General features: G+C 35.8%; 4 protein-coding genes across 5 annotated transcripts; 3 read left to right on the top strand and 1 right to left on the bottom strand.

Annotated features, from left to right (window-relative positions):
* The first annotated feature begins 6,615 nt into the window (after window positions 1-6,615).
* On the top strand, window positions 6,616-10,766 carry LOC132157878 (free fatty acid receptor 3-like). The gene is made up of 2 exons (XM_059567141.1): window positions 6,616-6,708; window positions 9,391-10,766. Exon 2 carries the CDS (start codon window positions 9,414-9,416, stop codon window positions 10,395-10,397), a length of 984 nt encoding a protein of 327 aa, XP_059423124.1. The 5' UTR covers window positions 6,616-6,708; window positions 9,391-9,413; the 3' UTR covers window positions 10,398-10,766.
* A 9,200-nt stretch (window positions 10,767-19,966) lies between these two features.
* On the top strand, window positions 19,967-21,607 carry LOC132158911 (free fatty acid receptor 3-like). The gene has a single exon (XM_059568534.1). The coding sequence runs from the start codon at window positions 19,971-19,973 to the stop codon at window positions 20,952-20,954; it is 984 nt and encodes a 327-aa protein (XP_059424517.1). The 5' UTR covers window positions 19,967-19,970; the 3' UTR covers window positions 20,955-21,607.
* Window positions 21,608-25,018: 3,411 nt separating this feature from the next.
* On the top strand, window positions 25,019-27,586 carry LOC132157877 (free fatty acid receptor 2). Its single transcript, XM_059567140.1, has 2 exons — window positions 25,019-25,208; window positions 25,979-27,586. Exon 2 carries the CDS (start codon window positions 26,042-26,044, stop codon window positions 27,011-27,013), a length of 972 nt encoding a protein of 323 aa, XP_059423123.1. The 5' UTR covers window positions 25,019-25,208; window positions 25,979-26,041; the 3' UTR covers window positions 27,014-27,586.
* A 22,317-nt stretch (window positions 27,587-49,903) lies between these two features.
* iglon5 (IgLON family member 5) lies at window positions 49,904-241,880 on the bottom strand. Of its 2 annotated transcripts, none has more exons than XM_059568533.1 (8): window positions 241,450-241,880; window positions 83,411-83,492; window positions 78,538-78,770; window positions 76,404-76,523; window positions 62,692-62,823; window positions 61,342-61,462; window positions 61,083-61,234; window positions 49,904-52,539 (listed from the first exon to the last, which is right to left on the bottom strand). In XM_059568533.1, exons 1-8 carry the CDS (start codon window positions 241,505-241,507, stop codon window positions 52,439-52,441), a joined length of 999 nt encoding a protein of 332 aa, XP_059424516.1. In that variant the 5' UTR covers window positions 241,508-241,880; the 3' UTR covers window positions 49,904-52,438. The 2 variants fall into 2 exon arrangements, with proteins under 2 accessions (XP_059424516.1, XP_059424515.1); XM_059568532.1 differs by lacking the exon at window positions 241,450-241,880 and adding an exon at window positions 84,951-85,161.
* Window positions 241,881-269,255: the final 27,375 nt, after the last annotated feature.

The raw sequence follows: 269,255 nt of genomic DNA, 5'->3' as shown, positions 1-269,255 counted from the left end.
TCACCCCGCCCGTGACGTCACGCCTTTCCAATGGACTGATTGCATACGATGTTCAGAGTCGGTCTCGTCAGGGACGTTCCCCAAAGCGTTTCGACGCAGCGTCTCGTTCCTTCAAGGAACTAGGGTTACATTCGTAACCTTTGGACGTTTTTCATGACAGTTGAAAATAAAAAAGCCATTATAAAAAAAAAAGATTTTTTTTTTAATTAAGTTTATTTTTGACTTGTTTGTTTGTTGTTTTTGGCATATTTTAAGTTATTAATAAGCCCCTCTTGAAACAAACTGAGTTTAATTTCATTATTAAGACCTCAAGTTTATATTGTTTGCACGTCAACATCTCTTGAGCATGTTTTATGACAGCAGCATCACTAAAGAGCTTGTAATGTTCTGGTTTGCTGGACAAACATAACAATAACATACAATACCATACATATTTTGGATTAATTTCTGCTCCACTAGTGACTAATTGCAATCTGTTTGAGGGACATGACAACAGTGGCTCAACCAATATCCCAGCCAATGGCAGATGGAGGAAACAAAGAGTGTTTTTGTAATTCTGTTCTGTGATTTATTGTTTTGAGTGTTTTGTTTTGAACTCAAGTGATTCATAATGTGAAGCGATTTTTGCACTGAGCCAGACTTACTCATGCGTTGTAAATAATCAGATCTTTTGATTGGGGTCCAACAAATTTCAGATAAAAAACTAAATAATGAACTGAAATGAAGCACAAGTATTTAATTGCAGGGTTATCAAAAATAGACATTAATACATGGTAAGACAGAGACAAAATAATACCCAAAAATCTAAATATTTAACTTGTTTTTTTTTTTTTTTTTTTTTACAAACAATGATAGTAATAATAATAATAATTTATTATTATAATTACATTTGATTCTTAACACTACTGTTAATAATAATTTATATTTCTGTGAAGCTTCTTTAAAACAGTATGTATTATTAAATACATACTACATATATACTTAAACTGAATTACTATATTTTTATTAGATTTTTTTTAGATATTCTATATTAAATACAGAGCTAGCCTTATTTCACTGAATATTGTGTAAAAAGATAATTATAAGATATAAAACTGTGGTTATATATAATTAATCATTAATCATATGAGATTAGACAATGGCTGGACAATATGGCTAAAAAAAATATAAATATTTAACCTTTTTTCGGTATTATTCAAGGTTTTGATCCTACTGACCAACTTTACAGTGTTACAGTCTGACACACCATCTAAGGTTTCTATAAATTGTAATGAAGATTTTTTATTTTATAATTTTGTTGGTTCTTCAGATGGTCCAGATGCCAGCCAATCAGGGAGTGGCATGCTGAGTCTGCAGATCTTCTCCACCAATCAGAGGGGCCGTTACGCCTGCATCGCACAGGATGACATCACACGAGGGACATCGAAGCAGCAGATAGACCTGGCCTTTGTGGGAGAGTTAATGGCTCTCTGTGGCACTTTGGTGATGAATGCATCTGTCAGTTCATTCTTCGGCCTGACGTTCATTTTCTTGACCAGAGAGGGAGTAATCAACCACAGGATTGATTTATTCACGTGTCACCTCTCTAGAAGGAGTCATAATTTTCATCCGCCTATAATGGTTTTCCTTTGCAGGATACTTTCTTCTATTTGCTGGCTCCATTATTGATGTTTCTGTGTTGTGTTTTTTCTTTGCCCTTTATGCCCTGACTCCATTTCTGTCTGATGTTATTAGCAGTGCTTGTTAATCTAGTTCTTCCTATGTAAAATCTAAAAATCAAGTTTAAAGATACATGTCTCAGCAGGGAGTGTTGTTACACTCATCATAATTATCCTTGTGATTATTTTGCTTCTGCGATAAAGAAACAGTACGTGCCTTCTAAATGCTTTAGTTTGTTGTTATATTTTATGATGCTAAGAAGTCTGACATGATTATTTGCTCATATTTACAGTTGATTGGAGGCTTAAAGATACTATTGGACTTCAGAAAACAAACCAGAATGAAGGAATGACAATAAGACAGTGCCACCTTCTCTTATTGTGTTCTGTGTAATGCAGAGTAATACCAGATGGACAATAAAGCTAAAAAAAATATAAATATTTAAAATATATATATTTTTATTAGTACAAATAATGATAATTATAAATGATGATAATATAATACATTAATAATAATAATAATAATATATTTTGTAAAAATAAAAATATTTAGTATTATTATTGGTATTAATAATAGTAATTATCTATAAAACTATTTTTTTTTTATTATTATTATTGTTTGACTCCTCACAGTAACAGTGAAAAAAAAAGTAAAACAAAAAATAAATATAGTGTAATGTAAAATAATATCTCTGAAGGTTGGACAATATATATATACATTTTTACTACTGCTTACTACTGGTACGGTACTAATAATAATTAGAAGTAAATGAGATTTTATCCATATGTTGTAATAATCAGCAAATTAGATTTTATTCTTATGTTGCTTGGAAAAATAAATAATATTCATTATATAATATTCATATTATGTATATTAATTATACTGATAATAATAATACTATTTATATATTATACATTGAACTTTGTATATTATTTAAAATAACATACAAGTAAAATATAGTAGCAATGTAATTAAAAAAGAAAGTATTTTTTCTGTTTTTTGTACTAAACTTTACAAGAAAAAAAAGAATCAGTATATCAACACAAAGTAATAATCAGCAACATACATAAACAATTTCACGCATAGTTTGATTGATAGTTTGATTTATTTTTATTTATTTTTTGATGGAAACCACCCTAATCCCACATAACACAACTCACTCCCACAAAACTTCACCGCCATTCCCAATAACAACAATGGGAACATCAACATCAACCCACTCCATCATAATGGCCATTTGAACACTGATGTATTCCAATGCAACTTCAGTACAGTCCCAGACAATGGGCATCCAAACAATTCGTATACAAACAATGACCCTCAGAGATCGTTCCCACAGTTTGTCCAACACAGTCCCAATATTCTCATACAAATGGGCAATTTTCAGCCTGGTGCGCATGTGCCAAAGCAAAGCAAATCAGATGGTCCAGCAACATGCAGAAAGTGCACTACAGAGTCAACATATTAACAGCAACCATCAAAATCATTCTCAGAATGGCTTGCTGAACTCTGACCCTTTGACATTGAGTAATCAGACACAAACAGTGCTCAACAATGCTTCAACAAATGCTTCTCGCCAACCCCATGGCCTCATTCAGAATAGATACTCTCACCCTACCAATCAAACCAATGCAAACCGCCGAACTGCCAACTCAAGATCATCAGCCGAAGACCGAACTCGACGTTCAATCCCCATTCAGACCCACAATCAGTGACTCCAGAATGCACCTCCAACAGATGCCTTGGGATCATTTGCAGGGAACACCTGCATATCCCAACCCTGAAGTCTATAGTTCAGACAGTAGTGGATCTTCAGATTGGCCACAACGAAATGCACCGAGGCATCGTTCTGCTCCGAGACACCGGGAAACTGAATCTTCAGGAGGGTTGTCCCAAGCTGCTCCTTCCCCCCAAAGAAGAGACCTCCAGAGACAGACTATGCTTAACCACTCTCAAATACACCCAAATGTGCAAAGACTATAAATCCAACAGAATTTAAGCACACAAACGCAAGTCCAATCTCAAATCCAGACTCCAATACCTCAAACCCAAACCTCTCAGGGTCAGAATCCAATCCCCATTGGTCTACCAAGACCAATCCCAATTTTTAACCATGCATGGACACCCAACCCATATGCCAATGGTGCATGACCTTCTGACACTACTTTAAATGAGTGAAATGCATCCTCACATTTTGTATCTGATGAAATTTCAACTTAATTTTTAAGTTATACAAGTTTCAACTAGGTAAGATTTTAAAATGTTTTGTACAGCCAATTTGATTAGAATTAAAAATGGAAAAGAATAGTTAACCCAAACTATAGAATAGTTGTCCTCATCCTCAGGCCTACCAAGGAAGTTAAGCCTGTTTTTTTTTGATTTGGAGACACTTAGCATTCCATCACTTGCTCACCTGTGGATCCTCTGCAGTGAATGGGTGCCGTCAGAATGAGAGTCCAAACAGCTGATTAAAACGCCACAAATAATCCACACCGCTCTAATCTATCAGTTAATGTCTTGAAAAGTGAAAAGCTGTTTGTTTGTAAGAAACAAATCCATCATTATGAGGTTTAAACTTTTAAACCGTTGCTTTGGGCCAAAAAAAATGAGTCCATAATCAGTAATAATGGTTCATTCCCTTTTGTCTCTCACATCCGAATCCACCAACATATTTGTTTAGAGCTATTTTGAACTGTTTTCTGTGCAGATTTTTCTCCTGATTCAGACCAGACCACTTTTTCACTGGAGAAAGCAATATTATGGATAGAGGACAGATCTATCTATGGATAAATGTTAACTGAACAACTGGAGTAGTTGAATTGAGTGGAATATTTTAGTTCAGTATTTATATCCATGCTTTAGTGACAGGGACCTGAAATGGTTCCTCTGTGGTATTACTGCGAAATCACCCTTTAGCCTTTATGCTTAAGAGTGTATGTTTATTCTTATAAGAATACCGCATTGTCAGCTCAGCAGCAGGCAAATGTAAAATTAGCTCACGCTATTTGTTTGACCGTTTCAGTCACTAATGAATATACAAATATGTTAAGGTTCTTTCATATCTCGCATCAAGACTTCAGCGCTCCATGTGAAATGCACTGCAGAAAGAAAAATAATATTAAGAGGTTGCTAGTAATGTATGTGTGTAAACAGTGAATTGTAGAAAGAAAAAATACAGTTCACAAAGTTTAATTGTCTCTCAATGCTGTTGATGTTTTAAATTAGGTCAGTTGATTACATTAGTTAATGCATTACTGTTTTTATGTTAGTTAATAAAAATGAATCATTGTTTGTATTAGTGCATTAATGTTACCAGATACAACTTTTGATTATTCAGTATGTGTTAACAAGTGTTGAATAAGATAACAGTAAGATAAGAAAGTATTGTTCCATGCTTACAAAGAAGACCTTATTGCAAAGTGTTACCAAATAAGTATCTATTCAGACTTTTAGTTTGACTTGACTCTCACGGGTAAAATTACAGTTACAAGACAGGTGTAAAAGGCCAAACAAGCAGTACAGGATGTGAAAGTGTTAAAAATAAATACAGAAATATTTATTTGAATTAAAATTTATAATGCATTGTGATGCATTCGAAATCCTCTTAAGTTTGACAGTTAAAATAACTTGGTTCCTTTTTATTCTGAATGATTAACTAGAATGCAGATTTGGACTTGTCATTGCACAGGCAGACTTTTCATAGGTCATGCAAATCATCTGCAAATCATTGGCTTTCAAAACCTTTAAAAAAGGTCTGTGAATGGGGTTAAAGTTAAAATTGAACTTTAAGCTGGGCCAATGCTGTTGCAGATGCTGAGATCAGTTCATTGGGCAACACTGACTCGAGTAATGTGAAAGGGCCTTAAGACATGCTTTATATCAAATGAAGCATTTTGTTCTTTCTTTTCTCCTCCTTCTCTCCAGCAGGTCCACAGAGGCAGACCCAGATGTTGAGAAAATGCTGCGCTCATCTGACTCGACACCATTCGCACTACGAAAAAAAAACAAACCTTCGTACAAAGCAGTGTCTCTGGTGGAAAGAAACGAACGCTCAGCCATTCCTCCGGCCCTCGGCTTATTGTGCCATACAAATCTTTGTGTTTGGTCAGGGAGACGGCATTATTGATAAAAAAAGACTGATCTTTTTGTTTCTCCTGCACAGCTGTCACGTAGGCATGCGAAGGCTGTGGCTGTTGAACAGGACACTGTGTGAATTTCATCCATCTGAACAATGCAGCTCTGGGATTTTTCTTGCGCTCAAGTGTCTGAAAATAAAACACAATGCAGTGTTTTTCCACAGACAGGAAGGCTTGAACGAAATCCAAATGATTTAGGATGGCTGGCAGAGCTGAACTACTAAATGATAAATAATGGACTGCCGCTGTTTGTCCTCTCAACTATTTATTCAGCTTTCTGCTCACAGATGCTTCTTGTAGCGCTGCTCAATTAGTGCGATCCGGTACGGTGCTTTTGTGGATGGATTGCGCATTTGAGTATGAAGGAGGCCCACCTAACGGATGTGTAATTAATTAAGCTCTTTAATTTTTATGTTAATGATGTGGAAAATGCTAATGAGTTTAAGTAAAATTGGTTGCTGACAGGCCTAGCAAAAATATGATGAAAAGCAAATGTTTTTTCAGGTGGTTTATGTCATGTACTGTGAGCAAACTGGAGGTTTTTACAAATCTGTCCTCCCACTTTGCATCGCTTTGTTCTTTATTACATCTTTAATACAAAGTTAGACACTGAAGTAATAGAGCACTACTGAAGATGTTTGTAGAAGACGAAACCTCCCTCGTTGACTTAACCTCAAACACAGATTAAATTAATATAAGTGTGCATGTATTTATATACGTGCATTGTACAAAAAAGTGTACCTTAATGTTGGGGAAATAAATTCACTTCCTTGAGAAAATGAAAAATGTCTCGCTTTCCTGTTTTGTCATCGTAGGTGCAGCATGTGTCAAAGTGACATAATGAGAAAAAGCTTTAAAGGCTCCAGGAGCGTCACATCACGTCTGAATCTGTGGTGTGGACTGATTCATTAAGGTATAAAATATTTTGCTACTACTATTTTGTTTTTAAGATTTTAAATTGTGATGATTTCTCTGATGACTAATGCTTTAATGGGTAACCTTTTTCAGTTTTGATCAGAACATTTTCTCTGATCTATAGGCAACTGAGAAAACATATATATATATTTGTTCCTCATACGAGATAACATGCATTTTAATATTTACAGAAAAAACTATGCATGGAATGCTTAAATTATTTTGAAGGCTTATTTTTATATTGATCTGAAAAATGTATTTATTTGTATTTGTACATCTTCATATCTAATAATTACATTTTTCTGAAACATAGATGTTGCAGGTTGGATGTTGCTAGTTAATTGGATGCTTATCTATAATATATATTAAATTCTCTCATAAATTTCTTTTATTTTTTAGAAGTAGCTAGATCTAGCAGTGTTTTTTTCTCTCCCACATTATCGCTTATAACCTACTTTTTTATTGCAGGAATTTCCATTTAACTAGTTTCACATCTCACATTCATATATATATATATATATATATATGTATATATATATATATATATATATATATATATATATGTATATATATATATATATATATATGTATATATATATATATATATATATATATATATATATATATATATATATATATATATATATATATATGTATATATATATATATATATATACACGTATAGACTGTATAGGTGCAACTAAATTTGTATTCAAGGAAATGTATTTTGAGTATTTTTAGTAGCGTGTAGTAATTTTAAGTTCTCTATCAAAAGGATGACTCAGTTACTGCATGTATATTACAAAAACCCTAATAGTCTGAAAATGTTTAGCCTAATCATGCATTCTGATCTCTCTCTCTGTGTGTGTTGTGGAATATTTTTTTTTCACAGTTATAACACCTGATCCTGTCACAAGTTTCAACATGCATTTCCTGAGATGCAATACAATATATTTAGAATTTATCTGAGCCAATTCTAAACATACAGTGCTGCATGCTTTTAATTATTATTCCAAAGATACAGTAGATGCATATTTAACACAGTTGTTGGGTTTAGTCAGTCCCATCTGAATTGAACTCTTTTTTATGCCATTAATAAGTGACCTACTCACCAAAAAAATGATTTATTACCCTAAAGCTCCATTGTGTGATCAAGATACTGGATTAGTTATTGTAGAGGACAATTACATTTATGAGAAAAACTCCTCGTCAAGCAATATTACACTGAACTAAAGACAATAAAACCATTGCATGCCTGTTTTTAGTATTGAGGAGATGAGTATCAGCTTCCTGTTGTTTATAAATAATGGTGTTTTTTTTTCTTAAGAGACAAAGGTTGACAGAACTTTGACATCCATCACTATTTAAATGTAACCATGAGACCCTTTTAATTCTGGAGTATTGCATGTATTGCTCTTGCTGGAGGGCCATCAGATATTGACTCTCATTCAGCTCAGATAAAAAGCATATATTTACCAAACATTTGGTTGTAAGGATTGCAATGAGTATTTAGTGTGCCACCACCTCATTTAAAATGTCCAGACAGGGCAGATATCAGTGCAAAATGATCAGAAATGCCCATGAATTAGCAAAATGGTGAGCGTTAGAGGATCATATGAAATCAGTTAACAGACCTTTAGGATGTAAGCTATGAATCGACATGTTGTCAATTATGACTTTCATAAGTATAACTGTATCATAACTTTTTATATCATAATCGACTCATAATAGTCATAACTTTTTTTATCGCAAAACTATGTCATTGTATGTCATTTTGACATTTTGTCTCACAATTTAGACTTTTTTTCATGATTATGACTTGCTCTAGGATGTTATAATTTAGACTTTTTATCTCATAATTTACTTTATATGTTATAAGATTATCGCATAATTATGATTTAGTCTGTAATTATTGGACTGTTTGCGTTGTTTAAATAGCAAATGCATTTGTGCCCATTCGTGCGCCCATGGGCGTTGCTATTTTGAGGAACTGAAAATAGACTGTGCCAAAGACCAATTCAAACTTAGTCTAAAGTCAAAGGCGTAAAAAAATGTTGTTATTTAAAGAGCGTGTTAGTAGAAAGTCTGACTCTGGGCGGGTCCACAAAACACGTTCACTTTACTTATTACACACAGGGCAGCAGCACACAAACATTTTTAAATATGACACAATAAAAGATTAAAATGAAAAATATTATTATTGTGTATAGGCTACATGATTATAAAAAAGCCTACGGGTCATAATGGATAGCGATTGGATGTATCAGAATTAGGCTACCTTTGCTTGTGCATGAGCAGATCCATTTCATCTCTGGAGACGTTGACTTTTGAACTTTGGTCATAATTACGACTTATCTCAGTGTGTCATTATTTTGTATCTCGCAACTGACTTCTTATGTCAAGATTTTATCTCATAATTATGACATAAGTCATAGGACATATCTCATAATTTAGATTTTTCCTTAATAATTGACTTTTTATTACATATTTAGGACATTTTAGGTCATGATTTTTTTGTCATAATTTGGACTTTTATCTCATAACTGATTTTTCATAAATAGATTTTTGGAATTATGTTTAACATGCATTTATACATTTATTCTTTTTTTTTCACGTGCAGGAAATGGACTTCAATAGTAAAATGCTTGCAGTTACTAATTTTCTCTTTCTTTTCTTACAGAGCGTTCATTGCATCTAGTGACCATGACGTTGACAGCTGGTCTGAGTAACCTTGTGTTAGTGGTCTACGGATTCACACTGATCACAGGCCTTCCCGCCAACATCTTGGCTTTCTACACCTTCTTTAAGAAGGTCCGCCAGCGCTCCACCCCGATGGACGTGCTGTTACTCAGTTTAACCATCTCTGACCTGATCTTCCTCTTCTTCCTGCCGTTTCGCATGGTGGAGGTGGCCAACATGAAATGGACAATGCCTTACTTCCTCTGCCCGCTGTCGAGATTCATCTTTTACTCGGTCATCGCCAACAGCGTCCTTCACCTGACGGCCATCAGCGTGGAGCGCTTCCTGGGTGTGGCTTTCCCCATTAAATACAAGCTCAAACGCAACCCCAGAAGTGCAGGGATAGCCTGCATCATATTCTCGGTGGTGTCAATGGGACACTGCAGTATCGTCTACATCATGCAATACCACAACTATTTCAACCCCAACATCACTGATCCATCCAAACGTAACACCTGCTATGAAGAATTCACTGATGAACAACTGAAGATCCTCCTACCTTTTCGTCTGGAGCTTTCTGTTGTCTTCTTCTGCATCCCTTTCATCATCTGCTGCTTCTGCTACATCCAATGCATCCGCATACTTTCCCGGCTATCCAATGTCAACGTCAGGAAGCGGTATAGAGCCATCGGGATGGCGTTGGGCACACTTCTGGTCTTCATTATCTGTTTCATGCCCTTCAACATCTCACATTGGGAGGGATTCATAAGCGGCCAAAGCTCTGAATGGAGACAACCTGCTTTACTCACCAGCACGCTGAATGCATGTCTCGACCCTTTCATTTTCTACTTCTCTTCTTCCGCACTCAGAGGGACTTTCAAGAAGGTGTTGCAGGGGCTGGCAGCACGTTTTCTCCTTCCTTGCTGCCGCTCAGCTCTCTACTGCCCATTATTCAACCGTGGGAAACTAGACGAGCGAACGCAGAGCACTGATGACAGCATACGCTAACATTTCAAGTCAGTTTTTGCATTGAATAATCTGCCTGCATGTGCATCATCAATACATATGATTCAGCCCAAAGCCGATTGATAATAATAATTCTGATGCACCACCATGACCCAATGCTTTATGGATAGACGACCAGCATAGAAATGGTTCCAGCATTATTGCATGACTATTTAACCTGAACCTTTGCAGCAGCTGTTTCGTACACAATGAAATGAAGAGTCTGAGTGTACAAACTGCAGTGCAAAAAGCAATTGTATCCGAACTAATATGCAGCATTGACTACCAGCAATGCTATAAATATAATCAAAACAACTTTGTAAAACAAAGTTTTGTTGGTACTAACATTTTAATAAAAGAAACTCAAAATTATGCATTCCTTCTTCATTCCTCCGTCCTGAACTACTCACCCATTATGCATCAGTGCCATTTATTTTCTACACAGCACTTAAAGGTGTCATATATGACATTTCTAAAAAGAAAATTATTTTGTGTATTTGGTGTGATGCAATGTGTTTATGTGGTTTAATGTTACAAAAACACATTATTTTCCACATACTGTGAGAAAAGACTTGAGACTTTAGTCTTTGCAACTTTACAGATCTTCTTTATGCACCAAGAGCTTGTAACACTCCAAAGAGAAAGGAAAATTGAAATAGCATCATATGACCCCTTTAAAATGCACTGCTAGTTTTTAACCTGCCATCTCTTTAGCTAGACCAACACAAACCTGTTCCTGTGATGTCACTTCCTCTTCCTGGTACAGCATTTGGAGGTACAGGTTGGATTTTGAGTCACTTATTTTGTCAGTTCGGTTTAAAACGGCTAATAATGAATCAAATTTATATTTTTAATCTGAATACGCTGTGTCACTGAAGCAGATTTTAAACAGTCATATCTAGTTTCTATCTCTCTGTCTGTTATTACACGTGAATGTCACAGTTGTGTTATTCACCTAGCAACTACACTGTGCCTACTTTTTTAGTGCAAGTGGGAGGACAGTTGAACTGGATGTGGTTTAGTTGTATTAGCAACTCAAATGAGTGGCTCCTACAGGTATGTTTTCCATGAGCAAAGATTGTAGGTTGCACATTGCTTACTTACAAGGCTCCATTGCTATTAAGATGAATGGAATTGCAAACAAATAGATGTGCATTCTTTAAATAAACAGGTTCAAATATCATACTGCTTTGCTTAAATACCTTTTTGTGCATTATATTGCATTGCATGTGAGTTTTGTACAGTTTTGCTTAAATACTTTTTGTGCATTGCATTGCATGCGGATTTGCATTCTTCAGTGCATTGTCATTGTACCCTGCAGGTTTCTTAGAAAACAGCCATAAACTACACACCTTTTTATTGCTGCTACTGTATTATTCTGAGCAATGCTTGTGTTAGTGCAGCAGATGCATATTTAACACAGTTGTTGGGTTTAGTCAGTCCCATCTGTATTGAAATCTTTTTAATGCCATTAATAAGTGACCTACTTACCAAAAAAAATATTTATTACCCTAAAGCTCCATTGTGTGATCAAGATACTGGATTAGTTATTGTAGAGGACAATTACATTTATGAGAAAAACTCCTCGTCAAGCAATATTACACTGAACTAAAGACAATAAAACCATTGCATGCCTGTTTTTAGTATTGAGGAGATGAGTATCAGCTTCCTGTTGTTTATAAATAATGGTGTTTTTTTTTCTTAAGAGACAAAGGTTGACAGAACTTTGACATCCATCACTATTTAAATGTAACCATGAGACCCTTTTAATTCTGGAGTATTGCATGTATTGCTCTTGCTGGAGGGCCATCAGATATTGACTCTCATTCAGCTCAGATAAAAAGCATATATTTACCAAACATTTGGTTGTAAGGATTGCAATGAGTATTTAGTGTGCCACCACCTAATTTTGCTGCTACTGTATTATTCTGAGCAATGCTGTCCACTCTAAACGTGAGTTTGTTTCTTCTCTGCCCTACTTCTTCTTAAGCAAAAGCTGCATCTCTCTTTAGCCTTGTGACAGCATCTATAAAAAGCTCATCTCTCTTTTCTGTGGCAGAGGCGTGTGAAACAACACAAACTTTCCTGTTGCGTGATGCTGAGGGAATCCATGTAAAGTGGGACACTTTCTGATCATTTTTCATTGGCTTTTATAATATGTCCCAGAGGCATAAAAACAAAGATTGTGATAAAGATATCCACTGCACAATACAGATATAAAAGGCAATATTAAACGTGAATGCCTCTTAAAACACATATCACAAAATTCCAGGAGTGATTGGTAAACTGAGACGTGCAGTTCATTTAAATACTTTAGATGTAATAAAATGCTACATTTAACACTTATTTGATGTCATTGTTCTGTAAAACACAAAGATTTAAGCATGTCTGTTTTAGTCTATACTAGGAAACTAAATGGGGTCCAATGTTGTCTGGATGTTCTTAAAATATATTTTGTGTTCCACGGAAGATAGATGGTCATATGTTTTTGGAAAGACATGAAGGCGAGTAAATCATGATAGAATTTATATTTTTAGGTGAACTATACTTTTAAGAGCAAATTTGCATGGTCTTACCTGATAGGTGCCTCAACAGAATTAAAAACAAAAAAAGTCCCTATAATCAGACACAGCTATATATTTTTATGTATAAAAACCCGATTTATACTGTGAAAAATTTATATTATTTGAAAACTTAAAATACTGTGGAAATATATATTTTTAGTTGTTTCTATAATTTTTAACTTATTGTAATATATATTTAATTATTTATTTTAATCAAAATGTGCATTTATCTTTTTTTATCTCATTTTGTATAATTTTTTTGTGTGCAGTTTTTTCCTCCTTTTATATAAAAATGAGACCACAAGATGGTGCTACTGTATATATGAGTCATTGTGGAGGAAAAAACCTTTAAAGTAACCACACAGATCATATAAATTTTAAAGTTGGTATTCAGATGTTAATGTATATCTTTTTCATGTTAAAACCACATACATGTTTCATAGCGGCAATATACAGTGCCTTGCAAAAGTATTCATACCCCTTCATTGTTTTTTCACGTTTTGTTATGTTGCTGCCTTAAGTCAAACCTCTCTAAATAACTTTTTCCCCACATCAATCTACACTCCATACACCATATTGTTACAGCAAAAACAAAATTTCTTTCAAATAGAAAAAAATAAAATAAGTACGTTGCATAAGTATTCATACCCATATTTAGCTGAAGCACCTTTACAGTCTCAACATTTTTTTGTTTGTTTGATGCAACAAGCTTTCTCATCAGCATATGGCAATTATCTGCGATTCTTCTCCTCACCTGTTCACCTCTCAAGCTCTGTTAGGTTTTATGGGGGTAGATGTACATTTTCAGAGACAGTTCTGGTTGTTTCAAACTTCTTCCATTAAGGGTAACAGAGACTACATGCTTCTGTGAACCTTCAATGAACCAGACATGTGGCTAGATGCAAACCTGTTTCTGAGCTCTGCAGGCAGTTCTTTTGACCTCAATGGATTGATTTGTGCTCTGAAATACATTATCAGCTGTTAGATCTTATATTAAGACCTGTGTGCCTTTTCAAATCATACCCATTCAATTGAATTTGCCACAGGATAACTTCACTTGAAGTGTAGTAACATCTAAAAGCAATATGAATGCTCCTAAGCTACATTTAAATGTCCCAGATATGAAAACTTATGCAATGGAAGTTTTTTAATTTTTTTATGAATTTGCAAAGATGTTAAAAAAACTGTTTTTTTTTATTTACCATTATGGTGTATGGAGTGTAGATTAATGTGGAAAAAAAGTAATTTAAAGCAGTTTAACATAAGGCAGCAACATAAAATGTGATAAAAAAGTCGCTGTATGAGCAAATGTGCTCAGCTCTGTTTAAATGCTCAGTGTGTTATCTACTCATCACCAGATGAAGGAAATAGTAATGATTTTGTCTTGATTATGTAAATAGAAAGAACTAAGGGAACATTTTGTGAAGTTGCTAAGAGAGGTGCTTCCCCAAACAAAGCGTGCCGTTGCTGGCGTAGTTCATTAATTGGCAACTGTTTGCTATTAGACAAATAGTTGTCATAAGGAATTATAAACTGGTTGCTGTTGTGTTGCTAGGATCATTCTGAGTGGGAGCTAAGGTGTTGCTAAGCAGTTGCTATGGTGTTATGAGTGTTTGTTAACATGTAGCGGATTGCTAAAGCATCACTAAGTGGTTGCAAGGGTGTTTCTGATGGTGCAGTATTGTAAATGCAAGTCTACCGTGCATTTATAATAAATTAATAATTTTCATTTGTGGCCGTCGATCCTGTTAGTAGCATGTAACACAAACCTTTTATTCAAATTCTGATTTGATTGTAAGATAGAAATCTCAGAATGATAGAATCTCATAGTGATAGAATCTCATAGTGCTTCCATTTAATCACTAAAATCTGTCACACATTTCAGTTTATCGAAATCTCACAATGTTCTGTTATGATCAATGAAGTTCTCTAAACTGGAAATATAATGTGTGGCGTTTAGCATTGAGTGAATTCTAACTGTCTCACCTATTTATATATTTCTTTATTAATATACTATTATATCTTTTATTAAAAATTTGCACGCACGAGCATTATCCAATCGGCTCCCCCCGACTGCAGATGCTGTTTCTAGTGTTTTACTAGTGTCATTTCTTGCCTTTTCGCCCTCTTTTGAACAGCAAATGTACGTACACGATAAAAGCACTTTGTGGCATTTAGAGTTTCTGCTAGTGAATGGAGAAAAATCACTTCCTGTTCTCCAGCTGCATTTGGCGCGTCATCAGAATCACGTGATTTTTGATTGCAAACAACCAATATAGCTATTGCTATAGTTATCGTTCTTAATGTGAATGCACCTTTAGTAAGAATTTTAGCATTTAAGTAATAGCAGATTTCTTTCTGTCTAAGTTGTGCAATGTGCTTATTTACATCATTAGGCTAATTCCGCTAATTTTAAACTTTAGCAAACATGACTAAAAATACCAACATGCATAATGACATGGTGGTCGCTCTGTATTGGTGATGTCCTGATGTTGATGAGATGGTTTTGCTGATGCACAATCATCGGATCAATCAGAAGTCCACGCTATGTTCAGGTAAATGGCATTCAGCCATGTTTTGATAAACATTTTCCTGCCCATTCAGACTCACACACGCTGCAGATTTCTGGGTAATTACAGGGCGAGATACAGAACAGGGCAGTGTAATTATCACACAGATTCATCTTTTAGCACGCGGGACAGACTGTATCCGCTGAAATGTCAGAGGAGGCGGTGCTGATTGTCACAGCCTCTGATTAAACAGCAGGCAGCGATTCATTGTGACATGATGAGTCTGTCACATTTAACTTCCTCTCACCTTCACCTTCGCTTCTGAAGAGGCTCTCAACGGCTTTTGCTTGTCAGCGTGACATAAAGAGCTTCTGTCACAAATCCATACACCGTTAGAAAAGTTCTGTGGGCTTTTTTTTCAGACCTGTGTGATTTTTTTTCTTTCTTTCTTCTGTGGATCACAAAAAGAGAAATTTTGAAGACATCTTCTTTCTCGTGCAATGAAAACCTATTGTCGATGGCTGTCAAAAAAAGGTAGTATTTTTATTTGTTTGCAGTATGGGGAAATGCAACAAAATTGAACTAAAATTTCATTTAAAAAGTATCATGATGAATGCACTTGCTTCTGCTTCATGTAACAATGCATGTGCATGTTAACGTAAGCAGCAGCGCCATGTGCATGCATGGTTTACATGAACCGAAAGCAAGTGCATTCGTCATGATACTCTCCACAAATTGGCGCACTGCTGCAGACAGGATGAGAAGGAGAAGAATTGTTGAATAAAGTCATTATTTTTGTTTTCTTTGAGCATAAAAGTCTTCTTGTAGCTTTGTAAAATTACTGTTGAACCCCTGATGTTATGTGGATTATTTTACAGATGTCCTTGCTATGTTTCTGGACTTTGATCGTGGTAGTTACCTTGTTGTCTATGGGAGGGTCAGAGCTCTCAGATTGTGTCAAAATGTGTTCTGAAGATGAACGAAGGTCTTACAGGTTTGGAACGCCATGAGAGTGAGTAATTAATGGCAGAATTTTCATTTTTGGGTGAACTATCCCTTTAACCAACAACATTAAGGCTACCAGTGAGCATTACATTTCTTACAGAGTTTAGTAATTTTTGTAAACCATTTTTAATAAAATACAACAATTCAATGCTAGTTCATGTTAGCTTCATTAAATAATATTAACAGATACAAGATATAATTATGAAATGAACAATATGATTAATAAATGCATTTCATAGATTTATTGTAAACTACTAATAAAATTGCTAAAAATAAAATGAAAAAAAGAAAACAATAAAAATAAAATAAAAGTATAAGAAATACTTAAATAGTAGAAGTAATACATTTATATAATAATGCATTTATTTAATAAATGTACTATTTTAATGTTTATTACTTATTTGAATGTTGATATTTTTAGCATCTTTACTGTAATCTAAAGTAGCCACACAATTGCTGAAAATAAAATGAAAGCTGAAAATATAAAAATAAAATCTAATTCTAAATATTAACAATCACTAAAATAGTAAACTAATTGATAATTAAACATTTTAATGTATTATTATTATTTGTTTTGATTAACAACAACACCTTTCAATATGTGCAATCATAAATGAGATCAGACGGAAGGAATGATTTTAATTGAATATTAACCTAAATTAAGGTCTGTTCCTCATTCACAAGTTGAATGTAGAGCACAAGTCATATGAGCTAGTTTTATGGCTCATTTATGGTGTTGATACTCCACAGCTTCAGTCCTCATTTACTGTCCTGGTATGAAGGAGCGTAAACATTCAGCCTGACTTTGGTTTTACACGGATGAACAATAGTTATATGTGTCTGGAATAACATCAAGGTGAGTAGATGATGATCTGTCGAACTATTTCTTGAATTTGTCTTTGGCTAAAGTCATTTCTCTAAACTCAATTAACCCATAATCTCTCGGAGGTCTGAAAAGAAAATTGCTTAGTTCTAAACATGAATGTAAACACATTTATCTTAAAACAACATCTAGTTAGAAGTGAAAGCAAGAGTCAGATATATTGAAATGTGTGTGAAATGTTTCATTTTACAGTGTTGCACAATCCTGAATTGCCCTCTGTTGTACAATCTTGAGTTTAGCAAAAGAGGAAATGTGCGTCCCATCACGTCTCAAACACTTTCTCCTTACAGTCTCCTTACAATACAATTAGACAATAATACAGCATTATTATCATAGATTACTAATAACACTGTTTCTGTGATATTAAACTTTGATGTATCATATAGATACTTATTTATTTTGCCAGTAAACAACCAGCTGAAGAACCTTAGCAACTGCATAACAACAGTCAAAACAAGAGAGTCTTGTGAAATAAATAAATTCAAGATGAACTGATTTTCAGCAGTCTAGAAAAAATAAGTGAAATATATATCAGTTTAATATTTATGTATTAAAATTGTTATTGTTTTTATTGTGTGTGCATAATTTGTTTTGAAATGTCAGCTTGTCTTGACTGAAATAAATTAATATGTATTATTATTATAATTATTCTCTGTGTGTGTGTGTGTGTGTGTGTGTGTGTGTGTGTGTGTGAAATAAATACAGCTGAATACATTTTCAAGCTGTTTTGAATGAAATATCTTATTATTATGTATATAAATGTATGAAATAAATGCATGTAAGCTGAATAAATTTTCAACTGAAATATTTCTAAATAAAAATGTATATATTGTACTTTTATATTGTCTAAATATTTGTTTTATGATTATTAATGTCTGTGTACGTGTGTGTGTGTGTGTGCGTGCGCGTTTAATGATTAAAAGGGAAGTAAGTATTGCTTCTTTCCTGTTGTGCCATTATAGGTGTGTGTGTGTGTCACTGGGAGCTCATTATAAGAAGGTTTATGTGTGAGAGCATATTGTCAGATCTGAGTCTGTGGTAGTGGACTGACTTTCTTAATTAAGGTATGAAACCATTCTGCTACTTTCGTTTCGTTTTGTTCATGACTGTAGTATGTCATTCTTTCACTAACTTTAAAATGGTACATGATACTTTGGGAGTTTATTTAACAGAAATCATTTTATAAGGCTAACCTGTGCATTTTTTAATGTTCAAAGGTATGTAAACTCATATCTAGAGTAAGAGATCACATAGGGGGGCTTCAAGGAGCTGAAAACACCCCTTAAAAATGCCCCTAGTACCTGACAGATCATAAAAACTACTGAGAACTGAAGATTAAAGTGAACAGGTTAGATTTTGAGTAATCTAGAAATGAGCTTCCATGTTCAAAAACACAGCTACCAGCTCATAATCAGATGGAGATTTATAAAAGAAGACTTGAATTGAACCATAAATTAAACAGAATTTTAACAAAATTGAAAAAAAAAAGAAAATAAAAATATCTTTCAACCATCCATTTTGGCAAGAAATTATTATAATTTTCCCCCCCATATTAATCAGATTTTATGTATTGTGATTTTTTTTATTAGATTAAAATATAAAAATATATTGTAATTATACTTGTAATAAAAAAATAAAATTGAGTATTCAACAACAAAATTACATTTGATTAAAATAAAATAATTACTTGTATAATTTGTTTATTACAATTGTAAAATTACAATGTTAATATTTGCATCTCAATTCAGACGTTGAACCAAGATTTATTAAGGCTTTTTTTAAATTTGTTATTATGAAGCCATAATGTAAATGTTTTAGTTTTAATATGTATATCTAATGAATGACTGTTTGATATTTATCTAATATTTGTTCTGGTTTAAAAAGAGATATTCACCAAAAATGTACTCTAAAGGTAATTTATTGACAGATGATAATCATAAGATTACCTCGTTACTCACATCACTTTAAGTGTTTTTCAGATTGATTTTTTAGAAACATCTCGAAAGTTTCCATGATTCATTTCCTGTGCTGTGCTATTCAGTTAGAATTCGACCATCACCCAGACGTACTGCATCCTAAATGTGTCACATACAATTGTGTGTGGTTTAGTAAGACTCATACTTTTGTGATGCATTATTACTGGTAATAATAAATGACCTCATTTTTTAACCACCTTCAAGTTCTCTTGGTCAAATTTACAGGATTGGTACAAAAAAAAAAAAAAAAAAACTGGCTTTTTCAAAACAATACTTTACCGCAATTGCATTTTCTGCAAATCAGTGCAAAATGATGGGAAGGTATATATGTTATCAGTCACCTCTCAAGTTGCAACTGTGTATTAATATGTGTCAGAATGCAATTTTGTTAAACTTAATAGGAAATATAATCTTTTACACACCAGAATCATTTGTAAGCATGCCTATTACGGCTATATTTTGAGCTCGATCTTTAAAAAGATTAAGGTTCTTTATGGCATCTACCAGAAAATGTTGTTTGCAGCTATGCATGGTTCGAACGTGCACAGGTTCTCTTGTAATGTTCTTTTGACATTGGATGTTTATCTTTAATTAAATCGTATTTTTTTGCAGGTTTGGATCATTAACATACATCGACGATGGCGTGGACAGTTGGTCTGAGTAACCTTGTGTTAGCGGTCTACGGATTCACACTGATAACAGGCCTTCCCTCCAACATCTTGGCTTTCTACACCTTCTTTAAGAAGGTCCGCCAGCGCTCCACCCCGATGGACGTGCTGTTACTCAGTTTAACCATCTCTGACCTGATCTTCCTCTTCTTCCTGCCGTTTCGCATGGTGGAGGCAGCCAGCATGAAATGGACAATGCCTTACTTCCTCTGCCCGCTGTCGGGATTCGTCTTCTACTCCACCATCTACAACAGCACCTTTCACCTGACGGCCATCAGCGTGGAGCGCTTCCTGGGTGTGGCTTTCCCCATTAAATACAAGCTCAAACGCAACCCTCGAAACGCTGTGATAGCCAGCATCATATTCTGGGTGATCTCCATGGCACACTGCAGTATCGTCTACATCATGCAATACCACGATCATTCGAACCCCAACTTAACCGATCCCTCCAAACGTAACACCTGCTATGAAGAATTCTCTGAGGAACAGCTCAAGATCCTCCTTCCGGTTCGCCTGGAGCTTTTCGCGGTGCTCTTCGTAACGCCGTTCTTCATCTGCTTCTTCTGCTACATCAAATTCATCCACATCCTCTCAAATCTGCCCAGCATCAATGCCAAGAAGCGGTATAGAGCCATCGGGATGGCGTTGGGCACGCTTCTGGTCTTCATTATCTGCTTCATGCCCTATAACATCTCACACGTGGTTGGATATGTAGGGAAATACAGCCCAGACTGGCGTGTGTATGCGCTGCTCACCAGCACGTTCAATGCGTGCCTTGATCCTTTCATATTCTACTTCTCTTCTTCAGCACTTAGAGGAACATTTAAGAACGTCTTCCAGGAGCTGTCGAGGAGGCTGGTCATGCCTTGCTGCCGCTCGCCTTACTATTGTCCTCTGTTGAACTGTTCAAGTACAGAGGAGAAAACTCAGAGCACGACTGACAGCTCTCTGTAACATCACAAGCCGGGACTTGTGAAACGTGACTCGATCTGAGAAGTATCAGAAGAGCACCACATGGGCCAGTATTTTTCTGTGTTTTCTTCTGACTGAGTCCAAAGCAAATGAACATAATTCTGATGCACAGCTTAATGGACCTGTATAATGGGCCACTATTACTAGGAAGGTTCCAGTATTTTTTTTCCCATTCATTTTTCCCATAGGGATTTTAAAAAAGCAGTATAAGCTGTGAAACAAATCAATCAGCTACGAGGGCGATTACAAACAGCATTACGAACTTTATTTTGAAACTTAGACAAGTTAGACAAAAAGGTACAAGATTTAACGACTTTATAGAGGGAGAACTACCATGAAGCATTGTGAATTACATAGTGAAATTTAAAATGATGGAGACATATAAAACTATTAATTTAATGTTATATATACATATACGGGGTTGCCATGATGAGAATTGTTCACTGTGACTCGCTGATTGGTGGAATTTTCTGTACAGCATCATGGGTGCTATTGTTTTTTTGCCACAAATTCAGCTGTTACATTATTTTAAAAATGCATATACTGTACCATCGATTAACAACCTTGAATCTCACAGTAGTTCTGTCTTTAAAGGTTTATAAGTTATCATTCAAAATAAGTTTTTCTATGGAGAAAACAAATGATTGCCTGACTATTGCCTGCTACAACTTATATAATATTACTTTTGCATCTATTGGGGTTCAACATGCCGTCAACTTAGACTTTCTGGTAAAGCTAGTTGACCTTGGTTGTCTTCCTGGTGAAGCAGCCTAAACGTGGGCACGTTTTTCAATGCACTGTCTGATATTGATTCTAATGGAAAATCTCAAGCAGGTTTATTGAGTGTTTTCTGCTAGGATCAGTATCATTATCAGGTAAATGCACCTTCAGGAAGCTTCTTTGGACTGGGCATTCAATGTGTGCAGCTCTAGCAGCACCAAATAAAACAATGACTTCCTCAAATTCATACTATTGGTTGATCCAATTTATATCCTGCCCATTTGGGCCACTCAAACAAGCAGATTGTAAAGCAACTGAATATTTTTACATTTCTCTTTATAATCATCATTTTTGTAAATCAGTTTTGCTGCTGCATTAACTTCACAGCGTAAATAAAATTATTATATAAACTTTTCTCCTGACATACTATATCATTTAAGTACTTACAGTATTTTGTTTTTTTCTGTAAAGTTTTATTGATTGATAATTTTCACTTGATGTTTGTACCGTGAATAAATTAATTGTTACCCTTTATTTGCATTTACATGTGTTTTCTTTTATTTCAAATCTAAGTTTATATTACAGTTTTTTGGATGTAAATAAGTAATAATTAAATTGTGGTTAATTTTATACAAGAGCAAATAAGATATCTTTATTTGGAGCTGCAGTCTAGACATTTTTTGCTCACGGTTAGAAAGTGGCTTGATGTGTCATTTCTACTAAATAAAAATATGCAAACAACAATATAAATGTCTTTTTGTATTGTGTGTGCTGTGTGAACATGATGTAGTTCTAGACTAAATGTGAAAGTGCATTAATTCAAAATCAAAATGAATTAAAATGTGACGCAAAACCTGCAATAATTAAATATGTTAAATAACACAAATGTATCTAATCCCATTTTATTAACCAGTGTCTTTGCTGCTGACCTTTGATGATCAACCATAATAATCAAAAATGACTTTAGATAAACTAACAACTGTGCTTCATTGTTTTCTTTTTTATTGCTGAAGAGTGTTGAACCTTCTTCTCCTGTGTTTACAGACTTGAATTTACTTTTCCGTCAGCCTGAGGTTTATTCATTACACTCTTAGGTGTGAAAGAGCTTTTAAATTTGCTATAAATAGAACTTCTTATATTAAAAACAATCAAGCCCTGCTCATATTTAAAAAGTAATGAGAAAGTAACACAAAAGTAACATACTGTAACACATTACTTTCCATAAAAAGTACCTAAGTAACGTAATTAGTTACTTTTTTAGGGAATAACGCAATATTGTAATGCATTATTTTTAAAAGTCACTTTGCCCAACACTGCTTATAGCACCTTCAACCAAATCTACAAGTTTAAACACAGATTCTAATTCTCCTTACATGGCTGAACCATTTTTTATGAAGTCTGAGAAGATGTACGTACTAACTCTGGAATTATTTAAAGAAAACTTGTTTTAAAAATCCATGCATGAAATCATTCCAGAAAGATTCAAGGCATTGTTAGACACGCATATGCGTGACCTTAAATCATCCTAAACCTTCAGCAATATTTATGTCCCTCTTCCTTACTAGAAAATAAATGATGGATTACAGAATCATACATCTTAATATATAAATACAAAAGACACTGTCACACTCGGCCGTTCGCTGTATATGTCATTGTCAGCGGATGTGTATATTAGACCTGTGCAGGGCCGTCGCTATAATTCACAAGAGTCAGTAGGCTTTAGTGGGCTTCCTTCATTATGAAACATTCCTCGTCTCTCTCTGATGACGACAGTTGTTTTCTTAATATGTGATTAACTTGATTTGTGCTGCATGGTGAAATTATCATCCATCTCTCTCTATTTTTTGGCATGCATATGACAAAATGTGAAGCACTTATGAGGCAACGGCCGTGTCGACTTGGAGTTTACAAAGGAACGTTTACAAAAGAACAAATCCTTGTCTCTTTCTATGTTTTTTAGATTACACAGACATTGATTTTTAGCAATGCATCTGTTTTTCATGCTTTCAAGGTTTCGATATTTTAGTATAGTGGGAAATTCACATAATGAGAAAGACTTCTTCTCAAATGCTTTTGATTACATTGTTACTTTTTAGGGATGGATGATAATGATGATGATGTTATGCTCATGGTCATCTCTTTTCTATCTGTGATCTGACCAGCTGGGACGAGCTATTAATGAACAAGTTTGCTGACTCAGATTTGCTCATTTCTTTCCAGCATATCTAATAATAAATGACAGAACTAGGGAGGTATTTTTTTCCGATGGATCAGCCATTTCACAATCAAAGTTTTAGCTATGAAACACAGCATTGTCATGTGTAGTAAAGTGTATTGCACGTCATTGTGAAAGGGATGAATTTCCTACTTTCAGGGGGTTCTGTGCTGAGCGTCAGGGATTTTCCGTGATTTAAGCTACTGAATGAAAACCCAAAAAAAGTATTACATTCAACATGGAAATTGAAATTTTCAAACTCTGACTTGGAAAAGTTGAACTGAACTTGCAGAAAATGCTGATTGGGCCAAGATGGCAAAGCATGACATCATGCAAACAGAGACTGACATAGCCCATGATAGATGTTCACTTTCAAGCAAATAAAATGCACCAATCCATCAAAGCCTGTGATAATAAAAGCGTTTTAGCAAGAGTTTGCGGAGACAGGAGTGTAAAACACTGTCAATGATCCTCAGGTGATAATCGTATACCTGTAGAATAAATAATGTTTGCATTGAACAGCATCATTTATAAGCCACAGTTTGGTTGCTAGGAAATGTTGTATAACATTTAGTTGATAGTTAACAATTGGACACCTGCAAAGTTAACGCTAAAGGTTCTTTAGATTATTAAAAAAATTGTTCTTTTAAGAACTGTTCACTGAAAGAAACCAACAATGGTTCTTCTATGGCAACCTTCTTTTAGAACCTTCATTCTTAAGAATGTTAACGAATGCAAAGATTCTAAAGGTTCTTTGTGGAACCTTTATTTTTAAGAGTGTTGCCATTTCAACTTTAAGGTCAGAGATTTCCAGCAGGATATCCAAAACATCAAACTCTGAATGAAATACAGCATTATTCCCAATAAATATCCTCTTTTTAAATACAATTTCGATTCTGGGATGTTTTGGGATGGTAAATGTAGTCACATGATTCGTTTTGAGAGGTTGTGATGTTGATACCCAGTGAAGGAGAGACCAGACTGATTTATTTCCCTCCCAGTCACACTCACATATACAGTACAAGTGCACACCCATCATCTTTAAACACATCTCCCACACACCCTGAAGGAGTATAAATCCTAGCACACATTTACACATACAGGACCAGAGACTGTGTGCGAGGAGCACGCCAGGTTGGATCCAGTCCACATTTATTAATTTTCCCTTATCAGTGTTCAATATTGAAAATGGAAAGCAAACAGCTGGTGCGGATGCTGTCAGCAGATAGACCTTAGTCTCTATTGAAAAACAAGAGCGAGTCAATAGAGAAGCACAGCTGAGAGGTCCAGTGTGCTTTACGGTGAGTTCGCCTTTTTGTCTCAACATTAGAGAAGGGATGGTTTTACGTTTACTAGAGCTGTAATAGAGTTCCCTTATTTCGTTATTGTCACTTTTTGATGCTTGCATAACTCTGTTTTTCCTTCTTCATGGAGTGTTTAAACTTCCTTAGACGTATCTCTGTAATAACTGCTCATTCTGGTCACGATGTGTCATCATCAGGCCGTTATATGCTTAATTTGGAGGATTTTTCTTTATGAATTATGTGCAATGCAATGCAATGCAATGCAACAAAGTAAAACATGTTGAACGGAGCAAAGAGTTCTACAATTTTAATTAATTGTATTTGTCAAAATATTTACTCAAGGAGTTGGGGATGTGTTGATCTTTTGAATTTGAGTTTTTGCGTGGGCGCAGATTCCAGGCCTGGTTATCATATACAATAGTTTCATAGAATCAGTATAAAACGATTATACAAGTGATCCTCCAGAGTTTAGATCTAGTTTATTGTATTTATAGTGTTGTCTAGCACACATATCTGTGCTGCTGTGCTCACTTCTTCTGAGCTTCACTTCTGAGCATTCAAAGGCAAATAAGTAATTTAAAGGTTGGTGGGGTTTTGATATTTAAATATTATATATTAGTTGGTTTTGTTCCATTAAGAGATTTAAATATTGGTTGTTTTGTTCTATTTAGAGATTTAAATACTGGACAGATTTTTTTTCATAAAGAGATTTTAAATATTGGTTGTTTTTGTTTTTTCATGATTTTTACACTGCATCAAATTTCCAGGACTGAAACGTCGCGCTCTACTGAGGCCTCCTTCTTCTGTGGACTGTATGGAAGACAGCAACCATGCAACACTGTGATTATTATCTGTGCCTCACTGTCTACATCGTTACTTTCATCACCGGCTTCCCGGCCAACGTCTTGGCCTTCTACACACTCATCCGCAAGGTCTGGAGAAAGCCGGCACCCATCGACATCCTCCTCCTCAACCTGATAATCTCAGACTTGCTCTTCCTCATCTTCCTCCCCTTTAAGATGCAAGAAGTGGCCAATAATATGGTGTGGAATATTGACTACTTTCTGTGTCCGCTGTCTGGTTTTGTCTTCTACATGACCATCTATAACAGCACCTTCTTCTTGACCGCGGTGAGCGTGGAGCGCTACCTCGGCGTGGCGTTCCCAATCCAGCACTCTCTGTGGAGAAGACCCATCTACGCCGTGTTCGCCAGCATCTTCATTTGGTTGCTTTCCATCCTCCATCTCAGCATTGTCTACATCGTGCCCTACTACGACCCATCCGGGATAGTCCCACCGTCTAGGAACGTTTGCTATGAGGGATTCACAGATGCTCAACTCGAGATCCTCTTGCCCGTACGCTTGGAGTTATGCATTGTCCTCTTCTGCATTCCCTTACTTATCTGTAGTTTCTGCTATATAAACTTCATCCGGATTCTTTCAAAGCTGCCAAACATCGGCCGACGGAGAAAGCTGAGGGCGATTGGATTGGCTTTGGGAACGTTATTGGTGTTTGTGCTCTGTTTTGGACCGTACAATGTTTCCCATGTTGTTGGCTTCATAACCAAGTCAAGCCCTGCTTGGAGAGACAAAGCTCTTCTTCTCAGCACGTTCAACGCTTGTTTGGACCCGATTATTTTTTACTTCACCTCTGCGGCTGTAAGAAACACACTTGGGGCGATGATGAGAGGCATTTGGAGTAGATGTTGGTGTCCACGAGTCCTATGGAGCTCCAGGAAGGAACCTACTGAAACTGAGAAAAACAGTCTCCCGAAGCCACAGGAGATCACGAACGCACTTTGACCAATGTTTTATCATTTAGGACAGGGAACGACCATGCAATTATTTTTTGTACACAAATGCAGCATGGTAAACATTACTCAACTTCCTTGTAAGACGGAGATGACAAGCAATGCCAAAACATTACCAGCACAACTTACATGTAGTACGAAAAGGAAAACACTGTTACCAAACCTGAACATAGAGACTGAATTAAATGTGGGCAAAAAAAGGATAAACTTCCTTTTGTATAGTGTGTTTATTCATCCGTGGTGTGAGCTCATCTTTATAACAAACTTGTCATCATTCACTTTATTGAATATAAACAGACAGCAGTTTGAGGACATTGATCACCGGGATAAATGAACAACAGCCGTCGGCCGTATGAAGGTCAACAGAAGCGCCGCTCTCAAGCATGTCACGTAAATATTTGAAATGTTTCCATTCTAAAGGCCGATGCTTATCTGGAAGCTGATAGTGTGGTTTTCTGATGGTTTGTGTGCGTGTTTGATGGAGGGTGCATGATAGAGACTTCTCTTGAAATATCCAGGAAATGGCCAAACTTGCACCACAGACAATAATGGTGAACGAAATGAAGAAAATGAGCTCTGTATAGTGATTTCGGATTGATGTAAAGAGGAAATGTACCGTTATTTTGATGTTAAAATGTTAAACTAAGTAAGCCAATATTTAGACTGATTGCCTTGAAGTGTTAAGACCCGTGTGTATATATATTTATATATGTGTGTATATATATATATATATATGTGTGTGTGTGTGTGTTTGTGTGTGTGTATGTAGAATTTTTTGTCTCTACCTTCACATATATTTAGCATATTTTGACCAGAATTTTTTTTTTATTGAGTGTCGAAAACATTGCATTCTGAGTATTTTGTGAAAGTTGTTTGAAAACAAATGATCTTAATATCAAAACTGCCTAAATCAATTAATCAATTGACTTTTTGACACGTTCAGGATTTTGTGTCCCTGTGTGTTTGAAAACTTTAACCTTATTTTGCCAATTTTGTCACTAGTAGCACAAACTCCACCTGCATTATTTATATATATGTAAATGATGACAATGTGATTGTATTATTATTGTACATATTGTTCCAAAGAAACTGTACAAAGTGTCATTCAATAAAACATTAACTGTATTATAATATTACAGCAAGACTGTGCCAAATGTTTAAATCATCTGGTGTCTTTCTTCATCCTGGGTTATAAAATGTTTATAGCATATTTCTTATCAGTCCATAATAACCATTAACCACTAATCTCGTGTCTCTTTTATAAACGCGACAAATATTTGCAAAGGGTTATTGTCTTTGACTACCGAGCCGAGGAGTGTCCATACAGATCCAGGAGCACGTGTGGAGACGGGAAAACACTTGAATGTTTGGCTTAGTTTCTTCTAGAGCATCATTCAGGAAACACATTGATATACACAGTTATTGCTCCAGTATGGAGGCGAATTCTGTAATAAAGAGCGAGGTGGAGGGACGTTTGACTCACCACATATACAGAAGTGATCTGGTGTATTTCCTCTCATTTTACTTCAGCTAGTTTCACAATAGTCAGACGTTTGACTGCCAGCATAAATTCTGGTCCATATTAGAGCTTATTTGAGCCAACTCAATGAACACATGTACATACAAAGCAATGGAAATATGTGTGTACTTCTGAGGGTGGAATAATCAGTACTTATTACACTTAGACAGACATAAATTCTGATTAAAGTGGAATATACTCATAGTGTATGTCCTCCTAAATACCACAAAAAAAAAAGTTTTTTTTCTTCAGAAATGTATATATATATATATATATATAATTTATTATTTATTTTGTATTTGTTTGTTTGTTCATTATTTTATTTTATTTAATTTTGTTTCCTTTTACTCAAGGAAGGGGATTCAGAAATTTCTTAAATATAATTCTTATTCAGTCTTTATTATTATTATTATTATTATTTTTATTATCATTATTATTATTATTATTATTATTATACAACATGAATTAAATTCACAAAACATTCTTAATACAGTTCTTATCAAATCCCACCTTTTATTTATTTTGTACATTTTCTAACTGAAAAAAAAGGGATCCTAAACATCATTATAAATAATGTTAACATATGATAACAGTTACAAAACTATACAGCTATTCAAGGGCAGGCTCTAAGATGGTTTAGATCCTAACTGTCTGGTCACTACAACTTTGTTTATTTAAATGGGGAGTCATCTCATTTATCATCAGTAAAATATGGAGTGCCACAAGGATCTGTCATAGGTCCTCTGCTATTTTCAATATACATGTTGCCCCTCGGTAATATTATTAAAAAATACGGGATTAGTTTCCACTGTTATGCTGATGATACTCAGCTATATATCTCAACGAGACCAGATGAAACTTCTAAATTATCTAAACTAACAGAGTCTTTTAAAAATTTAAAAGATAGAATGACCTATTAAATTTGGATAAGACAGACTATTTTTAATGCACTTCTAGGTGGTTGTCCTGCTTCTTCAATAAACAAGCTACAGGTAGTCCAAAATGCAGCGGCTAGAGTCCTTACCAGGTCAAGAAAATATGATCATATTACCCCAATTTTACAGTCTCTGCACTGGCTACCTATTAAGTTCCGTATCAGTTACAAATTATCATTACTTACCTATAAGGCCCTAAATGGTTTAGCTCCTGCGTACCTAACTAGCCTTCTACCACGCTACAACCCATCACGCACCCTAAGGTCACAAAACGCTGGACTTTTGGTAGTTCCTAGGATAGCAAAGTCCGGTAAAGGAGGTAGAGCTTTTTCACATTTGGCTCCCAAACTCTGGAATAGCCTTCCTGATAATGTTCGGGGTTCAGACACACTCTCTCTGTTTAAATCTAGATTAAAAACGCATCTCTTTCACCAAGCATTCGAATAATGTATCTCTTAAATTGTGAGTGTAGTTGCATCTGCATTTTTATTCTTTAGCTTGGGTTAAACTAATTTTACTTTGTTGGATCAGCAGCTATGCTAATGATGTCTCTATTTTGTTTCTCTGTTTCTGCTGGAATTTACATCCCGTGGTAACTAGGATTTACACAAGCTCCAGTCTGGATCCAGAACACCTGAGAAGAGATGATGCTGACCCTCAGAGGACCCCAGATGATGCTAACCCTGAATCAACAACAGAACTAACAAATATTGCTACAAGTGTGACTGCATCATATAATAATTGCTGTTAATAGTGTTCATCATCTGGCTGACAACATCTTTAATTAGTTTTTCCGAAAATGTCTGCCACATGCACATAAACTGACAGTCACCACTGATAAGCTACTAATAAATATTTTAGAAACTTAATTTTCTGTAAAGTTGATTTGCAATGATTTGTATCGTAAAAAGCATTATACAAATAAACTTGATTTGAATTAATACAAGATTTTATTTCTATACTCTTTGTTTGTCAGGTTACTAAAAAAAAGGTAAAATAAATGGACGAATACTTAAGATTTACCATTGTATTAGACAAGGCAACCTCATGAGTAGGATAATAAATGATCATCAGATGTCAAATGTCAAAATGTATGGGATCTTTTCAAGAACTGCAAAATAACTTTCTTAACAGTTTTCGTTAATGCTTTATTTTGATGCAGTCTGTTGACAATCAGTAACTTTGCACCTACATGTCAACAAACTCTCATTCGAGAGTTAGAAATCTGTCTTATCTGCTAACTCTTTATTGTGATGGTGTCCCAACAGACATTCTTCAGACTAAAAGTAACTTTTCAAGTAAGTGTCAACTTATTCTAACCCTACCAGACTACTAATGATCTGCTAACAGTCTAATGAGCGTCAGAAGACATGTAGGTGCAACGTTACGTATAGTTAACAGAATGTGTCAAAGGGACCATTAAAATAAAGTTTAAACCATTTTTCTTACGAATCCAACTCTAGAACATTAATGCACAAGTGTGTAAACTGTGGAGTTATAAAAAGTCTCATTTCACAGACACATCAAATGTTATCTGTATATGAGCATCTGATTTAACCGAACTTACAGTATATGGGATTTCATTTACACCAATATTCTTTAATGTTTCTGCACCGCACAAGATTCATAATGCTGTCAACTTTATTTCAGGATCTAACCGCTATACATCAAATAAACGTTTTCCATTTTCTCAAAACCACCACCATTACCTGCCCACCTGCAGTAATAAATACACTCAGCCTGGAAATATCTCAGATTTTGAGCATATCCAAGCATCCAGTCACCTCAGTAGGTTTTGCTTCTAAAAAAGTGTGTGAAGGACTTTCATGAGCTGAAGAGTTTCATTTTAGTAAAAGGTGACTTAATACCCATATGCCTACAGAACAAGGCGTTTCAATGAATCATCTCAGTTTAGACCAGAAATAACTGCCGAAAAAAAAAACCTGTTACTGTGAATTGTGACGTAGTCTATTGCTCATCCACCCTAGAGCACATAAATTAAACTCCTTAAAGAAACAGTTCAGCCAAAAAAGAAAATTTGTTGAAAATGTACTTACCCTGAGGTCATCTGATATGTAGATGAGTTTGTTTCTTCCTCAGATTTGGAGAAATGCAGCATTTTAATCACTTGCTCACCAATGGATCCACTGCAGTGAATGGGTGCCGTCAGAATGAGAGTCCAAACAGCTGATAAAAACATCACAATAATCTACAAGTAATCCACAGCACTCCAGTCCATCAGTAAACATCTGGAGAAGACAAATAAGTATAAAAAATGTGAAATAATATTACAAGTTTAAATAATTGTTTTCTGTTTGAATATATGCTCAAATATAATTTATTTCTGAGCCGCCGCTGTATTTTCAGCATCATTACTCTAGTCTTCAGTGTCACATGATCCTTCCGAAATTATTGCTGCTATTTATTTCTATTCATTTCATCAGAGAAGACAAAAGATGAAATTAAATCCATCATTAAGAAGGTTAAACTACAAAACGTTGCTTTTTCTAAAACACTAGCCAATAATCCATAATATAGCATCATCCTCCAGTGAAAAAGTCATCTGGTCTGAATCAGGAGAGAAATATGCACAAGTGAAGACAGTTTAAAACAGCTCCAATCAAATAATGTGGCTTGATTTTGAGGAGGAGATGGACTTTTTCACTGGAGGAAGTGTTATTATGGACTCCTATTTTAAAAATGTCTTAATAATAGATTTGTTTCCTCAATGCATGCAGCTTTTTTCTTCTCAAAATGTTAACTGATGGACTGGAGTGCTGTGGACTATTGTGATGTTTTTATCAACTGTTTGGACTCTCATTCTGACGGCACCCATTCACTGCAGAGCATCCACTGGTGAGCAAGTGATGGAATTCTACATTTCTCTAAATCTGATGAAGAAATAAACTTATCTACATCTCAGATGGCCTCAAGGTGAGTACATTTAAGCAGATTTTCTTTTTTGGGCGAACTGTTCCTTTAAACACATTTCATGTGTCAGTGGCAGCGACAAGCATTTCTGTCATTATGGTCAAACTCTTTTTTTTTTGTGGATCTGCGAATTGCTATCCTGTCCACTGACAAACCTCGGTAAGTAATGAGACGTCCGACGGAGTCTTTTGTCGGTGGATGACACACTGCAGACTCCTCTCAGCTGTGTTTGGATTAGTGGGAACCTGTAGGAGAAAATGTGCTCTGAAGGGTCAGCTGGAACAAGCCAAAGATAAACACAAACGTGCTCACAGCGGGAAAAACTGCAGAAGTTGAGCATCTTCCGCTGCTTACGTAACTGGTGATTAAATATCATTGGCTAATTTGATGTTGCTTTCAGCTAGTGCAGTGCTTTTGGATCCATTGTACTATATTTAAATTGATTTTGCAGATTTTCCCTCACAATCAAGTCTTCAGGGCGTGATGTGCATTCAAGTGATTTTGTTAGGAATAAAATGGACAAGTTCTTTCACTTCCCGACAAACACGGGAAGCTTTTAGCACATGATATAAAGAAGAGCAAAGGATGCATATTAAGATTGTAATCAATGCTTCATCAGGGTATTGTATCATTCTCCTGCAGCCACAGGGAATGATGGGAAACATACAAACCGTGCACAAAAGAAAATGTATTCACCTTCACTGTGTGTACCAATTTGCTGTAATTTTCTAATTAACAGGCAGCAAGTTTAAAGAAAAATCCCATAACTACAACATTGTTTTAATGAGACAAGTTCACATGAAACTCATTCTGACATTAAATGAATGCAGAATCAGAATCAAAAGTTTGGGATCACTTCGATTTTGCATGCATTAGGTCTGAATACATTAACACATTACATTAATACATTATTAAAAATTTTAATAATTTTTCACAATTTTTGACTATTTAAAATTTATTTAAAACTGCCTTGGGTATTGAAAATAATCAGAAATGTTTCCTGAACAGCAGAATGATTTTTAAAGGATCATATGACACTGAAGACTGGAGCAATGATGCTGAAAATTCAGCATCTCTTTACAAAAATAAATTACATTTAACAACATATTCAAACAAAAAACAGTTATTTCAAATTGTAATAATATTTCACATATTTTGACTACTTTAGCATAAAAATGCTGCTTATGCACTAGTGAGATCAGTGGAAAGTGACAAATGCACAGGACACACACCTACAGCTGGATCATGTCAAACACACACACACACATGGGTTCATCCCATAGGTGTAATGGTTTTTATACTGTACAAACTGTATATTCTATGGCCCTACACCAACCCTACACCTAACCCTAACCCTCACAGGAAACTTGTGCATTTTTACTTTCTCAAAAAAAAAAACTCATTCTGTATGATTTATAAGTGTTTTGAAAAATGGGGACATGGGTTATGTCCTCATAAGTCACCCTCTCCTTGTAATACCTGTGTCATACCCATGTCATTATACAGAGTTGTGTCCTGATATGTCACAAACACAAGAGCACACAGAGTCGCATCACTGACCTGACGGTAAATGAGTCTTGCGGAAGAGCTGTGGTTTTGCTGAGTCGGCTGAATGTAGAAATCAAATTAGCATCACTTTCAGTATTTTATTGCTGTCACTTCACTTCCCTTCTTGAGTCAGTCCGGATTATTCCAGGCTGATCTTCAGTTTCTGTCAAAATAGAGAACTAAAAGCATATTAGTGGCTTTTATTTCTGATGGTGGTTTCTGTGAGGCTTAGCCTTCCTGCTTGTGCAATATATTAATTCTGACTATTAATTTAATAACACATTTGCATTCCCATTGTTGTCTGATATTGGTTATTTGTCACATGATGGGCCAGTAAACAAATTCATTATTATTATTATTATTATTATTATATTATAAATATTGAATTATTTATTATATGGATTATTAACAATCCAAATTAAGTATTTTATTTTTTTATTAATTATTATTAATTGTAATTACTATATGTATATATTTATCAAATTAAATACAAGTAATACATTTATTATTATTATATGGATTATTACATTTGTTTTTTATTTGATTGTTTTTATTTTAAAATTATTTATTATTAATATTCATATTATTTACTTTTCATCTTAATTATATGTATTATAAATATTAAGTAAATATGAATATTAAATGAATAATAATTTATTATTATTATTATTATGGACTATTAGGAATACAAATCAAGTGCTTTATTAGGATCGCTTTTAATATTTAATATATTTATAAAAATATTTATTAATAATTGTACTATTAGTTTGTATTTATAATAGAATACAAATATAGATTCCAAGATGGCGCCGCACATGGCTGCTTCAGTGCTTGGCTCTCCAGTGTTTGTACTGTTTTTGTTCGTTTTTCCTGTTTTTTGTTTAACAAACACGATCAGTTTCACCAGGGATGAACTGCTGAACATTCGGCAGAACACACCACGTGATATTTTTCCGGATTTCTATTATACAGACGTTTTACTGAACATTGTTATCGGAGGAGCAGCGGCGCTGATCAAACGCTTCAGGACGAGCAGACGGGGAAAGCGAGCGGGAGCGCTCGTCAGACTCAGGAAGCGCGGATTTCGAACGCCGTTGCCTAGCATCCATCTCGCAAATCTACGCTCTCTACCCAACAAAACGGACGAACTCCTTCTGCTCTCTCGGACAAATAAGGATTTCACACACTCTGCTGCTCTGTGTTTCACGGAAACCTGGCTGAATGACGCCATACCGGACAGCGCGCTCCATCTGCCGGGCTTTCAGCTGTTTAGAGCGGATCGCGACGCAGAATCAACGGGGAAATCGCGCGGCGGCGGGACATGCTTTTACATCAATGAACGGTGGTGTACAGATGTAACTGTATTAAAGAAGATGTGCTGTCCTGATCTAGAAACGCAGTTTATCAACTGCAAGCCGTTCTATTCGCCGCGGGAGTTTCACTCGTTCATTCTGGTTAGTGTTTAGGCCTACATCCCTCCTCAAGCGCATGTGAGATCAGCTTTACAGAAACTCGCTGATCAGATCACAGACACAGAACAACAACACCCGGACTCTGTTTTAATCATTCTTGGGGACTTTAATAAAGCCAATCTCTCTTGGAACTGCCAAAATACAGACAGCATGTTACCTGTCCCACCAGAGACAGTAATATACTGGATCACTGTTACACCACAATAAAGGATGCATATCTCTGAGTGGCGCCGATACAGGATGGCTGCCTCCGTGACGTGCTCTGCAGTTGTTTTTGTGTTTTTGTTAGTTTGTCCTGTCTTTAGTTATATTCCTGCAATCAGTTTCACCAGGGACGAATTGCTGGATATTCGGCAACACACATCTCCCGATATTTCACCGGTTTTCGACTATTCTGATGTTTTGCTGGACATTCTTGTCGGCGGAGCGGCTGCCCTGATCACACGCTTCAAGAGGACGCGCAGGCGGGGAAAGCGAGCGGGAGCGCTCGTGAGACTCAGAAAACGCGGATTTCGAACGCCGTTGCCTAGCATCCATCTGGCAAATCTCCGCTCTCTACCCAACAAAACGGACGAACTGCTTCTGCTCTCTCGGACAAATAAAGATTTCTCCCACTCTGCTGCTCTGTGTTTCACGGAAACTTGGCTGAATGACACCATACCGGACAGCGCGCTCCTTCTGCCGGACTTTCAGCTGTTTAGAGCGGATCGCGACGCAGAATCAACGGGGAAATCGCGCGGCGGCGGGACATGCTTTTACATCAATGAACGGTGGTGTACAGATGTAACTGTGTTAAAGAAGACGTGCTGCTCAAATCTCGAAACGCTCTTCATTAACTGCAAGCCGTTCTATTCGCCGCGGGAGTTTCACTCGTTCATTCTGGTGAGTGTTTACATCCCTCCTCAAGCGCACGTGAGCTCAGCTTTACAGAAACTCGCTGAGCAGATCACAGAGACAGAACAACAACACCCAGACTCTGTTTTAATCATTCTTGGGGACTTTAATAAAGCCAATCTCTCCCGTGAACTGCCAAAATACAGACAGCATGTTACTTGTCCCACAAGAGACAGAAATATATTGGATCACTGTTACACAACAATAAAGGATGCATTTCACTCTGTTCCACGAGCAGCTTTGGGACGTTCTGATCACCTTCTGGTTCATCTTATACCGACCTACAGGCAGAAACTAAAATCAGCTAAACCTGTATTAAGGACTGTAAAAAGATGGACTAATGAAGCAGAGCAGGATTTACAATCTTGTTTTGACCTCACTGATTGGAGTGTTTTTGAAGCTGCTGCCACCGATCTGGATGAACTCACAGAGACCGTAACATCATATATCAGTTTCTGTGAGGATATGTGTATTCCTACCAAGACTCAACTAAATTACAACAATGACAAACCGTGGTTCACTGCAAAACTCAGACAGCTCCGTCAGGCCAAAGAAGATGCTTACGTGAAGGGGGACAATGTCTTGTATAAACAGGCTAAATACACACTGGAAAAGGAGATCAAAGTGGCAAAGAGGAATTATTCTGAAAAAATAAGGACTCAGTTCACTTTGAACGACTCCGCATCAGTGTGGAAAAGCCTAAAGAAGATCACCAATTACAAGACACCACCCCCCAGCACTGTGGAAAATCAACGACTGGCAGACGATCTGAACGAGTTTTACTGCAGGTTTGAAAGAACACCCATCACCTGCCCTGAACACCTCTCCACACAACCGTTCACACCAATAACAACTCCTGCAACCAACCCTGAATGCCTCTCCAAACAAACGTTCACACCATTCACAGCTCCTGCAACCAACCCTGAATGCCTCTCCACACAACCATTCACACCATTAACAGCTCCTGCAACCCATCCTGATCACCTCTCCAATCAACCGCTCTCACCATTCACAACTCCTGCAACCAACCCTGAATGCCTCTCCAAACAACTGTTCACACCACTCACAACTCCTGCAACCCACCCTGAACACCTCTCCAATCAAGCGCTCTCACCATTCACACCTCCTGCATCCCCCCTCTCCCCCACACCTGCAATACAGATCAGCGAGGATGCGGTGCGCCAGGTCTTCAGGAAGCAGAAAAGGAAAAAAGCACCAGGCCCAGATTGTGTTACACCAGCCTGTCTGAAATCCTGTGCTGACCAGCTGGCCCCCATCTTCACAAAGATCTTCAACAGATCGCTGGAGCTGTGCGAAGTCCCTTCATGCTTCAAACGCTCCACCATCATCCCCATCCCAAAGAAATCCAAAATTACAGGACTAAATGACTACAGGCCTGTGGCTCTAACGTCTGTAGTCATGAAGTCATTTGAAAAACTGGTGCTGGCCCACCTGAAGGACATCACTGGACCCTTGCTGGATCCTCTTCAGTTTGCCTACAGAGCAAACAGGTCTGTGGACGATGCAGTAAACATCGGACTGCATTATGTTCTGCAACACCTAGACAGACCGGGGACCTATGTGAGGATCCTGTTTGTGGACTTCAGCTCTGCCTTCAACACGATCATCCCAAACCTCCTCCTGCCCAAACTAACTCAGCTCTCCGTGCCCACCTCCGTCTGTCAGTGGATCAACAGCTTCCTGACAGACAGGCAGCAGCTAGTGAGGCTGGGAAAATACACATCCAGCACCCGTACAATCAGCACCGGAGCTCCCCAGGGCTGTGTTCTCTCCCCACTGCTCTTCTCCCTGTACACTAATGACTGCACATCTAAGGACCCCTCTGTCAAGCTCCTGAAGTTTGCAGATGACACCACACTCATCGGCCTCATTCAGGACGGTGACGAGTCTGCTTACAGACAGGAGGTTAAAGAGCTGGCTGTCTGGTGCAGTCTCAACAACCTGGAGCTTAACACGCTCAAAACAGTGGAGATGATCGTGGACTTCAGGAGAAACCCCCCTGCACTCCCCCCACTCACCATCATGAACAGCACTGTGACTGCAGTGGAGTCATTCAGGTTCCTGGGCACCACTATCTCTCAGGACCTGAAGTGGGACATTCACATTGACTCCATTGTGAAAAAGGCCCAGCAGAGGTTGTACTTCCTTCGCCAGCTGAGGAAGTTTAACCTGCCACAGGATCTGCTGAAACAGTTCTACTCCACCATCATCGAATCCATCCTCTGCACTTCAGTAACTGTCTGGTTCAGCTCAGCTTCTAAATCGGACCTCAGAAGACTACAGAGGGTAGTCCGGACTGCTGAGCGAATTATCGGTGCAACCCTCCCATCTATTCAAGAACTGTACTTATCCAGAGTGAGCAAAAGGGCTGTAAAAATCACTCTGGACCCCTCACATCCAGCACACTCCCTCTTTGAACTGTTGCCATCTGGTCGACGCTACAGAGCACTGAGCGCCAGAACGACCAGACACAGGAACAGTTTCTTCCCTCAGGCAATCCATCTTATGAACAGCTGATAATAACTGTGGGACACACTACACTATTTATATTTATATACACTACACTTTTTATCCAACACACATACTTAGCGTACACGTAAATCTTTTGCACATAATATACATGTACATACATGGAACACACTATACTACTTATATTTATATTTATATACACATACACTTATTTATCCAAACACACATACTTAGCGTACAGTTACAATTTTTCCACATAATATACATGTACATACATAAATGCTCTTTTTAATATACCTGCCATACATTGTCAATTTGTATATTGTCAATCCTTACCCACCTATTTGTATTTTTTTGTATTTTTTATTCCTTATTGTGTTTTTTGTTCTGTCGCTGTTATGTTGCACTGCGGAGCTCTGTCACGAAAACAAATTCCTCGTATGTGTGAACATACCTGGCAATAAAGCTCATTCTGATTCTGATTCTGATATCACTCTGTTCCACGAGCAGCTTTGGGACGTTCTGATCACTGTCTGGTTCATCTTATACTGACCTACAAGCAGAAACTTAAATCTGCTAAACCTGTAGTAAAGACTGTGAAGAGATGGACCAGCGAAACAGAGCAGGATTTACAATCTTGTTTTGACATCACAGACTGGAGCGTTTTTGAAGCTTCTACCACCGATCTGGACGAACTCACAGAGACTGTAACATCCTATATTAGTTTCTGTGAGGATACATGCATTCCTACCAGGACTTATTTAACATTCAACAATGATAAGCCATGGTTTACAGTAAAACTCAGACACCTTCGTCAGGCCAAAGAGGATGCCTACAGAAATGGGGACAGGGTCTTGTACAATTAGGCCAGGAACACACTGAACAAAGCGATTAGAGCAGCTAAAAAGACCTACGCTAAAAAGTTGGAAGACCAGTTTACTTCCAACAACTCTACTTCAGTTTGGAGAGGACTGAGAGCCATCACAAACTACAAGACACCATCCCCTTGCACTGAGGCTAATCAACGACTTGCTAACGACCTGAATGAGTTTTATTGTAGATTTGAAACCCCCAACACCCACTCTGACCATCTCCCTACACAACCATTAACACCTCCTGCAATCCACTTCTCCATACCTCCTGCTCTTCAAATCTGTGAAGATGATGTGCGCCAGGTCTTCAAGAAAAACAAAAGAAGAAAAGCACCAGGCCCATATGGCGTTACACCAGCCTGTCTGAAAATCTGTGCTGACCAGCTGGCCCCCATCTTTTCACAGATCTTCAACAGATCTCTGGAGTTGTGTGAAGTGCCTTCCTGCTTCAAACGCTCCACCATAATCCCCATTCCAAAGAAACCCAAGATAACAGGACTTAACGACTACAGACCTGTGGCTCTAACGTCTGTCGTCATGAAGTCGTTTGAAAAACTGGTTCTGGCTTATCTGAAGGACATCACTGGACCCTTACTGGACCCCCTGCAGTTTGCGTACCGAGCAAACAGGTCCGTGGATGATGCAATCAACATGGGATTGCACTTCATCCTGCAACATCTGGACAAAACAGGGACTTATGTGAGGATCCTGTTTGTGGACTTTAGTTCGGCTTTCAACACCATCATCCCAACAACCCTCCAGACCAAACTGACCCAGCTCTCTGTTCCTAGCTCTATCTGTCAATGGATCACCAGCTTTCTGACAGATAGGCAACAGTTAATGAGACTGGGGAAATTCATGTCAAACAGCTGCTCCACCAACACTGGTGCCCCTCAGGGATGTGTTCTCTCCCCTCTGCTCTTCTCCCTGTACACCAACGACTGCACCTCTAAAGACCCCTCTGTCAAGCTCCTGAAGTTTGCAGACGACACTACAGTCATCGGCCTCATCCAGGACGGTGACGAGTCTGCTTACAGACAAGAGGTTGAGCAGCTGGCTGTCTGGTGCAGTCTTAACAACCTGGAGCTGAACACGCTCAAAACAGTGGAGATGATCGTGGACTTTAGGAGAAACCCCCCTGCACTTTCCCCACTCACCATCATGAACAGCTCTGTGACTGCAGTGGAGTCATTCAGATTCCTGGGAACCACCATCTCTCAGGACCTGGAGTGGGACAATCACATTGGCTCCATTGTGAAAAAAGCCCAACAAAGGTTGTACTTCCTTCGCCAGCTGAGGAAGTTTAACCTGCCACAGGAGCTGCTGAAACAGTTCTACTCAGCCGTCATTGAGTCAGTCCTGTGTACTTCAATTACTGTCTGGTTTGGTTCAGCTACAAAATCAGACATCAGAAGACTACAGAGAACTGTTCGGACTGCTGAAAGGATTATTGGTGCTCCCCTGCCCACCCTCCAAGAACTGTACACATCCAGAGTGAGGAAAATGACTCAGAAAATCACTCTGGATCCCTCACATCCAAGTCACCCCATCTTTGAACTTTTGCCATCTGGCCGGCGCCTCAGAGCCGCAAATACCAGAACAGCAAGGCACAAGAATAGTTTCTTCCCCCAGGCAATCTACCTCATGAACAGTTAAATGTTTCCCACTTAAACTTATGCTTATGCAAAAATGTGCAATATCCTTATATTTATTTGTTACCCCTCCATCCTAGAACATTCCTGCATCTCACTCAATCCTATTCCATTATCATTTATAGCACAAATGTTTATACACTTATTTATTTGCCAATTTGTAAATCTCCTGTAATTTTTTTTTTTTTTTTGTCTGTGTGTTGTTGTCTCTGTGTACTGGAAGCTTATGTCACTAAAACAAATTCCTTGTATGCGCAAGCATACTTGGCAATAAAGCTCTTTCTGATTCTGATTCTGATCTGATTCTGATTTTTTTAGCTAATTATTGTGTGCATAATATATACTAATATATACTAATATATTCTAATAAAGTTTTTTATTTGTACTGTTTGTAATAATTTATTATTAAATTATATTAAATTATGATTATTTATTATTGTAATTTCAAATAATTATTATGTGTAAATAATTTTTCGATTACATATAAATAATACATGCATTATTATATAATTTGTTCAATTATTTCATCAACTCGTGAACCCTCTTGGGAAACCCTGGATTTGCCGTATATACATTTTAACCTAAAGTTTTAACCTACGTTTTTTCTCAGAAGCACATCTTGTTTGATGGGAAGTTCTTAAGTCTTCACTATAGTCACATGTTCGGCCTCGATGCTTCCCCCCTCAGAAAACCACAAACAGCACAACGTGTAAATTGTCACAGAATCAGGTCTGTTTTCTCTAATGAGCCATTTTCCCCCGATGTTTCAGTCAAAGAAATGCAACTAAAATTACAGCATCGTTTTCCTCCACCAAATGAAGTGGGGATGCAAATACGGCCTAGAGACCTTGACACTGTTAACCAAAGTACAAAAACTTCATTTGATTTAATTCACGTTAACTGCAATAGAAAAGTTGACTTTTAAACTGGACTTTTAACCCATAACGTCTGACTGAAAGATGCATTTTTATTGGGCTATTTGATCCTGTTGACCCAAATCTAAATGGCTCATGCATTTGAATAAAAATTGATAAAAAGCATTCCCCCAAATATTCTGAATTAAATGTTGTGAACATTAAAAGGTGAAAGCTTTTGAACATAATTGGATAATTTTATGCTCATGCAACATTATTCCCAGAGGCGGCTTGCAAAATAAATAAAGATGGTATAAAAGGATGTGAAAAATACAATAAAAGCTACAACCCTGCAATTTGAGGAAGAGATAAAAAAAAAAGGAAAGGGGTAAAATAAAATGGCATGGACCGTGAAAATAATTAGAAATTCTCTTTCGAATAATCATTGCTAAAATAACATTCCAAAAAAAGATGAGGTGTCATTATTGGATGCCAAAATAATTTCTCACATCTCTTAAGTCACATTTAAACACATTTAAAGCGATATAGAAGTAGTCTTCATTTGTTCCAACCCTGTATGACTTTCTCTCTTCTGCAGAAAGACAGAGAATGACAGGTTTAGCAGAAGCTCTGGGATTTGCACACAACGAAAGATGTCAAAATGTCAAAAAAGCAGCATAAAAGATGACTGATCTGTGAATAATGCCTTAAAAATGCATCGTATGACTATCAAAAGAGCTGAAATATAATGCACAATACTTTAAGGTGGTTTTAGGGCATTTGTTGGAGTGTGACAGTCTTGATTCACTTTTATCATAAAAAATTCCACCAACTTAAAACTTTAGTTCAGTCGCTGCCTTCAATGTTTAAGCATCACACAGGCCTGCATCTTGAGAGAGAGAGAGAGAGAGAGAGAGAGAGAGACAACAACCTAATGCTGAAAGTGATTTAATACACTTTTCAAAATAAGTTACAGTCAAATGTTAAAAGTTCAAATGTATCATTTAATTTACACTGTGCAAAGTAGTAGAAAAATACTCCATTTAATGTCAGAAACTTTAAATATTCATTTTTTTTCTGCCCCAAAACTATACATAATATTTCAGTTTATAAACAGTTTCCCACAAATTCTGTTTGAATGCAGTAAAACACCCACAGATGTAGCAGAAAACGCTGCGATGCTTGCATTTTCCTCACAATACAAATCGTGTCTTTGTGGTGTTTTTCTGCTGATTTATTTCTCTGAACAAATGGATGTCGAGAGCTAAAATGCTACAAAATGCACATTTTTTTTTTGAAATGTGTGAAGTGCTTGAGCAAAACAGACACTACTTTGGGAATCAGCAGACCAAAATGAGAAGGAAATGTTGCATTTCATTCAGCAAATATAAATAAATAAGATAAACCTTACTTAAAAAACCCAGTTAAAATTAGTTAAATTATTTTGATGAGGTAAAGTAATAGAAAAGTTGATAAAATTTATTTTTTAAATGTATTTATATTTTAAATTTCATTGTTATTATACCATCATTATTATTTAATTAAATGTATAAAAATAAAAAAAATCTGTCTTCTACATAAGAAAGTCATGAAGGTGTGAGCAATCAAACTGTGTGTGGCCAACTAGCACGAAGTCCTTGAGACGTGCATCTTGTGTGTTGAAGGAAACTACATCAGCGTCACGTGAAAGCCACAGACAGAAACCCAGATCAGCAACACGCCAAAGAAAACACAGCACTCACAGTTATGTTAAAAACAAAATTCGCTTTATTTTTCTCCTTCCATTTAAATTCTTGACTTTTTTTTTCTCCTTTCTGTGGATTAAAAAATGTACACACACCTAAAAACAAAAGGACAGGGAGAACTGTAAAACAAATGACGTTCAAAGAAACATCACAGCACAGAATGCGTCCTCTTGGAAGACCACGCTCTGTTATTTTCCGCTGTTCTTCAGTTGCGTCATTGATTTCTCAAAGACAGTTATAAGGAGGAACAAATCCATTTGTTTGAAACAGAATCACGACCCATCATGCCTGCCGTGAGAAGGCCGGAGAATGTACACACACACACTCTCTCACACACACACACACACACGGCTATATTACAGAGATACTGAGGTGGAGGTCTGGAGGAAACAGCATGTGTTGCATTTGCTGGAATAAAGCGCTTGTTGAAATGCGCCGCGGTGGCTCCATCGCCTGCTGATTTCTGAGGAACTGGTCTTCTTATGTCTTCCTAATGCTGTTCTGACAACTTAATTAGTCCTAATTATGCACATCAGTAATTAGTGAATTCTTATCCAAACATGTGCAAACTATTAACATGAAACCATCTGTTTTTTGCAAATCCCTCTGATGGAAATACTGAGAATGCAGGACAGCAACATCTATCTATCTATCTATCTATCTATCTATCTATCTATCTATCTATCTATCTATCTATCTATCTATCTATCTATCTATCTATCTATCTATCTATCTATCTGTCTGTCTGTCTGTCTGTCTGTCTGTCTGTCTGTCTGTCTGTCTGTCTGTCTGTCTGTCTGTCTGTCTATCTATCTATCTATCTATCTATCTATCTATCTATCTATCATGCATCATCTAACTGCACTCAAAAAATAAGGCTAAATGTAATACGGTATTTATGCATCTGATTTGCATATGAAACTTTTTTTAACATTAACAAACTAATTAAATTAATGTGATGTATATTTGTCAAGTATACATAAAAAGAGATGGCATAATTTATTATAAAATATTCCCAGTAGTACTTTGGTATTATTTAAATACTAATGATAGTTTTTAATGTTATGTTTTGTTTTATTGTATGTATTTTTTTTTTTAAGTTGCCTCCGTAATAATTAAAAAAAAATGTACATTTTCTAAATTTTATTCTAACATTTATTTCAAATAACAAAATTTTTTTAATGATATATTATTAATTATTTGCATGCATTTAATTATATTCAAATAATTATATTTATATAGAATATATATATGCTTATTGTGAAAGTAAATACATTCAATGAGGTAAAAGCAATATTCAATTAGTTGAAATGAATGTAATAAACTAATTAGATTAATTGCTGATAAATATATAAACCGGGTATAATTCAAATAGATAAATCTTAAATTCAGGCCTACATATTTTCCCTGTATCGAGTGCATCTTTAGCCTGTTTTTGGCTACTTTCACTCAGACCCCTCTCTAAATGATTTTTTTATTTTTTAGTATAGCTAGAGTTCAAAATGCACAAAATCCCATAAAATCCTGAAAACCAGCAAGATGCCACAACAGTCAAAAACATCATCCAGACATGTGCAAACAGACATATACGCAGCCTTTAAAACGCAGTGTCTATGGTGCAAGTCGACACAACACAATGTTCTCTGTGGTCATTTTTCTCTTTAATGGTGGGGCAATATTGTTGAGAAAGTGAACTGTTGACGTTTTTAGCTAAGTATCTCAACACCAAACATTCACATCTGCCGTCTACCGTCTTTGTGTACGTATGTTTGTTTCTGGCCTGAAGCGGTTTTATATCTCTCCTGAATTTGTAATGAGAACAGTCTTGTGACATTAGTGATACACAGTACCCATAACAAGATTGTATTCTCACAATTGATATTCTTTTCCTACAATTTAGAGTACCTCACTACTAATAATTGGACTATCTGTCATTCTACCGTCTACTTCTACATGCAAACTGCCCCGATATGTTGTCTCCAGATACACAGTATCAATAGACACTGACATTCAGTTTTTAAAAGCTTTGTACATATTTCAGTTATTAAAGTAACTCGGGCTAATGCAACACAAACAAAAACACATGCAATACTGAAAGAAACTGCATAAACTGGCCTAAAGTGGCTGGTTATAAGAACTTGCTCTGGGGTGCGTTTCCCAAAGCCATAGTTGCTAACCTGTTAGGAACTTTGTTGGTTGGCAATGGGAAATTGCATTGCAACCAACAAAGTTGCTAACTTAGTTAGCAACTATGGCTTTGGGAAACGCACCCATGAGTGGTAAACCACAGACTTGGTTTTTTGTGAATTAAATAAATGTACAATGTACATAAAACTACTAAAAGCATCATGCGGAGTTATTTGGCACTGCCATCTAGTGGCCAACTGGATAAAGCAGCTTTACTGTCTCAACTTTTACTGTTAATTAACACCATGACAAATTACAATTAGTCAACACTGTGCAGTACTGGCATCTAATCTGGAATAAATCCACTATTATATTGGCAGACATAAGCAGCATTTGAAAAACGTTATGATTTTTACTGTTCCTTCACTGAGTTTTGTATGAAAGTGCCTCCAAAGTCAAAGTAAACTGCAAACAAAAGCACCATAGCATCTTGTGCAATGATCCTGAAGGAGTTATAGAGATAATCAAGCAAATATTTGAAGGTGAACTGATAAACTACTTCCCTCCATCTCCGTTTATTATGCACAGACAACTATAAGTAAGCCGTTAGTAAACACAGACAAGGAAAGTGTTTGCGAACTGGATAGAAAACGCATTTAAAAGCAAGGCTTGTTGGGCAAAGTTTTATTTAAGTTTGTGATTTAATTAAAATATTTTTTCACAGCTAGTTTCCATTTTAGGGTTTTATGTGCCTTGATGCTTTCTACTTTGACAGCTTGTGTAGAGCATTCTCTAGCTTCCATAGACAGCCAAGGTCTTGTTTCCACCAAAAAATATAAGAGAATATAAAAGGTAAATGTTTCTTTTAACAGTTCAAATATATTTTTAGAAACTCACAATTAAAAGGAAAAAACAAAAACAAAACACAATTACCTTTATTTTTTGATGGCAGAGAAAAACCTTAGATGTAATCTTAGAATTTCAAGAAATAAACTCAGAATTAAAAAAGATAAACTTGCATTTGTGAGAAAAAAAAAATCTGAATTGTGAGATAAAAACTGGCAATACTGAGAAGAAAAATCTTGAAATGTGAAATATAAATTCAGAAATGTGAGATATAAATATAGAATTCTAAGAAAAAGTTTTTTGAAAAATTAGAATTATAAGAATAAAAAAGTTTTTATTCAATTTGGTCTTTTTTTCCCAGAATTGCAAGATATAAAAGTCAGAAATGTGATGTATAACGGCAATTCTGAGAAGAGAAGTCCAAACTGTAGAATATAAACAATTACCTTTAATTTTTTAATCTGTAGCAAACAAAAATTCAGACTTAAATTCAGAATAACAAGATATAAACTCAGAATTCTGAGATATATATACTTGCAATTAAAAAAATTATAATAGCAATATCAAGAAGTCTGAAAGAACTTGCAATAACAAAATCAATTGCAAAATGAAAAAAATAATTTTTGCTAAATTTTGAGATGTAAACTGAACTAAAAAAAAAGAATAATAATTCAGTGCTTACATTTCACAATTCTGAGTTTATATCTAGTAAAAGTCAGAATTTTGAGATAATTTATTATTATTATTTTGTGGCAGAAACAGGCTTCCTTATTATCCGCCCCTGTCCGACCCGCCAGACCTCTATCTCAGTCCCCTCTGAATGTGAATCTCTGCAGGTCAGTGCGGGAATCATGAGGGGAAGTGATCCCGACATCAGCAGCACTCCATCACGATAATCACACATCCATAGAAACTCCACCCAAAACAGACATTTACATGCGTTATACCCACACCGAGAATTGCAACAACATTTCATACATTTTGTTCTTTTGTTTACTTATATTTGAAGAGAATACATGTACACAGAGATGATCGGTGGACCTCGAGGGCAATGCTAACGTGAGTATGAGAAGATGACCAAAGCGGACTGACATCAGGATAAAAAGCTTAAGAGACCAGAAAACATATAAAAAAAAATCACCTGCTTTTGTGCTTGAAATCAAACCTCATACAGGGACGGGAAAAGTATTTAGACACTTAAGAGTCATTTAGATTCTCACTTTCCTAAGCCACTTTTGCCAGATCAAAATATTTTTTAGAAGATAAATGATGTGCACATCTGTAGTATATATATATATTTTTTTAACCAGGTATATTATATTCAACTAAAACCATAAAAAATTACCTTAAATAAAATATTAAAAATATTTATACTATATATATATATATATATATATATATATATATATATGAAATAAAAATCTTAAATAAAAACAAATTCAAAATATGAATAAAAACTCTAAAAATATCTCAATGCTAACAGTATTAAATAAATAACGTTTTACAACCAGAAAGTGTTACATTTTAATTTCCAATACTATATCTATTGTTTTATTACTTCTAAAGAAAAGTCAAACAGATATTTTTAAGTGTCATTTAAGCATCCAAATACTTTTGTGCCCACTATGTAGCCCACTTATACTAAGCAGTATGCAGTGTCTTTTTCATCAGTGCACAGCGTACGAAATGCACGGTCTTCTGCATTCATTAATAACAGCATAGTGGCCCTCACACTTTAAATTGGACTTTAAATAGGTTTGGGCTTTATTCCGGGGTTATTGCTGACTGGAATGCAATAATGAAGCACATATTCAGGGAGAACATTATCGTATTAGAGTATATACAGCATTAACATTGCAAACTGTACGGTCAGCGCTCATGCAGGGTCATCACTGTGAACGGCTTGAGTCGCGCTCCGCTGCTTTGCGTCAAAGCCTCTTCGCCGTGTGCTCTTAAGTGGCGGTTAATTAGCCTGTAGGGGACCGGACTCCACATCAGGCTCAAGACTCAAAGGCACAGCTGTCCTTGAAGAGGATTCTGTCAGTGCCTGAGCTTGATTTATGAGCTCTGCTGCTCACCAGATGGGGGACGGAGAGAATATGACGCTCCGCTTGCTTAGGAGTCACAGTCGCTGGCTAATTACATCTTTGTCTCCCGCTAATCTGATTCTGAACTGGACGCTTGGAATCTAGCAGCCTACTGCGTTCCATTCAGCTCAGACGGTTGGATTTTCCAGAAATTCAGACACAGATGTCCAGGATAAATAAAATGCACTGTGATGAAAAAATCCCATAGACAAAATTATCATATTACGCGGACAATGAATTAAAAATGCGTCACCTTGTTGAATAGTGGCCACAAATTAAGAATTTGTTCCCAGGACTTAGCTAATTCATTCCCATGTTGTACTAATTTGTTGCATTGTTTTTATTTAATTAAACAATATAATGACTTAGTATAACATGGCCATGATTTCCTAAAATGAGGGAATGAATTAGTACGACGTAGACACGATTAACTAAAACGAGGGAACGAATTAGATGACTTTGCCATGATTTCCTAAAATGAAGGACTGAATTAGTACAATGTGTCAGCAATTTACAAAAAAAAAAGTAACAAACTGGCAAGATGTGGCCATGATTTACTAAAACTAGGAAATTAATTAGTACGACGTAGCCAGGATTAACTCAAACGAGGGAACGAATTTGTACGACGTAGCCACGATTAAGTAAATTGAGAGAAAATGTATTAGTACGACATGGGCATGTTTTATTCAAACGACAGAAAGGATTAGTGAGATTTTACTAATTTACTAAAAAATGGGAACAAATTAGTAAGATTTGTCCATGACTTAAAGAGAGAACATTAATACAGCATGACCATGATTTACCAAATGACTAAAACAAGGGGAAAAAATAAGTATAGTGCGGCCCCTGAAATGACAAAAAAAGAGAACAAATTAATTAGTCATAGAAACAAATTCTTAATTCGTGGCCATGATATATGTATTTGTTCTGCACGTAATGAGCAGGGCTCTGTATAAAATGTTTAGAAAATATGTATAAAACGCACTGAATGCTGTTGTCTGTTAACCGTACACCTACAGAACTAATGCTAGTATTGCATATCATCGCAATTTGGTTGCGAAAAGATTGTAAATTGCTATTTTCTTTCTTTGTATGTCATTTCCCAAACATAATACATGCAGTAAATGCATGCATTTTTGTTGCAACTTAATATCACAGGAATATCCAACAATCGTCTCTGAATGGAATGCAGATTCACACTAACATAACCGCACGTAACCGCAGGATACTGAGGGTTTTGGTTATGTCATCGAGGCAGACATGAGCATTATATCATTACTGCAGAATATATCATACATTACAGTCATCACCAGCATGGAAAAAAATACAGTACACATTTGAAATGATATTAGGACGCCTACACGCTAGAGTTTACAATGCAAATGCACTGAGCTCAATGGGGATGGTGCATGACAAAGACGGTGGTTTTGAAAAGCAACACTGCACTTTGTACTGTATATTTGTTCAGTTTGTTTCTATGGCCATTTTCACATGCCCAAAACAGATCTGTCTAGCGTGTAAGCGCCCACACGTTTCACTGATTGCTTTCTTTTACAGACGAGTCGAAATTACTTCCGTTTTAAAAAAGTTAATCATGGTAAAACAGAGCACGATACTTCAAAAAGGTTTTTTTTTTTCTTTTTTGCCGTTCGATGAATTCAGTGATTTTTAGTACAAAATATTTTCACACACATGGCTTGCAATCAGCTCTAACGTTTTTTTTTTTCTCACATGGAATTACTATCATATTTATTCAAATACTTATTAACATTGTCATCATCATCATCATTATAATCATTATTAACACCTAAAAAGTAATAGCAGTTAACCTTGCAGATTAAAATGTACACAGTGCAGGGGGTTAAAACGGGGTCGGTGCAGGAAGTGAGGTCACAAGAGGGACATTTCTAACCAGTACATGCTATCCACAAGCAACAAGAAGTCAATGAACTGTTTCAGGCCAGGAGATGCCAGAAACTTCTGCTGCCTTCAAGTCTTTGTGGAAAGTTCCTACTTACAAGTTGCAATGACGCTTTTGAATAATTCTGAAAAGTTTTTTGAGTTGCAGTGATGCATTTAAACAATTACGAAAAATTGCACTCTTACTTCTGAGCTACAATGATGCATTGAAAAGATACTGAAAATATGCACTCTTATGAGTTGGAAAGATGCATTTAAATAATTATGAAAAGTTGCACTCTTAAGAGTTGCAATGGTGCATTCAAATAATTCTGAGAAGTTGCACTCTGACTAATGAGTTGCAACTATGCATTAAAGTAATTTGGAAAAGTTGCGCTCTTGTGAATTCCAATGATGCATTAAAAAAATACTGAAACGTTGCACTCTTGTTTATGAGTTGCAATGATGCATTTAAATAATTATGATAAGTTGTAGTCTTTCTTATGAGTTGCAATGATGCATTCAAACAGTTCTAAAAAGTTTTCTAAACTACAATTGCATGTAAAAAAAAAAGAGTTTTAGCAGATGAGTGACATCTACAGCTATAGTTTATTTTATTAACCGACATTTGACAACCAAAAGGTGTCCAAATACTTTAATCTCCAACACTACATCTATTTTTTTATACTTTGCAACAAATTTGAAAAGTAATTTAGAGCACTTCTCTTTTTTAACTGTCCATCAAACACAAGAAAACAACACTAAATATGTACAAACTAAACGTCTTACAATCAATACCAATGATTCTCTGCTAATAATGACATTTCGGTTGTAAATCTCGTAAATACGATCATTCCATCGTGACTTAAAGGCAGCAATATCCTCCGAGCCGAAAGACTGAAACAGAGAGGCTGATGGGAAATGTAGTTTTTGCCGCTGGAATGAAGGGCCTCTACTGCATATATATTTACACTGAGTGTGAAGGACCGACGATCTGAGTGATGGACAGACTGAGGACAATATGAGGGCTGGACGTGGGTCAGACGTTTGCTTTGGGTCGAGAGCCCAAACGAATGCAAATGAGGGGCCGAGATGACAAAGCCCTCCTCGCTAGAAAGAAAACATGGTTTTGACATCATTCATAGTAGCTACGCACGTCAGAATGCACCAGCGTTCAGCTCAGATATCTGCATCGGGATCCGACGGGCCGCTGGTGGACAGCTTCTACAGGGTCACCCGGACATCGCAACCGTCATCGTCGACACGTCACTTTACCACCAGCATGTCCAGCACGCACATCAAGAGACACCCAACTGGCATTACACTTGTCGTGATCATTAGCATCACATTTCAGGTTTGGACGATAAAAGGTGACCATCGTTGGTGACGGGAGGGAGGAGTGAGGCGGTGATATGCGACCGGGCGTGAATGGGAAGGGGAAGGCATGACCGAGTGATGTAGCGATGGCTCCTGGATTAATGCATAATTTCTTTTTGTTCACAGTGATGGGTTCGTATTTAAAGACTCTTTCCGAAGCGGGAAAGTTTTAGACCTTCATCAGAACAGAGATGGAGAGGCAGAACCACAGGCCAACTCCTGATAAACGGCCGTTCAGAGACACCGCTCCACCGTACACGGCCCCGGGCCCTAGAAGAGCAGAGAAAAGCAGACGTGAATAAGGTGAATTATATATATATATATATATTTTTTTCTCTTTTTTTTCTAAAGAAACTATCCTGTTTGGGTTATGCAAGTTAAATGGATTGAAACATTTTAATTTTTTTTAAGATAACTTTTTTTAATGACTAATTCTTTTATTATAATTATTATTTGTTTAAATAAATTATAAAAAAAATGCAATAAGTAAAATACAGTAAAATTCGAATAATGCATATAAAATGTATACAATACAGTTCATTACATGTATATAAAATAACTAAATATTTTATGTTTTAATAATAAAAATAACTTTTTAAATGACATATTTTTAAAATTCCAAATATTTACATAAAAAAAAATAATAAAATAAAATTCAAATACAAAAATAATACATTTCAAATAATTTACTATATCTAACACAAAAAGTAGCTAAAATAAAGAGTACGGTTGTTTATATGGTATATTTTAATGGCATTCCTTGTGGATTTATGTAGTTTATTTACATGATATTCACTTTAAAATGGTAATTTCATGACAAAACACATTTTCTTTTATCTTTCAAACTTGAATTATTTGTGAAATCATACACTACTATAACCATAAAAAATGGAAAACTTCACCCCAAGTGAAAAAATATATATATATTACATACAGCATATACTGTACAATATGCAAACTATTCCTAAAAAAGCAGAAGACAAATGATGATTAAAAAAATGTAATAATAAAGAACGAACAGCATTGTGGTTTTGAATGTTACTTCTCTGAAGGATGAAGATAAAGGTCGCAGCACGTGTGATGGAAAAGTGTGAGTCAAGGCCAGACGACGGCGTGGCAGTGACATGAACAAGAGCAGATGCATGGAAGTGACGGCAGGTGACCCATTACAGGAATAACTTGAGATGGAATGAGACGGACGAACTCGCTTACAATGGTAATGCATGATGGGAGGAAACGGCAGGAATCACACACTGCGGACTGAAATGTGAAGAATGGAGTGGAGAGAAGCCACTGATGACTTCTTGGGGTAAAAGGACACAACGGAGTGGGAACAAATGAGAGGAGAGAGGCTCCGACATAATGGGCCGGAGAAGAGAAAAGCAGGATGCTAGAAACTGCAGAATTTCAGACCGGCCGGACAAGAAACAGATGAGATGATATGGAGCATCATGATGCAACTGTATGCCAGTTTAACTAACACTACTTGTGCAAAGACCCTGCTGTTTATTGCTAATGAGCTATAAAAGCGTTATGTAAGCAATAATGTACAGCCAGCCACAAACAATTACACGACTCTCTGGAATATTTCATTCTGATTGGTCAATCTGCGGACAAACATTTTTATATAATGACACCAAACTTTATAATTGTTCACCCGGTAAAACCTTTTCCTTCATATCTGTGCTAGTTTGACAGCATGCTCTTTCTGCTTATATACTAAAATGATTTAAATTCAATTGATTTCAAATCTGATTCAGTGATTGATTTCCTGAACTCCACACCAATCTAACTTGCACCTGCTCTAATTCTGCATTGCTCACAGTACTTCACATGTACTTGAAATATGTACTTCATATTTTGCACAGACTGCCAATTAAGCCATTACATTGTACAAAGCACATTAAATACATAGACTATAAATCTATGTAATATGCTCTACATTATTTAAGAGTACTATTGCACACAACCTTTTGTATTATTACCACTGATTGTACGTGCTGCTGTTAACACTATATATATAAACCTACATTTGTACCCCCATTTATATTCTGTGCATACTCTGTTTAATATTGTATAAGTATATAGCATCTCCACTGTACATACAAGTTATAGCTCCACTTACTTTTAATTACAAATGCTATATTCATGCACTTCTCATTAGATGATTAACTGCATTTCATTAGCTCTGCTCTTGCACTGTGCATAATGACAATGAGGTTGAATCTAATCTAATCTATTTGTGTCATCAAAAATTAATGCTTATATTAAAACATTTTTAAATGAATAAATACTTATTAGCAAATTATTCATATATATTTATAAAAATATAAACAATAATTTATACATTTCCATAATTTAAAACGTAAATATTTGAGTAAAGATTTGTTTCTCACCAGTTATAAATAATTGCTATATTTAAATATTTATTTGTAAATAAACGCATACTAAATAAATAAATAAATATTTATACAAATGTATAAATATAATACATTTATAAATATTTACAAATATTTAAGTCTGTGTGCATCATTTGTCACAATGGTTTGTTTGTGCCATTAATCATAAATATTTACTATATTTAAACATTTATTAAAACAAATGCTAAATAAATAAATAATTCATAAATGTTTGTTTATAAAAATAAAATGGTTTATAAATATTTATAAATATCTGTGTGTGTCAAATTAATATTTGTTTATAAAAATATTGTTTATATTTATAAATATTTATGTCTATGTGCACCATTTATCATACATGTTTAACATCAATTACAAGTATTTAATATATTTAAATATTTAAATTTATAAAAACTTAATTCAAATATTTCTAAAGTAATAAAAATACTTTAAATAAACAATTATTCATACAAATTTACTTATACATATTTTTATTATAATAATATTTAATATTTAATAATAATACACATAAATAATAATACTACTACTAATAATAAAACAATAAACTAAATTATTTTTGAATATTTATACATATTCAATATTTTGTCACACATGCCATTTGTCACATATTAACGCAACAAAATGATAATGCAAGTAATGTATTATTCAAAATGAATTTTGCTATGCAATATTATTTTTGTGCAACTCTTTTAGTATTATTATTTTTTCTTAATTATAAAACAAGAACAATATGTGCAATTACATAAAATATAAAAGATTGAAAATAATGATGAATAATAAAAAAAAACTTACGCCTATCTTTCTTGTCGCATTAAACGATTTTAGAGCATAATTTTAATAATGTATATTAAATATATAAATAATACTGAGCTTTTATTTTATTTTTCACTGTAGGGCTCCTAAACAGCCCAAGTTGTGAAAGAAAGTGGAGGTTTGAGAGTTTTGTTCATTGATTTATGTCAAAATAAAAAGCATCTGTGCATGGTGTGAAAACTGGAACAAACGTAAGATGAAAGCCTTGCATAAGCATAAACTCTCTCTGTGTTGTGCAGCTCTACACGCTCAGTCACTCAATGTTTGGCTCCTTCCCATAAATCCCGGCTTTTCCATGACCTGTTCCTCCTCCTCTCTGGGTTTTGCTTGCTAAGATCTCTACACTGAGAAACTTTTCCATCGAGAGCTCAACCGCCGGCTCAATTAGACCGGCCCAGAACACAGTTCTGCTGTTACGTACAGTATTTGACTTTGTGCTGCTGCTCTTGTTTTTGTGTTTAACAGCACCTTTAAGGTTACACTCAGGGTCAGGAAGAGCATGAACCTCAAATCGGGTGAAGCTGCCTGTTCTCAAGAGGAGCTGAAACATATTTATCACTAGAGACTAGAAATTCAGAAGTTCAAGTTCAAGTCTGCTTTATTGTCAATTCTTCCACATGTACAGTACATACATACAGAGAATCAAAATTGCGTTACTCTCAGACCCCCGGTGCACACAGATAACATTAACATTAAAGCCTAAAAATCTAGATCAAGATATAAAATGTAGATACAACTATACAATAAGGGAATGTTAAAAAAGACATTTAAAATTCAAAATAAAGTTAAATAAAGCAGCACAAGGCAAAAGGCAGAGAGAGTGCAAATCAATGAAGTGAACAACAGTGCAGCTAAAAGATTATTTAGTGCAAAAACAAAAAAAAACAAGATGTCAAAGGTTTTCACAGAAGATAATGCATCAACAGAATAGAATTATCCACTTAAATATTTAAATACAGCAATTAAGGAACTCACTGGCTGACGAGCTGAACTTACATGCATAATGTTGAATTATTGTTCGAATGCAAACAATTTTTCCTTTATTTTTTACTACCCATATGAAAATGTAATAATTTCCTATATCAAGAGTGATATCTCCATATATATTACCTATAAGGCAATATATAAATTTCACATATGTTCATTCTCTGGGTAGATGACGATTAAGGTTATAACATGGACAAATTTTACTGTGGTTATTCTATATGTTAATAATATTTATATTATGTTTTTGGTAAATAAATGTTATTTTACGTAGCAACCTTATGTGTCAATATATAAATCTTTTTTTATAGATGCAGCAATTTCTAATAGGATCCACATGTTTTGACAATATATTTCATATATTTAATATTCAAGTCTATTTGTGCCATTAGTCATAAAACTTAGTTTGTTCTGAAAATCCTAAATATTTAATATATATATATATATATATACACACACATACAGTAAATAACAAATATTTATCTTATATTATTTATTTATTTATTTATTGAAATATATAAATGTATATATATATATATATATATATATATATATATATATATATATATATATATATATAATAAATACACATTTTAAAAGGTATTCAGAAATATGTTTATAAAAAATGATAAATAATTACAAATATTTAATTATTTATAAAGAGTTTCATGTGCCATTTCTCACAAATCTGTACAGAAAAAAAAACATAATATAAGTGAAGTAATAATACAAATTAATTTAGCTATGCATTGTTATTTATGTTTAAACTATAACATAATATGAAAATAAATATAATGTTATAAAATAAAATAAGTAAAATAAGTAAAAATGTAAAATAAAAACAAATTATATAGAAATTTTATATATGAACATATATTACACTTGCGTATGAATAGAGCACAGTAAAAATGGTTGAGCAAATTTAAGGACCTCATAAAACAGATTTAAGAAAGTAATGAGGCATAAGTACAACACAATATCTGAATGGAAATCAGCACTACGTGAAATACTAACGCTGATCATTTCTACAATGATTGCAGCAGCAGAACTGACATACTCACCACGCTAATTGGTTGTTTATGCTGTGTGTGGTTAATTTGGCTATAGATATACAGAGCAGTTTTAAAACATCCATATGGTTTAGTATGTAGGAGCAATCAGGATCTAACTGCTACACAAAATGAGTCAATGGCTGTGGTAAATTAGCCTCAGCAGAGAAAGAGGCTTAAATTAATGAAATATTCACAACCAGTTGTTTTGTACATTCATTTGCTAACTAGCAGTAGTTTCCTGTTGCCTGCAGAAAATCTTCCTCTTTCTCTACAACCAGTCACTTTCCCTGAAATCATTAAAAACGTCCTCTGATTTTCAACATTATGCAGACATTTATTTTTGGGTAAACAGCTAAAAACTGAATAAAATAAAATAAAATAAAATAAAATAAAATAAAATAAAATAAAATAAAATAAAATAAAATAAAATAAAATAAAATGTATATTTTACTTAAAAGTAAACTGAAATAAAATAAAATAGAAAACATTCAGCATAAAAAATTATTTCAGCAACATTTCTCATTTTAGTTTACCTTGTACTAAAATAAATAAAACTAAAATAATAAACACACACATACACACACACACACACAGTAAAAATGTCAAAAAGCGCATAAAAAAATACATGTAAAATTTAAAACTTTAAACTATAAAATAAAATTAAATAAAATTAAATTTAAACAAACTTAAAATTTATATTTAACTTGAAAATAAACTGAAATAAAATAAAATAGAAAAGAAATTCAGCATATAAACTAATTTCAGCAACATTTCTCATTTTAGTTTAACTTGGACTAAAATAAATAAAACTAAAATAATAAACACACACATACACACACAATAAAAATGTAAAAAGAAGGGGATAAAAAAATGCATATTAAATTTAAACCTTTCAACTTTAAACTATAAAATAAAATAAAATGATCAAAATATATATTAAATGCTTCAAAGTAATGCAAAAACAAAAGTGCTGCATGGGGTATAAAGTCTCGGTGCTCTTTGGTTGTGGGATAGTAAATCTCTGAAGACAAGAACTCCAAGGCACTCGAATATCTCAGTGAAAAAATTAAAAAGCCTTTATTACATTCTTGGCTTGCTTTTTTTAAAAAATGGTGAGAGGTACACCTACGCGTTGCGGCTACATGCCTTCATATATATATATATATATATATATATATTAAATGCTTCAAAATATATAAATAATAAGAATACAGTTGATTAATAATATAATATTATAATATAATATTAATAAAAACTATAATAGTATCTCAATGATACTAAAAACAAAGATGTATGCATTATGACATACATTTTATTACAATAAGTGCACATTTACACACACTTGCCAATATAATAATGCTACCATTGCTGTAACATGAAGTCATAATAATAATAATAATAATGATATTTTGGCATCAGTACATTGTGGTACTGTCTAAAATATATGCTCATTTAAACAGAAAAGTCTTTGGACTAGAGTAATGAGAATCACCATTGAGAATAATGGGAGTTATAAGAAAACTCAAAAGAAAAGCATTACAGTAATGAGAACTTTGGGGGAAAACATGCTTAACTGTCAACATAATGCATACGCAGGACGAAAATCTTCATTTTCTCTGCACAATATCATTTTTTCTTTCTTTCTTCGGATCTCAAGGTGAAATGTTTTCATGCTTTATCACTAAAGCAAGCTGCTCGGTTAATGCCACTAGCGCTAGTGCATTAAACAAATAGTCTCTCTGTCTATAAAAAATAAAGAAATAATAATATAGTAATATATATTATTTAGAAAACAACAGAGGAAAAAGCTCAAGAACAAGGAAATCTGTAGTGCTGATGTGATTTGTTTGTTCTCGTGTCCTTGTTGTTTCATTCAGCCTTGGATTTTTTAATATCCCTGAGGTTTTTCTTCAGTAAAGCAGAACTATGAGAGATGAACTGTTTTCAGACATTTTACAGTCAGACAATGGAGGCTTTCAGTAAACGCTCAAAGCGTATTTTCCACAACAGAACATGCTTTAGGAATCCTCTTTTACTCAATATTGATGTTCTGCAGTGGAAAACAGATCTGCTCTAGAAAAACTTGAATTCAGTTAATAAACACTTTGGGTGCAACAAACTCTCACGAAGCCTTCAAGCTGTGTAAGTCTGATTTGAATTTATTTGAAATCGTAAATGTTTGCATTTCCAGGCGTTTTCCCTCAATCTCCATCCCAGCTCAGAGAGAACACTCGCAAAACTTTGGCGAATGTTTTCTCAAAGCTATGAACAAATGTTGTTCTTGAAACATGAATAGAACGTTCATTCAAAGTTGTCAGAGCTTTAATAACAAAAATGTAGTTGTTACATTGTCACAACTGAACATTTACTTGCTACTTCTTTCAGAATGTTCAGAGAACATTTAAAGTTACGTTCCCTTAATGTTTTCTCTAACATTCGCATAATCAAGAACGTGAACACTAGAGAAAACATTAAGGGAATGTTCCGTTTTACAATTTTGCAAACGTTGTGGGAACATTACTTTTGAATGATCTTAAACACACAGTAATAAAATGTCAAAAAAATTTTTATGAATGCTTTTGCTACTATTCACATTTAAGTTATTTTTTATTTTTTTTTATGTTTTCTAAACATTCAAAAGATCCAGTTTTTAAAATGTTATTTTTGAATGTTCTCTGAATGGTAAAAAAAAAAAACCCTTTTCATAAATTAATGGGAAAATTAGCCATGAAATCTTTTTTTTTTTTTTTAAAAAAGTAATGTTATTACTTACTTTGTTTAAGAACATTTATTGCAAACTACAGAGAACATTCAAAAGTAACGTTACCATAAAGTTTGCAAAATTATAAAATGGAACATTCCTTTGATGTTTCCTCTAAGAAAGAATGTTTTTTAAACCATTTTAAAAATGGAGCATTTGAATTGATTTGAAATAACCTTTTCATAACTTGGAACATTAAGAAAACGTTCTAGGAACACATTTTTGATAACAAAAGTCTGTTAAGATAAAAGATAAAGCATGATTTTCACACCTAATGCACATTTTTGGTTTTTGATGCATTGGTGGTAAACAAGCTTCCTGGCTTTATGAAGAAGTGAAAAAGAGAACAAGAAGCATGAAATTATGCCACTCATTCACAGTTAAAATCAATTCAGAAACTTCCGAAATTACACATGTGAATTTTCCCAGCATTGCAGCAGTTGTGCACGTTGTCTATGTATGTCAAAAGTCACAAACACTTTCAAACGCTTCACGCTGCAATTGAGGTTTGTTCAAGTTATGCATTATTAAAAAGGTTGAAAATGATGCACTTTGCTGAGCATACAGTAGGCTACTAGAGCATTTGCTTTCAAGTACCATCAACGGACACACCACTATTATCCGTGAAAACGAGCCTCGGGGTGCGGGAATTGCACGTTCAATTATTTTGTACAGTGGAAAGTGACTTCCTGCAGGGTGTTTATTTATCCTTGACTTTATGCTTTTGTAGATTTACGAATGCTTCAAGAGCACAAAAGAGTTGGAGTAGAATAAGGTACTCACTGAAGAGTAACATGCTGGCATTGGAAGCCCCGAGGCGGTTGGAGGCGAAACAGGTGTAGTTGCCAAAATGTTTTTCTGTCACGTTGGTGAAGAGCAGCAGGGAACGTGTTTTCTCGTTTTTAATCTTCAGCGTGTTATCGCTCTCTACCGGCCTGAGAAAGAAGTAATATGACAGATCACAAGTTAAAGTAAACCTGGTATGTGCTGCTTCCCATGGTTCACAGCGTCTGTTTCGCTCGCTGTGTTAATGCTATCTTACCTTCGGTCATCCCGGTACCATTCGAAGGATGCGGTGGGCACCGCCATAGCTTCACAGCGTAAGATTGCAGTTTTTCCCAGCTGGGCGGGCATGTTCTTTACTTCCGTGATTACTGGTGGATCTGAGAACCAAACAGACAGTGGACTAAAATTAAAGTATTAGCACTTGTTGTGTTTGTAAAGCAATAATTCTTTTGATCTCAGCATCATGTCATTTCAAACCTGGAAGATGCATTGTATTAAAAAGCTTTTTATTAATTCACTGCATAATAATAATAAAAAAAAAGATTTTGTTATTAAACTGTGATGCAAACCCTTTGTAAAGTACAGGAGTCCTAAGAAGCTATGCATCATTTTCACTATTATTATTATTATTCGCCGTCTGATTTTATCAACAGATGCTGATTTTATAGTTGTTTAACACTAGGAAATAGTTAGAAATAGTCTGGTTATTCTATTATATTGATTTCATTATACTAGTAGTATAATTGTTAAGCATAAGTCCAATAAAATAAGAAAACATTATTAGTCAATGATATTTAAGAAAGTAAAATCAATTCAAGACATTTTGTCTTCTCAAGTCAATTTATCTTGTTTTAATGATGTTTAGAGATTTTACTGGAAAGCAATAAATACTAGTTCAAATGTCTGAAGTCAGCAAGTATCCTTTAGTTTGATTTAAAAAAAAAATAATCTAGTAATATTGTGAAATATTATTACAACACATCTATTTTAATGTTTTTAAAAATGTAATTTATTCCTGTAATGAAAAACTTAATTTTCAAACTTGAGTGTCCCATGATCCTTCAGAAATCATTCTAACATGGACAAAAAAATCCTTTTGAACAGAAAGTTAAAAAAAAACTATGTATTTATAATACAAATCTTTTGAAACATTATGTCTTTAACATCATTTGATTAATTTAATGTGTTCCTGATTTAAAAAAAAGTCTTCTGAATGGTAGTATATTGTATATAGAGTCCTTTACATTTACATTTATTCATTTAGCAGACGCTTTTATCCAAAGGGACTTACTGTATATTTGAAAGTCTACATGAAACTGTAAAGAAATACAATAATGATTTTTGTTGTGGAAATGTAATTAAAAAGTTTTAAAAGTATTCAAAAACAGGGCAAATTCTCTGAGATAATACTTAAGCGCAATAATAAAGCACAATTACTCAAGTTCCTTAAACTCTGTGGAGTTGAGAGGACGCTATAAAAGGATTGGCTGATCGCAATTCAATTTATATTTGCATCAGTCAACCACAAAGTGTTCTGAAACGCTCCCAACGATCTCATTAGGATGTCACTGTGAGTTGCTGACAGAAGCAGAGCGGATTGACTTACAGTTGACCGTGACCTTGACGCGGCGTGTGTCTGGCGGCGCCACGCCGTTGTTGGTGATGCATTCAAATTCCTCCCCTTGATGCCGCTTGATTTCTGTGATTTCCAGAAACTCGCCTTCGTTCATGAGACCATCTGTGAAGATGAAAGATGAAAAGGTGATTGAATACTGGCACCGTGTTGCAGAATGTTATACGAAAATGTAATTGGGTAGGTAGGTGTTTCAGAAGCAGCAGTATTGTTCCAGAGTGTCATGTTAAACAAAAAAAGGCCTGAGGACACGGCAACAGGAACCATGGGAATGACTCTCCTTATTCATCATGTAGCAGACGCTCTTTATCCAAACCGATTTTCAGTCGGCGCACCGGGAGTAACCGGCTGTTGAATGTCTTGCCCTGGAGCACAATGGTGGCACGGGAATTCAGTGATCTTTAACCACTACACCACCTCCTCTAACACGACTAAACCATTTAACCATTTTAAATGTCAAAACAAAGTTTATTCCTACAGTGTTCAAGGTGAAGTGTGTCATTTCTGAACCACTAGTGGCAATGAATGGAACTCTAATCTCTTATATATAATATTATATATATATATATGTATATATATATATATATATATATATATATATATAGGCAAGTTGATGTTCTAATCATATTTTTTCCCCAAGTACTTAATTATAACAACTCTAAACCGCATCAATCGTTATAACTACTATTCATTTTGTATTAAATTACTTATAAGTAATATATAATTGTCCATGAAGGCTGGAAATGAAAAACTCCTCAGGTGTGCATAATTATGAGGCAGGTTTCCTTTTACAGATTAGATTGAGCCAAAAAAGAGATTGCACTTAGATTGAAAGTCAAAAGTTATCAAATACTCACGAGAAGGATGCAATACTATGGAATTACATTTGGTTCAATAAAAATGAACGAAACTTTATAAAACTGAACGTAACTTTTTAAGAAACTATCAAAAATATAACATTACAAAAGAAGAAAAACACAATGAAAATGAAAGAAATTTACTCAGTCGCACAAATTTAACAGGCTCTTCAAATATGATTCATTCTTTGTAAATGTTTTTCAAAGATTCGTTTTCGCTAATCGTGGATTCTGAATGCATTGCCACAGACACAAACTTCTCATGGGGGCGGGGTCAACAGTGATCTACTCTGATTGGATAGTGAGCTTTTGATGGACAGGTGCTCTCTGACCAGGAAGTACAGACGCCACTCAGTGGCGCGCATATTGGAAAGCTCTCGTGGTGATTAAATCTGGTCTATACCGCAAAAATTCTTTTTCACAGACAAAGTGAAAGAAATTTATTTTAAGCTCATATACAGGTTCTACCATGTAAAGAAGTTTATACAAAGATTTAAATGTGACATTGATCTTACATGCTCGTTTTGTTCGAGTTCTGAAGAAACTGTACACTTATTTTGGTCATGTCACTACACTCAGAAACTTTGGGATGATATTGGTGTGTTTGCCAGGCTTCTCAGTACATATGAAAAACATTATATTTGGGTATTATGACTCTGACCCCACCAGGGGCGTCATGCATTCATGATTTTTGAGGGGGCACATTTGGGGGGGGGGGGGGGGGGGGTCGGTAGTATAAGTCATTCTACAAAAGCACTGTATAACTGATATAGCCTTATTTTTTTATTATTTTTTTTCCTTTTTATTCAAAACAATTCCAAACATGCTTAATATATCAGGAAATATCTCGTTTCTCAAATATGTGTAGGTAAACGCGTTTTGCACCTTTATAGATTGTTATTTGATCAATATATGGAAATGTAGGGTAATCTATTAACTACACATAAAAACCTGACTTTTTACTTAAGTGCCATATCATGCCATAAAATATTTTTAATACGACTGAATTTGCATTTAATGTAAATTTTAATAACAATATTGTAAGATACTTATTTTAACACTTTCATTTTACAGAGAGTAAAGAACATTTACATTATCAAAAAACATTTTCATTCAGTCTAGCCAGAGTTCAGGCACTCTCAAAAACTCCCATTAAAATCACTGAAGCACTTTACATTATGAAACGAATATCTTACTTACATTCGTACGCACATCTGCACTTTTTGTTGTTTCTGATGAGAGAATTCGCTAAATAATTCAGTCAGCGAGCAAGTGAACAAAACACCGCGTTTCAGTGATGACTCTTCTGGACGTCTCTCATTGGCCATTGCATCCATAAGCGCAACAGAATAGTTTCTGATTGGTTATCATGAAGCATTGTACGAACGCGTCTGTCTCTGGCTCAGCGCCAGCCAGCGAACGCAGATTTGAATTTAGCAGCTGATGCTGTGCACTGAACGATCTAATCACACCGCTGTGATTGTATCAAATATATAAAAAATATTATTCTGCAATTTTTTTTTTTTTCGTTTGGAAGCTGCATTTAAAATCCACTTGGCTCAGAAATCTGAGGGGGCACGTGCCCCCTCACTTTGAATGGGCACGATGCCTCTGGACCCCACAAACGAAAATATCAGTTTTGTTATGAATTAAAAAAATTTCCTAAACAAATTTCACATTCACAAATGCAAATTCTCCAACTGTAAACCTGACTTCTCTGTTTTCCTAAAAGAAATGGAAAACTATTTGAATGTAATCTCAGTGTCTACTAATAAGAAAGCTATAAGGACTGTTAGAATTGGTTCTGCCTTTGATCTGCTATTTTGTTTAGATTTTGGCCCTCTTTTCTTTAGTTCTATTTTATTCTTTATTTTTAGTTTTTTTTTTGTGGTTGATATTATGTGATGTATGTTTATACTTTTGTATGTTGTTCTCTGCATTAATAAAAAAAGAAAAAGAAAAAAAAAGCTCTCGCGGTGATTTGTATGCAATACATCGTGCTTTGTATTACTAAATATGTAAATAACATAACACAAGCTGCCTTGAAGGACAAGAGCTCATCTTTACAGACTGAGACGATCGAAGGTCAAATATTATTTACATATTTAGTAATACAAATCACCGCGAGAGCTTTTCCAATATGCGCGCCACTGAGTGGCGTCTGTACTTCCTGGTCAGAGAGCATCTGTCCATCAAAAGCTCACTATCCAATCAGAGTAGATCACTGTTAAGCCCGCCCCCACGAGAGGTTTGTGTCAAAACACCAAACGAAAAACTGCGAAACGTAAGCGAAATCTGTGGCAATGAATTCAGAATCCACGATTAGCAAAAAAGGATCTTTGAAAAACATTAACAAAGAATGAAGCATATTTGAAGAGCCTGTTAAATTTGTGCTAATGAGTTCATTTTTTCACTTTCATTGTGTTTTTCTTCTTTTGTAATGGCATATTTTTGATAGTTTCTGAAAAAGTTACGTTCAGTTTTATAAAGTTTCGTTCATTTTTATTGAACCAAATGTAATTCCGTACAATACTAGAATTTGCAAAGTTAAGGCATGACCATTGGATGGCAAAATGCTCATTGGGACAGCATGGTTAGAAAAAACAAACAAACATGAAACAAGAAACAATAAACTGAAAGGCTTTGCTAAGAAACTCAAGTTTGCGTCGCTCTCAGATAAACATCACAGAATGTGTGTTAGGGAATGCGTCAGTGAGCTTTATTTACCGGCCATTGTGAACTAAAAAAGTCTTGTCTCGCACCTCTAAGGCACTTCTTTCCCCTTAGCGAGACGAAACAGACAACAACCAAAATCTGTTGTAACAAGGACAAGGATGGATTTGCCTCTGTGTGATGTAAAGTGGCTGTTATTATTACAACAATGACAGTGAGAGCAGATACACATAAAAGCTTGTTTCTACCACAATAATACAAAAAAATGTTTTATTGCAATTGCGAGTTTATGCCTTGTAATTCTGACTTTTTTCTCTCACAGTTTTGAGTTTAAATCTCACAATTCTAGTATAAACATGCAGTTCCGAGAAGTTAGAATGACAATATTTACTTTTTCTTAGAACTGCGTAATTGCATCTCAAAATTTAGACTTTATAACATGCAATTGCACAAGAAAATTGTAAGCTGACTTTTTCCTTCACAACTGAGTTCATAAATTGCATTAAACTCGCAACTGCAAGAAAAATCCCGAATTGCATTAAATAAACTTGCAACTGCACGAAAAAAGTCACAATTCCAAGAAAAAAGTAAATTGCGAGATATAAATTTACAGTTGTGTGAAAAGTCAGAATTGTGAGAAAAACTCACTTCTGCATGAAAAAGGTCAGTATTGGGAGATATAAATTCACAATTGTTGGAAAAAATAATTAGAATTACGGGATATTAACTCGCAATTGCGAGAAAAATTTCAGAATTATGAGACAAACTCGACTGTGAGAAAAGAAACTTACAGTTGGGGGAAAAAGTCTGAACTGTGGGATGAACAAGTTTAAAAATTGTGGGAAAAAAGACATCTTTTGTATGAGCTATCCCGTGTTGGAAATGGGCTTCTATAGATTCACGCTAGCTTTCTCATGTAAACCATTTTCTTCTATAACAATCAGAACTGTTAGGCACACAAAAATCTCAGTGTCAACAAGAATAATCCACTTCTTAGTAGTATCTCTCTGGCTTCAGCCAACGGAGAGACGGAAAACAGAAAGGCAACCGCAAACCTTTTAATTCACAACCGCAGGGACTTTATTCCACAAATTCGGCACCTTTTCTAATTGAAGATTATTCCGGAGGATTATTAGCACAGCTACTGAACTGGAGAGGATTATTTGCAGCCAGCGACGCCACCGACTGAGCACACGCTAGGGTTTACAGCAATGTTATTCACTCATTTTATTAGCGTAATAAATATCGTTCCTCATGACATCTTCATGAGGTCGTGTGACCACCCGTCTCAACCCGCTGGGGGGGGGGGGGGGGTCATCTTATCCTGATAAAGAGGGTTTACAGGTAAAGAGACTGGTATGTCTCGCACGCTTCAAGGTGAGATGCTTACTAAGTAAACTCTATTTGTATTTATTTCTCACAGTAGTGACAAGCGCATTCCCATGTGGCCAGACGCATTTGTGCTCCGCTACAACTGGAAAATTTCAGTGACAAAATCATCTTTAGAAACACTTAGAATGGCTGGATGGAATCAAATCCAATCTATCTATCTATCTATCTATCTATCTATCTATCTATCTATCTATCTATCTATCTATCTATCTATCTATCTATCTATCTGACTTTGCTTTATTACTTAAAAATGGCAGTTATATAAATATTTGGAGTTTGTTTGTTACATTTCAATTCTGCATTCTGTTTACTATCTCAATTTAAATTCTGCAATTCAACTGGAAATTTTTATTGAACTTTTAGACAAATATAATATATTTATGGCTATGATATACTGGCAATATGGATGAAAGTCTTTTATTTAGAGGACCAAACTTAAAAATTGTGCAATTTGGTGCGGATGATGATATTTATATAGCAAAAAAAACTTTATGTATATTTATATATTATCATACAAAAATGTTATTGTATGTAAGTATAAGGATTTATGGCTATGATATACTGGGAGTATGGTTAGACCCCCCCCCCCCCCCCCCCACAATATTTTATTCAGAGGTCCAAGCAAAGCAAAAATATGCAATTTGATGCAGATGCTAATATTTGTATGCAAAAAAAAATTAATAAAAAAAAAATCTCAACAGCAACAAAGCAATGAGATCTTTATAACAGTATAGCAGACTATTTACATAAAATAATATACAATTCAGCTGTCACTCATTATTGCCAATAATGTTTCTAAGCAAAAAAAAAAAAAAAATGATGTTGATCATTAAGAGCCCTTAGAAATGTGTGCATCAAATCTAAAGCAGGCTTTATAGGGTTAAAGGCATTCTCAATTTAAATGTGAGTCTCATAATGCAGCTATATTTCAGAAATCACATTAGAGAGGGTTTATGTTGCACAAAGGTACTCAACCATCATCCTGTTAGGATTATTTCTACATTCTACACAGAAAAAAAGCCTTGCTAGTCAATAGATCTTCTGCTGTCACCTTGAATGACATTGTAACCAGCTGTCTCTGTCCGTGTCTGTGGACACTAACATGAGCATCTATGTGTCTTTGTGGGATTTATTTGATATTTTATTCATTTAAATGCGCTAAATAGTTTACACGCACTGGACAGACTGTGTGTGGGTGGTGGGCCTAATGAATGAAACTGACCCGGCGAACACATGATTAATGCTGGTTTCAATCCACATGGACGTGCATGTGAGCCATACCGACGGAGTGGGCGTGTCACCTGTCAACGGCACGTCAGGTGTGTGATTGTGATGTCATCGCACCCTGTCTGCTTCCCTAGAGTGAAATGTACAGATCCAGATGGCTTTGTGTTTCTTTGGCCGAATCTACACGCCCAATTTCTTGCCCGGCTGCTGGCAACCAATAGCTCCACCGCAGTGACTCGCGCTGAATAACAATGTGGCTCTTTCTGTCTCGCTTTACGCCCCTCTCTTTATTTCTGCCGTGCCGGTGGGTTATGAGGTGCAGAGGAAGTGCTGAGTGGGGAAAAGCGCAGACCGAAAGATCTGCAGACAAGCTATGACTACAATTATATGCAGAGTAGGAGAAATGTTATATCATGATAATGGTATATGTCACAGTGTGGTTATTTTTGCTGAGATTTCAATGGGAAACAATATATGCAGTATGATACATTATTTATTTATATTTTGTAGCTATAGTTTAAATCTCTTATGGTTTGTATTTAATGGACACAAACCATTATACTGATTTATTCATATTAAAGATAAAGACTCAAAGCAGCAAAATCCCTTTGGTTGACACATTCCACACATTTCATAGCAAAGAAATATAGCTAGGTCAACTTGACCTTGTTTACACCTGTTGTTACACCTGATCTTAAATGATCTGATCATTGTCAACTAAAAAAAGTCCAATATGTAAAATTGCCAATACATAATGCCAAGACTGCCTTAACGTTTCATTGCAGGTTTAAATACTAACACATCTCAACATTGCATCCCAATCCACTCATGTGACATATAATCACTGTGCCTAAAAATTATTTTTAAACGTTTAAAATAAATGTAAAAGAATGAAAAAAAAAATGTAAAAGAAAAATGTTCAACCATTTGATTGAAAAATGTGGAAAAGGCTGTGTATATACATATACATGCAAAAAATTACATGCAACATTTGTTATTACATTTTTTAATGCAGCATGTCCGAACACAATTATGTGGGAAAATTTTACGAAAACCTAGTTACATTCAATTTTTAATGAATTTTGCATGAATAAAATTGGTTTTAAAACAAATATATATATAAATTACTTTTAAACCTTCTATTTCCATTTTTATAAATATTATGCATATTTTTTATAAACATATATATATATACACACACACACACACACACACACACACACACACACACACACACACACGTAATATATATGTAAATGTAACAATATATAAATGTCAAATACTGATACTTTTTATATATTTATATTTTATTTCATTATATTCTATTTATATCTATTTTATTTTTGAAACAAACCAATCAATAAGATTATTCATAACAACTGCCTCAAAGCAGTCAAAAAAATATTGTATACATATACAGTACATAAAAACATACTGTAAAATATAATATATAAAAAAACTGAATAAGTTAACAGATAGAGCTATACTGTATATTTTAATAAGTTTAAACAATAAATAACTTTTATATTAGGGTATATTTTTGGCATTACAGAAATTAGAATTTATGAGAAAAAAAAATCTTTATTGTGAATTATGCTTTTAGTTACCTTTCAGTCGGTCAAGTTCGATGTTACGAATGGGATCTCGCCCGAGAGCCCAATCACCTTCGAGTGCTACAAAACGAGCCAATGGTACACAAAGTACCTTGGTCTGCGGGATTTGCATCGCGAGCTCTGCCCCGCAGAGCAGGTATATAAGGAGCAGCGCGAGCAACTCGCATTCAAGCTTTCGCTTCGGAGCAGAGCACATCGCTTGCTGCTTTCACCGGAGTGCTACAAGCAAGAGTCACTGGTGTTGGTGTGACGGGCGTGATTCAGTGGTTCGTCTGGGTTTCCTGCGACACCTCTGAAAGAGCTATTTTCTTTTCACAAAAGAGATACGGGCCGATTTGCCTCTTTTTAAAGATGTCATTTCGCCCGTGTGTTTCTGGGTGCGGTCGATACATCGCTCCTCGTGATGGCCACGACCGCTGTGTCACGTGTATGGGCTTCCAGCACGCTGAGACTGCGTTCGTGGATGGCATGTTCTCATTGTGGGGACATGACCATCTCGGCGTTGAGACTCGATTACCTTAAAAGGTATAGAGTCCCCTCTGCCACACCCCGTTCTAGCTCTTCTTCCCGTAAGAGGGCAACTTCAGCTGGTGGCCAGGGTGATCTGAGGGTTACTGTGTGGGCTTCCCCAACGAGCCAACCTCCTCAGGCCACACCCCCCTCACATACGCCGCAGCCGGTTGAGTTTCTGGATGAGTTTGCTGGACCCTATCAGGCTCCTGACATCTCATTCGGGGCTCGCGAAGAGGACCGTATGTCGATCGCTGCATCACAAGACGGGCTTGAGTCTTCGGGAGATGAGGATTTGGCTGCGTTGCCTCCCTCAGGAGTGCCAGCATTGTCCGAGTCCGATCCCGAGCTGACGGCCGTGCTTTCCTGGGCAGCGGAGAGCATCGGGTTTGTGTGGTATCCTCTGCCCTGTCCCGAGCGCTCGAGGCTGGATGATTGGTTCCTGGGGGCTGCTCATGCGGAAACCTTTACTAAAAGAGCTGTTTCCTCTACCTCCATGTCCCAAGAGGCCACGAACGACAGTTGACGACGTGCTTCCTCGCTGCTCTCGTTCTCCTCTACCCTTGCCAGTTTCCATGCAAAGCCGGCTCGAGAACGCTTAGTCTTCTCATGCCCTCTTTGCTACTTGGAGACAGACGAGTGCCCGCACTCCGCCCCCGCTAAGGGACGCTATGCCTCCCATGCCGGGGCTGTCTGCTCCACCACGCTGACCCTGCTGGTTCGGTTTCTGGGAGCCTGGCTAGAGCTCCCCAGGCCTTCCCGCTGGCTCATCCGGATGCTCAGGCTCGGCTACGCGATTCAAAGATGCGCACGGGCCGGCGTGCCCCTAGAACCGGTGTCCAGACATGTTGTTGTGTCATCAGATGCCTCTGCCATGGGCTGGGGTGCCATGTGCAATGGGCATGCTGCGTCGGGCTCCTGGTTCAGTGACCCCGACTTCAGTGGCATGTCAATTGCCTCGAGTTGCTAGCAGTACGGCTTGCTCTGCACCGCTTCAGGGCCCTGCTGAAGGACAAGCACATTCTGGTCCGTATGGACAACACTGTGACCGTAGTGTTCATCAACCGCCAGGGTAGTCTATGCTCCCGCCGCATGTCACAACTCGCTCGCCATCTCCTCTTGTGGAGTCACAAGCATCTGAGGTCGCTTCGTGCCATTCACATTTCGGGCAGGCTCAATCATGCAGCCGACAAGCTCTCACAGCAGCAGTCTCGCCCCGGGGAATGGAAACTCCACCCCCAGTCGGTTCAGCTGATTTGGGAACGCTTCGGAGACACTCAGGTAGACCTGTTAGCCTCTCCAGAAAATTCCCACTGCCAATTGTTTTACTCCCTGACCGAGGGCACTCTCGGCACGGATGCCCTGGCACACAGCTGGCCGCTGGGCCTTCGCAAGTATGTGTTTCCCCCAGTGAGCCTTCTTGCACAGACGTTGTGCAAGATCAGGGAGGACGAGGAGCAGGTCCTCATGGTTGCGCCTTTTTGGCCCGGCCGGACCTGGTTCCCCGAACTTGTACTCCTCGTGACAGCCCCTCCTTGGCCAATTCCGCAGAGGAAGGACCTTCTTTCTCAGAGACGGGGCACCCTCTGGCACCCACGTCCCGATCTGTGGAACCTACATGTGTGGGTTCTGGACGGGTCACGGTAGGTTTAGGTACTTTGCCACCACAAGTGGTAGCTACCATCACTTCAGCTACCCGACACGCCTATGCTTTTAAGTGGAACCTCTTCGTCACTTGGTGTTCTTCACGGCGTGAGGACCCCTGGAAATGTCCGATCGGGTCAGTGCTTTCCTTTCTTCAGGAGGGGTTGGAACGAAGGGTGTCTCCTTCCACCCTCAATGTCTATGTGGCCGACATTTTGGCTCACCATGACCCCGTTGAAGGTAAGTCTCTTAGGAGGCACGATCTGATCATCAGGAGGCTCAATCCGCCTCGCCCTCAGCAAGTCCCCTCTTGGGACCTCGCAGTGGTTCTATCGGCACTGCAGAGGGCTCCCTTCGAACCCTTGCTCTCAGTAGAGCTAAAGTTTTTATCTTTGAAAACTGCGCTCCTGACGGCTTTGGCTTCGGTGAAGAGGGTCAGGGACCTGCAGGCATTTTCAGTTGATGAAGAGTGCCTGGAATTCGGGCCTGCTAACTCTGATGTTATCTTGAGATCCCGGCCTGGGTACATGCCCAAAGTTCCCAACACTCCTTTTAGGGATCAGGTAGTGAACTTGCAAGCGCTGCTCCTGGAGGAGGCAGACCCAGCCCTGGCGCTGCTCTGTCCAGTACGTGCGCTCCGCACCTACGTGGACAGAACTCAGTGCCTTAGGACCTCAGACCAGCTCTTTGTCTGTTACGGAGGCCAGCAGAAGGGAAAGGCTGTCTCCAAGCAGAGGTTATCCCACTGGATAGTGGATGATATTGTCCTGGCTTATCAGGCTCAAGACCTGCCATGCCGGCAGCCATATCACCCTGGAGCCCAAGACCAGTTTCCCACTGAAGCTAAGCAGGGCTGAGCCTGGTCAGTACCTGGATGGGAGACCTCCTGAGAAAACTAGGTTGCTGCTGGAAGAGGTGCTAGTGAGGCCAGCAGGGGGTGCTCACCCTGTGGTCTGTGTGGGTCCTAGCGCCCCAGTGTAGTGATGGGGACACTATACTGTCAACAAGCACCGTCCTTCGGATGAGACGTTAAACCGAGGTCCTGACTCTCTGTGGTCATTAAAAATCCCAGGAAGTCTTTCGAAAAGAGTAGAGGTGTGACCTCGGCATCCTGGCTAAAATTTGCCCATTGGCCTCTGACCATCATGGCCTCCTAACAATCCCCATATCTGCTGATTGGCTTCATCACTCTGTCTCCTCTCCACCAGTAAGCTGGTGTGTGGTAGGCGTTCTGGCGCACTATGGCTGCTGTCGCATCATCCAGGTGGATGCTGCACACTGGTGGTGGATGAGGAGATACCCCCAGACAATGTAAGTGCTTTGAGTGCCTAGAAAAGCACTATATAAATGTAATGAATTATTATTATTATTATTATGCCCCCTAGGGGTGAGAGCTCACTCAACTAGGAGTGTAGCTTCCTCCTGGGCGCTGGCGCATGGCGCCTCGCTAACAGACATCTGTAGAGCTGCGGGCTGGGCGACACATAACACATTCGCAAGATTTTATAATCTCCATGTCCTCCCGGGTACTCGCCCCTTTGGGCCAGTAAGGACCTGCTCGGTGTCAATCTGCTTGCTGCGCCATTCCACTCCGCGGACTGGATGCGTGCGCTATTCCCCTCAGGTGAGTTCCTCAGTCAGAACCCTGGGTTCCTCCAGCACTGTTAATGTCCAACACTTGCGTACATGCCCTTTGGTCAGCCCTGTGTTGTGACTCCCCTTTTCTGGGCAATCCCACGTGTATATGTCCACAGTAAGTCTCTCCACAGCATGTGTCTTTCCCTTGGCAAGCCCCTTGCCAGCTCTGTCGTTGAAACTTCCACCCTACGGACTGGGTACCTCAGAGTTCTTATGTGTCACCACCACCAGTGTATTCTGTGTAAGCTATACCTGCCTTCTGTAAGTCCTCCCACGGGTAGGCAGCCTGCAAGCATACATCCAGCTGGAATATACTACCCAGTGTATTCTGTGTAAGCTATAGGCCCTCACTCGTGCTGGCCTCACGACAGGGTGCTATCACTCACACGGGTCGCTGGAAGAAAGCCATGTGGCGTTTTGTAAGGGACCCCATTCGTAACGTCGAACGTGACCGACTGAAAGGTAACGTCTTGGTTACGTATGTAACCCTCGTTACCTGAAAGAGGGAACGGAGACGTTACGTCCCCTTGCCACATCGCTGTTCCACTGAACGGCCGGGTCACTGGCTCGGCTCCTCAGCGAAGACTTGAATGCGAGTTGCTCGTGCTGCTCCTTTATACCTGCTCTGCGGGGCGGAGCTCGCGATGCAAATCCCGCAGACCAAGGTACTTTGTGTACCATTGGCTCGTTTTGTACCACTCGAAGATGTTTGGGCTCTCGGGCGAGATCCCATTCGTAACGTCTCCGTTCCCTCCTTCAGGGAACGAGGGTTACATATGTAACCAAGACGTTTAGTATTCCTGTAGCTCATGATGTTAACAGTGCCGATGTCATAGGTTTGATTCCCTAGAAATGCAGCGCTTGATAAAATGTGTATCCCCAATGCACTCTCATTTTAGATATGGCAAATGCATTGCATGTTCAACATCAATCATATGCTTTCATAAAATCAAAGACCTTTCCTTTGATAATAGTAACTGGTCACTGATTGGATTTGAGATGCATGTGAATACCAGGCGTAAAAGACGATTTGCTTGGCTGACCATTTGTGACCAGATCACTTGAATGCGTACAATAAGCACACAGATATAGTTTGTGTACAGTTTAGTATCTGAGCTCAGCTGCTCCATTCATGTGACGCTGGTCCGTTTCCAGCCAGAGGGACTTTTGAGTTGATTTCAAAGGACTAAGAATCAATTGAAAAATAAATGACAGTAAATGATGATCCCCACAGTCCTGTAATCATATCGTGAAAAGATTAAATAAAAAATGCCCTCTCCTGTTCTGCATTTCATCATGACCATTCGAAAGGAATGCAACTAATATCAATGATAATGAAAGTTATAAATAGTATGTTAATCATAACTGTGATTATTAATATTGTGGCAGGAACGATAATGGTGACAATAGATGATGATGATGGCACATGTTGACAATTATCACCCTGGTTGTGGCTGTAATTATTTATAATGAAGTCTGAGCTGTAAATCGTCAAGACTATGTTCATAATTGCATGCTACGTTTGCTGTTTCTCCAGTATACTGTGTATAGTATGCACATTTTATAATTGAGATACCCATACAACCAGAATAAGCTATGTTAAAAAAAATAGTTTGATTAAATGCATTTGGAAAATGCCATACATGTACATGCACAAAATTATGTCACATTTTTGTTATGCATCATGTCCAAACACTATAAAGTGATGTAAGCAGAAATATCAAATGAAAACGTATAAAAAAATAAAATAAAAAAAAACTAATTGCATAAAGAAAAAAAGCATATTAAGTGATGGAAAAACCTTTTCAACACAAAATGAAAAGGAAAAAAATAAGAATTAAAATTTTGCATGAATTAAATATGAATACAAATATTTAGCTTAAAAATAGAAAATATAATGAAAACCTGGTCACATTTCATCCAAAAAAAAACTATATAAAAATAGACTAAACACATAAAAAAAAATGTGGTGATAAAAATTATGCATTTTCTTTGTGTTCCGTTTCATGTTCATGACAATTACACATATTTCCACCAAAATAAAAGTTCAGAACCCACAAAGCTGTGTAAACAGCATGCAATGTGGCCTTCTTTTACAGTCTAACAAACAAAAATGACAGACGAGACTCACACTTGAAGTCCTTCCAGGTGATAGTCGGCTCTGGTCTGCCCACCGCCAAGCAAAAAAGATTCACGTCATCGCCTTCATTCACTGATGTATCCTGCGAGATGTTCACTATCCGGGCTGGCACTGCAAAAGAGATGTTTTAATTATGCTTAATAATAACAGAGTGAATATATTATGTCTTAACTGATATGCTTAGTCGACTTGATGGAGACGGGTTGTTTGTTTCTGGGGTTATAAATGATTCCAATCAGCTGTTTTGCCCTAAATTCCCAAAGTGGAGGGCAATGCATAATGCCGGCCGGATAATGAGCCGGCCCTTGAATTTAAATGGCCTATGATCAGAGCTTTAATGAAGATGGCCACAAATTTGGCCTGCGAGGCACTCTCAAGCAGTCCATTTCTCAGGTTTGTAACAGGGCGAAATACTTCTGACGATAAACTTGAGATTGGAACCAAAGCAGATCCATTGCTGTTGGAGGAGTGACTCGGGGGTGTAATTATTTCCGCTCATATCGTACCAAGACTAAAATTGAGGGCACAATGGTATCGAGCAAACACGGTCATCTGTCTGCAAAGCTTGGTGCGGCAGATAAAAGCCTGTGTTTGGCGAGATGGTTCTGGCCTGCCGGTTGGCCAACAACATACTCGAGAAGCATGAAAATGCCTCCCCTCCTCTTCGGACTTCTTCATTTTGATATTTTCAATCTTGTGCTACAGGAGAATGCACCATGCACAGTGCCATATACATAACAATTGACAACTTTCAGCCGGCGGGGTTGGAGTAAAGGGAGGGATGCAGGCAATCCATCAGCGGATTGCTCTGCTGCCAATAAATCACGTCAGGCTGGATCACAGGACCTCTTACTCATGGTGCGTGTCCCGCCCCGCACCACGGTCAACTAAAGACCTTCTGGAAGAAGACTTGGACCCCTTGGATGCTGATTGCATCTGTGTCCGCCCCTCTTGTTTCTTTGGACCAGCATTCGATGAAATGTTCATTTGAGCAATCGTTTCGTAAGAGTTCCATGGCAGGAAGGAGAACAACATGGCACATGTTGACAATTATAACCCTGTTGTGAATGTAATTATCAGAGCTGTAAATCACTAAGACTATATTTATAACTGCTAGCTACTCCTAATGTTTCTGCAGTATGAAGTACTGTGTACAGTATGCACTTTTTATGCATTAAAAAAGACTGCACTGCAATTTGATGCTTTGGTACCACATTGGTCAATACATTGTGTAGAATATGACCAGAACACATTGTTTTTAAAAGAATATTGTTTGATTAAATACATTTGGGAAATTCCATATATAGATGCACAATTTTACATAATGCATCATGTCCAGATAAAATTAAGTGATCTATGGACAAATCATGAAAACGATGATGATATTTGCATGAAAATAAAAACAGTAATCTTGACTTTATATATTATATGAATTTGGACTTTATTTCTTGCAATTTTTAGTTTGTATGTTGGAATTTCGATTCTGATTTTTTCCCCCTCATGACTGTGAATTTATTCTATCAAGCTTTTTAAAATTCAGCAATAATGCATTAAATTGATCAAAAGTGACAGTAAAGACATTTAGAAAGTTACAGATTTCTATTTCAAAAGATGTTTTTTTTTATCTTTCTGCTTTTCAATTAATCCTAAAAAAAAAAAAAAAAAAATCTGAAATCACGGTTTCCAGAAAAAAATGTGAAATCAGCATATTAGAAAGATTTCCAATGTCATATTATGATATTTAAATTCTCGTAGTATGATACAAAGTTGTTTTTGTGAGATGTAAAGTCACATTGTGTAATATGAAGTCAGAATTGCAAACTAGTGTAAACTAAACACGTCAGATTTAAAACTGTGAGATTTGAAGTTGGCAACATTGGTAATTTTTTTCTTCTTTTCTACAGGCTTCTATTGAAATTCTGATCACTAGATTTACACACATTTCGGCCAGTAACTTATTTTTCTGGACAACTGAAATGGGAGCAAACCTGTTTTTGAAACCATTCATATTTTTATAGGTTGTCGCACTTTTTACATTTGCATCTTTTCTTTATTATTGCAAATAATTTTGTGTTCATTAGTGATGCAAAATTGTCACTTTTAGGCGGCAGGCAGATGAACATACCCTGGACGATGAGGTAGACGTGGGCCGTACGGGGCTGGTTTCTGGCCTGGAAGCTGCATGTGTAGGGTCCCTCGTCTGCCACCATCACTCGCTCAATCTTAATGGAGAAGTCGCTGTTGTTGTTGTTCACCAGAGAGACGCGGGAGTCCAGGGACCACTTATCTGTGCCCGTAAATAAGATGTTGGAGCGGTTCAACCACGCCTTGTGAGTGACCTCCTCGTCTATCTTGCATCTAAGAAAGAGAAGAAATTGAAAAGATCAAGTCTGTGGCAGATACAATTGACTCGTTTGAGAGCATTTATTCAACTTGACGTGAATAAAAACGAGGTTGTGAGGAGCAGACGTGTGTTAACTTTCACAAATGATATTTTCCCCTCTATTTCTATCACTCAAAGCCTGGTTTTCATTTGTTTTAACTAAAATAACTTCCAAAAGGAATTTTGTGCTGTCACTGAATGAGCGCTACTACTGTATGAAACCGCATCAAACTTTCTGTGTGAATGTTTCTTTCATAATCATTAAAAATTGCTCATGAGGTCAAAACGTGCAGTATACAACCAGAACACACTCTTTTTAAAAATAATTTTGTTTTATAAAAAAAAAAAAAAAGCAAAATTCCAGATATAATATACATCTTGCATGTATCATGTCCAAATACAAAACAGTCATATGTGGGAAGATCTGAAAATCTGAACACATTTCACTGCAAAATCATAATATATATATATATATATATATATATATATATGTATATATATATATATATATATATATATATATATATATATATATATATATATATATATATATTGGATTAATTTATAAATAAATAAATGAAGCCACAATGACACCAAAATAAAACAAAATCAAAAGAATTAAGAAAATAAATCTTGCATAAATAATTAAAATATATAAGAAAAATAAATATTTTGCATAAATAAAATGTTGCATAAATAAATCAAATATATAAAGCTATTTTTGTTACATTTTTATGTTACATAAATATTTAGAACACACACAAACAATAAATATATAGCATAAATATATAATTTACCCAAACAATTTTTTTTTTAATTTCATTAATTTTTTTTTTATTTTAATGACAAAATAATTGGCCACATTTCACCACAAAATCAAAAAAACAAATTAGAAATTATATATTTGCATACAGAAAATGAAGCATATTTTGGAACCACTAATATTTTAAGAGAAGTACTTTAATCAGAAATGAGCTTAAAGGTTAATAAGCGTGTCATTTTTTTTTTCAACTTGACGAGAATAAAAAAGGGTTGTAAAGGGGAAGACGTGTGTTAATGTTCACAAATAACATTTATATCCCTGAAAGCCTTGTCTTCATTTGTTTTCAATAAAATTGTGATGTCATTGAATGAGTGCATGGAACTTTCTGTGTCAATGTTTATTTGGTAATCGTTGCAACCTGCTCATAATATCTGGGTCATTAACTAGCTCATTAAGCTGACTAATCAGACCAGTGATGATTGCTTTCAAAATAAACAGTGCCTAAAACACACAGTGACTCGACCAGAAAAGCCCAAATTGCCATCTAAAAAATGTGGTGTGATGTTTATCAATGCACAAATAATCAATATACATACATGAATCCTCTACTATATGTTATGGAAGAATATTCAGGACTATTTTCAAAAGGAATTGTATTTTCAATTGCGCTTTCCATTAGTTGATGCATAAATTTTGACATAATCCAAATGCAATTGCAAATCTTGAATTACTGTTTTTTTTCCTGCTCTCGCAAATGCAAAGTGACTGCCAAATTTCAAAGGAAAAAGTTCATTTGCAACTGTATTTGCTATGTCTTATGAGCTATGAGTCTGTCATATTGCAATTCCTTTTGAAAATATGTCACCTCAAACGTTTAATTCAGTTTGCAAGCACATAAGATGGCAATAAAAGAGGCAGTTTTTCACAAAAGCTTTTCTCCTTCAACCAAAATATGATTCACATTTGCTGATGAGTAAACCCCATTTTAAAACATTTAGAGTCATATGAATTATTTGTCATGAAAAATTGCAGAACATATTTGTTGCCTTGATGCAACATTGTGTGGGAGTGGAACAGATACGAATGCAGCTGCTATAGAGAATACTGCAGTTGTCATTTTATTTTATTTTATTTTATTCATGTTCATTTATTTTGGAATATATATATATATATATATATATATATATATATATATATATATATATATATATATATATATTTTTTTTTTTTTTTAAGTCCTCCCAATTCCTAAATATAACTTTACTTATGCATGAAAACTGAATCAAGCCATTAAAAAAAAAAAATTCTAATGATCATTTATCCATATAAATTATTTAGGTACATTATTTACAATTAAAAAATATATATAAATTATTTTGTATTTACTTAAGTTTTCATAGCATGTAAATGGGATCAAAGCATGGAACATATGGTTATTTTCTAGGCATATTTCAATATTTATGTCTAAACATTTATAAAATATGAGCACTACTGCACTGCTCATTACAATGTCCTTTTTTCATATTCATTATTTTTCTGTATTTACATTTAGAAGTCCTCCCATTCATAACTTTTCATGAGCATGAAAACAGAATAATAATAATAATAATAATAATAAAAATCATTTTCATAATTCATGCAACAGAGAATTAAATATTTTAGGTATATTTCAATAATTGAGTGAAAAATATCACACTGCTTATTCAAATTATTCATTTATCAATATTATTTTTCGTTATTTACTTAAAATTTAAAATTCCCCAATATATTTTTTCTTACACATAAAAACGAAATGATTCAGTAACGTAATCTGTTCCCTCTCAAATAAATATGTCTATTTGCTGACTTCAATGGGGTCTATAAATACACTGATTTCAGTGGTGCAAAGATCAATGTTCACTGGACAAGAGGCCCTAAACATCTCATTCTGCGTCCCGACAGGATGCTGTGCTTCACTGGGAGTCTACGAGAGCATCATGAGCACCATTTGCACCAAATCACCTGATTTGCTTATTGAACAGTGAGGCTTGCATTGAAGTATTTTCATCCCGAGGAGTCTGAAAGCTTCTTACAACCAATGATTGAGTTTCAAAAGGAACGTTTTAAAACTGGCAGTGATATGGATGACTGACAGCGTTTGAAATTAAAAACACTCCCGAGTCTGGAGATGCAGTTAGTTTGAGTCTGTCTCAAAACATTCGGGTTAGTGCTCTTGTCTTTTGCCTGCTGGCATTTGTAAATAATGCAAAAATGCAGTTCAGAGATCAAGTAGAAATCAAGTATTGCCACCGTTCAGTTTAAGAACTAGCAACACTGAAGACAGCAAAATAAATGCACAGATCGAAGAACAAACATTGCCATATAACAACTGCATGTCACATGCTGTTGAGTCAGACCTCATATTGTAACGCCATTGGTCGAGTGATATGCAGGAACCTCAGTTGACCTCTAGATGTCACTGTTCTGCTCTGCTCTTGCTCTTTGAATGGAGAAGTCGTGACACATTTAATGCTTAAATATCACTCACATTCATGTCAGCTTTGACTTTCAGCGTATCAAACTGTGATATCACATCAATTCCCATTCCCGGTGCAGTTGTGCGGAATAATAATATGGTGCGTTTGAGAATATGAACCCCTGACGGCAGGTTCAGGAGTTCAATTGCTGGCTGATAGACTGAAACCAAGTCATTTCTGCCTGGAAACTGACTAACAACAAGACTAGAGAGAGTGAAATTAAAATGTTAAAAATGCACCCTCCAGCGAGTGAGCATGATAGGAGCAGTAGGACTGGGCGATATCACCCTGTATACTGTGTGTGTGTGTGTGTGTGTATACATTTATATACATACTGCTATCAGTAGCAGGTCTGCCTTACATTATTTAAACATGATAGCAATGGAAAAACACAGAATATTGTGAAAATAAAGGGGCATGTATCAAACGAGTCAAGATGAGGAAGAAAGCGGGTGATCGTTAGGCGCAAGCAAAAGCTTGGCAGTGTAATTATAATATTATTTACATACTATTTTAGTATATTCTTTTATATATTTACCATCTTTATTTCTCGTAATGTGTCTATGTCTTTATAGTTAAAACTTTATTTCTCATAATTCTGTCTTAACTGGTCACAATATGGCTTAATATTTAACAATGTGTCTTTCTCTCACAAACACCACTTTCTCATAATGACTCTATCTCTCATAAATGTAGTGTAATTTACCACAATGTGTCTCTATATCTCATAACTGAAACTTTGTTTCTTATAATTGTGATTTAATCTCACTATGTGTATTTATATCTCACTTTTGCCACTTATTGTCTCATAAGTGAGACTTAATTTCTCACAATTTCTGCTTTATTTCTCATGAATGTGGCTTACTTTTTTTACAATTGGAACTTTATTTCTCATTATTGTGACCAAATATCTCACAATGTGTCTCTATGTCTTACAATTGCCACTTAATTTCTCACAATGTGTATTTATATCTCACAAATGGCCACTATATTTCTCATAATTATGACTTAATTTCTCACAGTGTGTATTTATATCTCACAATGCCTTTATTTCTCACAACTGTCACTTTATTTCTCCGTTTCTCATATTTGTGATTTATTATCTCACAATGTGTCTTTATACAGGTATGTCACAGTTGTTGTAATCCAGCGTTTACCTTGAATAATCGTGACTTTATAGCACAACAATGTGACTTTTTAGTTCTTATTTCACATTTTATATCAATTAAATTTAATTAGTTAATTTGGTGAGTTTACGGTCAAAACCGCCCGTCCCTACGGATCAACAGATCACATTTTAAGAAAGTAAAAGAATGCAGGTGCACTGTGAAATCACCTCAAAACCACGCTTTCTCCTTCCAGCACGGTAATGTTGTCGGGCAAGTGTCCGAACTCGGCCGCCTGAGCACCGCTGGGCCCTGCCAAAGAAAACGAGAGAGAGACAGTGAGCATACAGCAGTTATTCCAGCAACAGAAGGTCCACTCCATCCCCGAGTCCCCCGGGCGGCACGACGCCGGGTACTGAGTACCTCATTGATCCTGGTCAGGCAGGATTTGTTTTTGTGGTTTTGCTTCATTATTTGCAAGAAGAGAATAATAAAACCGCAAAGCGACAGCATGGAGCCGTCAGTGCTGACCGTCAGTGGGCTTGAACAATGATTGGGTTCTGCCCTGTGTGCCGCCTGGCCGTGCACTCATCGAACAGACCTGATAATGAGCCCGGGGAAGAGGATTCGCATGGAAGCGGCGGAGCGTGAAATGAAGGAACCACCACTGTAATGGGAGCAAACACACACACATACACACACGCGTGCATGAGTGCTGTCACTTGTGTACAAACACATACACGTGTGTTTTCATATGCACGAATCAAACTACACACTGGAATACCAACAAACTGGGACATCAGAGCTTTGCTCGGGCTGTTTGCAGGTGGCACCGACAACGTCAAATTCTTTTTTAGTTTTCAAATGCCATTCTTGTTCTTATCTATTCTAAATACGCTGCAATTTCCTCTGCATACAGATATTAGCGTGCTATCGGCGCTGTCTCGGCGTGGCTCCATCACTAGCCACATCAACGCTGCCAAATGCCAGCGTGGCACAGTCTTCCAGTCCATGCTCATAATCCCTGTCCTTAATATCTGCTGGCCAATATTGGCTCGTCCTGCCTTCGAGGTTTAATATATGAGACACAAGTGCAGTCAAGAGTTAAGAAGCACCCGGAAGGTCTTGGTGTTTAACGTGCAATGCGAAGCCAGGGAACCGACGGCTTGCCAAGTGTGATTGGACAGGGAGAAAGACAAAAGGAGACATGCGGCATGCGATGGCCAAGCACTGGGCTTTTTTAATTTGAGACGAAGCCACGGCAGAGGCGCCCCAAATTGCACAGAGTAATGAAAAGAAGCGTGGGCTGCATTGTCATGCGCGTCATGGTATCGTACACAAATTGCATAGAGCTGCTTTGCATTATCCGCTGAAGTGACCAGCAATGACATTGCTAAATTAAGTTTTCTCGACTTGGCGGTGCACAAGGGCATGGACTGATTTAAATCAGTAATTGCTTAATCATCTTTCATTATTTTCATCATTAATCATTCTTTTTAAAGACAAGTGCTTTAGTTTGGTCTGTGCATGCGTGTGCAGCTAGTATGATTTGTGCAGTATGCATTAGCCATGCACGCAATTTCATTACAAGCAATCTACATTAGTATTAGTGTTAAAAATGGTGGTTGATAATGCAGTAGAAATTGTGGTTTAAAGGAACAGCTCACCAAAAAAATTTAATTTGCTGAGAATTTATTCACCCCCAAGACATCAAGATGTAGATGAGATTGTTACTTTAACAGATTTGGAGAAATTGCATCACTTACTCACCAATGGATCCTTTGCAGTGAATGGGTGCCGTCAGAATTAGAGTCCAAAGAGCTGATAAAAACATCACAATCCACATCACTCAGTCGACATCTTGTGAAGCCAAAAAAATTAATTAAGAGGTTTTTTAACTCAACCACTGCTCCTGGCTAAAATATAAGTCCACAATTCACAAAGTGCTTTCTCCAGTGAAAAAGTCATCTTATTTGACTCGAGAGAGAAATATGCACAGATCCAACACCGTTTAAAAGGATTTTGATGTGAGCGGAAACAGGAGATGGACTTTTTCACTGGAGGAAGCGTTATTATGGACTATGGACTCATATTATGGCCTGAAGCAACAATTTAAGGTAACTTAACATGTTTGTTTGCTTCTTACAAACATGCAGATTTTGGCATCACAAGACATAAACTGATGGACTGGAGTGCTGTGGACTACTTGTGGATAATTGTGATGTTTTCATCAGCTGTTCAGACTCTCATTCTGATGGCACCCATTCACTGCAGAGCACCCATTGCTGAACAAGAGATGGAATGTTACATTTCCTCAAATCTGTCAAACTCATCTAAATCTTGAATGGACTGAGGTTAAGAACATTTTCTGAATCAAAAAAAAAAAAACAACAACAAGAAAAAAAAAATTGGGGTGAACTATTCCTAAATTGAGCTATATCCAAAAAAATAAAAAAAATATTAATATATAAAGATATGGTTAGATGCAACAATATATTTTTTTAAATATATATATATTGCATTAGCAAATTGCTTAAAAAAAATTGCATGTAAAAAAAAGCCAGAAAAGATGAACACTGATGGAGAATTCGGCCCAAGACACACTTTGCATTACATTAAACTGAATACAATGAATCACAGAAAATATCTCTGCTCTTATAAATTGAAAAATTGCTCATTTATTCCATCAGGAACACTAATGTACACTGCTGTATCTTACAGCGTGACAAACTCAGCATGACCTTCCATTTCAAGTGCAGTTGAAGGTAGTTTTTTTTTTTTTAAATCTTCTTCACAGCTAAAAAATAAGACATATAATTGCAAAATAACCATAACTATTTCTAAGATGACCAAACTCGCTAAAATTAAACATGCAACTCGATGATGTTATGTAGCAGCAAAGTAGCAAACCACATTTTCCATCACACATATATATATATATACACGTATATATATATATATATATAGAGAGAGAGAGAGAGAGAGAGAAAGAGAGAGAAAGAGAGAGAAAGAGAGAAAACTTTATTAATCCCAAAAGGGAAACTGGTTTGCCACCAACTTAAAAAATACAGCCAACAAGCACACCACATAGCTAACACACATAAATAAATAATTCAACATTTAAAAACTATGAAAAACATGATTAAGAGACCAATGAGACATGGTTATAACAAGATACAGTTGCACAATTCAGAAATGCAGGGCAAAGAACAGACAGTTCAACAGTTTGACAGTCAACAGTGTTCATTAAAATATCTGACCGCTGCAGGAACAAAAGTCCTTCTCAATCGCTCACCGGAGCACCGAGGCATAATTAAACGCTCGCTGAAAGAGCTTCTGAGTCCATTAAAAACACTATATAGTGGATGACCTTCAAAAAACATAACAATTTTTTTATTTCGACCTCATCCTCTTCTCCACAATGACCTCAAGTGAGTCTGGGATAAGACCAATAACTGAACCAGCTCTCTTGATCAGCTTATTTATCCTATTTTTATCATCAATAGATAAGCTGCCCCCCCAGCAAAGAACAGCATAAAAAAGAACACTAGCCAAGATCCCCTGATAGAAAACATCTAAAAGCTTTGTACTAATGTTAAAAGATCTGAGTTTTCTCAAAAGGAAAAGTCTTGACCGAGCCTTCTTTATTAAAACATTAGTATTCTCTTTCCAATTTAATTTTTCATCCAAATGGACACCTAGAAATTTATATGACTGAACAATTTCAATCGGCTGACCATTAATTGTGACTGGGAGGACCTTCTCCTTTTTCTTTCTAAAATCAATTACAAGTTCTTCAGTCTTCCCTATATTTAGTTTTAGAAAGTTTGACTCACACCTGTTTGTACCAGACAGGATGACTGACTATGCCTATAGTCCGCAGTGTAAAGTGTAAATAAAAAGGGAGATAGAACTGTGCCCTGAGGTGCTCCAGTATTAGTTAAAATAATGTCAGACTGAAAACCTAACAAACTGTGGTCATAATAACAGATAAATCTAAAATCCAGGCAATAGTTGCATTATGCAATTTAAAATTAATTAATTTGTTAGCTAAAATATGTGGCTGTATAGTCTTAAAAGCACTCGAAAAATCAAAAAACAGAACTAGCAGTAGTTTCGAGATGACTGTAAATATTATGTAACATAAATAATAGTGCATCATCTACCCCCACATCCTTCCTATATGCAAATTGCAAGGGATCCTGAAAAACAGACACCTGCCTAGTCAGATGATCAAGTACAGCCCTCTCAAAACATTTCATAATGTGTGATGTCAGAGCTATAGGCCTCAGATCAGCAAGACTATTTGACACCGTGGCTTTTTTAGGAATAGGAATAAGGCAAGATGTTTTCCACATAACCGGTATTTTAGCAGAGGACAGAGACAAAGAAAACAGTGAATGAAGGACAGAGCATAGCTGATCAGCACACACTTTTAAAGTACGTGGATGTACACCATAGGGCCTTCTGCCTTGTTTGGTTTAATATACGCCTTAACTGCTGACGAACCTCTTCCATATTAAGATTAATAGCTGAACTACAGTCCTCAGAACTGCTCTGCCTTAGATTAGAGAGGACATTCTCATGTACAGAAGAGAAATCGCATTCATCAAACCTGGCAAAAAACGTATTGGCATCGTTAGCCTGTATCCCCAATTTACATAAACTGGGATTACTAGTCCCATATCCAGTAATGCACTTCATACCATTCCATAGACCTCGTGTGTTGCTAATGGACATTTTACCTTCAACACTTTCCTTATATTTTTGTTTGCCCTGTCTGATGATGACTTTCAACTCTCTTTGGGCTACTTTAATTCTTTCTTTATCAACACTATAAAAGGCTGCTTTCTTATTATTAATAGCAGCTTTAACTTCTCTGGTGACCCATGGTTTATTATTGGGAAAGATTTTGGTTTGTTTACGTGGAATTACAGCATCGACACAATAATTAATATAACAAGTCACTTTGTCAGAGAAACTGTCCAAGTCACTGTCTCGAGCATAAAACACAGACCAGTCGGTGCATTCAAAACACCCCTTTAATGCTTCACAAGCATCATCTGACCAGACGCGCACAGTCTTTGACGTAATCGTCTGTTTACGTATCACCGTTGAATTTTTGGAAGTCAAGTTTATCAAATTATGGTGGAGGTGGAGGAAGCAATTTAGCAACATAGCCATCCTCAACATTTGTCAATAGTATTATCACCCCTCGTAGGACACGTCACAATTAGTTTAAAAGATGGTAAGATGGTGGAGAGAGTGCAGTGATTAAAATCCCCGTTCACAATAACCAGCGCATCTGGAGAAGAGCGCTGTAAGTCATGCGTGATTCTTGAAATTGTCTCAATGGCACACTTCCCATTTCCTGATGGTGGGATATACACCACCATGACAATAACATGGGAGAACTCCCTGGGTAGGTAGTAAGGTCTACCGTCTACAACTCACTGCAATGAGCTCAATATTCGGGTCACAGACTCTTTCTTTTACCGTAACATGTTGAGTATGACACCAGCGGTTGTTCACATACAGACAGACACCTCCACCTTGCTTCTTACCCGTACTTGCTTGATCTCTGTCCATCCTGTGAAGTGTAAAGCCTTCCATCTCCACATGAGAATCAGGTATCCTATCAGACAGCCACGTCTCAGAAAGACAGAGAAAACTGGTCTGCCGAGACGTACGATCGAACTTCAAACAAGCTGTTAATTCATCCGCCTTGTTGACGAGAGAGCGGACATTCCCCATAGAGGGTAAGACAGGTTTGTATCCCCGCCGACGGTTTCTGACTCGGACACCTCCTCTGCTGCCTCTCTTCCTAACTTTTGCCCTGGGCTTGATTTCTGATAGATCGACATCAGGATCCAAGCTAGACTGGATGTGTGTTGCAGATATCTGTATTTCAGTTTTGCCTTGTCAAAAAGAACATTTCAGATATCCGCAACTACATTCGTCCTATCCATACTTGTAATTTCAGATATCCACAAAGACATTCTTCCTAGGACAAATGACATCACTTTTGCCATTCATTTGTATGGGGTTTATCATTACAGATATCTACAATTCAGTCGAAGATATCCACTTTGTGAATTACGGATATCTGTAACTGAATTGTAGATATCTGTAATTCCAGTTTGAGATATCTACAATTTGATTCTGACTAGTCATAACTCCAGTTCAAGATATCTTTAATTCAAGTCAATTCAAGATATCTACGTGTTCCTTTTCAGATATCTTAAATTAAGTTTTGACTAGGCGAAATGACGTTGTAGATATCTGTAACTGGAATTATGACTAGTCAAAATGGCATTGTAGATATCTCAAACTGGAGTTAGGGATAGTCATAATGTAATTGTAGATATCTATTATCAAGTTATAGATATCTTGAAATGAATTTTGATTAGAGATATCTGAAATTTGAGATATCTGTAATTTTCATTCAGCCTAGTCGAAATGTAATTACAGATATCCTGAAAAAGAGTTTTGACTAGGCGAAATGACGTTGCAGATATCTTTATGCAAATTAGGCCCGCATCGCACTTTAGGCGGGAGCAGAGCGTGTTGTTCTAATCTAGTCATAATGACGTTTGAGATATCTTTAACTTTCATTCTGCCTAGGCAAAACCGCATTACAAATATCTCTATCGGTCGTTTCGACTAGTCACGATTACGTTACAGATACATTAATTCTATCTGTATACAGATATACAGATAGAATTACAATTACAACTATTAAAAATGTAATTACGACTAGTCAGAAAGACGTTGGTGATATCTACAATGTTAATTCTGGATAGTCAAACTTAACTTTTAAATGTTAAAATGGCTTGCGATAGAAAACCGCAACTGTAGAAGCTCATGCCGGCTGTACGCTATGACAGGCAGGCCCGGCTCTTTCATCACGTTAAATTTTTTTTTCGCAGCTTTCCAAACAATCAATATCCACAGCCACAGAAGGCAAACAAGTGTACGATTATTAAGTGCAACCATAATCATGTCGTCAGGGATCGCTCACGCTAATCATCCAGAGTTAAGATACTTCCAAAAAAAAACATAAAACACAGACGATCACACGCACAGTGGTGGCAGAGTCGCCAGCGAGGTGGGCGGCGCCTCAGAGATATATATATATATATATATATATATATATTTTTTTTTTTTACAGCATGCAATACATAGTTTTCACTGTGCAGGTTGCAGTTATTGGCACGCTTGTATGGCATTCTGAACATTTCTGAAATTCTCTGTCCTAAAAGCACATTTAGTTGCTATGCACTTCAGGATTCAGGACACATTTTCCTCCCACTCTCAGAAAAGCCAAGGTTCCTTCTACTGTTGCGCTTTGTTCTTGATGCATGAAACAACCGTGTACACGTCCTGACAAATAACAGCACAGTTCAATGAAACGAGCATTAAACTTAAAGCATTAAGGGTTATTTTTTTTTATTTGGCTAATTTCCGTTTTCCTTTCTTCAGATGCACACACACATTGGAATACTTTGCATCAAACAGATGATGCATGCACAAGATAAAATCCCAATGCATAATGGGGAAGGTTATAAAACAGAGGGGGTTATTCCCTATTCCCTTTTCAATTCTTATCTTCACAGCTCAATTGGCACCTCAGATTTTAATACCTGGCAGGTTCTGCTCCCCAGCCTGGCGTTTTATATCTCTAGCTGGGTCAACACTCACAAGCTGCATGCACAAATACGCTTGATTATGAAGTGCTCCATGCTATTTTCGCTCTGTTGTGCAAACCACATTGGTCTTTTCCCAGGTTGTTCCCTGCAGAAATGAGACGACGGACCAGATTTGCTTACTGGGAAAAAAATATATATATTTGGGGCAGTGAGGAATCCAGTTTAGATTAACATATTACTGGGCAGAAAAATTAAGTTAAAATCACATTAACTTGGTCTAAGATCTAAAAACACAATAAAAGCGAGGGTGAGTAATGTGTAAATGTACTAGATATGTTCAATGCAGTATAAAAACCACTCTAGATTTAACGGTAGTACACCATCTCAGAGCTGTTAAAACTCAATCTAGATCCCTACAGACCAGAGGCAGTGTGTGAATACAGCCGTGAAGATTCAGTACAAATTCACCATCTCTCAGAGAACGGCCGTCTGATTGAGATACAAAGCAAATGGATCAAAGTTGACAAAGTTTTAGCATTCATTTTAAGGGTCTATGTTTATAAAGGGTTGTAGAATTTTTTTTTTTTTTTAAATATACTTATAATTTACACACTGTTCATTTAATAGATTTTAAAAAATGTAGTTAAATGTAACAAATACTAAAATTTTTTTAATGCAACTATTATATGCATTTAAAAAAAGCCATCTTAACCAGTGACATTTTTTTCCAAATAAATATTCAAAACTAAGAATGTCATTAATGTTTAGCTAAATGTAAAAGATAATAAAATATTTTAATGCATCCATCATATTGCATTAAAAAAAACATTTGCCAACTGTTTTTAATTGATTAGCTAATCAGTGGGAAAAAAAATATTATTATTTCTCAAATAATTATAAAGTTATATACATATAGGTTTTAATTTATTTATGGTTTACAACATGTAGTTACATGAAGCAAAAAGCCAATTGGTAAATAAATTAATAAATAAATAACATTTAACAATTAATTTAATATTTTAGTTTTTTGTAACTTAATAATTATTGAAATGTGTGGTTAAACGAAACAATAAATTATTTTTTATGCAACTTTTTGTTTTCAATAATTTGTTAAATGCTTTTCAATATCCATAGCATTGGAACAAAAAAGAAGCATCGGATAGGTTCACAAATAATATCTCTGCTGCTTAAAAATTTAACGATTATTAAGATGAAAATGATGAGTAATTCTGCCTATTGTCCAACATTTTAATTTTTAAGTGTGAAGAATGAACTGAGACAATGTTTTAACAGATTAGACTAACAGAGGATGATTATTATTTTTTTTTTAAATTTAGATCAAAATGTAAAATATTGTAATAACATGATAACTCGTGCATAATGCAAAGTGACAAAAAAGTGATTTGATTTATATTTTACGGCAGTGCAAGGAAAGAAAGAAAGAATTTATGAACAATAGGACTAACTACATTGAAACTGAAAGTCACAATATAAAACTAGATTAAAAAACTAGCAAAGTGTGTACAATACAGCAAGCGTGGAGCCGCAGGAGCCGAAGCAGCATGTAAAGGCAGTTTTCACAGTAGCAGCTCCTTTCTCCAGATCATTAACACCATGTTGCAGCTCTGGCGGTCTTTCAGTAGCACTTACATTTCATCTCTTGGTCCAACAACTCAAAGCTCTCTTTAGCTCTGTCCTTCAAAGTTAAATATCCTCCTAAAGCGTCTAGAGACACCCTCGTCATCCTTTAACTGTTCATTGGGCCTAAAACAGATGCATCATTTGCTCTGTTCGGAGCTTCGCCTTACGGAGGCTTCGGGGCTTGATTCCCTGAGACCTGTGGGACATTAATTCAAACATGATTTGTATCCCCTTGACTTTTACATGCTCTCGTTTGTAATTGCACTTGCTTGTGGTGCAAAGTTATTAACAAAGGCGAGCTGGAGTTCGACGGCAGCTTTGTTCTGCACATCTATTGCTCGCTGCCCTTGATCATCAAATAAACACTGAGACTTTTGAAAGCCAAACCATCACGAATGCTGGAAAATAATAAATGTGTGACAATAACCTGCTGAAAACAGTCTCGGGAGGAAAAGTAGAAAAAAAATATATTTTTCCCCATGATCGCCAGTTTTAATATTACACGAGGCTTACATTATATACATTTCAAACACTAAAAAAAAAGGAAATATCTATCTAATGAATAAACCAAAAGTTAATATATAAAATATGTAATTGTATATATATGAAATATGTTATTTTTATATATATGAATAATGTAATTTATTCAAATATGTAAATAAATAATAAAAAGGTATAAATGATTTATTTATAAATAAATAATTATTTATTTATTTTTATACATATTTAAAAAGTAATGTGGATATATTAGTTTCATGCATCATCCAAGAGAGAATATTTAAAATATGTGGATTTAAATGAACATATATTAATAAATAAATAAATTATTTGTTTTTATTTTTATAGCTATTTAAAAACCACATGGGAATATCTATTTAGTGAACCATCCAAAATAGAATATATAAACATGTATTAAAACATAAATAATTTTACAAATGAAAGGTACTTTACCTCTTTTTTTATGCATATCTATAAAAGATTATATCTATTTATCTACTTAGAGCATTGTAACATATACAATTTACTCATTAATTTATTTTTTTATTTGGTTTTATTTTTATACATAATACAAATAAAATTTGTGAATTATCCCAAATAAAATATGTAATGTTTATTAAAATATATAAACAATTAAAATCTCATTTTAATACTTTCATTTTTGTTTAGATCTATACAAAATATCTATTTAGTAAATCATCTTTAAAAAGAGATTGTGTAAAGTATGAAAATGTCTATTATAACAAATAATACTTTACAAAAGAGATTGTGTAAAGTATGAAAATGTCTATTATAACAAATAATACTTTACAAATGAAAGTACATCATCTCATTTATGACATCATCATTGTTTATTTTATTTTATGAATATAAAATTGGTAATTTAGCAGTTTCAATGTCAATTTCTACAGCCACTGAATTGCAATACCTAAGGTGACCACTAGTCATTGATGGAGCATGGCAGTCATGTGGACAAAGAACAGAAAAAAACAAGTGCATGAAGAAAAGAAGTGGGCAGCACACCGCAACCAATTAAATATTTACAGAGGCGCTTCCTTCTGACACCTTGATGATGAAGAGAGGCAGCCCAGAATTATCAGATGGCTGAAGCCGGAGGCTGGAGCGGATTAAACATTAACTGGCAGATAGATCCGTTTTTTCCACGTCTGATCCCATTAACTCTGGCTGGGCCGCGTGAAGCCCCTGTACGCTCTCAGTCGAGTTCAGAGCGCGGCTTCATACCTGCCCTTTGGCCACCTGTCACATCCACAGCACACTGACTCCAACCACCTGCTCACTGTTTCCTCAAGAACATCTCACATGAGAAGAGATCTGAGCTTCCTTATTGAAAAGAACAGCATGTTAGCATCATTACCCACTTAACTAGCTGAAAGGAACAGTTCAGCCAAAAATGTTGTGTAACAGCTTTCAGTGAAAAATTACAAGACTTGACATTATAATTTATTTTCTTGTTCATTAAGTGATAAATGGCAGACATTCTAACATATATATTATATATACATATATATTTCCTAAAAAAAAAAAAAAAAATAATAATAATAAAGTAGTGTCTCTTAAAATATGCAGAAAAAATATGCATATAAATATAAGTATAAATACTAATATTGGCTATTTGATTCAAATACAGCAAAATACACTAATATGAAATATTATTATAATTTAAAATATGTTTTCTCTATGTAAATATATTGTCAAACGTAATTTATTCCTGTGTTGCGCAGCTGAATTTTCAGCATCATTATTCCATTCTTCAGTGTCACATGATCCTTCAGAAATCATTCTTATATGCTGATTTTCTGATTAAAAAAGCATTTATTTTATTATCAGTGTTGTGACAACAGCTGTGCTGCTTCATGTTTTAGTGGAAATCATCATGCATATTTTATTTTTAAGTTAAAAAGTAAAGCATTTATTTGAGAGGTATAAAAAAATTAAATATTAAAATATATTATAAAGTCCCTACTGTAACTTTTGCTGAAAAAACAATAGTAATAATGCTATACCCAAACTTTTAAACAGTTGCATAAAAAAAAAATGTGTCATTTTATAAAACTATTAATTTAAGCAGCAAAACTACCTTTGTTGACCAGCTAGTGACCACTTAGACCAGCAGCGCACAGCATAACCAGCAAAAACAGGAACACCTGCTGATCTAAGGGAACTTGCGGCTGTGTAAAGTATGCAAAAGAGGCTGGAATGGTTCATGGACTGAATTGGTTTAAACGGATCATTAATTCCACTTAGTTCACATCACCTATTGACTTAGCTGGTGTCATGAGATACAGATTTGGCTTCGTTTGCAAACAGATTAAGGGATTTTGTACCGCATTTTACACACGCTTTTGTATTGATTACACGTGCAGCCTACCAGCCTATATGGTGCATTAACCCACCGCGCAGTAAACACTGATTTTTCCTACAAAACAGGTCAAACAACGTAATGCATGGTCCTGTTACCGGACGTTGATGTCTTCAATCCATTCAAGTAATGTCTGCATACTGCTCAGTTCTCTGGATGCATATCCATCGATGCATAGCCCCACCACAAGGCAGAGAGACAGAAATCAGCTCGATAAACTCCAGCGGAGATCTTTACCATCGAACCTTCCAGCTCTGTCAGCGCAGAGGTCCACATCCCCCAAGGTCAGGGTATATTCTGGCAAACCGTTTACCAATCACGTTTCTCAATCGGCAAAGCAATCTGTGGTACACGCCTCTACCAACACACGATGGGTGACTCGCGAAGCACAAAGTTCCTTCGTGTTTTCTCAGCACTATATCATAGAAAATACGAGGTTTGAGAAGTAGAAGGCGGGGCAACATTCAAAATATTTCTAAGGTAAAGTTCATGCAAACAGATTTTAATAGACAGGTTTCAGTCAAATATTTATGGTTTATGCCTATAACAAAACCCAGTGTTAAAGCAGAGTGCAAACAATTATATCTGGAACATTATATACTGTAGACTATCCAATATACGCTCACTTCCGCGTATCCATCGCGGGGATAAAGAACACGATTTTTAATAGTTATATAAATAAATTACAATATGGTGTTTCGGATTTGGTTTTAGGACAGCTTTGATTAAAGGATTTGATCCACTTCAAACGTTGACTACTGTATACACACACACACACACACACAACACACACAGTTACATTGTGTGACATAGGTAAGTAGTAGTTTTCAGATGTGAATGGGTGGGGGGTATTTTCTTGACGTCATCAAACCAAAGTCACAGTAAGCTTATAGACTATAGAGTGATGTATCATTCCTGAATCCTGATATGAATCAGTCTTTGAAAGACCCATTATTATAGACAATTCAGTGACAAATTATTAAACACAGACACTTGAATTTATTCCTGAAAGAATCTGAATCTTGGACGAATAGATTGAATAAAAGGCTTCTTTATTAACACAGTGACTTACCGACACCTAGTGGCGATATTACTTTCAAAAGTATCATAAAGTAAGCCTATCATTTCATTTTGTCATTACATATTTCTGTGTTAAAAATGTTATATTAAACATTAATCTCATTTCATTATACAGTTGTAATTGCTATGTAAAGGCATGTACAGCCGCCTGATCAGCATTAAACTGTAAACAGGCCTAATACATCTAAAATCAACTTCAGACGCAGCTTCTATCTCTGAAGGCTTAATTAATACTGATTTAATTATTACATGTATTTCAATTTAACATTATCTTTTAGAATTTAACAGTAAGGATGACATACATACAGACCCGATTCCCAAAAAGTTGGGACGCTGTACAAATTGTGAGTAAAAAAGGAATGGAATAATTTACAAAACTCATAAACTTATATTTTATTCACAGTAGAATATAGATAATATATCAAATGTTGAAAGTGAGACATTTTGAAATGTCATGCCCAATATTGGCTCATTTTGGTTTAATGAGAGCTACACATTCCAAAAAAGTTGGGACAGGTAGCAATAAGAGGCCGGAAAAGTTAAATGTTAAAAGCATCACATACAGCAATGCTACTGTAATGGAAATCACAACATGGGCTCAGGAATACTTCCAGAAAACATTGTCGGTGAACACAATCCACCATGCTATTTTTCACTATAATTTTTCTCTGGGCCAAGGCTCATTTAAAATGGACTGTGGCAAAGTGGAAACTGTTCTGTGGTCAGATGAATCAAAATGTGAAGTTATTTTTGGAAAACTGGGACGCCCATGTCATCCGGACTAAAGAGGACAAGGACAACCCAAGTTGTTATCAGCGCTCAGTTCAGAAGCCTGCATCTCTGATGGTATGGGGTTGTATGAGTGTGTGTGGCATGGGCAGCTTACACATCTGGAAAGATGAGCACCATCAATGGTGAAAGGTATATCCAAGTTCTAGAACAACATATGCTCCCATCCAGACGTCGTCTCTTTCAGGGAAGACCTTGCATTTCATTACATGACAATGCCAGACCACATACTGCATCAATTACAACATCACGGCTGCGTGGAAGAAGGATCCGGGTACTGAAATGGCCAGCCTGCAGTCCAGATCTTTTTTGTCACATCATAAAGATGAAGACCTAATTGAGCAACTAGAAGCCTGTATTAGACAAGAATGGGACAACATTTGTCTCCTCAGTCCCCAGACGTTTGCAGACTGTTATAAAAGGAAGAGGGGATGCCAAACAGTGGTAAACATGGCCTTGTCCCAACTTTTTTGAGATGTGTTGATGCCATGAAATTTAAAATCAACTTATTTTTCCCTTAAAATTACACCTTTTCTCAGTTTAAACATTTGATATGTCATCTACTCATCTACAAAATTAAATTAAAAAACGATTGGGATGAAACCCTGATTTTATGCTGATTCTTCACAAAAACGACAGTCTTCTTTAGGCTATTCATTTATTTTATGGGAGAATTAAGAATAAAAAAAATCTGCTGGCAGAATTTGGAAGAATACAAATGATTAAAGCACAAAAATCTGCAATTATCTTAAAGTAATTAGTTATTTTCCTATCAATACATAGCTGCTAAATATAATTTTTCACTTGCTGCCTTTCCAGCCTAAGGAAATAGGGAGCAGAATTCTGCTCACTTGAGATCTGATAAAGCCATGGGTTTACAGTAGGCCTTCAGTAGTGTATTACTTCAACCCTGATACTACATCAATAATTTGATAACTGAAGAACGGCACACAGCAGTAGATAAGATGATGCTAGGTTTAGACATAACACAAGGAATAAATTAATTAGTTTTATTTGTATAGATTGCAAAGTAACTGTAAAATAATGTAAATATGTAACTTCGTAGTTCTGTGCATACAGTATTTGTTTACATGTGCACTAGAACTGTTTGTAAGTGTGTATTGCTACTAGATCTTACATTTCAAAGTACATCTGTGCAATAAAGGTGTTCTATAAATTCAGTATAATGAAAGGGTGTAATATATTTAACTGATACAGTAATTGTCAGGTAAAATACTATTAGAAACATTATTACAGTATGTCAACCATTGCCTTTTTAATTACATTGTAACCTTTAAAATTGTTATATCGCAAAGCTAAATATATATTACATGCAGTACATGCATCTTCAAGAAACAGCTAAAAACACATCTCTTTCATCTTTGACCCTTGAACTCTAGAACTGTCTATTCTAATTATATTTTATCTATTTTTTTTTATTTATTCTAACACATCCAACACTAGCTTTCTGTATTCTTTTTCAATTATTTCTATTTGTTTCTTTGTTTTCTTTGTATTGTATGTGTGTATGTATTTATGGATGTGTGTTGTGTGTGTGTATATATATATATATATATATATATATAGACATATATATTAGTATTTAATAATTAATGATCTACTTAAAATGCCCACATACCAAAACAAGTGGTTAGCGTGATTTCAAAGGACATTTAAACCATCTCTGAGTTTATTATATCGTGTTGTATTGTTATTGGACATACTGTAACTATGCCTGTGATCGTTAAAAAAAATCGTGTTCTTTATCCCCCCGATGGATACGCGGAAGTGAGCGTATATTGGATAGTCTACAGTATATAATGTTCCAGATATAATTGTTTGCACTCTGCTTTAACACTGGGTTTTGTTATAGGCATAAACCATAAATATTTGACTGAAACTTGTCTATTAAAATCTGTTTGCATGAACTTTACCTTAGAAATATTTTGAATGTTGCCCCGCCTTCTACTTCTCAAACCTCGTATTTTCTATGATATAGTGCTGAGAATTAAAATGGTGCGGACGGAGCCGAGTTTCTTTTTTCCTCAGCCAAAGTGCTGAAAATGCATTGCAAATTGAATTTTTCAGCAAATGCACATTCACACTGGTGCTGGCATTTAGATCTCATTTGCCTTTTGTTTCATTTTTCGATGCATAAGCGCTGCAGTGTATCACAATGGAATGAGCTTATTAAAGACTCCTGAATATAATGTGCTGAACACTGCCCAATAATTGAATCTTTTACTGTTTTTTTTTTTCCTGCACCAGCAGGGAGAAAAACTTGCTGGCTAATAGAGTAGGGAAGTGGCAACCACTTATTTTCACTTAGGTTGACGTATTGTCATGTTATGATCGATAACATATATGTTATAATTAGCACTCCTTTAAAAAAGAAAGAAAGAAAGTACGAAAACAAAACACATTAGAGTAAAATGTGTGCTGCAACTGAATTTGGGTATCACAACATGATAATAAACAATATGAAAATCAGATTACTCACATTTCTGTTGTTTGAATTAATAATGGCTTAAATGTTGAAAATGGCATATAAAATGTTCCCCCTACATCTATTGCTTTTTTTTATCTAAAACTTAAAATATGTACAATTACAGGTAAATATCAGAAACATGTTGACTAAAAGTATAGTAGATGTTAGAAGTGGCAGAATGCATTTGCATTCATTTAATTTAGTTTTGAGTGATAACTGATAAATTACAAATATTATAAATAATTTTGTTTATTATAACATTACACTTCACGATGCTATTTTTAACGCAAATGTATAACATTGCATGTGTAATTTATGCTTTATATGTGTATTTCATCATTTATATGCTGCCACAGAATGTAGTTTGATTCCACAAGTATATAAACCAGCTAAATAATATTTAGTTGCAGAATTTGGTAAGCTTTATAACTATTCCTCATCATCTTTAAATAATAAACCATGTATGGTACAAACTTATTTATGACTTTTGCAATGAATCATGCACAATGAGAATCGAGAAAATAACTATTAATCACGATTAATTGCATCCAAAATAAAAGTTTGTGTGTGTACATAATATATATGTGTTTGAACTCTGTATATTTATTATGTATATATAAGTACACAAACATGCATATATATATATATATATTTAGGAAAAATATGTTATGTTTGTGTATTAAATATATTTCTATATCACTTAAAATTATATGAATATATACATGTAAATATTTTCAATATATATACTTTATGTGTGTCTTTATATACTGTATACATTATAAATTAAACTCCAATTAATCATTGCCCAGCACTATAAATCTAACAAAAATAATTGAAAGTTACATAATAAATGCTCTTACATTTCTAATATTGCTGTTCTTTGATTGCAACATGATAACCTAAATCTAAAAAACCAGGAACATGGAACATGGATTTTGATTTCATGTTGACTTCAAAGTCATGTGTTATGGTTCCCTCAGCTCTTGGTCAGTGCATCAGGCCCCGCATCACTTCCTGTCTCAGCTGAACTAACCAAACACACAGGATATACAGTGTACGTGTCCCAGTGGGTCTTCAGCAACCATGTCTGGGCCAGAACACAGTGCCATGTCACAGGGGGAGAGAACGTGGGCGGAAGCACCCTGCTCTGGGCATCTGGCACAGTCCTTAAGGAGGAGAGATAGGGAAATGTGAACAGGCCGGGGGTTACCCAGGCTGCTACCCAGGAGTCTGTTCTGCCAGTCTAAATCGGCACTGGTGCTAAGAACAAAACCCACTTTACCTCGGGGAGAAGAAATCAACGAACACCTGCTTAGGAGAGCGAGAGCTCTAGGGTTTCTGGGCGCAGCGGTGGTACGCTGTCAGACCGCGGTAAGAGAGAGAGAGAAATGAAGACGCGAGAGAATTAAAAAAACAAAGCGGGGAGGTTGTGTTCAGAATAGCATACTAACATACTGCTCTTACTGTTTCTACACAAACAGGACCAGAGCACCATTGCACGTGTGCAATACAGCATCCCACAATGCAGTTCTCTTCAATTGACCTTCCATTTCCAGATTTCCAACCACAGGACAGCATGCAATCATCTCACTATTTTTACAGTATACAGGCTACATAGTGTGCAAGCTGACATAAGTCAGTTTTCAATATGCATGAAGTACCTGGATGTGCCGTTGTATGTGATACAGTATGTGACCCTGGACGACAACACCAGTCATATGGGTCAATTTTTCAAAATTTAGATTTTGAATAAATAAGCTTTCCATTGATGTACTGTATGGTTTGTTAGGAGGACAATATTTGGCTGAGATACAACAATTAGAAAATCTGGAATCTGAGGGTGCAAAAAAAATATCAAAATATTGAGAAAATTGCCTATATATCTATTCAAGTGAAGTCCTTAGCAATGCATGTTACTAATAAAAAAATTAAGTTTTGTTATTTTTACTTAATATGCTAATGATTTTTGGCATAAAAGAAAAATCTATCATTTTGACCCATACAATGCATTTTTGGTTATTGCTACAAATATACCCTAGAGACTTAAGACTGCTTTTGTGCTCCAGGGTCACATATCGTACCTGATTTTTAACCACAGGGCAGCATACTATCACTCTAATTTTACTACTTCTGCAGTATGCATACTGAGCAAATGTTCTGTATGCATGAAATCTGTATTTAAAAATTGTACTTAGTGGATGTACTGTATCCCACAATGGGATGCTCTTCACTTGACCTTGTATTTCCAGTATGAAGAATGAACCAGAAGTGACATCAGACATGATTTTCACATTCAGGACAGCATATCATTACTATTTATACAGTAGCTATATGGACTGCATAGTGTGCATACCAAGTCAATTTTCTATGTGCATGACATACCTGGATGTGCAGTTTTTGCCTAAATATATATTATAAAAAGGAGCTCTTCATACTACCATACTACAGTATACAGTATATCCCAGAATGCAATGCTCCTCACTTGACCTTATATTTCCAGTATGACAATTGAACTGGGATTGACATCAGAAATGATTTTCAACTTCATTTTTTTTAACTGTACTGCATTTCTGTGCCATATTCAAGTATGATTGTAAAATTGGATTACATTACAGTAGCAGGCCATGCAAAAATAAAATGCTCATAATATATATGGAAGAAGTAGTATGCTAATATGCAGTTTAATGTGATTAATTTTCATTCTACAATGGTGGCTTTTTTTTTACTGCTGATCATGTCATAGAGAGCAGAATAAAGCTCTTGAAGATAATATTTATTTGCACCCTGAATGTTCAACACTGATCTTCAACATAATTCTCTCTATAAAACTTCAAGCACAAGCGCTGCCACTCCAGAAGCCTGTCTGAGCTGTGAGAGTTTCCTGGCTGCCTTCCACACGACGCACTTGTGTTGTTGTTTGCTTCTGCCTTCTGCTGGTTTTGTTTTGCATGGATGAGATGAAACACTTGGTGTTGCGACGGCGGCTCAGTTACACAAGCGCGCTTCCCTCGATGACTGCTTTAGCTGAAGCAGACTTTCTCAGATGAGCCCCGCACACCCATTCCTCCAAGTGGCCCTCATAAGACAGCCGTCGAGAGGCATATTTTTGGTTTTTGCTTTCGAGGCGAAGGCGCATTAAAGGGCAGCGATCGATGGAGAGCCATTTAATCTGCTTTCAGAGCCTGGCTTAGAGTGGCTGGGCAATTGGGAGATCACAATTTCTACTGCACCCATCTTTCGGACAAGAGGCGTATCAATGTCTCGCAGCCTGGTCACGGATTTGCACATGGGTTATGATGTAATTGCACAGCACAGCTGTACATCAGGCTTATGGGCTGTTAATGACACACAAAAATCTATTAAATTGGTCCTGAAATGGAGAATCAACATATACCTGATATTTATGAGAGGATTCTGTACAATAAAAAACAAACTGTGAGTTTCAAACCTCAAAGCTCCCCATTTAAAATATGCATTACTCGGGAGAATTGTGATGTCACAATTTCCCTTCAACCTAACCTCAAGAAACAACTGCACTTCATCATGACCTGTGATCAGTGTCCGCCAATCACAATGCACTGGGCCAGCTAACCAATCAGAGCACATTTTGTGTTTCGGAAGAAGAGGCTTCATCGAAACGGGAACTTAACAGGATGTTTGAAACAATCAAGCATGGAAACCTATTCTGGAACACCAAAAACCAAATCATGACTTTCTTAAAAGGGCTGGATGATGAACTACACACTGCGTGAAAACTGGGATTATTTCAAATACCGAAAGCAAAGATCTTCTCTTTAGAATGGCTGGAGCATCAGTTCAAGATCAGTATGAATCAATCAATGATTTCATTTCAGCATTTTTGCAAAAACTGTTATAATAAATGACAGTTCCCACTGCTCAACGAGTTTCTTATTTACACCATGTTTTCATTGTGAGAGTCATGAGTTAATTTTGTGTATCATTGCATCACATGCTCAGAGACGTGACTGTGTTCACTCTTCACCATTAGTTCATCTTGGTTGGCTGTTGTAGTAAAAATGGAGTAAAAATGGAGTAAAAGTTTTATACAGTTCCATAAACAATGCTCATTTCACATGCAATGATGCTAGCCAATCACAGCAGTGGGCGTTTCTATTGAGTCTCACAGCAGACACGCCCCTTCCAACAGAGCGTACAAATCAGGCTAAATTAGAAAGGTAGAAAATCACTATTTCTATCTGAATGATGACCATTTTTGAGAAAAAATAGAACATAGATTGTAACTGCACCTCAGGAAAGAAATACATTTGTATAAAAGCATCTGCTAAATGCATAAATGCAAATTTTGTATGTTCAGTAAATCACCTTTACTGTTAATATATATTCGATCTGATTAGTATTTTGCAGACCTATCTATTAAAAGTTTAATGAGGCAAACACATAAACCACATGAGCTGTATTTACAAGTGTTAGATTTATGTGCACATAATATTTGAACTTCACATTTGCATAAAGACCTCAAACTGTTTTGATGACAACTACAGTATCTCTCCCGCAAAAGTGTGTTCCTGTGATTAGTTTATTTTCATCTAGCTCTTGTGATCAATTCCTGGTGTTTTATGCAGTGTTTTATGCTTTTTTTTTGTAAATTTGGTGTAAAATAGACCTTTTTGGTTGTCATATTTAATATTGAGTCAATAAAGATAAATAAAAAACATCTGTAGTAAGGTCAAGTTGAGTACATTGCATTGCAGGATAGAGTATTAAAGGATATAGTATAATTTTGGCATATCTAGTAAATTATTGTGATATTCATGTAAAAATGTGCATATTGTACACATATGAACTATATATATATATATATAAGCAGATTTTGTTCTAAACACAAATATATAACGCTCCAGGGTTACTATCAAAGCTGCATGATGGTAAATCACAAAACACTCACTCAAACCCGTTTTACACACTTTTACTGATTGGCCAAATTATCCAGCCAATTATATCATAAATGCCATAAATGCAATGCATGCTGGGTAATGTGCAGAGCTACAGGGTGTTATTCTGAATATGGACATTAATTTCACAGTGTTGTGTTGTGTCAGATCTAAGCATCACAAAACCACGTTTTGAAGTAACTATAGAAGATTAAAAACACACAAACAAACAACAACAACAACAACAACAACATAAAGGAAGAAGTGCTAATAAATAATGCATGACTTATTTCAATCTCAAAGCAGAGGCTGTGAAATATCAGACAAATTTATTTCATCAGACTGAAATGTGCAATATTAGTGGATGTTTGATGAAGTCCTGCTCTAAAAATGTCAGTTCATTTTCTATTGGCGTTGAGCAGGATTGTGGAAACAGCATGTGCAACAAGAAATGGCCAACTTCATGCAAAGATGCAAATGAAAAGTGTTTACCAAAACAGTTTTAACTGACTGCTCAGTCAGATGCACACATTTATTGTGGTTCCTGTAAATATATTTATGCATTACAACGGTGTAAAAACACACTCAGAAAAAAAAGTTACTTGAAAAACAGGAAAAAAAATATTCTTATAATATTTATGTCCATATTTGTCACAGCACTAGTGTAAATAAAAGCCTATGGATTCATGTAATCCATAAAAATTAATAAAAAAAAAAAAAACTTTAGAAATCTGATTATGTAACTCAGATTACATATCCTCTAATCAGTAACTCAGTTACATACAATCAGTACCCTACACTTGCAGCCATTATCTTTGCAAATGTTTGGCAAACAAATTCTGGAGGATAAATGATAAATAACATCTTGATAAGACTGGAATCAGATCTTGGAAGTCCTACTTCAAATATTGTTCTTTTGCACTTTTGCAAGTCAGAACTGGAAGTTCTCTCTGAAAGGAATAGAGGCTCTCTCCTTTAGTCGAGAGCCTGTTTTATTTCTGGCCTCTTTACCTTTTAATTCTCCATTTTCATGTGTCTAAATGGCAATTCCTTGAGACTTCAGCGTGCTTTTAAAAGTGTCAAGTGCCCAGAAGCTCCTCAAGCATGTGTTATGAAGTTAAAGTGGGTTTTTAAAATAAATGAACAACAGACGATGTTGTGATTTATTTCAGTGTTGGCTCGGAGCAGAGGAGATAATGTGACCGTTCTGTCATACATCAGTTTTTTCTTCATTGCAAATATCTCCACAGATTTAAGGGAGGTCGGATTAACTTGCCATCTGACAGCTCCAATTAAACTCTGATATTATGAGCCCGAGGGCCGCCTGCGAGCATTTAATCAATTCTTAAGTCCGACATGACTCTCTCACACCCAAATCTGCTCGACTTCTGCGAGGGCCATGTCCATATCGCCCTTGTGCTTTGCTGTAGTGTGAGTGTCTGATGTTAATAGCTGCTAGTGAGAGCTGTGGGCAAGAGAGACCATGTCTGTTCTTCCTTCTCTTCTGGTAATGACAAATCCGACTGCTTCTTTCACACACTATATTTATAATGCGATACACAACTTAATACTTACTAAATGACAGTAAACAGTAACTTAAACAACACTCACACTCTTTTTGCTACTGTTGAGAGACTGACAAACCTCCCTAAGTCAGATTCCCAGTGAAATGCTCTCCGACAGCAAATGCAATGAGTTTGCTTCCTTCTTTTCTGAGAAGGTCAATAATATCAGAAAGGCGATTGGCACGTCCTCAAGTTATGCAGAGGTCAGACAGACTTGACCGCAATTTCAAAAAGAAGTTACTATGTCTGCTTTTGAAGCAATTGACAGCAAAATTTTGGAAGAAATAGTAAAGCTTCTTAAATTGTCAACCTGGTATCTTGACACATTTCCAACATCCTTTTTCAAAAGTGTGCTTAACTGTTAAGAAGCAGATTTCTTCGAAGTGGTGAATGCTTACTTATTTCTGGGACTTTTCCAAACTCCCTGAAAGCTGCGTTTGTTAAGCCCCTTCTGAAGAAGAGCAATCTTGATAACAGGTAAAATATAGGAAAGTATATGTCTAAGCTGACCTCCATGATATGCGGAGTCCCACAAGGCTCAATTCTTGCACCGCTCTTGTTTAGCCTGTAAATGCTCCCACTAAGTCAAATAATGAGAAAGAACCAAATCGCCAAATTGGCCAGATTTATCTAGCCTTATTGCCAAATGACTACAGCTCCATTGACTCCCTCTGCCAATGCATTAATGAAATTAACAGTTGGATGTGCCAGAACTTTCACTGCATTCAATGCAAGTCATTGTATTTGGAAACAAAGATGAAGTTCTCAAGGTGAATGCATACTTTGACTCTAGGGGTCTAACAACTAAAAATCAAGTCAGGAATCTTGGTGTGATTCTTGAGACAGACCTTATTTTCAGTAGGCATGTCAAAGCAGTAACTAAATCAGCATACTATAATCTAAAAAACATTGCAAGAATTATATGTTTTGTTTTCAGTCAAGGCTTGGAGAAACATGTCTTTATCACCAGCAGGATGGACTTTTATCACAAAAAGACCATTAGACAGCTGCAGCTCATCCAGAACGCTGCTGCCAGGATTCTGACTAGAACCAGAAAATCTGAGCATATCACACCAGTCCTCAGGTCCTTACACTGGCTTCCAGTTACATTTAGGATTGATTCTAAAGCACTTTTACTCATTTATAAATCACTCAATGGCCTAGGACCTAAATACATTGCAGATATGTTCACTGAATATAAACCTAACAGTCAGATCATTAGTATCGAGTCAGTTAGAAATACCAAGGGTTCACACAAAAAAGGGGAGTCCGCTTTTAGTTATTATGCCACATGCAGCTTGAATCAGCATCCAGAAGAGATCAGATGTGCTAAAACATTAGCAACTTTTAAATCCAGACTCGAAACTCATCTGTTTACCTGTGCATATATTAAATGAGCACTGTGCGATGTCCGAACTGATTGCACTGTATTTTATATATAATCATATAATACAATACAGTAAACATTTTAATATTTGGAATATTATTACAATTTCAATATGCTGTAAAATCTAATTTATTCATGTGATCAAAGCTGAATTTTCAGCATCATTACACAAGTCTTCAGTGTGATACTTCAGAAATCATTCTTATATGCTGATTTTCTGCTCAATTGATTTTGGTGCACAATTAACCACAATAATGGTTTTTATTATCATCTATGCTGAAAACAGTTTTTGCTGTTTAATATTTTGAGAAAACTGTGATACCAACCACCCAGGATTCTTTGATGAACAGAAAGATAAAAAAAGAACAGCATTTCTTTAAATAATTGTAACATTATAAATACCTTCCTGTCACATTTGACCAATTTAATGCATCCTTGATGATTAAAAGTATTAACTTCTTCAAAATAAATAAATAAATTAATACATTTTTGGAATTTCTGAAGGATCATGTGACATTGAAGAGTAAAGTAATGATGCTGAAAATACAACTTTGATCACAGGAATAAATAACATTTTAAAATATTTTTTTTTTATTTGAAAGCATCACATAAATGCAGCACTGGTGAGCAGAAGAGACTTCTATCAAAAACTCGACTAACTATCTTTATACATTTCACTGCAGTATCCAGCTGGAGGGAACAGTATTGGCAGTAACACAACAACCACCTTCATTCATGTTCACAAAAATTATAATTACAGAGTAGATTATTGCTTAATAACAACTTATTTCCTTGCACAATGCACAATCCTTATTTCTCAATAATTTATCACAGTGCTTGTTTTGTAAACAAGCACATTTTGCATTACATAGCCAGTAATACATACAACATGTACAGAAAAGTCATCTCATAATTTTATATGCATGTTATAGCATGCTTTCTGGCATCTCGGCATGTCACATTACACACTCTAACACGTTGTAATAAAGCCATATGCAGACACAGACTGCAATTTATTATAGGTCTTCGATTAAGTTACATTAATTATGGTGCTTATTGTTATTTCATATGTCCCAGTTGAGTTTGTTGCTCCCACCCTGATCAGTGTTCAGGCCATGTAACAGTAATGTCCTCAGCACTTTGATTAAAAATACAGCTGTGACAAATATTGATCTGGTCTCAGACATAATGCCTACATTACAGCTGTGCGCCTAAAGCACATACAGATGTGTCTCATGTGTCTTAAATAACGTAAACAAGAATCAGCTTCTACAGCAGAAATGATTCAGCTCATAACAATATAAAAGTCAATCGTATTATAAATTAAATCTGCATTCACACCACTCACAGCAAATAACACTAAGTCATTTACATCTTTTGGCAAAAAACTGTTTCTATTGTTTATTTGTTTTAATTTATGCTATTCTTAGGGCAAAAGGTGGTGAAATTCTGATAGCCTGTAATGTAAATTAATTATTTTTTTAACAGTATAGCAGATACTTACATAAAATTACATACATTTCAGTTGGCACAAAATATCTCCCAATAATATGTCTTAGTAAGATGATATTTAAATGATCAAAACATATAATGCAATGCAATGCAATAATGATTGAGAGATGAACAAATAATCATGATCAACAGGTTTTTTTTTTTAAATAAATGATTCATGAATAATCATGTAAACCTACTTTGCTTCAGTCAAGTAACTGTTATCTTGAAATATGAGTTATTTTTATGTTTACTTGATACAAATCAGTAAAGAATTCACATTAAAAGACACATGAAGCATGAGATGAAGGTGGACGTTTGTACAATTATACAAAAAGGTCCTTTACTTGCTAAAAAAGTATAAACTATCAATCAGACGACAGAAGGCATGATGTAACAGATGATGTGCAACAGGTTTTTATGCAAAGTTTTGATCATATTTGGGAATATGCACTATGATCTGAAGGTCTGAAGTGATAAAACATGTATACCTTGTGTAATTTTGGATAACAGGATCTGCCAGATGCATAAATGTCAGTGTAAAAGTGGCACAGTGACTCAGACGTGGGCGCTCCTCTCATCCGCTCGCTGAACTCTTGCCTGATCTCCTGCTGCTAATTCTCCAGCTTATCTGAGCACAGGAGTTCCCTAGGCACTTCACAGTTCAGCCCCCCAGAGAGAGATGGAGAGACAGACCCCCTGGGCCAGACATAAAGACCGACAGGAACTGTGTGATGGAGATTTTGTAGCGATGTGTCACACAAAGCCAGATCTTTAGTCAGACTCTGACAGGCTCAAAGACAGCGCTGAAGATCCGTCACACAGATCTCACGGCTCCTTTCTCACCGCCTCGTCTTCCTCCTCCATTCCTCCCATTTCTTTGTCTCTGTCCTTCTCGCCTTCGGGCCGTTAATGAAGTTTGCTAATGAAAAGTTGAACTTAAATGAATGGCTCGCTCGGAAATTTCAACCCTCATCGGTAGGAGTTTCTTTCTTCCATGCAACACAAAAGGAAAAGTTTTGAATGCAATTACAAGGAAAAAGGGACAAAAGCACTATAAAAGTGGTCCATATGACTCACAAATTAAAAGACTTGCAATAGTTTAATTTGAGGAGTAGACCCAAATTTAAGTCATAATCCATTCATTCATTTAGAACGGTTTTGTGAACCAGTGTAATTATTGTATTATAAGTTTTGTTAATATTTTTCATAAAATTTGAGTTTTATATTTCTGTTTTAATTGTTTTTTTTAATTTCATGTTTTTTTTATATGTATGTCTATATATTATATTATTATATTAACATAATAATATAATATATATTATGTTTTAGTTAGTTTTAGTAACTTTAGTAAATCAACTTATTTTTGGTTTATTTTTAATTTATTTTAATTTATATATATATATATATATATATATATATATATATATATATATATATATATATATATATATATATATATATAGTTTCACTATGTTTTAGTTTCTAGTTTTAGTTATTTTAGTAAATCAACCTAATTCTACTCAAAAAAATATTTATAGCTTTTACATTTTAGCTTTTGTGAACCAGAGCTATTTTAGTATTATAGTTTTTGTTAATATTTTACATTTATTTTATTTTTTCTGTTTTATTTTCCTTTATTAAAATTTTTATGTTTACATTTATTTATCAAATATTATTCACAAAACTGGTCCATACATATATATATATATATATATATATATATATATATGTATGGACCCTTAACTAGGGGTTAAGTGTCTTGCTCAGGAACACATTGGTGTCTCACAGTGGATTCGAACCCGGGTCTCTCACACCACAGGCATGTGTCTTACCCACTGCGCCAACACCACCATATATTAAATGTCAAATGTCACTGCTTCCAAATCAGCTGGGCAGATGCTGCATGCTTACAAGTCTTGCTTGCAGGCGTCCTTGTAGCGCAGGGTTGGCCGTCCAGTTGGTCATGTTCCTGTGGCAAGCTCCCCGTACAGAACGTCCTTTGGGATACGACTGTCATCCATCCTGCACAGGTGGCCAAGCCAGCGCAGTCGCCTCTGTGTGAGGATGGTGAACATGCTTGGCATACCTGCCTGAGCCAGGATGGCTCTGTTTGTTATACAATCCTGCCAGGTGATGCTCAGGAGTCGTCTGAGGCAGCGCACATGAAAGGCATTCAGTCTTTGCTCTTGGCGAGAATATAAAGTCCAAGCTTCACTGCCATAGAGGAGGATGCTCAAGACGCATGCTTGGTGCACCTTCAGTTTTGTTTTGAGTGTCAACAGAGTGTTGTCCCAAGCCCTCTTTGCTAGTCGAGCCATGGCGGTAGCTGCTTTGCCTATCCTTATATTGAGCTCGGTATCTAGGGATAGGTTGCTGCAGATGGTGGAGCCAAGGTAGGTGAAATTCTCCACTACCTCCAGGGTGTGGTCGCCGATAGTGATTGCAGGAGTGGTGTTGACATCTTGAACCAATATGTTGGTTTTCTTGAGGCTGATGGCAAGGCCAAACTCTGTGCATGCATCTGCAAAGCAGGTGATAAGTCACCGGAGGGCACCCTCAGTGTTTGCGGCAAGAGCAGTGTCATCTGCAAACAACATCTCCCGTATGAGTACCATGCGGACCTTAGTCTTTGCTCTGAGGCGGGCGAGGTTGAAGAGGTTCCCATCACTCCTAGTATGGAGGAAGATCCCGTCTTTGGAGTTGCAGAAGGCATAGCGCAGGAGCAGGGAGAAGAACATGCCAAAGAGTGTTGGCGCCAGGACACATCCCTGCTTCACACCACACCTGATTGGGAAGGGGTCTGAGGATGACTCACCATACTGGACTGTGCCCACCGTGTTCTCATGAAATTATATGATCAGCTTCAAGAGCTTGGGGGGGCATCCAATCCTGTGTAGGAGAGTGAAAAGGCCAATCCGACTGACCATGTCGAACGCCTTGGTCAGATCTATAAAGGCAAGGAACAGGGGATCTCTCTGCTCACGGCACTTTTCCTGCCTTGATGATCTCTGGTGGAATTCCATCACTGCCTGGTGCTTTCCCACAGGCTAGTGAATCGATGGCCTTCCCAAGTTCCTCGATGGTGGGTGGCGAGTCAAGCTCCTCCATGATGGGCAGAGGCATGGTATTTCGAATGGCTGTGTCAGTAACGATGTTCTCTCTTGAGTACAGTTCCTGGTAGTGCTCAGCCCATCTCTCCAACTGCTTTCTGCGATCTGTGATGATCTCGCCGGAAGTAGATTTTAGGGGAGCAGTCCTGATGACGTTGGGACCAAACGCTTTCTTCATGCCCTCATACATGGCTCGGATATTACCACTGTCCGCCGAAGTCTGAATATCGCTACACAACTTCAGCCAGTAGTTGTTCGCACACTTTCGGGCAATCCTCTTGGTGTTATTACGTGCCTCTCTGAAGGCAGCCAATGTCCTAGCAGAAGGCTGTCTCTTGTGTTCAAGGAGAGTGGTACGTTTTGCAGTGATGGCAGGCTCCAGTACCGTGATCCCTGCCACAAACCAATCTTCACTCTTTTTCACCTTCTTCCCGAAGGTGTCTGAGGCGACCTTGTACACGGTGTCACGGATATACTCCTATCGCATCGTAACACTGTCTACAGGCCAGTCCTCCAGGGCCTCATCAATGGCCCTGGTGAAGTGTTCCCGCAGCTCTGGCATTGATGTTCTTGCCATGTTGATGCGAGGGCAGCCCTTTTGCTTTGAGCGATGGGTTCGTCTAGGTTGGAGGCGCACCTTGCTGCTGAACAGTGAATGGTCCGTGTCGCAGTCAGCACTGTGATACGTGCGGGTGACGAGCATGTGCTTGAGCATGGGTCTCCAAGTAACAATAAGGTCAAGCTGGTGCCAGTGTTTGGATCTGGGGTGTCTCCAAGACACTCTGTGGTGGGGCTTGGTGGCGAAGAAGGTGTTGGTAATGCACAAGTTGTGGTAAGAATACTCAAATAGTCGCTGTCCGTTCTCATTAAGCTTGCCAACGCCAAAATGTCCAATTCAGTGTGGCCAGGAGATGTAATAAGCATCCACCCTGGCATTGAAGTCTCCGAGCATGAGCAGGTTGTCTTTCGGTGGAATCTCTGCAATTTTGGCCTCAAGTTCGTAATAGAAAGCATCTTTATCCTCAGCTGTGGAGCATAGTGTGGGGATGTAGACGCTAAAGATGTGCAAGGGTCCCGAGGAGAATGTGAGACGGAGGGAGAGGATACGCTCAGTCCCCTGACAAGGAGGTTCTACTGATGGTAAGAGAAAATTTCGCACTGCAAAGCCGACCCCATAAAGTCGGCGCTTGTCTTGCTCCAGTCCTTGCCAGAGGAAAGTGTAATCTCTCTCCTTCAGACTTCCACTGGATGGAAGACGTGTCATTTGAAGGGCAGCAACGTCGATGTTGAGCCTTAACAGCTCGTGATTGATGATAGTGGTTTTTCTAGCGTCGTCAACTTGCTGAAGATCGTCACAGAGGCCAGGGCACAATGTTCTGACATTCCAGGATGCCAGCTGCAGGGCTGGTGACTTTGTGGTCTTTTGATTATTTCTTTTATTTCCTGGTGCTGGGTTTTACAACCTGCCTGTCGATTTTTTCTAAGCTCCATGCACCCGATGAAGCAAGCAGGTTGTGGCGGGGTAGTACCTAACTGCCTGGGGTCTGCCCGGGTTAAGGCGGGCGGTAACGACCCAATGGAGCACGATCGTTCCTCCCACCGTCGGGAGCAACCCCTATCGCCCGGCTCGACGCCAAATGAGCCACGACTTAACACTGGTAGACTGCTGCTCCCCGAGTTGTTTCTGCACTGAGAAAGTGCAGCTGGAGTGACCTCTCCAGGTGCAGGCCTGGGCTAATAACATGGAGATCCTGGGTTGCCCAGACGTCAGGACCCCCCTCTCGGCTTTGCTGGCAGGGTCTGACAGAAAGGCGAGCCAATACGGTCAGTGTCAGCGCAGCTGCAGGAGTTGCCGGATGGTGACATATTCTTTCGCCATCCACCTGAGGGCCTCCACTCCTGATTTTCTGTTGGGGTTTACTCCCTTAGCCTTTGCTTTCCCTGGGGCTAACCACAAGGCAGTGGCTCACGAGGGTTTCTTTACAGAGTTTTCTTTCTCTGTTGAGGTATGATGGTATATCCCTTGGGTCGCTCTTTGAGCTTAAGCTCCAGACGGCATCGCTTTCAGGAACACGCAAGGCTCTCCACCATGACAATTTGATTTTCATTCAAATATTTTTAATAAAAAAAAAAAAAAGTTTTTATATCATGTTAAAAAAAGTATTTTTATAGTTCTTTATTAAGTTTTTGATTTAAGTTTTAGTTTTTAACTAAGATAAAATGAGAAATGTTGTATTGGCAGCTAGCTTCAGCTAGCTAGGCAGGCTTCAGCTTTATTTTTGGACTCTTTGAGACCGGCACAAGCAGCCATCGAAGCTCCTTCCACTGCTGCTCTTTCAAACCTTGGGCCAAGCTGCGCACCGAAATCAAATTGACCGTTCTGCGATTCCATTATCACACATACACCTCCATCTGCTTCTCCCTGCGGACCATTTTCTGGCCTTTGGCAGGCCCTCATGCCCATTCTTAGCCAGTTATCCTGTTACTCTACTTAATTGCAAAGTGCTGTTCGGCTCTCTGCTGTCTAAAAACAGGCCTCCCAGAGGATGTCCCTCAGTTACAGGAACCATCAAGAGTTTCTTTTTACACCCTTGCTCTCCACCTCCATTTTTCATATTCATTTCAAAACACATTACTAAAATTTCATGCCTCTTTGCATCTGCTCCTGGCATTCGGCGAGCAGAATGAGTCCAGGTGGGAGTCTCCTCCGTCGGCCCACCCATAACCCGCCCGCAGTCCATCTAAACACAACACTCAAAGGCACTTGGGAAAATTGCAAGCCCTAATCAAATTACCCGACAGCAACGGCACTTCCAGTGGACATGGTGCACAAGTTATTTTAAAGAAAATCATGCTTAAAGGATAAAATGATGAAGAAGTTTCAAATCTGTATTACTTTTAAACTGACAGAAATTCTGAAGTCGCATTTTACAGCTATTTTTTTCTATATTATTACAAATAATAGTATTTTTCTATAGATGTCTACAATCAAAAATTATTTAGGCATAATAAACAATTATGCACTGGAATTGAATGAAAAATAATGAATGAATAAATTTGAATTCAATATTTTTAACATGAACTAAAACAGGCAACATTTTTTTCAGGCATACTTAAATCAAACAGCTAAGATTTCTGCATTCAAAAAGTTATGGTTTATTAATTATTTGTATCTATATGTTTGATTTTATTTATATAATCAAATTTTCAAAATACATTTCTTCAGTTTGCTTAGAAGTTTTATTATAGAAGTTATATATATATATATATATATATATATATATATATATATATATATATATATATATTCCTTTTCCTTTTCCTTTTTATTTTATTTTAATTTAGTTTAATTTAATTTGATATTTTTAATTGTTTTATTTTTAATCTCTATATAGTTTTTATAATTTTAGTTTTAGTTAATTTAGTAATTCAACTTAAACTAAACTAAAATGAGAAATGGTGAAATATTTTATCATTAATATTTTTTATATTTCAAGTAATTTAATTTTTTTTCCAATTGGTTTTAGTTGTAATTAATGCCTTAATGCCAAAAACCAATGGCATTATGCATCACAGATAAATTCTGCATGTGTTAAGCCTTTGCTATGTGTAAAATACAACCACAGAAATATCACGACAGACTTAAAATATAATTCTTCTCTGAGCTGTTTTGAAGCTTGACAGCAAAAATAACTATCCACTTTTATTAAACCACTTGAAATCTCCTCGTGTCTACAACAACAGTCATACAGACCTGGAATGACACGAGCTAGAGTTTAAATGGTGAACTATGCCTTTAAGGCATTGAGAAACTATCATTGCAGCATTTGTGGGCTTCTTTGCCAATCTGCATGTTTTAAATTATTGATCAGGCCTTGAGAACTGCAGACTTTAGTCTCTTTACTCTTCTGTTCTCACCATATTGCACAAATCCTCATGCTATATCTATTCTCCGTTCTCAAAAACACTTTCTTTTGTCTTGTTCCTTTTAATCCTATTCTAGCTTTCATTTTCGAAAGTCCTCTTCATGTACCATTAGAAGCAGACAGGCTTTATTTTCCACTTGTATTGTCTCTTTCATGTACAGCTGCATATCACAGTGTTTTTCTTTAAATAACGCTGTACAATAGCTTGTCGATACCGCTCCACCTGTCTAAGACACTCGCCGTTTTTTTCATGACAACATAATCCCACCACAGTGTTGTCTGTGATTTATGAAGCTCAGCGAAAAGGGACGCTGTAATGCCTCCCTCCTCTCTTTCCGGAGCAAACACACACACACACACACACACACACACACACACACACACACACACACACACACACACACACACACACACACACACACACACACACACACACACACACACACACACACACACAACCACACACACACACACACACAGTGGTGTGTTTCAGAGATTGGACAAACCACTATATGGGGCAAAGGAAGGACCATGTCATCTGAGCCCTTTAGAGATTCCTCTATGGACCCATTGCACCAGAGCACTGCAGTGTGCATTACTTATATATGCACATAAACACACACATACTTTCATGCACAGGATTTTTCTCTGACGTATGTGCATTCATGCACTGAGCACCTGCAAAATCATTATGAAGCAGTCACCCATACGCAAATGTCTGGTTTGGTGCATATTATATTAATGTCAAATCTTTAGTTTTAAGCCCAATGTGTTTATTTGGTTTGCATTAATTTAAATAACTTTTTTTCCGCTGCAGATTTTTACATTTACATCTTCAAGAGAGATTTCTGCATCACTAGCATCACCAAATACAATTGCAAAAATAATGAAGCAGGTATCCCGATCAATTCTGATCAAAATAACAACATTGTTTGAGCCAGTTCTGCATTTCAATGTAAAAACTAAAACCATAAATATTTAAAAAAGTAGTATCTCTAATACTAAAAGATAATGGCTATTTGAAAAAAATAAATAAATAATAATAAATACATGCCCTTTACTTTCAACAGGAAACAAGTCAACAAAAGGACAGAAAAGTAAAATAAGCATAACCTTTTAAATAAGCATAAATTGAGTTGAGAATAAATTACATCTTAATGGTAATCTTCACAGAGAATCATAATGCTAAAATGCTTTACAAACACATTACAATTTTATCTGTAAATAACTAAGACTTTTTTGAGAAGGAAAGAGTCAAATTGCCTGCAATTAAATTTTAATAAAGGCGTAATTTCCCTTTCCGAATGAAGTTAAATGGGAGAAGAGATAGATGGAGCGAGTTAATGAGAAGAAGAAAAAGAATAATGCCAATGATGGATTGAAGTTCTAAATCAGGCTGATCGCAAATCAGCGGCTCCTATTAAAACTTGATCAATCAATTTATGCTTGATAAAACCACAGCGTGTGAAGTTACAGGCGGAAAAGAGCGACCTGTACGGGCAAACCTGGAGATCTGGGATGGTGCGATTCATTTCTCTGTCAATTCACTGACTCTCAGACAATCATCAGTTCCTCAGCCCATCACTTGAATGATAATTATTAATGAAATCACCGTACTTAAAGCAATAGTTCACCCAAAAATTTTAATCATGTCTAACTAAATACATCCTTCCAAACCCTTTTTAACTTATAATTTCTAAATTTGTGTTCCACACAAAAATGAGTAAATAAAGTCAGAATGGTCATTTTTGAGTGAGCTACTCCTTTAAAGTTATTTTCCTGATTGTCTGTCTTAGATAAATCACTGTTATATTCATGGAAGTATTTTCACCGGCGTTCGACATGTAGACACATCTTGATTCATCCCGTCTGAGCTTTGGGCCGCTTATCTGCGGGTATCAGCTGCTCTTGTAATCACTTCTGCGTTCTGGACCAAAACCTAGAGCTGTCTACAAAGACTGCACTTTAAGACAACATGAGCACACTACAGACACTTCATGACCAAATTTGAAGAAAGTACTGAGATTATCCTTTGAAAAAACAGGGATGTGCCAAAACTCAGAACTGATGAATTGGGCACACCACAGGAATTTGAATTAAAACTGATCATGCATTTTTGGAAATCATGGGCCCTATTTTAATGATCTAAATGCATTGTCTAAAACACATGACGCAGGTGCACTCAGATCAGTGTCCCTATCCACTTTTGCTAGTTTAACAAAAGAAAAAATGGCGCATAGTCTAAACGGGTTGTCCCTATGGAGTAATGGGTGTGTTTTGGGCATAACGTGTAATAAACTAACCAGAGTCTCATTTCCCATCCCCTTTAAAAGACAGTTGTGCTCGCACCATGGTGGGTTTGCTATTTACATAGCGAAATGTAATTTTTCCTTTTTTCATTTCAACGCGACACAGGACGAGAAAATGAGAACTGCGTCGTGTTGAAACTAGCAAAAACACTTGCGCCACATTGCACTGGGTGCATGATAGGGCCCTGAGTGTTTTTCCATCCTGTTGAATTTGGTAAATATGAAGGAATATAATAAACTACAGTCCATGCAACAAACTTGCATTTAATAAAACTTTAAACTACAAGGGTATTAATAAAAAGTTTAGTCAAAATAGTTTGGTTTAAATGTTTAGTGAAAAATTAAAGTTCAGGAATTGACTTGGAATTTAAAACAATTAACTGGCTTTGATTGCAATAGAAAACAACACAGAGACTTAAAATGGAGTGACAATAACATGAATTTATTGGAAATGCATTCTGGGAAATGTGTTTTCATCCTGGTCACAGGTGAATTTGGTAAATATGAAGGTACTGCTCGATTACAGCAAATATCATAATAACGATTATTTTAGTCAACACTGAGATTTTAAACCATTTTTATGATCGCTGGAAGCCAAATTTGTAAATGAAAATTGCTAAATGAAAATTTGTTTAATCTCCCAACCCTATATAAAGAAATATATAAACTCCATGCAATAACTAGAAGTATCTAATAAACCCTTCAAACTTCAAGGCTTTTTGTTTACAAATTTAGTTTAAATTACTTTATTTAAAAGTTCAGTTAAAAATTACAGTTCAATTCGATTCAAACTGCAGTTCTACGTCCTGTTTGCAACCTCAATTTGAATTAAGGAACTGAATTGGAATTCCAAATTCAAATTTGAATGCCATTGCAAAAACCCATCTAAAATGGCATGCAAAGCAAGAGAAATGCATTCACTGAAAATTAGTTTATGCATTAAATGTGGTTTGTTTATCATAGCATTTTAATCATTAGCTTAGCAGCACACCTGACTGTAAATCTGGATGAGTTGAGTCTTCTCAAGAGGAGTGCTGTTTGCATGAGGTTTGGAGTTGCTGTCTGTGCAGAAAGCATTCAGTCAGTGGTTCATGAGGTTCAATATGTGCCTGTGTAGTCAGTGAGCAGCAGTGCAGCACAGTCAGGGATGCCATGTCAATGCGGACAGCTGTACATACAGTGCGCGCATCCAGGGAGAAAGCAGCAACGGAGCTGTGTCTTCCCGTCTCGCTTTGTCAGTACTATTATTACTCCGGGCCCCGGCAGAACGGAAGCACGCGTAAAGCAGAAATGTCACGGAGGACAGCCGTGGGAGGCTCGCTCAGGCCCGAGCTTGTCCTTTCATATGGAGTGTGACACGAGAGGCCGGCGCTCATGAATAAGACATGGGCTGTCTGGGCCGTGGGGACTCGCGCTGTCCATTTGTCATTTGTACGCTTGACCAAAGCCAAGGAAGAGGTGAAAGGGGGAAGAGAAGTCAATACAATCTGCCTATAGTGCGGAATTTAAAGGCAGCAGGGAGTCGCAGATTCCCGAACGGAGAGTTTGATCAAACAACGTTGAGCATTAACTGGCTTTACAATTAATGTTAATGTTAGTGTGGAGATTTAAAGTTCACTGTCAGGACTGTTGATCCTTGAGAAATGAGAGTTAATGCATGCAACGTTTTCCTCATCAGCATTGCCAGGTCTTTTTAGAAAAAATATGCAACGTTTATTAACAAAACAAGCACAAAATAAGCAAAAAGAAAAAGGTCAAAATAAGCAACTCTTGATCCCGAACAAAATGCAATCCATGACAAACAAGCACGATAGAAAATAATCGATTATAATAACACTATTCCTCACCTGTCACTCAATATGTCAACACTGTCAGATACAAAAATAATGTGCATTGTCATGTCGGATATTTATTAAATGAACCCTGATTCTAGCATTTAACTTCGATTAGGATTTACTATCTGAAACTACAGTAGTTTCAAAATGACACAGCTGCATGATGTTATATTATAAAATTTAAAAGGTATTAAATATTATAATATTTTAATAAAATGAATTATAAAATCAAGAAATTAACAAAATGATCTAACAACAATAACTTTTTACAATTTGGTGACGTTACTGACATAGCAAAATCTAAACGCAAAATATATACTCAAGATGAGAAAATAAATACATAAATGATTTCAAACTTATAACCTCCACAAACAGTAGCTTGCATAACCTAGTTCAAGAGCTAAAATGTGGAAAGACTGTCTATGATATTGCATAATTTTATAAAGATTTTCATAAAGACACTTTAGAGCCTTATAAAAGAGAACCTAAACGAACTGTTTTATTTGATTTTACTCTTTATTTTATCAAAAAGAAATGAAATAATCACTCACTTCCTCTAAAACAACCTCTCCTCAGACAATAATAACGCAATACTTCCAGTAGACTGAAACACTTATGAAACACAGAAACCTTAACATGTATTTTTCAAAAAATAGTACTGTTTCCTTAAGTGAAATATTAGGTGAACTATTGCGTCTGATGAAAGGTTGTCTGATTTGTGTTAAAGTCACTCTGTGATTAACTTCAAAGTGGGAAAGCTGCTCAGAATTGACGGCAGTGAAGTTGAAGATGTCTAATTGTTTCTAATTTAGCTCGTCAATATATTTGATTCAGGCTTATACGCCAACAGCAGATGAGGAACAGGAAGAGGCATTTTTTACTCAGCGTGAGTCGTGTGGCTGCGCCGTCTAGACATTTTCTTGTCTTTGTGTCGCTCTGCACTCAGATATTGATGTGCCACAATGATTCGAAATAATGGGCCATATCTTACAGTCAGAGCGTTTATGAATTCAATAGCCGAGTGAGGGGGAAAAAAAACAAAACAAAAGCAGAGAAATTAGCCTGTTGGGCGATCGCTGGGGAATATGCAAGGGAAAATGATGAGAAATGATATGACTATTTTATGCAGGAACTGACAGTGTTGGAATTGGTTAATGATCGCTGTGAAGCACGAGTCTGATACCCCTGCGGGGGGTCATGCCGCCATCGATCCGTCTTTCTCTGCTCTTCTGACTTTCTTCTTCTTTTCTGTCAGAAGATGACTCGGGAAATCAATGGGATACAGATAGCGAATAAGTTGTTCTTAAAACGCTGTTGAGTGAACTTTTACTTCAAAGCAACTTCTGAAATGAGTTGGAAGGAAGGGCCGCTTGCTGACGACTTTCTGACATGTAGCGTTAGATTGGGGTTACGAGTCAGAGGTCATAAAACACTTTTGATACAATGTCACAAATGAATGCTGCTCTGTTTTCTAAAGGCCTTTGTGTTGCGAGAGCACACCGAGCAGAAAACCCAAAGAAACTCCGGATCTGATTCCGTTTGATTCTCGAATGGTTGCATTAAATGATTATTTCGGTATTTTTTGAAGGGGCGGTATTTAAAAGGAGAAATTCAGTTCCATTAATTTGGAAATTACTCAAAAATGAATCATAAATCAATAATAATATTAACCATTATACACTATTATTAATACTAATTCATCATTTATATTACAATTAATGTTTAACTATTTAAAAAACAACTATTTTAAAATAAAATAAAAAATTAAAATTGGATATAAGTGGTGATACATTTAATTTACTTTTATAAAATGTGACTTATAAAACTAATTCTAATTAATGTGTCTGTCTGTTATGATTATACAAATGGTATATTTAAATTTATTGTTGCCTAGCACTAACTATATTATATTATACTTACTGTTTGCGATTAATCGCATCCAAAATAAAAGTTTTGTTTACATAATATATGTGTGTATACTGTGTATATTTATTATGTATATATAAACATAAACACATGCATGTATATATTTAATGTTATGTTACATAAAAAATATTTAGTTTTTATATTAAATAGATTTATATATAATATATGAATAAGGATATATAAATGTTTAAACATGTAATTATTTTAAAAAATATATACAGTATGTGTGTGTATTTATATATACGTACTGTAATAAATATACTCAGTACACGTACATATATAATGTAAACAAAAACTTTTATTTTGGATGCGATTAAGCGCGATTAATAATTTGACAGCATTAATTACATTACATTACATTATATTAGATGAATTATAAAAAGATCAAAAACCAAGTTAAATGTTACTACATAAAACATAAGACTACACAAATCATAATCCACAAGCAACATTATTGTAAATATTATTGTGGTATCATTTATTTCAGACAAACATGTCTTTGCCTACACAAAACAAGCTGTGACATATCAGTTGTGTCTCTTCTTGTCTAAGTGTTCTTGGTCAGAACAAACTATGATGTGGATCAAACTGAGCCTGAAGTCATTCAGTCTGTTAAACTTCACCACACAATAACTGGGTGAAGCAGACTTCACTCATATCTGCTACATCTCCATGATTGACATCTCCTGTGCCTCCAAACCCACAGGCCATGAAGCACTTCCAGGGAAACTTTCAATTAGGAAAGTGGCACAGCAAAGGAACGGGTAAAAGCAATTCTGACCTGCAGGCAACACGCCACATTTAGCCAGGCAAGAGAACTCAAATTATCCATCTGCACAAAGCCAAACAAACAGGTACAAAGATACAAATACACTCACTTGCCCTGGAAGGCAACCGGGGGAAACGAGTCTACATAAACTCTTGTCTGAGAAAAAAAACATGTTTTAATGCAAATTATAGTGTCAGTATAACAATTTGAGTGAAATGTTGCATTTTAAAGAAATTGTAAAAAAATTTTTTTTTAAAGTTAATAACATATTTAATATAATAAGAAGTGAAGTGACATTCAGCCAAGTATGGTGACCCATACTCAGAATTTGTGCTCTGCATTTAACCCATCCAAAGTGCACACACACAGAGCAGTGAACACACACACACACTGTGAACACACACCCGGAGCAGTGGGCAGCCATTTATGCTGCGGCGCCCGGGGAGCAGTTGGGGGTTCAGTGCCTTGCTCAAGGGCACCTAAGTCGTGGTATTGAAGGTAGAGAGAGAACTGTACATGCACTCCCCCCACCCACAATTCCTGCCGGCCCGGGACTCGAACTCACAACCTTTCGATGGGAGTCCAACTCTCTAACCATTAGGCCACGACTTCCCTAAATAATAAATAAATAAAGAATAATAAAAATAATAATTGCAAAAATAATAAAAATAACAAAAGAATAATTGCAAAAAAATAATACAAATGAATAATAATAATAATAATAATAATAATAGTAAAAATAATTTAAGCAAAATTAATTCAGTTTTTAAAAAAATCCTGCATTTTTTTTTTTATAAGTTCTAAAGCACTCTGGTACTAAGAAATGTGTTGTCATTATAGTTACTGCCAAATAAAAGTTACATGATAAAGTGCAAAAAACAGTCGCTTGTTGACACTTGTACATTTCCTCCCGGGCAACGTGTCAACATTAAACAGTCCCTGTCTGGTGTGCATCAACTGGCCAGCAAAGATTTCACACTCCTCGTTAGTTCAAGAAGGAAAACGAATCCCGTTTCTCTGACAGGATCACTCACAACGGAAACAATGGACGAAAAATAGCTTGAGCACAAATATCCAGCTCAGCTTGCGTTTATTAGCCCCTCTAAAACAGACACAATCATTAGTGTGTCAGTGTATGTGACGCGTGTCGTATGAAACAAGAGAAGAGTGACAGAGGCTCCAATAAGGGCTTAAAGAGCAGAGCATCTTTCTGAGAAATTAGAAACTACCTCAGATCAGATCAGTGTATGAACTATAACAATGACTTTTACAAACCTTCTACATTTTTCGGTCGGGCTCTTTTTATGCAAGTATGTTGAATAATTGTTGAATGCAAAATAAATTAGGACTGATGGATGGATGGATAAGATGAAATATAGAAAAGGATAGAATGACAGAATGATGGATGTAAGGATGATAGATAGTTCCTGCATGTTGTGGCCAGTTCAGTTCAAGACTGATGAAAGGAGAGCGAGGCAGTTCTTCAGTTCAATCCCTGCCTCTCTCGCCCGCTGCAGCGCTGGAGAGTGCATGCAAAGGTTGAGCGGAGATGACACAGCTGGGAAGCGTTGATGAACGTCATACACCCTCTCGCTCGCTGATCTTAAGTACTTCTTAAGACTCTATTAATTGGGAGGGGGATCCTAGAAATGGCTGACTCCTTGTGTAGTACCAAACTAGAAGAAACCGGTGGAGAGCCGCCTTAATTAAAGCCGAGAACAACGGCTCAGAAACCCTGGAGCGGATACCGGAGGGAATTGAGCATGAGGGAGGGGATGAGGAGATGGCTCCAGGAACACCCGGATAAAAAGAGGCTAGTGTGATAATTGTAATTGTGTTGGGGGAACAAAACGAGAAGGGCATGAAGTGCGAGACAGACGCGGGAGCGAGACAATCAGCCGGGGCTCGGCGGGGGGCCGGACTGAGGCGTGTTGGGTAATTGGAGGTGATGGCAGCGGGGCTGCTTCGAGTCGAGGGTGTCTGAAAGTGAGAGGGAAGCGTTCGCTGCAGGGTTTGCGGGGGATGCACCTCAGCGAGGACACCCAGTGCTGCGGCTGGTAATTGGGTGGCAGGCGCTTGGCATCAGGAGGAGAGACAAAATAAGCATCGGATTTGTTCAATTCTGCAGAAAACTTAAGAGAAGCAGAAGACATTTCTCAGAGGATGCTCTTTCATGCATCAGGAGAATTAACAATTAGATTTTGTTTTCCTGCAAAAATTCCTTTTGAGAAACCAAAATTGACAAAATAGTGTTCTTTTGGTAAGTGCTTAAAGCTATACAATTAATGTGCATAACATAGCTAAGATTATGATAAGACACGTTTGAGTTCATATTCATATTGACTTTGGTGTCTTGGCAAATATGAGACACTAAGATCTGTTGTGAAACTCGAGCGACACTGGGGTCATTTCTTCAGACTTCATCCATTCCATAAATGAGCTATATGTAATCTTTTGATTGTACTAATGCATAAAAAACCATAATATGTATGCAGACACTAAGATAATTGTTTCTCTGATTAACAATGCTATAGCCAGTTATTCTACTTTGAAATGCGTTCCGTGTCGGAATATCTGTTTTTGTTTGGTTTGTGTGACTCCGCCCACTGCCAATTTACCCAATAGGATTTCAACATCCTGTTGGTAGAAAACAATATGCATTGCAGCCATGGAAGCCAGCAGATGAACTGGATCAGAGATCACAGATTCTACCCGCCCCAAAATGCCTCAGCATTCATCTGAAAAGCTTTACGACCAAGGAATATTAACGGATAAATCAACTCCTCAACTTACAGCGTAAGGACTGTCAGCCTCCATTGTTAATGGTGATTGTTCCTGTTGAACGTCTTCAATCTGGCAACCCACGTCAAGTCAGCAGGAGAAACAACTCTGTCCAATATGTTGACCTATTTCAACCGTTAATTAGCTGTTAATATTACACTGCACCCTTAAACGAGGTCTCCATTTAACCTTGTTGGTGTCTTGGAGAAACAATTGAGATGCTAGAGAGACATTGCTCTGCTGTTCATTAGGAGAAATAAAAATGGACACAAACAAGACATATTTTGACAAACAGTAGGAGAATAGAGATGTGTATAGCATAAAGCCAATATAATGATGAGAAATATTTGAGTTCAAATTGAGATTCACGGGTTTTGATTGAAGCACAGTTTAAAATGCACAATATTATTGCAATGCAATGCAATGCAATAACATAAAAAAATAATTTTCATGTAGAAAAAGAATAGAAATATAAAGCTAATGCGATAGCATTTTGAGTTCATATTGAGATCTTTGACTTCTGTTAGCAGAATTCAGAAGAGATGGATGGGATCTCTTCTTCTGTAACTCTAAGATTACTGTGGTACTGTGAGAAACAGGAGACTTTGGCAAAAGTCTCAATTTAATCTCCCTGCTTTCTAGGAGAAGCAATTGAAAAATTAAAGAGATATCACACACTCGATTCGCCCTTTCCTGGAGGAGTTTTCGGATTAGCTCAGTGCCACAGAATCTCCAGGAAGCAGGACGAGAGATGGAGGAACTACGGGATTGACGCTTTCAAGAGGAACGAGAGACGGATAGATTGAATGAAGGGCGGACGGGGGGCAGAGTGCTCGAGAACGAGAAGAATGATATTGGACTTTGTGAAAGGAGAAGTGGAGGAGATTGGAGGTGGCCTGTAATGAGGCAGAGGAAGAGAAGTGGCAGAGGAGGACAGCAGCAAATAGGAAAACACACACGGAGACGGAGAAACACTGACTCATGAGGGATTAGAGAGATACATCCGAGGGAAAAAAGAAAGCTCAATTAAAAGAACTGGGTCAGAGGAAACATGAGGAGGCTTTTTGAAGTGTTGTGTGCTGCATTTCAAAGAACCGTGCAAAGGTCTTTATGCAAGACTGAAGATCTGTGACCTTCTGGAGGCCATGTGTCATTGTCGAATTCATCTGAGAAGACTGTCACAAAGAGATTGGATAGCACTTGACACGACATTGAATTAGAGATAATATCTCAACATCTCAATACAGAATAACTCTTCACTAATCTCACTTCTCATTGCTCGGTGTCTTTGAATCAACTGGTGTTTTGGTGATTTCTAGTGACTTTATGAAGTCAGTTCCCCTCATGCTAGTGCTTATATTATTACCTACAATGAAAACTGTTAAAATGCACTTTCATTCATTGCAATAATTCTGAAACAAAATAAAAGCTAAAATCAGATGAAATTTAACCTTGAAAAAGTTAATTTGAAGTACCAAATTAGCTAAAACTGAAATAAAAATTAATTAATGTTAATTAGATAATATTAAATTATAAAAGCACATAACAAAATGACTAAAATTTAAATGAAATATATGTACAAATATTAGTGTTGGAGTACTAAAATGACTAAAAATCAAATAAAAGTAAATGAAAGCTAAATAATAATCTATTTAAATGAATAAAAAGGACTAAATTACTAAAATTAAAAATAAACTAAACAAATATGAAACTGAAAATATAAAAATTCTAAATTAAAATCCAATTCAAAATATTATTAAATGCTATAATAGTATAGCAGTCTCTTTTTCAATCAAAGCATAACACAAAAAAAATGTTTACTGTTAAAATGCAAAGTAACAAAAATAAATAAATAAATGTAAAACTAGGTTGTCAAACTTTTTCACGTTTAATGATGAATTTCACATGTGTATACTTGAGGGAAACTGACTTCATATATCCACTAAAAACGACACCCAGACAAATTGGGAAATAAAAAATATTGAAAACGTTGCTCAGAAAAGTGACATTTGTTTATTAGTTTGTTTGAAGATGCTATACAAGGTTTGACATTAAACACCTAATGCAATAAATGTTAAGTTTCTAAAAGTGTCCAAATACATTTATTCTTCATTGCATCATTTCAAGTTTATTCTAAAATCCTTTGCATGAAAATCCAGTGTTTTGGTACTCAAAGGGTTCAAGTCTGTCTGTCCAGTGCTAAATATTCAGAAACGAATAGTCAAAAGCTCACAGAGACTAAAGTATTTGCAGGCAGGAAGATGTTTCCTAATCTCTCAACTTTTCCTTCAGCTGCTGCGCCATTGTTGGAGTCTCAGAAGCCATCTTGCTCACGCTCTCGTCGCGTCCTGGAGCGTCTGATGAAGTATGTAAAGATGCGAATCCATTGGGAGGAGGGAGCCGGAGATGCACTGACACATTAAAGAGTGGCACATTAAAGTCCTGTGTACGTTTTGCTTAAATTCAAAAAGTGTTTTTCACTCAAGTGTTTGGAGACTACCCTTGATATGTCAATCAAGTTGATTTTGAAGTGCGCTGGGGTGTGGGACGGGGCCGATGGGGAAAAGGTGGAAGACCAAAAAGGAACGTGAGGTTTGTGATGTCTCTAGCTCATTCGCTGCCTCCTCCTGAGACACGGGAATAGAGAATTAATGGGTCGGAAAAGAAGAAAGGATGGAAATTTAGACAAGATTTGCAGGCATTAAAGAGAGAGGAGAAACTCAGAACTTAATTAATTCTTCCAAGACTTTGGACTGAGATAAAGACTAGACGATGTTCAGGGGAGAAGTTTCAGCAACATTTAAAGGAATAATTCAGCCAAAAACTCACTTGCAAAGTCCTTCCTAAATCTTCCTTCCATGCAGTACAAAAAAGTGAATTTTTGAAAAACTCTTTTCAATACAATAATTTTTGTTTAGTATTATTGATTTACTATGATAGTTTTTTGTGAATTAGATTTTATATTCATATTTTCTGTCTTCACTTTAATTTCAGTTAAAGTTTGGGTAGTTTGGTTGTGTGTTTTTGTAAGATTTATTAGTTTTATTATTATTATTATTATTTTAAACATGTCTAAAGTGTTTTTATACATGTCTATATAGTACTTATATATTATGTATTTCATAATTTTATTTATTTTTTATTTATTTTTTAAACACATATATATATATAACTTGCATATTATTATTTAATATTTTTTTTTGTATTGATTAATTTTTTATAATTCTACATATATATTGTATTCTGTTGTATTTATTATTTTTTAGTTTTAATTTTTTTTTTATTGTCCAGATAGTATTGTCCATATAAATGGAGAATGGTTATGTTTCACAAATGCCAAAATGTATTAATTTACAAAGTAAAGTAAAAGAGTTTTCAGGACATAGTGTAGTTTTGTGCAAAGAACTGCATGAAAATAAGTCTTTTTTAATCGATAATCTTTTTCAACTCAAATCGGATATGGTGCATTTTTTAATCATTGCATGACTTTCTATTTTGTATTTTGCCGACTGCATTCCACAGAAGAACGTAAGTCCTCACCTGAACCTGTTTTAATAGATCAGATCTGAGGTCTGAAGCAATCCAGCCTAACTTGGGCATTTGATTCATTATTGAGTATAATTTGCATGTTTGAAATGCTCACCATCACTTAACATATATGCATGTCTCATTACTGCCTGTCCTGAATAAATTGCCATTTAAGAGTGTCTTGGATTCTCTGCATCAGACAAACTCAAGTGTCACTCTGTACATGTTTAGTTCTGGTGATAGATGCAAAGGGACAAACACTTCTGAGTCATTAACTAGCTACATTGTTACATAGATACTCGCACTGATGATGCACACGTACTACAAGAGTGTTTTTGGACACATTGTGTGTGTAGATGCTGTTAATACACCCTCTCAGTGGCCAGTTTTTCATCGCATGGAAGCTTTCTCTTAGTAAGTGCACAGGACTCTCTTCTGGAATAAGATTTCTGTTTTCTATCTGTGAAGTGACCTTGAGCTTTGGGCACTTAATAAATAAAACTTCATAAAGCTTCACAGCTCAGGATGTTTTTCTGTTCACTCAAATGCTTCTAACATTCCTAAGCATGATAACAACTCAAATAAGACTATAGATGGCATACGGTGAGCGTATAGAGATGGAAAGAGAACGTAGCAGAAAAGAAAATGATAACTGCTTGCGCTCAGATCAAAATCGTTTGATTTCTTTGCACACATTGCATGGAACTGTGCTCAGATTTGACAAGATATCAGCGTTGAGATCTTTTAAAGAACTTGTTTAAGGAGAGAAATGTGAGAAAGAGGAACTTTGGCTTTCATTTAATATCATTGAATCATTTTGCTCTTCTTAAATTAAATTTGATAAAAATAGATCCAAATGTATTGATTTAAAGGTTGTCATATAGTAAAAACATAGGCTAAAGCCATACAACAACGATGATAAATATTACAATAAATTTATATATTTTGTAAAAAAATGTAAGTTTATCCAAAGTTCTTTTTGAAGATTAAAATTGATAAAAAATATTTTTAGCAAATATTCAAAATTATAAAATATAAAAACATGGATTTTTTTTTTTTTTTTACATTTAAGATATTTTATTTTTAGGATACAAAATACACAAATATTTTATACGACAATCTAAAATAAAATACAAAATAAATGAATTTACATTAAACATTTTTTAATTAAAATATTTCTAACAACTAAAAATAAGACTAAAATAAAACAAAATATTTATAGTAAATATAAAAATGCTAAAATGTAAGAGGAAAAATTTAAATAAATTTAAAAATATTAAAACAAATTTTATTTAGTTATAAGTAAGAAATAAATCTGTAAACAAACAAATAATGACCTGTCTCAAAATTTTGTGCTACATTTATGGACTTTTCCTACAACCCCAAAACGCAATCTGCACAATCCAATGCAATATTTACAATACAATTATTGCATAATTTACAATAATTTAAACACCTGTATAAAAAAATTAATCAATATGGGAAATTCCTTCATTTTAACACAGCAAATACAAAAATTCACACCACGTGTAATATTATTGGGATCTTATTCTCAAGAGAAACATCTGAAAACGAGAAGTCTCCAGCAAAAGCTGTCTGGGGAAAACAAATGAGATATTAAAGTGATTTCATGTTTGATTTTTCTCTGTGTAGAAGGTGTAGAGCTGGAGGATGAAGTCAACAGGAGCCGGCGTCTGTGTTTGTGACCCCCTGACCCCTGCAGAGCCCGGAGGCCAGCAGATATTTACATAAGGAGTCAATGTTTTTGGAGCAATCAGTACCCCGTGGTGGACCTGGACCTGGAGACGCTCACACTTCCTGTCAGATTCAACTTTTCAAATCCAGAAATCCGGAGCTTGTTGCCATGGCAACAACCAGAGTTGGGAGGAGGGAAAAAATCTGCCGCATTGCTGGACTTGGCATGAGCGCGATGTGTGTGTTCGTATGTAAATGTGTGTGTGTGTGTGTGTGTGTGTGTGTATGCATCACACATGAGCTCTCAATACACATCAGCCACGATTGGAGCGCTCCACTGGAGGTGTTTAGATACACGCCACATCTTCAATCATACTGCACTTGTAAGAGTACATGAGTATTTATGAGTAACACAGTCTTCATTTAATCATTCTCATGCCATCCCTAAGCCTTATGAAGAACACAAGAGAAGATATTCTGATGAGCTGACAGTCAGTGGAGTGCAAAACAACATTTTGAGACATTTTTCAAAATACTGTACATTAATGTTCTTTAATAATCCACTCGAGAACTGAAAGTGTAAGCATGTGTTGAAATCTATGTTTCTGCGTTGCATGCAAAAGTTTGAGAGTTACAATCAAGGGGTTTTTTTTTCAGCTTTTTTTTCAATTTTGTTTTGAAAAGAAAAAATGTGAAGAGATAAATATATATAAAAAATGTATAAACTTATACAGTAAGTATAAAGTATAATACAAAAAATAATTTATAGAAAAACTGTTATTGTATTAAAAAAGTTTATTCAAAATACTTTATATATTTTCTTTTTATTTATATAATTTCTATAAATTTGATTATATAAATTATATACATTTTACTATATTAAATATCAATTTATATTATTTTATAATTATTAAATTTTAAAGCAAATATAAAAATGCACTATTAAAATAAAAATAAAAATTAAAATATAAAATGCAAAACATAAGATGAATATAAATAATGTCATTTTAAAATTAAGATTGAAATAAAAATTAAATATTATTTTATATAATATGAATGATATTTTATATAATATTAAAATATTATTTATAGCAAATATAGAAACATACACTTTTAGGAATAAAAAATAAAATATTAGTACAAAAGACATAAATGTAAATATTTTATATGAAAATAAATAAAAATAAAAACATGAAAAAATGAAAACAAAATATTTGACCACACTTTAAATAAGAAATAAATCTCTAAGTTAACCACCACAATTTCTTTCCCAAAAATATGTAATTAAAATAAATAGAAATGTTATTCTAGCAAATATAAAAATGCACGGTTAAAAAACATAAAAATATAAACAAATGTAAAATTAAATTAAAAGAAAGAAAAGTATTTCTAGCAAATATCAAAACCCTGCTAAAAATAAATGGGGAAAATATAAAAAATATTTAAAATAAAGTAGAAAATAAATGCAAAATAAATGAATTTTAAGATAACAAACTGCTAAAAACAAATCAACAACAAAACAAAACAAAACAAAATTAAAAGTACTGGCCTAAAATAAAAATACCTGTACTTGACTTTGGAACAATGTGCACTGATGAATTGTTCATAATACGACCAGGGACATGTACATATATGAAGTGAATTTGGATTCAGCTTTACTTTAATTTGCTGTACATCACAGCGCTCAACTCTCATCATATCACCTGCAGATCGTGTCATTCACTCCACTTCTGAATGGTCACTTTACCATCTGCCGATGAGGACATACAGACGCTTCCAGATGGACAAAGTTTGGCCTCTGGGTTCCCGGTAGGCCTGTGCTGTATTAAAACATCAGTTAGCCATTCTCTATTGATCCCACTCTCTCATCGAGCACGTTTCCTTGAAGATGCAATTTCGAGCACATCAACAGCAGGCTGGAGCACTTTGTTCCAGACACACGATGGAGCGATTGATCTGAGCCTTTCACCACGGCTGCAAACACACACCTCACACACTCATCTGATGCTGGAGTGAACCCGCGGGCCACAAGAAGGCTACACCAGCATTACACAAGTACACTCACAGTATATGCCCTCTGCAGAAATCACAGCAAGAAGAGTGCAATGATGTAACTATGGAGCCAAAAGAGTCTTAATAAAGATAAATGCACACACTACATTCACATATGCACACATAGGATTCATACATGCACACACATAATTCATAAATACACACACAGGATACACAAATGCGCACAAAATTCACAAATGCACACTCAAAATTTAAAAAGCATAGAAGATTCACAAATGCATACAAAATTCAGAAATGCAAACAACATTTACAAATGCGCTCAAGATTCACAAATGCACAGGACAAGATTCAGAAATGTATTTCTGATGCACACACACATATTTCTTGATTTACACACTGCTTGCGGTCTGTGAACTTCACTGCATTTGTGTGTGAGTTTTGAGACTCCCCTGACTTGGCTCGACACACAAATGCCTTTTTTAAAACAGGGAATGATCTGCAACCAATCAGATACCTCCCTTGTTTTAGCCAATCACAAGAATGCACCCCACGTGGGGGATTGTTTACTTATAAGCCAATCAGCGAACGATTCACTTTCCTCACGCAGCGAACGACTCACTTTCCTCACGCAGCGAACGACTCACTTTCCTCAGCGAACGACTCACTTACCTCACGCAGCCGGCGACCCACTTTGCGCAGCCGGACACCCACTTTGCGCAGCAGGAGACTCACTTTCCCCAGCCGGAGAATCACTTTCCTCACGCAGCGAACAACTCACTTTCCTCAGCGAACGACTCACTTACCTCACGCAGCCGGCGACCCACTTTGCGCAGCAGGAGACTCACTTTCCGCAGCCGGAGAGTCATTTTCCGCAGCGAACGATTCACTTTCCTCACGAGTCACGCAGCGAACGACTCACTTTCCTCACGCAGAGAGCAACTCACTTTCCTCAGCGAACTATTCACTTTCCTCACGCAGCGATCAACTCACTTTCCTAAGCGAACGATTCAATTTCCTCACGCAGCGATCAACTCACTTTCCTAAGCGAACGACTCACTTTCCTCACGCAGCCGGAGACCCACTTTTCACAGCCGGAGAGACACTTTCCTCTCGCAGCGGACCACTGACTCTCTCTTCATGTAGGGACCTGTTTTTATACAGTCTATGGTAGGGACCGAATATTATAATTAAAGTGACTTCTATATTGCATCCAAAAGAATATTTAGATATATTTAAATATTCAAAAAGGTGTCATTTTTTTTTTACTTTCATTAAAATATTTCAATAAAATGAAATAATTGTCTATTGCAAATTTATGAATCCATGGTTAACTTTTTTTCTGCAGTCACTGGGCTATATGTATTGAGACATTTTTAAATTTATATTTTGTAAAAAATAATAAAAAATAAACCTGAATTGTAATCTAAACATCTGTATTTTCATACAATTTCATAAATAAGTAGGCTATAATATGCTGCACCACAGGCATATCGCGCTGTGTGAACGCATTCATGTGATTGGCTTATAAGTAAACAATCCTCTGTGGAGTGCGTTCTTGTGATTGGCTAAAACAAGGGAGATATCTGATTGGTTGCAGATCATTCCCTGTTTAAAAAAAGGCATTTGTGTGTTGAGCCAAGTCAGGGGAGTCTCAAAATTTACACACAAATGCAGTGAAGTTCACAGACCGCAAGCAGTTTGTAAATCAAGATATATGTGTGTGTGCATCAGAAATACATTTCTGAATCTTGTCCTGTGCATTTGTGAATCTTGAGCGCATTTGTAAATGTTGTTTGCATTTCTGAATTGTTTGTGTATTTCAGAATTTTGTGTGCATTTCTGAATTTTGTATGCATTTGTGAATCTTCGGTGCTTTTTAAATTTTGTGTGTGCATTTGTGAATTTTGTGCGCATTCGTGTATCCTCTGTTTGTATTTATGAATTATGTGTGTGCATGTATGAATCCTGTGTGTGCACATGTGAATGTAGTGTGTGCATTTATCTTTATTGAGACTCTTTTGGCTCCATGTGACAGGCGGTGAAATCTGCATAAGCACGCATACAAACGAAATCACAGCTTTTACGGATGAAATGTTTGTCTTTAAAAACAACAGTTAACCGCCTCATGAAGTATCTATTTAATTAGCTGCCAGTCTGTCACATTGAGCTTTGGCAGTGACCAAACTGTTGTTCTCTGAATATTTCAAAGAAATACTGACGTTAAACATTTACAAAACATTCATTTTAATAGGAATTAACTGGAAATTTTCAGGGTGGATTGACTTGAATTAAAAGATAATACCCGTTTTTACAATGTTCTTCTGTTTTTTTTCTTCTAGGTATAATAAAGTGAAAAATAATAATGGCAGTATTTCTATTTTATGTTTTAATGATACAAATTATTTTTATTAAATGCCTGATAACTAATATCCCAAAATTATTATTATTATTATTATTGCTGTTGTTATATTTATGCAAAATTATTTTGCAAACTTAAAAAAAAAAACAATTCATGTTTGCTTTGATATACTTTTATGAATACCATGCTGCACATTTTTGGCTTTAAAGTAATGTACATAAAAATGTGTAATTTACCTGCGAAAAACTGTTATTATTATTGTTATTAATACCATTACTTTTATGCAAAATGCTTAAGTAAATAAAATTTTAAGTTTCAGTTTTCATCTTTGTTTTGAGCTAGCTATAACTTGCAAATGAATGGCTAAAGTTGAAGTATGAAGTAATTTATGTCCAAAAATTAATTTATCAGTGAATGCTTTATTATTATTATTATTATTATTATTATTTTAATGGCATTACAATTATGCAAAATTGTTTTGCAAACAAAAGTTTTTTTCACCTTTGTTTTGAGCTTTTAGAACGTAATATTCGTAATATTTTTAACATATTTATATTTATATATTTATAATATTTTTTAAGTTTTGTAATGATGTTGCAAAGACTGCAATTCGTTAAAGATTCAGTAGATGTTGGTATGTACAGTAAAATAGAGATCATATAAAATATGTTAAATATTGGTAAAATATCAGTCAATTATAAGTCGGTCAATTTCTAGCCTTAATGCAGTTATAAGGGTTTAAACATGCAAAGCATGTAAAAATTTCTCTTTGTCACTTAAATACAGAAACAGAGCATTATAGGCCAATAATTAAAATACTGGTTACCAAACTGAAATTAATCTAACTATGCAGCACTAACACTGAGCTATGATGTATTTCCATTGCTGAAGCGAACAGTAAACGGCAGTAATATGATATAATATTATATAGTAATATCATAGCCCCTTCTTCTTCAGTAATGCGTCTGTTTTTCTCTGTGTAATCGTGTGGCAAACACATTACAGATAGGACTAACACCTTCCTCCAACCATTTCAGCTGGGCTTTCTTCTCGTTCCCCCTCGTCTTCTCTTCTTAATTACCGAGGCAATCATATTTACTGATGCCCCTCTGCCATATCCTCCCCACTGATGTCTGAACACTCAAATTCTGATCATTTATTTGTCTTCTTTTTTTTCTCCTTAAATCAAAAGAATAAAGCGGCAGACAGAATTGGTTCAGAATTTAATTGAGTAGGTCGGTGGCTTTGGGAGACGTTATTAAGCATGAAACAAGCAGAAGAAAGGCAGTATCTGTGGCGAGAATAAAGCGATCGCACGCTTGTTACACATGTCCTTTACTCATTTCCACTCGCTGTCCTTTCTTCTCCTCGCTGGACATCAGAACTGTCGATCACAAGCCTTTATAGTCGAGCACTTTGTGTCTGTGTACAGTAAATCATGAGTAGGCATTTAAACAAAGCATATATGTCTTGCAATTGCTTTAATTTTACTGTATATACAGGACCATTTGTTTATACCAGTTGAGATAAGTAAGTTCTCACACATATTATACGTATATACTATTACACTGGCCACCAGTCTCTCATTTAACTATTGAGAAACTCATATCAGTCAATAACTAGTTTTGACAAATCAAAACTAAATAATTTCCATTATAACCAACATACAGATACAGATGTTTTTAATGCAACGGTTACCAAAATTATGATATTTTTATGTTATTTTGGCGTCAAAATAATAATAACTTTTATTAATAATTGAGCAATAATAATAGACGATAATAATTAAGCCACAAATCAGCATATTAGAATGATTTCTGAAGATCATGTGACACTGAAGACTGGAGGAATGATGCTGAAAATACAGTTTTGATCATAAAAAATAAATTACATTTTAAATTATAATTAAATAAAAAAAGAGTTCTTTGGAATGGTAATAATATTTTACATTATTCACATTTTTACTGTACTTTTAATCAAATAAATGCAGACTTGGTGAGCAGAAAAGACCTTTCTAAATTTTTTATTAATAATAAACTTTATATGGGAGTTTTATATTATGATCTTATAATATTATTACTCTCATGCTAACCAAGACTGAACTTAAAAAAAAAAATACAGTAAAAATTCAAATTTAAAATAACTATGCCGAGCCTCACAGGACAAAATAAAACACTGAGTAAATTGTAATTTTCATATTTCCAGCACATTAATAGTTAAACGGTTTTGCTTTCATTCACTGACTGATCTGAAGTAGACGAGCAGCTTGGTTTCTTCAGTGTCACAGCATGACTCGCGTTAATGTCAGTGTTTATTTTATTGCACGTACAACACTTGACAAGATTTTCCATGAATGAGAGCAAGGAAAAAAACAGACAGCGAACACACAAACACACTCAGCTTCTGATGTTCGACTGTGTTACCTGACGCTGTCACAGCTAACATTAAATGAGACGTTTCAGGATTTAAATAGAAAGTCTGCTGAGGGATTTTATGATGGATTTCTGCAGCGACTCGCCACCAATCTTACTATGAAGACATTCAATTAAAACGGCCTTTAAAGGCGATGAAAGGCGAGCAAGCGCTACCCAATAGAGACGGTACTGGCTGTACAAATTAGCAGATGATCCATCTTGATGATAAATAATATAACTGTCAATATGATGAACGAGCGTGGTGATGCAGACAGCGTTGGGCCTTTTACGTTGAAAATTAAGCATGACGCAGACATAACAATTCCATCATCTGCAAATATCACCAGTGACTATTTCTATCAGGAAGGTAGATGAAATAAATGAGCCGGGACTCGGAGAGCAGTTTGACTGGTTAGATGTGTTTTGTCATGTTAGTTACAAGCGTGACCTTTAAATCTGTGCCATACATGAACCCAAAGACTCGTGCATTGCATTTGTTACAGAGCGACTTGAACTCACGAGTGCACGATGAGACGCCAAGCGCTGTTGGCTAAAAACCGTGCCCTATGAGACAAAAGCGCTCTTCCTCGAGGGCCGTCTGATGCCTCAAACCTCATGTGCTTTCTGAGGAGACTAAAAGAACAATAGTAGATCCATTCGTTCCAAGATATGTACAAATGAGGTACAAATGAGTCTCCTGTAATCTCTCTAAAATGAAAAAGCTCTTTCCGGTAATCACAAACTATACTGCTGTCTAGATGCTAATTCACCAGCAGAATAATCACACAGAGATATGTTGGGGACATTTAATTTCCAGTGATTTCATCGACTTAATTGCACAACTGGATGATGATTGAATTCAATGATGTACTGCTTTTTTGCATTATTGACTCACTATTCTCCTATTTAACGCTGTTCAGTTGTTACAATCTGTATTGTTAAAAGTGCTATATTAAAAAAAGGTGACTTGACTTGACATAACAGCCACTGAGTTGAAAAAGTAAAGTGAAAAGATTAAATTAATTCTATTCCACACATAACCAATCAGAGTATTCTGGGCTGCTAAGCCCCGCCCAGATCATCCTGGTCAACGGTGATTGGCAGACTCTCATCAAAACATTTACTGGTCATGCTGCCCCCTCAGAAAATAAATACTAAATATTTTACATTATGATAATTAAATCTTTTTTTTTCATTGAATAGCATTATAATATCACTACTGCACTGCATTTATTTTTTGCAATTCTCAAAATTCCCAAAGGATGAATGTTATTGGTTTCTGATTACTGAAATACATAATTTTTACTGTAATGCAATAAAAAAGATACTTTTTTAAAAATCAGCATAAATTATACAACCTTGATCCTTAATTTTTTATATAATATAATATAATATAATATAATATAATATAATATAATATAATATAATATAATATAATATAATATAATATAATATAATATAATATAATTTGTATTATAATACATTTATTTTTGCATTACCGTAATGACAATTGAGTAAATGTCTTAAAGTCAGCATGAATTACTATTTGCAACCAATTTGTATTTTGAATAATTTATTGGTTTTATGCATCAGACATTAACTGGATCGTAAAAGGAGTGAAAGGTAAAACTAAAACAATACAAAACATTTATGTTACCTGAAATAAAATATACAAAATAAATAAATAAAATAAAGTATTTTAGTTCAACTGGTTTGCAAGAAAATGTTTCTCATTTTTAATTTAACTGATGTACTAAAAGTACAACTAAAATAAAAAATGAATAAAAACTACATAGACATATTAAAAATTATAATTAAAAAACTAATAAAAATGACAAAAACAACATTTCTAAAACTTTTTAATAAAAAATAATTAAATAAAAAATAAAAAATAATTCAAAATGTAATTATATATATATATATATATATATATATATATATATATATATATGTGTGTGTGTGTGTGTGTGTGTGTGTGTGTGTGTTTATTTATTTATTACATTATGAGTACTATTGTTTTATATATATTTTAGATATTTTATATTTTTTATATTTTAAAGAAATTTTATATACAAAATGCTAAAAGTCTGGTGCAGAAAATCTTACTAGACTTCATTTACTTTAAGCAAGATATATGTTTTTTTTCCATTTCTCCTTCTGATTTTGGGGTGAAATATGCCCAGGTCACTGTCTTTTAAGACGTTCACCCAATAACTATTCTGCACACTTGTACTCTCTCACACTCTGTTCCTGTTCGGACAGTAAGGAGGATTGTAACACTTCCTGCTCTGTTCGTTCTGTCCTCCACCGCCCTTCTTTTATTTTAATCACAGACAGACCGGGATCGGCCGCCTGTCTTAGGTAATCAACATCAGAGGCCGTGAACTGCTGCTAATTGAATGCTACCCTCATTGTCATGCATGGATGCATTCTCTCCTCCTCTCTGCTCTTGTCTTTCCACCTTTTCTAGCTCTCTTCTCCTAATACCAGTCCTCTTGTGGCCCTCAATTGCCTGTTCTCCCACAGATGTAGGAAAAAAACAGGCCTTGTTTGAAGCACAGACGAGGGGAGGACTGGGAAATACAGGCCGCTGATGTAGTGCTGGGCATTTGAATTCTTCTCACTCAGTTCTTCTGAATCACTCCCACTGAATCGTTCAGTTCATCAAAATGATTGGTTCTTTCAGTCAGATACATGTTTACACATATATAAGTGAGTCCTTTATAAGTGAATATTTATTTTTCTACAGTATGAGAAAACCAAATAATATATCTAACATTATTTTATATATTGTACATGTGTATAGTATTGTTTAAAAAAAAAGATATATAAAAATATTTAAAATAAAATAAAATAAAATAAAATAAAATAAAATAAAATAAAATAAAATAAAATAAAATAAAATAAAATAAAATTAAATTAAATTAATTGTGGATTGTGAATCTTTAAATCATCCGTGGGGGAAAAAAATAAATAACAAAAATAAAATAGAATTCATTTGAATCAATTTACAGCTGGTTTTGACTTCTGAAGGACATATTCAGCCACTGAAAAGCTCCTTATATATTTTATTAATTTTATTTACAAATAAAATATATTTTCAATTCAATTTCTTTCTTTTTTGGGGGCATCTGCAATCTTGTAATTTGTTATATTGGATTTTTTGTTTTATGTTATTCCATTTATTTACTGTACATATTCTTTTTTTTTTTTTTCTATTGACAGTCTAGACTCAGTCTATGCATATACTTAGCCACTGAAAGGCTCCTTCATAGCTCACACTTAAATGCTATTTATTTATGCAGTGTTGGTCATTTCCATGCACTGATGATTCATTCACTCAAAGGATTCATTCAACTCGATTCATCCACAAACAAACAAAACAAAACACAGCACTGAAGGTAAGGAGAATGCACTAGACAGGCTGAAGGGGAGTCCATTACTCTTCTAATTCCTTAACAAGTTTGCTTCATCTTTCCCTCTGAGGTCAGAGATAAAGCGATCTGAACTGCGACTACACTTATTTGCCCTTTCACAAACAGATGTTAGGAATGATCAGCTGTGCTGTAGAATCACAAGAAAGGTCAACCGAGATAAACCGGGCGCGGGGACGAGAAGAGGAAGGTTAACATGACACAAGACGACAGAAAGAGAAATAATTGAGGATGCATGACAATCGCTGCCCTGCTTGCATTGAAAAACCCAGAACGCCGTCAGTATGAATAATGCAATGCACAAGAGAGTGACATACATAGCCTCCACTTGCATCCACTTACTGTAGACCATTTATCATTTATAGAGCTGCGCATGCATCTAATTAATTCCCGCGCCGTGCCCAACTAATGGGAACACTGAACTCATCCATCTGAAAATTACACCTCTGACCCTCCACTACAAGGTCAGACTCTCAGCATTGCATCTTGGGGACCTTCAAAACAGGCGTCACTTTGTATTAAAAGTGCTTGGGACAGTAGTGTAAGAAGCGGAGCTCATGAATATTAATTAGGCTTCACTGAAGTATTTTAATGATCTTTTGCTGTTTTGATAAATAAATGTGAATTATAAAATGGACTGACCTAGAGATAAGGTTTGCACTATATTACTGGGTAATTTCTAATAACTATATATATATATATTTCCACATTTTCATTGTAATAAAAAATTCACATTTCCAATGATTTACAAATCAGGTTTGCATTACATTATTGTATTATTTATAATTTAAATAATAATAATATATTAATATAACAGCATATTTATATATGATATATCATATATCTTGACAAGAAGGGAATTAACACAATAACTGTAATAATATTTAAGTTTTATAAAATTGTTCTATTTTTACTTTAGATTTATGTTTTTTATAAAAATTTAACATTTTTAACTGTAAATTAAGTTCGCACATTTTACATCATACTGTTTCTTTTTTTTCCTTCTTTTTTTACACTAAAAAGGCTAATAATTCTATCATTAAATATCATTATATTAAGTAAATATAATATATCATTAGTCTTTTTATAAGTAGGCATTTTTTAATTCATCATACAGTTAAAAATCATTCAAAAGACTTGAGAAGCAACACTGCATATAACTTGTTTTCACAGACTGTATTTTGATTGGTCTACATTATGTAAGTGTAAATAATTTATTAATGACATTACAACTGACACTGAAATCTGCATTTGCAACTATTTATGCAAGAATGGTTTTACAAACAATTTTCAGAAATGAGGTACACGAGCGGCTATTTTTCTACATAAGGCAAAGTTCACAGTGATAAATCGTTCTGTTTGACCGATTCAAGTGCTGCATGAACTTCCCAAAAATATCATTTGATAACTTCATCCCTACATCTGCCGTAGTGTCAGAAATGACCTTTTGCTGTAGTGCTAACCTTTTCTTTTTTAATACGAGAGATTTCGGGGGCTGACAAGCGCAACGATGACTCAGGATAACATTAAAAAGAACAGATTTGGTGGCAGATCGTGTCTCATCAGCACATGCTAATGAAACGACTCAAGCTAACACACTTCAGATGCATTAGCAGGTGTGGGTCACAGGACTTTGAGGGCTTCGGACCACCTATTTAATGATTGAAGCCTAAAAAGGATGTCAAAAATGTATATTAAAAGAATATAAAAAAACCTGAATATTCGAATGGCTTAATATTTTATTTAACCCAAAATGACAGCAGCACTAAAGAGCATTGTGTCCTTTTATCTTAATTTTTCATTATATTGTTTTTTTTGTTTAGCAGTTCTCAAACTGATAAAACTTTTAGTATAAACCTTTTCATTGTTTTTTTCATTCAGAAATGTTGTATTGTTTATACTATTTGATCTCATATTATTTAATGTTTCATATTTCATTATCTAAAAAGGATTATATTTCTAACATTATATCTTTTAGAAGGAAAAGTTCCATCTTTGATTTGACAATTTTCTTAATTATATTCTATATATTCTATAGATAGATAGATAGATAGATAGATAGATAGATAGATAGATATAATTATTATTATTATTATTATTTGTTCTCCTATTATGTAATATGGCATAATTAATTATCTAAAATGGCTTATAATTATATCATTAATTATTTTAGAAAACTAATAATAATATATATTTTTTTGCATTTAAAGTAAAGTTTTAGTGTATATCATTATTTTTTTTTTTTACTGCCAACATATATTATATTATTTATATTATATTATATAATATTATATTATAAGACAACTATATATTATATAAATTAAAAACAAAGAATATTGTAATGTTTTACATGCATATAGCCGCTTCTTTGTCATTGATTGTACAATGTACTAGCAATTTCAGAATTAAACTTGTTTCTACACCAAATTGTTGGTCAGCATATTAAAAAAATAAAATAAAGAATTAAAAAACACTGAAAGACATCATATAATTTGCACATTGTGCATTAGAAATATACCACCGTAAATAACACCAATTCTTGAGTCACAACAAACATGGACACGACATCCTGCCCACTGCGTCTAACAGCACCACTCCTGCAGAAATTGATTATTGTCTTCTTTTCTTTTGGCCATTTTCACCTGGGTGCTTCACAAAGCTGTGATCATCGTCTGGACCCCCTCGGCCCGTCTCAAACGCTCAGTGAACCAGCCGGTGAAGCCCGGTGAGTCTCATCACCTCCTGCTCCAGCACACAGCTGCTCAAGACAGCCAGAGTGGTTGAGAAAGCCTTGTCCTTTATGGCTCATAAAGTGTCTTTCAGAGCATCAGCGCCGAACTATTGATCTGAGAAAGATAAACACACCTCTCCATTCGCTCACATCCATAATGTGTCCCATTCAATGCAGTGCTGAAATGTGGAGGAAAATCCCTTCTGTCATTCCATTAGTTACATGCACATTTTTGATGAATTCTCAACTTCAGTTCATTCATATACAGCGTTTCTACAGCCAATGCTAAAGTCATGGGTTTGAGAAAATCCCAGAAAACTGGGAATATAAAAGCATCTTCCAAATGCATGAAGAAGTGTCCAGGATAAATGCATACACTATTTATCTCACGTTTTAGAAAATCAGAAGGCAAACAAATCATGGAATATTTATATTAAATTAAATGTGACTTTCCAAACATCAGTTCTAGAAATAAATAACTAAAATCATGTTCTTTTTTTTTAGTTAAAAGAGCTAAATAGGGTTAAATACAATTATAATTAATTAAAATAAACATTTAATTAAAATCCTTAAAATAATATAAATTGAAAATAGATTAAAAATCTTTCAGTAAGTATAAAAAAAAAAGTCTTTATATCCACAGTGTTGCTGCTCAAGCAAACTGATGTTTTTAAAGGATTTTTTATTTTACAATTACAATTTGATATACTTTGTTAAAATTCATTTTAAACAAAGATTCAGCACATTTTACAAGAAAATACAATTTCAGTCTTTTTTAAAGTTCATGTATAATTCAGCATTTCTTTGTAATTATTTGTAATATATACTTGTTTATAATATTTCAGTCTAGTAAAAAAAATACTTAAAAAGTCTTGACATCTGCAGTGTTACTTCTCAAGTAAACCAGTCTTTTAAAGGATTTTTTATTTTACAATTTTACTTTTGTTTTGTATACTATTATGTAATATTAATAATGTACTGTATATATAGATTAAATTATTAATTATAAAAATATATATATTTTATATACATTGTAAAAATTCATTTGAAACTTTTTAGTACATTTTACAAGAAAATATTTTTTTAAAGTTCATGTTTAATTCAGCATTTCTTTAATTATTTGTAATATATAGTTGTTTATAGTATTTCAGTCCAGCAAGAATAAGAAAAAAAAACACGCAAAAAAACAAACAAAACAAGTCTTGACATCTGCTGTGTTACTTCTCAAGTAAACCGATCTTGTTTTAAGAATTTTTACAGCTGTAAAAACAAGCAAAAAAGACATAATAAATACTCTATATTGAATCATTTTTAAGCGAGAGGCTTCTCTATCTGTGTGTGTAACGAGATGTCAGTGTGTCAGTCATTGGGCTTCAGTCAGAGTCAGCCGAGGTGTCAGGCAGGTTAAGAGCAACAGAGTCCAGTGGATATCTCCCATCAAGTGTCACAAATCTCCACACACTGACTGAGATTAAATCAAAGTCTAAGCGAGAAGAGCTGTTTATGACTCGCAGATCTGTCTGTTCTGTCAGGCCGATGATAATTTGCCCTTTAACTTCCCACAGGACAAGCACAATTCATTCCCCAGCAGAGAGAAGTAAGTCTGAACCGTCTTCAGTCTGTAGGAATCATTCTGCAGTGAATGAAGTTCACTAGCTCTGAAATTTCACATTTATATGAACTCGCTATGATATTGTGAACTGTAAACACGCCTTCTCTCTAAGTTCTTTTGCACATTGCACTAATTAACAAAACTCATTCACAAAACTAACATCAAAACAACCACTAATGTATTACAAATAGATGTTTATGTACATTGAGATCACATTGAGATAGATGAAAGATTGTGCAATATTTGAGGAATATATCTGGACAAGTGAAGGCAAGCAATTAAAGATCATTTTTATAGATTCATTCAATAATGAATCACTGCTCGCTGAGGCTGCATTTATTTAATAAAAAAATGCAGTAAAATCTGTAAAATTGTGAATTAATATTACTATTCAAAATAACATTTTTTATGTGTAGAATATAGTAAAATGTATTTTATTTCTGCGATGCACAGCTGTATTTTCAACATCATTCCTCCAGTCTTCAGTGTCACATGATCTTCAGAAATCATTCTAATATGCTGATTTGCTGCTCAAGAAACATTTCTGATTATTATCAATTGTTGTGCTGCTCAATAGTTTTGTGGAAACTGATCCATTTTTTTTTTGAATTCTTTGATGAATAGAAAGTTCAAAAGAACAGAATTAAGTTGAAATGGAAATCTTTGTAACATCATACATTTACTGTTTTCTTTAAATTAATTTAGTTCACCCCTTGCTGAATAAAAATTTTCATTTCTTTAAAAAAAATGCTTTTTTTAAATAAATTTCTCAGAACTTTAAAACAAGGCTTTGTCAAGTTTGACATTTTAATTTCAGTTCATTTTAATTGTACTTTATTTAAAATTCCATTTGCAATTCTGCATGCTCTGCAAACGTAATTAAAATTCAGTAACTAAATTTCAATTTAAAATGCATTTTTCAATTACAATTTTGCATTTTGCATCACAATAATAAGAATAATTTACATAAGAGTAATGAGAGTCGGTACTGTGAAATCAATCAAATCAATCAATCAATTAATCAATCAAATAACTCTTTCTCTAAAATGTTTCTCTATAAATGTGTATATATGACAATAATTCATCATTTAAAATGTAAATCAGTGGGTGCATTTCATTGCTAGTGAATTCCCTGCTTCGTTTCCTAGCGTGTTTTGTTTGTTTGCTCTCTGCACGTGGTTGGTGTAAGTGGTTCCCGGGGAGAAGTCTTGATTAGATTACGCCGTTAGCTTCAGAAGAAATCTCTAAGAGCAGCTACTCTGTTATTTGGGAGTGTGTTCATAACCATACTTAACCTGTGTTTAAATTGCTATTCTGATGATTGGACTGCTTTCAGCAAAGCAGGGCGTCTCCAAACATTCATCCAAACTCCTCTAATTCAATCCAGGTGTGACCGGCTCCTCCAAGACCCACATCACTCGTCCCGCCAGACACTTCCACACGTCTTAATTACTATTCTACTTCTTATTCGTATAATCATTCAGAGCAGATGCTTTTTTCTCCATCTAGTCGTAATGAGTTGCTAATTAAATGAAACCCAGAGGATCTCACCTCCGGAGGACCGAATGAGGCGATCGCGGCCAGCCCTTTTAACGGCTGTCGTGATTTAATCAGATGACTTTCCAGTGTGTTACTGACAGGAAAGTGAGAAGGAGCAACTGCAGCAACATGTTTGCTTCCTCAGAACAGAGATAAAGTGCTAGCTTTTTTTTCTTCATCTTTAACGTGAATACGACTGCAAAGTGGGCGGCTGAATAATGTCACCTGTCAAAGTCACCCTAAAAACTAAATAGATTAAAATTAGATAAATTTTTAATTCAAGAATATTTTTGCATTAAAGTGTTTTGCATTGTGACATTTTCATGTTGGTTCTCATGACCCTAATCGTTTAATTAATTGCTGATATTTTAAGTTTATATTTATTTTATTTTTTTTATTCTAAATGGTGAATGTATAATCTTGATGACATTTTGGTTTATTTATTTATTTAATTTACATTAAAGTAATGAGAACTGGGATTGGGAAAGAGCTTAAATGTCACAAAGAAAAAAAAAAGGTCCAAAAATTTTGTTTCTGCAAAATGTGAAATAATAATAAAGATTAATCATAATATATAATAACATTTATATATGATATAATTTCATAGGAATTACTTTAACACAATTATATAATTACAAAATAAAAATATTCAAAAAAAATATTCAAATAAATTAAATAATAATAATGAATAATAAATTAATTATTTAAATTATATATCTGTGTTATTTTAGTATAAGTGAGATACAATTACAGTTTTTGTTAATATTTAGAATTAGTGTATTGTTGTCTGAGCATTACAGCAAAATTTCAAGGTAATAAAATATTTTAAAAGAATGGCAGATATTTAGGTTAAATTGTGTCAGGGTTTTGCACTGTCACTTTGTTTTATGTTTTTGTTTCTTGTGTCTAGTGTCAGCACATTGCCTTGTTAGTTATTTTCTCGGCCATGTGCTCCTTTAGCCCTTCCTCTTTGTTTCCTCTTTACAACACCCTCTTGTTAGCCTAGTTGGTCTAATTGTGCTCACCTGTCCCTCATGTATTTTCCTCCATATTTATAGTGCACCTTACCCTTTTGTCTTTGCTGGTCCGTGGTCATTCTCACCCCCTCTGTCTCTGTCTGTGGCTGAATATGTGTCTGCTATCTACGTCACTGCGCATGCGCAGTACTTTCCCGTTTGTTTTTCAATCCAATCAAGTGTTTACATGTCCTCTCGCTCGTATTACAAAAAGGATTATCCACCCCTTACAATCCGATCAAAATTTTAGCCGGATCTGGCCAATTCAATCCGGTTGACATGTTTACATGTGACTTTTATTCTGATTGTGCTTCTAGTCCTATTACGATCGGATTAGTAGTGTCCATGTAAATGCAGCTAGTGTTAGCGTAAAGATAAGTTAGTTCAGTAATCAGGCGCTGTTTAACAGGCTTTTTTGCAGCACACGCTGCAAAGCACACATCAGAACAGGGCGTGAATGAAACGTTTAACCAGCTAGGCTTTAGAGCACATGCAAATAATCTACTTTTACGATTGCAAATAAGTGCAGTGTCTAGTGAGAGTAACTCTACTGCTGAGTTAACACTGAAGTCAATGTATGTGGCATTGTACAGGAGATGGGGGTGCCAGAAATGAAACTTATACATTAAATTTATTGAATTAAATGATAGATTTATAGATAATCCAAATGACAGGAGAAGGTATTGTCTCATATATAGACTATTTGCAAACTCTATGCTATTTTTATCTTGAAGTGGATCCAAACATAGGCACTGATGGCACCGTTCGGCATGAGGATTATGGGATTGAGGCTGGAAAACTGGGAGTAAAAAGGTCCTAGAAAAATATAAGCTGTAAAAACAAATGGCATGTCAAACTGTGAGCTGATCTGTCGTTGAGTCACCCTGTGATGCTAAAAACAGCTTCTCTTGATCACTGATTCTGCAGCGAGACGCTTTATGCTCCTGTTAGTGGCACCACTTCATTTTCTAATTACAGCGAGTCTTTAGCCACCAATACGTCCTGTGGAGACACCAGCCCGTCTCCTAATGAGGGCATGTACCTCATCCACACCTCGTCCGCTATGTGTCTGTCAGCATTAAATAAACTTTATTATAGCTTTAGATTCAGATAGATCTGGACTCGCAGCCCCAGGGGACAGACTGGGAAACTGATAGAAGTGTCAACATGAGCTACAATTAGGATGAAACAGCACTCAGACGGACGTATAAATCTAGCAGATGTGTCAGTGTTATGTAAGACTGATTCAATGAAATAGTCAGTATGAACTGGTTCACTGAAAGCTTTTCAAACTTACCAATTGTAATGTAGCAAAATCACAAATATCATTCTAACCGTAGACATTGCAACAACAACACATCACGCTAAGCAGGAATCAGCAGAGAGCCAGTGCTGCTGGTCAGCCGAATGGACAGTGCTTGATACTGGAGATGGACAATCCAACAGAGACTGTTCATCCCTTTCTCTCAAACACTCACTCGCTCTCTCCGTCTGACTGATTGGATGTGAGAGGAGTCCAGGCCGACCTCAGAGCCACACATCAGACTTAATTAAAGCCGCTGATCTGTAAAGCAGACCCCGGCGCACACCAGCGGGGAACTCAGGCATACAATACAATAGAACACAGCAAAGTTCTTCTGCACTGCAATGCTTCCCAAACTTTTTCAGCTGGTGGAGCAAAAAAGTTTGATACATAAATAAAAACTGTGGATCACCTAAAATCACAAACCTGGAGGCAACTACAGGCTACTGTACCTCAAAACAAACCTACAGGTACAAGTAGTAAAAATGAGAAACATTTAAAACTTTGAAAAGTTAATATTAACACAATCAGATGCAGCATAATACTGTTAGAAATAATATTAAAAAGTAATAAAAAAAAAAAAAAAGCTAAAAAATAAAAACATGAATAAAGCATCATTTGATAAAAAAAAATACACACACACATATATATATATATATATATATATATATATATATATACACTTTTACATGTATTATGTAGTTAAATATTTTTATATTTTTATTAAATATTTTAATTATTAAAATAATAATTTTATTTAATTGATTATATTAAATAAAAAATAAAAAATTTATATTTTAATATAATACACATTTTTGCTCATTTATTTTAATAGAAGGCAGTCTGAAATTACCTGCTGACAGCGACACAAGGACAATACAACAAAATGGCAAGAAATATCATCCAGCCAATTGGTCCAGCCAATGTATCGGTCTATCACTAATTTGTTCTGTCACTTCTACATTTGTAATAACACAAGAGGCCTTCGGGATTATTTACCTCGAGCAATTTGTGAACATCATCACATTTGGCCATTATATTTCCATTGTCATGCCTTCATTATTTTCCTGCGCTGATTTAGAGCTCTTATTTCCTCACAGACAGCAAGTTTATGCCAATAGAATCACAGTCAATTAGACGCAACACAGTGCACAGTGCTGAAGCCAAAGCTAGCATTTTACAGATAATTTGCAACCGTGCCGTTGTTTGTAGAAGTTTGTCTCTCAAGATGGCTTATTATTGAGTTATCATTAAAAACAGAACTCCCAGCGCAAGCCAGCCATCAAAATTCAGCTTATATAACAGCCTGCCACTTGTGAAAAGCCCAAGCATGTGTGGGTGGGCTTACAGTCAAGTGCAAACATTTTGGCCTTGAGAGGGGCATCTGCCAGTGATGAGGCATTACTGACGCCTCCGCCGTTCCCCGCGCTGGAACGTGTTTCTCCATCTGTCCACCCCGAGCATCTCCCACATCCCTCATGCAAACCGTCCCAGCACAGCCACCGTTCAACACTGAGCGCTCAAAAGACCAATCGCTCTGGGCACGCTGGGAGACGTCCTGGCCAACGATGTTCACTTAGTGAACCGTTCAGTCAGGCTAGTTTTTGTTAATGAAGCAGTCACACTGATTTGCGTATCAGATTTGTGTATGCAAATGTTCTGTATGCATGGAGTGCCTGGATGAGCTACAACTTGGCAAGCTATATATATTTTTATTTGAACTCAATATTTGATCAGATGCCTAATGCGTTTACACAAAATGCGTTCATTCAACTGTATGGCTCTCACGTGCAATGCAGTGCTGTTTTTTCAATAGTCAAACAATGAAAAATATTTTTTAGTAAGTGTAATAAAGCTGAAAAAAAGTGATACATTTTTTTTTACAAATTAATGAAACTAAATATCTAAAAATAAAGCTAATACAAATTTTTATAAATACTATATTAGTTAAATTACTATTAAATTACTAAATACTACATTAATTCAATTAGTTTAATACTAAAATAATATTAGTGCTGTGTTATGTAAATAATAACATAAAAAATAAATTAAATTAAAATAACCAAAAGTAAATGTCATTTATTTTTTTAATTAATTTAATAATTATGAAATAATTATTTAATTACTGAACTGTTTTAATACACTTTAAATACATGTTTAATTTTTTAATTTTTTATATATATATATACTCTTTATCATTATTTTTATTAATGCATGTTGTGATTATGATTATTCTAAGTCCATTTTATGTAAGGCACTCCTATGATTGAAATGTGCTATATAAATAAAGTTGCCCTGCCTCATTTAAATGAATAAATAAATAAATAAAAGGCTGTTTACAGTGAACAGATGAAAATAGAGTATATTTAATAGCAGAATTTATGTGCATGAATCATATATAAAGCTTATAATGATCTGATCACAACAAAAAATATTATTTATTTTTTATATGTACAGTACATTACCAGGTTTGATCATTATCAGGCCCTTAAGTTGCTTATAACACAAAGTTCATCTAGTGAACTTTAATCTCAATTAATGCGCAACAAACTGAACCAAAGCAACAGAATACACTAAATACACTTCATTAAAATAAAAATGCATTTGTAACACACATAGAAATGACTTGTAAAAATGTCATGGGACAATTAATTAAATTTCCTAGGACTTACTACTAAAATGGCTAATAAACATTCTTGCATTACCTTTAAAAAATCTAGTGCCTTCTGTTCAGTAGCAACATGTCCAGTGTGAATAGACACTAAGTCTGGCTGTAAATGCAGATCTTTCAGCTATTTATCGTTTCTGGTTGCGTCTTGGCAGGTGAGTGAGTGCAATCTAAGCCAAGCAAAAGTGGGTTTAGTCTTTAACCTGATCATGAAGCGTCTTCCACTTCATCAGAAAGAATAAGTAATTGGCGCGTCCCTTAAAGGAGCGGGATACGCTCCCACCCTCCTTCAATTTACCTTTTCAAGCCTTTCCAAGTCAGAGCTCTAAAAGCCTGTCAATCCCCATAAATCTTCTCCTATCATCTTTGTCCCCAGCTACGAGGGGAAGATGGAAGACGGATGAAGACAGAAGGGGAAAAATACAGCAAATCAAGCCCTACGTGCTAAACGAGATGCTAATGCTGGCGTTGACAGGCCAAACATTTTACTGTTTTTTATTATGCTGCTCCCCGTAATTGATTAATTACTGTAGTCGAGCTAATTGAAAGTCACCTCTCTGTCTCCCGGCGCCAGCTGTAAATTGCAGACCGGTTGAGGGTTGATGTTGATATGCAAACTCATGCATCGATGTCTTTATCTGTGGTTTTGTTCTCAACCTTTGCAATCCTGAACATAAGACAAACCGCAGCCACTGTCAGAGTCATGCCACTAATAAACCAATTAATTTATTAGGAGCTTATTTAGGGCTGTAATTGGCAACATGGCCACTCGTTTGTATGAATAAAGGCAGGTTTTAGAGTCCTTTCAAGCACGCCGTCTTTTTTAGTATGCTGGATGGCTAATGGAGGCATGCATTCTCATGCATTTAGATCTGGCTAACCCATGATTGCAACATAATGCGGGACAAAATCCCATGTCTCCACTGACACTCAAATGAAGCCTTTAAATAGTAGCTGAGTATTTTTGCAAGCAACATACTGTATAAATCACAAAAAAAAAAAAAAAATACATTCTATAACATAAAACAATAGCAACTGTTGTTTGTCAGTGTAAACTAAAATGATTAAAGATCATTTTCCGTAACTTAAATAAAGCAAATTAGTGTTGTTTCATAAATCAAAATTAGATAAGATACTTTCCTGTAAAACGATAAAATCTGAAATGTTGTCTTGGCAAGTAATTCACAAGAATTAGTTTAAGTTGAGGTAATAAAATGACTAAAGTTAAATACAAATAAATCTAAAAACAAATATAAAAATAATACAAATTAAAATGACAATATTTTTTTGGGGAAGCAACATGTACAAAAAACTAAATAAAAAAAACAAACAAATAAAAAGTACTTTAAAAATTTAAATATAAAAAGAGATTATGTGCAACACAGTGTTTTTAGTAGCAATGCTATTATTATTATTATTATTGTTAACTAAAACTAAATAATTTTTGGTAACTGGAATATAACCATAAAAATATAAGATGAAAAACATAAGCTAAACTAAATAGAAATGGTAAAAAAAAAATAATAATAATAATAATAATGTAAATGACAAAAAAACTACCAAATTTAAATATAATAGAACCATAATCAAATTAATTAATTAATACAATAACAGAATTATATCATTTTTAAACAATATAAAAAAACATAATTTTTGAATTTTTTAACATAATATAAAATGATAAAGAATAATGAAATATAAAAAGATAATTAAATAACACTACTAATACTATTACTACTAAAAAGAACAAGAGTAATAACAAATTCCAGTCAATTCAGAACATCGCCATCTTGGAAATGACCTCAAATGATTTTTCTCATTAAAGTCGGATTGATCAATCTGATATCCAACCTCAACTACCATTTTTGTAGTCACCTTCAAGTAGGAGTGAACATGAAGCAGGGACAGCAGGCCATTCGACAGATATTGAAAGATTTATCCATCCTAATGATAAAGCCAAACAGAAAGGAAGATCTGCGCTGATCCGATCGGGTGCTGTTGAAATGGACATTCAGTTCTGCGACATCTTACGAATCCTATACATAAAAAAGACCCTTACATCCTAATGCTCTCCAACAGCAGTAATGAAAATGTTCCATACGTTAAAGATGATCCATTACTGGCAGATTCTGTGAACTGATATAGTCTGAAATAGACAAACATGATTCTCTGGCACCTCATACCTGCAGCTGAAGTCCTAGTTACTGTCAGGAAAACACCAATGCTAATAATTATCTAATGATAATGGAGAAATGCTGAACACTGGTTCGAAAAGTGCTCTGACTACAGACTCGGCTTCAGATGGAGGCTGATCTGACCTGAATACACAATCAGCTGAGAGCAAACAGAAAGCCCCACATATCAGACTCATTTAAAGGCTATTTTATTTTTACTCAAAAATGACAATTTGCTCACCTGCAAACAAAAAATGCACATATCAGACTCATTTAAAGGGTTTGTTCTCTCATGCAATGAGTGCAAACATAAAACTGCATGTATCAGACATATTTAAAGTTTTTTTTTACTCAAAAATGACAATTTGCTCACCTGCAAACATAAAATTGCACATATCAGACTCATTTGATGGACTTGTTTGTGCAAAAATGAAAATGTGCTCAAATGCAAACAAGACTGCACATATCAGACGTATTTAAAGAGTTGAAAATCTGCTCAAATTAGACCCATGTAAAAGGTTTGATGACTCAAAATGACAATTTGCTCACATGCAAACACAAAACCATGCATGTCAGAGTAATTTAAATGGTTTGCTCACTCAAAAATGAGAATTTGTTTAAAAAATGCACAAAAATTAACATGTACTTAAATGCAAACACAAAACTGAACATATCAAGCTCATTTTAAGAGTTACTTCACTCAAAAATGAAAACTCGCTCACTTGCAAACATAAAACTGCAAACACATACTGTAAAAAAAATCTAAAGTTGAAAAAAACGTAAAAGTTTAAGACAACCAGCTTCTGGAGATTTTTGAGTTTTCTCAACTTTTTGTTGTATAAACTGAAAACAAGAAGCTAAGAAAACTCAAAATGTCCTGAAGCTGGTTGCCTTAGACTTTAACTTTTTGTCAACTTTAGATTTTTTACAGCGCAGTATCAGACTCCTTTAAAGGGTTCATTTGTGCAAAAAGTGTAATTATTTCAAACATCAAGTCACTCATGTTGCACATTGCACACTCACATTGCACGTATCAATCATTTATCAGTCTAATTCAAAGGATTTGTTCAATTAAAAAAAAAAAATTGCTCACTTGCATGCATAACACTGCACACATCCTTCATTTAAAAAGTTTTTTAGCTTATCAGATTTGTTATGAAGGTTTGCTCAAATCTGTCATTTGTTAACCCTCGTGTCACTCTAAACCTGTATGTCTTTTCTGTATGTGTACAGGCCACTGTTTTTCATACAGTAAATGTTTGTTTGTGCTTTTAAGATGTGCATGTTGAGGCTTGACGATAAAATCCATTCACTTTCATTGAACATCCCCTCGAAACATCCGCTTGTGTGTTCAAAGACAGAAAGAAGGCCATGAAGGTCGAGTGGGTTTTGAACGACATGCACGTGAGTAAAGCATGACAATGTTTTCATGCATCCCTTTAAGCACCCCTTCATATATCTGATGAAATGTCTGAAGTAAATCCTGCAGCTTTAGACGCTCTGTTCTGGGACCAGAGAAAAACCCAGATGAACTTGAGCTTTAATCCTCCTGCTGTTCAGACGCTGACGACGACGAGGCTGAGGAGGAGCAGAACATGGGCAGAAAGAGGATGAAAGAGAATTTAAGGCAGATGAAAAAGCTGAAGATGGAGTGTGATGGGAGGACACAGGACGTGGTTAAAATGGACGGCTACAAGCAAGCGATGCAAAGCAACGGCCGGCTGTTTGGAACAAGAAATGGGAAAAGTCAAAGAAAATGAGTGAAGCAGAAAGCAGAGAGGAGGTGTGGATAACAGGGTTGTGTGCCATACAGAATTGAACTGAGATGCTTTTTAAATTACAATTCCATTGCTGAATCTGAGCTGAGGTGGCAAATAGATAGCAGATCTCAAACTAAGTTTTTGTATATATATATATATATATATATATATATATATATATATATATATATATATATATATATATATATAATCTTTAATATTTGAATATATACATTTTATTTTTACACATGTATTTATTATTTATTTATTATTTATTAACATCTATTCCAAATATATATTTAATATATTATATATTTAATATATATATATATATATATACAAACGTTTTTTCAATTTTTTTTACAAATTTAAAATAATGCGTGTGTATACTTTTTATTATATTGAATTTTTATATAATTTTAAATGTAAAGTTAATTTGTAAATATTTTTTTCTTTAAAAAAATCAGAAACCTATATATATTTAATATAATATACATTTTAATAAGTATAATGAATATACTGTGTGTATATGCATATTCCATTAATTATATTTTATTTTATACCTTAGCTATTTTTCTTATTAATTTTATTTTATATAAATATACAGATATATACATTTACAGTATGTTGTTATTTTTACTATATGAACATTTCTAACTTGCCACACAGACAAAAAGATTACTTGCATATTTAAACCCTATGTTTACTGGACACTTAAAAAGTAAATAAAAACACTTGTCAGTCTCTATTATTTAGATTCTTGATAGAATGACAGAAATATTTAGTCTTGTCTCAAAAATTCCAAAAAAACTTCTTTGTGTTGTTTCAACTCAAACTCTACTTCAACACCTGTAGGACGAGGCCAATTCAAAATCACATTCACACTCATGAAGCCGGTGTTTCAAGTCTGTATTTTACCCAATCCTGGTGGATAAAGAAGGGCCTGGAGGCAAAGCAGGAGGGTGAAACACAGCAAACTGCATAATTCTGGCCTCATTTTTTCCAAACAGAGAAATATTTCAAGGCACAGAGACAGAGAGGGATGAAAGCTGTGTTTTCTTTGCTCCCTTCATTTATTTGCACACAGTCAGCAGGTTTGGCTTGGGTCTGCAGGGAGCAGATCGATGCCGCTTTCTATAGCCCTAGTGCTCTCCTCCATCTCTGACACCATGATAGTGTGATGATGGACCAGAGAGAGACTCACACAGCATCACTGATGCATCCCAGCGCTACAGTCTCAGAGAAATCGCAATAATAACAACCATTTTCATTTATTTACATCAGATTAATAATTAAACAAGGAAAGAGCATTGCAAGACTAATCCCTGGTTTTGAATAATAAAGACAAATATAAAGAGTGATAGTTGGGAACACTTTTAAACTATACTTCTCAACATGATGAATTAGTATTCATATGTAAGCGCGTTTTTTAGCGCATCAATATTTCTGTGTGTTTGGACAGACTCTGATTTGTACAATACTAGCACATGGACAGCTTGAAAAATGAAAAGATTTTTATGCATGAAGTACAAAACTTTACAAACATTTATAATAAATGTGATTTTTTTGAATACGTTTAACTGCATCACATTTATCGAACACAGTTAATGCATTTACGTACATACGTTACATTACGGTTTCGTTACATCTGTGTGATTTCTCACAGTGATCTCACACACTGTGTTAAACCCTAAAATCAACAGTTTCACTTTTATTTCTCACTTTTTTTGAGATCTGATGATAATTAAATTCATCCATAAAAGAGTTCAAATGTTTTGTACTGTTAGTAAGCCCATCTGGATTTCATTTATAACTAAATCTGCTATTAAAAACATCGTTCTCTGATGTTCCCCATTATTTACTGATAAATGAGAGTCCCAATATGGGTATTAAACTCACCTTTATGCGTGTCAAGATTTGCACAATGTTGTGAAAAATAAACCCAATTAAAGTCTATTTTCAGCATAAGTGTTCAAGTTTGAGATTTATATCAGGTTTAGCTTCCTCTGTAATTTTTTGAACATGATTGTTATTTTAGGCATTTGATGCACTAACAAATGCATAAGGTGTACTACATTTTCCCACACAAGAAATGGGCATTTCTGCTTATTTAAGCAGTACAAACCATTACAAGTATACAGTACATAGAGGACGTTTCTAGAGGAACATTTATCCTGATGATGACATGCAGGTGGAGATCTTTGGCTCTCAACAGGAATGATATATAACTCTCTTGTACCTGTGACTTAATGGAACTCATTTAATAATGCATGTGTAATTTTTAAAAATGCCGAACTTTTAACGCACATCTTGTGGTATGTTAAATTGATCAAAAGCCTTTTTGGACCGGCCTTGTCTCAGGCAAGCTGAAAGGTTGCACATGGAGAGCAGGTAGAAAAAAAAAGCAGTGAAGGAAATGCCAAAAACTGTGAGAGGAACCTGTAAAACGAGAGTGTCATAGTTGCCCTTGAGCAAGGTCCACATCTCGCTCCACTCAGGCGGGACTAAAGCGCTAATATGCACTGTATGAAAAATGTAAGTAGCGTAAATCGTATTAGATTAGGCGACCTGCTGAGTGAATAAATGACAGAATAAAACAATGGCTCTCGATGGACGAGGGCAGTAGGGAACGTGGCGTTGCTTGGGGCTGAAATAGGCCTCCAGCTGTTCCCATCATCCTCCATCCACAGCCTCGACCAGGTGCGTGCATGTCATGCTTCTTACCAACTTTCCTGAGTTAAATTAACAACCCTTATTAGCCTCTTAAAGGGGTAGTTCACCCAAAAATGAAAATGTGCTGTAAATCTACTTACCCTTAGGCCATCAAAATGAAGGGAACTTTTGTTCTTGAGTAGAACAGTAAAGAAAGTTTTTAGTCCTTAGTGATTCATAAAATCTAATTCAGTGGCTGTACATATTTGAGAATAAAAAAAGCATATCAAAGAACACAAAATTAATCCCTGTGGCTCCTGATGATACATTGAGGTCTTACGAAGTGAAATGATCAGACTGTGCAAGAAACTGAACATTATTTACAACATCATTAAAAGTAATCTATAGTCATGGGCAAATGGTCCAGAGTGATGATCGGTTCTTGAACAAATCATGAATAAGTTCTTTTTTGTGAACTAGTTGACCAAATTGGACAGAAGCGTCTGAAACGTCTTGAGCAGCAAAGATCAACAAGTTACTCAATAAAAACTCACTTTTGGATGCCGCTCCGACTCAAAACGAGCTAAAAGCAGCGTATCTGATCCTATGACAATTGAATTATTCATAGATCCAGCCAACAGTCACTTTCTCATGGTTTATGTAAAAAGGCGAGCTGATGACATGTAAAACATACACGTTTACATTACTGTATGCTTTAATAATGTAATTGTGTATACTGTATGTTATGTCATTGCGTGATTACATAAACAACTAGCGAATTGAACCAGTTCATTGAAACATATTGCATGAAAATAAACACATTTCTCCCAATTTGCCTGATGCTTTGGCTCTGGATTACTGATGATAATGTTGTAAAAAATGTTCATTTTCTTGCACAAACTGATCGTTTCACTTCATTAGACCTAAATAAATCATCAGGAGCCTCGGGTATTAATTTTGTATATGAATCACCAAGGACCACAGTTTCAGCTAAAAACTTCTTTACTGTTTTCCTAAAGTAAAAAAAAGTCATGCATCTTGGATGGCAAATGTTCATCCAAGAAGGGCCACAAGATCAGCCAGGTGCTGCAACCATGGCCTATATATCATGCAACGATATGTCATCTAACAATGTGTGTCGTGCCCTCGCTATCCCTCTGAGGCTCGTGATCGCCAGCAGAAGCTCATCTGTAAAGGGCCAGCAGAAACTCACGGGGTACAAGGAGACTGTGATCGAGAGCCGGAGTGAAAATGACACGCGTGTGACTGGGAATCGTGCTGGTATTGAAAGTAGGGCGAGTTGAGAAGCTCGTGTTCACCTTGAAGCACTTTAAGTTTGCAAAAATTCACAGCAGACCCCCTAACGGGAGCCTCGGGCTGTTCGTGAACAACTGAGAGAAGCTGGGAAGCTCAATGATATATTATTCAGTATTCAGTACGAAATTAGTATGCTTGCAAACAGGATCATTATCATTACAACCACTAATAAAATATGATTGTTTAAGATATATCTACCAGCTAAAACTGTACCATACCAAACTAAAAGAAACACTGAAATAAACTTAAAATGAATAACAAGTAAATATTGAAATTAACATTTGATAAGATTTTAGAAATGCTTTGGAACTATTTTCTTTGTTAATTAATGTAAACTAATGTAGTTAGCTACCATTTAAAATGGTAAAGTCTTACCACAAAAAGTATAATAGTTTCCTACATCACTACTCAATCTGCAAGGCCAAAAGAAGAGAAATGATGTTTCAGTTTGAGAGAGTAAAATAACACAACACAGACAACACATCTTTCATGCCTTGCTGGCTAGAAAAAAAATATACATAGTCCAGTTTGTAAATAAATGACTCATAGGAGCCAGCAACTGGTCACCACTTATGAATCATCCGTTTGAATCAGTCTAATGTGCCATTGACAATCAGTCAGATTGATTCTTGAATGATTTACTAAACCAAAAGTCACTGCTTTAAAAGGTTATTTCATCCATCATTAATTATTCAACTGCATGTCGTTCCAATCCTGTAAGACCTTTGTTCATCTTGGGAACACAAATTAAGATATTTTTGATGCATTCCGAGAGCTTTCTGACCCTCTCATAGATAGCAAGGATTCTTACCAGATCAAGACTCAGAAACGTAGCAAGGAGATTGCTAAAACAATTCATGTGACATCAGGGGTTCAACCGTAATGTTATAAAGCGACAAGAATACTTTTTGTGCGCAAAGAAAACAAAAATAACAACTTTATTCAACAATTTGTCTCCTCTCCATTTTGGAGAGTATCACATATGTAAACAACGTATGCAACGTATGTTTGCGGATACGTTGTTAATGTTCAGATCAATGCATAAACAACACAAACAAAGTATCTGCGTACGGTGCTTCTGACATAGAACAGCATACGTTGACTTCTTCTCAATATGTATACAGCTTCGTAAAATTACAGTTGAACCAATGTTTAATAAAAAAAAAGATTTTTTTATTTTTGGGTGAATTTACCCTTTCATATAGTCTAAAGGTGGGCATACACGGTGCGAATTCGGATGGTCGGAAGATTGTACGTCCACGCACACGGCACGAGTGAGTTTATCTGAAAATCGTACGGACGAGATGATATACGACACGATTTTACAACCAGAAGCAATCGCACGAAGTTGATAGACGCGTTCGACTTGAAGCACCGCTGCACGCACAGAAGGATCACTGTATGACATTAAAGTACCGTGAGAGCGATAAGAGAGCACACATATCCAATGCATTCGAATCGCTCTCGCTGTACTTTGATGTCATACAGGTGATCATTCTGTGCAGCGCTGCTTCAAGTCGAACGCGCCTAATATAACTGCTCTCCCTCTCTCATAACTGCATATAAAATATTGATACGAGCCGTGACTGTTTCCTACACGTACAGGTTATTTTTCAGCGATAGGAAACCGGGACGTTTGGTCACCCTGTGTGTGTGTGTTCTTGTATATGCTTTATAAATATCTGAAATAGGTTTTACAATGTAAACATTGTTTGTGAGGATAATTCCTGTGCCCTCGTAAACCAAATGGCTCAAAAAAATACTATACAGTGTTTAATAGAAATTATAAACATGCATTTTCGGTGATGGATAGAGGTAGTGTATGGGGATATACAGTATAGAATACTGTTACGTCTATGGAGAGTCCCTGTAAACTACATATGCGTGTGTGAGAGAGAGAGCGAGAGACAGAGAGAGAGAGAACTAAAAAGCATGGTACACGTTGCTAGAAACATCATTCAGCGCTCGCTGTTCCTGTCAGACTTCAGCGAGTTTATCCTCCTGGTCAATAGTCCACATTCGTGTGGCGCTGCCGACTTCGTCTTTCTTCTTCTGTGGTTTTCCTAGTTCGTGATTGGTCAACTTCAGATAAATCAACAAATCGGCTCGTTCAACCGTGCACACATCACGAATTCAAACCGATAGCTCACAAACTTTTTAGACATCTTTAAAAATTATTGGGAGGTCGGGAAGTGCTCGTAAGCCACTCTGCTCGGCTCGTAATTCATCGCAAATGATACGAGCCGCAACCATACGAGCATACGTGATTTCCACACGATTGAAAAAAATCGCATGCGAACTCGTACGACAGCAAAAATCGCACCGTGTACGCCCGCCTTAACCTGAACGAAAAACTGTATGGTTTTCATTATTTAAAAAAAATAGCTGAAAAATAAAATAGAATCTAAGTATTTCAAACTTACAATATTATGGAAAAACATAAAAGTTTAACATGATAAAGATAAAGCTAAACAGAAAAATAAAAATGACCACAAAATGACTAAAGATCTAATAAAAAATTAAAATTAAGAGCTAATTCAAAACCTATAATAGCATATAATAATACTAAAACATCACTGATGGCAACTAGAACCAAAACCTCTATGCCTATGGTGCGATTGTGAGGCATTATGGGATGTCGGGGTGTCCCACAGCACTTTCCTCATATGAATTTCATCAAAGCTTTATGAATGACCATCACTCTTCTTTCATTTGCAAGTCTTGCAGTCCACTCACCGTCTGACTCCTAATGACGAGTCTCCTATTTGTAGTCATTTCAGGAAATTCAACGACCTACTTGCTGGGGTCACGCGCAAAATGAACTAGACAAGCATCTTTGAAGATTATGATAATAGATTCGAGGGGAGAAATCTGGATTGCCTTGAAATTCACTAGCATGAATCCTCATCTCATTACCCTCTTGCATGGCAGCCTGTATCAAAAGCGTGATAAAAATACACAGCAGATAACATTAGCATTGTATATTTCCACGCATAATATCCTTTTGTCCTTTTATTCCTGGCTAAAAGATAGCATATTGGCCGCGTCTTTGAAGCGCAGGCTGAATAACACTGAGGGAACGTCCTGTTCCAAAGCACAGAGAATTCATCGCCATGCACACGCTGATGCCTTTGGGTGGATAGCTTTTTAGCTGCACGCAGGCGATCTGAAAGGCCTGACGGCGACTCAGCGTACTGCGGAGCGGCTTCGCTTGGGAAAAGCAAATTCATGCAAATGAGTTTATCTAGGAGCCGTCGAGTTGTGCATTCAAAGGTGTGTTTACCGCTAACAAATTGAAACGTGGAGTTAATAGTAGAGTTCTCGCTTGCCGCAAGACAGACGCTCGCTTTTCCCAAAGAAAATATGGACAGAAACAGCCGGCTTATCTGCGAGAAAAAAAAAACAAAAAAAAAACAAAACCAGCTGTGAATGTTTTATAAGCGGATCTTTGAGCGCAGCTGCTGTATGTAGAAGGAAATAAACACATTCATTATGAAACACACGATATGGCCTATAAACCAGTGGAAATTATGGCTAAGTGGGAGTTTAGTAGTATATTGGGGCAGGGTTGACTCTATGATAACTTTAACAACACATTTAACCCTATAAAGCCTTGTTATAAGGTATTTAAATAACAAAATGTTATGTCTGATTGATAGTTCAGACTTTTTTCTTTTAGTATAATTATACAAGCGTGGTTCATGTGTGTTTTTTATGTGATTTTATACATTTTTATTTAATTTAATGGACTAAAGCAACTTAAGCTTACTTGATTATCTGTCAAAAATATGATCATTAGGCTTTTGGGGATTATTCATTTGTTCGTCTCTCAATTATCATTGTATTGCATTGCATTATATGTTTTGTTCATCAAACTTAGCATTTAAATATCATCTCAAGACCGATTTTTGGAGATATATTGATGACTGATATTTCTATCATTGTATGTATGTAGTCTATTATATCTCCTTAATCAGAATGGCTTACTTTTGTCTATATAAATAAAAATATCTGCACCATATTGCATATTTTTGCCAACACTGAGAGTTTTTTTCCTCCATGTTCTACAAGTATCATGTTACAAGAGCCATAAAAGCATAATGTATCAAATATGATACTCAACAACAACAACAACAAAAAACACATATGCAAATTTCTTTTAAATATTGTCTAAAAGTTTAAGAAACATACAAATTTTCCTCTCAACAATGTGATTTGTTTTTGGTGTGACTTATTTTCTAGAAAATACAATAATACAATTGTTATAGTGTATTTTCATATTTTAAGACCATTTATTACAAAATAAGTCAGTGGTTTATTTAATACCCACTAAATGGCAATGATAGATGCAGCAAAAAATATATATAATTTGCTTGATTTAAAAGACTATTGTTTGAGTTCAGGAGTCATTTTGACTGATTCATTTAAAGAACCAGCTCAAACAAAATCATTTGTGTGTGAATCAGTTGTCACTATTGTTCACTATTCAAATCAGTATTATAGACTTGAACAATCAAGCCCATTTTATGAGCATTGTGCTTTTCACAAAGCATATTATTAGTACAAAATAGTGCATTAATGCACCCAAGGAAACAGCCACTGTATAGCAGTGCAACAAACACGGTTCGACCTGAAATACTTTATGAAGCATAAGTCAAACACTGCATATGTAGCTCTGCAGCAGATCCCAATGTTAATTTAGGCTTTTCATCATCTAGATGAGCCTCCGGTGAATAAGGATGTTGACAGAAGCTAGTGTGGGTCTAGCAGGAGTCTGGGTCGATCACTGCTGAGGGGGCGTAAAGTGCCCAGGTGCTGTGAAGCGCGAGGCTCAAGATTAAAGGAGGGCGTAAGAGCCACCGAGCCTCGGCCGGACTCCGCTTGTGTCCAGGAGCAGCATGCAAGTCGAGCTGTCAGAAAAGATGAGCCGGATCACACTGACGCTGCCTTTGAACACATAACGCCAGCTCAGTGTGTCAGTCCTGCAGACGCAGCTATGGCAGACCAATGTGATCTCATTAGTAGTGTTGTTATTTGCACATAAACTGTGGTACAGGCACACATACATTTTGAAATCAGACATTGCATCACCATAGAAATGGTACTTCAAAATCTTTTAGCAATCTCCTCCCCCTTAGCAGGGATGTCATATTACAAAATGTATTACGGTCTTTTAGAATCCAAACTTTTTAGAATCTTGACAAAATACACATCAACATATTTTGATGTGGAAGTCTAAAGATTCCATATTTATGTGTGTTTTGAGATAGACGTAATATTGAGAGAGAAATTTATAGATTTGTAATATAAATGCAGCAACAACAAAATAATCCAATGGAGTTTGGGTGGCACCCAGTGGCTTTTTTGGTATAATGCCTAAACAACATTGCATATGAACATTTTTTTCATATCAACTTCAAATTTGAAAAAACTTCAAAAACTTATATTACCATACCATACCATACCAACTTTATTTGTTAAGCACTTTACAACAACCAAAGTTGACCAAAGTGCTGTACAGAAAAATAAATAAATAAAAATAAAACAGATAAAATAAACATATGTACCATTTATAACCACACAATAAAAGCATTCAAAGTAACAAATTGAATCAAGTAAATAAAGTCGACTTCTTACTAGGTGTCAAAAGCCAAAGAGAAAAGATGGGTTTTAAGAAGGGTTTTAAAAACAGATAAACAAGAGGCCTGCTTAACATGCATAGGCAGATCATGCCATAGTTTAGGGGCAGACACAGCAAAGGCACGGTCCCCTCTGAGCTTACGCTTAGTTTTAGGCACAGTCAGGAGCAGCTGATCATCTGATCTGAGAGAGCGGACGGGTTTATAAGAGTGTAGAAGCTCAGAGAGGTATGGCGGAGCAAGACCATTTAGTGATTTAAAAGCAGATAACAGAATTTTAAAATGGATCCTAAATTGAATAGGCAGCCAGTGTAATGAAGCTAAAATAGGGGAAATGTGCTCATGTTTACGTGTGCCCGTTAAAAGACGTGCTGCTGCATTTTGTATCATCTGGAGACGGGTGATGGAGGACCCACTAACCCTCACATATAGTGAATTACAGTAGTCCAGCCGTGTAGTTACAAAGACGTGGATAACAGTTTCAAAATGTTGTCTTGACAGAATTGGCTTTATTTTGGCCAGCTGCCTTAAATGAAAGAAGCTTGATTTGACAACAGCTTTGATCTGGCTGTCAAATTTAAGCTCAGGGTCCACTTTAACTCCTAGGTTTGTGATACTAGGTTTAATATAGGGTGCTAAGGAGCCCAGATCTACAGGCGGGGTCCCAGTGGTGCCTCCAAAAACCATCACTTCTGTTTTTTTATCATTAAAATTTAAAAAGTTCAGAGCCATCCATGCCTTTATGTCGTCGAGACAATTGAGTAGTTGTCCAACAGAGTTATATTTTTTCTTTTTAAGAGGTACATAAATCTGACTGTCATCTGCATAACAGGGGAATGAAATGCCATACTTTCTAAGTATGGAACCAAGTGGAAGCAAATACAGAGAGAAAAGTAGAGGGCCGAGGACTGAGCCCTGTGGGACCCCACACAAGAGAGGAGCAGAGGAGGATACAGAGTCACCTAAGCTAACACAAAAAGTTCGATCCGCTAAGTATGACCTAAACCACTCCAGTGCTATGCCACTGATGCCAACCCACTGCCTTAAACGTGAAATCAATATTTCATGATCCACTGTGTCAAATGCAGCAGTTAGATCTAAAAGCACAATGATAACACAGTCACCAGAGTCAGTAGTTAAAAAGATATCATTAAAAACTCTTAAAAGAGCAGTTTCGGTGCTGTGCAAGGTCTTGAAACCGGACTGGAAAACCTCTATATTATGTTCTTCCAAAAAGGCCAATAATTGTTAAAAAAAATTGCTAAAAAAAATTTAAAAATTAAAAGACATATTGACATATGTCTTTAATTGTATAGCAATTTTGTATTTTTAACACTTAAATGCATATTTTTATATAAAATAAAGAGAAATACACATCCTTTGAGGATCAAAATTCTTATTTAATTTAATCTACATAATAATTTTATACAACTGCAATATTTGATTACATTTTTAACTTAAATATATTTAATTTATAAATACATCTGCTATTAAAATTTATATATTTATAAATAATTTATAGATTTAATATTAAATTAGTAATGTTTAACACCTTAACAGTTAATGCATTTGCTAAAATAAAATAAATTCCAAATACTTTTACCAAATCTGTAATTAATTTATGAATAAATCTGTCATTTAAGTCAATAATTTCTATATATTTTTATTAATTATTATTTATATTTAATATAAATATTAAATTATTATTACAAATAAAATAAAACAAAATAAAATAAATCTGCCATGGATAAATAACAGCCTAACTCTACTGTATGTTTCATTGTCTATCCAAACATGAAAATCCATGTGTGCACTTACATATGAATACGAATGAGCCTGAAAAACCCTTAACTCCTCCAGCAAACTTCAACAGAGAGACTCGAGTGAGAATGATTTAAATAAGAAACGCTGAGCTTCTCCTTCCAGGATACACAGCCCAGATAATGCTAATGATGTCCTCTGGGATACAGCATTACCGGGACATGCACCTCCATCCTTGGGGAACCCCTCTTATAGTCTTTTCTTCTCTGGCCCGAGATAACATAAAGCAATAGTGTTCTCATAATGGCATTAATTTTTAGATAAGATGACTAACATAAGATGACTTATCTCAGTGAACAGTTTCATTTTGCCATGATCCAAAAAAAAATCCTCGTTCTTTGTACAGAACGAGTGCAAATTAACCCTAATAAACTGTAAAATTACCCCATAGTGAGTGGGAATACAAAAAATTTAAACATTGCACATGACAGCTGCATCCTGCAAACAAAGCACTGGAGAAAATGGCAAAATCCAATCCAGATTACCTCAATTAATACACTACATCCAGAAGTCAAAGTGCACATTGTCCCATTAGGTAATCACAAAATCAAGTACCGGGATGATATTATATGAACGCTTCTGGTTATTTCTGCCCACTCTCGCTAAATTTAGGCCATGTTCCTGCAAGAACTGTAAATTAAATCCCACAACAGCAATGAGCTGCTTCTCATGTTTATATTAACTGCATTAACAGCTTTGTGGTTAAAAATGAAGGATGAAAAGTTGTGAGCTGAAATGAAAAAGGAAATTAAACTCAATGGAATTAAACTATTTAACCATCTGTAAGAAGTTTTAACACTGACCGTCTGCTTTAGACACAAAAGAGAGCCCTTTTTATGGCATAAAATTATAGTTTTTAAACAGGTTCATTGAACAAGAAAGGAAACTAGACTTCATATGCACTATTACAAAAGTGCACAATTACACTATTCATGCATCTGTGAAAATGCACAAAAGAGAAAAGAGAAGATACCCGTGAACAATTTATGCTGTAAAATAATAGTTTTCCGACAGGTTCATTGAACAGGATTAGAAAATGTGCAAATGTGTCTTCAACTTCAACACTACAGGAAACCAGATTTCATATGCATTAATAAAAAAAGAAAACAGCAAAATACCCATTTTTAAATTCTCAAACTGGTGAATTATTCATGGGCTTCTCTCTGACTGTCCGTTCCCGGCAACAACTGTTCGGAAAACCGCCCACTCCCACCTACAGCTGGGAAAATGAGTCCCGCGCCGCAGCTAATCTAACCGGGTTACACAGACCTCTAATTTGAGCGGCCCAGAGCACATCAAGTACATGAAATTAGCTGCAGGTAAAACAGCTTACATGACACATCAAGCACTGTGAAAATTAATAAAACTGATGCAACAGAGAGGAAAGTTTTAGGAACTTTTTGGAGTCAGGGCTTCGAATGAAATAACCACAGAAGGAGTGCAAATGACTCTGATCCCATCTGTATTTAATTTATAAACATATCTGCCATTGGAAAGACTTTATTTAAAAATGTTAAAATATGATATAATATTATATATTAAAACATTTCTAAGCTATTTTGTGTGGGTAACATTTATAAACATTAAAAAAAGAATACTTTTGTTCAGCAAGGATGCATTGTTTTGATCAAAAGTGACTGTAAAGACATCAATAATGTTGCAAAATATTTCTGTTTCAAATAAATGCTGTTTCAATTCATTAATGCATCATCAAAAATGGTTTTCACAACAATATGAAGCAGCATAACTGTATTCAACATGGATAATAATCAGAAATCTGAGCAGCCAATAAGCATAGCAGAATGATTTCTGAAGGATCATGTGACACTGAAGACTGGAGGAATGATGTTGAAAATTCAGCTGCGCATCACAGGAATAAATTACATTTTAAAATATATTCAAATTGAAAAGAGTTGAAACTGTAATATTATTTAGCAATATTGCAGGTTTTATTTCAGTATTTCTGTTTAAAATGAATGCAGCCCTCTTCAAAAAAGAGATTTCTTTCAAATACACCAATGACGCAAAAGTGTAGAAATGTCTGAGAATGCAGTAAATTACACTCTCCTGTTGATTTGACATTTCTCGAAGTGCAACCTGCTGCACCTTCATTATGGATTTCGACCTTTTTTGCCAAGTTTCTGAGCAAAATAACAGTGGGGGGTTCGAGTGCTGCTGGCATCACATCTAACATAAAAGCAAAATTAAATCAATGAGGAGAGACTGATCTCACAAACGGCTTGGAATCACAATGCGCTTCGTGATGTGAGCATCCAGAACACACTCGCTCCTTATCGATCCCAATCAGGACATGAAGCGTTTAGAGCACTAATCCCATTCTAACAGCGCTCTATACTACGATTAACCCAGAAAAGCCTGCTGTCTTATATTTGATGTGCAAATTTCAAAGGCCTCTAAATGATCAACATGAACTAAACTTTGCTGAAAAACCTGTTGCACACAATCTACTGCATGCATTCTCTCCTCTGATTCTTAGCAAGTAAAAACAATCTTTTATTTATATTGTACAGCTCTTTTCACTGTGAAATCTTTACTAATTATATAAAGTAAACATGTAAAAATAAATCTTATATGCTATTTTAAAATAAACACTTACTGGCTTAAAGCTACTTATTTGCACTTGATTAACCATATATATATATAATCTTAAATCATGCTCAAATATGAATCTCAAATCTGATCATAAGGCTTTTGAGGAACGTCTTTTTGATCATCTCCAAATTGTTATTGTATTGCATTGCATTTTATGTTTTGAGCATAAAACTAATCATTAAATATCATATACTGTTGTTAAGATCTAATTGGTTTACATTGCAAGCATCAGAATTTCATCATATGTTTTGGTCCTATAAATATCAGCATCTGCACCAAACTGCTTTTTTGCTCAGTTTGGTCCTCCAAATAAAATTAGGCTGTTTTTCCTCCATATTCTCACTATATCATACTATATGAGCTGTAAAATTCTGGTGGATCAAATATGATACTTGACAAAAATCTCAAATGTAAATTATATATATATATATATATATATATATATATATATATATTATATATAGATATATATATTTATTTTGTACAAAGATTCAATAAACAACAAACATAAATAAATACATGCATGCATACAAACATAACTAACACTGGAAATGACCTGTTGCAAAGATGCATTAAATTGATCAAAAGTAAGGCTACATACATTTATAATGTTACAAAAGATTACATTTGTCTGGCTGTTAGTATAGTGCTCTAGTACTATCACTACTTTAAATTCTAAGCAAGTAAGGACGGAAGGAAGAAATGAAGTAAATAAATACTGGAAATTATTGGCTGTTTTTTTTTTCCATTCATTTTTAAAAATAAATGTATACTTTTATTCAGCTAAGGATTCATTTAATTGATCAGAAGTGATGGTAAAGACATTTATAGTGTGACAAAAGATTAGATTTTTAATTTTTTTTCATATGTTAGGCTTTACAGGGTTAATAGTCTTCTACTAGCCTTTTCTTGTTTTGAATGATAAATTCTTAAGAACACCAGACATAAAATCCGGCACGCCACTATTCCTAATTTCCTCAGAACCCTGCAAGACAAATAACAACAGATTCTGTAAAGATCTGCGTATCGACTGGTGCGTTGGAGTGCATTCTGGAGTATTACTCCACAGCTGTGCCGAGATCCTCCCTCGGGAATCCCTTTTGCTCCACTGCCTTGTCCAGCCTCGGCACGCCGCACAAACCAGCGGCTTCTCTTTGATGGTAATTGACTGCAGGGTCTGGGTCTGTGTCGGCACCGTGCACCTTTGGCATCTCATTTGGAGGATGGCAGCACTGTGTGCTCTGAATGTCACACTCTCCTTGGGATAATCAATGGGGGCGATCAGATAGCGGACACCTGAGGGACGGCTCCAGCCGTGTGGCTCTGGCAAGGACTGAACCTGCGTTGATTAGTCATCAGTCGAGGTGCGATCGATAGCATTGCTAAACATCGCCACCGATGCATTTATAATCCCTTTATTGCAGAACGATGTATGGGAAAGATAAGACAGGCAATGCTTGGCATATCTAGGGAACCAAATGCCTGTTTTCTTACTTGTTAAAGTCAGCAGTTTGTTTACTCTGAGTTTTTGTAAAGCCCACACCAAATCTGTGTCCACTGAAAGCTCTGCTGATGTCCACGAGGCATTTACAAAGTTACACACGTCCCACACTTCTTGTGTGTTTGTTTATGAAATACTTTGGCTAATTTGATTATGATTTCTGCCAGGGCAAAGCGGAATATGACTGTGAGGTAGTAGAAATGTGTTGCTATATCATTACCATGGTAAACAAGCGTAAAACGTTAAGAATTTAGTTAGGCTGTGAACTGTTTGATAATTTGGTTTGAGTCCATCAAGTTCCACATAAAAAGTTAAAATAATCAAATGTTATTAGTGTCATGTATATGAAGTATATTTTATTTCTTAAGTATTTCCATTTTATTGGATTAGCTCAAATAAATAAGTAAATACCACATAATTATTTGATATATAAAACTTTAGTTTTTAGGCAAGCTCCTTAGGGAAAAAATGTCTACAACATACATAAGTTTTAACAAAAATAAAATACAACAAAAAACTTAATACAAAAACAAACAAAATACATAAAAAAGGAAATATTATTATGATTTCAAATAGCTTTTTACATTTAAACATAGTTTTACAAAATATTTTGTTACTATGATCAAGCTGATATTTCAGGATCATTACTCCATTACAATCATTCTTAATATACTTATTTTCTGCTCGAGAAACATTTCTTATTACTATTACAAGTTGAAATCAGTTGGTGCTGCTTCAATTTAATGCGCCCTTGCTAAATAAAAACCACCAATTCCTTAAAAAAGAAAGGATGCATGAGAATAAAAAAGAATAAAGTATTTTACATTTTGCACAAATTCTGTCACTGTTACCCAAATTAATGCATCCTTGCTAATAAATTCCTTGATGGTTTCAATGTTGCATGCTCAAATTCTGCATAATTCTGTAGATTTCGCCTCAAATCCTGTCAAAAACAATACTGAAAAAGTCTGTGGATCTCATCCAAAATTGTCTTTTCTTCAAAGCATGGCAACAATGCATCTCTGCCATGCTTTTACATGCATCTAAAGTACACTGGTGTGTGTCAGCGAGCTGAGAACACATTAAGCACAGCATGGTTATTGATAATGAACTGAGATGAACATTTAATTGGAATTCTTGTATGCATTAATAATTAGATCATATTAAAGATTGGCCAAGTCTGTGGTCATTATCTAACGCTTTCTATCTTCTATGAATCAGCATATTTCAAGCCACAACCCAAAAGAAATCACAGGAAGCACAGACTCATTTTGGACTTTATCCATCCGTTTCACATAAACAGAAGATCCAATGACCAGAGCTCGCGAACCAGAGCTGCGAGACGCGCTAGTCATTTCTCAAGCCAGATTCATTTGACAAGGGTGTTGGCTCTGATTTATTTCACATCTGCCTGTCCTGTCCTCATCATGCCACAGAAAGAGTCAGAGAGCAGGAAGTCCAGCGCGTCATCTTTCTGAGCCGCAGCAAGCTGAATTATGAAATTGATGCTGAGTTTCTTCAGCGACATAATCATGTGTTGATCAATGACTAAGCCCAAACAGGGAGGAAATTATATTCTGCTGTCCTTTTAAATCATGAATTGAATATGTCATGCTTTTTTCACGCTCTCTCTCTTTGTAAAGTGAACATATCTGCAGGCAGCAATTACGGTGCTGAGCACACGCTGCAGTGCCCATTGTAAGGTCACAATGTGCAAATGCGTTGCCGAGATATGCCTCTATTTAAAGTCTTCATTAAGGTTTCATTAAGATGAATTGCAAAAGAATCTATTTAGTTTAGAATTTTTAGGGTTTTTTCATATAATTTGAGGCAATTCAAATGACTAGTTCACACAAAAGTGGATATTTGCTGAAAATGGCCATTTAAGTTTGTTTCTTTATCAGATTTGGAGAAATGTAGCATTCCATCACTTGCTCAGCAGTGGATGCTCTGCAGTGAATGGGTGCCGTCAGAATGAGAGTCTAAACAGCCGATAATCCACAGCACTCCAGTCCATCAGTTGACATCTGGAGAAGTGAAAAGCTGTGTATTTGTCAGAGACTAAACCTTCATTAAGGTGTTTTTAACTTCAAACCATCACTTACAGCTAAAATTTGAGTCTTTTTTTTTTATCCATAATACTGTTTTCTCCATTGAAAAACTCATCTGATTTGAATCAGGAGAGAATCTGCACATATCAAGTACAGTTTACAAGAGAAAACAGTCCAAAATGGCTCTAAACATATATGTGGCTGGATTTTGATGTGAGAGATGGACTTTTTCACTGGAGGAAGTGTGACTATTGACTCGTGTTTGACTTGATTTGTTTTATTACAGATGTTGTTTGGACTCTAATTCTGACGGCACCCATTCACTGCAGAGCAAGTGATGGAATGCTACACTTCTCCAAATCTGGTGAAGATACAAATCTAATCTACATCTTAGATGGCCTGAGGTGAGTTAATACTAAGCAAATTTTCATGTTTTGGTTCAATAATGGTGAATCTGATAACCTGGTGTAAAATGGGTAAAATCACATAACCGTAAGCCAAAAAAAAAAAAGAAGAAGAAGAAAAAACAAAACAAGAGAACAATGTTCAATAAATATTTTACAATATTTTTTTAGAAACTTTTATGCAGGAAGAACGCTGAAGGGACAAGATAAAATAAATAAATAAATAATGTTACAAACAACTACTGTTTCGAATGAATGCTGTTCTTTTGAATTTTCAGTTCATCAAAGAATCTTGAAAGGTAAGATGCATCATGGTTTCCACAAAAATATGAAGCAGCACAACAGTTTTTAACATTGATAATAATCAGAAATGTTTCTTGAGCAGAAAATCAGCATATCAGAATGATTTCTGAAGATCATGTTGCACTGAAGACTGGAGGAATGATGCTGAAAATACAGCTGTGCATCACAGGAATAAATTACACTTTAAAATACATTCAAATAGGAAACAGTTGTTTTAAAGGTGGCATATCATGAAAATCTGACTTTTCCAGGTTTTAAGTGATACAATGAGGTCCCTGGTGCATCAGTCAACCAAGGTAACTTTGTTTTGGTAAGCCTTTTTCTACAAGCATCTGAAAAAACGATGCTTGTAGAAAAAGCGTCTGTTTTTCACTCGTTCTAAGAGTGCTCCAGCACTGCTCCATCACGAGTACAATTCATTCCAATGGCCCAAAATATAACTGTAACTTGTGTGGTTTTAACGTCAACTTGTGTGTGAATGAGAACTTAGTTTAGTACTCACATGCTGTGACAGACGTTTTCTGTCCGTGTGCTTCGGATGCGTGCTCTCAGAAAACCTTATATCAGAAGCTTAAACTAATATGGTTAAAATGCATGATTTCAGTGCAATAAACATGATAATCAGAACAAAACAATATGTTTTTTAGCAGGTCCAAGCAGTAATGGCGCAGCTCTATTTTGGAAAAGGGGTGGTGAGCAGCAGCTCATTTGCATTTAAAGAGACAGGCACGAAAAACAGTGTGTTACTGCTTCCACTCAAAACACGGTTATTCTGAATTACTTAATAAATGATCTGTGGGGTATCTTGAACTGAAACTTCACAGACACATTCTGGGGACACCAGAGACTTGCATTGCATATTGGAAAAGGGGCATAATATGTCTCCTTTAAATTGTAATAATATATCAAAATATTGCATTTTTGATCATATAAATGCAGCCTTGGCTGAACATAAAACACTTCTTATGAAAACAATAAAACATCATGCCAACCTTAAACTTTTGTATGTTAGTGTATCTCGAATCAAGTTTATTTTTCTCCCTCCACTGGCAATTTGTTGTTGTTTTTTCTTGTTTGAAGGATAAATCTTTAACAATTTGCCAACGGGCTCAGAAAAATAAACGTTCCTCACGATAAATCCTCTGAAAACATGTCATAACACACTATATTATGCAATTTTGCTCCTCAAGTAAATGCATCTTATTTTAAAGATATTTAGATCATTTTTCTTTGAAAACAAAACAACAGCACAGTTTAAGATACAGAAGCGCACTTTCTCAGCTCAGTCCCTAAAACACACGGTGCGTTCATCTGTTCAGGGAGTGCACAAGTGTTTTCTGTCAGTCTAAGTGACCCATTTATTTCGGCGGAGGGCTGTGTCTCGTTCCTGGCGTTCATGCTAATGACTGAGGGGGGAAGGTTGGTGACTCATATGTTTAACAGCACTGTCAACATCCTCTCATTTTCAAGCCCCCGCATTCTCCCTCTCTATTGTCTAACGCTCGTCTATCTCTCTCCGTCATTTCTGCCCCCGCTCAATCAATACAGGTCAGCAATAATGCATGAGTCAAGCCAGGCTTCTCCGCTCAACCAACCCTGTCCTTCTCTGTCGAACATCATACTTCCGTTTTGTACCTTCATACATTTCCTTGAAACCACCTGAATGTATTTCTAGACATCAGATTTATTTCTGCAGCCTAAAGCGCCGCGAGGGAAAATCAGAAAATTATTTTCCATCTGTGTTTAACTCGACTCTCCCTTGCTTTCTTCTCAGCTAACAAATGTATTTTCTACAGACATTTTGCTCCATTTGGGTTTTAGGATTGTTAAAATGTCAAGTTTTACTGAATGCTGTTCATGCATGTACAATAGAGGGGAAAAGCTCATGGAAAAACAGCATGAATTTAAGACTTAAAAAAAAAAAAATAGATGCTGCACTATACTTATGGTGATCTTGTCATTTTCTTTGGAGCTTATAGACAAAGAATGCTGTGTTCCACAAACAAACAAAAATAAGTAAATAAATAAATAAATAAATAAAATAATCTTATGGTTTTGTAACAACATGAGAGTTAGTAAATGGCACAATCAGGATTAATACTGTTAACTAAAACTAAAACTGAAAGTAAAACCATTAATTTAAATTAAACAAATGTTAACTGAATTGAGAAATAAAATAAAATAAAATAAAATAAAATAAACACTTTATTTTAGCTAGTGATCAAGGCAACATTTCTCATTTTAATTTAATTTAACTAAAATTACTAAAATTGTACTAAAATGACGGAATAAAACAGAAATAAACAATTAACATTTAACTATATAACTAAAAAGGCATGCATAAAAAAATACTAAAAACAACAAAAACACAACACAATTACAAAAAATGACACTAAATAAAAAATAAATTAAAAACTGGTTTAAAATATTATTAAAAACTACAATGGTTTCACTGATACTAAAATATCACTGGAAGAATCAAAGCTTAAGGCTAAATTAAGTTGCATAGAAACGCAAATGAAGGAAGTGGTTCTCACCCAATTTTAAGCTTAATTAATTGAGTGTTCTTTCTAAACCTGAAGAAAGCCATTAAAATGTGCTATGTGCTTTTAATGAATACACTTTTTATGTAATTATTATGTAATTATCTAAAATAATTTGGTTTTCCTAGTTTTTTTTCCGAATTGTTAAAGTTCTAAATTGTAATACGTTTATAAGAAAATACTATTTTAGTGTTTCTACTTCAAAATTTCACTTTTAATTCAATGTTACACTATAAAAATACGATCAGTAAGTCATGGCAACTTATGTTTTTAAATAACAATTTCACCTTTTTTATATATAAGTTTTAAGTAAGTAAAATGTAATTTAAATTGAAATAACTTGTAGTATAACCAAGCTGAAATTTAGTTATTTAGTTTAAATAGGTGGAAAGTTTTTACAGTGTGCTGTTTCTTAATAATTGATTGTGAAATTTGCTAGACATTTTTGAGTGAAAACAACTTCTACACTGTAATTCCCCAGAATAAAACACTGTTGCTGTTATCAAATATTGTTTTGGACAATGAGGTTGAGAACCACTGCTTTTAGGAAACACTTACTGCAGCCAATTTGGCAATGCTCCCGAGCAGCTATTTTCTTTCTCAGTGCTCGTATGGCTCCTATCAAGTTAACTTGGGAAAAAACAAGAGGTTTTGGGTTCAATAACACATCGGCAATCAAATCTGACAGCAGTAATGACAACAGCGGTCTCCTGCTCCCAATACGGTCTCTGGTGTTTTATATCTACACAGTACTTGAACATTAGAAGCCATTAATGCAGCACTCAGGACAAACCAGAACATCACTAGCAGCTTAAAGAGACAGTCTACCCAAAAATGTATATTCATCCTTTATTCACCCTCATGTCTTTCTAAACCTATGCATTTCTTTCTTACGCAGAATACAAAAACACAAAAATGTAAAATCATACAAAGTTAGAGTCCATTGACTTCCATTGCATGGACCAAAATAAAACAAAAACATTTCCAAAATTTTCACATAAGAAATTCAGTCAATTTTGAAATTTCAAAATTGTATTTTATTTTTTCCTTTAAAACAATCTAACGGTAATGATGTTGTTACATGTTTTCTAATAATATAAAGGTGATTCATCAACACATTTACTCATAAATGTGTAGTCCACATAATATGTGCTATATTCAAAGTCATATGAAACTATACAACAGACAAAAATGTTTAAAAAGTTATTTATTAAAGAAGTCTTTTATGCTCACTAAAGCAGCATTTATTTGACCGAAAACAGTAAATTATGAAATATTATTACAATTTAAAATAACAATTTTCTATTTGCATATATTGTAAAATGTATTTTATTTCTGTGATGCACAGCTGTATTTTCAGCATCATTCCTCCAGTGTCACATGATCTTCAGAAATCAGACTAATATGCTGATTTGCTGCTCAAGAAATATTTCTGATTATTATCAATGTTGAGAACACCATCATAATATTTTTTGTGGAAACTGTGATGCATTTTCGTTTTTTTTAGGATGCTTTGATAAATAGAAAGCTCAAAAGAACAACATTTATTTGAAATAGAAAATGTTGTAACATTACAAAAGTCTTTACTTTTACTTTTGATCAATTTAATGCACTTGCTGAATAAAATGAATAATTTCCTATATATATATATATATATATATATATATATATATATATATATACTGTATACTGTATATATTAATTTAATAAAATAAATATAATTAAATTAATTTAAAAAAATTATAATCCTGCCCTCCCACTATTACACTAATAATATGGCAGAACACTTTCCAAAACAGCAGTCATTGCACATCTTTCTCTGGCTCTGCATGCAGTCTGGGATGGGCACACATAACGTCGACATCTCACAGGGACAGCAAACACGTCCTTAGAGGGATTACGCCCTGTTGATGTGCCACACGTGTCTCTTAATTAAAAACAGAGCTGAATGTGGCGAGCGCGGTCTGGAGAGCGGCAGCCCCTCGCTCTCGACCGCAGAGGCAGCATCTATTAGCCCGTGCCCCGCTGCTTTAAAATGTTGTTGGGTATGAGTATGAATGAGACTCTGTATTACTGGCGAAACAGATTTAATTAAGCATGACGAATGAAGTGATGTAGCACTTCACGCTAAGACAGAGCAAGAAGAATTAGGAAGTCACGCTAGAGGGATCACAGGACCCAGACTTCAGACCTTACTCATTCTCTACAGGCACATTTTTAGCTAAAATTATGCATGAACTTGTGTGTTGCCTATGTGGGAAGCATTTTAAGGCACTATAGGATGCTAATACTGGTATGATCATGCTTCCTTGTGAGATAAACTTCTTTGGCCAAATTTTAAGGAAACACAGCATGCACATTTCACAATGCAATCCCAGAATGCACCGCAAAGTTCAATAAAAACATCCAACAGCATTCAAAAATGGCACGTGAAGAAAGAAACTTGCAGAATTTCCGAATAGTGCAATTGCAGAAATGGTAAGTAATAAGTATTAATAGATAGTAGTATGCTCTTCCACATTCATCAAGCATGTTTGGAATAAAATTATTTATTTAATTATTTATTTTTAAATTATTTATGTATTTTAATACTGTTTATCAGCAAGAATGCGTTAAATCAATCAAAAGTAGCAATTAACATATTTATAACTTAAATAAATAAACATTTATTTGAATTAGAAATAATTTTAGATTATAAATGCTTATTTTGAAAGCGTTACAATGTTGTAACTTTCTATTTTAAAAACTACGGAGCCACACACATGGCATGCAGGAAAAAAATTGTAGGCTAAATCGTGTGCATGATTTACCATTTCGTTCCCTCGATTTATAAATTGTGCACACGATTTACTAATTCATTTCCTCAATTAATTCAATCGATTTGCTAAATTGTAAACACAATTTATAAATCAAGAGAACAAACTAGTAAATCGTGCGCACAACTTATTTATTTTTTCCTGCATGTCATGTGCGGGGCTCCCTAAAAAACAAATCACAAAAATATTAAGTAGCACAGCTGTTTTTTATGGAAACTTTTTTCTTTCAAAGGATAAAATAAAATGAAAATGAATGAGTGAATGAATGAACGAATTAACAAACAAATGAATGAAGAGTAATTATGCCCTTTTTAATAATTCTTATTTTATACTTTTCAGTGTTGACTTTCGTCTCATAATTGTGAGAAAAAGTCAGAATTGTGAGAGAAAAAGTCACATAGTCATAGTTTTCAAAATTGATAATACTATTTTTTTTTCTTGAACACCACCAATACAGGAATACAGGATAGACTACAGGAATAAATTACTTTTTAAACCATATTCAATTAAGAAACAGTAATTTGAATTTTTTTGGACAAATAAATGCAGCCTTGTTGAGCATAAAAGTTTTAAACTTTAGAAAATATTAAAAACCCCAAACTTCTGAACCATTTGAATGGTTTCAGTATGTATAATACTTACTAGGTTACAAAAAAAAAATATTTGTATATGTGAATATGTGAATGTGAATTATTTGAAATTATTTGAATAAACAAAGTATTTTAATATGTGGTGCAATAAAAGTAAAAAAAAGTAGAATGTAACATTTTTGTCATTGTTATTTAAATTTTTGAAAATAAATGTGGTTCCCTTTCGAAAGGGAACTCTACACTACGTCAGAATGACACTTTGGGGAACGCCTCAGGCGTGACAGGTGTCTGGAATCACTATCAAATCACGGCAATCATAATGACCGGCGACAGCCCGTGAATCATTAACGTGAATGATTAATGTGCGACCTGCAAGTATAAAAGGGAGCCTTGCAAACATGACAAACATCTTTTCGTCTGAAGGGACTGTCTGTTTGATATCGCTGGAAAAGTCGGCAAAGAAAATGAAACGCACGGAGAAGGCTGAGAGCTTCAGGAAGTGTGCGGATCCGTGCCCAAGGTATTTGACGCCGGGTGATTCACACGAACTGTGCGTTCTCTGTCTGGGCAAAGAGCATGCACAGGCGGCTCTTGAGGGAGCTGTCTGTGCAAACTGTGAGCGTTTTGCTTTGAAAACGCTCCGCTCTCGTCTAGCCTTCTTCTCGAGTGAGGAGGGCTCACCATCTGTACCTCGTGGCTCAGGTCCCGCTCGCGCTGAGGCAGAGCGGCGACTCGCGTCATGGGGTTCCCAGAGGGATCTCGCCGATCGTCTTGAGAGGGGTGTTAACCTCTCAGATGATTCGGCGGATGACGAGGGTGAGTTGCAGGTGGATGACGAAGAGGATTTTTCTCCTACTGTTCCTCTTCAGGACGGGCAGGTGATGGATGATGAGGAGGTCATTCAGGTGGACCCTGAACCCTCTCAGCCACCCTGCCCCGTGTATGCTGAGCTGCTGGATGTAATGGAACGCGCCACTAACAGGTTGCAACTGCCATGGCGGCGCGTTAGGGGAGAAGTTGTTCGTGGCAGGCTGGACGATCGATTTCTCCCCGGCCATAGACCACCAGCTCAGGCGAGCCTTCCATTTCTTCCTGATCTCCATACTGAGATCGAGAGGGCATGGAAGAACCCATACTCTGCTCGGATCCACCGACATCAGCGGGCTAGTTTCGCTGATGTTGAGGGGATCGGCGAGTATGGGTATGTGTCGATGCCGCCCATTGACGAGACGTTTGCGAACCATCTCGTGTCTGGGCGGGCGTCGACACTGAGTGCTCCAGCCCTGCCATCCAAACCGCTCAAGACCACAGCGCGTTTGAATGGCAGAGCATACACGGCAGCGGGTCAGGCCGGTGCTGCCCTGCACACTATGGCGGTGTTGCAGGCGTACCAGGCCGACCTGCTGGGGGATCTCGACCAGGGGGCAGGGCTGTCCCCTGAGGCGGTGGCTGAGCTGCGCCGCACCACAGATCTTGCTCTCCGGGCCACTAAACAGACTGCCGCTTCGATCGGTCGATCGATGGCGGCAATGGTGGCCACGGAGAGGCATCTGTGGTTGAACCTGGCTGGCATCGGGGAGAAAGAGAGGGCCTTTCTCCTTGATGCACCGGTTTCGCCCTCTGAACTTTTTGGCACCTCCGTGGAGGCAGTGGTTGGAAAGTTCAGGGAGGCGAAGGCGCGCTCAGCGGCGTTTAAGACCTGTATACCGCTGAGATCCGGATCCGAGCCCAGACAGGCGGGAGAGCCTGGCCCTTCACGACCTGAGGGCCGTAGACAGGGCCAGAGAGCTAGTGTCGCCTCTCGTGCACCCCCTCCATGTAGGAGCAGGTCACAGAGGAGGCGTGACTCCCGCAGGAAAAAGAAGGATCTGAGGGAGGTGATCCAGTACAAACGATCACAGCGTTAGTGATGGATCATCTCCTGGAGGGCTGTTACTATCCTTATTTCTTACACCAGGCCTGGGGCTGGGTCTACGATGAGAACAAGGTTCTGATGGCCCGCCTCGGCTTGGTTGGTGAGAGCGCCTCTTTCAGGCATGTAAAGTGATGGCCCCCAGGTTCATAGAGAACTCTCTGGCGAGTCTTCACTCTGCACGCCGCAGGTGAACTGGTTGGTTTTTAATATAATTTCTGTGTGTATACTAACACTGATTTGTATTTCTCTACAGACCTTGTTCCCTGTATAGACCTAGGGAGTCATTCTTAGAGGAGCAATGAGGTAAGGTATTGGAACTTCAGGGCCCTGAAGCCCCCCCCCCAGCTTGTGGCTAGAACGATTTAGGGAGAAGCTCAAAAAAAGATTTGACTCCCGTGTGAGTAGGTGATGGCCTTCCTGTCATGACATTTTTATGCGTGGTGGGCCACCACTCATTTCTATGTTAGCCTCAGGGCTTTAAGCCGCCTAGGGGTAGAGTAGTTGGTCTTCCTAAAAAAAAAAAAAAAAACTTTTTTACTTTAGGTTTAGACTGACGCTGGCGCTTCAGATAGATCTTATGTCCTACCTTTCGGTTTGTGACATTGGTATCCTGAGTACTTCGCTCCCCTGGCAGTAGGTTGAGTGTTTCACAGCCTCTCAATCAAGTAGGCTGTGGCTCCTCCGAGCCCTCAGGTAGATCTATGCTTGTAGGTCGGCCCTAACCCGGGCCGCCTCTGTAGCTGGCCTAGGCTATGTTTGGGATGTTGGAGGCGTTTTGCTAAGTATAGCTGCCGCATTTTATTATGTGTAGGCTTCCTCCCCGAGATTTCAGCCTCCTCCCTTAAATGGGAGTTGTTGGCCAAAGCCCGCCCCTTTCACTGCATTCAGGGGTGATAGAGTAATGCAGGGTGGTAGTTGAGGTATGATCCTTCAGGCGGGTCAGGCTGTCTTTCGCTCTGCGATGTGATAGTTTGCCAGACCCTGCCGAACAGAGCTACTTGTTTTTAGGCCTCTAGAGCTGGCTCCACTCAGCCCGTTGAGCTGAACCGCTCGGACGATGGGTGAAAGTTGGTTGGCTTGCAAGCAAGCTCCGCTCCCCCAGGCTGGGCACAGGACAAATCCCTGTCACCCTTTGGAGCCACTTGCAGGCCCGCTCCCTGTCTAACATTTCAGGGGCATATGGTGTTACTCCCCCGCTAACGCAGGGTAGTTTTGAGTAATCCATTCTCAGCTCTGTATTATCTACCTCACACCATGATGGCTCCGGTTGAGCAGGGAGTTCTAACTACATTTCATTCCGGTATTTGAACTCCGCTCCCTTGAAGCCAGAGCATTGCCATGAGCTGATGCCCTTGCATTTAGTAGGTAGGCCCTTAAAATGGGGCCTCCACTAGGCAGAGTGGCGTATGTTGTACTCCCCTGCTATGAGGGTATTGCTTTTTGCTGAGTACACTGCCTTTGGCAATGTGATTAGGTACCAGGATGCTGTAAGCGCTGTAGTAACAGTTTTTCTGCCTTGAAGGCTGCACAGTTAGGTAGTAGGCCCCAGCAGGCCTCCTTGACTGGGTAACCCCTAAGATAGGGCTCCTAGGCCAGCTCACCTTTGGTGGTTGGCCCTGGTAGTTTGGGCAGAAGATTCACTACCGAGTAGTAGGTCTTAACAGGCCTCCTCGGAGGTGGGTCACAACATTGTGGAGCATACACTAGGTCAAAACTTTAGGAAAGTTTTTTATTAGTATGGTTCCAGCAGTGTTCATTAAAGTAGCAGAAAGACTCGCTATCAGCTAGTAGGCTCGACCGGGCCTCCCTGTTAGGCGAGTCCCCAGCAGCAGTACACATCCAGCTGATTAGACCGTTTCAGGAAGTAGGCCTCTTCAGGCCTCCCTGAAGATGGGCTCCCACATTTTTTGTGGAGATCAGGTAGTAGGCTTTACTAGGCCTCCCTGAGGGCTGAATCCCTCATACTGTGGTACTAAGTGGCCCTGAGGTTGAACTATCAGGTAGTAGGCCTCATAAGGCCTCCCTGAAGGCAAAGCCCCATAGACAGTCAACTGGACTGCCAGTCTGGCCCACTGTCAGCTGTGGTTTTCAGGTAGTAGGCCTCTCCAGGCCTCCCTGAAAGTAAGCTCCTTCATGTCATGGTTCTCTGGTAGTAGGCCTCACCAGGCCTCCCTGGAGTTGAGTTCCAACATACTTTGAGTTTCCACTTAATGTGGGTTTTCTGGTAATGGGTAGTAGGCCTCTCTAGGCCTCTCTGTAAGCGAACTCCTATGTACTGTGGTAGGCTTCACTAGGCCTCCCTTAAGTTGAGCTCCCAGGTTTTGTGGTTGTCATGTAGCAGGCCTCTCCAGGCCTCTCTGTAAGTGAACTCCCATGCGCTGTGGTTATCAGGTAGTAGGCCTCACTAGGCCTCCCTGAAGTTGAGCCCCCGCATACTGTGGTTGTCATGTAGTAGGCCTCTCCAGGCCTCTCTGTAAGTGAACTCCCATGCGCTGTGGTTATCAGGTAGTAGGCCTCACTAGGCCTCCCTGAAGTTGAGCTCCCACATACTGTGGTTATCATGTAGTAGGCCTCTCCAGGCCTCCTTGGAAGGTTAGCTCCCACTTACTGTGTGTTCCACTGAGCATGGTTTTTCAGGTAGTAGGCCTCTCCAGGCCTCTCTGAAAGTGAGCTCTCACGTTTTATGGTTATCAGATAGTAGGCTGCACCAGGCCTCTCTGATGGTGAGCTCCCACATACTGTGGTTGTCAGGTAGTAGGCCTCTCCAGGTCTCCCTGAGTAGTTTCACAGTGGTGCTGGGTTTTGTAAGCTAGTGGCCGCTTACTTTCAGTTTAGCAGACCTTATCAGGCAGCTACCAAAGGTGAGCTTGCGCCCTGGCTCGACTCAAGTTTTTATTCTCTGCTACGGGTTCCCTCCTGGAACCTCTTTATCTTGCTACAGCCTGGTTGCCTACCAGGTAGATCTAATGCTCCCCTCACTGAGGGTCAGTATGAGTATGTGGTCTCCTGAGTCTGATCAGTCGGTCGTAGGCCTCTCATGAGGCCTCCCAGTTAGATCAGTCCTTAGGCCCTCACAGGCCTCCTTAGTGTTTTGAAACACAAACACTGGGTTGATCCGTGGATCGAGTAGAGAAACTCCCCTCGCTGGCAAGGGTTGTAATGCACTATGCTGAGTCATACTCTCCAGGATATCCCGTCTCTGAGATCCGGTCCGAGTGGTTCACTGCCTGCTTCGCAGTCCCTCGGGTTGGATGCCTTCCTAAAGGCAAGTGTCCAGAGGCTCTGTCTTCGGACAGACAGGAAGTGGCCAGACTATAGTGTCTTGTATGGTGACACCAGGTCAGGCCTGCCTGGTGGCATTTCAGGTGGCACGTTCCCCTGAATAGTGACTGGCTGGGGTTCCCTCAGGTTCCCTAGCCACATTCCCTAGAAGGGACCCCTTCTAAGAAGTTGAAGTTGTGGTCCTAGGCCCTTAAGCAGGCCCAGGTAGACCTTTCACTAAAACTATGTTTATGGAGGTTTTTCTGTGGTATCATATAGCTTGGGCTATGACCGTAGGGAGTGCTGTCACTGACAGCCCAGTGTGACCTGAGGGTGAGTGGTTCTAGCGTTTCATTTGAATTTGCTAGTTCTGTCAGTTGTCACTGCCGCTTGGCAGGCACTCCCCTTAGCATGGTGGCGTTGGTATATCGTTCCCCAAAGTGTCATTCTGACGTAGTGTAGAGTTCCCTTTCGAAAGGGAACGTCTCAGGTTACGACTGTAACCTATGTTCCCTGAGAACAGGGAACGAGACACTACGTCTTCCTGCCATGCCTCGGGGCCTGCCTGCAACAGTCCCTTCAGACGATAGGATGTTTGTCATGTTTGCAAGGCTCCCTTTTATACTTGCAGGTCGCACGTTAATCATTCACGTTAATGATTCACGGGCTGTCGCCGGTCATTATGATTGCCGTGATTTGATAGTGATTTCAGACACCTGTCACGCCTGAGGCGTTCCCCAAAGCGTCATTCTGACGTAGTGTCTCGTTCCCTGTTCTCAGGGAACATAGGTTACAGTCGTAACCTGAGACGTTATTTTGTATATTTAGTCTAAATTTTTTGACTTCCAGCAGTCACATTAAATACTTCAAAAAGAGACAGAAGAGACAGAAGTCCAAAACCGCTCACTACTGAGAGTTTGTGACAGTCAGGATGTGTCTATGTAGGCGATATATAGCAACACAGCTTACTATGATTTGGAACCCAGCCACTGTTTTCCCATCACACATTAGATTTCATTGTGCATTGTAACAGCTGACTGCTTCAATAGTAACGTGATCAAGACGTGTGGTGAAACACAGTCATTTATAATGGCATGAGCGTTTCATTTAAAGAGAAAATCTGAATCAATAGCACACCTCCCATCTTCAGCAACAAACACAGTTACCATTTGATTTACAAAACTAATCTGGTTTGTTGTTTCTCAGGCTGTACTAGACACAAGGTGCACTTCTTGTAACACCAGCGCTCGTAAAATAGTCACGCCATAAGCATCGCACATTAAAGAGGATCTCATCACATTAATATTGCACTAGAAATTAGGCACAGAGCAGGAGAATGAATGTACTTTCAGCAATTGGCTGAAATGCATGTTTTTGCTCACGCTCACTGTCTGGAAACAAGCAACAGAATTCAATCAGTACAGAGATATTCAGAGCTCTGTTGGAGCCTTGTCCTATAACTAAAGCCAAAATATAAAAAAGAATGAAGGACAGGGGAAAATACAAGAATACTTGAGCAACAGAGCGCAAACAACAACAGTTTCAATAGCCAAGGCCTGGCTGTCTCCACCACACAATCATTTTACACAAGCAACACAAACAAATATGAGCATTTCTTCAACTTTCTGCTTTTTTTTTTCTTTTATTAAAACAAACTTAAAATATTTTTACCTTTCATTATGTTTTATTTGAAATAAATAAATAAATAAATGCATTCCCGGTGTGAAAATAGACATCCTTTGCATATATATCATTACTTATACACACAATATCGTTAATTTGTATTAACAGTATTTACCTACATATATTTGATGACCTCCATCAACATATTTTTGTGAGACAAGGGAGTCATTTCTGAGTTGTCAGAGTTTTGAATCTGTTCATTGAAATTAACAATTATATAGAATTTGACAATTTTTATAATATTATTTATAAAAGTTGATTTATACATATACACTCACATAATACTGTGTGTGCAATATTTATATATGTGTGTGTGTGTGTGTGTGTGTGTGTGTGTGTGTGTATAAATCAATTTATATATAAAGAATTATCAAAGGCTCTAAAAAACGGAATAATATTCATATTTTGTATCGTTGAGAATCATGCTTTAATTTAGCAAAAAATTTATAATTTAATAAATAAATTGTGCAAAAAGTATAAAAGTAGGCCATTTTATTTTAACAAAGTCTTTACAAAATGTCATTCCCACCACAAAATGCCTTTAATCATACCTGATATGTCATAGAAAAATGTACATGACATTTCAGTTTTACCCTCAGACATCGTTAGTGACTAAATGACATGAAATAGTGGGAGTGTCGAGGGAGTTTATCTCCTAATAGTGGAAATAGTGCCAAAAGCACCAGTGGCTGAAGAAACAGCCATGTATAATCTGTGGACGCACCCGTACTCAGTTTTCAGCTCAAGCTGTGCGCCGTTTAGCCTCCTTCCACAGGCCTGGGAAAAAGCATCTTGTTACTTATCCAAGCCATGTTCGCTCTCTATTATCCGTCATCCAATTTAACGATAGCGTCAGTCATAGCACCACATACATTTCTTAGGTGTGCCTGTGGTGGAGGTGGATAAATGGATGTGAAATAATACCATGAAAGAGCCAACATGGCATGGCAGGGAATTTCACCGGGAGCTCATTAGGAAACATGTAGGCTGGAATGGAGACACATGCGAGCTGATTGCATTTCTCCGTCTGAAGCTACTGTATGGATGATATTTAATCTGAAGCTTTTGGGTTTCACTGCTCTTCACTTTCTCACTCCTTCTCTCTGTTTGGGTGAGAAAAGGGCAGGATTAAAAAGTTAAAAAATATAGAATATCTTGCAACGTATTTCAGCCTTTTAACAATACTCATTATTTCAATCAGGGGAAACATAATTTCAGCCAGTCAGCCCATTTTAATCAAAATGATTTATGCAAAAAGTAATAAAACAATGAAAATTGGATTGAAAACTAATCGAAGCATGTTTTCCACGCAGTAAATACATGAAAATAAGGAAGAATGATACTTCAGTACATCTATTTATATTTGGTAATAAATAACATCAATATTTAATTGATGCATGAATTGTGCATGTTTTGAATCAGCTTGAACCAATTCAAGAAAATAAATCACTTAAGTTCTGAGTTATGAATCAAATGATTCTTTACATTTTAAAGCCATTCGATTAAACTAGATTTACTAAAGAGGGCAAATTAGCATTGGAGTGCAATTCCATGGGAGGGGAAAGATCAATTGAACTGATTCATGTTTATGAATCATTCACATTCCAAGTCTAAAATAAACTTTATTGTCAGGGCTTCAATGAATTAATTGAAATAGACATACATGAATCATTCAAGTCAAGGTTTGAATCAGTTCGTTGTTCACGTTCAGAATCAGTTTGATAGTCAGCATTTGAATTCACTGATTGAAATAGTTTGAACTGGTTCAAATGAATCAATATTTTGAATCGGTTCACGGACTAAGTTTTGAATGGTTTTGAATGTTCAGTTTCAATTCCTTGAAACTGAACATTTGAAATGAACAGGGAATGCCAGAATGCAAACACAATGGCATTAAAATCACAGATTCAGTATAGTGTGAACAGTCAATATATCATGCAGCTGTACAGTAGATGAGAAATACACAGCCGAGCACCATGACTCTAGCCATCTTCACTCAAAGTGAGACGTGCATCATGCTGGAGTGAGTCTGTGGTCTCTGGGTGATGTTTGGCGGCCGATGCGGGACGTGATGAAAGGCGACGGATGGTGAACAGTGGGTCTCCGGGTGCAGGCGTGACCACTGATGCTGCTGGGATAATGCACATCCGCTGGGATGCCAGCGCGGATCTGAGACCTCAGGGCAGGACGAGAGCACTCCTGCTGCAGGACAACATCAGATACACGTGTCTGTGTGTCTGAGTAATCTCTCAGAGTCTCAGATATGAAAAAAAACAAACCTGCAGCTGCCTGCGGGTTATGTTAATGAACCATGATGCTTTCCCTCATGTGTTTGTGACCTTGAGGAGGATACATATACATTTACACTACTAATGGCAAAAGGCCTGGTACTTCAATCCGTATTAAAATAACAGCACCAGCATGGCAGTCTTATACAAAAACAGACTCCTTTCTGTTGACTGACTGAGGTTTTATCTGTTTGCTTTGATTGTTTAATCAGATACAGAATTTGCACTATAAAGTCAATTTATTTGAAGGGAAGCAACATTATGGTACTATAATAATCAATAATACCAGCAGGATTAAAATAGGATGGTGACTTTAAAATCAATCGCAGTCTGGAGCTCACAGAACCAAATCTCTGGCCACCTTTAAAAAAAAAAATAATAAAATTGTAGACCAACCAATAATGCAACAAGGTACAGACTATGGCAGAAACTAAACAAAACAAAATGTGTATCTTTTTATAAAATATATAATTAATATAAAAAATATTAAATATATGAAACTAAATATATCAAATATATAATTAATATAAAATATTAAATATATGAAGCTAAATATATAAATTTATAATTAATATAAAATATAAAATATATGAAGCTAAATATATAAATTTATAATTAATATAAAATATAAAATATATGAAGCTAAATATATAAAATATATAATATTAATATAAAATACACAAAAAGCTATATTGTATACGATAATATGCTAAATATACAATTTATAATTTTACTACATATATAAATATATATTAAAGTTAACAAATTATTATTAAACTTATGATAAATATCTTTAAATTGCTGACATAGTCCTCAGTGCATATAATGTGGTTGATCTGTAAGTTTTAATATTTTAAATAAATGCATATTTGTATCATATATTTTGTATAATATAATAATGTATTTATTTAATGTATTTCTGTATTTAATGTCTTTTTATTTAGCTAAATATGTTTCTATAGCTTGTCTTGTCCTTTATCAAATCTTAAACATTTATTTATTGATTGATTGATTGATTTATATTTTTGTTTGTTTGTATACCCTCCAATACCAGCGTACATCCTTGTTTTACAATGATTTTTTTCAACCAATCACTAAATCTATAAAAGTGAAAATATGTGTGACATGAAAATACATCGCAATTATTATGCAATCAAAAAGAAAAACATTTTTGCTGGTCTACATTGATAATTGCAATTGATTGACGTACATTTATACCAAGGATTTACGCTGTCCAAAACATTGGGGATTCCAAACTTATTTATTTTAATGAAACAGTGTTTTCAGAACAGTTATCAAATATCAGAACAGTTTTTCTGTGGTATTGAAATTAAGATTGAGAATCTGACTTAAAATGGTCAAGACAGTCTTATGTTAAATATTAGCGCTCTCGTGACCCGTGCCTCAAGCTGCCGCAAATTAACGGCTCATGGAGCATCAACGCACTGTAAACTCTGAGTTTACCTATCACAAGCACCGCTGACCCACAATTAACTTATCCAGAACATCTTATCAGAGCTCTCTGCGGACAGCAGATGCTCAGCCAGCGTTTGCCCTGAATGCAGCACATCTGATGTGCTTCCAAATGGCACAGAGAACCCGCAGCGTGTCTCAATCAGGTACTATACACAGATGCAGATTAGTAGTGAGGATCAGTGCTGGGTAGTAACTGATAACATGTAATCTGGATTATGTAATCAGATTTCAAAAGTTAAAACTTTGAATTAGATTCTGTTTGAAAATACTTGAAATCAGTTACTTTTTTTAATTACATGAATACATATTCACACATTAGAAACAAATTTTAATTCACTTTAGACCACAAACCAATGAATGGAATATATTTTCTTTCTCTTCGTATTTTTATAACATTATGTGACCCTGGACCACAAAACCAGTCATAAGGGTCGATTTTTTGAAATGGTGATTTATACATGATCTGAAAGCTGAATAAATAGGCTGTCCATTGATGTATGGTTTGTTAGGATATAATAATATTTGGCTGAGATACAACTTTTTATTTTGCGTACAAAAAAAAATCTAATATTGAGAAAATCACCTTTAAAGTTGTTATAATTAAGTGCTTAGCAATTCATATCACTAATCAAAAAAAAAAAAAAAAGTTTTGATATATTTACAATAGGAAATGTACAAAATATCGTCATGGAACATGACCTTTAGTTAATATGCTAATGATTTTTGGCATAAAATAAATAATTTTGACCCATTCAATGTATTTTTGGCTATTGCTACAAATATCCCCAAGAGACTTAAGATTGATTTGGTGTTCCAGGCTCACAAATGGTACAAGATAATCCTGTTTAAATCAATGTGATAAACAGGTTAGGTCAAAAGTAAAATAAAAATAATCAAAGAGTAGTCTGATTGTATTACCAATAATGTGTCTTGGAATTTTTGTCATGTAATTTGGAATTAGTAATGGATTACATTTTATAAGTAATCTACCCAGCACTGATCCTAAAGAAGGATTCATCTAAATAAATCATTCATATTTATATAAATCTACATGACTTGAGAAAGTGAGTGTTACTGTATGCATCAGGTTTTTGTTCAGTAAGGCAGATCAAATATTTTGTCTTCTGTTTTGTACATAACAAATGAATTGAGTTTTTCTCAAATAACTTTGATCAATCATGTTCGTTTGTTCAGATTTCTAATGTGCAATCTCATTCAGTGATACTCCGAGGGCAAATATGTTCGGTAAACTCATCTAATCAATGAAACGTTCCTTACTAGTCTCCATCGCTCATACTAAACTCAGTTTCTCAGTCTTTGAAGACGGTGGGGGGGATTAAAAATCCACCAAACCGACTTTACATGCACTTCACACACTGTCCGAGTCCCTTGAAAGCAAAGACGAACGGTTCTTTCACTTAAAAGATTTGTCCAAAAACAGAGAGAGAAAGATTAGCATCATTTGCATGCTATTACTTTAGCACGGCACACTAAAGGAATTATGCAAATCAGATAATGCCAGAAACACAGCCAAAAAATTGTGCTAAATCTCACAGACCGGTTGTGAGTGGACGCAAATGCAGATCTTGGGTCTCAATAATAACTGTTGCATACTGTTCACACAAAACCTGCCCTGAAAGAGACGTACGCCACTTCCTACGCAAATGCTTACGTAAAAATAAACGTAACAGGAAAATTTTCGCAAACTCTGACCCATGCATAGACTTTTTTTTCCCCTGGACAGAGAAAATGAATAAAGCAAACGATTTTAGACTGTTTTCATTTCGATATACACATTCACATTACATATTCCACTCGCATTAATGGAGATAAACACTAAAATTACATAAAGTCATTACGCAGAAGTTAAACCAAAATTAGGCTATATGAATTTAGACCAAGCCTATTTGTAGTGGATGTACTTGATTGCTTTTCCTGTGGTATGCTATGTTTTGATGACAATGAGGAGTGCTATAGGTGCACAATAATTTATCTTTAAACTAAACTGCACATCTCATGAGATAATATTTTTTTTGTGAGAAGGACAAGTATCAATGATCACTTACTTTGATATTATGGTGGACACTGCTAGATTCGGTGGAACAGTATATTGTCTGGTTTAAATACCACTGTATTTGAAGGATACAACTTAAAGAAAACGGAAAGATTTCCACGTTTTATTTTTAAAATACGCACTGCAATACATATAGGCCTATATTTTCCACTAAAAATAGCTAAGAGATGTTCACCTTATCACTGAAACTGCATTCATTTAATTTGATTAGAATTTTAAAAACAATTGAAATGTTATTTGGCCAGTGGAATCGAACGAGATCAATTCTATTCTATCTTAACTATTTTAAAACAGTTTTTTATGGATATTTTGATATATTTATTATAAAACATAACAAGGATACTGGATGAACTTTAGCAAATAAAAATGAATGTGTATGGCACAAATGGCATTTAAAGTCCATATCTAATATTTCCTTAATGTATTGTACATTGACGGTGTGCAACACGGTGTCACATGGATGGAAATATGGATGGAAATGATATGCAGATGAGGTTATGCATGGTAAAACGAGACGGTGTATGCTTCATATATGTTGATTTGAGGAAGGAGACGTGCACATACACACAATCTTCACCTGACTGGGATTTCTAAAGGGATTTTTGTGCAGGTTTTATAAATCTGAAAAATGTTGTGCGTAAGCAAAATCTAGCTTTTGTGCCTTCTTGCACTTTCAGGATGAAATCTACAGAGAGTTTTATAAATGAGACCCCTGGTGATTTTACTATAGGTGTAGAGACGCTTCAATGTTAAATGTGAAATAATAGGTAAAAATATAATAAAATGCAGACATGTTAATTGAAATACTGAATAGGGTTCATTCATGTCCAATTTGTCTTGATAGGAGGCGTGTGTTTACTTAATTTTAATCGCATGAATCGCATGAAGGTCGCTTGCTTCTCCTAAAAAGACTTAAAACATCAAAAATTACTTTAAACAATGAATGACTATGAAACTCTATAGTGCTAGATTAATATTTGACCCAGTGTTTTGAGATTATTGGCAAAAATGCTACAAAGCTACTAGTGTTCCTGTAGCTCAAGTGGTAGAGCATTTGCGATAGCTAGCGCAAGGTTGAGGGTTCGAATCCCAGGGAACACATGTTAGGACAAAATTGTTAGCCTGAATGCAATGTTAGCGGCTTTGGATAAAAGCGTCTGCTAAATGCATTAATTTAATTTTTTTTTTAAATTTAGTTTTTATATTTTGTATTTTTTATATCTATAATTATTTATATTATTTTATATTTATATTTTTTTATATTTTCATATTTACTTCTTAAGTATTTTAATATTTAATTAATTGATTTTTATCTTTACATTTTATATTAAACTTATGACTTGACATATCATCATAAATCACCATGTATATTTCAAACATAAAAAACTATTTGAAACAGTGAATGACTATGAATCTCTATAGTGCTAGATTAACACTTGGCACAGTGTTTTAAGATTGTTGGCAAAATAATATACAATGAAAAAAAAATCTTATTTTTTTATATTTTGTATTTTTTTATTTATAATATGTATTATTTAGATTATTTTATATTAATATTTTTATATCTTAACATTTACTGTGTTTTATTTATTTTAATTTCTATATTTTATATAAAAATGACTTAACATATCATTATAAATCAGCAGGAATATGACTGATGAAGATGAAGATTTTTTCGCGCTAAATACTGTTTAAAAAAAGGTTAATGAAATTACCTCACAGCCTTTCATGACTCACCAAAAATAATACAAAATTAAGTAAAAAAAAATTAATAAATAAAAATAATTAATTAAAAATAAAAGGAACAAAGAATGCACTAAATACTGCAGAACTGGCTAGTGAATTAAACTCACAGCCTTTCATGCCTGAATCTACTCACAAACTCTATTAAATAAAATAATTAAGTAAAAGTGATAACAAGTACAATAAAGAATAAAATAATAAATAAATAAAAGTGAATGATAATGAAAATAAAAAAAGTTCAATTTAAATTACAAAAAAAAAAAAAAAAATTACTGCATGACTCAACATGCTAAATAACCTGGTCAAGTTCGACTGCAAGCAATTGTTGATAAGGGCACATGATTTTCCACTAAAATACTGTACAAGAGTTCAGTGAATTTCCCTCACTGTCTCTCTGTAAACACAGACTTTTGTGATCCACACGTCTCTCTTTCCTTCAGTCTCTCGCTCTCTCATGAAGACGGCGAGGGAGGCGGTGGTCTTTGAAGAATGAAGTAGGTCACTTTTTAAAACCACAGTCCTTGAATTAGGAAGGTTGCCAGAGTGTTTGCTCCCCGGCGGCGCCTTAAAGAGCCCAGAAATAACCCAAACACCCTCCACATTTATCAGGATGACACGACGCTGTTGGCTTGTGATTTCTGAGGGTGGACTCAATAAATCTCAGCGGATTGGGCTGTTGGTCTTCAGGGCTCTCGTACGCTTCCTCCCGCGGCTCCTTCTATCCCCGCTCCCAAATCATGCCCAATGCACCTGCAACCCTTGAGCAAGGAGTGATTACACCTTACAACCTGGAAATTGAACTCTAGCGATGAGCACCTGTGCTGGATGAGAGCACTGCACACACACCGGCAGCAAATCTTGAAAGCAGAGAAGTTAAAATCCTGAATTAGGGCCATGACCCCACAATTACACCACAAACAGAGTTAAAGGTGAAGTGTGAAATTCTGCACCACTACAGGCAGAGGACAGAACTGCAGCCTGTTTGTTTCGAGGGACTCCACCAACAGTGGCTTTGACAGAAGATTTACCCCTTTTCCTCAAAATGACTCACTTCACCTTTTAGGATAAAACCAGACTTCGGTTTCGAGGACAGAAAAACCACAGTTGAGATCTTTTTATGGCTTCTCCTAGAGAAATGAGATTAAAAGGAGAGATCTTCTATGTACTGTATATATTAGTAAATGATCAACTGATTGCATTTTAATGACAGACATATATATATTTTTTGTATACATTAATTTTTTTTTAACATATATACATTTTAAATGTATCATATATGCACAGTAAATAATATATAAATTATTAATTTATAGAAAAATTATAGAATAATATATTTTACAGAATATATATATATATATATATATATATATGTGTGTGTGTGTGTGTGTGTGTGTGTGTGTGTGTGTGTGTGTGTGTGTGTGTGTGTGTGTGTAAAATTATCAATGTAAATTAGTGTAATAATAAAAATTCATAATAAATATGTAATGTATATTCAATTTAATTTAGAGAAATGGTGTAGAATTACACACACACACACACACACACACACACACAGTATATTTATATAAAATGTATAATAAAAATGAAATTATTATTATAAAAATATATTGAGATATTATCTAAATATATTGATAATATATATTTAGATAAATGTATTAAACATGTACTTTATTGAAAATAAATATATGAAAAATAACTTATATTATGGATAAATATATATATATATATATCTGAAATGTATAACAAAATTTTATTACTATCATTATAAAATTATAGAGATATTATCTAAATATATAGATAATATATATTGAAATAAATGTATTAAATATGTAATTTATTAATGAAAAAATATATGAAAAATAAATTATGAAAATAAAAATGTTTAACAATTTTTTAATGAAAATAAAACAAATTATACTATCGATAAATATCATTCTTATCCCAATATCCAATATCAGTTGATACTGCCTTTATGTTTTTTTTTTTTTTTTTCGAATAATACAAAATTTCTGAGATATAAAAGAGCACTAATATGATCTTCTTGGGTGTTTGCTCATTAAACATGATCACAAGCACACAAAACACATGTCCACATATAACCGGATCCACATACGCTTTCTATCTGCCTGGAAAAACTTGGGAAACGCAGACCAGTGACTGTAATTTCCGATTTATTCGACTAAATAACAGGTTGTCAGCGGCCCGTTTCCAGAGCAGGGCTATATGTGTGTTCTCTTTCACAGGATGATGTAAATATGACAGAGACTGACATCTTCGTCTCAGGACAAAGAGAAGGATGGCCTGAGAGAAACGCTGTGATGTGAGGCGACGAGAGAGAGAAAGAGACACAAAGCTACACACTTCCCTGCCTTATATACACGTAGCTGCAGCTATGACAGATCATTTGGCCAAACTCTCTACAGAGCTCGCAGCAGACGGTGAGGGGATAGAAAGAGAGATAGAGAGAGAAAGAGAGAGAGAGAGAGGGAAGAGGCACAATGGAGGTGAAAAAGGAAATGTGCAGAAGAGGACGTGTGCTGACTGCTTGACGTCGCCTGGATGGAGGAGAGAAGGAAAAAATCAAATGGGTTTCCAGATTTCAATCTAGAGCCGTGCTACATGTGTGTGTGTGTGTGGGGGGGGGGTCTTTCTGTTCACAGATTCTGACAATTGTATTTATCACTTACACATTTTTTAATTCAGTTTCTCTGTTCGCGTTTAGTAAAGAAAGTTCAGTTGGGTCACGACCGAAAACTGCGTCACAGATGCTGGGGAAAAACAATACTGATGCCAATAACTTGACTTTGCACTTAAGATGTGCAAAATAAAGACTTCTCAACAAATGAAGGAGAAAAGGTTTCCAGTGTCTGGTGTTGATGTCAAAGGTCAAGTGTGCAATCAGACTACAGTATTTTGGCTCAAATTACTATTTATGCATCTCTTATTCATTAATAATTCATCAATAATTTGACCTCTTCTCAAAAAAGTCATGATGCTGCAGGAACATTTCAAATGTCAATTTAATGGTGGGAAAATTAAAAGACCTAAAATTATATCAAAAGTTCAACCTTTTAACATCTTAACAGCTTTAAACAATTAATTACACATAAAAAAAAAAGATCTTATACTGCCTGTCGTGTTATATCATTTTTCATAATTGTTCTGTGTTAATAAAGTAACTTAATAGTTTATGCAACAAAATGTCCACAAAAACAACCTTAAAACCTAAAATGTATTAGTATTACCATGACCGATATAGACCCAATTATATGACAAATTAAATTGAAATTTAAATTAAAAGGACACTGAAGAGGAATATATGCTGAATAAAAGGAATAAAAAATTGAGAACATGTCCACAGTTGCATGAATAAATAATAATAATGCTAATACATTTTAAATAAATAAAATGGTATATATATATATATATATATATATATATATATATTAGATAAATTATAATAACATACAAAATCAACAAAAACGTCCTTAAAATCACACAATAAAATAGATGAACTATTATCAAGACCCATATACATTACACCCAACTATATATGATTTACCTAATGCAGTGTGGGGGGGGGGGATTACATTTTAAATGCAATTTGATTTCATAAAATGCAGAATTGAACATCTCAGGGATGTAAAAATTGCTTTAGTGCATCCTGCAGCGAGACTCGTATCTAGGTGTTTTTGTTGAAACCTATTTCAAGAGGGCCTATTTTAAGCTTGGTTTGGTTTGCTAGCAATGCACATTTATATAGTTAGTAGCCTTTTATTATTGCATTAAATTTTATTAAATAGTATAACAACAAATTATATAAAAATGTATTATTTAAAATCCCCCTGTAGTGAAAATCAAGTTCTTTATGTTGTTTATTACTTTATGTGTTGTTTTTAATATGCTTTTAGACAAACCATGTGCCAATCCATTAATCAAAACCACTGATCGAGTATTTTCTCCTTAAAATGATAGTTTCCCAAAGGCTGTCCCAGAAACGTGGGCCCTCGGTTTGCTACTTCACAATTCAATAACCAATCACGGCGAGGGATAGACTCCTATCTATGGGGGGCCATATAAGCCATAATTCATTCTGGCACTCTCACACACATACATTCCCCTTTCACATACATACATTTCTACTCTCACACACATACACTCTCCTTACACATACATATATTCTTGCTTTCACACATACATTCTCCTTACACATACATATTTTTTTTTTGCTTTCACACACATGCATTCTCCTTTTACATATATATATATATATATATATATATATATATATATATATATATATATATATATATATATATATATATATATATATCACACTGACAAAACAGTCACACTGAAGGCATCAAGGGCTATTTGAGCAAGAAGGAGAGTGATGGGGTGCTGTGCCAGATGACCTGGCCTCCACAGTCACCGGACCTGAACCCAATCGAGATGGTTTAGGGGTGAGCTGGACCGCAGACTGAAGGCAAAAGGGCCAACAAGTGCTAAGCATCTCTCGGGGAACTCCTTCAAGACTGTTGGAAGACCATTTCAGGTGACTACCTCGTGAAGCTCATCAAGAGAATGCCAAGAGTGTGCAAAGCAGTAATCAAAGCAAAAGGTGGCTACTTTGAAAAACCTACAATATGACATATTTTCAGTTGTTTCACACTTTTTTGTTATGTATATAATTCCATATATAATTCCACATGTGTTAATTCATAGTTTTGATGCCTTCAGTGTGAATCTACAATTTTCATAGGTCATGAAAATAAAGAAAACTCTTTGAATGAGAAGGTGTGTCCAAACTTTTGGTCTGTACTGTATATATATATATATATATATATATATATATATATATATATATATATATATATATATATATATACCTTTTTTGGTATCCATTACTTCCTGTTTAAGCAGGACGTCACTCTCAGAGCAGGAAATACATGTGCAAGACCTGCTTAGCTCTTCCTCACAATTTTACAGTTATGCTATTCAAAGTCATCCTGTTTACTTTTCAAGTACATATTTTAAGTTTTTATTTTTAACATATCATTATGTAACCAACGTGTTCTAAAGATCTGTGTACAAGTACTTAGACACTGATTTTGATCGTATTAACAGGGCTTAACGCTAAAGACATTTTCAACTGGTCCAGTTCGGCCTGTGGTTTATTTATTTTTTACTTGCCCTGGCAAAATTTTCACAGGACTTGCCACAATCAATCAATCAATCAATCAATCAATAAGACTTATTGTTTTCATTGTTGACTGTAAACATTGTATTGTAATAAATAATAACCATTTTGCACAATTAAATAAAACAAGCTTTATCGGGTCTTTCAGGTAGGCCTAACTATTCCAGTTAAGGATGCACTGATCAGGATTTTATTTATTTTACAATCAAATGAGCCGATTCCCATTCTCGTTGCCAATTTATTTAGTTCTTCTTCTTTTTTTTCTTTCTTTTTTTACATTTATTAAATGTTTATTTTGCTCTGTTACTGACCATACTAACCTTGAGCAAACAAAAAAAAAAAAATATATGCAACATGAAGCAAGTGCACAAAACAAAAACATCAGATTGGCTTAATGAATATTTTAGTATTACTATTTATTATTATTAGTTTTATTTCCTTAATTATATGTGTGTCTGCACTATGTTTGTAATTTCTGGAAGCTCCTGACGAAATTTCTTCTGTGTGTAAACACTTGGCAATAAAGCTCTTTCTGATTCTGATGAAAATGCTAATTCAATCTCTGACAACAGGTGGTGCTTATAGATCACTATTCTAGCACTGAGATATTGCTGCAGGCAGAGCTGCAATTGAAAAAAAATAATTAAATAAGTAAATGAAAATCTAAAAATAAATAAACCGCAATGAGTCTTGAGTTATTTAATATAAAGATTTCGCTGTCCCTAACTTGCAACCTCCCACTTTATTCACTTCCTAAATTAAATGAAAAAAAAAAAAAAAAACCTTGGACGCTTATAATACATCTATCTGGCAACACGACTGAGGCTGAGCTCGCGTCCTCAATCACAACTCGCTCAAAGGACGAGGCCATGTAACCTCTTCACAATAATAATATTTATTTATTTTTTAAAACTCAGATAGCTTGCTGAAATACATCTGCGGCTTCCTCATCTACCTCAGCCATGCTGATCAAGACCTGTCACGGTGAGCCTGATCGCGCCTAACCTGCCTTCCGTTTCCACTATACTCCTTCCGTTTCAACTAAACACCTTCCGTTTCCACTATACTCCTTCCGTTTCAACTACACGCCTTCCGTTTCCACTAAACTCCTTCCGTTTCAACTACACGCCTTCCGTTTCCACTATACTCCTTCCGTTTCAACTACACGCCTTCCGTTTCCACTAAACTCCTTCCGTTTCAACTACACGCCTTCCGTTTCCACTATACTCCTTCCGTTTCAACTAAACACCTTCCGTTTCCACTATACTCCTTCCGTTTCAACTAAACACCTTCCGTTTCCACTATACTCCTTCCGTTTCAACTACACGCCTTCCGTTTCCACTAAACTCCTTCCGTTTCAACTACACGCCTTCCGTTTCCACTATACTCCTTCCGTTTCAACTAAACACCTTCCGTTTCCACTATACTCCTTCCGTTTCAACTAAACACCTTCCGTTTCCACTAAACTCCTTCCGTTTCAACTACACGCCTTCCGTTTCCACTATACTCCTTCCGTTTCCACTATACTCCTTCCGTTTCAACTAAACGCCTTCCGTTTCCACTAAACTCCTTCCGTTTCAACTACACGCCTTCCGTTTCCACTATACTCCTTCCGTTTCCACTATACTCCTTCCGTTTCAACTAAACGCCTTCCGTTTCCACTAAACTCCTTCCGTTTCAACTAAACACCTTCCGTTTCCACTATACTCCTTCCGTTTCAACTAAACGCCTTCCGTTTCCACTATACTCCTTCCGTTTCAACTAAACACCTTCCGTTTCCACTAAACTCCTTCCGTTTCAACTACACGCCTTCCGTTTCCACTATACTCCTTCCGTTTCCACTAAACGCCTTCCGTTTCCACTATACTCCTTCCGTTTCAACTAAACGCCTTCCGTTTCCACTATACTCCTTCCGTTTCAACTAAACGCCTTCCGTTTCCACTATACTCCTTCCGTTTCAACTAAACGCCTTCCGTTTCCACTATACTCCTTCCGTTTCAACTAAACGCTTTCCGTTTCCACTATACTCCTTCCGTTTCAACTAAACGCCTTCCGTTTCCACTATACTCCTTCCGTTTCAACTAAACGCTTTCCGTTTCCACTATACTCCTTCCGTTTCAACTAAACGCCTTCCGTTTCCACTATACTCCTTCCGTTTCAACTAAACGCCTTCCGTTTCCACTATACTCCTTCCGTTTCAACTAAACGCCTTCCGTTTCCACTATACTCCTTCCGTTTCAACTAAACGCCTTCCGTTTCCACTATACTCTCTCTCGTACATACATACATTCTTCTCTTACATACATCTATATATGTATGTGTGTATATGTATGTGAAAGGAGAATGTATGTGTGTGAGAGTAGAAATATATGTATTTGTAAGGAGAATGTATGTGTGCGTGAAAGCAAATATGCATATGAAAGGAGAATGTAAGTGTGTGTAAGAGTAGAAATGTATGCATATGTAAGAAGAATGAAAGTGTGTGAAAGAAAAAATATATGTATCTGAAAGGAGAATGTAAGTGTGTGAAAGCAAGAATATATGTATGTGAAAGGAGAATGTAAGCGTGTAAGAGTGCCAGAATGAATTAAGTCTTGCACAGCCCCTCATACCTATCACTAACATGCAAAATATACTATACTAAAATAAATTAGAGCAAAAACCCATTAAGCTGTTGTTTAATGTGTATTTAGAACTGCTAATTTTAATAAAAACCTGCGGCAACAGTGTAAAAGTCAGATTCACCTCTTTGTGTCAATTGGAATCACGAATGGATGCATTCGAGTCTATAAGGCATTTTTGGATACAATATCTTCTTTAGTAACTTTAACGAATCTTACAGTATTCACTGCAGTTGTCTGCTAGTAAAACATAGTTTTATCAGTCATTATCCATGTATGACATTGTTTCGCATTTACTACAGTTCATTAGATCAGGAGGCGTGGCTGATGTGAGTGGAGGCGGGGCTAATTTGCATATTCATAGATCCGCGTATAGTAAATGAGGCAAGGTTGTAGAGTTACATTCAAGTCATTTTAAGGCATTAAAAAAAATTCACAAGAAAAAACATTTAAATATGTAATTTTTATTATTAAAGATGAGTTGTAAGGGATAAAATATTTGACTACAGGGGGACTTGAAAATGGCAAATTCTATTTAGAATAGCTCCACCCATAAAGCATGTAACACCACAGGACATCCAGAAACCCAGCTTGAGCACTTAGCTGTGTTTTGGAAGATGATAAGTAGGTCCAAGCTATCTAATCACCAGCTGAGCACCTCTGAGATACAGCATGACAATTTATAATAAAACACACACACACACACTGCTGGATGTTGTGGCGTCTGATTTATGCAGCTTTTGGTCACTTCAGTTGTTTGTATCCGTCTGGCATCCGTCTGCTTTCGGGGGCCAGTGGTCTCCTGCTGGAATGTATTTTTAGCATATTCCTCATCTCATAGAGCCGTCGACTGCCTGTCAGTCCTCCCAGCCAATTACAATGTTCTTGTTAATAGGGCGTGGGCTGGTTTTCCATGGAGGCGTGATGGCTTTATTCTCTGGTCTCTGTGGCAGACCACAGACAGAGAGACATGGGAGATGAAGAGACTGGCCCGGGGCGGCTGCCCGTTACTGTGTGTAACTTCTGACTCACGGCTCGCCTGAACAGGTGGCAGTCCTAAAACGACCTCTGCATCATCTTCCTCCAACATGACCAGCGGCTCCCCAGATTCACAATGAAAGGGACACTTTCCTGGTTGTTTTTTACATTATTCTGTCAGAAAGCATCTACTGAGCCTGACAATGCGGACAAAAATAAATGTATCCTGGCCAAAAATGTGTTTGTCTGTTTGTTTTATTCATTCGTTCCATCATTTTAGTTTAAGCATTACCATGTTCTCATTTAATTTGTTACGATGTGATTTACTGAAATGATTTAATCAATTGACGTAGCCACGATTAACTAAACTGAGGGAATTAATTAGTATGACATGGCCATGATTTAGTAAAATGAGGGAATTAATTAAAAGGATATGGCCACGATTTACTAAAACTAGGGAACAAATTAATAAGATGTAGTTACAATTAATGGTGTGACCACATTTACTAAACTGAGGGAATTAATTAGTATGACATGGCCATGATTTAATAAAACGAGGGAACAAATAAATACGATTTGGCCATGATTTACTAAAACAATGGAACAAATGAGTAAAATGTGGCTATGATTTACTAAAACGAGGCAAAGAATTAGTACAATGTGTCCGCGATTTACTAAACCAAGGGAACTAATAAATACAGCATGAATGCAATTTAAAATCAAACTTCAGATATGCACAGGAAAACTGTGCATTACAGCATCAGTTTGTGTAAGCATTTGTCTAAACATTTTAGTGCATGGTATAGTTTTAAAAAAAGATTCTTGCATTGCTCTGATTTATCTAATACAATGTAAAATCCATTTTTAAATGCAAACCGATTTCATAAAATGTACAAGTCAACACCTTGAGGTAAAAAGTGCTTAAGCAGAGCTTACAAAAAGAGGCACACAGCTAGTCTAGGTGTTTTTGTTGTCCTATTTTTAGCTCGTTTTGTTATCCTAGCAATACACGATTATATGGTTAGTTACATTTTATTATTGCATTAAGCATTGTGTTGCTCCCAACAGTATGTGAACCCCTTTAGAAAAGACCCTCGACCCATTTTTGGGAGGTAACCCACCAGTTGACACACACACACACAATTTCTGAGCTCTTTCGTCTACCTCTGCATTTGCACTCCAAAAACACCATGCTGAGCAGCGCTGCATGGCCTTCTCTTGGCCTCACCATGACCATTGTGGCCTGGGAGAAACAGAATGCGAGGAAAAAGATATGTGGGCATAGAATATCAACAGGGTGCAAAAACAGATAAAAAAGAGCATAGAAAACAGAGCGATGCAGAGAGGGTGTGGAACGCTGCTCAGAGAGTCTCTCCGGTCCATTCAGCGATGGAAAAAGCGATACAGTCGGGGATGACGACAAATGAAAAACGACTGTAATAAAACATAATCAAACTCACTGAGTGAAGATCACCTCCCCTGCTTCACCGAAGTATGTAATTGTGCTATAGCATAAATGGCTACAAAACACAAAGCAGCCATAAGCCAGCGCAAGCAGCGGCAGAAAATAACAATATGGATTTGTACTTCAACAGTGCAATTACTGGCAGTAAAAGAAGTAGACAAGACAAGAAAAGATGTTTAATAGCAGACAGGGGAGCTGTGATTATCGGCACGGCTTTAAGAAAACGGCTGATATGAAATTCAAACTCTTTAGTCAATATTCTTGTGCATTTGGATGTCGTTGTTTATTATTATCATGTGTATCTGGAACCCTTCATACAATGGAGCCGTTACGAAGAGTTTTGCCTTTGACCGCCTTCGTTCTGTAAGGTTCACAGGAATATTGCATCACTGATCCCATGATACTTGGGTTAAAACAGCAGTTTTAGGTCTTATTTTGTGCCGAAAACTTATTTTAGTTCAGAAAAGACTGTCTGGTTGACATATAAAGTGAATTTTTTGTGCACAATTTAGGGCTGGGTTTGCACAAAATAGACTGGTCTGGAAAAATCTTCAAATAACGGCATAAAGCGCAGACGATTTTCACAAATGAATTGAAAAAAACTGGATTGAAAACAAATTGCATGTACCAATTGTGGACTACTTGGTTTGTGGGCAATATCGTGGTTTCAACAACAACAACAAAAAATACAAAGCAGCACGACTGTTTTCAACATTAATAATAATCCGAATGTTTGTTGAGCATCAAGATAAGCATATTAGAATGAGTTCTGAAGGATCAGCAAACAGACTGTGGGCGGTCAAAAGACATTCAGTCTAAGGCTGAGAATAACTACTCCAACTAATTAACTAGTAAAGTCAGTAGCTACCAAAGCTCACCTTAACACTCTCACACAAACCCTGCTGATTTGTATTCGAGAGGAATGACGCTTCCAGGAATAAGTGCACTAGAAGTGCCTTGCCGCTGGACACAACGTCTTAAACTGTAGGCGGTGAACCCTAGACTTCATGCATCAGGTGATTAGCCGTTTTTGCCACCAACCCGAGCAATAATTGGCACAATAGCATGAGATAACATTAACCTATGCTATTCTTAACCAAACCCAACAAATGCATGCAAACACAGCCAAGGACGACAAGGAAAGAAAAAAAAAACCAGACCAAGAAAAATCAATTTTCATGAATATTGGATTTCATAAAAGAAACCCAAGTGATTGCTCTTTAATGACCCAAAATCCACACACATGAATTTTTAAGCAGCGGCTGGTTCTGTGATACGACTGGAGGCGTGCAGAGAGAAAGAGGAAAGGAATCGCAGACGAGGTCCCGCAGGGTTTGCGAAGCGCTTCTGAAGGGGTGGTACTTTAACCAAGACCAAAGGATACGAGACCCGACGCGGCTGGTGCTGGAGTCACGTCTGCGACGGCAAGTTTGATGGGAGAAACGGCCAAGAATGTGAGTAAAAGAAGTAGTTCATTTCTAAATGAAAATTCAGTTATTATTTGTTCACCCTCATGTCTTGTATGCTGATTTTTTGGGGGTTTTAAAACAAAAACAAAATATATATTTTTAAATGTTAAATTGTATACAACACCAATAAAAATAAAAAATAAAATATATATATATAAAAATGTAATTAAATTAAAAAACACCAGTAATGATGTCCCTAAGTTAGCTATGTTTTGTGAAAGACTAGGCGCCATTAACGTTGAGTGTCTCATTCTCTCTGTGACACACACACACACACACACACACACACACACACACACACACACTCCCCATACAGTTATGAATAAAAAATACCACAGAAAGAAAGTTAGTCAATGTCATACGAAGAGTGCCAGTTTTTACCTCCAACAATAAGCATGGTTACAAATACAAATATTAAGAGACTACAGTTTTAGACACTATATTTTCTGTTTTTGTTTCACTAACAAAAATACTTCTAAGCAATGTTAAGCATTTCTAAGCAACATGAAGGTGTCAAAAAACATTAAAGTCATCTTTATGACTCGTGCAAGTCTTCTGAAATCATAATATTTGCACTACTGTTCAAAAACAGTTTTGATAGATATTAATACTTTTATTCAGCAAAGATACATTAAATTGATCAAAAGTGACAAGAAAGATATTTATAATATTGCAAAAAAAAATTATTTAAAAAATGCTGTTCAGCGTGCTGTTAACAGTCCCACCACGTCTACTCCGTGTGTTTCTCTGCACAGAGATATTAATTATTGGACCAAAAAACACTACACATAATCTTGTAGATTACAATCTGCATCTAGACGGATGTACTGTTATTTCCTCTACAGTCAGAAATCTGGGTGTTATATTAGACAACAACTTGTCTTTTGAAAATCATATTTCCCATGTTACAAAAACTGCATTCTTCCATCTTAGAAACATTGCCAAGCTACGAAACATGTTATCTGTTTCTGATGCAGAAAAGCTAGTTCATGCTTTCATGACCTCTAGACTGGACTGTTGTAATGCACTTCTAGGTGGTTGTCCTGCTTCTTCAATAAACAAGCTACAGGTAGTCCAAAATGCAGCAGCTAGAGTCCTTACTAGATCAAGAAAATATGATCATATTACCCCAGTCTCTGCAACTGGCTACCTATTAAGTTCTGTATCAGTTACAAATTATCATTACTTACCTATAAGGCCCTAAATGGTTTAGCTCCTGCGTACCTAACTAGCCTTCTACCACGCTACAACCCATCACGCACCCTAAGGTCACAAAACGCTGCACTTTTGGTAGTTCCTAGGATAGCAAAGTCCACTAAAGGAGGTAGAGCTTTCTCACATTTGGCTCCCAAACTCTGGAATAGCCTTCCTGATAATGTTCAGGGTTCAGACACACTCTCTCTGTTTAAATCTAGATTAAAAACATCTCTTTCGCCAAGCATATGAATAATGTATCTTTTAAATTGTGAGTGTAGTTGTATCTGATCAAATGTGCATTCTTATTCTTTAGCTTGGGTTAAACTAATTCATTTTACTTGGTTGGAACAGCAGCTATGCTAATGATGTCTCTATTTTGTTTCTATGTTTTGTGTAACTAGGATTTACACAAGCTCCAGTCTGGATCCAGAACACCTGAGAAGAGATGATGCTGACCCTCAGAGGACCCCAGATGATCCTAACCTTGAATCAACAAACAGAACTAACAAATATTGCTACAAGTGTGACTGCATCATATAATAATTATTAATAATATTAATAATGTTCATCATCTGGCTGACTACGTCTTGTATTAATTTTTCTACAAATCCTGTCATACGTGCACAAACTGACAGTCACCACTTATAAGCTATTACTAAATATTGTAGAAACATAATTTTCTGTAAAGTTGCTTTGTAACGATTTGTATTGTAAAAAGCGCTATACAAATAAACTTGAATTGAATTGAATTAATAAGAAATGCTTATTCAGCAGCAAATCAGCATATCAGAATGAGGATCATTAAATTAAATTTATGCATTTAGCAGACACTTTTATCCAAAGCGACTTACAGTGCATTCAGGCTATCAATTTTTACCTATCATGTGTTCCTGGGGAATCGAACCCCCAACATTGCGCTTGATAAGGCAATGCCCTACCAATTGAGCTACAGGAACACTGTATCAAATCATGTGACAGATATGTGAAGAATTAAGAAATTATACAAAAAAATTCTGATTTAAATTACATTAATAAATTGCATTTTACAATATATTACAATATAAAACATTTATTTTAATTGCAATAATATTTCACAGTATTTATTGAATTTTAGATCAAATAAATGCAGCCTTTGTGAGCATAAGGTACTTCGCGCGTGAAAAACATAATGAAAATGAGTTGTTATTTACCTCCATTGATTCAGAAAGTCTTATCCTTGAATATTCACTAGATGAAACATATACAAAATGGAGAATGAGATTCAAGGACTGATTTTCAGCTAATAATGAAGTCAGTTTTAGTCTGATCACAGTGCTTTTGTTCTATAAGGAGCCTATTGGTTCTGTAATAAAAGGCATTTGGGATTTAAACAACATGAATGAATGAAGGATGAATGAACTGTCATTTATTAGGTGAACTAGTCCTTTTAAATATGCATAGGATCCTAGTATTGTGACTGATTAGCCAGCAGGTGGAAGTTTCCTTGATTAATTCCCTTCCATGTAAGAACTTTACAGCTTCAATGGTGCTGACTTTGTCAGGAGCAATTTGCAGACAGTTATGACTGCAAGTTGGAGAGGAATGGAGGTTCATCATGTCTAAGAGATGACGGTGGATGTCAGTGACATGACCCCGCTGCCTTCACAAGAGTCGCTCTCGTGTCAAACTAAAACACATCTCACAGGCTAAGCAATAATGGTGGTATTAATATTCGTGTCATTCCCATTAACCTCCATGAGAAAGGTGAGTCGCACAGAGACAGACAGACTAGTATTACATGGGGAGATGGAGGATAAGTCAGGTCTTGTCTCCTCCAGAATGTCCCAGGTTTTATAACCCTCCCATAAGACGACCAGTAACCGGCAGATGGTTTTTATCGTGGCGTATTTAAGCTCTAGTTGGATGGGACTGGTTTTCCCTGAGGTTTCAGGTAAATAAGTGTTGCACAGATATACTTTGCTATTTTAATCCTGTCCGAATTGAGCACGTCTGTGTTTTCTTACACAACCCTGGTACAAAAATTATAATGCAAATTACCTACTGTTTAGTTGGTCCACAGAGAAATCGAATTGAATCCTTCCTTCCGCTATATTATACATCATATTTCTCGCTGCGCGGCCTGGTGCTTCTTTATTACAGATTCAGTCCTTTTTGCCAACTTTCTGGGTAAAATAACATTTGGTGGTTCAAGTACTGCTGGCATCACATCCAGCATAAAAAGAAGCACTTTTTCAAACATAGATCTCTGCGTGGGCTGAAAAAAAAAATCTTGTCATGCTCTGTGTTTCACCATGAGCTAAAACAGCGGTTCCCATCTGGGAGTACTTGGAAAGAAAAGAGAAATTACGAATTAAATTTTTATTAGGACTGTCAACATTTTAAAATGGTTATTCATGCTTAATATCATGATTTCATCATAGTTTATGCATTAACCCTTTACGCCCTTTTTAGGGCAAGAAATCAGAAATCAAAATATTTTTTATTAAATTAAAATATTAAAATAATAAATAACAAAAATTTAATGCAATTAATAACACTTCACACACACACACACACACACAAATATTTGTGTGTGTGTGTGTGTGTGTGTGTGTGTATTTTGTGTGTGTATGTGTGTGTAAAGTGTTATTAATTGCATTCAATTTTTGTTATTTATTATTTTAATATTTTAATTTAATACAAAATATTTTAATACATTTGTATTATTTATTAATATTTTTATTATTATTTTATTTATGTAGATAAAATGTTCTAAAAATATTATATTTTAATATATAAGTGCAAATATTGCATTAGGGCTTGAAAACGAAAAGAAAATTAAATCGGTTCACTCCGAGCAGAATAGATATTTTAACGTTTCTGTTCTGCGTTCCTCTGAATTATTACAGTTCCGAAACCGGTTCAGGTGGAAAAAATATCGGTTAATAATGCTATTTTTTAAAAACAATATTATGTGTCTATAATTTGCCTAATAATAATGTAACGCACGTCGTTTCTATATGCAGTCTTTACAGTTCTTACCGTGCGCTCGCTCGCTGGCTTTGTTGGAAGGAGGACATCGACAGGGAGCTCGGCAGATCATAACACTTGATTTATTAAACATGAAGAGGTAAACATGAGTAATTAGCCACATCTGATTACACAGTGTGTGTTATTTCTCTCTCTATCTACCTCTCATAACTGCGCGCAGACTATTCTCTCCCGCGATTCTACTCGCGAGTCTCTGTTCTAGCAATTTTACCTTTATATCTTATTTAAAGTTATAGAACATTAATTTTAACCTTAATTTTCACTCCCTACAACAATAGTAATGTAATAATAATAATAATAAAGTACAGTGTTTTATACTCAAAAAGAAAAAGAAAAAATAGAGATCTAACGACAGTCAATAACCCGCTGTGGTTAGTCATCTTTTCTAGATTTTGGCCAAATGTAGGCTACTAAAAAAAAATCTATCAACACTTTAAAGACATCAAAGTTTTTTTAAGATATTTAAAAATATTTAATGCATTGTAAAAAAAATATAGATATATTTTATTTTTATTTTAAAGGAATTTATTTAGCTCATAAACAATTTGTTCAATAATAATAATAATAATAATATATTTTTATTCAAGTGATCAAAAATAAAATTTAACAAGTAACATATATTACTTTTGTAAATAGTGTTTACATAAGTGACATATTCAGGCAATAATCACTGCAACTTCAGTAGTTCACAATTACACTCAAATCAGTATATGAAATGACAGAATATGATGTAGTTTAAAAAAACAATCACAGTCTACATGGACAAAATCTTTCTTCAACATTGAGCGTGTTAGGATGCAGAGTGAGTGCAGTAAATGCATTTGATTGCATTTGTGCGCTGTTGGAAGCCGTGTGGGTAAGCAGGTGGGAGACAGACAGTCTGCGAAAGCAACCAGAGGCGCCATGTTTACCCGGAGAACCACACAAACACACACACATCACCCAACAGAGGACCATCAAAACAGCTCAGGCCCACGGATGCAACCTCGCAATTTAATAAACACGCGGCAGCCCCGCAATGAGGCATAACATTAGCACTCCTTGAGTGCATTACACAACACCGGCACCGCTGGAATATGACACTAACTGGGGTGTGAAAGTGCTTTGACTCCGGTGTAATGAGAGCGTCCAGGATTAAACCTCTGATGCTGTCGTGATTAAAGCCGTCGGTGCAACAAACAGCTGGCGTAAGCGTGTGCATTAAGAGCGGGAGGGGTTTGACACTAACTCGACTGAGTAACCACCATCATCACTCCTGTGATCCACTTAGAGAGCCCATCGGTGCTTATCTCACTGCTACTGCAACGGCAATGAAACTAAAGCCACTTTACTGGACATACGGTGCTAAAGAACCACATGTTCCATTTCAGATATGACTAATACAACACAATTGATCAAATATAGAACATGATGCATATAAATAGCCTTTAGGTGCCATTAAACAAATAGCTTCGGCCGATTCCTCACAAAAAGCTATTGTGTAGCTTTGGAAGACTTGCAATATGATAAAGTATGAATTGCATTTATCTTTCTATTTTAAGGCTTTAAAGCTCTGGTCTTCATTCACTGTGATTGCATGGGGGGAAATTGGTTCCAATTCTATAGAAGAAAAAAAAAGAAACCTTTTGGGTTCTATAGAAGAAAGAAAGTCGTGCACAAGATTCCACAGGAAACAAATGAGAATGAATGGAGAGCAAATGAAGACTTCCTGAAGTCACCTACAGCTTCACCTGGACAAAACACTGTAGTAATCTCATATGTGTCTCATCCAGAGTTTCACAGGATAAATCAACAATATCTCAAACTGTGCTCAAAGATCTCAAACTTATACAATGCAATCAGTCAAATGTTTAACACAGAGCATATAAATAGCTTTAGGTGCTATTAAAGTAATGCTGTCAGTTTATTCCTCACAAAAAGCTGAACTGTAGCTGCAGGTGACTTGCAGTATGTCACGTATGGACTGCATTTGTGAACCTGGTCTGAAGTCTCTGGGGTGTATTTGTAGCAATAGCCAAAAAAACATTGTATGGGTCAAAATTATAGATTTTTTATTTTATGCCAAAAATCATTAGGATATTAAGTAAAGATCATGTTCCATGAAGATATTTTGTAAATTTCCTACTGTAAATATATTAAAATGTAACTTTTTATTTGTAATATGCATTGCTAAGAACTTCATTTGGACAACTTTAAAGGCAGTTTTCTTAATATTTTTATCTTTTTTGCACCCTCAGTTTCCAAATTTTTCAAATAGTTGTATCTCAGCCAAATATCGTTCTATCCTAACTAACAAACATCAATGGAAAGCTTGTTTATTCAGCTTTCAGATTGACCCTCATGACAGGTTTTGTGGTCCAGGGTTACATTTATGGTGCTTTTGCATCCTTTCTTAGACTTGAAAGCTCTGGTCTACATTCATTGTAATTGAATGGGGAAAAATTACCATTTTTGGCTCTACAGAAGAAAGAAGGTCATGCACAAGAGTTATAACCATAATGAGATTCAATGAATAGCAAATTAACACTTGCTGTAATCCCTTTCTCAGAAGCTTCGTCTGGACAACTACTTTAGTGATCACATACTGTATGTCTCAAAGAGATCTCAATAATGTCTTAATCTGTTCTGAGAGTCAAAGATCTAATACAAAAGAGCCGATCAATTGTATTCCCTGTTGAAAAACTGGTCATGTGCTGGTCCTAAATTGGTCCTAAGCAACTAGTTCCTGCTCAGGACTAACTTAGGACCAGCACATGACCATCTTAAACCAGCTCATGATCAGCAGTCATGCTTCAAAATATACCTAACCAGCATATGCTGGATTTTTCAACAGGGTTGTTCTATTAAAGAAATAGCGTCAATCTGTTCCTCACAAAATGCTATAGTACGGCTTCTGAGATTTACGCTTTCACACTCATGCTGCATTTGGTGCTTTTATGGTACTTTTGCATCCTTTTTTTAAGGCTTGAAAGCTCTGGTCTCCATTCATTGAAATTGCATGGGGAAAATAACCATTCTATAGGAAAAAAAGACAATTTTGCCTACTATAGAAGAAAGAAAGTCATGCACAAGAGTTCACAGGTCACAAATGAGATGATGAGTAATGAGTAATAAGAATGAATGGAGAGTAAATGAACACTTGTTGAAGTCACCTTCATCTCTGAAGCTTCAACTCGACAAAACTCAGAGATCAGTACAGAGATCTCAACAATATCTCAAACTGTGCACAGAGTCAAATAACTTAAACGCTACAACACAATTTATCAAATGTATAACACAGTGCATACAGATAGCCTTAAGGTGCTATTGAAAGGAATAGCTTAGGCCTGTTCCTCACAAAAAGCTATAGTATGGCTTCAGAAGACTTCAGACGTAGGGACTGCATTTATGGTGCTTTTACACCCTTTTTGAGGCTTGAAAGCTCTGGTCTCCATTCATTGTAATTGCATGGGAAAAAACCCATTTGGACTTCTACAGAAGAAAGAAAGTCATGCACAAAAGACCACAGGATACAAATGAGACAGTAATGAGAATGAATGGAGAGCAAATGAAGACTTTAAGTCACCTCTAAAGCTTCACCTGGACAAAAAATAAATACAGCTAATCCACAGTCATTTTAATTTTGCTTGTTCCAATGTGAGCCATATTTTTATGTTTATAGTTTTTAACTGATAAAATGCAACTGTTTAACTTTTAAGTTAAGAATTGTTAACTATGTTCTTAGTTTTTGATTCTAAGCAATTTGAATGGTGCATTTTGAAAACATGTTCATGAAAAAAATATATGCATATGCTTAATAATAAGCTATTCCATGATTCATTTATCATCAAATTCTTGGCAAATAAAAGTATAAATGATCTGAATTGCTTTCCACATTCATTTCATAGCTCTGTACTCTTACAGTATTACAACAACAGTCATCCTAATTGTTTCTATTCTTATTTCTCCTAATGGAAAGACAAAGCTGATACTCAAATATAGATGAGAACTCACAAGCTATGAAAGAAAAACCTCATTTTCATATAGGAGAAGCAATTTTATTATCACTGTGGAAAAAATAAAATAAAATAAAAAACACTACAAAAATGCAACACTTGTTGCATTAAAAAGCAACCATGCTAACAGTTGGCAGAACAAAGTCCAAGATCAAAGTCTCCACAGTTTGTCATATTTGAAGTTTGCATCATTTATTTAAACAATCTGTATGGTATAAAGTGCCATATAAATAAAGGTGACTGGATTTGACAAATTCAAGCCAGTGAAACATGAACGAGAAATGATTTACCATTGCTTTAACTATGGCTCATGCTAGAAATAATTCAGGCAAATGGATATGAACATCCTTATTCCCAAAATGTGAAAAAAACTAAAAACTAAACGCAATCTAACTCATTAATCATAAATGATTTACGAAAATTATCGACAATTCCAGGCAGTGCAGATAGTCATAAAACAGCATTCAGAGGAATCGATCCAATCTAGAGTGCATGTGTACAGATTTAAATCAAACTGAGAGCAAGTCAATGACAGGAACTGTCTGCTTCAACTTTATACATCATGACGACACAATTAATCATCAGCAGTAACGATGCACAACCTGTTGGGATGCGTTAGTTTTGAAGCTGCATCTGAAATCTCAGCCTTGAAGCGAGATTTCCTGGCATTTGTGTGCATGGTTTAAATAAAGCCAGTAAATGCCACAAATCCATTTTTCTTGACATGTCTGGCTATTAAAGCTAGACACGTCCAAAGCTAGTTTTTGGCAGTTTTGACCAGGCAGACAAATATTTCCTGCAATTGAGAGAGATAACGCTGCAGCACGCATTAGTGCACACTTATTAGGATAGTTGGCATGAAATAGTTGACACATGTCCTGCATTATGACATGCAAAACTCCTTCTGAAAATATTTTATTACATTCTTTAAAAAGTACTGTGCATGTCATTTTCATTGTTTCATATTAATTGAGAGACTGCGTGGAATATTTGCACTTGAAGAAATGCATTTCACACTGCAATGCAATTAAAAATCAGCTATAGAAAAGAAGGGTGATTAAAATGATTAGGCAATTAATGCAACCTTATTGATGTTAACTGCATAAACAAAAACAGTTAACATTTTCTTCAAAATATCTTTTTTTGTGTGTGTGCTGTACAGAAGAAAATATGAATGTGAGAAAACAATGACAATGTACATTTTTGGCCGAACAACCATTTTAAAACCCCAAAATATACAATTGCCCAAATGTATTCACTTAGTTTTAACCTTAAATTTAGATTAAAAAGCATGTTATGAACGAACTATACCCATTTAGTTAGTTTTATACAGCAACATAAAGTAAGAGCACAATCTATTCACCCTTTCTGTTAGAGCTGAAACACGTTAAACACTCATTTGTTAGCATAAACAGCATTTGTTATTCATTATCTGACTGAATAAAAATTATTTTTGCACGTTTAAAAATGCATTTGTCACACTGCAGGACCATTAAAAATCAACTAATGGAGATGAAGGAAGAAGAGTGATTAAAAGGGCAAAGCTTTTCTTATTTTTCTTTCCTCATTTAAAACACAAAATAAGATTTTCAATATTTTTGTCCATACAGTGAAGGTCAAAGGAAACCAGTGATGTTTTGGTCCCCTTTGACTATAAATGCATGATAAAGAAAAAACATAACACAAAATATCTTTTTTTTTTTGTGCATTTCACAGAATAAAACAAGTTATGTAATGATATAAGGATAAAAAAATTCATTTTAAAACCCTACAATTTACCTACCTTTCTCCTATGCATTCACATAAAAATCTTTAATTTTTTTTTTGTAAAGCAACAAAGTTGAAACAAAAGCAAACCTTCTGTCAGGCTTGACACAAGTTAAACACTCACTGATTTTAATTCAGTATATCTGACTGAATCCAGATGATTTCAACAGTTTAAGAGCTAGACAACTCATTTGAAGCGAATTATCCCTAAGAAATCACTCTATTTTCTGTCTGAAATGCTCAACACTCAAGCGTGGCAAGATGTAGGCTGTGTGAAACAGGGCTGTGTTTGTTCAGTCCGAGACAGTATGGATCGAATCTCTATTTTTACTGCACAGAGAGTATCATAATGTCATTTAGTCAATGTTGGCTAAGCGAGATGGATCTCAGCCTCTATCTTTCAGGTCTACTTGATAGAATCGACACATATATATCGGTTTCACATCGCCCATGTCTGTATTAAGAGATCTGGGGTAAACAGATCGATATCCATTGAGAGTTCAGATGGAAACAGGACAGGTGAAATAGAAATGGAAAAAAAAAATGTTTCGAATAAACCATAAATCTCATGAAAATTAGAATTATCCCTGTGTGGATATAGAAAAACGGTTCGTATCTGCTGAATCATTGACTTGTCAGCAAAATCTCAACTGCATCATGACAGTTTTTCCCAACATTAGGCAGCTAATTGGCCTTTGTGAAGTTCTCATTATTGACTAATGGATTTGAATGCATGTGGCCCATGCAAAGGTCATGCGAGAGCGAATGTCACTGCTGGTTATTGTGGCTTTTATACGCTCTATGTTAGTGTAAAAACCTGTCAAACATCAGGATAGTTTACTCAATGTGGGGTAGTGAAATATTTATTCTAGTGGCAGACCCATACATAAGCCAGACCAATAAATCACCAATTTTTAAGATTATTGTCATCGATAACAATGTCCGCTTGGCTGATTAGCAGTTTCTGTGTCAGTTCTGAAATCTAGCAACAGCCTTGTCAATTGAAAATATGATGCACACCTCAAAAAATTGAGGAAAGTTGTTGAACTTTGTGCAAAAGAGAGGTAAGAAACACTGGCGGCATGCAGCCAATCTGTGTCAATCGCCTGTCACAGCGTGCAGAGGTTTCTGCTGGATTCAGACTTAAATCATGTTATTTAATATTATATATTTTTAATGATAAACTTAGGAATTGTACATTTCAGATTTCAAATGCAGTTTGCACAGCTGTATAGCGTGGCTGTGTCAGGATACACAATGCAAAGTATTTGGAAACTTTTGGACAGTTAAGTCGTATCTAAAAAAGTCATTGCATTAAAGAAAAAAATCAGAGAAAGGGGCATCTGCAAAGAAATGATTCTTCAGTGTTTGTAAACTTTCTGAGCCACAAATTATTTTTAATCAGCTCAAGGTATTTCAGATCGCATTTCCTCAGAGAAACCACAGATGGAGGTCATTATGTTGACATATGAACATTACACAAAGTCTGACAACCAGAAAGTCGGAGGCTTTTTGTCTGAATTTGAATAGACTAGATCCATTCAAAAGTTTGGGGCAGCAAAAATTACTTCTATTCATTAAGGATGCATTAAACTGGTCAAAAGTGACAGTGAAGTCATTTATAATGTTGCAATATATTTCAAATTCAAATGAATGTTGTTCTTTAGAATTTATATTCTTCAAAACATTAGCAGCAACACTGCTAATTATCCGAAATGTTTCTCGAGCAGAAAATCAGCATGTTAGAATGATTAATGAAGGATCATGTGACACTGAAAACTGGAGGAATGATGCTGAAAATTCAGCTTTGAACACAGGAATAAATTACACTTTACAATTTATTTAAACAGAAAATGGTTATTTTAAATTATAAAAAATATTTCAAAATATTAGTATATTTTTACAGCCTCTGTGAGCATAAGAGACTTCTTTCAAAATCGTTACAAAATCTTACCGACCACAAAAGTTGTGAACAGATGAAAATGAAAATAAAAAATGCATTGGTTTATTTAAAGATGCAAACAAAATTTTAGCTTCTTGCATGCATATGCAATCAAAGAGCAAACGATCCACACTGCTATATATTTTACACACACACATTCACACTAATTATGTGTTTTAAGCAGTATTAAATGTAAGTGGAACTCCTTTTATCACCTTGTAAATAAGCTTGCGGAATAATCACAAAAATTACGCTTTACTTCTAATAAATACAGGATTAATACGACTACAATCATTAAATGACTTATTTGATTATGCAAATGGCAGAAATAAAGCGCAAAATGACTAACTAATTGGATGGTTCTATTTAAACAGTGAATTAAAGTTTTCTTTGCAGGCAGCTCTCCAAATGCTGTGCAGGAAAAGCAAAGGCGGAACTGCATGAGCGGATTCATTCGGAAATGAAAGTCAATTTCATTAACCATGAATATCTGGCTCACCCAAACAGGACATAATGCGAAAGAATTCATTAAGATATTAATTAAAACGCTCAAAAATTGACTTTTTGGTTAATGATATTCAAATTGAAAATGGAGGAAAATTGGTGGCAAGCGGGTGATATGCATTTGCACGGTCGAGCCGCACACACAGAGATGGCGGGGAAAACCCGACTGATGCCGCTGCTAAAGACTCCTTCACATATCCTCGGTATTCAACTTGTCATGTTTAGTAGGAACTTCATTGGTGCCACTTGATAAAGAACACAAGGCACTGACAGAGAAATATCCCCCAACACCAATTTAGTGGCACATCCTTGGACGATAACACACTGCCATCTGACTGTGAACCAAATTAGCGTAATACAAGCGCTAAATCACGTCGTGAGATCTCTTCCTTCTTCACAATTAAAGAAATGTCACACTGCCGTCCTCAAATGAATGCCTCTACATCTCTGTGCTTCCTCAATGGAATATCACACGCCGAAATTTTATCCCGATTAGCAAGATTTCCTAATTCACAATAACAAGAGGAGTGTGGTGTTAAGAGTGACACAGGCCACACGCTTTTTCACAGGTTTGCAAATCCTCCAAATCCGAGCATCTGAATGAAACACTAAAGACGAATATGGTAAAAACTAATAGATATAACCATACTTCAACAGCTGATTAATCACAGTACACCGAGACAATTAATTTGCATTACAAGTTTTCCTGAAATGTTAAGTTTGAACTGATGCATTATCTAAATAAACATGTCCCTGATTTGCATACCTTTACACAATACTGAACACTGAATAATGCCAGGTTTAAAATTCACTTTGTTTTATAAATTAATGTTAATGAAAATACTGTCAACAGCCAAAACAAAAAAAAAAAACATTTTTTAATATATATACATATATATATATATATATATATATATATATATATTGAGAAATTTACAAAACTTAATTTCTGTCCATAGAAAGAAAATTAAATGTAAGTAAAGTGTCTACTTTTAAGGTTTTTAAGGCAAATTTAGAAAATGTAAAATTTCAACTAATTAGTATTTGCGGTGAAAGCTATTATATGCCATAAATATGTCATAATTTTTAGCTGTAAATTTGCTTGACAGGATTGTTACACTGAATTACATTTTAGTGGGACTGTTCTGTAAAAAAAAAAACATAAATAAATAAATAAATCAATATATATATATATATATATATATATATGTGATATTTTTATTCTTTTGGCAATTAAATTAAACAGAAAACGTTTTACATTTTGGGGGGAATATATATATATATATATATATATATATATATATATATATATATATATATATATAAAAATAAAAAATACAAATATTCAAAATATAAAAATAAATCAGTACATCAATATCTAAATAAATATGCACCAATATGCATAAATATCCAAAATGTATTCTGAACACCGAATAAAGCCAAGTTTCAAATCATCATTTCTTTTTGTTGACATATCCTGTTTAGTCAACAGAAAGGAAATAAATACATAAATAAATAAATACCAATACAATATACAAAATTAAAAAATCACTCCAGAATATAAAACCGGAAAACATATTGCCTTAAAGGAATAAAATATATTATCCAAAAAAATTTATTCTTTCTTGATTTACTCAAACAAATGTTTTTCTGTACAACAGAATATATCACAAGACATGAATATGAACATACAACTGAAAGAAAGAAAAAGCATTACCCAAAAAACGTGATTCTTTCATCATTTATTCAGCTGTACGCTGCTATTTTTTCCTTTACAACAGTTAACAGTGACCACATCAATCAGGATCCAAGCAGAATTAAACAATTCCCTTTATGTCCTCAATATGAGGGTCGAAATGACAGCATTTCCATTTTTGCCTGAGCTATGTTTTTAATATCAGCTTCTGATTGCTATAAAATCCCATCTGCACCTTCACAGGAACATCTAATAAGTGCCTGACCAAGAAAAAAAATGTATGGTAAAATTTGTGCCGATTATCTCCATTGGTGAATTATCACACCAAGCACAGCTGCCTTGCTGGAATTTAACAATACTTGAAGTGGATGCCGTATATCTGGCTGCAGCCATTTACATGTTTGTTGTCCTCACATTTAATGCTGTTTAGATTCTGATCTCTCAGTGAACTCAAATTGAGACTTTTTCCACGGAACAAGCCGTGAAGATAGGGCCGTGTTTTCATTAGCGAGGCATAGCCGAGCTAACAACCACTCATTACCAAGGTAATACGCAGAAGCACCTTCTTATTAGCAGCACATCTTGCTGGAATGACGTTTTAACGAGCATTAGGGCCGCACCGATCCTGACAGCACGTACTGCACAGCCATTCATGCCTATATATATATATATATATACAGTCAAACTGAAATGCAAAATCACAGCTGAAATGCATTTATGAGGGAATCGGGTCTGTCATATTGTGATCTGTCCTGTCTATCAAGCTGTTTTTCTCAGATACAACATAGGCATGATTACTGCATTTTGCTTTTGTAAGTCAGTATGGTTGCATGGACGTAAACAGTATGTCCAAAATCTTATATTCCATGTGTAATTTTATATTTCAATCTTTTTTTGCTTATTTTACAGTAAAAATATTCTTAAAACAAGCTGCATTTACACGAGAAGCACCGGTAACACTTTACAATAGGTAACACCTATTAGTTGCTTATTAGCATGCATATTACTAGATTATTACCCATGTATTAGTGCTAATTAAGAACATATTAATACCTTATTCTACATCCCTAATCTTAATCAATACCTAAACCTAACATTTACCTTACTAACTATTAATAAGCAGAAAATTAAGAATTTATTGAGAGAAATGTTGTAGTTACCTCTTCTAAAGTGTTACCGAAGCACCACAGCAAAAAACTTAAAACATACTTTTGCCATGATTTACTCAATCATATACATAAAATCTCAACAGTAATAGATACATATTGAATAAAGAAAATAAAACCGGAAAGTATCTTACCTTAATATTTTAACCAAAATACAAATAAATGATAATTCTATCATGATTTGGTTTAAAGTAACTGGTACATATTTTATATTTCAGTTGTAAAAACATCCTTTAAACAAGCTGTACAGTATTTATATGAAAAGCAACACTTAGAAAACAATTCTGTAACGTCACTTCCTGTTGTTGTTGGCGGCTGTACTGCGTTTGAGCTCCGTCACTATATTCTTTTCATTGACTATTTTTAACCCAAAAATCAATTTTATACATCATCGTTTCCGTTTATATAACGTGTGAATATATCCTCTATTGTATTCTACAACAAAAACAATCAGAGCGCCTCGCTATCACTAGTTTTATTTTGATCTCCCGGGTCCGCTATTAGCTTTTAGCCCGTTAGCATCAGCGGTGTGGTAGCAGCTAACTGCGCTTACTTTGCTAATACTCTATTCACACACATTACCACTGCTGTACTCACTGTTACTTGCTTTAATGGCGGATGAATGTCTCCACTCTGTGCAGCTCGAGCTCGAGGCCGTGGGGAAGCAGATTCGCGACCTGGAGGAAAGGCAGGCCCAGCTGAGAGAGCGGAGAGCCGCGCTGGAATCATCCCGGGCTGACGCTCACAAGTCCGGGGTAAGTATACAGCGATCTGTTAACAGTCCCACCACGTCTACTCCGTGTGTTTCTCTTCACAGGCCCGGTGCACCCAGGACGCGATCTTCCCAGATGTCCTTCACTGCGACGCCGGGACACCACGGACCCTGGGTGCATCCACAGCGGAGGACGCGAGCCAAGTCCCGGGCAACGACTTCTCCCCCTCCTGCCTTCGACATCTCCATCCGGAACCGCTTCGCTCCCCTCCGCGAGACAGGACGCAACGCTGTGATCATCGGAGACTCCATCATCCGACACGTCCGTGCTACGTTAGCCGAAGGTAAAGTGCACACTCATTGTTTGCCTGGTGCTCGTGTTCTCGATGTTTCTGCGCAGATAACCGCGATCCTGAAGGCCGACGAGACCCCCAGAGTGGTCGTGCTTCACGCCGGGGTTAACGACACCACGCTGCGGCAGACGGAGACGCTGAAGAGGGACTTCAGCAGCCTGATCGAGACGGTTCGCAGCACGACGCCCGCGACGACGATCGTCGTGTCAGGACCACTGCCCACGTATCGACGAGGACACGAAAGGTTCAGTAGACTTTTTGCTTTAAATGAATGGTTGTTATCATGGTGTAAAGAACAGAAACTGCTATTTGTTAATAACTGGAATCTTTTCTGGGAGCGTCCTAGGCTGTTTCGCACTGATGGATTACACCCCAGCAGAATCGGAGCGGAGCTGCTCTCTGACAACATCTCCAGGACACTTCGCTCCATGTGACTAGTAAGACAATTCTCAAATAACTATTATGATGAGTTTTGTTCCACCCGCTTAAATGATAAAAGTACTTGCGCTGTAAAAACTATTAAGACTTTGTCTGTTCCCCGAATAGTGAGGTCAAAATATAATGTAGGATCTAGAAAAAATCTTATGGTAATTAAACCAGAAAAATGTAAAGTAAATGAACAAAAACTATTTTTAAAGTTTGGGCTCATAAATATTAGATCACTCACACCCAAAGCAGTTATTGTAAATGAAATGATCACAGAAAATAGTTTTGATGTACTCTGCTTGACTGAAACCTGGCTAAAACCAAATGATTATTTTGGTCTAAATGAGTCTACTCCACCAAACTACTGTTACAAGCATGAGCCCCGTCAGACTGGTCGTGGCGGAGGTGTTGCAACAATATATAGTGATATTCTCAATGTTACCCAGAAAACAGGATACAGGTTTAACTCTTTTGAAATACTTCTGCTAAATGTTACACTGTCAGACATGCAAAAGAAGTCTAATGTATCTCTTGCTCTGGCTACTGTGTATAGACCACCAGGGCCGTATACAGAATTCCTAAAAGAATTTGCAGATTTCCTCTCAGACCTTCTAGTTACAGTTGATAAGGCGCTAATCATGGGAGATTTTAATATTCACGTTGATAATGCAAATGATACATTAGGACTTGCGTTTACTGACCTAATAAACTCTTTTGGAGTCAAGCAAAATGTCACCGGGCCCACTCATCGTTTTAATCATACACTAGATCTAATTATATCGCATGGAATCGATCTTACTGCTATAGATATTGTACCCCAAAGTGATGATATTACAGACCATTTCCTTGTATCGTGCATGCTGCGTATAACTGATATTAACTATATGTCTCAGCGTTACCGTCTGGGCAGAACTATTGTTCCAGCCACCAAAGACAGATTCGCAAATAACCTGCCTGATCTATCTCAACTGCTATTTGTACCCAAAAATACACATGAATTAGACGAAATTACTGACAACATGGGCACTATTTTCTCTAATACATTAGAAGCTGTTGCCCCCATCAAATTGAAAAAGGTTAGAGAAAAACGTACTGTGCCATGGTATAACAGTAATACTCACTCTCTCAAGAAAGTAACTCGTAGTCTTGAACGCAAATGGAGAAAAACTAACTTGGAAGTTTTAAAAATTGCATGGAAAAACAGTATGTCCAGCTATAGACAGGCTCTAAAAACTGCTAGGGCAGAGCATATCCACAAACTCATAGAAAATAAACAAAACAATCCAAGGTTTTTATTTAGCACAGTGGCTAAATTAACAAATTACCAGACGCCACCTGATTCAAATATTCCACCAACGTTAAATAGTAATGACTTTATGAATTTCTTCACTGATAAAATAGATAACATTAGAAATACAATAGCGAATGTAGATTCTACAGCGTCTAACACTTCAGTTTCATCCATCGCACCCAAAGATAAACTGCAGTGCTTTACAAATATAGGACAGGAAGAGCTAAATAAACTTATCACTGTATCTAAACCAACAACATGTTTATTAGATCCTGTACCCACTAAATTACTAAAAGAGCTGTTCCCTGTAGCCGAAGAACCGCTTCTCAATATCATTAACTCGTCGTTATCTTTAGGTCATGTCCCAAAACCATTCAAGCTGGCGGTTATCAAGCCTCTTATTAAGAAACCAAAACTAGATCCTAGTGTACTGGCAAATTATAGGCCTATTTCAAATCTTCCATTTATGAAAAATTTTAGGAAAAGTTGTGTCTGCTCAATTGAGCACCTTCCTGCATAAAAATGATCTGTATGAAGAATTTCAGTCAGGTTTTAGGCCCCACCATAGCACAGAAACTGCACTTGTTAAAATTACAAATGACCTGCTTCTTGCGTCAGATCAAGGCTGCATCTCATTTCTAGTCTTACTTGATCTTAGTGCTGCGTTCGACACCATAGATCATGACATACTCATAGATCGATTACAAAACTATACAGGTATTCAAGGGCAGGCTCTAAGATGGTTTAGATCCTACCTGTCCGATCGCTACCATTTTGTTTACTTAAATGGGGTGTCATCTCATTTATCATCAGTAAAATATGGAGTGCCACAAGGATCCGTCCTAGGTCCCCTTCTATTTTCAATATACATGTTGCCCCTTGGTAATATTATTAGAAAATACGGAATTAGCTTCCACTGTTATGCTGATGATACTCAGCTATATATCTCAACGAGACCAGATGAAACTTCCCAATTATCTAAGCTAACAGAGTGTGTTAAAAATGTAAAAGATTGGATGACAAATAATTTTCTCCAATTAAATTCGGATAAGACAGAAATATTAATTATTGGACCAAAAAACACCTCACAGAATCTTGTAGATTACAATCTGCAACTAGATGGATGTACTGTTATTTCCTCTACAGTCAGAAATCTGGGTGTTATATTGGACAGCAATTTGTCTTTTGAAAATCATATTTCCAATGTTACAAAAACTGCATTCTTCCATCTTAGAAACATTGCCAAGCTACGAAACATGTTGTCTGTTTCTGATGCAGAAAAGCTAGTTCATGCTTTCATGACCTCTAGACTGGACTATTGTAATGCACTTCTAGGTGGTTGTCCTGCTTCTTCAATAAACAAGCTACAGGTCGTCCAAAATGCAGCAGCTAGAGTCCTTACCAGGTCAAGAAAATATGATCATATTACCCCAATTTTACAGTCTCTGCACTGGCTACCTATTAAGTTCCATATCAGTTACAAATTATCATTACTTACCTATAAGGCCCTAAATGGTTTAGCTCCTGCGTACCTAACTAGCCTTCTACCACGCTACAACCCATCACGCACCCTAAGGTCACAAATCGCTGGACTTTTGGTAGTTCCTAGGATAGCAAAGTCCGGTAAAGGAGGTAGAGCTTTTTCACATTTGGCTCCCAAACTCTGGAATAGCCTTCCTGATAATGTTCGGGGTTCAGACACACTCTCTCTGTTTAAATCTAGATTAAAAACGCATCTCTTTCGCCAAACATACGAATAATGTATCTCTTAAATTGTGAGTGTAGTTGCATCTGCATTTTTATTCTTTAGCTTGGGTTAAACTAATTTTACTTCAGTTTCAGCAGCTATGCTAATGATGTCTATTTTGTTTCTATGTTTTGCCACGGAATTTACATCCCGTGGTAACTAGGATTTACACAAGCTCCAGTCTGGATCCAGAACACCTGAGAAGAGATGATGCTGACCCTCAGAGGACGCCAGATGATCCTAACCTTGAATCAACAAACAGAACTAACAATTATTGCTACATGTGTGACTGCATCATATAATTACTATTAATTAATAATATTGATAGTTCATCATCTAGCTGACTACGTCTTGTATTATTATTATTTTTATTTTTCTAAAATCCTGTCAAACGTGCACAAACTACTAGCTACTACTAAATATTGTAGAAACATAATTTTCTGTAAAGTTGCTTTGTAACGATTTGTATTGTAAAAAGCGCTATACAAATAAACTTGAATTGAATTGAATTGAATTTTCATGATTTACCCACCCATACATTTTACTTTTATTATTTACAAAAGTAATTAAATGTATACTAAAATGATACTGAAATAAAATTAAGGCAAGGGGTTACAAACTTTTTATTTTAATAATAAAATGTTGAAAGTTAGTCAACTAAATTTGTTTATTTAAATGCAGCTAAAGTACATTGATTGTAACCACAAATAATTTAGCAAATTCTGTGAATATTTTTTTCAGTGTATATATTAAACAAAGAAAATGAAACTGGAAAGTATCTTGTCTTAAAAAAAATATTTGAACCAAAATGAATAAATAAATGAATAATACTTTCAAGATTTGGTCTTTTTTTACCTATTGTACAGTACATAATATTTTTAAAACAATCTACATTTACTTGAAGTAGTAAACAAAACATACATTTCTTGAATAGAAGTGTATTTTGTCTTATTTCTGTACTTGTCTTATTATGTATTTTTATCTTGTTTATATTTAACCCAAGGGACCAAATCTTACCCGTGCATTGAGACAAAATACACTTATATTAAACATACATTCCCTAAAAACTATGCAAGTTAAGGAATGTTTTATATTTTTAACTGGAAAACAACTCTTTTTTTTATTCTTATTATTAATTGTGAAAGATTTTGGTCATGCGGCAACTGAGAAAAAATAATGAATCAACCTTCATATTCTCATTTTAGGTTTATCAATTTCTGACAGAATTTCGGACAGATATCCAAATTTACATCAACAAACCGTGTTTTCTGGGAAAAACATTCTTAAAACAACATTTACTTTGTGCAATATCTATTAAGACTTGAGATAAGCTTAGCTCATTATATGTTTTCTCAAAACAAACAAACAAACTTATGTTTCTTTTCAAGTACAGTAAATTTCAAGGATTTTTAAATAGGCTATTTCTAACTGGAAAACTAAAAAGGAAGCCTTTTTTCAGTTTATCATCATACTGCCATGCAAGATTTCAGTCATAGAGTAATCAATGCTGCAACTGAGGAAAAACAATGAACAGATCTTCATATTCTCAGTTTAGCCTTCAAGCTGTCATGTTGAATCTCGTCAATCTTGTTAAAAACAACAACAGAGAAATAGCCTTGGGAAATACCTATAAAATTAGACAAAAATACTTTTTATTTAACAGTGCAATATGGTATATACGACAAAACAATTGACTTTTCCTGTAAATGTAAAGAAAATCTAGCCAAGAAACAACATTCAACAAAATGCATTTTATGAAACCAATAGTTCTGACTGGATGAACTGCATTAAAATGACTATAAAATGCATCTGTGGCAAGCTATAAAGAACTGAACAGACAACAAGTTCTTCCTTCTCTTAACTCATACAGGACACGTTCTGCATGTTTGTGGGTATAACAAAATTTCCATGCATTCTCACTCACTGTATACAGCCACATCTCCCAGCTCTAATTGTGTGTAATTACAGGCTTCCAGATCAATCTATCTTGCGCTTGTTTATTGCTGGTCTTTTCCACTTTTCTGCCCCCCCACTCGCCATCTGTCAGTTCTCTAAATCAGTTTTTGTTTACAATGCCGCTCTCCGCTCTGTCCGTCCCGTGCGATGCGTGTCGAGAAATGGTTTCTATCTGCCCATGTGTTGTTCATCCCTTCCATTCTCTTTCAGTAACTTTGCACCTTTCCATTTCTTCACAGACACTCGCGGGGAGCAGCTGTTGAAATATTTATTGATCTGTGTTTCTTTTCTCTCTCTCTGCTTTATTTATTTTCTTCTGTCTCTCTTGCCCTCCTCTAAAGCAATGCAACAGGGTTCAGTGCTGCCAGCTGTCAGAAATGGAGAATCCTCGACAAGAATCCCAAATTTATCATGTTCAACTCTCTGATTTCACAGCATAGGGCGAAAGTCGGATGGTGATGCAATGGTACGAGTCTCAGACAGTGGCCCGCAGGTGGAAGATCCTGCGCTGCAAAACAATCACTTTCCTAATCAGTTTTTGAACTGTTCTACAGTACAAATATCAAAATACCCTTAAAACAAGAAGCATTTACTGTGCATCACATTAAGATTGTTTTCAGAGAATATGCTTTACTGTAACCTGAGTATTTTTAGCTGTATGCTTAAAACAAGATGGAAAAATCTAAAACTTAATCCATGATATGCTGTATTTAAACAAAACTGCATTTGCATTTGATAGTGAAAAATCACTAGGGATGTGCTATATGTTGGGACCATGTCTGTTATCTGACAATGTTAATGATTTTTTACATTAATCATTACCGATAAATTTACCGATAAATTTATAGCTTCTCAATGCATTAATGACCAAATAAAAAATGCATTTGTTGAATATTAAAATATTTAAATCAGGACTTATTTAAGATTACTTTTACCATCATCCCTGATCATTAACCAACCGATAATCAGTTATCAGCCATACTATATTAATAGGCTTATCAATTTTGGATAGAAATTTAATGTCACTTCCAAAAATAAAAAAAACAACTAAGATAACATTTACTTAATATATATTATACTCAATATAATATTTATTAGGACTAGAAAGAGTATCTAAATGTGACCAAAATATTTTTAGATTCAAGCTTAAAACAGGAAATACAAAAAGCAGTTTTCCACGAAAGTAAAAAAAAATAAACTCCAAGATTATTTTTCTTAAAACAATAATGCATTTGCATTTGATTTTGTTATAGGGATGTTTAGAACCGTTTATCTAGAATAAATAATATACATAATCTCATCAGTACATAAATAATGATTAGTTTTAAAGAAGTTATCATATTGATTACCCCAAAACTGTAACTAGTGCTTTACAATCACTAGTGATGCAAAACATAATGGCACCATCGATTTATAAATATTGACTACAAAATATTCAATATCGGCCAGCACTAATAAATTACAAATGCATTAGTTAGATATTTAATTATGGACTTGCATAGATTCCTTTTGATGTCATGCATCAATATTAAAGTGAAGATTTAACTCAAGTTACTCCCGTCTTCTATTACAGAGACTATTCATTTCAAAATGAATTATTAACCTTTTTTCAAAATGTAAAATACACTGTTGTAATGCCTTCATTAACTTAAGCATTACTACATTTACTTGACAAAAAATATTAATTTGAGGCTTATGGTGCGTTCACCAGACGCAAATGTAATTATTCGCGTGAGTAAATTACATACAAAGTCAATGTAAAGACGCAAATAGAGGTGAATTTGTGCCAGGCGATGTGAATGATACGAAATGCGCGATGCGTTTGCCGCGAATGCATGATATACAAATCAGTTGTAGTGATAGTTGTATTTTATTTGTACGGCTACAGAGGCGCTTTAATACTGGCGCTTTAACACACACATTAATACTGGATCCTAAACAAATTTATCCTCCTCTGGATGGTGCTATGAATCCAGACACGTCTGCATTTGGCTTTCCATTGTATTTGGGACTTTTTGACAACAGGTACAAAAGAGCAATTGTAGTTATCTCCACCATGGGTAATCGCGCTGTTTTTATTTGCACGAGTGACACGAAAAACATCGTGAGAGTAATCTAGATCGAGTGATGAGATGTGCATATTCGCTTCGTGTCTGATGTGAACAGACAATTAGTGTGCTTTCTTTTTTTTTTATAGAGAATTACTGTAAATGACCTTTAATTAGTTATGAGTCTTAAAATCACAAATTGTTAAATACATTTCAGACAGAATTTGAACTATTGCATCTCCATGCTTTCTCATAAAAACATCCTTAAAACAAGATTTACTTTATGCAGTACTGTTTTCAGAGAATATATCTCCAATATTCCCACTACGCTCAAAAAGAAGAGGTGGAAAAGGCCCATTTAAAATGTTAATTGGGTTCTCCAGCAACATTTGCATCAGATGATATGCGAACAGCAGTATAAACCACAGAATCAGCAGCCAGAGCAAACCCGGTTCAGTCTCCATACCCCGCTGCTCTGAAATCACCATCATTTCACTTTCATTATGGGTCTGCAATGGCGCAATAACTCAACATTAAATATTACCACCATTAACTCGAGCACTAAGGGACTGTATAGTCTGCAAATGTGCAAAGAGTCTAACGGTGGCTTTTCCAGGACAAAAACCAACTCCATGTCACACAAGCATTAACCTATTACCACATCGCCCAGTGTTAGTGTCTAAGCCATCGCTTAGACTTAGACATTGATTCGCGGCCGAGCACTTTGTCTGCCATAATGAGGACAGGGAGAGTGCAAGGACCCTCCACGTCCCTCAGGACAAAGAGCCCACTCCAATCTGGACTCTGTCTCCAACCACGCTCTCTCTAACTGCATCTCAAGGACCCCAACCTTATTAGATTCTCTCAGTGTGCAAATAGCATTCTCAAAAAGATCACAGAGAGGCAGGATTATGCACATGTTTTCTGTTCTCGTCTTTTATATTTACGTTTGACCAGTTAGCTTTGCTGCAAATGTCTGATTTCACTTCGCCGGTGGTGCAAATAAGAGCAAAAGAGCCGGTATGCATGCACGCACAAATTCACGCCACACATGGCCGAGCATGTGGCAAAAATATTTGTGAGCGTGTCTCTCACCCCACTTATTTCTTTCCCTACATGCACTCCGCAGCCACTCCAATGATCCTCTCTTCTGCTGTGTTAAATAAAACATGGGCTTTTTTCATTATTATTAGAGTGAGGCCCTTTCTTCGTGGACGTGGGGGTTGACTGGGGATTGCAGAAGGGCTAGGGAGGAACGAGAGATGATAATTAAACATGCTCGTGAAACCTACCCAACGCCGCAGACGACCAGTTTCATTTACAGGTCTCTTAGGTTCACTGTAAGGAAGACTTTAGGCAATCATCATTATTTACTGCAGTACATCTGACTGCCTGCAAAGGACAATATTCTGTGGCTTCTGCAGTGAGTTAACCCTTTATCCTCACCTCAAGCTCTGAACCGCCGTGTGTGGTCACAGATCCGTCACATTTCATTTGTCAACTCACTGAACTCAGTGTTCAAATGTCTTTCCGCTACTGCAGCACTGCAAAAATCATTTTCTTACTCAGTATTTTTGTCTTGTTTTATTGTAGAAATATCTTAGCGTTCTTAAACCAAGATATATTTGCTTTAAAAGCAAAATGACAAGTCTTAAATATATCAAAACTTAGTTTTTTTGCCTTCAACACGAAAAAAATATTTGCCAAAAAGGTTAAGAAAACTCGTCTTGTTTTCCATTTGAATTTGGTTTATTGTTCTTACCACCACTCACAGGTATTCACTGTTCTTTCTTTAGATATAAACTCCATTAATTTGATACCAATTTTTGGAAAGCAAGTGATTTTGCTTCTTATGTACTGTAAATAATTTAACCCTTATTCTGTGCTGAAAATCCAATTCGGTGTTCCTGGTCAAAAATTGCTTGTAAATCTCTCATTATTTGATATTATGACCAAATCTTTGATTTTATCTTTTTCACAACTAGCTTGATTTTAGTTGGCACATGTTTTGTGTTTCTTTTTGAAACTGATTAATAGCAGGCTTCATTGATTTTAGCTCATGCACATTATTTCACCCAGAAACTGAGAAAATTTAGAAGCAATTTCTGTAAGCCTTTTAATCTTTTTTGTCAACTTTTTTTCTTTCAAATAGCACATGATTTGTATTTCTTTTTAAACTGATCGATCATAAGCTATTATCAAAACTGAGTTTTTGCTTGAAGCAATACAACTTACCTGCCAACAAGTTAAGAATAAAAATAATCTTGTTTACTACTTGAATTAAATAATTTTTTCTTACCACCATTTGCAGGTATTTCTCTTATTTTAAGCAATTAACTTTAATAGACTTTAAAGAACAAGTCAGTTTGCTTCTTGAGTAAATGCATCTTAATTTTAACCATCTTTTTGTGCTGTAAAACTTTATCTAATTTGATGTCGCCTGTTAAATTACTTGTAAATTAAGAATCACTTCTACTAAATTTCTCATTATGTGATATTATCATCAAATCCTTGCTTTCTTTCAATTAGCACAGGTTTTGTGTTTCTTTTGGGATCCTCTTCATCATAAGCGTCATTGATATGAGCCTATGCACTTCAGTTATTTAGGGAAAAAAGCATTATTTGTGGATCATTTTGGCAATTTTCAAGTTAAAACTTGTAGGACATTTTTGACCAGGAAATGCGCAGGTATATTGAGGCAAAAAAAATCATGAAATTATGATCAAAGTCAATTGGGTGCAATCCAACAATATTAACTAGTACTTTTGGGGAAAAGAAAATCCTCTCAAGTTGAAATAAACAAAACACAACATGAGGGTTTATAATGTTTAGACATTTGAACCGGAAAAAAATGACAAAAATACTGAGTAAGAAAATACATTTTGCAGCAAGGCACCAGAAGCAGCTCTTTAAAATGCTAAAAGTGTGCTCGTCAGCGACAGGCATCTGGATATATGCCACTTTTCATCATCATTTGATGAATTAGCGCTGTCATGATCTGTATAAAATGTACACAAACATCTCCTTTTAATGAAATTCTATTGCACTAGGTAAATAGTGCTCCAAATAGTGTTTCGTGAATTTATAACAAGTCTCATGTGCAATTTAAATACTCATGGCTCAATACTAATCCAGTGCATTTAGCATTTGTTTCTGCTGGATTGCATTCAGTTCTTTAATACGACGCAGGGTTTTCCAATGAAATAACACAATGCAATCAAATTGTGTTTCTCTAGAGAAAAAGTTTACATGATCACAAAAAATTATTACACAAATGTACAGTTTCACGTTTATTTAACATTAAATGAACAAAATAGATGGATTATATTAGCCGCATTTGCATAGAATTGAGGCATATTCACTGAAATAAATAATGACTTTGTTTAAACACTCATGACACAACTATTCATGAATAATAAGATCTTGGCACTGAATTAACATGATAATTAATGCAAAAGTTTGCCTCGTCTTTATTTTATGAAAATGTTTGCACGATCACTAGAAAATGCACACAAACATCTGTTTTTGATATTATTCAATTGCACTAGCCAATAGTGAAATTATAACACGTGTCATGTGCAATGTAAATCCTAGAAAGTAAAATGCTTTTTCAGTGCATTTAGTAGATGTATTATGGCTGGTTCTTGGAGTTTTGCACTGAACTGGCTAAATGCTAAAATGGTGCAACTGTATTTCTTTAGAGTAAATTAACAAATCACAAAAAAAGGTCCACAAATATAATTTTCATCTGTTGTCCCCAAGCAATCACAATGTTACGTGAGTAAAGTAGATTTAGCATTCTATGAGCCACATTTGCATAGAAAGGAGGCATGTTTGTGCTGAAAAGAATAATGACTCCATTTAACAGCTAAATGCTATTCATGCATAAGAAGAACATAACACTGAATTGATGCAAATGCACACCTTATTGCATTTTTACCTTTTAACATGATCACTTTAAATGCATAAACAAAGTAATATTTGCAAATGCAGTGCATTCTATGAGATTCCTTTGCATAGAGTTATGCATAGAAATAGAATTTTGCTTATTCATAAATAAGAGCTTAATGCTGAACTAGCATGCTGAATCGGCACATCATTGCATTTATTTTTTACATGATCACTAGAAACTGCATACAAATATATTTCAAATAAAAGCACACCATTAAATACAGCAAGTAAACAGCACAGATTTTTGTGAATTAAGTTGTAATCCAAAGTGATTGCAACATCAAATGAGTGAACAGAGTGCAATCTATAAGTGAACAGTCTTTGCTTTTATACTTTAGACAACAAATTCACATGATTATTTTAATGGTTTTTGTGCAAATTCAAGCATCTGTCTGCACTGATTGACGGGTCCACTAGGTGGCGCTCACAGTTGCATTGTTGCTTTTTAATGAAATTTTTTTTATTAAATTAAAAATAAAAATTAAATGTATGCATTTAGCAGACACTTTTATCCAAAGCGACAGTGCATTCAGGCTAACATTTTTTACCTAACGTGTTCCCTGGGAATCAAACCCACAACCTTGCGCTGATAACACAATGCTCTACCACTTGAGCCACAGGAACAGTTCTTTAAGTACTACTTAAAGAAGAAGATGACAATAAAGACTTATGTTAAAACATCAAAAATGGATAAATGCAAGAAGATCTCAGGTGTGAACGTGGTCAGAATGTGTGTAAATAGCGCTTTTGTAAATAAAACAAATTCTATATGCCTCATTTGCATATAAAGGAGTGCTGCAAAGTATAATGGCTTAAATCAAACACTATTCCAGCACATTTAGCATCTGGTTGAGCTGGACTGCGGGCAGTTTGTGAAAAAAAACACACACAAAAAACTCGGTTTTGCTAAATGGTGTAGTATCTGTGAGGAAAATGTTTACAAATCCTCTACGGCTTGATTGCCTTAGCGGCACATTTTAAAAAGTCCAGATCGCCAAAAAAAGCACCATCTGTCAGTGCTGTTTCCAACAGGTGTAATAAGCTATCTCAGGCTCGAAGCCCTCTGCAATCGAATCAGCCCACCCCAGCAATGCGATTACGTCAACCTCTCCTTCCCACTAGATGTGCGGGCCAGGTCTGATGGACTTCGAGTCGGAAAAAACAAAGACAAACAGATCCAGAAACGACACAGAGCCACAGAATCCGAGCAGGGCCAAGTCTGGAGAGCTGCACATGGAAAGAGATAAGAGCCCGTTTTGAAAGACGGGGCATCTGTTTCGGCTGGCAGAGGATGGATTTCATTGCGCTTTCTCTGCCAGTCAACCATCTTGGTCCTGCAATGGGGGAGACAAACGAACACAAACCGTGGCATTGACCCACTTGCCCCACTGTGTACCACATTAACATGCAGAATTGGTTATGATCTACTGAACAAGTTGTTCACCTGCTCCCAGCTGCCTGCCAACATATGATCTCCGCTTTTCTAATGAAGTTTGTTTTCAACAGGTGATTTTGGAAAGTTGCATGCTTTGGTGATGCTTGGGAGCTAAAATAACTTCTATTCCAAGATCATATCTGCACTTTAAGTTTGCAAATGTAGATTAGCAATGAAGTAGGGACATTTTTTATGTTTTTTTTTATTCTATAATGTTCCCCCAAAAATAAAGAGAAGCCAATTCATTATGGGTGGACTAAAAATACATGGAGTTAAAAAAATAAATAAATAAAATTATGCATTTGGCAGATGCTCTAATCGAGTTTATTCAAAGACACGCATATTTTAAGGACAAATTGCATGCTTTAAAGATGCTTAGGAGCGTAAATAAGTTTTATTCCAAGAAAATACAGTATCTGTAACTTAAGGTTGCAAATGTGGATTGGGAATAAAAGTAGTAGGGAAATTTAATATCCAAAAAAGTTTAGATTTTTAAATAGAAGCAAACTGATTAAATGTGATCTACAAATATTGTATAAGGTTAGTGGTGAATACATACATACATGCATAAATATACATACATAGAGCGTTTATGCATTTGCCAGATGCTTTTATCTAAAGCTATTCGTGGTTTTTCAAAAACAATTGTTTGGGAGCTTAAATAACTGATATTTAAAGAAAACATCTGAAAGTTAAGGAGAAAAATGTGGATTAGTAATTAATGTAGTAGCAAAATTTTATGTGTAATGTTAAAAAAAAAATTATTGTTTTTAAATTTAAATTTTTTTTTATTTTTTTTTACAGAAGCCAAATTCATCATAGGAGATCTAAAAATATTTATATGTTCGACAGTCAAAAAAAAATCTATTTATGCATTTGGCAGATGCTTTTATATAAAGCAGTTTAAAGTTGGTTCAAAGACAAACTGCATGCTTTAATGATGCTTGGGAACGTAAACAACTTTTATTCCAAGAAATCGTCTGTACCTTACAGTTGCAAATGTGGATTAGGAATACAAGTCGCAGTGAAACTTTATGTGTGATGTTAAAAATATTTTCTAATATAAATATTTTTAGAGATAAACACACACACACAAAGAGAGATATTTATGTGTTTGGAAGATATTTTATCTAAAGCAATATGGAGTTTTTCAAAGAGTTGAATGCTTTAGTGATGCTGTAATTCAAGGTTGCAAATGTGGATTAGCAATAAAAGTAAAAGTCTTTAATGTTGTGACATGTTAGAGCAAATGCACTCAGGCTGTTGTCAAACTAGTTGATTTCTGCGTCAAAAACTTGTTCCAATTCATGAATACATCAGTATCAATAGCAGCTGTTTACAATTATAACCAGTTAACGATTCAAAAGAAGATGCCAGTTTGATGTATCATTAATATTTGTCCCTGGTTTTCTGCCTTAAATTTAACATGCACACAATGACATTTCTACAGCACTGTATCTGCATCCTAAGAAATGCAAAGGCAACAAGAAATGTTTCTTTCATACCACATCAAGCAAATTGCACATCATTAATACTTGCTTCAGTTAGTCCACATTAACTATACAAACCGGGCTCTGATGTCAAACAGACTTGAGTCTGCAGCAAAAGTTCTCGTGTGAAAGCGGCCTTAGATACCCTGCAGGGACTTATTGTGTTGCAGTGTGATTAGTATTCACGGTGAAAACAAAATGTCGAAGCAAAATATGCCCTGCAAGACAAACAGAACAAATGCAATCTCTCTCTCTCTCTCTCTCTCGCTCTCTCACTCTCTCCCTATTTAAAGCAATTACTCTTAAAAAGACAATTAAGGAGATACCGATTGATCGCTCGTTTTGGAATAATAACAGATGCAGAAGATCTCTCATCTTTGATATTTTGTTACCTTTCTGACTCGTCTAGGTCAGTCAAGGCCATATCATTTTAATTCGATTACATAAAGGCTGTAAAGCAGCCTCTGTTGTTTCAGGGCATCTGTGTTGGGTCAAGGGGAAACAGTGATGCATGTTGCACTAAAGTGTAGGTCACATAACCTGCTCAAGGGTACAAAACCAGGGCAGAAAACCAGAAATCTTCCAGCTACTGGTGTGCTGTTCACAATCCCACTGCGGCATTGTCCCGAATAAGTCCCGGTTATGTTGAGGAAATAATGAGCTAATTGAAACTAAACACGTTTAGAGAACAGGAACCCCTCTGCCTTTGATGTAGAGACTAATGAGTCTTTTGCATTCTTGAGTCATTTGGTACCATGGTTTTTACTGAGGTACAGGGATGGTATCAGACATGGTACTTCAGCATATTTGATAAACTCCATAAAAGAACCAATTTTGTTTACTCAAATAAGCTTTCAAGTGAACAGTTCTTAAAGGGAGCATCTTAAGAACCCATTTCAATGGAAAGCAATGGAAACCATCAATGGCTATAAAGAACTTTTATTTTTAAGAAAGTACTTTATACTCAAGATTATTTTTTTTAATCTATGGCTCCATGAAGAACTTTTAACATCCATGGAATCTTTCCATTCCAAAAAAAAAAAAGGTTCTTTATAGAAGAAAATTTTTATATGGCATCGCTGTAAAAAATAAATTAAAAAAATGCAATCTTTTATCTTGGGATCTTTATTTAAGAGCATACCAGAATATTTACTTTAAAAAAATATATAAAAATATTTTAAAATAAATAAATAATAAAAACGTAGTATTAGTACCATTTCCAAAAAAACTATAAGCCATCGTAATTTTTTTGGCAAGTAAAGTACTTTAGTTGTTTTGTTCTCCAAAAAAAAAAAAAAAAAAAAAAAAATTATATATATATATATATATATATATATATATATATATATATATATTTATATATATAAATAAGTAAAATCACAATTATTGACAGGTAACTGGAAACGTTTGAAGATTATTGAAGTAAACTGATTTATTGAAATAGTAACTGAAATTACTATCAAACAGTTTCCACTCAAATTTTGCTAGTAAAAAAAAATGTAACACTGAATTAAACACAAATTTCAGATGTTTACTGAAATAGAATTTTCATGTTAGACATACCTTAACCAATAACCAATAACCTTCATTTAGAACTTCAAGAATTTTTTTTTATTTTATTTTTTTTACTGTGTTGGCTATTTATTTTATTATATAAAAACTGCTGATCTACACAGTCTAATTCTGTCACAAAGACAGGTGAGACATGTCAGGACCTATTTCAGTAATATCTGTCAGGTAATAGGATGTGTGATATTAAAAAAAGAAAAGTGTTTCAGTATTTTTAAAGAGAAGCCAATTTTTTATGGGTGCTCTTAAAATATGTTATGAGGTATAAAAATATATATTCATGCATTTGGCAGATGCTATTTTTTTTTGGCAGACCCTTTGGATTTTATTCAAAAGACAAGTACTTTTTCATGAGTGACCAGCTGGCAAAGTTACTTAAGTAAAAATATATTTTGGTTAGTCAGATTCTACACTTCAAACTTGGATTGATGGATGGAAAAATAAAAAAATAATCAATGCTGAAAAGGCCAGAAACTGTGAGCAAGTGTAAATTATGTGGTCAGTACATATCAAATTATCAGATGCCTGAATCAATTTCCCTTGTGCAGAACTGCTGAATTGTGAGAAAAAACCATAATGATTTTCAGACAGATTTTCCCCTGAGCAAACATCATCAGCACTGTTGAGTCTGAGGGAGAGCAAACTCTCAGGGTGTCTAGTTTACCCCTCCCACCATCCAAAACACACGCTGACATGAAAATTAAAACATGCTCTTCAGTCACACAATGTCGCATGTCCTTCAACATACCCATTTTGCGAGCTTTGCGATGTTAAAGGAGCAGGTCGACCAAAAGGAAAATTCTGTCATTATATACTCAGTTTTTCTAAAAATCACAGAAGGAGAAATCTGCATGAACAAAATAGCTGAACGATGATTCTTCTAAATAAATAACAACAGAATTTTCATGTTTGCATGGGCTGTTCCTTTAATCTCACATTGATCTGTGCATAAAGAGCACTGTCATCAAATAATGGAAATCTATTCTGATTAACAGACGATTTATGCAAGCTCTAATAGGTGGCTTGCATGCACTGAAGTGCATTTTGGTGCACACAAGGGGCACAAGAGACATTTTACACATGGAGCTCTCTATAAGAAATTTGGTGCCTGCATGGAAAAAAAACTCCCCCCACAGGGCAAGAATGATTAAATTTGTGTTCATCATGGTAAAGGGCTCAAAAAGTGGAATCAAACATCATTTCAAAGCAAGTATTCATCCATTCACAGCACACTGAGAGCTATTATTCCCTCCCTGATGCCCCATGCGTTCTCTGACAGATCAATAATACAACAATAGTACTCCAAACCCATACGAATCACCCAGCGGTGTCTGGTTTTCTTCATCTTTCTGAAATGAAACATTTCACCAAGTATGACTGTCTCAGAACGATCAAAAAGATGAGAGCTCGGAGTAGATGTCAAACGCAAATCACACAGCACTTTCTCAACAGATAGTGTCAAAATCGCAGCAACGCAACATTTGTGTCTTCTTTGAGATAATTATCAGGTTCACATACCACCATTTACTGAGAGAATCAAAGCCAAGTGATTGCATGTAGATAATCAGCATGAACGATATTCACAAAGAACCGGGTGGAAATTAATATCAGGCCAGCTGCTGGACCTCTAAAGAATAGCCACAAACAACAACAATACATGTTTTTTACATTAAAATTACAAAATTATAAGCCTAAATATCATTACAAATTACAATGAATCTTCAAATAATATATGCCAATATAAAAACTATTGATTTGGCAATATAATATAACCACAACACCATTAATACATAATAATAAAGAGTCATTATTAATATTTAATTATTATTGTTGTTTGCATATTACACATCAAACACTTAAAAGCGAAAATAACCATTATCGGTTTCTGAATATCGGTTGTGCCGATAATGCCACCTGCTGGGTCTAAAGAATATCCACCAATTCTGTTCCACTGTCTGTTCAACATTAATTAATTAATTAATTAGAAAACTATAAATATATACTTTAAATGTCAATTCATATTTGCTAACATAATTACATGACTATTTCAATATAATATATAGCACCAACAACAGCAAGAACCAAAACAGCAATAATAAATTGTTATTTAATAAGAATATATGCATACCACATATCAGAAATGTAAAAATGAAACATAACCATTATCTGATTATGCATATTGGGGTCTACTGATAAATGCCACCTGCTGGATCTCTAAAATATATCACGCATGCACCCATCAATGGCATTGCATCCCTATGCAATGTAATAATATTGAAACAAAAACATTTTATAATAATATATGCACATGTGTATGATACATTCTATGAAATGTGTACAAAATTAAAGTCATTTAATGAATGTTAATAGTGTAAAATAATTAGTATTCTTATATACTTATGTTAAAGAGCTGTTTTGCATATCGGTTATTATCGGACACCTAAATAAAAATAAAAAATTAATAAAATAAAAAACACATCGATGTCGATCATAAAAACAATATATATATATATATGGTGACAGAATCTAGAAGGCATGCACTGACTTATTACACAGAGATAGAGGCGAGAAAAGCCGTCTTTTCCCCCAAGTGTTGATATGCAGAACTCGTGTGTTGTGGAGCGCACTTGTCTCTATGATTTGATAACACACACACATGATTCATTGGCAGGTAGACTCCTGGAGCCGCATTAGTATTCCACTCCAGGTCCCAGCAAAGAATGAGGCAAGGAACGAGTGAAGAACATGTTCTCTACAGAAGAATGCTTTAAGAATTGTAACTTACCTTTCCACAGCAACGCCAAGAGCAAAGCGAGCGCGTGTCGCAACATTGCGCAGCTCATGTTTTGAGTTGATTGTTATTTCTCTCTCAGTTCTTGCAGCAACAGTCCCTTTTTTATTTTCTATGAACGGGAACACGCATAAACCGCAGCTGTCCGTCCGTGTGTCCAATTTCACGAAACGTCCGCAGTCTACAAATCTTCCAAGTGTATCAGGAGTGCCACAAGACGGGTCGATTTTCCCAAGTGACCCTTCGCAAGGAAACCAAACACAATCTGTTGGCGTTTGGAGTGCCAGAGAATGTATAAATAAATCCTTGCACCGAAAAAATATTGTGTATATACCTCCTCAGATTTTTTCCTTTAATACAAGGGCATCCACAGAAAAAGAGAAAAGCGACAGTTGAGATGGTTTAGTGGGATGTTGTGTGCTCAGTGAATCAGAATCACTGTGCATCGCTTCAGAGCGGAGCACGAAAGAAGCGTCTGATTGACAGCTCAAGGAGAACCTCCTCCACCAATCAGCGAGCGTCGAGGAAGTGGGCCGGGCACCAAGAAGGAGATTCGACCAATCGTGAGCACGAAGGGGCGGAGACTCCAAGAGCGCTATGATAATATAAGGTGATTTATAGCACGCTCAGTGCACTGCAGTACTGGAGGAAAGGTGTTTGCGTGGACATGCACATTAGTGCTTTATGTTCTCTACTGGGAAAGGTGATTTGCGTTGGCAAACTTAGCAAAGAAAAGTGTTAAGAAATAATGCACTTGATTTCAGAGGTGGAAAGAGTACAAAAATATTCTACTCAAGTAAAAGTACCATTACATTAATGAAATTTTACTTAAGTACAAGTAAAAGTACCAGTCTAAAAATCTACTCAAGTAAAAGTAAAAAGTAGCTCATTTAAACTTTACTCAGAGTAAAAATTACTTAGTTACATTTTAACAGTGGGAGGGAGTCAAAATGGGACAGGCCAAGGGTGTCAAACTCAGTTCCTGGAGGGCCACAGTCCTGCACAGTTCAGATTTAACCCTAATTAAACACACCTGATCCAGCTAATCTAATCATTTATGTTTATTTGAAAACTACATGATATGTGTGCTGGAGCAGGGTTAGAACTAAACTCTGCAGGGCTATGGCCCTCCAGGAACTGAGTTTGACACCCCTGGGATAGGTCTATTACTCTCAAACTAGTTGTTTTTAATTAAAGGAATCGGTTATTTAGAATAATAAAACATTTGGGCTGTTACCAGGCAAATCAGTATCAACAAACTCATCTTTTAATGCAGAGGAAATGCAGAAGATTCATTGGAAGTGGCATTTAGATGTATTACACTGTTAAGTGCAGGACAAGAATGCATTTAACCTGCAGTTACAAATGCATGAATAATGTTTTGATATACAAGACATAAAATGTTGAATACTCATTTGAAATGATAAGAAATTAATTATTTAAAAAAATCAAAAGATACTTTAAATGTGAAATTAAAATGGCCAGTATGTGTCAGCAAGTCACTGTTAATAAGTGAGTCATTGCGATTGAACCGAATCATTTAAACGATTGATTCATTCAGGAACGAAACACTGTCACGTTGCTCAGAGACGCAAAACTGTGCTTTGGTGGCTGTGTTTGGAATTATTTTCTGTTGTAGAAATAGAGCTAAAAAGGCAATATGGCGTCTAAAACGCAAGTCTCTTAATTAACTTGTTTACTGAACTGTTATATATATATGTATGTATGTATATATTCATGATGATTTTTGGAGGAAACGATGGCATTCTTTGTGTGATTTTGATTTAATATATGAAATTATATAAATATGTGAATTTTCTGCCCCTATATCTTCAATTTTGTGATCATTCTAAATGCATATTAGGAGACTGAATCACACAGTGAAAGAACGCACTATAAATGCGCGCGCACATCATTAAAACAAAAATAGCACACTCCTCACCACGGTCTTTTTGGCTAATTTGTGCAAAGCCTCTTGCTAAAATGTCAAAGCTTCATTTTAACCACCAATGCAACGATGCAATTACTTAGCTTACCTCTACATTCTTGCGAAGGGTTGATGTCTTGTCGAGATTTTATAAGCTGCTAGTTTGGTCTTCCTAGGCAAGTACAGCTTACACTGCATAATAGAGCATACATATGGCCAGGGGTTCACTTCATTTCCTTCGAGTTCAACTTCAGAATATGACGGGGTTTCGTTTTCAGCGGTGTCTGCACCACTAACGCCTGTTTTGTCCGTCTGCATCTTTCTTGTGATTTTAGCGCCAGTTTGCCCTCCTGCCCATTATGCCGTAGTTTCCAGGGAGCGATTTATTTATTTATTTTTATTTATTTTTTTTACTCAGTAATTAATGTGTTTTAAAATGTAGCGAAGTACAATACTTCAAACAAAATATACTTAAGTAAAAGTAAAATTACAGATTTAAAAAATTACTTTAAAAAGTATTAGTACACAAAAAAGCTACTCAATTACAGTAACGCGAGTAAATGTAATTCGTTACTTTCCACCTCTGCTTGATTTATTGGGTCATTTCTAAAGAGCATTTTGGTCCACCCATCTAAATTAATAGCCTAAATAAACTCGATGAAAACCATATTAGTTACAAATGCATTTCACTGCGTTGGTTTGAGTGGAATTTGTTATAATTGCCATGTTCCCAAAAAGTAGGCTAATTTATTCAGAAATATTCCTAATGATTCAAATAAAATATTGTTCCGATTGAAAATCAAATTAAATAGGTCTCTGTCAAAATCACTCTCCATTGGATTAATTAACAAAAGCCAGTTGCTTTATGACATCAGTCATCCCCCAGGAAGTGACATAAAATTTGAAGAAAAAACACCACTAATTAGATTTGATTAATTCTGTGATGTTTTGTTGTATCGGTTCATTTGTTGGTCCAATCAGTCCGTCAAAGAACAATGACAAAACATTTATTTAAGCATATTCAAAAAGCATAACAGACCCACATTTAACTAAAAAGAAAAACAGTTACTCTACCTCATGACATCATCCTCTAGGAAGTGACATCATTTTGGAGGGAAAACACTACCCGCAACAATAAAGATTTAAATAATGATTTGATGTTTTGTTGTATTAGTTTGTTTGTTAGTCCAGTCAGTCTGTCACTATGCAATCACTATTTGTTATGCATATTCATTTTTTAAAATTACAGAGTGTATCATCACCCACCTGACTGAGGTTGCTGAACTTGATATTGTTATGTTTTTATAATATTATATGGAAACAACTTTGGTTGTGGTTGTGGTTTTGACACTGACTCGCGCCGTTGATGGTAATTTGGCGGGAATATTCACACCGTTCTCTCACAAGGTCAATGGCTCTGGAGAATTGTGCTCTAACAGGGTGTTGACTGTCATCTGGAGATTGATGGCTGTCCTGACTGAAGTGAAGGGACGTCGCAACAGCATTTGAATATCAATATATGAACTCTGTATGATACTGAGCTGGAACTGAGCCTTTAAAAGGGATAGTTCACTCAAAAATTTTTCAAAATGTCATTATTTACTCTCATTTCAAGACCGCTAATAGGAGTATTGCGGCCAACTTGGCCAACTCATTTAAGAGTTATGTCTGTGTGGGCTCTAATTTGACCTCTAATGCAAATATAACTGGTTTATGAGTGTAAAGTGCTTTGAGGTTTACTAAGCATAAAAATGTTTTGAAGTACACTCATTTGGCATCTGTCTGTGAAATCAATTGTGAAAAGTTTTAGAGATCTTACGAACCTTGCCTTGACTTTGAATATTTTTTTTCTGATTTGTTGCATTTATTACATTAATGGTTCAGAGTTTTATTTAATATGCATGCTAGTATTAAATGACAGCCAAGCTAACAGAGAACATTCTGGGAACGTTCTCTCAACGTTATGAACTAACATTCTTCCAGTAACATCATTAGAATATTTGTTCAAAGTGATCCAGTCTTTAATAAACGTTAGTTTAGTTTTTTCTGAAACGTTTTAGTTGGATATTCATCTAACGTTTTTTTTTTTTTTTAAATGTAACTACTTTTTTTTATAACATTCAAATGTAACATTCCCCTAATGCAAAATCATAAAATGGAATGTTTTTTTCTCTGAACATTACCACACGCATCATCAAAAATAAAAACTAATTGGGCATTTCAAACTTTCAGAGAACATTCTGATTTTTCATAACATTCTCAGAATTTTTGCTAGTTGTGAGATTGAAAGTTGTAGTGAGTTTCACATTGTGTTCATGTAGCAGATCAAGTTCTCATTCATTTCTAATTGATTTGAATCATCTTGTCTTCTTTTTTACTGTGTATTTGAACAATTTTGCGTTCTCTGTTTGTTTTTGACGCTTTGAAAGATATCAACAGAGCAGATGTGGTATAATTTCCATTTCGAGATTGCCATCCGAATGCCGTTGTCCCTCATCCATTCAGAAATCTTTGTGACAGCCCGAGACCTTTTCAAACACAATCACGTTTTTCGATAAGTCTCAAGATTTTCGGGGGGCCCTACTCTTATAGTCTCTGCGACCTGCTTTGGTTTATCATTGTCATTTTTCTGTTCAAATTCGCTCACACCCACACGACTCCTTCAAGAGCAGCATCATCACAACAGCAGCACACACTTGTGATATTGCTCAGACTGCTCATATATCTGGAGAAAGCTGTCCGTTAGCAATGGCAGCTGCTCGGCTGCGACATTCAGATCTGGAATAATGCAACCTGGATGTTGCTCGGTTTCTGCTTTTTTTATTTTTGTATATATAAATATTATTATTATTATTATTTTTGCTTTGATATTAAAGTTTTAATAAAGACCTTCAAAACAGGAGAATTTATTATTATTATTATTATTTGTTCTTGTTTGTTTTTACAATTTGTTGCTTGCGGAAAAATGTCACCCCCTTATATTGAATAATGAATTTTGACAATTCAGCTAAACCATGTGCCTGCAATGCTTAGCATCTACTTAAGTAGTTTTCTGGTTTATTTTGAAAACAATGACTGCTTACAAAAACAAATATTATTTCATACAGCGACAAAAATGTAGTGCATAAACAATTTTCACAAAACAATTATATTTAAAAATGGCAAGTCGTACCTGAAATTACAACAAAGTAAAACTTAGGAAAATCTGCTCTTTTTTCAGAGCAAATTTAAAATGAATCAAACTGATTTGAATAAATATGTATTTATTTATTTATTTATTTATTATTATTTTTAATAACCTCACAAAACCATTTTTTTTATCTTTGAGGTTTTTATAATATATAACTCTAATTCATGGCATATACAAAAGATCATACTGACAATAAATAACTGATATTTTGACACATTTTCCTAAGTATTTGCAATACACAAAAATGGCATAGGATTTTCACTCAGGGTTGGATAAATTAGAAGTAACACTCTGAGTTAAACCTGAAAGACTCAAACTGTATTTTCTTCTAAAACTCTTCAATAATCTTTGTTTTATTTACAACTTCAGAAAAAAATCATTGTTTACAGTGTATAGCGTATGTGTTTTATTGCCTGTCTCTCTGGATTTCTTGATTCATCTCCAGCCAAGTTTTTTTCTAGTTGTGCTTCTTTCATGTCCCTCATATCACTCCATGTCTCTTTCTTCTAACATAATGAAGTCATTTCAAACTCAAATCAACATTTCATGTCCATATGCATTTGGTAAGCAGCTGTGTAATATGTAGGATAATTTACAGGCGGCCAGTCATAATCATAAACTAAACCTTCAGGGTCCTGATAATGCTGTCAGGCTCTATTTAGTAATAATGACATCAAACAAAACAAATCATTCAAAACGTTTTAAATTTAAACCATTGCTTCTGGACAAAATATGAATCCATAATACTCTTCCACCAGTGAAAAATAGACCATGTCTTTCACATCAAAACCCATACACAAATTTGTTAAGAGCTGTTTTCTCTTGTAAACAGTGCTTGCTCTGTGCAGATTTCTCTCTTGATTCAGACCAGATGGAGAAAACAGTATTATGGATAGAGGACTTGTATTTTAGTAATGATCTGAAGTTAAAAACAGATTTGTTTCTTGCAAACACGCAGCTTTTCACTTCTCGGGATGTTAACTGATGGACTGGAGTGGATTGCTTGTGGATTATTGTGATGTTTTATCAGCTGTTTAGACTCTCATTCTGATGGCACCCATTCACTGCAGAGCAAGTGATGCAATGCTACATTTCTCCAAATCTGATGAAGAAACTCAGCTACATCTTGGATGGCCTGAGGATTTTCATTTGTGGGTGTACTGTTCCTTTAACACTGCATGTCTCTGCTCATGCCTCTGAAAGGTCTAAGCAATAGTAATAGGTTTTGCTCAGCAAGAGTAGCATTGGAGGGAACATTGCTCACTGTGTCTGGTGAGATGGCATTGCTGTAGTGGTCGTATGGTTGCCATGAGTGACTGGATGCTTGAGCAAGAGCCCTGGGCTTTGAGACAGAGGTCAGCTTCATCAGCACTCGGCTCCAGCCACATTCAGTTCAGTATTTTAACACTTTAATGATAACTGACCAGCAGTGCCTTTCTCAAAGCACTATTAAACATTTTAAATGATTACTTGTTCGCCCTGGAAGTGTTGTAGTGCAGGTGAATTTCCCTTGACAAAGGACAGCTCATGTTGAAAACAGTGTTGAAGCCAATGAACTAGCAGTGACAAATAATAATGTCTTGAGTGATTTATTTATTTATTTATTTATCTCAAGATTTCTTGCGTTTATTACATTTGAAAACCTGAACTAACCTTGTCTTGTCATGTCATAGAAATATTAAATACTGTTGTTGGCATTAAAGAAACTTATTGACCTGCCCTACTTGAGAGTCTAAATGTGTCCGCTTTGTGATGTCACTTCCTGTTTTAGGGTGAATATAAAAAAATATTTAAAATGACTTCATTACTTTTTATTTTTTAAGGATTAAAAATTCTTCTTTTTTGAGTGCTTATTATATTATATTAACAACAAAAACAACAACAATAATACTAATGTATTACTAAGATTTTCAGCTATTAATAATAAACATTATAATAAACAATATTGTATTTCATTTTATTGTTGTATATATGAAAATAATCAAATAATAAGTGTTAAACCATTTTTTTTCTATGAAACACAGCTTTTAATTATAAATAATGATGCACAAATTAATAATATGATTTTTTTATTGTTTTATTGTATTATTGTAATATAATATAATAGAAAAATAATTCTATATTAATAAATTACTATTAAAACAAAAAAAATGTTCAGAAGAATTCCAACTATATAATATAATATAATATAATATAATATAATATAATATAATATAATATAATATAATATAATATAATATTGAGTTTTATTATATTGTTTTAAATATTGTTATAATTTACTAATAATAAATGATTAGTAAAGAATTTCAACTTTCATTAATAAGCAATATAACTATAAATGTTGTATTTTAATATATAATTTTATATTATATATTTTATTATTATTAATTATTATTATTAATAATTAATTTTTTTTTTAGATTTTTTTAGAATTTCAGCATTTTATTGAGTCTTTTTTTTTTCTTTAGCAATCTCTGGAAAGTCACACCACCTATTCATTTTTTATTTTAATCCCTGCAAAAAAAAAAATCTAAATGAATTTTGAATTGCATCACGTTACTGACCCACCTACCTCTGCTATGCCTGCTGGAAGTCAATTTCTGATGCAATTTTCAAATAATTATCATTTGAATTATTTTTCACCAATGTGGATGTGATAGGACCATTATGTCTGACAGCACTGCAGGATCACCGGCAACAAAGCGCGAGACATCCTGCGCTCCGGAGATGTTCCTCGGCACAAGCATCCTCGGGAATGCTGGAAAGATTGCGCTCCGGGCCAAATTCAAAATTAAATCTCAGAGAAATGGAAGTTGGAGCAACTGCAAGCCACTGCATTTCATGTGCATTTTGAAAATTTAATCACAACTTAATGAAGCAGTTTTTATGCAATATCTCAATTTCAGCTAAAACTATCCATTATGTGGATGGAAGTCTGGCACTAAAAAAAAAAAGATACTAAAAAAGAAATTGGTGTAGGATTTACTTCAAAACAATAATAATTAAGTATTATTAAGTATAATTTTTTGTGTAACTGACAGGTCTACTTTATGATTGACTTATTTATTACTTATGCCCTTTAGTTCTTTTTTTATCCATATATTTATTTATTTATTATTGTTTCTACCATGTACTGTTGTATGGCTGATTCTTTGTCTAAATGGTTCTTTATGTTTTAAAGAGTGGAAATTGTAAAATAATGAAAATTAGATTTAAAAAAGTATATATATAATTTCATTTTTATAATGAGATTGTAAACAAGTGTAGTATAAAATGTACGTATAGGAACAGTCTTTAATCATTTTTTTCCCCCTGAAGAATTGAGGCTTTTAATGAGACTGATATAAAAATACTTTTTCAAAGAAAAAGTTTTGAGGCTTTTGCTACAAAAGTGGTTTAAGGTTTACTCTGAAATAATAATACAAAATCTTAATTTTATTAATACTTTTTTTCTAAGAATTCCAGCTTTTTAATCAGAAAATAGTGTAGGATTTACTTTAAAAAAGAAATATTATTCAAGCTATATTTAAAAAAAAAAAAAGGAAAGAAAAGCTTAATGAGACTGAAAAAATGGTGTTTGACAATTTTAACTCAGAAATTTGCCAATAGCAATTTCACAAAAGAAATAGCAGATAACACTTATTTAAACATGAAATTTTGAAGTAGAAAGACTAGAGTTATATGTTATGTATGTATATATATATATATATATATATATATATATATATATATATATATATATATATATATATATATATAAAGCTTTATATAATAAAACATGCCACTTAGCTTGAAAAGCTCTTCTAAATAAACCTCAGCCAATATTTATAATGGGCATATAAATGTTGCTCATGTACTAATGCAAGTGATGTCACAAAATACAGAACAAAATGTGTTTGTGGTTCAACAAATGAAGATTTATACTTCCTCTTGTAGATCAAGCTCTTCAATCAGTATAGCTTCAAAAGATCAAAGACAATTTGATACGAGCAACACCTTTTTTACAGTGCACTCAAAATGTGCATCACAAGCGTTTCACCGTTTTGTAATTTTCGTTGAACCTCAGTGCCCAACAGTGCAAAATCCCCCACTGAAGGTCTGCAAATGTTATGGCAGGGGTTCTTTATATAAAAGCTTGCATGAATAGGTCATCGGCAACAACTCTCCATTCTGTGTCAGGAAGAAAAAAAACGAGAGAGAGAGAGAGAGAGAGAAGACACCCCTGAGAATGAAGGGCTCGGCAGGGGGCCGATGGAAGAGGCAGGAAAAAAGTGGATGTTAAAGGAAACCTTGAGGTCCTCTTTGCATCACCCATTACAGCCTTATAATAGTCAACAGAAAAACACGAAACTGAACATCCAAATAGGGCCGAGTAGTCGGCAGCTTATGGGAAATTAAAGAAATTCTGACCACAGAGCTGTTTTGAAATGTGGAGCCTTCATTTTTCTTTAAATGAAGTGTTTGAAGAAAACACCCACGGATGTAGACGAACAGACGGGGTGTTTACTACACAGAGGAGTTATTTATTCACTGTTAATCTGCTTCATTTTCAAGGGTTGCACCATTTGTAGTGTTAGCGCTGTCGCAATTGTAAACGCCGTACTCTGTGATCACAATTACCTTTGTTGACTTTTCTAACACAACGTTTCATGACGGTAAATCACCTTGAAATTGAAACACTGAAAGCACTAAATCCACAAAAAGAAATTTAAAAATAAATAAATAAATAAAAAAGACCACAAGTTTCTGGTTTGAAGACAAAATGAAATAAAACTGCACCTGTTTACGTTCTTAATGCACATTCCTGCTATTGTTGAGCATGAGTCATTGTAAAAAAATAAATAAAGTAGATTTAATTAATTTCTTTAAATAATTTTGTAAATACAAATGATCATATTTTGTACATGATAAATCAGTAATTAAACTTATGTATAATAATATCTGTTTTACTGTAAAATAACGTTTTTATAATAATATAACAAATTTTAAGGTATACAATTATTTTTTTATAAAAATGTTTTTGAACAATATGAACTGTAATCAGAGTTATTGTAGTAAACTAAAACAAACTAAAATCATAAATTAGTTACTTGAAATAAAATAAACATTAACTGAAATAAAATCAAATATTACAGAGTTTTTTGTTGTTGTTTGTTTTTTCGGTTAGTTGCCAAAGCAACTTTTGTTATGTAATTATAACTTGATACTAAAAATAAATATATACAAATTAATAAAAAACTTTATAGTTTGCAAATAAAAATTACAAAAACACACAACAAAATTACAAAAGCTTGAACTAAAATACAATGAAAATTTTAAATATTAAAATAAAAATGATTCAAAATATTAATAATGTATGTATAATTATAACGCGTGTCTGTAAATACTTTTTACTCTCCAAAAATTATTTGAAGTTATTGTTCTGTTAAATCTAATATTGTGTAATAATATCTAATAATTCTGTTGAAACCCTTTGTAGTTTCATCAAGATCACTGATAAGAAGAAGAAGTATTTCTCACCAAATTAAACTGAATATAAATTATTATTTAGGCTTGGAATGCGTTCTTGAGCAGATTTTAGACAAAATATTAAACCAAAAAAACTTTAACTTAACTAACTGTTAACCAATTAAAAGGTTTTTACTGTAGCATTTTTAACATTACTTTTGGCAGGACACTGTCGGAAAAACTAAGTGAGGGAACATTTGAGGGTCTCAAGCTTCAAATAGCCAAAATAAACTGCATTTATTATTATTATTTTAGTTTTTTATCCCACTGCTGTTTATAAATGCTTCATTTAAATTTCTTAACCTGCAAAGGAGAGTGTACTTAATTTAGTTTCTTCCTCAAGGGTAGCGTAAATTATTGATATTAAATGTGTGATGAAACAGCTGTTGGAGATTCACCTTTTAAGAGGGAAAGTTCAAAACGTACAGCCCAGAGTAAGAAACCTTGAAGACGGATCAAAGCCTGAGCTGTAATAGATGTTGAAATTTAATCATGTCTTTAACTGTCTCTCTCTCTCTGTCTCTCGCTGTCTTTCTGCCTCGTTTTGTTGTCTTTACCTCTCTCTTTTATCTACTGTCTCTTCAAACGCTTAAGTGGACACCAGAGATGTGTCTGTGGCTCTCTGTCTTGCGTGCATCATCAGGTAAGTTGCATATGTCATTTTGATGATGCACCTCAGAGGGGGCTCTGTTTCAACATATGGCACGCTTACTTGCATAATTTGAGAAAATACTGGAAGCCGTTCAAAATGAGATGAGCCTGATGAAATGTGCTGACATCCCTCCCTGTTATCTACTACAGTGCAACATCAGGCTCCTCCCAGCGCTGCGTTTAAAACCCTGCGCTGGCTAATCAATGAAGCCATATTGATTCTCGCTCGGACATTTGAGAGCCGCGTGGCAGCCATTCAAATGAGTATGGACTCATCAAGAACGTCCACTTGTATCGAGACTAACAGAGGACATTCTCAAAACGAACATTCTCTCAAATTACTGAACATTCTTTCAGTAGTGTTAATGTTCATTTAAGGATATCTGGTGTTTAACAATGTTCTAAAAATGTTAGCACAAAAACGTTATTTATACATTGTTCATTAAATAAATAAAAAAATCAGAAACATTTTATTTGGACATTTGTCTAATAGCTTTTGTTAATATCTTAATGTCAAAGAAACGTAAAATTTATGTAAGCATAAAGTAAGCAAATAAAAAAAAACATCAAGTAACAAATTAGAAACTGCATAGCAACACCCTTAACCACAGAAAACGAATGTTAAAAGAATGTTCAGAGAATTAAAAAGTGAGGTTTTTGTAGAACGCCTGCCGTCCGGCTGGCGGTACTGCAGTAAATGTTCTGTTTGATTAAAACAAAGAGACACAGACAGTTATGCTGTTGTTAGCCACGAGTCGCTCTTGTAATGGCGTCTTCTTCCACGCGACTCAAAGTTACCCTCAAACTTTCCGCTCAGCACATGGTCTCCCCCTAATGTCCGCTGAGGGGTATTACGCACCAACAGTACAGCATACCTAATTGTCTCTGAGCATACTCACAGTAGTTGAAACAATATCATCAAAATAATAAAATAAATCAAACACATCAAAAGAAAATAATTATTCCTGTGACTATACATACAGGGTGTCACACTCTCCCTGACAAAAGAAATGGCTCCAAACAACACTGACCCTTTTAAATCTTAAACATCTTTCTCAGTAACACAAACATTCTCCTCACATTGTAAACAATTTAAAGACCTCTGTGCCAATGCGCAATGTATATGTGTGTGTGTTAACCCTGTTTTCTTTTAGGTACTAATTCTCTAGTATCCACTAAAGGCAGCATAAGATTGTAAAGTAGGATAGGACCCTATCTGATAAGGCAGTGTAGGTGGGATGTGAGCACAAGTTACATATACTGGCCCATGTACCCCAGAATAATACGGTAACTGCTGTGCCTGCATAAGTTGAGCAGCCTCTATCTCCGTAGGCAGTTCATAATTAGGCTGACCCAATGAGGGGTAAGTGAAGACCCGTGTGGGCTTTCGTTCTCTGCTAGATCTTCTGACATATCCATCTTCTGCAGCCTTTCCCATTGGACTAACCATTTGTCTTTCTTCCTCACTAGGTACCATCTCTCCCATCTCCTCATTCATCCCATCAGATTCTGGTGCAGCAGGTAAGTCAGCCAATGAGCTGGGCTACTCGATCACAGGGACTTTGTCTTTGGTTTGGTGTATCAACGAACCTACCCATCCGTGCTGCTCTCTCCTTAGGCTGGGACTGTGGTTTCTCGGTCACTGGTCGCCCCTCTACAGTGGCCGCTGATCGTTTCCCGACACCTTTTCTCTTCTTAGACAGCCCACCGCACGATGCCCTTCCTCACCACACACGAAGCAATGACTGCAAGAGGTGACATCCTTGTTAGTACATTTGGGACACATTCGTCGGCGTTGCCTTCGCTGCAGCAGGGAATCAACTTTGCACTGATCCTCTGTCGTTCTCGCCTTTGCAAGTGATTCAACAGTCTTTGTAAGAGCTTCAATTTGTGCACTCAACCGACGAATTGTCTCAGTTTGGTCATGTTGTCTGCTACAATCTACCTCTTTACCTCGGCTGGACTCACACTGCGCGCTGAGGGCATTTGACACTCTCTGCCGTGCAGCTTGTCCCAACCGACGTTGTCGTTCGCTCTCGTCACTGGCTATCTGGGTTACTTGGCGCAAGAGTGCCTCATCTATCACCAGGCGGTTTGTAAGTAGGGGTATCAGTTCAGTGCGAAACTGGTTGTACTTTGCACCCATGCCCTGATGAATTGTCCTTAAAAACACATTTTGAATGGTTTTTTCATCGTACTCCAGATCTGTGACAGCTTGTTTAGACAGAAAAAGAGTTTCTGTTTTAGTCCGATCAGCCTATACAGGAACTGTTGAGGAGTTTCACTGTCATTCTGCTTACCGCACATTAATTCCTGGAAGAGCTCAGAGCTACTCCTCTCATTCAGATGCGACTGAAGGAAACTTTTCAGCTCTGGAATTGTCAGTCCTTCCTTGTTCAATAACATGTCCTTGAAGTTTCCTGGCTTAATGACTCTCAATACCCCTCTGATAATGTCATTCTCACTATGGTTAGCTGCCAGTCCCTCATCTATCTGTTTGGTTACACTTGTGTAACTAATATCAGAAGTACTATCACCAATCTGCCCCCCTTGAACTTTGAATTCTCTATGCTGAAATGGCAGTAGCTGTAGGTCACGGAGAGAGATCATACTTTCCCTTTTTCCACTACTGGGCTCACCAGCTACATTCACAGGTAAGCTACGGCTACTTTTGGGAGATTCTGCTCTATTTGGGTTAACTTCAATCTTGTATTGTGCGAATTTCCGCCCTAACTCTTCATAGCAGTCTACCAATCTGTTATACTCCGTCGGTTGTGTCTGTGTGTCAGGGGTGTGTGCAAGTGGTTGTGGTGTAAATGACTCAGTGTCCTGCAGAACTGTTCTAACACTCTGTTTCTGAATCAACACATTCACATTGTCTTTTAACAGTAACAATTGAGACAACCCTTCATCTTCTAACTCCATGAGAACTCAAAGTTACCCTCAAACTTTCCGCTCAGCACATGGTCTCCCCCTAATGTCCACTGAGGGGTATTACGCACCAACAGTACAGCATACCTAATTGTCTCTGAGCATACTCACAGTAGTTGAAACAATATCATCAAAATAATAAAATAAATCAAACACATCAAAGGAAAATAATTATTCCTGTGACTATACATACAGGGTGTCACATTTTCATAATGTCTGCAAAATGATAAAATGGAATGTTCCCTAACCAAGATAAAATATTTTTTAAACTTTACAAAAAAATATATATATACCATTTGAATATTTAAAGAACATACAGAAATACATTTTTGTAATAACTTGATGGGAATGTTAACATATTTTCAATATGTTTTGTTCCCCATCGAGGGAGAGACGATGCGTCGATAACGCCTCGGGAACGCATACTGCGTGAGTGCATCTGAAGCATCCATGTCAACTAGTCCAATGGTGAGAGTGAGCGTCAGGAGTGGCGTCAAGACCAGGAATTGATAAAAACCCCAACCGGAGCATCCGGTGTTAGCTTTCTGTGCCTCAGCAAGCGATCTGTGTCAAACCTGTCTGTCATATTTACTGTTATCTTGTACAAGTTTATATCATGGCGAAACAACTATTCAAACAGTGTGTTTCTCCCTGCCCGCGTTATTTAACGGGTGGTGATACACACAAGCTTTGTGTAGTTTGTTTGAGAGTGGAGCATGTGGTATCAGCCTTCGAGGAGACTGATTGCCAGCATTGTGAGAAGCTTTCGCTTCGCATGCTCCGCTCCCGCTTGTCACTCTTTGATGAGAAGAGCGGCGAGCCTCGCGCTCCTCAGGGTGCAGGACCCGCTTCCGCTGAGGCAGAACGGAGAATGCATTCCTGGGGTTCGCATATAAATCTCAGCGGGGTTGGAGACGGGTCCGAGGGCTCTTTCTCCTCCCTTACCTTGGAGATCCATAGCTCGATCTCCGGTGTCAGAAGCCCGCCCTGCGGCTTCTTCCGCCCGGGGGGAGAGCCCAATGCTTCATTGCTCTAGCTCCGAGGAGTTATATGTAACGCCATTGAAGGTGACACAATCAGGGGGGAAGAGGATTCGCCATCTATTTCCCCAGCATATGAGGAGTTGGTTGATGTATTAACACGAGCTGTAGCTAAGTTACATATATCGTGGCCATCTGGTCGAGGCAGGTGCTGAGGCCAGGGGAATGGAGGCTTCACCCCGAGGTGGTGGAGCTCATATGGGAATTTTATGGCCAAGCAGAAGTGTATCTGTTTGCGTCTCAGTACACGACCCACTGTCCCCTATGGTTCTCCCTTACTCATCCAGCCCCCCTGGGGTTGGACGCTATGGTACAGACGTGGCCGAGGCTATGTCTGTACGCCTTTCCCCCTGTTGCTCTGCTCCCAGGAGTTCTGGAGAGAGTCCGGCAAGATGGAGTAAGTCTACTTCTCGTAGCTCCACACTGGCCCCATAGATTCAGTCTCTGAGAAGTTTCTCTCGTTTAAGACTACTTTTCTTCTTGCTATTTAGTCCCTTAAAAGAGTCGGAGACCTTCAGGCTCTCTCGGTTTATCCCACCTGCCTTGAATTTGCACCTGGCATGGTCAAAGCATTTCTCTACCCTAAGCAGGGATACGTCCCTAAGGTACCGACCTTTGTTCCGAGACCTATTGTTCTGCAGGCTTTCTGTCCTCCCCGTTTGCATCATCGGACCAGGAAAAGTCTAACCTCTTGTGCCCGGTTCCATCTTGCCTATGAGTCTTCTGACCTACGTGCCCTTTGGGGTCAGAGCTCATTCTACTAGGAGTATGGCGGCCTCTAGAGCCTTATCATCTGGGGCCTCTCTTCAGGATGTCTGTGATGCGGCAGGCTGGTCCTCGCCACTCACATTCATCAGGTTTTACAGCTTAGACCTGGACGCTACTCCCGGGTCTCAGGTTTTTTAATTCTTGAGGTGTTAGTTCTTTCTGGCTGACACTCAGGTACTTGTAATTATGGCGGATTGGGTATTCTCGTTCCCAAGGCGTTATCGACGCATCGTCTCTCCCTCGATGGGGAACGTCTCGGTTACATCTGTAACCTTGGTTCCCCGAGAAGGGAACGAAACGATGTATCTCCCTGCCATACTTCCTTCGTTCCTGTGATTGACTAGCTTCGGCACTGTCGAAGCTAACACTGGTTGCTCCGGTTGGGGTTTTTATCAATTCCTGGTCGTGACGTCACTCCTGACGCTCACTCTCGCCATTGGACTAGTTGACATGGATGCTTCAGAGGCACTCACGCAGTATGCATTCCCGAGGCGTTATTGACGCATCGTCTCGTTCCCTTCTCGGGGAACCAAGGTTACAGACTTAACCGAGACGTTTGTTGTGATGTGAGTGTCAGCAAAGTGTCTGTAAAGTGACAATTCACAAGTTTCTCAAGTGAAAATGCAACTGTTTTATTACCGAATGCAAAGTTTTTTGGAGAATAGCTACTTTTGTGCAAGAGATTGCCAAGTTTCTCAGTGGAATGTAAATGTTTTGCATTCGAGAGAGCATGCACATTCTTTTGTGAGAGAACGCAGTTTCTTTGAGGAATGCAATGCAATACTTTTGTGAATGCAAAGTTTCTCAGGTAAATGCAAATGTTTTGTGAGAGCATGCAAGGTTTCTTGAGGAAGTGCAATACTTCTGAGAGAGATTGCAACTGTTTTGAAAGCAAACTGAAAGTCTCTCAGGGGAATGCAAATGTTTTGTGACTGAATTTTTAGCAACCACATGCAAATCGTAAAGCTTTTGCAAGAAAATTTAAATGTTTTTTTTTATTTAGCAAGGAGGATTGGTCAAAAGGGACCATGTATTCTACATGTAAATAACACAAAAAGGGGATAAGATCTTTATGCAGTTATTGGCCATACAATGACAGTTCATGGTTTTCTGAAGCTCTACAATAGTTCTGAGTGATAAACAGACAGGTTTAAGTCAGTGTATTAAACTTCTCCGCTGCTGTGAGGTTTCATTTATGATCTTGTTGTTTGTTTAATTGTCTTTGTCTTGTCTTCTTAGTCCTTTGTCCTCTCTTGTCTTCTCTGGTGTCAGCCTCTCTCTATATATCAATGAATTGGGCTGATTGAACTGTGGAGAGTGATGTTGAAAGTGAGACTGGACGGGGGTGAGCCAGACTCAGCCAGGAAGTTAATGAGTCGAGCGACCTTCATTTATGCCTGAAGAGAGACAGAACTGGAAGAAATGTGGAATCTCCCGCTGAGACTCAAGCTACTGCCTACATGAACAGTCATTCTTTACTTATTATTGCTGTTTGCCAATACATGCATCACTGTAACTACTGCTCATATTAAAGGGATAGTTCACTTTCAAATTAAATTTTGGTATGTTTTAGCTTACCTCAAGGGCATCCAAGATGTAGGTGTCTTTGTTTCCGCAGTAGTTTCCATTTTGATATTTTTAGGTCAAACTGTTCTTGACTGTGACTCATCTTACACCAACCGCTCGTTTCGTGTCTTAGGTCATCAATGTGTACTTACGATGGGGAATTGTTTAATTTGGACTTCTTTGTGCATGCTCTTTGAGGTGGTGACCATAGACCTGCATTATATGAGTCACAGACAAGAATGGTTCGAAATAAAAATATCAAAATGGAAACTACTGCGGAAACAAAGACACCTACATCTTGGATGTCCTTGAGGTAGGCTAAAACATACCAAAATTGAATTTGAACGTGAACTATCCCTTTAAGGTTAGTGATTTCATCAACCCGACATCCACTCACAACACCCTATCAACCATATAGCAATAAATGTCATAATCTGCATATTTAATTTGTTCTGCATTATTTCTGCATTTGTAAATGTCATGCAGATCTGGTGAGTTGAAAAACAACTTTTGAACAGGACCGACTCGGAAACTGTTGCTTTATTGCTGAGCAGCAAATTGTTTAAAAAAGTGCTGTTTGTTTAATGGCTTTGCAGCTGCTTGTGTTTATCTCTTGCTATCTTTCTTTCTCTCTAGCTGTCTTACTCTCGGCCACACCGTGTTATTGATTTAGTCTGTCATTTACCGTACAACTCAAAGTCTTCACAATTTCCTTGCTTCCTACACAACATGCTCGTTCTCTCTCATGCAGCCCTCCAGATATTGCTTTCCTTTGTTATAGTCCCAAATCAATCGTGCTTATTTTGGCCTCAATTGATTGTGCCATTTCGTATTGTAAACGCTGCCGTCTTCACCACGCCTACATTCATCTCTATCCCTTTCATCTGTCACTTCCTTTTCCCTCTTTTAACTCGTTTAGAGCAGACTGCCTCACAAGTGCAAAAACAAAGAGCCACAAATTTTCATATGCCATTTTAGATTCAGTGTCATTGAAACTGGAATCGACAGAAACTTTTGAGGTAACTGCTGGACATGATTGTGTTACTAAGACACAATTTTACAGCGAGCCTCTTGTTTATCAGTAACTATAAGAAATGTCAGAGAAAGACATATTTATGTGTGTTCCCAGACAACATTCTACTAACTTTATTTTTACCCAGTTTTCTTGTTGTGATTAACATTATTTAAAGGTTCTTAGAACCTTCATCAAGTACAGATAAGATCATAAGGATTTTTTTATGAGAATGCATATTAAAGGTTCTGTATGTAAGTTTTGGACTCTACTAAAGCATAAAAATACCATAATATGTTTGCAGATATTTAAGAAACATGGAAAATAATTATACAGTCAGTAATTCTCCTTTGAAAATGTGCGTCCTGGGCCGGAATGACGGTCTCTGTTTTGGTTTGTAAAAACCCGCCCGATGCCAGTTTAATTGTATTTCGGCAACCCTGGTTGCCTGTTAGAGGAAAAACACAGTGCATTTAATTAAATTCATCGTCAAATGCACCCGTTCCTGTTAGTGTCATCAATCTGCAACCTGCATGTGCAACAAGTCTGAGGAGGAGGTGCAATGTTAAAAAAACCCTCTCCGATATTTTGAATTTGGACTGCAGTACCTTGTTCAACCACTCGGTGTCAATCCTACACACAGCACCTTTAAATACTGTTGTAAGAATGTTCCATAAGAAGATTTTGTCCTAAAATTTATATACCCCTCAAACGAAGATAGAAAAATCACAGCAAAGCACATTTTATTATATAGAATGGAACTACACAGAATGTTATGCATTAAAAAAAGCCATCACAGGACACCACTGATACCATCTCAATCTGTTCCTGTCCAACCAAACGCCACATTTCTGCCTGAAGTAGCACTTGTGATGGTTGGCTTGGACTCATCTGTAAATGCGGTCCATTACTCTCAAACTTTATGACTCTATGACTGTCCTAGAGCTGTTTAGTAAGTGGCCTCTGGATTCTCACAGGTTGAGGTAAGGAAATATCTCTCATCTAAAGGAGGTTCTGGCGGGTTTGCCATCTGACTGATGGCTTCCTGACACAGATCTGATAAACCAACCTGGGCACTTTATGAGCAAAGATGAAATTTCAACCAGTCACAGCTCAGAATGCTGCAGTGTAATAGAGCGAAACGGTGACAGCCCGCTTTTTTCAGTGGCCTTGGTTCTGCATGTATTTCTCCCATTGATTTTCTCCATAGGGATTTCACACACACACACACACACACACACACAAAGATATCTTCAATAGAGTTCTAAACTTTTAACCAACCTTACAAACTAGCTCTGAGATGAATCACAAAATTACAAACTTTGATTTCACACAACCACAAAGCACTGCGAACAATGCAGTCAAATCAAACACAGCCAACATAAAAGTTGACATAAAAGTCATTAAATCATCGCTTTAGGTCATTATTGCAAAATAAAACTTTTTTGAAAAAAATATATTATTTTATATACTACTGTATTATTACCATATTGTAGTAGGATTTGTTGATTTACATAAATAAAATGAAAAAAATATTTGAATATATAATAAATATATATAGAAAAATGTTTTATATTTACAATAATGGCTAAGAGTAAATCATTTTATTTCATTTTTACAGTTTTTATGTATCTGTACATAGAGAGAGAATGAAAGAGAGAGAGAGAGAGAAATAATAAAATATAGAAATACTGGATGTACACATAAATGTTTAGCAAAATGTTTTATATTTACAAATCCTTGCAAAATGTTGATAATCTCTTAATATATATATATATATATATATATATATATATATATATATTTTTTTTTTTTTTTGAGGGACCATAACATTAACAGTGTTAATATTGGCTGTACAAAAGCTAAAAGTAATAATAAATACATGCAAAAAGTTGATAATCATTTAATAATGATATTTTTTTTAATATTTGGGATCATAAAATGTACAGTGTTATTCTTGTCTGTACAAAAGCTAAAATAATAATAATAACAATAATAATAACAAATAAATAAAGTTTTGGGGATGCATACATTTGACCAGGATTATCTGAGAAATATTTGTTAACATTTTTTTTTTTTTTTTATTGAATTGATTTGTTGGTTTGTTTTTAATGCTGCCATTCATAGGATACGGATAGGATAAGAAGACAAAATATGAATGTGATGTTATGTTGATAGGACAATGTCCTTGGCTTCAGTGTCAAGTATATTAAGAAATGGTTTCGGGAGTCTGGCATGGAAGAACTGAACTCCACTGAACAGCTTCGGTATGACTGGGTGAACGCATTTAGCACTTCATGTCATTTGATGTCAATTTTACATCCACACCTCACACTCCATCTCTGTGTCCATCTCTGCTCATGAACACAAGTGTGTGTGTGTGAAGTAAACTGACACTGACAGCTTCCTGAGCACTGCACTGAGTCTCATGTTAACAGCACCTGTCATTGTTGCATCTGCAGAAAAGACTTTCACACGACTGAAGCATGTACTCGCCGTCCGCCGTGCAGCATGAGACTGTCAGCTTCTGTCCAGATGTGCACTGAACATGAACTTATGAGATCGCTGAACAAGGATGAGCATTCAGTCAGAGCTTTTGCAGCAGTCTGTCACAGGAAACCCAAGATCATAAACTCCACAATGGCAGTATGTCATATTTTACATTTTTTTTGCACAATAGATCTTTTATTAAACAATGGGTGAGTAGTAACAGGAAAAATTCTCAAACTGTTCCAGAACGTTCTTCCAGTAATGATAATAGAACGTTCTTTGAAAGTTATCTGGTCTCTAATAACATTAACAAAACATTATATACTAGTTTTTCTTAAATGTTTAGTGTGTACACTACTACTTACAATTTGTTTCAAAGAACATTTCTAAAAGTATCATTCCTATAATGTTTGCCAAATTGAATAACTGAACATTTGCTTAATGTTTTCTCTAACATTCACATAATCAAAAAGTCAGATGGACGTTTTGAGAACATTCAGAAATAATGTTTTTATAAACGTCAAGTAAACATTAGCAAAAAGTTTCTAAAACATTTTTTGTTAATTGTCCATTTTTCTCATTATTGCAAACAGTTGTGCTGATTTGCAAGTCTCTGTTGATCAGTCGCTGAGTTTCCATTACCCTTCAAATTGCGCAAATTGAAATTGCGTCCAATCTAAACATGTCAATTTAGCAAAAATTCTCATATATACTCGCATGACATGGGTTTTCAGGAAATTCGAAAAAGGAATATTTTGGAAAACTGCAATAGAAACAGTCGTAAAGTGGTATGTAAACCCACCAACATCTGTCACCACTGATTTATTGCGAGGCGAAAAAAATATCAAATGTATTCCTGTCAGTTTCTCAATCACTTTGTCAAATGCTTTTATTGACAAAATATTTCCTCAAGTTAATAAGATTTTCACAGTCGTGGGTAAAATTGAGTCCTTGACTAATAAATGACAGAACAATGACAGTAAAGACAATGTGAAACAAACACAAGAACGAGGCCTGAAATCGAACACGTAATCAGGCGATTTAATTTTTGAGAATGGGACAAAAATCAATGGTCAGATGATGAAGTAAACATGAAATCTCTGTCAGAATAATATATGTTCTCTGACATTTGGTTTGCTTTCCTCCATTATTAATGCTGCATTCAGAGACCTAGAAAATATTTTTCTCAGTTTTTTCTCCCCCTTGCCAAGGCCACCCAAACAGCACCGCGCATCTCTGGAAAAACACTACGCTCTGAAAGTGATGGACGAGTGCATTCAGCAGGGATAGTCAAAGAATCTCTGCTTTTTCAAGAGTCTTTCTCATCCAAATCCTGTTCATTATTCAGGAGAACCGCTGATGTGTCGCTTTCAGAGTGAGCTTTTCTGTTTAATCTACATATTATTTCTGGTTTAATAGAAACTTTCTGGCCTCTCCGCTATGATTTTTAATCTAAACAAAACGGTCCCTGTCAAAGAGGTTTATCATAACTGTGCTTCATTCCAAAGACTGGGAAATAAATAAATGAAAAAATGCATTTAATCTTAATATTTTTTTTTACTTTCATTGATAGTCGATACAAGTCACCATATTGATGTACAGTATTTGCACTGCAACATCTTAAAAAGCAGTTTGTTCGGCCAAATGAACCATCATTTTGAGTGAATATTGACTGCAGCCAACCAGCTTCTGAATGTTTAAAAGATAAATCCCAATAATCTAGTTTAAAAAGAATCAAGGTCTGTTTTTCTCTAAATAAACACAGAGTAGAACATTTATTCATTATCATCATTGATACAGAAAATATGTCACTATCAGAAACTAAACTGATTCACTGAAATAGACCGTTTGAACTGATTCACAGAAATGAATCAAAATGAACCATAATTCTGTTTAAAGGAATAGTTCACCCAGGAGTTCACCCAAAGACGAAAATGTACTTCCCCTCGGGCCATCAAAGATGTAGATGAGTTTGTTTCTTCATTGGAAAAGATTTGGAAAATTTTTTAGCATTCCATCACTTGTTCAGCAATGGATCCACTGAAGTGAATGGGTGCCGTCAGAATGAGAGTCCAAACAGTTGATAGTAAACACCACAATAATCCACAAGTACTCCTGTCCATCTGTTAACATCTTGTAAAGTGGAAAGCTGTGTGTTTATAAAAACCAAATCAACCATTAAGATGTTTTTAATATAATAACGCATCCTCGTATGAAAAAGTCCATCTCTCACTTACATCAAAATCCACCCACATATTTGTTTAGAGCTGTTTTGGTCTGTAAATGGTACTTGATTTGTGCATATTTCTCTCCTGATTCAGACCAGGTGACTTTTTCACTTTAGCCACAAGAGATGGTTTGAAGTTGCAGTAATTAATGATTGATTTGTTTCTTACAAACATGCAGCTTTTCTCTTCACAAGATATTAACTGGTGGACTGGAGTGCTGTGGATTATTGTAGTGTTTTTATCAGCTCTCATTCTGACGGCACCCATTCACTACAGAGCATCCATTGCTGAGCAAGTGATGGAATGCTGCATTTCAGATCTGTTCTGATGTGGGAAAATACTGTAAGGAGAAAGGAGTCTCTTGTTCACACTTTTTCACAAAAATGAAGACAACTGAGCATTTACAGAGAAGTTGTTGAAGGTAAATGGTGCCTTCAAGTACAAAAACCCATCAGTTATGAAAGCCCAACACATGGCTTCTCTTGCAGTTAAGTTTACACACTGCAGATGCAGGAGTTGCAGAACAGGTTCATTTTATCAATTGATTTGTCCTCTTTCCCTTTCTCCCCTCCGATTGCTCGTCTCGTCCCTGTTAATCTCCTAACAGACATGTTCGGTTGGCCATTAATTAAACACGTCCCGGCCGCTTTACAGTTTCATCAAGGGCTGCTGGTCAATGCTCTCCTGATCGAACTCTTTAGTGCTGAAGCAGCTCTGGCCTACAGCGTCTGGAGTGACAATCAATGCTGTGCCATCTTCACTGTCTTGAGAAGTTTTAATCTGTGTCCCTCAGTCAGTTTATCTCTCTTTACCTCTCTCTCCTCTTGGTAACAGTTCATTTGTTAATCTGCAGCAGACAGCAGATACCACACTGCAAATAAATAAAAATAATAATAATCAGTATTTGCGTCCAGTTTTTCAATACAAATATCTAATCATCCTTGGCAAGATGCATTTAATTGAAAAGCAAAATTGTGTAAGAATCTGTCTTGAATTAAGTTTGTTTTTCTTAGCCTATTAGCGAAAAGGTTTTTCTTGTTTTAAATCTAACAATATTGCATTAAAAAAATTGTGTTTGTGCTAGTTTTGTGCTAGAGTGATCAAAAGTGATCTTTTTTTTAACAATATTGATAAAAACTTTAAGCTTTAAGTATAGATCTATATAAACAAAATATATTGAGTGGTTTATGCATAAATAAATTAATGGAAAGAAAAGTTTCAGGCATGTTTTTAATGTAGAAACAAAAATTGTGTGAAAATTATTTGTATTAATATTTGTATTTTTCCTACTTTATCAGCAACTTTTAAATAATAATCTAACAAAGATGAGTGAGGAAAAAAACCTATTTTGCAACAAACAGTTTAAGGTGTGTTTTCAATGCAAAAAAAAAACATTGAACTGAGAATTAAAATAGTTTAATATATCTTTTATGTTTTGTTTGTTTGTTTTTTTACCTGTTGGCAAAAACTTTTTTTTCTTTTCTTTTTCTTTTGCTTTCAGATGTAGATGCAAAGCAAAAAAAAAATTATCAAGATGCAAAACTGTACAGAAATGTATCTTGAACTGAGTTTATTGTTCTTATCAGCAAAATGTTTTTGCTTGCTTTAAGTATACTGAGTGATGTTTATACTTAAAGCAGAAAAAAAACAATTTTACAACTGAACAAGAAAGTTTTCAGGCATGCGTGCAATGCAGAAAATGACAATAGCTTTGTCTAAACTGTTTTTTATGTTTAATAAATTACCTTACCCATTAATATCTTATGCGGTTTTGCTTCTGAGCTGAACTTGTTTTAAAGATGTTTAAACCATTGTACTGGAAAACACATGAATATAAAGCTGTACAATGAATATGTAATTTTGAGATGTTCAGAAATCACTGGCCGTGCTTTGAAAGGTCAGCAGCAAATGTGGTAATAAGTTGAAATTGCTCGAACTTAAACAACACTTGACCGGCACACGCGCTTCACTCCACATCAGTACATCGGTCAACACAGACACAAATCATGTGAGAGCAAGTTCATTAGGAACTGCTATAATTGAGCATGCTAATTCATAGTTTAGAAGGCCATTTTCACAGCATGACGCTCATTATCACATATCTGTAAACATGCATTCCCTGAGCGCATCTGATTATCTCACAATGCATATGTCACCTGCGTCTGGAGCAGATATGAGGCGTGAGGAGCAGCGACCCGAGCGTGGACTCAAATCACATGCAGCCTGCACACAATGCCGGATGAAATCAGCCTGTCGATCGCTTCAGCAGCATGCAAACATGTTCACACGACAGGTGTTGTTGTTCAGCCAGCCATACCATCTCCACCACAAGTGAAGGTGAAACCTAATTGGGTTGGTAATTATCCAGATTTCTATTGAAACATGCAGCATATGACTATTAATTGAGCAAAACAAACAGCTTGGCGCCAAACAACATCTAAAACACGTGTCGGGGGGATTTTCTTTTTCAAAATGTTCATGTATTATTTGTTTCCAAACATTTTCAAATGGATACAGCAGTCACAGGCAGATTGTTTCGCTTACAGTTATTTTTATAATTGAAAAAAATGCTGTTAAATAGAATGATTACTATTAATAAGTATTCACCCACATGCCATTCAAAACCTGTATGATTTATTTATTTATGTATTTTTTCCTGTGGAAAATAAAAGGATGAACAAAAATCATAAAACGATCATAACAATGGTCTTTATCCCTTGTGCACTATATTGTTAGTCATAAAAAAAAACAGTTCGCAAAGAAAATATATTTCCTTTTACATGCATATTGAAAATATACCGAATAATACATTTTGTGAATATAATATATGTAATAATACATAAGGACTTGCTGATTTTAATATATTGAAAACATGCAATAGTATATTTACTAATATTACAAACAATAGTGCATGCACTGTTATATTCAATAATATATTTAACATATATATATAGTACAGACCAAAAGTTTGGAAACATAACTATTTTTAATGTTTTTGAAAGAAGTTTCTTCTGCTCATCAAGCCTGCATTTATTTGATCAAAAATACAGAAAAAGTTTTTAATATTGTGATATATTATAACAATTTAAAATAATTGTTTTTCAAGTTTTTTATACTTTAAATTATCATTTATTTCTGTGATGCAAAGCTGAATTTTTAGGATCATTATCACATGATCCTTTAGAAATCATTCTAATATGATGATCCATTATCAAAGTTGGAAACAGTTCTGCTGCTTAATATTTTTTCAGAACATGTGATACTTTTTTAGGATACTTTGATGAATAAAAAGTAAAAAAAAAAAAAAAAAACCAAGAAGCTATGTTTTTAAAATATAAATATTTTGTAATAACAATATACACTACTGGTCAGTAATTTGGGGTCAGAAATTTTTCTCTTTCTTTTTAAAAAAAAATAAAATCAATACTTTTATTCAGCAAGGATGTGTTAAATTGATAAAAAGTGATAGTAAAGAAAATATATTATTAGAAAATATATTATTAGACATTTTTTTTTTTTTTTTGAATAAATGCAGTTCTTTTTAACCTTTTATTGATCAAATATATTAGACCGCAGAACCGTTTCCAACACTCATAATAAATCAGAATATTAGAATGATTTCTAAATGATCATGTGATAGACTGATGTTACATGTGACATTGAAGGCTGGAGTAATGATGCTGAAAATTCAGCTTTGCATCACAGGAATAAATTATTTTTTAAAGTATATTCAAATAGAAAACTATTATTTTAAGTTGTAATAATATTTCACAATATTACTGTTTTTTCTGTATTTTTGATCAAATAAATGCAGGCTTGATGAACAGAAGAAACTTCTTTCAAAAACATTAAAAATAGTAATGTTTCCAAACTTTTGGTCTGTACTGTAGATGTGCATGTGATCAAATATGGTACCGTGTATATATAATATATTTGAACATATGTAAAAATTTAGTATATATGTACTATATATGTATGTGTATACAGAAATATTTATATAGCCATACACGGTCCATGCATATATTACAGTATATTGAAAAATAAATGGAAATGTATTATTTATAATACATTAATAATTAATAATATAATATATTGCATTGCATTTTCAAGTGTATTCCCATATATTTGTGTTTCGTAAGACTTGCGTGTGAAATGGACTGAAAGTTAATTTGATAGTCTGATAAATCTTTTAAATGTCATATGCATTTTATCATATACATATTTTGTACAATTTAGTTGGTTACAACATATGAGGCAGTGCAAAAAAAAGAACATTTTCTTACTGGATATTTGTATCTTATTTTCCACTAAAATACCTTAACAAAATGGTAAAATGACAAAAAAACACTTGAGAAGCTGATAGTAGAGTCATTTTTCAAGAATAAATGTACTTTCACTATGTAATTTCTGTGAGTGTGCACATGCATATAAGATTAATATACTTCAAATAAATATATTTAGATATTTATCTGGTTTTAAGAATGTTTGG

The sequence above is a fragment of the Carassius carassius genome, chromosome 15, assembly GCF_963082965.1.
Source record: "Carassius carassius chromosome 15, fCarCar2.1, whole genome shotgun sequence".
Classification (NCBI taxonomy): domain Eukaryota; kingdom Metazoa; phylum Chordata; class Actinopteri; order Cypriniformes; family Cyprinidae; genus Carassius; species Carassius carassius.
Note: the sequence above shows the minus strand (reverse complement) of the source record. Positions and strands in the feature narration are given on the sequence as shown.

Excerpts from the sequence above, each read along its gene's own strand:
- LOC132157877 (XM_059567140.1), top strand. The coding sequence starts at position 26,042 with ATGCAACACTGTGATTATTATCTGTGCCTCACTGTCTACATCGTTACT.
- iglon5 (XM_059568532.1), bottom strand. The coding sequence starts at position 85,026 with ATGTGGATTGTGATGTTTTTATCAGCTCTTTGGACTCTAATTCTGACG. Across the intron at positions 83,493-84,950 it reads TCACTGCAAAGGATCCATTG|GGCCCAGCGGTGCTCAGGCG; the intron begins GTGAGTAAGTGA and ends TTTCTTTGGCAG. Across the intron at positions 76,524-78,537 it reads CGTCTACCTCATCGTCCAGG|TGCCAGCCCGGATAGTGAAC; the intron begins GTATGTTCATCT and ends TCTCTTTTGCAG.
- LOC132158911 (XM_059568534.1), top strand. The coding sequence starts at position 19,971 with ATGGCGTGGACAGTTGGTCTGAGTAACCTTGTGTTAGCGGTCTACGGA.
- LOC132157878 (XM_059567141.1), top strand. The coding sequence starts at position 9,414 with ATGACGTTGACAGCTGGTCTGAGTAACCTTGTGTTAGTGGTCTACGGA.